Below are 288,358 nucleotides of genomic sequence, written 5' to 3'. Positions count from 1 at the left end.
CACCCCAAATGCGTACTTGCTATCGGTATATATATTTACTCTTCGCCCTTGGGAAAGTTCACAAGCTCGGGTCAATGCTATAATCTCTGCGGCCTGCGCGGAGTTATGCGAAATTCTCTTAGTTTCAACAATCTTGTTCAATGTAGTAACTGCATAAGCAGCTGTAGATGTACCATTCGAAAGTTTGAAGCAGGAGCCATCACAAAACTGCTCCCCTTCTGCATTATCCAAAGGAGTATCTATGGGATCTATCCTGCCCTTCATTTCTTGCTCGGTGGTATACAGGCAGTCATGTGATTCTTCGCCACCGCAAACAGTGTTTTGCGGGAAAGGTAAGAGTTCAGCCGGATTGAGAACACAACACCTCTTAATTTGGATATGAGGGGCAAACAGAATCAGTTCATACCTTCTTAACCGTGCAGAGGTGAGGTGTTGCGTTTGGGTTTTGTTCAATAGGATATCAACAGAGTGAGGCACCATCAAAATCAAATCATGGCCTAGGACCATTCCCTCACTCTGTTTTACAGACGCGGCAGCAGCAGCAACAGCGCGCAAACATCTTGGCAAAGCGCATGCGACAGGATCAAGGGCGGAGGAGTAGTAGCCGCACGGCCTATTCTTCCCTCCGTGTTCCTGTGTTAACACAGCCAAAGCACATCCATCACATTCATGCACAAACAACACAAAGGCCTTGTCATAATTTGGAGTACCCAGAACCGGTGCCGAACATAGCGCGGTTTTGAGAAGCTCAAATGATCGTTGATGTTCCGATTCCCATGGCAGTGGCAGAGAAATGCCCTTCTTCATCAAAGCCAACATCGGTTTTACCACTAGTGCGATATTCGGGATCCACAACCTACAGTAGGACGCCATCCCTATCAGGGCTCTGACTTCCTTCTGCGTTTTTGGAACAGACATGCCAGAAATGTGTTTTATTCTTTCAGGTGTCAATCTTCTCCCCTCCTTTGACAGGAGGTAGCCTAGATAGGCAACCTCCTGACAACAATATTGAAATTTTTTAAGCGAAGCTTTGTGACCATTTTTTGCTAGATGAACAAGCAACAGCATAGTGCCTTCTTTACAGGCTTTCTCAGAATCTGCAGCCAAAAGTAAATCGTCAACATATTGAAGCAGCGTGCAAGTAGGTAGCAATTCAAGGGTGTCGAGCTGCTCCTTTAAAGCTCTACTATAAATGCTGGGACTTTCAGTATACCCTTGAGGTGCCCTTGTAAATGTAAATGAGCGCCCCCCGCCCAAGGTGAACGCAAACAGATATCTGCTTTCTTTATGTATAGGAATACTAAAGAAAGCGTTTTTTAGATCCACAACGCTGAAGTGCGTAGCCGTAGCAGGGATCATTGTTAATATCGTCGTCACATCAGGCACAATTGGAAATTGTGGGGCGGCCACTCGGTTAATGGCACGAAGATCGATTATAAACCGGTATGGAATTGCATTGTCGCCTTTCTTATATACGGGTAAGATCGGACTGTTACACAAACTACCTGTAATCTCTTCGATCACCCCACGATGTACAAAATCGGAGACAATGCATTTCAAAGCACGTTCGCCTTCAGCTGATATTTTATACTGCGGAATGCGTGGCAGTTTCACCCCATGTTTCAGGACTATTTTAACGGGCTCAATATGTAATACCCCGACATCATTGTCGTCCACCGCCCATAAACATTCCGGGACAATGCTAAACTCGGGAGGTAAAGGTCGAATCAAGAACTGAGAATTAGGAAGTTGCTGTGGTGAAACCGTTAGCCGTATTCCATCCGAAGAACAATGAATTACTGCGTTCAATTTCTTTAACAAATTCAACCCCAGCAAATTCTCCCCACAGTTTGAAGTGAGAAGAAAAGGGCAATGGTCCGTGAAGGGACCCAAAGAAAGGGATACCGGCGCAGAAACCGGACAGACAGTTGGTATACCAGAAAACCCTACGGAAACATTTGTTTGCCCTGACAGTGGGATGTTTGGAACCCTGGAATGATCAATGGAGCACTTCTGTGCTCCAGTGTCAATCAAAAACTGGTGCTTCCTATTCCCCACTAATAATTCAACGTAGGGGCCTTTTTGATTAACGGGAATAGGCAAAGGTTCCAAACCCTGCTTCGGGCAATCCTAATAAAATAGAGCCTCATCAGAAGGAAGCTCTTCAGAAAGGTAGGCAGCAGAAGGGTGATCAAATATGTTTCTCGAGTCCATACTCGAGGTCTGATTTTCCCGTGAAAAAGGTTGCTGAGAATCTTGCAAAAGTTGACCTCTGTCAGGGCCCCCTGCTCCAGGACGGCCCCTAGGTCGTCTACCCATACCCCCAAACGCACCGCTTGACCTCTGGCGAAGGACAGGGCACTGTGCTCGCCAATGACCTTCCTTGCGGCAATAAGCACATTGATTAATATTCACAGTACTCAGAGGAGCATTTCCTTTTGGAATGTACTGACCTCTAGTCTGTGTCGTACCTCCTCTGGGGTTTCTAACAATTTGCTGCAATAATACTTTGGTTTTCAAATCACCCTTTCTTTTTTCGATTTTCTCCTTTTCACTATTAACACGGTTCTCATAATACTGAGCCATATGCAAAACCTCAGATTGAGATTTTGCCTGCCAAGCGCTCTCAGAGGACATAATTTGTGACTGGATGTCAGGTAACAATCCACGTACAAATGTGTCCACGAACAACCTCTTCCCCGACTCTGTACCTAAATCCTGTCCACTGAAGTCAGAAAATACCTGCTCGAATCTATTGAAAAATTCGGTGGCGCCTTCAGTTTTCCCTTGGACACAGGCCGTAAGCTTGTCCCAAATAATCCTTTTTTCTGGGATTATAGTCTTTAGTTTAGCGACAATCCTATCAGGTAAAGTAAGTATTACCTGTGGCGGTTTTTCACCAGCTGGTCTTTCTCCATCAATTCTAATCAGATTTGCCCACGTATCCCCCAGCCCTGGCACATCGTCTATTGTCCGAACCTGTTTCCATACATCTACGGGTAGGAGCACAGGAAATAACAAGTCAATGTCACTCAAGGTGAACACAGAGGACTGTAGAACGGACTCTATTTCTTTGTAAAATCCTGTCGGGTTTTTCCTAATATCGGGAACTGATTGTCTAATTGTGTTCACTTCCTGTCGTGAAAACGGGACGTGAACAAATTGCGATACATATTGGGCAGGGATATCCACCGCGGGGGCACCAGTCGCCGCGTTGGTGGGGATCTCAACTTTTGGGACAAAGGTCGGAGGAACCTCTCTCATAGGCAACTGAGATATAGGTACCTCCGGCCGCTTACTAAGCAATAGAGCCAGGTCGAGCGCTAAGGCAGTTGTAGAAGTGTCGGGCGAAAAAGCCCTTTTACAAATCCCCAATAATTCTATGGGGCAGCTAACCATCTTCCTTACACATTCCTCTTGTAGGTGCTGTACCATCACCTGAATTACTTTTCTTTGCATCTCTACTGTATACTGACTATATGTGTCATACACTTCGTCTGGCGGTATCGATGAATCTGAGATCCATCGAACCGCATCTTTGGTACAAATTCGTACTTCCTCAGGTGCCGCTCTATGGCATGGAAGGAACCGTTTCTGTACATATATTCTATCGTCTTCATCATCCTCATCTCGTGATTTTTCAAAGTCCTTCCTAAACTCAAACAATCTTTCAACATGTCCATATACTTTCTCCTCTGTGTCCCTCGAAAGTGCCAAAGCATTCAGATCTCTCACTCCTTGTGGAAGATCCGAATTTTGTAATCTATCCCTCATCACACAAATGAGTCCCCAAACCTTCGATAAGAACATTTTTCTTGGGAAAACTATTCAAATTAGACAATGTAGAAAAAACATTAGCTTGATCACCATTCTCCATACAATGCTTAGCCCATGCAAACAATTCCTGTTTCCTGAATGCAGAAACAGTACTACGAGTCACAATCTTTGACCCTGCACCTGGATCGACTCCAATCAATACGGTGCCACTCGGAAGCGGAGGTATAGGTAAACTTAACAAAGGTGCAGGTGCAGGGGGAAGGGGCGGTGCGATAGGCGGAGGAACAACAACTAAAGGACTAGAAACAATAGGCTGTACAGGGGGAACAGGAATAGCAACAGGAACAACAGCAGGAATGGGCAGAGTGCCCAAGACAGGAGCATACGGAGGTGGCGCTGAGCCATCGGGCCTGCGTTCATTTAATAACTTCTCAATAAATTCCTCAGAAACATGGAAATCTTTAGAGGGGTACATTTTCTGGACCCCGAGTGAAAAGGCTCTATCCATATTTTTAACTAATTCTGACCACTTTTCTTTATCATACAATAATGCTTTTTCAGCGTTTGTTTCATGACGACGTGCATGTTTATCCCTACTTTTAAGCTGCTGCAATGCTTCTTTCTTCCAATTTTGTAACACATCAAAGGCTGCTGGTCTAGCCTTTTTCTTTAACAAGATCGATTCTAAATATTCAATACGGGGGATCTCAAAACTACCATTGATTGGCCACTGAAATTCGGAGGCATGTCTGGTCTGTCTGTGCCAAATATCATTAAATACGATACTACCAATGCCATACTTACACTACATAGTACACGCCGGCGACCCCTCCTGTGGTACCGGACGGCTAAATTCCAAAGATTGTCGATCGCTGCGGAACAGAGCCCTAAAACAGCTAGACAATTTCCCAGGCATTTCTCAAAAAATTGGTGTTACCTGGTCCAATAATTGTGTCTGCAGATACAATACGCCAAATTCAAATTGTCAGGGTTAAATTAAGAGCCGGGTCACGACTGCACCTGACCAAACCTAAGGAGGACCGTACGGTTTACAAAGGACTTACCTAATGAATTTTACCTTGCATTTGGTGGTTTCGGCAAATCTGCCCGCCTCAAAAATTGGACCCTCGTCAAGATGCCGTGTCAGACCACACAACTATCGTCCAAGGATCGGATCGTGCAGCGCTGCCGAGGTATCGCGTCTCGATCGGTCGGGCCCGCAGAATCACACCGTCCGATCCCGGTTCGATAGTCTGCGTCAACCTTCAATGATCCGGCATCAGTCTTGAGGGTCCCTATTCGGGCGCCAACTGTGGAAACAGAAACATTGATATGAGGCCGGGAAGCCCAAAGGAAACACACCAACACAGGTTACAAAGGACATACAAAGCGCTTTATTCAAAGTTACAACAATTACCAAAGTCAATTGACATACGGATAGCTATTCGGCCCTCAGAGTAACAGAACGAACCATCAACGGTAGTTCGCCGTGTTAGTGTGAGAGAGCGAACATCGGGATACTTGGGTTTTTATACTTTTTATCCAGCCTTGGCCAACCCCCTCGCGGGTTAACCATTCTCAGAACCAAATCTAGGGTTCGTAGCCAGGTCAATCCCATAATGTATGCATTTTGATCAGTTCCGCTGATACAGTTGTTCATTTACACATAGGTCAGGGAGAGGACAAGGTCTCAGTTTGCGACCCTAACAAGTGGCCTGCGGGCATATTACTTATTCATGTGTGCGGAGGTCACAACGGCCAGAATACCACTCGAAATGTCATTCGGCTTCCATTTTGTTGTTCAGGGTGACTTCCACACTGCAAGAGTACCTAAAATGGCGGCTCAATCCAAGATGGCGATTTGCACAATACATTAAGGTCAAGACCTTGCCGCGGAGTCTATGTACACAATGTTTTTAGACAACTTGGCGTAGGCCAACATACATTCAAACAATGCGATAGGAGGTACAATATTATTTCGATTTCCACAAGGGTGCCAACCCTTCCCTGGACACCTGAATAAGGGATTCTCAAGGTCTCATTGGGAGAATACACTCAGGTTGCTCACACGCACCAGGTGCTACTGCACTGTACTACCCCAAATGAGAATGAGCGGTCGCTCTTTGCTATGTCCAGGTATGCAATGTTATTGAGTCGTGTGGTATAAAATACTTTAACATAACATAACCTATCCAATAGCATAACACACCACCTACCTTTTTCATGGTTTCTTGGACCTTCAGGATCTATAAATGGTGGGCTAGAGCTCTAACGAAGGACAGGGCAAGGATGCTGTGGACCTTCGTTCAGACTGCCGCTGACACCCCAAAGACACTGCAAATGTATCACCCCTCAGTCTTACATGGGATTATGGTACAATGCAGCTGCACGTACACAATGAAATGACAACTGACAAATATGAGCATGCATTGCACCGCATCACAACCATAACAATACCAAGCTGGCAGGTACCATCAAAATGTGCATTTTGTATTTAAAACATATCACCTTTTTGTCAATGTCACTGATCCAATGGACATTAAATTGCAGCATCGGTTGTTAATTTGATGTTATTTCCCAAAACACGTTACTTTGGGACAACAGAAATCGGATACCATACAAGTAATTGTGTACGGCCCACCCACAGTATCTGAATGTAGCCCCCACCCATTCACCCCTCCTCACAATGTTATGGTCTAGTTGTGGCCCGGCAAAGAAGAGTTGTGTGGGTTGTGGATATTGGGAGAGGAAGGCACCTAGAGGTAGAGGAGTAAATGCAAGATATAGGATTAAAAAAAGGGATTCTGGAGCAGAATAAGACTTGTTTTGTCATTTGTGTTGTGGGTGGATTCCATAGACACCGCCCTCCCCCCACCCAGTGCTCTTCAGAGCCACAAACGCTCTGCACTAGGCTAACCGTGGTCCAGATGCATCTTCCCCTGCATTAGGTCTCTTCATCTTACCTCTGTTTCGAGAGAATTATTAGTATAAGGCAATCTTTGAATGCCTAGAGTCATTTATGTTGGGTTTTCTCTTGTGCTTGCATCTAATTGGTAACCAAGATCATTTTAGGGCATAGGGAGAAGAAGTATTCGAGACAGCGCTACAGGAAAGGGGAGTGTGTTGACTGAGTTGTATCATTATAGACTGCTATGCTTGTGTATGGTAGCCTTAACTTGCTTTTAGCCCAACTGTGTTAGTCAGCCACATTTTACATTTAGCCTAATTGTGTAAGGTAGCCTTACCTTGCATTTGGCCCAACTGTGTTAGACAGCCATATTTTACATGTAGCCTAATTGTGTAAGGTAGCCATACTTTGCATTTATCCTAATTGTGTAAGGTAGCCTTGCCTTGCATTTGGCCCAACTGTGTTAGTCAGCCACATTTTTCAGCCTAATAGTCTTATCTTATCTTGTTTTTAGCCCAACCGTGTTAGCCATATTTTACACTTGGCCTAAATGTGTAAGGCAGCCATATCCTTCCACAGCTAACCCATTTTATCCCCTTACACACCTCACCTTTGTAACTTAGAGGAATGCACAGGCTCATTCCACACACACTGCACTCACATTTAACACAAACACTACTGGACAACACCTCAGCCACTAGAATGAAGTTAACTTTAACAAAAACATTTCAAACTGTAGCTTCTCGCATAATTCTCTATCTCCTTAAACACCATCCACCCCTGTCTAGGTCATAGTTTACACCTGCTGCGGCCATCCACACGCCATTCAGACATTCAGCAGGGCCTTGGTCAGCCTCCCATGACTTTAATGCACACACACACACATAATAGCACCTCCCAACTTCTCCCAAATGTGGACTCTGGTCTCTCCGAGTGCATTCAACCAACAGCGCGTTGGGACCATAATTACGGTGAAAGGCGCTATACAGCTGAAGAAATGAACGAATGAATGTTCTTCAACACCAAAACAAGAGGAAACAGGCGGTCCTGCAGAGAGTCCTTCTAGTTCAGATATAGGCTGAATTTCCGCTGGAATTCCGAACTATTTCCCAAGAATCGGGGTATTGAATTCGCCAGCCTTAATTAGTGTGAGAACGTAAATAATTGAGCAGCTTATCTCGCATCCACATCAGTTCAGGGATCAATGAGAATGCAATAATTATTATTGACTCACAACTGCTTCTCCATTAAATGAACTGGGGCGCAAGATGAAAGGCTGCTGCCCCCCCCCGCCCTCTGGCGATTTACCAGGTGTTGAGCGTGCCCCTTTCAGGCCCCCTGCTAAAGCATCACGAACAGGGGGACATAGCGAAGAGTTGAGATATCGATCCCATTACCTTATTGACTTTAAATTCGCTTAAACAAACATGTTTATTGAAAGTGATTTCAGTGAATTATGAAGCCTACAGGCAATGGGAAAAGTAAAAAAAATGCAAACCAACCTTATTTACTATTACAAAATAGAGACTTAAAAAAAGACTTATAAGAGGGACGCAAATGTTTCTACATGTAGCGTGCCCATCTGCAATGAGACGGAGCTGCCACTCGAACAAGGGCCCCGTGTAAGGCTCATGCCATCACAGGTCAGAGGTCATAAATTGAGTGCGACAAATGAGGGTGATCATGATGTTAATTAACACCACCTGGTACCAAGCCCTCTGAACCTGGCATCTCTGGAACGCAGTGCTGCATCACACATCCACAATTATAAAGGCAAGTCTAGTCTGTGCTGTAATTTGCAAACCAGCTCCCCTTCCAGCCTGTGGGCCTGATTCACAGAGCATTTTTCTATGGGATTGCACCATTATAAAACGCTTCTGTGAATCAGGCCCTGTGACTTTAGCACCATAAACTGACCTAGTCTTTCAAGAGAAGAAGGCAGGGTCAATACAAATCTGAAGTTTGTTTTATCTCTGAATAGGCATGCATTTATTTATTTACATGTACAATTTCTGGCCTGAAAAATGTAGAAACACTATGTCAAAACCCAGAAAAAGACAAACATCATACATTTCAGGTATTTGGTGTGAGAATGCTTCCTACCCAATTTTCAGGTATAACACGTAAGAAAGAACTGTGTGATTATCAAATGGATGTACTGATTCATTCAAACTAACTTGCAGAAACCAAGTTTCCCTTTTTTGATAACTCTTTGATTAAGAAAGAGAGACGCTGAGAGTAGTCCCCGTCTGTCTGGTATTTTATCGCAAGGAAAATCTCGTTAACACAAATGTTGCAACCGGGTCGCGGGATGTCAACTTACCCTGGATACTTCAGAGTCAAAGATGCAAGGACTTATCAATGCTATGCTTGCCTGGTTACGGGGCACAGGTATTGTGAACAGCCCATTCCACGTCAGTCTGAAAGGCAGTCACTCCACGACATCTAAACGGTGAGATAGTGTTTGTGTAGAGTTTAGATGCTGCCGAAGATCAGACTGCAAACCCGGGGTCACAGATACAAGAGGGCGGGTGGTGGCACATGAAATAAGCGTCCACAGCCTTAACTAGTTTAGGTATACCTATATCTTACCAATCTGTTTAAGAAAAAAATGTTCATGTTCGAAGTAGGTTTAAGAAAATAAAGGTTTTGTGTCAAGTTAGTATACATGCTAAAAAGTTAATTCATGTTCAACAGTTGCAAAAATGACTTATGGGCTCAGCAAGAGGCAGTGGTCCTCATTACGAGTTTGGAGGTAGCCATGCCGTTTTTAGCGGCATGGCTACCCCCAAACCAGGTACCGGGTTCCGGAAATAGGGAATTACCGGGCCATGCTGACTTTGGCAGGCCCGGTAATTCCCATTCTCGGGACCCTGGACTGGTACATCCCCATTCCCTTTTGAGCCCCCATAGGGCTCAATGGGAATGGGGAGGATGCTAACAACGGGCTTGTTAATGACGGGCTCGTTGTTAGCATCCTGGTCTGCTAGCGGGTCCTGCTAAGGACGTCTGGTCTGACCAGACATCCTTAGCGGAACCCGTGAGCAGACCTCGTAATGAGGCGGTATAGTGATAACGGCGCCGGCAGCCGTTATCACTCTTCCGCGCTCGTTGTAATGAGGCCCAGTATTCTTTTAATTCAAGCAGACATCCCTCCCAGCACAGCTTCAGTTAAAGGCGATATTTAGCTTAAGAGAAATCGCTTTTTGCTCAGCTTTAATAGCCAGTCAAAAAGAGTCCGTTTAACAGAAGAGCTATCAATCCTTTCATCTGTTACACAGGCTGTCCCTGACTAGCATTTGAAACTGGGGTATATTTCATGCAGGCACTGAGTACAGGGAGAAAGGAGCCATCTGATCCCTTAGTTCTTTATCAATGTTTGCAGGAATCTCACTTTTCTCCCAAAGAATTGTTGACAGTTTTCAGTTTCTGGCTGTATATCCCAGTGGCGGCCAGTGATTTTTTTAATTGGAGGGGCAAAAATGTTTCCCCCAAAATATGCCAGAGCTACCCAGCATAGTGAGGGATTGTGGGGTTCCCCCCTGAGAGATTGTTTTAAAACAATGGTTTAACTTGTGTATTTTACAGCACATTTAAAAACACTTTGCAATTGGTTTTGTAGGGTAACTCATGAAACAATCCAATAGATAGATGCAAGTCACTAACAGTGCACAAGAGAATTTCCCCAAAACATTTTCATGATGCCTTTGCCCACAATGCTAGTATAAAAACATTTTCAACCTGGCTCTGCCCATACATTTCCATGCACGCTGCACCGAAATGTGACAGTATTCCCATACAAGAACATACTTGTGTTTGCTTTCCACATAATGCAGGTAATGATATTATAAGTAAGCATGTCCAGGATTGTTCTGCCAATACATGGCAGTATCCCCATGTAAGAACATGCACCATTAAAATGCAATGACAAGCCTGAAAACATGTCGAAACCAGCTGCATCAAAATGCCAGTGTACCCACTTAGTAACACTGCTCATGCTTCCTTTATCAAAGATGCCCAAAAGAAAATGTCATGCCACAGTAAAAACAAAATGGCTAGAGTGGCTGCATTAAAATGCCTGTCTAGCTACATAATACCACTTATCATGCTTGCTTTATCAAAGATGCCCAATACAAAATGTCATGCCATAGTAAGAAATGGCTAGACTGGCTGGATTACAGTGCCATTCTATCTACATCATAACCCTTATCATTCATGTTTTATCAAAGGTGCCCAATACAATATGTCAAGCCTTTGTAGGAAATGGCAAGACTGGCTGCATTACAAAGCCAGTCTATCTACACAATAACTCTTATGCTTGCTTTATCAAAGATCCCCAATACAAAATGTCATGCCACAATAAGGAATGGCTAGATTGGCTCAATGAAAATACCAGTCTAGCTACAGCTACATAGTAACATGTATCATGCTTGCTTTATCATAGATGCCCAGTGAAAAATGTCATGCCTGCCTCCTTAGCCCCCCCAGCACCTTGCAAGCACCAAATTTGATTATGTTTGCATGCAAGGCTCTGAGAGCTCAAGGGGCATGTATGGTGTTTTTTAGTAGGCATTTCGCATTGTTGGCCAGTAAAAAAAAACATGCCTGCCCCTGGGCCCTGCAGCAACTTGCACGGGGAGTTAATTTTGGCCAGTGGGGGATGGGGAGGATTGTGCAACATACCCCCTCCTGCCAAAATCAATTCCACAGCCCAGCAAAAATACATGCACACACAAATTCACACGAAGCATGCACTCCCTCATTCACATACGCACCCATCATCATACGCTCACTTGTTACACACAACACAAGCATACATGCATATATAGAAATATTTAAATGAACTTCACTTCTGCCCTGGTCCTGGAGTTTCCGCCCAGTGCTCCGCCGCATTCTGATTGTATGTGGGGGAGGTGCAGAAGCACCCCCTTGCACATACAAACATGCAGTTCTACAGCCAGCATCCCCAATGAGCAATGCAAGGTTGGGGACGCGAAACTGTCCCGAATTAGCATGGCCCATTGTGCATGTGCACTGGGGAACAGAGCTGTCAAACACTGAAACCCTGTTTGCCTTTGATAGTTCAAGCCAGCCTAGGAGGGCTTCCTTAGCTGGCTCCTCGGGTCCTCCATAATGGGGGTGGGTGCTCATGGAGTGGCCCGCGCCCAGTGAGTATGAGCCACCACTAGAACACCCTCAATAATTCTATGCACAGGGTCAGTGTGGCTGGAGATGAAATACTGTTGACTTTGAAGTAATGTACATGAAGGTAATGCAGTGATTTTTAGTACACTGATTCATAGACACGCTCTGCAGCAGAAGACTACCAGGGTAGCTCAGCAGGTTAAGTGACAGTTGCTGAGGTGTTATATATTTTAAACTGTTTGTTAATCATATGGGTTGTTGCAATTCCTTATAAAAAACACAAGTGCTATAAAATGTGTTCTGGCAAGGGATGGGTTGGGCTGGCCTCTTGCTTATATTCAGGGGGGGTTAGGTGTGGGGGAATTTCTGCCCCTGTAGTGAAAATCAAAATTTGGCACCCATGAACCCGCAGTGTAATTTCCTAATGACTGCTGTCAGCGCAATAGAAGCATTTATTTGTGTTTAAGCACTTTAAAAAGTATATAGCATCTTTATAAATATATCCTGTGATAAAACACAAAGGAAGGGTCACAAAAATTACAGAGAATTTGTGTGGTATTCCGACAAAAAAACATTTGAAAGAAAACTAGTGAATGCAGGTTCAAGAATCATTTTCCACTTTGGAAAAGTCTTTTTTTTGTCTTTTTCTATGCGAGTGTAAAATGCACATTTGGAAAACAATAGTGTGCCCAGTATGTAGGAAGCCTGCTTTTAATAGCGATGGACCCCACCCCAATGACATTCATGGCCCATTGATGTGCGTGGTGTCCCTTTCAATTCAGAAGAAAGAGCACAGTTTCAGCAAATAGAGCCTGCAAACGCGCAAATGACAGCTGGGCAAAGGGGCACCTTTAAAACTCCTTGTGACAAATCAACTTCAAGGGTTCCAGTGGTTCAGGGATGAATATCGGTTTCTAAACCATCTATCAACCCCACAACTGTAGTAAAACAGAAGGGATTACAACAGATTGGAATACAAGTTAATTATAAGACCTCCTTGTCCATTTTTGATAATGTGGACGGAACGGCAGGCTTATCTCGCAAGGTTGAGGATCGTTGGTTAGTTGCAACACAGCAAAAAAACAATTATTACCCAATGATAAAAGGGACTTTCCAGTCAAGGTTGCATACAAATATCTACTTCATTATTACAACAACAGACAGTTCTAGCCCACTAAAAAATACAACCCACCATGTAAAGGAACACAGAGGACAGGCAGTTTCATGAAGAAAAGGGATGCACTCTGGATACTGACAGGAGGGTAGTTGGTAAAGTAATCAGTCTTACTGTTCAAGGTTATGTGGTTTCAGCACCAAGGGGGCAAAGGGTCATAACATTCTCTAGGGACCTTCAGAGTAGGACCAGGGGGGCGGAACCACAATGTGCCTGGTGCTTAAGGAGTTGTTAATGCTCGACAGTGTCGAAGTGGTTCCAGGGCGCTTGGCAGCTCCTAAGACAGAGTTTGTGGTGGGAGACAGCTGTGTGTATAAGGCTGCAGGCAGTTCGGCAAGCGAGGCTGGTTGGACGGCTGCAGGCAGGCCAGCACAGCGGCTCAGGGCCAAGAGGAATCGCTGTCTCTGTGCTGGTTGGCAGACTTGTCGCGCTGGTCCAGGTGTCTCGGACGGCTCTGGCTACTGCGGCATGACAACAGTCAGCAGTGAACACGGATGCAGTTCAAGGGCTCGACTGTCTCGAAAATGTCCTTAAAAGGGGGATGCTGGTGTGGCACTCCTCCTAGCTTCTTCGCAGGGCTTGTGTAGTCCTTTCAAGGCGGACTGGCCAAAGCTCAGGGGAGTGTTTGCAGGCAACAGCCTTGTCCTTTGTCCATCAACTCCGAGGCACTTCGCAACTAGGAAGCTTGCTTGCAGAACCTAGCAGGGCATGCTGTGTGTTGGCTGGGTACCGGTTCTGGAGCTGCTGGACGGGTCCTCTGAATCCGGTATCTCCTTCTGTTGCCCGGGAGATGTTTGAGGGAGGGATCTCCCTCTTGGAACTCCTGTCCTTCCTTCACTGGAGAAAGATGTAAGGTAGACTGTTCCTTCAGCCAGGGTCCACACAAGTCCTTCTTCTTACTCTTTTGAAAGTCGTCGGATGATCTTTCAAGTGAGGGGTTCAGCCCTCTCTTAAAGCCCCAGTCATTGGTGCAGGCTAAGCCCATCTTAATGAACCAATCCTAGGTCCCCACAAACAGTCTTCTGTTATGCATGAGGTAAGGACCAGAGTTCTCTGCCACAGGACAGACAAGGGGTAACAATACATACCTAAGGTCCACCATCTTCCTGTCTGTTGTAAATCAAAGTGTCTCTCTGGTTATCTGAGCCCTCTGTGACTCTTGATTAAGGCGCAGGTCTCCCTTGAAGTTTGTGATGGGAGCAGACTTCCTGTCTCCCCAAATCACATCCTTCGTCGCTCTGAAAGGGGTCTGCTCTGAAGTGACACCAGAGGTAACTGCTGGGCCCAGACAGGCCATTGACTGCCTTTCATACAGTGAGGTGGGAACTAGTTTCAAGTTGACACATTGGATATACCAAAGGGGTGTTAGCCGTACCTTCCTGTTGTCTGTTCTGCAACCAAGCCTCTCCTCTAGGCTTGCCTTAATTATCTCTCATCAGTATTCACTGCAACCAGCCGAACTACCACAAAAGGAATGCAGATTCATGGAGCCTTTGATGTTTCAATTAGGCTGCCCATAGCTGGAGGAAGGTGTTCCTTCCCACTACGTCTTGAGATGCATTGATGTACCCGGGGCTGCCACATTCCAGCTGAATATGACAGGGGAAGATGGCGCCTGTCAGCTGTGTCTTCCCAGAGTACACGTGGCTATGCCTCAACCTGTGAACCACCACCCTACTGAGGGTCTGCTTTATCATCATGGCGAAAGTACCGCCTGAGGCCATCTGCATTTCCATGCTGGGAGCCTGGCATGTGCTGCATGTCCATATCTAATCCCTGTAGGGATTTGGCTCAACGCAAAAGCTTAGGGTTCTCCCCTTGCATGGCCATTAGCCTTCAAAGAGGCCTGTGGTCTGTCTGGATAATGAAGTGAGATTTCAGCTTCTTTATGGCCCATACGACCGCATATGCTTCTTTTTCTATGACAGCCCAGTTCCTTTCCCTTTTTGTCAACTGCCTGCTAATAGAGTCGACAAGTTGCTCTACCCCTTCAGAGTTCAGCTGTGCTAACGCTGATCCAATCCCAAAATAATGGATAATGACCTCCTGACCATAGTCTGGCACTTTCAGAACTGGGGCCCTGCACAATTCATCATTTAAATGTTGAAAGGAGGCTTGACAGGTGGGGGTCCAATCAAACTTCTTTGGCATCTTTTTGGACGTTACATGTTCAGGGGCATGTCAACGGTCCCATGTCCTCTGATAAACGGCGGGTAGTACCCTGTGTGACCTAGAAAGGATCTCAAATGGGGTCTGTGTACTGGGTTGTCCCACTCCTTCACAGCCGGTACCTTTGCTTCAAGAGGTTGTTTCTTACCTCCACCGACAAGGTGGCCTAGGTAAGTTACGGTACCCGGTGTTATCTGGTAGTACGTGGCCTTGATAGTCAGGCCTGCATTCTGCAGCGCCTGAAGCACTTGTTTCAGGTGGGATACATGATCCTCCCAGGTGTGGCTGAACACAGCAATGTTGTCTAAATAAGCGACACTGAAGTTTTCCAGTCCAGGCAAAACCTGGTTAACCATCCTCTGAAAAGTGGTAGGAGCATTCTTCAATCCGAAGGGCATCACAGTGAACTGATAATGTCCTCCTGGGGTTGAGAATGCCAACCTCTCTCTCTCTCCATCTGTCAAGCTGACCTGCCAATACCCCGCTGTGAGGTCAAAAGTACTCATGTACCTGGCAGTGCTGAACTTGTCAATGAGCTCATCTTCCCCAGGAATGGGGTGAGCATCTGTCTTCATGACAGAATTGAGCCCCCTGTAGTCCACACAAAAGAAACCTTCAGTTTTCCCACTATAAGTCTTGTTAGGGACCATTACCACTGGGCTAGCCAAGGGGATGTAGGATGACTCTATCATTCCTAGGGACAACATCTTGGAATCTTCCTCCTTGATGATGTCCCTGACCTTATCGTACATCTAGTGAATCATACTCTTCACCGGCTTACTTCCTTCACTTCCACATGGCCAGCTGATAGCTGCCTCCACCAATTTACTGAATTGTCCCTGAAAGAGAATTCCAGCATTGACGTTCACTTGTGATTTTTTCTGCAAAATTTGAATTTGGATGCAAGTCTGCCTCACGCGCATTTTCGCCATGGCAGCAAGCGTGCTGTGTGTTCTGCTGCCCTGGGGGTGCCTTTCCATTGCCTCAAAGCCACCCTCCTCCAACATGGCCAACATAACCATTTACCCTGCAGATCCTTACCTGCTAGCCCTGCTGCTGCTTTGATTGGCCTAGCCAATCTACAAGTAGCCAATCAGGCTACCGGAAGGCGTAAGCCGGCATCTGATGAAGGCCCTGATTAAGGCTCCATGTCTGGTAGTCCGGGCCTGGCTTGGCTTTGCAGGCCCCGCCTTCTACTACAGCCTTAGAATGCGCCATGATGTTAGGTACTTCATCCATGTGCCTTTGGACTATGGCAACCCCCGTCCTGCTATCACGTGAGCGTGGACTGCTGACTTGCTTGCGTCATCACCTTGACTCTGTGCCTGTGTCATTCTCACTGTTCTCAGCTGGCACTTCTCCCCTTGTACTTCATGGTCCAAATCTCTTACTTTGTCGTCCTTTCCTGAGCACTCACTGTCACTTCTTCCACCTCTGTACTGTTGTGGTACAATTACTTGTTCTTAAATAACCGATTTTAGGTGTGCTCACCTCCTGCATTATTTGTGACTGTTAGTTTAAATAATCGAATTTAGGTGTGCTCATGTCCTACATTGTTTGTGTCTGTTAGTTTAAAAATCGCATTTAGGTGTGATCACTTCCTGCATTGTTTGTGCCTGTTAGTTTAAAACTCGCATTTAGGTGTGCTCACTTCCTGCATTGTTTTGTGTCTGTTACTCTTAACATTCACTTGGCCTCCTGTGAGTTAAGGGCAGAACTGTGCACTACAGCACCCCCCCCCACTCTCTCTTTATCACTCTGCCTCTCACTTCCTTCCTTGTGCTCTGCAATGGCACTCTCCATCCTTCCAATCTACTCTAACTGCTACACTATCAACTATCCACCCTCTCCCACAAAATCAGATGGAAAAAGCATGATAAAGACACCCTTGCTGCAAACTCTGGCCTCCCAATAGCAGATACCTATGTCAGTGCATCCTCCAGGGAAATCTTCACTGACATCCTTTTTTCTGTCCCATCTCCAGACCTCTGGACTTCTCATCTCATCTCCACTCTCCCCCCTTACTCTTCCACTACCATTAATGGCATCATCAAGTGGGAAGTCCTCTTGGGTGGCTTCTTCTCATCTCGCTGCTGCATTAATGTCTACTCCACGGGCACAATCCGGGTTCAAGGCCCTCCGGCCAACCTCCTTCTCTTTGACCAGATCATGCCTTGTCTCCTCAACTTCCTTCCTTCTCCTGCCCCTCCCCCTCCTCCCTCTGCTACGCCACCTCAGACTGAAGTGCCGTGCCCCTGTACTCCACCTAAAAAAACTCTCAAATGCAGCAATCATCTCCACCTGGCAACCTTCTACGCACGCTCAGCCAATAAATACTCTGCTGACATCTGCCTTCTCCTTGAAGACACTGACCTTGACATACTCACACTCACTGAGACTTGTTTCAATGCCAGCTCAGTCACACCTTTTGACTCTCTCTTACCCAAAGGCTTTAAGATCACCTCCAAGCTGTGAACTCACCGGGCTGGTGGTGGGGTTGCCTTGACCGTCCCTGAGTGGATTCCTTCTTCCATCCTACCCGCTCAGCTCTATTCGTCCTTTGACAGCCTAGTATGCAAATTGGTCATCTCTCCCTCGTCCTCCCTGACCATTGCTACCATTTACTGGCCTCCAGGCACTTCCTCTCTGTTTCTCTCTGAGTGGCTGATTTATGTCCCTCCCTGCTCTCAACCACCTGCAAGCTGCTCCTCCTGGTTGACTTTAGCATCCAATTAGACTCCCCATGCACAGCATCCACTTTCTTCATTGACCTCGGCACCTCTCTATCCCTCTCCATTCTTCCTTCTAGTCCAGCCCACTTCACCAGACACATGCTGGGCGTCCTCATCCACACTGACCTCCACCTCACATCTCCTCTGGTCACTCCTCTCTCTTGGTCTGACCACTCTCTTCTCTCCTCCCACCTAGGTCCCTATGGCCCTGTGACAAATCCTCCCAAATCCCTGCCAACCTTGTTCACGAGCATCCGTCCGATGAAACGAGTGTCAGTTGCTGCCTTCACTTCCAACTTCATTCCCCTTTGCACCCCCAACCCAGACTCTACCTATGAAAATGTGCTCAACAACCTCCATCTTTCCATTAACAACACCCTTGACATCCTTGCCCCAGTCATGAGGATCTCCCTGAAACCTGCCTCCAAGCGTAACACCTGGTATGACTCTGATCTTGCAGACCAAAAACCTAAGTGCAGGGCTGAAGAATGGAAGTGGCAATCTTCAGGTTCACCCTCTGGCAAACTAGCTTGCCGCCTGCTCCAAAGGCATTACAAACTCTCCATCCGTGCAAAGAAAAGGGCCCACATTCAGTCTCGAGTATCTGGCGCGTCCAACAGACAACACGGCTGAACTCTTCAAAATCTGCAGGGAACTTTCCAATCAGTTCACAGTATCCTCTGGCCCTACTCCTTCCCAGGCCTTTTGCAATGCACTCGCCACTCACTTCACCTCCATAACCCAGGACATACTGAACAGCCTTGTCAGTCACTCATCCAACCCTGCCCCCAACCCCATTGCCTCCTCCTTCTTCCTTTTCCTCCTTCGCTTCTGTCTCTCCGGAAGAAGTCACTAGAGCTGTCAACTCCATGAAGGTCTCTTCCAAACAGGTTGCCCTTGCTCATCCAGAACGATCAAGGCCAACATTTCCTCTCTTGCCCCTGCTCTTGCTGATCTCTGTAACCACTCCTTTGCTAATGGTTCTTTTCCATCTTCCCTCAAGCACTCCCTTGTGCACCACCTCTTTAAGAAACCTTCAGCAGACCCTTCCTGTCCAGCCTACTATTGTCCCATCTTCATCACCCCTTTCCTGGAGAATCTGCTGGAGTAGTTGGCCCTAACCCATCTTAACTCCCACACTGAACTTGTTGGGGGTCTTCACGACCATCAGTCTGGATTCCGAGCAGCCAGAGGCACAGAAGCTCTTCTGAACACCTGTGATGAACTGCTTGCATCCCTTAACTCTAACTCCCCTGCTGTCCTCATCCTCCTTCATCTCTCTTCTGCATTTGACACAGTGAACCACTCCATACTCATAAAAAGGCTCCATGACACACTTGGTATCTCAAAGCAGGCATTGGACTGGCTCACCTCCTCCCTAACTGACCGATATCCAAAGTCATAATGAGCACATTCTCCTCCCCAACTTCCTCCTCCACCTGCGGCATCCCCAGGGCACCATTCTTTTGCCTTGGCTTTTGAACACTTACTTACTCTGCTGGCACGCCTCATTTCCTCTTTCTCCCCCAACTTCCAGTGCTATGATGATGACACACAACTCTTCTTCAAACTTCCTACAGACTCCCTTGCACCCGCCTTCATCCCTGACTGCCTCTCAGCCATCCCAGCCTGGTGTACTTCTAATGGTCTTTGCCTCAATGCCAGCAAAACAGGGATCCTCCCTATTGGGACCCCAGCTCCCTACTTCTTCCTTTCACACTGGCCTTCTTCAATTGGCTCTTCCCCTGCTCCCTCCTCTGAAGCCAGAAACCTCAGAGTAATCTTCAACTCCTCTCTCTCCCTCATCCCTCATACTCAGGACATTGCCAAGAAGTCCCACTTTCAGCTTTTCCTTCTGAAAAGAATTCTACCTTTCCTCACCTTCCCCCAGAGACTCAACATAACCCGGGCTCTAGTTCTCCCTAGGCTCGACTACTGCAATAGCTTTCTTCTTAATCTACCTCTGTCCACTCTTCGACCCCTCCAGCTAATCCAGAATTGGGCAGAGAGACGTATCCTTGGCCTCAAGCCCTGGGACTGCATCTCTCCTGCCCTACAAAGTCTGCACTGGTTCCCAAGCTCAGCGCAGATTAAATTAAAATCCCTCTGCATCATCCACAAGACTGCCTGGGGACGGGGACCACTCTATCTGCAACTCTTTCTGACCAAATACTCCCCATCTAGACACCTGCCCTCCACTGGAAACAACTCCTTGGGTGTGAAGCGGTTTGCTAAACTGAGAGCAGGTGGTCGATCACTTTCCTCCGCAGGCAACCTTCTTTGGAACAGCCAGCTACTCCGCCTTCGTCTCGAGCAGGACCTCCTTAAGTTCTGGAAAAATCTTAATATCTTCTTCTTTACTTCTTCCTTCCCTCCCTCTCCCTACTGCTAATCACACAGTAGTTTGACTGGTGTGCAGGGCCCTTGTGCATCCTCTGAGCCCTATCCTCCCACATCCTATAACCCCAGCTGCTGTCTATCCTCTGCACTTTTCTTGGCTCACCCTTCACCACTGGTAATTGCACTTACTCTTCTCCTAGCACTTCACCTGCTGCTCTCCATGAGCACCACAGCACCTATCCCATACCCCTCTCCCCTCTGCACTTGCACGTTCTGAACACTCACAAGGTATAGTAGGTTTATCTTCCCCTCCCTATTGCCTCTTCTCATTTTGTTGTACTTAATTATTTAACAGTGTTGTAATTCATTTCTATCATCCGCTGCCCGCTCCCTTTTTCCCCGTGGGCGCTTTGAAACAGTATTGCTTCCTTTATAAGCGCCTAAGAAGTGAACAATAAATAAATAAATAAATAAATAAATAAATATTGTCTCCAGTGTCCACATCATAGGTGCATCAATCTGCGTTACCGGGAGTCACCGAAAACAGACCGGCACACTGTCCCAGTAAACGGCGACAGACTGTCAGTTGCTGTTCTGACAGGTCTGTTGCAAGGTTGACACCTTCAACTGATCCATCTGTGGCTTCAGTGTGCAGGAGGTCTGGGAGGGGGTCTGTCTCCACCTCAGTCTCTCCGTCAGTTACTAACACCATGACCAAGTCATCCCGGCTATTATGGGTTTTTATCCAGTTGTCGTGAAAGACCCTGCACATCTGTTTACGTCCTTTCACATCAATGAGATCATTCACCTCACTGACCTTTTCCAGCACACAGTAAGGCCCAGTCCATTTGTCCTGAAGGGCACTCGGTTCGACAGGCTCCATAGTCCACACCCAATGGACTGGAGAATAACTGTCACTTTGGTATTCTGGTCGTGCCAGTGCTCCATCAGCTCCCGACTGGCCTTTAGGTTCATTGTGGACTGTTCCAAGTACTTTGCCATTCTAGTCCGATACATAGTCCACAACTTCTCGTGAGGAGGGTGAGGGTTTGCTTTCCCATTCCTCTTTCACCAGACTGAGGGGAACTCGTACAGTGTGTCCAAACAGAAGATCAAAGGGGCTAAACCGTACTCCGTTCTGTAGCACCTCCCGGTAGGCGAACAGAAGGCACAGCAGGAGAACATCCCCTTTTCTCCTCATGTGCTCTTCCAAGCCACCTATTAGGCCTTTCAGGGTCTTGTTGAACCGCTCAATAAGCCCATTGGTTTGTGGACGGAAAGAGGTAGAGAACCGGTAGGTGACCCCACACTCTTCCCACATAGCCTTCATATATGCTGATATAAAGTTTGATCCCCTGTCAGAATCGACTTCCTTGGGGAATCCAACAAGGAAGAATATCCCAATCAGAGCCTTTGCACAGACAGGAGCTTTGATGCTCCTCAGAGGGACAACCTCAGGGTATCTTGTGGCGTGGTCCACCACCAATAAGATATATATGTTCCCCGTGCTGGTTTGAGGATCCAAAGGACCAACAAGATCCATGCCTATTTTCTCAAAAGGCTGCCCAACCACAGGTAGTGGAATTAAGGGGGCCTTTGTGGCACCACCAGACTTGCCAGAAGCTTGCCAAGTCGGGCAGGACCAGACACATTCCTTAACCTTTACGCCAAACTGCGGCCAGTAAAGTGTGCAGACAACCGGTTTGATCTCTTAGTCACCCCCAAGAGACCCGCTAAAGGAATTAGGTGAGCCAAATCCAAAAGGAACTTTCTGTGGGATTGGGGAACCACCAACCTTCTGGGGCCCTGGCCCTCAGAATCCTTTGGCTCACTGTTCTGGAGTCCATCCTCCCAGTAAACTTTGAAAAGTCCAGGGGCCTCGCCCTTAGCCTGCTCCTCCACATGCTTCCGCAGACCCACCAGAGTGGGATACTCTTTCTGGGCTGTGTAGAAGTCAGTCTGATCTGGGCCCCCAGCTGATGCAAACTCATGCAGCTTGGGCAGACCCTTCAGATCTGTGCCCACCTGGTCCTCCACCTCAGGTTCCTGCACTGCACCAGGCAACTCTGAAGTCACAGGTCCCCTGCTACAAAAGTAGGGTCCTACATGGCTACTAGCCCCTCTCCCGTAGGAGTGGGTCACTCAGTAGTAGGTGGAACTGGATATGGGGCTACGGGCCATGCCAGTCCTTCCAACAAGCCTTCTGGAAGCACTCCAGGACCTGAAGCTTTCAGAGCGTTCAATCTGGCATTCTCTTTGGCCCTTCATCGCATAGCCACTGGGACTATTTCGGGATCATGACAATCATTACCCAACAGACATGGAACAGGGATGGAGTCTTTCACCGCTACAGGGCACTGGGTCGTTTCACCTCACCAGCTGAACTCTACTACCGCCATTGGGCACTGACTCTTACCATCAAATCTACTTACGCACAAATCCGGCCCAATGTTATACTGCCCTGGCTGTACCCACTGCCGGGTGACAGCGGTGATACTAGTGCCATCATCGCTATGGTGACCTTGTCCCGCTGTTCCTCTAGCGCTAGTCTCATCTCTTTGTGCAGGAGCTTTCTAGCTGCTACCTTATTAACAGAGGAACAATTACTGGGCCATTTAGAGACTGTGCTGAGACCTGCCACCTGCGGGATGCCGCACTAGCCCCTATCCTCACTGACACTCTTGAGTGTAGAGAAACCACACTTGCCCTGCGGTGGGATGATTGGCAAGAGACACTGCTTGTGCAGTCATCCTCATCATTTTCCCCCTCCGGAAGGTCTTGTCTGTTCGGATACATGGGCCTAGCCAGTCCTCTGGGGTCTTCTGCCCAACCGCCCTCGCTTCTACTCATGCTTGGAGGCTGGTCAGCAACTCAGGTTTATTAACCTTAGTGCTGTGGGGAAGTCCCTGCTCTTGACATAAGATGTGCAGGACATCCTTGGTCATGCCTTTTAGCTGCTCTCCCTTGTTTGTGATGGGAGCAGACTTCCTGTCTTCCCAAGTCATGTCCATCATCCCCCTGGAAGCGGTCTGCTCCGCAGGGACACCTGCGGTAACTGCTGGACCCAGACAAGCCATTCACAGCCTTTCATACAGAGAGGTTGAAACTAGCTTCAAGTTGACACATTGCATACCAAAGGGTTGTGAGCCCCGCATTCTTGTTGTCTCTTCGGCAACCAAGCCTCTCCTCTAGGCTTGCCTCAATTATCTCTCATTAGTATGCACTGCCACCAGCCAAACAACCACAAAAGGAATGCAGATCCATGGAGCCTTTGTTATTTAAATTAGGCTGCCCAAGGCTGGAGGAAGGTGTGCCGCCTCCCTTCTTGAGATGCTTTGATGTACCCAGGGCTGTCACGTTCCAGCTGAATATGACAGTGGAAGATGGCACCTGTAGGATGTGTCTCTTCCCGGAGTACACAAGACTATGCGTTTCGTGCAGGAAGCAGATGAAATGTGTGCAGAATGGCCTCACACATTTCTCAGAGGTTGATGTCCCATCATTCATTTGTGTGGATGGTCGAATTCCTCACACTCTTGGAAAGAGTTATTTACTGGTGGGGGGGAGGTCAGGGTAGCAATTAGGGGGGCAAAGCTCCAAATGGGGTGGGGGTGGCAATTGCCCCCTTTTGCCCCCTATAGGGACACCTATGTGTGCAGATGCATGGAACACATGTTGAAGTCTGACTTGCTTTTTCCCCTACAGATGCACCCATCAAAATGAGGATGTATGGGGGAGCGTCCTTCAAAGATCAAGACATGCCATTATCCATCATTGTGAAGGACCATCCATGTCGGGGGACGTAGTTGAAGTTGAGCTTCACCAGAACTATGTACCCAAATGCATTACTTGGTCGCAGGCTGGTACAATCGGTGTAGTGTAGGGCAGTAGCTCTCTTTATTGCCAGGCAATCATAGGAAACTCAGAGTTACAACACAGGATAGCGGGGCATTGTCCCGAGGTAGGAAATTTAGAGAAATCAGATGCAAACTATGGAAAACTGTTGCAAAACCTGTACAATAAAATGTTAACACCATTAACTTTTTGAGAATTTTAAAATTGCTATGTTTAAACATGGTTGCAAGCACCATGCTATTATTTATATAAATCGACAACGGAAATAAATGGCAAATAAACGTGTCTGTCAATAAGATGTTAAATTTGATGTCAAAAATTATGTCACCAGAAGTAATGGTATCGAATCGAGCAGTTTGAGTAAAAAAGGTCTCAATCAGGAGACCACTTGAATAAGGGTGTATGTAGTATCCATTATGTAGTTCCAAGGCATAGATATATAGGGGTGTGAAAGCAATAGAAAGGAATAGTCCCCCGTGTAGCAATGATTGTGTTTTGTTTTGATTAATTAGAGCATTTGTGTGCAGGGTTTTTTAGCACATATGCACATAGGGTTTTGCTTATTGTTTATCTTTCCACAGTTCAGCCATGTTTTGTGGGCCTCAATTTGGAAAAGTAAGTAGTCTCCTAGCCTGCCCATATAAAAAATCTGCAGGCCTAATTTCTAAGGTCAGAATAAAACGTGACGCCAGCAGGAGCCTGCTTTCATGCTAGACCTCAAAGGCCACTGTGCCATGTACCTGGAAATTCAACCAAGATTAGGAAGCCGAAAATGAATCAAAAATAGCAGGAATTGCTTTCCAGCAACGGTGGTGCATGTTTTTTTTTAAGCAGAGATGGCACCAGGTGTGCAGACAGAGGTGAGTGTAGGAGCTGGAAGAATGAGTGGAACCAATCAGGGAGCAATGAGATGACGTTCTACTGTCTATTCGGCCTTGAAGCAGGGCTCTGTGTCGCGTTATCTTCAAAACAGACAGAATCCAGTTAAAACTTGCAGCTGCAGCTATTTTGTATATTTGTCTGCCAAAGGGTAAATAAGAGTTTTTCTGCTGGTCAGCACATGGTGATGTAATTGAGGGGAGGGATATTTCAGGATTGTGATGTCAAAAGTTGGCGGTGTGGGTTTTGGTTTCAGGAAATATGATAGCCAGTAAGATTATACCACTGTATAGGACTGTGGATATTTGCACCAATCAGCTTGTTTGACCTATCACAAAATGTAATTAATGTTTTGTTGTATAAAAAGTGTGTTAGCACTGAACAGGGCTGAGAACCTTTTCAGACAGTTCAGCTCACAGGGCTGTTTTGAAATCCTTCTACCAGCTGTGGCGGTTTCATAAATGTCCCTCCTTCACACACTGCAAGGTACACATGGGGAAGACAGAGACACAGATTGAAAAGATAATGGAAGAGTCTTGAAAAAGTCAGTCTTGAAAACAACAGGAAGCCAAAGTCTCAAACTAAGACCTAGAGGAGATGGTGTGCAAAATCCTAAAAAGACTGCATAGACAAACTGACCTCCAAGACGAGACCTAGCCCCAAGGACAGGCTTTGGATGACAGATTACAGATGTTAAAGCCTTGAACCAGAGCAGACCTTTACAAACTGCAGCACAAATGACTCCTACAAAGAAGAGTGTGAATTACTCTGCGACAGATTCCTGCAAAGAGGATACAAGTCATCCACATCTCACAGGCCATTGATCAAGTATCAACATCCCCAGGAATGAGCTGTTACAGACAAAACAAAGAGGGAACGCCACAGAACAGATGAATGACATCCGATTTATAACAAAATACAACAGGGATAGCTCAAAGATTCAGAAGATACTCACTAGACATTGGCATATCCTAGGAGTAGATCAAGATATAAAGGATTGGATATCAGAGAAACCGAAAATGACCTACTACAGAGCGCCAACACTTAAGAGCATGCTCAGTCCCTCATTCATGGAACCCCAGACAGGACCAGGTGAGAACTGGCTGACCCAACATACTGGGTCTGGATTCCATAAATGCGGAACCTGCATAATGTGTCCCCAAGCCACCACAACCGATAGAGTACACTTTGATAATCTTTATGAAAAAGATTGAACAATCATCAACTGTCGTACTAAATTTGTTATTTATGTAATAATATGCATATGTGGACTGAAATATATAGGCAGCACTATACGGGATTTAAGGACAAGGATAAGGGAACACCTACATTCCCTGAAAACCACTGAAGCAAGATATTCACTGGCCACCCACTGGCAAGAGAAACATCAAATGGACAACCAGAAAAATATCAGATTTGTTGGTCTCGAGACAATCAAGCCAAACTCCAGAGGAGGAAATCGAGCCCTGAGACTACGGCAAAATGAAGCTAGACTCATTGTCTTCTTGTAAAATGTAACTGTCACCTGATTTATGCTAACCCCACTGTACAACCAGAGCAAAAGTAATAATCCAGACATTGGTCCACCTTTCTGGGCACTATCTCCCAGGACCCCCATTAAGTGCCATTTCCATTGGACCCCTACATGGACGAACTAGTACAATCTTGGTGACCCAACTGACACCAAGATGCCAATATGGCACCATGAGAATAGCTTCACGCCACTGGCAGGGCAGACATACCACAACCAACAGTGACATACGACAATGCGCAGCTTAGTACTGCAACCCTAGGAGACCCTGAATGAACCAGGAACACCTGCCCTTGGGTGCAGCCCCTGACTTTGATTTGATTTTATCACAGGGGGCACTGTCCCCATACCGCAGCCCAGCACATAATCCAACGCGGTACCACCCACAAGGACTAAGACTAAACTGACCAATGCCATGCTTAACGCGCATCCATACATACTGAATGAACCATAAATACATGCTTGCATCAGATTACTGTAATTACAAATATATGTAATCACTGGCACAATGCTGCCAGGTCGCAAAGGACAGCTATATCATGATTGCCTTAGTGGAACCCCCACCAATAGTTAGGCTCCCTTAGCCCCATTCTGCCCAATGCGCACCAGGACGCCACAGCCGCATTCAGCTCTGTTAGCAACCAATCGGAAGACACAGCCTAACAACCAATAGGGTTGCCGGCCACGGACCAATGAACACTAGTTTGACAAACCATATAATGCAAGTCATTACACTCCCCAGTTCTACCTGACCCCGGACGCCACAGCCGCATTCAGCGCTGTTAGCAACCAATCAGAAGACACAGCCCAACAACCAATAGGGTTGCCGGCCACGGACCAATGGACACTAGTTTGAAAAACCATATAATGCAAGTCATTACACTCCCCAGTTGTACCTGAACCCGGAGGCAGAAAGATACAACACGAGAGGTAAGATGCTCCCCTAGCTCGCGCACAGCACCTTTTGCTTAATTTAGCTTCACTTTGATTTAAATGCAGGTGCACCACGCAACTCAGTCACCACCTATTTGTAACCCTGTTGTCACTTTTGACCCAGTCGGAGCCTTATCAAGCCACAGTGGCTACCTCTCAATTAGCTAAGAGACAGTGGGTGGGTATCGATCCAGACACCGGCGGCACCTCCCTCCACCAACCTGACAAAATAAAAACCTGCACTGCTAAAAGCACTTGGGACCTTTCCTACACTTGCCACCTCCTGGGCACCTTGTCGGAAAGGACACCGGGCACAAATGCCTTTACTAATTAATACTCAACTGAAACGCTGTCTGCACACCATGGCTAACCAGCAATTAATAGAACAGGCACTGTGTAAAAACGCATTATGCGTAATATCATATGTATTCACGCACCGGCGCTCCCATGGTCAGAGCACACTCAAACAAAGCCCAACACGGCACAGATCTAGATTGCGGCCATCACAATATGGGTCACCACTAAGTATACTATATGCATCCTTGGCAGAATAAGCACCAAGACCCTACCCATAGAAGCCGCTCCAGGCCAGTGAGGGAAGGCTCCCAGGGCACCAGTGCCCTAATTATGATAATCATCTTGAAAACTGAAACCCAACTGGGCACTTCCCCACTGTCGGGACCGCACAATGGAAACAACTGATACCACACATGAACTGAACCACGGAATCATGTCTCTTAACTATTGCTAGTAGCTCAGCCCTTGGGCACTAAATATTCACACTAGTTTACCTTAATTCTTTATTCTTGGTATTGATCTCTGCTAAACCAGGCACTGGGCGGACTGAGCCCTTGCTATTACCACTACCCAGTAACTAACTGACCTACCTGCAACAAGCAGGAACCAGGACAACCCCTCTATCTTACCTACCAGGTGAGATCCCTTGCAAATGAGTCAATCATTACCAATCATTACCAAACCAATTAGGACCATTGCCAACCAAACTTACGGAAATCTCTTCTTTTCTCTCTCTTAACATGTACTCAATACTGTCTATTGATAATTGTTTTTGACTGCAAAATGTATGAACCAATCTGCAAATCACTATGAATCTGTATATATATCACGATCACTGGGAATTAAATCACCCACACATAATATGTCCAAACACAAATGTCACATGATATACACCCAATCACGAATGATGAATGCCCGATCTTGGGACCACATTGGCACCAAATATGTATCGAATCTATTGTTATTAAAAATTATGAACGGTAGCCTAGAAAAAGACCTGTTAGGTCGAAACACGTGTCGGCACCACCTGTTATATCATCAATTGATGAATTTGAGACAATAAAAGATTGGAAAAAATGAAAATCACAAACCTTGTGGAACTACATTTTTCAAATGCAGCAAAAGACAATGCGGTAAATCCCAGCATAAGAAATTGCACACGCGCCGAATGAGTGGAAACTATAACAATCTCTTTACAATAATAGCATTACACTGAAAGGTGAGTCTGAGGCAATCTTCCTAAATAACGTCTGAAGGTGTGTGTACAGGCAGAGCCAGTACACACAATTAACATTGGGAGTCAAGAAGAGAAAGTCAGAATCCCCATTGATATGGGGATGTTGCTGCAAGGGTGGATGCTGTAAAAACAAGTTGCAAAGCCAGTACCTCTGGCTTTTTAAATGTAGAGGGCAAGATATGTTTAAAATTCCCACAAAGAAAAAGAAGGTACATCCCCTACATTTTCAAAGCCAGATCTATTGGCTTTGCCAATGTTTTCTACAGTAGATGTGTATTTGCAAAGTATTGTCAATGCCTCCCCTTCAAAATGTCAGACAGATTGGCTGTATTACTGTTGTATTTCCTGTGACCAGCACATATAATTCAGGCTCAAGAAATCAGCCAGGTCTACTTTGCATACCAATGAATACCGTTTTGCTAGATTTGAACAACGGTCAAGAAACAGCACATGCTTCTTCAAAATGGGTGATGCACGTGCAACCAGCCCCTCACACCCAAAAGCAAGTGTGCCCAACAATGACACTACCTGGCAAAAAAAACACTAATCAGTAAATGAACAAATTCTTCATAATCATAAAACAGATTCTTTCACTGTTGTGTGTAGTTAGTTACATTACATGTAACAAACAGATCAAAGCGTTCGCACACATGGGAAATGTATAGAACATGGAAACATTATCATGGCACAGACGCACATATTAACTATAGCATTGTCAGGCACGCCACTCCATTCCTAAACACCTGTTCAGAGACAAGGAATGCGCACATTGTCATGGCACAGGCACACATGCTAACAATAACACTGTGAGGCACGGTGTAGCATTCCTATACACCTCTATGCAAGTGTCTCAGTTAAGATGCAATTGGTGCAATGAAATGCATTTCCTGCATCGTGGAGAAGCTGATCGTTACATCGTGGCAGCCTCATTATTAGAAAAGGCAAGTTTTAACTAAAAGATGAAAACAGAAACAATAATATAACAAGCAGCTAAATACCTTTAACAGCAAAAGGAATGTAGCTGAGCACAAGCGTGTACGAAATGTGTACAAATAATAATGCATTAAGCAGAATGGAAACAAAAGAAGCTGTTGAAAGCAACCTTTAGTGAATGTCTGCCCAAAGTAAGCAGTAGCCCTGGCTTCAACAACATATCCTATACTATAATAAAGCCTTTTTGTATGCATTTCAAATACATTGCCATTATTTTAGGGTGCTTGCATGTTCTCAGCTTGAACTTTAGCAGATGTTCGGGCTTGGGTTGCAGAGAAAGGAATGATGCATTATTTTTTGGATACAATGGTTCTCATTACAAGTCTGGCGGTAACCTTGCCGGTGCTTCCGGCGGGTTCCCGCCAAACTTGCAATATTTACTGGCACCTGACATGCGGGGAAAACCAGTGGATTGTGACCCCGGAGTTCAGGGAAGTCAGGCGCCGGCAAATGTTAATCCCCATTCCCGAAAGGACTCAATGGGAATGGGGACCATGGAAACATCGGCACCATTATTAACGGTGCCGGTGCTTCCGTGAAACTCTGTGGGCGGATGCCGTGCCACCCGCCAGATCTGACCCTGGCGGGCAGAACGGCACCCGCCCTCAGACTTGTAGTTTGCCGGTCTGGAAACAACGGTGCTGGTAGGCTCACCGACACCATTGTTTCCGGACCGGCAAATTTGTAATGAGGCCCAATGTCTTTCAGTGTTTGTGCCAGTGCCATGCATTATGGAGCCGCCGACTCAGATGCATGTAGCAAATAGGTGGATTATCAATCAATGCAAGGGACATTTTACAAGCACCATTGTACAAGTTGTCGCACAATTTACAGAGTAGCCCTGGATTCTACAAAATGTCTGCTCCTATAATAGAGCCTTCACTGTGATACAATTGGACATGCATCGTTAAACAGTGATTAGATCCAGGATCCCTCTGCATACTGAAACAGAATTTCTGGCAGAGAGCTGAAGTTCAATATTCCCAGAAATAACAAGCAGCGTAAGTCAGAAGAACATGCCATCAAATGAGGAGGAGGCTGCTTTTCATGTTGCTAGGGCATGCCTCTTAGCTGTTCCGCCGACATCCAGTTTCCCTTTCTTCCAAGAGGCTACTTAATGGACCCAGGCCAGGTCCAGGCAGACAGCATTGAAGAGACTTCTGGTTATGTGACCAGGTCCTGCCACTCAGCTGCTCCACTCGCCCCCTATCTCACAAGTCCTCCATAGTCTGTATTCCCGGCGTCCTCAGCAAAGGATGGACAAAGACAAGGATTTCACCTGTTTGTGCCTGTTTGGGCATAATAGAGCAAAGGGTCAGACCCACTATCCTGCATTTCACCTACAAAGTAGTTGCTAGAAATGTACTTACCAAAAGACATCAATGTGTATATCCTCCCTCCGCAGCCCATCCCTACCCTAACTAGGGTGTTCGAATGGCCAAGTGCCCTGTGCAGCCCCTGCAAGCTACCCTAGCAAACCTCATCAATATTGTTTGTGTCCCAATCCAAAAGCCATGAACCACATGGCCCCTCATGCTGATGAATGCTTACTCAGCAATCACTCACACAACAGAGATCACCAGTCTCATCTTGTACAACTTTGACTCAGTCTTCAACATCAAAACATTGTTTAGCCCACCCACCCCTGTGTTTTCAATGTCCTTTTATGCCACGGCTACTGCATCCAAGATGCTGACCATCAAGGAAGGCCAGGAGGTGGAGTAGCAATGATCCACAGGAGCGACTGACCATGCTCCGTCATCCCCTCCCCAAGACTAAGCTCATTTTAATCACCAGCCTGTTGGTTCCTTCTATCACACAAGGAATCATAACCTTCCACCCCATCTACAGACCACCTTACAGGAGTTATTCCTTCACTGATGACATGTCCAACTTACTCTTCTCTGAAAATTAGCACTCACTAATAATGTCTTTATCTGATATATTAGCGTCCCTGAGTCTCATGCCGCCAACCACAAGTGCACTTTACGCACTGACGGAATCCATGGGCCTTTTATGCTCGCACACAACACTGCTCATTCAAAACTTTCCCGTTGAATGAGCTTGAAACAATCTTCGCAGACTTCCCCACCATAGGGATGCCTCGGTCCTCCTAGAATTATTCAACAACTCTGCTATGAAACTGGTGGTTACTCAAGCCCCCCTTAAACCAGCCATGCTAAGACAAAACTATCCACCTGTGGTACACCCCTGAGCTTGTTTGTAACAAGCAATCAGAGTCCTAAACAAACAGTGGCACAAAACTCGCAATGCTAGAGACTCTGATTACACAGCCAAATATGCTTACTACTTCACCCCCACTGGAGCAGCTTCTAACAGGAGCAACATCTTCTTTGAAGTACTAAAACATTCTATTAAAGCCTCACCTGGCCCCAAGGTGCCAGCAACTCAGAAATAATGTGACAGAATCCGTTTTTTTCATTGAAATAATAGAAATAGCCCGAGCGATCATTGCACCCCAACATGCACACTGCCCCTCTGTACTGAATGATCTCTTCTTTCTCCCCCAGACCTCCTAAAACAGCTTGCCTCCCTCAAATCTACCTCTTACTCTCACGGTATGAGCCCAGCCTCAATCATTAAAAAATTGATAGATACAGCATTGAATGCACTCCTCAGCATTATTGAGGCCACCCTCATTCCAGGATACCTTCATGACTGGTCTCATATGACCTCTGTTGAAAACAATGACCCTAGACCCATATGTCCTGGCCAACTACTGGCTGAATAAGAAACTTTGATTTATCGGCAAAAGTAACACTACACAACTACTTGCCTGAAACAAATAACTCCACCTCCTAAACGACCACCAGTCTGTGTTCCCTAAGTGTAGCACTGAGACAGCCACCAGCGAGGTGATGGATGATGCTCTCCAAATCATGGATAAAGGTGACTCATGCCTCCTCGCCCTCCTTGACCTTGCAGCTGCATTCAACATTGTCAGCCACTATATCATCCGCTCCCTTCTCGCCGACAGAATGGGAATCTCTGGCACCGTCTTGAAATGGTTTACTTCCTACCTCTTGGGCAGATTAACACATTGCATTCTGACTGACTCCCATTCTTCTGTGGAGTCCCACAAGGCTCTCACTAATCCTTATTGACCTTTATATGGAGCTTCTGAGTACACTCCTCAAGGATCCTAGTGTAGCTGTGGATGATACTCAGCTGTACATGCAAGTAAAAAGCTCACAGGACATTATTCATCTCTGGGATTACTTAGCCATCATCCAGTCCTGGATGTCGACTGTCAATTTCAATCTTACCCCATCAATACCACATTCATCCTCATCGGTCCACCTGCTAAACAACTCATCCAACAATGGATAAGGAAGATTCACTTAAAAGGATTTGATCTGTAACTCTTGTAATCATCAAAATCCTTAGGTTTCACCATCAACACCAGTCTGTCCCCCAAGAAACACATAGCCAAGTAGGCCCAAATGGGCTGACTCCAAATCTCCATCCTTCACTAAATCAAATCCTTCATCCCACCGCAGGACATCTGAATTGTAATTCAGGCCCTTGTGGACTTGAACATTGATAGGGAAAATGCCCTCCTAATGGGGGTCTCGGCTGATTGCACGGCTCTCCTTAAAACAATTCACCATGCCGCAGCACGCCTTATTACTGATGCACAGAAATTTGACGGAATTACCCTTGTCCTACATGAACTGCATTGGCTACTACTCCAGGCACGGATACTGTTCAAGACTGCATGTATCATCTACAAAGGAGTCATGAGTAGCCCACCAGTGCACCTGGCAGCTAAGCGCCACATATCTGGTGGCACAGTCTCTGCGCACAGCAAATCAACTAACCGGCTCGACTCAAGTCGTTTGGAAAGAGAGGACAGGCAAGCAATTGTCCTCTTTTCATGCACCCAGCTCTGGAACTCGATACTGGTAATGACTACGAACGCCCAGACAATTCTCCTATTTTTCAAATCTCTGACTATGTGGTTTTTTCAACAACACTAGTTCAAGGTCTAATCCCAATGTATGCACAGGTTGGTGCACGGACCCCAACTCACAGTACTTTGCTAATCTTACATGACAACAATTCAAAAGATGTCTACCCATAGCATGTGCAGAGACAAATTTAAAGGTGTTAATCACCTCTCGCTGGTAATATCATATAAATAAATACCATTTTGAAACAATATTTAATTCCTGAAGCCTAAAATATATTTCACGCATAGTCTAGGATTTACCATTCTAACTCCAATCCTAGAATTTTTGGGGAAAGTGCTGTGCGTTGTTCGAGGAGTAATTAGGGATACAAATAAAACTCTATCTCCCCCGAAATATTATCACTCGATACCCTGTTTGACACCTCAAACAGTGATTAGTGGAACAAAGGAAAAACAGAGAGAGACACACTTAAATCTGAGGACTGAAAGGAGGGATATTGAACAGGAAATGAAAACACAGCTGTGGAGGGAAGAAGACAGGAACAATGCAGAAAAGGGATTTGAGAGAGGGGTTCAGAGTGGATTAAAGGTCACTTCCTTACCAGAAAATAGAAGAAATACGTACAATCTCTAAAACCCTATTTGTGGAAAAAAGGGTTGTCAGCTCGAGTGTGTGCAGTGTTGATGTGCAGAATAATAAATGACACTGTTTAGGTCGTGAAGTAGGACAGGGGTAATGCAGGGCATAGATGTGTAGAGGCTTAATGTCAGATTGACAATGTGTTTCTCTACATGCTGCAGTGCACCCACATGGAAATGAGGTAGAGCAGTAGGAGAACCTTCTCTACATGCTGCAGTGCACCCACATGGAAGTGAGGTAGAGCAGTAGGAGAACCTTCTCTACATGCTGCAGTGCACCCACATGGAAGTGAGGTAGAGCAGTAGGAGAACCTTCTCTACATGCTGCAGTGCACCCGCATGGAAGTGAGGTAGAGCAGTAGGACAAACCTTCTCTACATGCTGCAGTGCACCCTCATGGAAGTGAGGTAGAGCAGTAGGAGAACCTTCTCTACATGCTGCAGTGCACCCGCATGGAAGTGAGGTAGAGCAGTAGGCCAAACCTTCTCTACATGCTGCAGTGCACCCTCATGGAAGTGAGGTAGAGCAGTAGGAGAACCTTCTCTACATGCTGCAGTGCACCCACATGGAAGTGAGGTAGAGCAGAAGGCCAACCTTCTCTACATGCTGCAGTGCACCCTCATGGAAGTGAGGTAGAGCAGAAGGCCAAACCTTCTCTACATGCTGCAGTGCACCCGCATGGAAGTGAGGTAGAGCAGAAGGCCAAACCTTCTCTACATGCTGCAGTGCACCCACATGGAAAAGTGGTAGATCAGTAGGCCAACCTTCTCTACATGCTGCAGTGCACCCGCATGGAAGTGAGGTAGAGCAGTAGGAGAACCTTCTCTACATGCTGCAGTGCACCCACATGGAAGTGAGGTAGAGCAGAAGGCCAACCTTCTCTACATGCTGCAGTGCACCCTCATGGAAGTGAGGTAGAGCAGTAGGCCAAACCTTCTCTACATGCTGCAGTGCACCCTCATGGAAGTGAGGTAGAGCAGTAGGAGAACCTTCTCTACATGCTGCAGTGCACCCACATGGAAGTGAGGTAGAGCAGAAGGCCAACCTTCTCTACATGCTGCAGTGCACCCTCATGGAAGTGAGGTAGAGCAGTAGGCCAACCTTCTCTACATGCTGCAGTGCACCCGCATGGAAGTGAGGTAGAGCAGTAGGCCAAACCTTCTCTACATGCTTCAGTGCACCCGCATGGAAGTGAAGTAGAGCAGTTAGGCCAACCTTCTCTACATGCTGCAGTGCACCCGCATGGAAAAGAGGTGGATCAGTAGGCCAACCTTCTCTACATGCTGCAGTGCACCCTCATGGAAGTGAGGTAGAGCAGTAGGAGAACCTTCTCTACATGCTGCAGTGCACCCACATGGAAGTGAGGTAGAGCAGTTAGGCCAACCTTCTCTACATGCTGCAGTGCACCCGCATGGAAAAGAGGTGGATCAGTAGGCCAACCTTCTCTACATGCTGCAGTGCACCCGCATGGAAGTGAGGTAGAGCAGTAGGCCAAACCTCCTCTACATGCTGCAGTGCACCCGCATGGAAGTGAGGTAGAGCAGTAGGCCAAACCTCCTCTACATGCTGCAGTGCACCCGCATGGAAGTGAGGTAGAGCAGTAGGCCAAACCTTCTCTACATGCTGCAGTGCACCCGCATGGAAGTGAGGTAAAGCAGAAGGCCAAACCTTCTCTACATGCTGCAGTGCACCCGCATGGAAGTGAGGTAGAGCAGTAGGCCAAACCTTCTCTACATGCTGCAGTGCACCCGCATGGAAGTGAGGTAGAGCAGTAGGCCAAACCTTCTCTACATGCTGCAGTGCACCCGCATGGAAGTGAGGTAGAGCAGTAGGCCAACCTTCTGTACATGCTGCAGTGCACCCGCATGGAAGTGAGGTAGAGCAGTAGGCCAAACCTTCTCTACATGCTGCAGTGCACCCGCATGGAAGTGAGGTAAAGCAGAAGGCCAAACCTTCTCTACATGCTGCAGTGCACCCGCATGGAAGTGAGGTAAAGCAGAAGGCCAGCCTTCTCTACATGCTGCAGTGCACCCGCATGGAAGTGAGGTAGAGCAGTAGGCCAAACCTTCTCTACATGCTGCAGTGCACCCACATGGAAGTGAGGTAAAGCAGAAGGCCAAACCTTCTCTACATGCTGCAGTGCACCCGCATGGAAGTGAGGTAAAGCAGAAGGCCAGCCTTCTCTACATGCTGCAGTGCACCCGCATGGAAGTGAGGTAGAGCAGTAGGCCAAACCTTCTCTACATGCTGCAGTGCACCCGCATGGAAGTGAGGTAGAGCAGAAGGCCAAACCTTCTCTACATGCTGCAGTGCACCCGCATGGAAGTGAGGTAAAGCAGAAGGCCAGCCTTCTCTACATGCTGCAGTGCACCCGCATGGAAGTGAGGTAAAGCAGAAGGCCAGCCTTCTCTACATGCTGCAGTGCACCCGCATGGAAGTGAGGTAAAGCAGAAGGCCAGCCTTCTCTACATGCTGCAGTGCACCCGCATGGAAGTGAGGTAGAGCAGTAGGCCAAACCTTCTCTACATGCTGCAGTGCACCCGCATGGAAGTGAGGTAAAGCAGAAGGCCAGCCTTCTCTACATGCTGCAGTGCACCCGCATGGAAGTGAGGTAAAGCAGAAGGCCAGCCTTCTCTACATGCTGCAGTGCACCCGCATGGAAGTGAGGTAGAGCAGTAGGCCAAACCTTCTCTACATGCTGCAGTGCACCCTCATGGAAGTGAGGTAAAGCAGAAGGCCAGCCTTCTCTACATGCTGCAGTGCACCCGCATGGAAGTGAGGTAGAGCAGTAGGCCAAACCTTCTCTACATGCTGCAGTGCACCCTCATGGAAGTGAGGTAAAACAGAAGGCCAAACCTTCTCTACATGCTGCAGTGCACCCTCATGGAAGTGAGGTAAAGCAGAAGGCCAAACCTTCTCTACATGCTGCAGTGCACCCTCATGGAAGTGAGGTAGAGCAGTAGGCCAAACCTTCTCTACATGCTGCAGTGCACCCTCATGGAAGTGAGGTAAAGCAGAAGGCCAAACCTTCTCTACATGCTGCAGTGCACCCTCATGGAAGTGAGGTAAAGCAGAAGGCCAAACCTTCTCTACATGCTGCAGTGCACCCTCATGGAAGTGAGGTAAAGCAGAAGGCCAAACCTTCTCTACATGCTGCAGTGCACCCTCATGGAAGTGAGGTAAAGCAGAAGGCCAGCCTTCTCTACATGCTGCAGTGCACCCGCATGGAAGTGAGGTAGAGCAGTAGGCCAAACCTTCTCTACATGCTGCAGTGCACCCGCATGGAAGTGAGGTAGAGCAGTAGGCCAAACCTTCTCTACATGCTGCAGTGCACCCGCATGGAAGTGAGGTAAAGCAGAAGGCCAAACCTTCTCTACATGCTGCAGTGCACCCGCATGGAAGTGAGGTAAAGCAGAAGGCCAGCCTTCTCTACATGCTGCAGTGCACCCGCATGGAAGTGAGGTAGAGCAGTAGGCCAAACCTTCTCTACATGCTGCAGTGCACCCGCATGGAAGTGAGGTAGAGCAGAAGGCCAAACCTTCTCTACATGCTGCAGTGCACCCGCATGGAAGTGAGGTAAAGCAGAAGGCCAGCCTTCTCTACATGCTGCAGTGCACCCGCATGGAAGTGAGGTAAAGCAGAAGGCCAGCCTTCTCTACATGCTGCAGTGCACCCGCATGGAAGTGAGGTAAAGCAGAAGGCCAGCCTTCTCTACATGCTGCAGTGCACCCGCATGGAAGTGAGGTAGAGCAGTAGGCCAAACCTTCTCTACATGCTGCAGTGCACCCGCATGGAAGTGAGGTAAAGCAGAAGGCCAGCCTTCTCTACATGCTGCAGTGCACCCGCATGGAAGTGAGGTAAAGCAGAAGGCCAGCCTTCTCTACATGCTGCAGTGCACCCGCATGGAAGTGAGGTAGAGCAGTAGGCCAAACCTTCTCTACATGCTGCAGTGCACCCTCATGGAAGTGAGGTAAAGCAGAAGGCCAGCCTTCTCTACCTGCTGCAGTGCACCCGCATGGAAGTGAGGTAGAGCAGTAGGCCAAACCTTCTCTACATGCTGCAGTGCACCCTCATGGAAGTGAGGTAAAACAGAAGGCCAAACCTTCTCTACATGCTGCAGTGCACCCTCATGGAAGTGAGGTAAAGCAGAAGGCCAAACCTTCTCTACATGCTGCAGTGCACCCTCATGGAAGTGAGGTAGAGCAGTAGGCCAAACCTTCTCTACATGCTGCAGTGCACCCGCATGGAAGTGAGGTAAAGCAGAAGGCCAAACCTTCTCTACATGCTGCAGTGCACCCGCATGGAAGTGAGGTAGAGCAGTAGGCCAAACCTTCTCTACATGCTGCAGTGCACCCGCATGGAAGTGAGGTAGAGCAGTAGGCCAAACCTTCTCTACATGCTGCAGTGCACCCGCATGGAAGTGAGGTAGAGCAGTAGGCCAACCTTCTGTACATGCTGCAGTGCACCCGCATGGAAGTGAGGTAGAGCAGTAGGCCAAACCTTCTCTACATGCTGCAGTGCACCCGCATGGAAGTGAGGTAAAGCAGAAGGCCAAACCTTCTCTACATGCTGCAGTGCACCCGCATGGAAGTGAGGTAAAGCAGAAGGCCAGCCTTCTCTACATGCTGCAGTGCACCCGCATGGAAGTGAGGTAGAGCAGTAGGCCAAACCTTCTCTACATGCTGCAGTGCACCCTCATGGAAGTGAGGTAAAGCAGAAGGCCAGCCTTCTCTACATGCTGCAGTGCACCCGCATGGAAGTGAGGTAGAGCAGTAGGCCAAACCTTCTCTACATGCTGCAGTGCACCCTCATGGAAGTGAGGTAAAGCAGAAGGCCAGCCTTCTCTACATGCTGCAGTGCACCCGCATGGAAGTGAGGTAGAGCAGTAGGCCAAACCTTCTCTACATGCTGCAGTGCACCCTCATGGAAGTGAGGTAAAACAGAAGGCCAAACCTTCTCTACATGCTGCAGTGCACCCTCATGGAAGTGAGGTAAAGCAGAAGGCCAAACCTTCTCTACATGCTGCAGTGCACCCTCATGGAAGTGAGGTAGAGCAGTAGGCCAAACCTTCTCTACATGCTGCAGTGCACCCTCATGGAAGTGAGGTAAAGCAGAAGGCCAAACCTTCTCTACATGCTGCAGTGCACCCTCATGGAAGTGAGGTAAAGCAGAAGGCCAAACCTTCTCTACATGCTGCAGTGCACCCTCATGGAAGTGAGGTAAAGCAGAAGGCCAAACCTTCTCTACATGCTGCAGTGCACCCTCATGGAAGTGAGGTAAAGCAGAAGGCCAGCCTTCTCTACATGCTGCAGTGCACCCGCATGGAAGTGAGGTAGAGCAGTAGGCCAAACCTTCTCTACATGCTGCAGTGCACCCGCATGGAAGTGAGGTAAAGCAGAAGGCCAAACCTTCTCTACATGCTGCAGTGCACCCGCATGGAAGTGAGGTAAAGCAGAAGGCCAGCCTTCTCTACATGCTGCAGTGCACCCGCATGGAAGTGAGGTAAAGCAGAAGGCCAGCCTTCTCTACATGCTGCAGTGCACCCGCATGGAAGTGAGGTAAAGCAGAAGGCCAGCCTTCTCTACATGCTGCAGTGCACCCGCATGGAAGTGAGGTAGAGCAGTAGGCCAAACCTTCTCTACATGCTGCAGTGCACCCGCATGGAAGTGAGGTAAAGCAGAAGGCCAGCCTTCTCTACATGCTGCAGTGCACCCGCATGGAAGTGAGGTAAAGCAGAAGGCCAGCCTTCTCTACATGCTGCAGTGCACCCGCATGGAAGTGAGGTAGAGCAGTAGGCCAAACCTTCTCTACATGCTGCAGTGCACCCTCATGGAAGTGAGGTAAAGCAGAAGGCCAGCCTTCTCTACCTGCTGCAGTGCACCCGCATGGAAGTGAGGTAGAGCAGTAGGCCAAACCTTCTCTACATGCTGCAGTGCACCCTCATGGAAGTGAGGTAAAACAGAAGGCCAAACCTTCTCTACATGCTGCAGTGCACCCTCATGGAAGTGAGGTAAAGCAGAAGGCCAAACCTTCTCTACATGCTGCAGTGCACCCTCATGGAAGTGAGGTAAAGCAGAAGGCCAGCCTTCTCTACCTGCTGCAGTGCACCCGCATGGAAGTGAGGTAGAGCAGTAGGCCAAACCTTCTCTACATGCTGCAGTGCACCCTCATGGAAGTGAGGTAAAACAGAAGGCCAAACCTTCTCTACATGCTGCAGTGCACCCTCATGGAAGTGAGGTAAAGCAGAAGGCCAAACCTTCTCTACATGCTGCAGTGCACCCGCATGGAAGTGAGGTAGAGCAGTAGGCCAAACCTTCTCTACATGCTGCAGTGCACCCGCATGGAAGTGAGGTAGAGCAGAAGGCCAAACCTTCTCTACATGCTGCAGTGCACCCGCATGGAAGTGAGGTAAAGCAGAAGGCCAAACCTTCTCTACATGCTGCAGTGCACCCACATGGAAATGAGGTAGAGCAGTAGGAGAACCTTCTCTACATGCTGCAGTGCACCCACATGGAAGTGAGGTAGAGCAGGAGGAGAACCTTCTCTACATGCTGCAGTGCACCCACATGGAAGTGAGGTAGAGCAGTAGGCCAACCTTCTCTACATGCTGCAGTGCACCCACATGGAAGTGAGGTAGAGCAGTAGGCCAAACCTTCTCTACATGCTTCAGTGCACCCGCATGGAAGTGAAGTAGAGCAGTAGGCCAACCTTCTCTACATGCTGCAGTGCACCCTCATGGAAGTGAGGTAGAGCAGAAGGCCAACCTTCTGTACATGCTGCAGTGCACCCACATGGAAGTGAGGTAGAGCAGTAGGCCAACCTTCTCTACATGCTGCAGTGCACCCGCATGGAAGTGAGGTAAAGCAGAAGGCCAGCCTTCTCTACATGCTGCAGTGCACCCGCATGGAAGTGAGGTAAAGCAGTAGGCCAACCTTCTCTACATGCTGCAGTGCACCCGCATGGAAGTGAGGTAAAGCAGTAGGCCAACCTTCTCTACATGCTTCAGTGCACCCGCATGGAAGTGAGGTAAAGCAGAAGGCCAAACCTTCTCTACATGCTGCAGTGCACCCTCATGGAAGTGAGGTAAAGCAGAAGGCCAAACCTTCTCTACATGCTGCAGTGCACCCGCATGGAAGTGAGGTAAGGCAGAAGGCCAGCCTTCTCTACATGCTGCAGTGCACCCGCATGGAAGTGAGGTAAGGCAGAAGGCCAAACCTTCTCTCCTTCCGAGGCTGCTGGGGAATATTTAAGGTGGTGAGATATAATGGTATTTACCTTACCGAGAGAGCGTGCCCACCAACATGCTTGAACTGAGTTTCTGGGTATGGGGCGGCCTTCGCCAACGAGTATATGATTTCAAAAAACAGGTTGACATACTGTGCTTTATAACCTAGTTTGCAGAAGAGTTGGGGGAAAAGCCATATGATTTGGAATCTGTTGTATAAGCAGAACACATGAACACATGAAATATTCCAAGAGATGTAAGGTCACCAAACCGACAGGCAGGGTTTTGCAACACAAATCAGAGGGTCTGCATCAACACCTAAGGAAAATAATGAGTCCTGCCTCAAAAAGAATATGCCTGCATGATCACTGAGCATCACATGTTCATTCTTTTGACTGGAAAGAAATAGCACAAAGCCGTCCTCACATGTATATGCCAGCATTGCCACCTTCGAACACATTTCACTGGTGCTCGATGACACAGTTGTGCCTATGTGACCCTTCCTGGATTTCAGTGCCCAGTTGTACTCCCCCTGTGGGTTTGAGTGCAAAGGTCTGCCATCCATATGGCTTTTTGGTCCAACTTCTGTTGCCATACACTAGGCCCAGGACACATGACAGTGATTCCTTTTTCTTTTCCTCTGATTTAAAAGTGCATGCTCGTTTACTCAAATGCACACAGAGAGTAAAGGGCGATTGAAATGTGTGCGCATTCAGAGGCCCTTTGCGAATTGGGCATTACATGTATCTTGCGAGAGGAGTCGATGCACACGCGCGTCCCTTCACTCGCAGGAAAGGGGTTGTCAATCAAGCGCAATGTGTGTTCCTGCTGCATCCGTCGCAGCTGTGTTTTGGGTTAGAATTCCTCGTCATTGCGTGCATCTGGGTTCTGCGTCTCAGCAGCACGATCGGGGCTTAGATAGTGCACAGCAATCATGAGTACGATGAAAGAGTGCAGTGATCTCGCGCACCTCGGTTCCTTTGCTCTGTGGGTGCCAGCAGCCAAAGCAAGCCTCTGCTTCTCTGCAGAGGGTGTGGCACCGTCGGCCCAGACATCACATGTGTATATGAGCTGGGATGTAATTTAATGAAAGCTCCTGGCCTGTGGCCAGCGCCATGTGGCTCTTTGCTTCTAGAGTGATTGGCCTTGTTGTTCAGGCTACTTAAAAAAAAAAATTAAAAACAGGATTTCCACAAATGTAGTCCTTTGAGAAGTGACCCTAAATGAGAAAGAATATGAATACCAAGTAATGTGTCTTTCTGGAATTCTATACGATAATTTCTAGACTCATTAAAGGTTTATTTCAGGCACACTTTAGGGGGTGGGTAGTCTGTTCTTAAACACCTCAACTCAGCCTTTCATCCTTCTGAGGTCGATAAATAATTACCAACACAGGGTGGGTGATAGTGGATGTATATTTTTTCTATATAAAGCACTTAAGCATAAGTACTATACAATAACACATCATTATCATTTGGCCATGGACGTCTGCTTGCATTCACAGTAATTTGGTAATATGGGCCTATACACACTGATCTTAATGATACATATGGCGATCCATTCTTGTTTGAAATGTACATCACATTATAGTGCGTAACCATATTTTTTGTAGTGTACTTAGGGACAATGCTATGTGATGCCACTTCCTGTTTTGTCAAGGGGTGAGGCTGTGTTCCATCACTTCCCGCAATATCACTTTGGGGTGGGGTCAAATTACATCACTTTCTGTGATGTCATCCGAGGTCAAGGGTCGTGTGCTGTCACTTCCGCTACCCCTGGCATTTTGGTGAAATGGCATCCCTGCTTATGAGACAAAGTGAGATCAGTGCATGCAAAGGCATTGTGGGCAGCATAAGCAGGCTGCCTGAAGCATTTTGTTGTGTCTCTGTGTATGGAATGACCTAAGAGCGCACATGTGTGGGACAAACTGCGTGTTCGCGTCGCTGGAATGGCAATGAAGATAGCCATGTGTGTCTCACGTTAATCACTATACCTTTCTCCCATAGCCACGACGAGTCGGCATGTGTGTTTAGGCTGTTGCCTCACTTGCAAGTGAATTCATTTGGCGTGGGGGGCGCATGCACGCCACGTTTGACGTCCCACTCGGCCTGTGCTGCATTGTCCTGTGGCCAGGCATCACCCTGCAGATGTCCGCGTGCAGTAATGGTGACCAAATGTAAGCGACAGTGAGGAGTACCCAAATGCTCACATTTGCAGACTGGATTTTTGGAGCATTACGTGGAAGCGTGTGGGGGGGGGGCTCAAAAGCCCCTCCCCCCACTCAAATAAAACGCCTGGTGATTGTTCGTGAGCAAAATGCAGAACTTGCGCTTCAATAATTAATAAGAGGGGCTCCTTTGGGAAACCTCCCTTTCCGCCCCGCGCCCCGCATTGCTGACCCATGGTCTTTGCTTGAACGCGCAACGTGGCAGATAAACCGTGCACTTCTGCTCACGGGGGACTGAGGGAGCGGCGCGTGCATTCTAAGCAGGCGCTTCCAAGAATGGTCACGCCTGATCCCCCTTCCCCCTCCGACTAATCAAGTCAGCGAGCTCGCGAGGGCGCAGGGGGCTGCAGGGGGCTTCACTGCATAATGCTAATCCCATGTCCTCTGTATTAAGTGACCTCACTTCAAAGCGCCGGCGGCGCAGCAGCACCTGATGTCATCTTCTTAAGGAACCCAGAGTACAAATGAAATAAGTGATGGGGGAAAGGTAAACCACCTCATCACGAGTTTGGCGGTAACCCTTAAATGCGGCAGTAACGCTATTACCGCCGCATTTAAGGGTCTGGCAAATTACGGGTTTGGCAGGATTTACCACCAGCTCTGAGCTGGGGGCAAATCCGCAGCGATTTTGCCAATTTTCAGCGCTATACCTGCCGCGCTAATACCGCCGGCGGTAATAGCGCCGAAAATTCCCCATTGGGCCCAATGGGGAATGGGGATTTACCAAATGGCCCAATGGGGGATGGGGATTTACCCCCGGGGATACTGCCCAACTCGTGATGAGGCCCTGTTTTACACCATGCCAAGGGCTGGACATGCTCTGGGATGCTGCCTGTTGGGCTGGTGTAGTTTGTAGAGATCACTTGAAAAGTGCACAGATCACATAAAACAATCTATAAATCATTATGGGGATTGCCACCTGCAAGGGTGTAGAAGCTCTGGCTTTTTGATTTTTATGAATGAATACCATTATGTGGTTATTACATCACAGCAAAGGTAGCCTACTAATCAGACCCCACGTTCATGAGCTGCATGCCAAATGCAGAGCATACACCTGTGGCCTGCTACACCAGTCTCCGAATCTGCAACGCCTGCTCTCTAGTGGCACAGAGCAGGTTCAGAGGTCACAGGTGTGATTTGGCTAGCTACTCTCCTCACATATCTGACGTCTCTAAGAAGTCACACTACCAGCTACACCTCCTCAGAGGTATTCTTCCTTTCCTCTCCTTCCCCCAGAAGCTCACTGTCTCCCGAGCCCTGGTTCTCTTGAAGCTGGACTACTGTAACAGCCTCTATCTAAATCTGCCTGCCTCTACTCTCCGCCCTCTGCAATTTATCCAGAACAGGACTGCAAGACTTGTCCTTGGCCTCAAGCCCAGGGACCGTATCTCTCCAGGTCTGAAATCTCTACACTGGCTCCCAGTGGCTGCGAGGATTAGGTTCAAAACCCTCTGCATTGTCCACAAGGCCTTCTGAGGCATGGGGCCTAAATACCTTCAACTCTCTCTTCCTAAAATATCTTCCTTCTCGAGCTCTTCGCTCATCCGTCTCCAATTCCCTCAGGGTCAGCCGCTTCTCCAAGCAACGTGTGGGGGTAGATCTCTCTCCTCGGCAGGGGCCTCCCTCTGGAACAGCCTTCCTGCCTCCCTGAAACTTGAGGAGAGCCATCTCCGATTCCGGAAGCACCTCAAAACCTTCCTCTTTGCTTCTGCTTTCTCTCCCCCTCTCCCCTGTTAAATTCTTAACTGAAACTGCACTGAATCTGCAACTGGGCCACTCTCACCGATCTCGGTCCTGGCCCAGCCACTCTCCACTTTCACTGCCTCCCTGGCAACCCCTGCACTGCAGGACTGTCTCTGTATCCCTACAGCCCGCCTTCCCAGCACTTGTCTGCACTTACCTTGCACTTGCCACTAGCTGGCCCTATTATTTATTTGTTATTCTACTTCCCTGTACTGCACTTTCCCCACTCCCTGTCCCCTTGCACTATTCCCTTCCCTCCACCCATGCACTTGCGTGATCTGTATGACACTTGGCCTAGTAGGATCGTTGTTTGTCTTCCCTTTGTTCCCCCCTCCCTGCCTCGTCGCACCTTGAAACACTTGTGTATAGGCGCGTTACAAATGCCATATCATATCATATCATAGCCGAGTCTCTTCAGTGCAGATGATGCATGCAAGTTGACTCCTCTGTTCCAAATTGCATATGAGTATGATAAACTGCCCCACCGATGGCAGAGTAATCTGATAATATAAACCATACCCTGCGTGGTTTGGTGTTGGAGGGTGTACATAATTATTTAATGCCACACCAGAGTAAATCATACACATGTCTGCTCTGTGAACCCATACCAGCAGTGAAAGGGTTGTGTGTATCCTAGCTAGACAGCCTGTCTCTTCCAATCAGCCGGACCAGAGACTGAAATACTGTGCCTCTCCTTTGATCCTTTGTGAGATCAGGTAACACTTCTCACCAGCAAGACAGACCCTCAGGAGGCACTGTCCTGGAAAACAGGACACAGCGGGTACATCCCATACGACAGGACTAGCCTCACACCAGTGTGCTACATACCAAAGGGGCCTTTATGCTATGGGTCTGAGAAGGGGGGTGTTAAGTGTAGCCGGCGGGAGCTCAGCACACGCGTGGAAAGGTTCTACCATCTTGTTTCTCTCTGTACCTCCCCTTCCTTCCTGTCTTCTCCACTTCCTTTTGCACAAAACACTTTTGGTATGATGCGAGAAGACAAAGACCACTGGTCACAGGGACAGTGGTTGGATCCCTTTATAGCAGGCTTGCCTTTTTCCAATGATCGGTGGACCTTTGCATATAAAGAAAGGGGTATCCCACTCCGTCTTTGATGCACTTTTAAACCATCTGTGCAGAAGGAACAATTAATTTGGACCTCTTTTGGGAGAGTTGTTTTTCCAAAGTCCTAAACCAGTGAGGTGGAGATTGAGTGTCCAAGGCAGAGGCAAGCCCTGCTCCCTAACCATTCCCAGGGTATGTTTTGGGTGACTTCCTGCTGGAGCAGACCTGCCTCTTTGCCAGCCACACCGGTTCCCAGGACTTCACTGTAGATGTTTGCCATCCTCCTCCATGTTGAGGAGAACTAGAACAAGGACGTATCATGTCCCTGAGCCCCTGGATTGAGAATCACAACATCTCGAAGCCCAGGATCTGTGTGTTTCGCTGTTGAACCTCTTTGAGACAGTCTCAATTGCAATTCAACCCTGTTCCAACCAACAGGACCCACTAGTGGTACTTTTCATACTCTTTTCATCATAAAACTACTGTGCTGCCAATCGAACAAGTTCACCGCTGCATTGCGGCAACTGAGCCAATCCGGCTTCTGAATAGAAATTCATCACTGCATCTGGCACATTCGAACTGCCTTTCGAACTGCCAGTATCTTCGTCGCTGATCCAAATCGATGGTAGAACTGACCTCAGTGGCTTCACTGAACCGCAGCCTTCTACCGTTGCATGGAAATGTTGCATTCTCAAAATGCACATCCAGTCACTAGCATCTTTGCTGCCAAACCATCCTTCGACCACAGAATTGACCCTGGTGAGTTCCATGATCCACATTCTTTCAATGCTGTATTACAATGTCTCATCTCAAATTGTCCATCCATCCACTAGCATCTCCGCTGCTGAACCTCCCATTAACTGCCGAACTGACACTGGTGGCCCTCACGATTTGCATTCCTCAAGCGCCGCTTTGAACTGCAGTGAAGGTCAGCTCAACCCCAACTCAACACTGGCTGACCATATTTAAAACACCACAACCACCACATTCAAGGCCGATTCGAACTGCTTGCAGAGCGTCAAGAAGCCTTGTTCGATGCTGTCAAACAGTCAAGAACAGCTAGAAGGCATGTTTGGCTCCAAACTGGCCCCTGGTTGAACTTTAGGCCCTAGAGACCAGTTAGGTCACTTTTGATCCATTTTCTCACAGAAATCATATCCTTTTACAAACATTGTGGTTATTGATTGCCTTTCACATCTGTTTCATTACCCAGAGTGCTGCATCCTCTTTCTCCTGCATATTCATTGTTCTTTCGACAGTATATTTATAAACACATGTTTGGGTATTGCTTTATTTTGGATAGTAGTATTTTGCTGTTTTGACTGCTACTGAATCATTTCAATATCTCTCTTAAGAGTATAGCCTGCCCTCAGCCCACAATATCACAAGAGTCGAAGGAGGTATATCTCTTACCCGTGCCTGTTTCACCTTTATGATTGGGATCACTCTTATTTTGTAGTGGGGGCTGAGTAGGCGATTGGGCCGCTACTCATCCTTGTACTCACTCCTCTGGGCAGAAGTTATATCCTCACATTGTGAGCCAAAAGAATATGATTGTAGCATGTTTCCCCACCTTGAATGAAAGCTTATAATTAGAGCCTAAAAAAATACATTTCTATCAACACTGAAAGAAACACAGTGAAAAAATGCACTATATTATAGCCTGTTTGTGATTATTTCACATAGCATATGACTATATGCCAATATCTCGCTTCTAGTTACCCACCATGCACACCTCATCGGGCACAACAACACTCCCAATCACACGCTCACTACTGTGGTTACAGTTATCTCACAATATTCAGACATTACAGTGCCTATATATAAATACAAGCATTGGCCATTCCAACAGTGTGGGCTTTTGTGTAGGCATCCAGTTTGAAGACTCTATCTCTGATGCACCGAAACTAGGTAATCAGAAGATCATCTGGCTCTAATACGCCGATGATCTAGTGTTATTATCTCGAGCGCCTTGTGGCCTTCAAAATCTTTTGAATAAATTACAAGAGTATGTCATTCAAAACAACTTGATTATTAATCTTGATAAAACTCAGATAGTAACTTGTCATCAAACCTCAAGGAAAAAAACAACAAAATATAAATGGACCCTACAAAATCAAGGGTTATCTACTGTCTCACAGTATAAATATCTGGGACTCCCATTCACGGAGAAACTGAATGACTTTATATAAATAGCAACCTTGGACGCTAAAATCCGAACATTAATATCACAAGCCAAAATGTTGCTAAATAGATATGGTAAATTTACATCATCTTATTTAATTACGTTGTTTCAGCAAAAGGTCGTCCCGATAATTATTTATGGAGCAGAAACAGGTTCACCTAAACCCAGAACTTTTTGGGATCGCCATGAGGCAAACTTTTGGAAATCAGTATTGGGTCTCCCTAAATGTACACCGTTACCTTTATTACGTTCCGAACTAGGTGCCATTCCCATCTACAGTCTAGTATTGTGGAAATGTTGTACAGAAAATGTCTAACAGGCGCAACGTCACCTAATGTTTTGGGCATACTTGCGAACTATCTTCTTACTTCCCGACAAAAATTTCCCAAGAATTGGACTAAATGTGTTCTAGATACACTATTGGATGCTGACATTACAATTGAACTTCTTTTGTTGAATCCCACGAAGGCTAAAACAAATTTGTATCGCTTTGATTGGATTACCACCCATAAACAATGTCTTGAATACGTGGATTGTGATGTTATGATGTCTTCTCACAAAAGATTTTGCATTATGGAACCCTACCTGGTCAAATGCCCTTCAAACTTTGTTAGATCTCAAATGCTACGCATTCGATTGAATCTATGCTTGACGAGGCAGATTTTGGCCAGGATACAATTGATCCCTAAAGATCACACTGCTTGTCACTATTTTAATGACCCACTCCAAAGTGAAACTCTTTGTCACTTGGTAGTTGTATGTCCTGCTTTGTGCATTATTCGGCATAGTTCTTTAATAAATGCTGTAAAAAATATTCTCACATACTAGAGATGAAATATGGAGTTTTCTACTGACCAATACAAAAACTGCTACTCAGATTTTCCTTGTTCAATTTGTCAACACTGTTATCTCACCTCAGTTAAACTAGATTTAAATATTGGTTGAGTACTGTATAGTGATACATGACACATATTGTGAATTATACGGAGACATATTGGACATTGGCTCATATGATGAATGTACTATCATTATTGGTCAAAGCACATTTTATGAAGTTTTTCGCCTTTTTCTCTTTTTTCTCCCTTTTTGTATCTCTTTTTGTTTACTTTTAATGTTTTAATTAAGCAATATGCTCCAAGCGGCGGGAGCATTAACGACTCAGGTAATGCCCGGGGGCCCATAGTTATATGCCCCGAGGGAAGCGAGGGCCTTAACAAAAGCCCCGGGTCATTACCTGAGTCAGTAATGCCCCCGCCGCGAGGGGCATATAGCTATTAGTACCCCGGCCCGCAAAAACGTTGTGACCGGGGCACTAAAAGCTTTATTTTTTTCCCAAAACGTTGCAGCATTTCAGAAAAAAAAGACGTCAAAGAAAATGGCCGCCCTGGGAAGGGAAAATGGAGTCTGTTTTCCCTTTCCATGGTGGCCATGGGGAACGGCGTGCTGGAAACAGAAGCGTTTCCAGCGCGTCCGCGCCCGAAAAAAAAGACGGTAAGTGGGTTTGGGAGGGCGGAAGGGAGGGGAAAGGGATAAAAAAAAAGAAAAAAAAAACGTACCTGGGTCCCCGGCAGGGGAAGATGGAAGTCTCCAGCCGTGTGGAGGCTCGGAGCGGGGATGGCCCCGCTCTGAGTCTTCACACGGGTGGAGGCTTTCATCGTCCCCCGCCGGGGACCAAGGCATAGAAGGTAAGTGGGGTGGGGAGGGTAGGGAGGTGGGAGGAGGGAGGGGAGGAAAAAAAAAGCCTTACCTCTGTCCCCGGCGGGGGGCAAAAGTAGCCTCTCAGCCTTGGGGAGGCTCGGAGCGGGGATGGCCCTGCTTCGAGCCTCCTCATTGGCTAAGGGGCTGCCACGCCCCCCGCTGGGGACAAAGGCCGTGGAATCCCGACAGAGGGATTCCCGGCCTGGTAACGACTCGGTGAGGGCCAATCAGAATGGCTCTTTCATGCTGATTGCACCCTCGCCGGGTACTAATTCATGTTAAAAAATTGTACCGTGTGTAAAATGAAATCTTATTTGCATTAGCCAACCAAAATAAAAGATTTTTTTTTTTTTTTTAAATAGGCATAGAAAGGCAATGGCCACTTACAGCCATAGTGGTATTAACTGGTCAATGATGGCAGCACGTCCAAAATGGTGCTAGTACCTGGGTGTCTAATAGCATTTCCTGGCAAATGCCTAATACTTATACATAAATCCAAAACTGTTGGTGCTGCCAATACTTATTTTTAACAGGATTTCAGTGAGTCAGCAGAGCGCTTATAAATCGAGTGGCTGGAGGCCAGCCTGGTTAAGACATTTTTATTACACCAGTAGCAGGTTTACAACTCCAATTAAGTCATGAACTGTCAGAAGACTGCTTTAAAAAAAACACGTGCAGGCACTTTGAATGCAATGTTTGAAGATACAGCTTGATTAAAGCAAGCTCAAAGAGTTTCCATGAGGAGGTGTTTTAGGTGGGGAGAGGCAGGAACTGGATGGGAATGGCTATAGGGATTATCTGTTACGCTCACCTGGTTCCCACAGGGGCGTAGATCGAACCCGGACAGCTGCGGCCTCCACCAGCGTGAAGCGTAGGGCAAAGATGACCGTCTGGACGGACCCCCTTAGTCTTGTAAGCTTGACTCGTAAAAATATTCTCCTGTAGATGGAGAAAGGTATTTAGCCCCGTGGGTGTGAATGCAGACCCCCCTCCCTGCTCCCGTTCCCCCCACTTGCCACCTCTGATATTCCCAGTCAATGTCCTCACCTTATGTTTTTGATTGGTGAGCTCTCCATCCTCTGTGGCATGCAGGGGCGCATAGATACCAGTTACTTCACTTGTTTTAGGTGCTGGAGTTCTGGACGATTTATTGAGTCCGGAGTTTGCCAAGTTTAAAGAGTTCAAAATGTCCAATGTTCACTCTTGCACTTCCCGGTTGATTTGCGGTGGCAAATTCTGTCTGGAGGTTGCTGGCGGCGTTCAGGTAAGAGTCTGTATCACCCAATCTATCCTGTAAAGTTGCGTGAGATTAGCTCACTGTCTTTTCCTTTTTTCCTAGATGTGGCGTATTGAAGGATAAAGCCTCTGGTGATAATCAGGTAAGTCTTGTAATATAAGTGATTGTCTTTTTAGTCTCTTTAGGCTCATCTTACTATTTCTTGTCTTTTCCCCAGATGTTGAAAATCACAGAAAAAAGTTATGGAGGCAGCGCCGAGTCGGAGATGCTGTGGGCTGGTGAAAATTGAGCGGCGCTGTAGCTGGGATGCGACGCATGCCGGAAGAATGTCCCTTCAGGCTCGAGTGATGCAAGATCCGAAATCAGGTGAGGAATCAGATTAAAGTCTGTAATCTAACTTCTTCTCCTATTTTCCTTTCTCTCCTAGGGGCTCCGTGTTCGAGGCGGGCGTGGCAGAAGACTGGATGCAGGTTTGCAGACACGGTGAGCGTTACGCTGCTAAATGCAGAATAACGCAAAGCGTGTGTTGTAAATCGAGAATGGCTTAAATAGCTTCAAAAGTAGTCCCAGGTAAGAAGTCCCTAGCACCACACCCGAGTGAAAAGTAGTCCTTGTGGAAAAATAGTCCCTTCCAGGTCTCACGTTGGCCTGGATGCATGTGCCTTAGGCGCCAGGACTGATTTCTACTATGAGCCTGGCGCCTAAGGCGCCAGGACTGAACCCAGATAGCCCCTAGCCGGGGCTTCTGAGGTTTAAACAAATGTCCGGATGCCTGCTTCCGGGGCGGATGGGCTTGGTCCAGCTGCCCGGGGTAGGCATCATGACATTATCATGGTGAAGAGAGGGGATGTGGGTTGGGTGCCACTTTGTTACTGAAAATGTGATATTGGTCAAATATAATACTACTAGAAAGCTTAGAGGCGTCCATCAGAAAACTAATTTACACTACATCAGAAAAACAAACTGCAAAACAAGGTGTGTGGTGAAATGATCACCAGACTTGTGGACGCCAATGGGTGTAGTAAACACTACTGCATATTGTGAACAAGCATACTAGTATACAAAAAATTCAATGAACCCATGTAGTTGTGGGTGAAATCTTTTTAATTTTTCTTTGTTGCTGTAGAGAGGCCCTTTGCCAATGCATTTCGGATGTTGTGTCCTTCTTCAGGGGAGGCTCTATGAATACATAATTATTACAACAGTGTCTCAGTTTCACATCTTTTTTTTAACAGCTCTGAAATAGTCGAACTCAATGCTAACTTATTAGGAAATGCAATCACACGCATGGATGTGTACATGGGGCAAAAGGTGCTGAAGGTCATTTTGACCCCTGAATGGCTAGAGGGAGGATCTCAGTGGATCGAGTGGACTTTAGGCTAGAGGTTCGAGCAGGAATGCTTTCAGAACTCCTGTAACACAATTATACGTGTTGATTACAAAAGGTACAATGCCCTGGGCACATAGTCAGGTCATAGACCGATTAGAAGAAAAACTGTTACGTAGTCTAAAAGTGTGGCAAAAACATATTATCTTGTTTCTTACCGGGAGACTGTGATAGGTGCTGATGCTGGTGACGTTTACCAAAGATGGTTGGGTGTTGTCTCGGGGTAATCGAACCGAGTGCCTGTAGGGCTGTGCCGGGGGTGCTAAATTCTCAGGTAGAGGATTTAGCTCTGGCTGTAGGAAAGGAAACGCACCAAAAGTGTGTGTCAACATTTTGGTTCTTGCTGTGTAAACACCAAACCATCAGGGGGAAGTCAGCGTGGTACATAGATGCCTAATGAACTGTACTGCGAGCCGGGGCATGCACTGTCAGAAGCAGGTAGAGATTGTGTGTTCTTCATGTAGGTACTGCAAGCGCGCTGTCTAGGTGTGCAGCCATTACCATGACAGCCTTAATATACTATGGGGGTAATTCATAGATTTCAGCGCAGAGGAAGCGCACGTGAGCAGCGCAGAGAGGGAATGTGCGCCAGTGTGCGCCAGCCATGTGCGCTAAACAGCATTCTGGCGCATCGCGTATTCATGGAATTTCAAAGCCATTTCGAGCGCTGGCACAGAGAACATCCCGCAGTGGCAGTTATGCCCCCAAGAACGCCCCTTGCACAAGGAAAAGGCATTGAAATCCCTAATGCAGCACAAAGGGTCGCGCTAACCCTGCACCAGTTTACAGGGCCGGTACAGTTTATTTCGGAGGTGCGCGTGAAGTATCACATGCGATAGGGCTTGTGCGAGCGGGGTACATGTATTTCGGGGGTGCGTGGGAAGTATCACAAGCGATAGGACTTGTGCGAGCGGGGTACATGTATTTCGGGGGTGCACGGGAAGTTTTACACGCAATAGGGCTTGTGCGAGCAGGCTACATGTATTACGGGGGTGTGCGGGAAGTTTTACATGCGATAGGCCTTGTGCGAGCGGGGTATGTGTATTCTGGGGGTGCACAGGAAATTTTAAACGCGACAGGCCTTGGGCGAGTGGGGTATGTGTATTCTGGGGGTGCGCGGGGAGTTTCACACGCGTTTTCGCTAACGCGAGAGGGTTACGTGTATTGTGAGGGTTGCGCAGGGAGTTACACATGCGATTGGGCAGTGTGGTCCCTCCCTGGTGTGTCCCTACCCCCCTCCCCATGCCCCGCAGGCAGCCCATCACCCCAGGGCATGCCCCACAGGCAGGCCGCATGGCATCATGCACCTGGGAGACTTCACACATGACCTCTACCCACACACCATTGACAGGCACCTGCCAGCATGCCCCAACTCATGTCCCCCTGCACCCCCACCCACCCAGCAGTGACAGGCACCTGCCAGCAGGCCCCGACTCATGTCTCCCTGCACCCCCACCCACCCAGCAGTGTCAGGCACCTGCCAGCAGGCCCCGACTCATGTCCCCCACCAACACGTCATCATGATCCACAATCATGGCCCTTATGGCCACCCAAATCCCACCCCACGCCACCCCAGTCCAAACGCACAACCAAGTATTAAATCCACCCTACACTGAAATCCCCATCACATGATACATCCCAAATGGCAAGTATGCACATAAATACATGTCAGTCACACACACACAATGGGTGCAAGTGAATGAGAAAACCCACATCGTGACATGCATGAAACCAATGAGAGAATACCACACATTAAAGTATGAAATAAAAATGTATTAAACACAAAAGCAAGGGAATGAAATGTAATCACACAATAATGGAAATAATAAACAAAATGCTGCATGTCCAAAATAAGAGAAAAAAAATGTATGAAAGCAGAATCCAAATAAATCCGAATGAAAATGGGTCCAAAGTGTCCGTCCCTCAATCCAAAGGTAAAAAATAAGACAAATCCATTGATCCATGGTAAAATCAAAAATTAATGAAGTGAAATCCAGTCTTCAACTATATACAAAGTACAAATCCAGAGTCCATGAGCCCAACTATTCAAAGGAAACCTACAAAAAAACCTACCTAATAAACAACTATATACAAAAAGGTGGGGCATTGTCGCAGCCCCAAATGAAAGAAAAACAGAAAGGAAACCTAACACTAATTAACTATATACAATGGCGGCGGGCAAATCCTACGGCTCAGTTGTTGATTTCCCGGCCCAAGGCATCATCGAACTCGCGTTCTACGTCCTGGAGGTGGGCCTGTCCATGGATCCGAGGTTTCGCAAGGATAAAGCCATGTCCACCTCCAACTCCCTGCGAATTGCCTCGAGGCACTCAGCCCGCCTCAGCGCCCTGCGCATGGAGTTCTCCGCCCTGACCATAGTGAGCCGTGCCTCATCCGCCTGCTGCCGCTCCGCATCTATTTGCTGGCCCAACCGCTGCCACACGGAAGACACTCCCAATATAGGGTCCTCCTGCGCTCCAGCCGATGTCTGCCCCTCTGATGTTGATGACCCCGAGCCATCATCGCTCCCACCTTGAGCCTGCTGCTGCCATGCATGTGCCCTGCCTCTTGATGCCTGCACATCCTCCTCCTGCTGGGGTCCAGTTGTTGGGGTGGCCACCCCTGCAGGACCTCCGACTCCCGACTGTGGCAGGGATGTGTCCTCCACCAGCCTGGCCGCTGGCTCAGAGGCAGCTCCACAGGGTACCCAGGTGATACTTGGGCCGGAAGATGGCATGGAGGACGACTGGTGCATAGGGGGTTCAGTTGAGGAGGGGGTCGGTACAAGGTCCAGCACACAGAGGAATCCAGCACTGTTGACCTGTCCTAGTAGGTCGACGCGGTCAAAGAGGCATCCCAGATAACGTGCAGATTCTTCATTGAAACCCTGCAGGTCATCTCGGATGCCCCGTTGACGCAACGCCATCCCAGCCAAGACAGGCTCAACACGGTCCTGGATTGCCACGTCCGCAGGGAGAGGAAGGCCAGTTGTTGGGCGCTCATCCACTCCCTGAAAACGGGTCTGGACAAAGACATCCCTGCTGGTGCGGGATGATGAAGTCACAGGATCGGGGACATGATTACACACAGGCACCTCCGCGACGGCCTGTGCTGCCTCCTGTCCCTGCCCCTGGACTGCACCACTAGCACCAGTGGAATCTCCCTCCTTACCCCATGTGTGTCCCTTCCACGGCCTCCTCCTCAACCAAACCCCCCACCAACCTGGATGACTCCTTGCCATCTTCCTCCATCGGACCCTGTGGTGTCTCAGCTGCCCCTTCTGCTGCTGAGGAGTCCACCTCCGACCTCCGCCTCTTGGACCTACCCTCGGCAGCTGCAGCCATGGACGCGGCACCAGACTCCTCACTCCCCGACGAGATGACAACATGGGAGGGGAGCCGGGCCTTGCGTCTCCAGCTGGCGGTGCGAACCATGCCACTTTGCTCCACAGCACCGTCTCCGCCCTCTTCATCAGTTGACGCTGCAGACAGGGAGAGATAGAACACAGGCATCAGGGCACTGTACAATGGTCTGATACACACATGACAATTGCACATGAGTGGCAGTGTCAAACTTCACACATGGCATCCCACTCCCCAACACACATGTCATTTCAACTCACACACATGGGCAAATCAACAGGAATGTTGCACCAGGCAGCACCATCCATACACAAACAACAGCATGAGCCGCCGAAGGTTATCCTGACGTCACATGCAACACGGGGAGTTCAGAACACATGCACACATGCCACCAGAAATACGTGCATCTGCACATCTCCACCACATGTCGCAGTGATATCATCACCATCCATGTCACATCTGCCAATCAGCATCCTACATGTCAGTGTAACATGCATCCATGGTGTATCACAGTTGCACACTTGTCAAATACACACACATGCACATGTACATAGTGCAGATACATGCAGGTGGAATCAGCATCCATGTGTGACACCACAACCATGCCACAGTGCATACATAGAAATTTAAACATGTGTGCACCCACACATGCATTCGGCCTGCATGCATTTCAACACATACACAATTGATGTGTCTCACACATGACAGGACTCACATGCGGCAGGCTCATGTCCCTGTACATACACATCCATACATTGACCTACAAAGACATATGTGCAACCTGCACACTCCTGGCACACCTCAACATGCACAGCGTCCAATCAGTACGCATGTACACTTACTGCTCGACTCCAGACGGGTCTGCCTCTCAAGGACCTGGAGGTGGAGCGCTGGGTGTCTACGTTTCAGGACCCTCATCTGGTTGTTGGTTAGGCTGATCTGGCACCCCTCAGCATCCCCTGCCTTCAAGAGGCGGCAGGCCTTGTTGAGGGTCCTGGACCTGAAGTTCTCCCAGTGCTTCCGGATGTGTTGAATGTCGCGGGCTGCCATCCCCTCCACGTTGATGGCAGCCACAATGTCCATCCAGATCCTCTTCCGTCTTTCATTGTCGGTGCGTAAACTTCCAAAGAGGGCATCATACTGCTCCAGGATCGCTCCACCAGGATACCAACTTCATTGGCACTGAAGCTGGTAGCCCTCTGCCTCTCTGCTGGGGGATTTCCACTGGTGCCAGATGGTGTTGTGTCCAACATGGCAACCCCTAAGGCAGGTGTGGGTGGGCAACAGCAGCAGATGGCAGGTGGGAGCATGCTCGGGGCTCTGGGGGGCAGGAAAATGGCCTTCTGGGCAGGAGCGTGGTCTTCCATGTGTTGTTGCGTGGCCAGCTTGATACGGAGTGATTTGGTATGTGAAAAAACTGCACGTCAGCGTGTAATTCGAGGAAAGGGCCTTAGCATGTAAGCGCGTCTGTGACGTGACGCACAAGGGCATTTCCCTCAACACAGGTGCATGTTGGTTGTATACGTGCAAAAACTTCACGTCCGGGTGTCACTGCGTATAATTGGAGGAAAGGCCCTTAGCACGTACACGCATAAGTGAGGTCACACGTGTGGGCTGGGTTAAAAGGTATGCGTAGGATGACATTTTCTTGTACATGCTTTTTGTGGAGAGCGAGCGGGTGATTCTTGTACTTCTTGTCGGTTCACACGTGATTAGTTCACAACAGTTCCAGTTCGTACTCCCTGTACACACAGACAGCGTTCAATTCTTCTTTTGGCGGGAATGTTGTCCAACACGCGTCTTTTTCATGTTCTTTTTCCAGGCAGATGGTGAGTCGCGCACGCATTTTTCAAATGTGGTTGCCCCCGTGTGTCGCGTACCCATTCAGAGGTCATTGTAGCCCGCGTGTACCACACATACGCTTATTTTTGTGTTTCTGGGTGCCACAGCGTAGTGTGGGTTATTTATTCCATGCACGTGGTCTACCAGGGGTTGCGTGCACGTGAAATTTTGTTTTCGGGGTGCCTGAGCATTGCGTGACCCGTCATCGTCCCCCTGGGGTCACAGACAGCCTTGCTAGAGAACTAGGGTACGTATTCCATCTAGTACCCAACCCCTTTCACCCCAATTGCCCAGGACAATTGTTTACTGCACCTCCCATTCGCACAACAACATCAGTGCCATGGTTGGAAGCCGGTCAAGCTGTAAGGGAGGCAAAGGTGGCTGACCTCAAAGAGGTGGGCGCAGTAGGGGACATGGCCAGGATGTGCAGGGTGGCCCAAGAGGCCAGTGTGTGGAGGACCAATCAGGGACACCTATGCCCCCCCCAATGGGTCGGGAGATGTAGCTGACACCATCCCAGCTCAGGCCTTGTTAACCCAGCCCATATTGTCAACGGAACCGGCACAGGATGACTCACAGGCTGACTTCCGTGTCACCAACTCAAAGCCACGTGTGGCAGTAAAAGTTGCTGTCACCAGGCCACGTGGATCTGGGGCAGCAATGTCATCTGCTGCCCCAAGTAGCCAGGGGGAGGAGGCTGCAGGGGCAGCTGCTGCTCAATCCACCCCAGCTCCGGGTCTCCCAGCCGGGACAGTGTTCCTCCCAGTCCATCACAACGAGGTTGGTCCTGCCAACATCACTCAGCAGCCAATGCCTGCAGTGAGACCTTTGGTCATTGTGCCTTTGGCTACTTCCAGTGCCCAGTCCACCTGCACTTCAGCCCCTACCAACCAGAGTGGCATAAGCCACTCAGGGTCCGCACCACCTTCCAAGAGGAAGAAGGGTGCTTTTGCAGTACAGGCTGGCACCCCAGACACGGCTACCCACTCTGACACGTCAAGGAAGCCTAGTTTCAATGATGCAGAACTAGATGCACTTGTGGGGTACGTGTCGGCCCATGGCCGCGAAATGGTGGTGACTGCAATGTGCAAGACTACGACTGCTCAACGTAGGGCCCACTGGCAGTGCATCGCAGACCAGATTAGTTCCCTTGGATGTGGAATGACCTCAAACGCAAAGCAAAGAACAAGCTGGCTTTCAATTATGCCTCTACTCTGGTGACTGGCAGTGGGTCTCCACCAGAGGAGGATGAAGTAACAGAACATAATGCAATCGCTGGAGATTCATCGCAGAGGATCAGATCCAAGGCGTGGGAGACCTGCCAGATCTTGAGGCATGTCCGGTGAGTGGCCATGCATGTTTGTGCAAACCATGTGTATGTTGCTTGGGTGATGTGTTCTGATTGAGTGCCAGGTGAGGCTGTGTAGTCATGATTGCTATGGGTCACCCATGTGGTGCCTCCAAACCATACCCCAGCCTTGGGTTAGGGTTATCAAGTAACCCTTCTGACCGCAGTAGACAATTAGCACCACATTACTGCACTTGCCCTTCAACTGTCATCTTGCCACAACATTGTTCATACTGTTTTCCTGTTCATTCTGCCTGATTGATGAAATCTTTAGCATTTTTACCACACATTTTTGTGCCGTACTGCCCCAAATGTAACATACTTCATTCATAGAGTACACCCCACAATGGCCCACATTTGTTACCTTATTGTGGGAATGATTTCACCAATCAGGCTGATTGAGTAATGTGCACCTACACATGGCCTGCACACAATCATTTCAGTGCCCTGTTTGAATGTTCAACATTGCAATTGTCTATTGTCATGTCAAAGTGACCAACCATTGATGTATCCATGTGCCTGCCATCACTGCATCAGTGAACACTGGCTTTGTTTCAGTGTGTGGCACATGTGTGTTGTGTCAAACTATCTTGCATGTTAAATTTCATGATGTCCATCTCACATGGATGAGTGACAGTACTGATTTGCTACCATCTGGGTGTCCTTGTCAAATCTGCCATGGTTATGCCATGTGCCATCTGTGTGCTGGCATGTGTCATGTATGTCGATTGTCCATGCCACTCACAGGCTAATGTGTGATGCCAGTGCTATCAACCATTCAGCACATGTGTTGCTTTTCCATCTTGGAGTCCTCAGTGTCTGCTTTTTGCCTCCCCTTCCAACTCATTGACAGTGCATGCATGCCAGAGTTATTGTCATGTGTGACATGTGTCATTTATGTACTGGATGTCTGCCTCGTCATGCCTATGTGTGTGGGCTATGGTGCTCATGCCTGTTTTCATTACTTTTCTTTCATGTTTTTGCAGGTGATGAGGCACTTGCTGCTGTTGGGGAGGAGGAGATGGCGCAGAGCCAGGAGTACTCAAAGCTACAACCGGGCACCAGTGGAGGACGTGGGGTGGGGGTGGGTGAAAACCTATTACTCCTACAGACCGTACTGTCCACTGGTGTCTCTGGGTACAACTCCGGAGACCTCTATGAATCAGGTGCTGAATCAGACCTTGAGACATATGTCCCGTCGCAGGTGATGTTTCTGGCAGGGATGCTGTTCTGTCCAACCCACCTGCACTGGGGGTAGACCCCTCTATGGGGCATTCAGTGTTGGAAAGTCTGTCTGTGGCGGTTACGGATGCAGGGTCACACTCCACAATAATTTCTCCTGTTCCTGGGCCAGCGATCATGCAGTCCTGCAGCCTCAGGCAGTGCCAGCACAGCAAGGTGCACATCACCTTGCCCCAAACAGGTGTGGTGCCCGCCAACGCGGTGGCCGTACGCCACCAGGCAATACTGTGTGGGAGAACTCCATCTACACTATAGCAGCACAACAGGGGGCATCGCGTGAGATGAGGGCTCAGGCCATGGATAGGGTGGCCACTTCCATTCTCCCCCCTGAAAGGCAGGTGGAGCTCCAGCAGCAGGCAACAGAGTCCATTTGCCACTCACATAGGGAAGACATGTTGGCGTCTGAGAGGGACCGACGGGCTGGACTGGAGACTCTGTGCACAGCCATATCTGCAGAGTCACAGGCCCACAGGGATGCCCTGAGGTTAGAACACAGGTCCCGCAGAGATACTCTGTGTGAACTTAAGGTGTCCCGGAGTACAAGGTCAGAACAGCAGCTGGAGCAGCTGACACGCACACTCTCAGCTGAGCTCCAGGCAACCCGTCAGGAGATCTGGGCATCACGCGAGACAATGCAGGCAGAAATGTGTGCTACCCGTGAGGTGCTGCATGGGGATCTCTGTACCATCATACTGCAGAACCAAACCTTTCACACCCGCATGCTTGCTGCCATGGAGGAGCATGCCAGGGCTTTGCGTGGTTTGCCTCCCATATCACGCCCATCTTCGGATGTAGCACCAGAGGGTGATGACAGCGACGGCAGTTCTCCCACTGTAGCGTAGCCGTGCAGGCCATGAGCCCATGGAGGGTTTTTTTTTCTCTCAACATCCACGCATGTGGGTGATGGAGTGCACCCTGTACCTGGTCCCTCCTAGGTGGCCTCCCCCCGGTCCACACATGGCCAATTTTTATTTTTTATTTTTCATTTTTTTATATTACAGTATGTTGCTTTGTGTGGCTCCCGTGGGCATCCACTGTGTATTCTAGCTGGGCACATGCAGGATTGTCCTGTCTTTGGGTTAGAAACTACACACACACCCCTCCTGCTTCCCCTTTCCATGGGCTTGCAAAGGGTGTGACCAAGTGACAGTAACTTACATGGTGACATTGGGCTCCCATAAATTGTGTGGGCAGTCTGTAGTCCAAACTGTGTATACATCCCTAGTGGGGATTGTTGTTCAATTCTCCACTGCATGATGTACCTTCTTCATGTCTTAACAAGCCCATCTCCTTTGCAGATGCAGTTCATGGTGTATGCAGTACACTGACACATTTGCCTACCAGCAACACTCTGCAGTTGGAAGCGGTCGATGTGCTGCCTTAGTCAGGTTGTGACACTTGCACTACTTTAATTTTTTACTGTCATATGTTGCCACTGTTTGATCCTGTACTGATGTTTTGTCTTGATGGTAAGTATTTGTTCATGTGTGTTGTTTTTTATTCATTACTAAGAGGAAATTGTCTGTGGCCTGTTTCCATTTGGGACAGTGCACTTTGTGACACTTGTGTCATGTGCTGTGTATTCATTTGGTTGCTTTCACATTGCATGCCATGCCATGGTGTGTTGGGTAGCTGAGATGGGGAGGGGTTGGGTGACATGCCACTATTTTGATGTGGTATTTTGCAAGGGGGTAGTCCTTCATGCTGCATGAATGTGTGCCTTTTACTGACACATCATTCGGTGTCTTTAAGTAGATAGGGGTGCACACAATGTAGCACTTCTAAGTGAACAATCTCAGGCTGGTATGGTTGTGACAGTTGACTGTGCCTTTTGTCATCATCATTGATTGTCAGCTGGTATGTGCCAGGCCTGTGTGCACTCCGCAGGGGTGGGATTTTAGGTGAAGTAATTTGCCACAAGCTGGGTACGGGCTGCCTCACCATGTGCCCTTTCACCTCCCATGCGCAGCGGCCATGCATGTGGTTGGGGATGTGGGGGCACCACCATGTCCAACAGCATGCCCCGCCGGGTTGCAACGTTGTGCAGGACACACGCTGCCACTATGATCCTGCACACTACTGGGGGCACATATAGCAGCTGCCCACAAGAGCGGTCACAGGAGTGAAAGCGTGACTTCAGCACTCCGAATGTGCGTTCCACTATGGCCCGGGTTGCAATATGGGCTTTGTTGTATCTTACCTCGGGTGGTGTGGTGGGGTTCTGAATTGGCGTTATCATGTAGGTGCTTAGAGGGTAGGCACTGTCCCCTGGGGAGGCGATAATGGTTGTCATTAGTGGGATTTTCACATTTCTCAGTGTCTGACATGCATGCATGTGCAGAGGCATTTATGCTCACCAATTAGCCATGTGTCGCCATGCAGCCCAGCTTCCAGGTCCCGGTTTAGGGGTGACATTCTGAATATGAAACTATCATGGCTGGACCCTGGATAGTTGGCATATACTGAGGTGATGATACCCTTGGCATCACATACAACCTGCACGTTGATTGAATGCCAGTGCTTGCGGTTTCGATAGATGTGCTCAGTGGCCCTGGGAAGATGTAGAGCCACATGGGTGCAATCAATGGCACCTAGCACATTGGGAAAGTGTGCCACCCTGTAAAAGTCCTAGACAACAGCCTGCCTTTCTGCAGGTGTTCTGGGCATGTATATGTGCCTGCGGACTGAGGGGCGTGCAGTCATGATGGCCAACACCTGGTGTAGGCAGCGTGACTGTGTGGCCTCTGAGACACCCCCAACTATGGCACTTGTCCGCTGAAATGACCCAGTAGCCAAGAAGTGCAGTACATTGAGCACCTTTTCCAAGGGGCTCAGTGCTTGGGAGCACAGGGTGGGTGATGTGAGGTCATCCTCCCACTCCCTGACCAGTTCTAGGATTATTTGTGGTGGAAACCTGTACCTCCCATACACCTGGTCATCAGGCATCCCAAAAAGGCTGGTCCTGGGTAAAAAAAATGCTGGGCCTGGCTATCCTCCTCCTCCTGCGGTGTCCCACGACCACTGCTGCGAGGAACGGTATATTCATTGTAGCGTATGAGCTTGTTTGTTGTTTGCACGCACTTTTATGCTGTGCGGCGACGCTTACGCCTGCTTCCTGCTGGCGTACATGTTTCCAGATTAGTGCGTCTTTTTTGGCGCACGGCTTTCCCTGGTTCGATTCCATGAATACGTGTTGTTAGGACGCGTGTGGGCGTTGCGAGCATTTACCTCCTGTTCTTCCCCCGTAACGCCCACTTTTTCATGCGTTGTTCCCCATTCCGCGTGTTACGCCCCATGTTCCGCCCACTTTTCTTGTGAGCGCTACACGATGTGCACTTTACCTGTGCGCGTTGTGCATGCCGTTTAGTGACGTGTGCGCCCATGTGCGCCACCCACAGATTTGGCACACATCCCAGGTTTTACAAGCGCAGAGCATTCCATGAATCGATGAACGGCTGCGTGCACGCCTTTAGCACGCGTGCGCTGCGATTTTCACGCTTGCGCTCCCCTTTTCAGCGCACATTTATTCCATGAATTACCCTGAATGTGTGTCGTGTTGTCATAGGCAAAATATCGTTCATGTGTGTTGATGTATGGAGCTGGCAGCTCATTGGTCAATGCTTAGTTAATGCGGACGTCACTATGCAAATTATGTGTTGACAAAAGTATGTTTCATCCGTAAGGAAATGATAACATGAGGATGTGCTAAAGGGACCGTATGTAAACACTGTGATAGGGCTTATGGGTAATGTAGTTCTGTGCGGAGAAAACACATTGGGCTGTATTCAGTTTAGTAAACCTGTACCTGGCTCGGACGCCTGTTGGATGTCACTCAGTTGTTAAGGTGTGATTTATCTATTCTTTAAATACAAGTTCATATATCAACTTTGAGGTATTCTATGAAGTGCTGCTGATCGTTTTCACCTTAAGAATAGAAACCAAGGGTGTACATGCTTTTGCATCTTGCTATGTACATTTTTTGCATAAAGGCCCTAGTCTCACCTCACCTTCCTTGTGGTCACACCACCAGATGAGACGGTTGCTTCATGGTGTAACATGCCTAGGCTTGCCTCTGCATAAAAGTCTTCCTCCTCCCTGCCTGCGTAGGAGTTTCTCTTCGATTCAACGTTCCTCTTGGTTTTATGTATGTCATCACAAACAAAAAGGGTGTGTGTGATGCTGGAAATGCATCAGAGGGACAGGGCCTCCGTATCCTTGTCCTTTACTGCCTTTTTATCATGTGTTCTGTCGTGTTTTCCACGCAGGAGTTCATGTGGGACTCCTGGCGGTGCAGCTCTCTCTCTTTTGGTTTGGTGAACAGACCCATGAAATACCCTTATGGCACCCATGGGTGGGGGTAAAACCTTGTGCCCCTAGTGTATGTTTTTGGGCACCTGTGGGTGGCCCACAGAGCAGGGTATGGTCTGGTGGTAGCTCCAAGCTGAATTTGACAGGTGCTCTGAGTATACTCCATTTTGGGATACCCAGGCCCTGCCATTGGAATCAGTTGATTCCTGATGGAAAACAAGATGGCCGCTGTGGCCTCTTGCTTTCTATTGCCTGTTACCTTGTTTTCCCAAAGTCCTGGGAAGCCCTGACTCTGTCCCTTCCCCCTGAGTGGCTGTTGGGTGGATGTTCCATATATGGCGTTGTTGTGAAGTCCAGTCCAGACTGGCTGGAGCCTTCCCAGTGGCTGTATGTTGTGGGTACAACCTGTGGGTGGGACCTGGGTGAATGGAGTGTGTGTCCAATATGCACTTCTTGTTGTGGCTGTCTGGTTTCTGGTATGAGAGGCAAAGACTGAGACAGCCCTGCCCGAAACTGGCCTGAATGCAGTGTCTAGTGTTGAATGGCTGGGTACTTGTCCCAATCCACATTCCTTGTTGTGAGTGTCTGAGAGGAAGGAGGATGGCCTGAATGCACTGTGTGCCTGATTGGCTGACTGACTGCATGAATGCCCTTCTGTATGATTGGTTGCTGAGAGTGACCCAGCAGTGTGAATGAGAGGCAGAATAGTATATCTGAGGACCTCTCACCACTGGAAATTGTTCAGAAGCTGTGTCTACACTTGAAGAGTAACTGGAATTGCTGATCCTCGACACCCAGCTGGAAGAAGAAGACTTGCTGTTGCATTTGCTTCGACCTGATCTGAAAGCTGCCAAATTCGTCGAAGACTGATCCGAGAGAGGACCTGGTAAGGCGCCCTCTTCCCGTGCTCCGAGGGACCATCGAGCACCGCTAACCTTTGCCGAAGCTCCCTGGAAGTCAGACCCTCGAAAGGCTGCCGACCCGAGACGGGACCGCTGAGGAGAACGAAGTGAAGCACCAGGACTTCGCTGCTGTCGAAGTCAACTGCCGTCGACCACGGTTTGCAGGTTTGTGTAAACGCTGGAGGCCCGTCGAAGTTGTGTTGCCCCAGAAGAGGGGACCGCTTGACGCCGTGCCACCGCCGACCGAAGCTGCCCGCTCCTTTGCCTAAGAACATTTGAATCGAAGGACTCCCTGTCCGCAACATCGACCGCTTTGTCCTGCCGGAGAAAGTCTAGGCCGCCGACGCGCTTAGGACAATCCACCGGTGGGTTTCGCACCACCCAGAGACCACAAAGACTTTGACGACTCGACGCCCTTGTCGGGCCACAGTTCTTCAGAAACTCTTTGCAGTCCTGAACCATCAATCGCCGAGGTGCCCCGCAGCCTCATCCTCGCAGGACGTCGCCGACGAGCACCGCCTGGATCGACGCTGTGGCCTTGGCACCCTCGAACTTCTCATCGACGCCGTCGACGCCAAGTTCACCTTCTTCAACGCCTCTCGACGATCCGTGACTCATGCTTTAAAGGGAGTCACTAAGGAAGGATCCGTCGACACTTCTTCGAAGAACTCTACTCCACCAGGTACATTGGGGGGGTAAAAAATGTTATAGGAGAGAACAAGACTATTGAGCAATATATGGACTGGGCTTGTGCTATATCTTTATTTTACAGGTTGCCCAGGTGGGGGGATCTCCACACAGAACTGTGTCTAGGGGTAGGGGCCAGTATTCTGCTAATTGTGTCAACCATCTTGCTTTCCTTCCTATCTCTATTGCTGTTTTCCTTTTTATTGATCAGTGTGACATTTTAATAGTATAATTGATGCACTTTAATGAGATCTGATAAATTGGTGATACCACTTTAGAACTGTATATATTTGCCATTGTTGATTTCGGAGTACAAAGTGCATTATTGTGATAGTGTACATACCTTTGAATATTAATTATATAAAGACTGTGTTTTCAGTAATACAGTGTGTGGACATTCCTTTGTGGGGGTTCGGGGACTACAGTGTACTTAAGAACCAGCCTGCCTCACCTCCTGAGAAGCTAGGCCTTGATTGCTTGTCCATTGCTACCACAATAGAGAATGTTGGCTGGGGTCCGCTGTGCCTCTCCTCTACCATAAAGAGAGCAGAAGTACAGACACCCCCCCACCGGTATCTTTACAGTGTGTCCTTCTTCTTTGACTGCAGTGTTCAGGCCGAGATCCAGCATTACCCGAATCCAAAGAGATTTTAGAAATGTATGTATTCGGTGGATTCAAAACAGAAGTAAGAACAGATTTTCCAGTTCTCAGGTAGTTGGATGATGTACGCTGGATTCGGACTTCCTTATCAGAATGGGAATCCTTGTCCCTGAGAGGGGAGTCACTCCCATTGAGGTTCCACTTGCCCAGACCCACAGGGAGGGTCTTGATGAGCGGGCTCATCTCCCTAGTCTCAAAGGGGGTGCCCCCCCTGGGGAGAAGGGACAAATACCCTAGATTTGTCACATACCCCTCCCATTACACAAGATGCTCCCCCTTGATTGGAAAGAGAGAAGCAACTCAAAACGTCCACATTGTCTTGTTCTTTCTCTTTTCTATGATTTACAGAGAGGTGCCCCTCTTCAGAGTCTGTTGCTCTTCTTTGGACACTGTTTGCCCAGTTCCCCATAGACAATTCATTTTTTCCTCCAAATGATGGTTCCCCGGTCCTGGACTTGTGGCTGCATGAAATTATGGAATTTATTTTAAGCTCTGTTGGGGCATTCTGGGACAACCTCTGATGGAATTCTGAGACATCTCTACCTAGGATTAATTGTGCAGGTAGCCTAGGGATGACTACAGCTGTTATATACACCTCTTTCCCCAATATGGTTACAGGGATTTTAACCACAGGGTAAGTTCCAGTGTGTCAATGGATTCACCAAACTTCCTCCTTCGGTAGTCCTCTCCACCCTGAAAGTATTAATCCCCGATGTATGGCATATCCTTTCCTCCCACAATCAAGCTGAGCCGAAACCTTCTTTTGTTTGATGGTGGTGGGCACCCTATAAATGGTACTGTTTCCCATTTACAGTTATTTTTGCCCTTTCTTCTTGATTTTTTACCCTTAGGGAAAGAATAAGATGGACCTTCTTTTCCCAAGGTTGAAAGTAGGGCTGATGCCTGGGCATATAGGGCAGTGGCATAAGACAGTCTGGGAGTTCCTATCTGGGTCACCCAGGTCTTTTTTGTACTTTGTCTGGTGGTGAGGTGGCAAGAGACAAAACATTGAGGGGACCGTATCTCGTGAGATGTCCGAATTCCCAACTCAAATAACATACATGTCCCTTGGTGGGAGGTAAAGACAGGAAATACATAATTGCCTGTGATTTCTCCATCAGGAGTATAATTAGAAGGTTCACTATCTGGGGAATCTTCTGTGATTCTACTCCCCCCAACTGCTTGGACATCTCAAACTCCACTTAGCAGTATATTACATTCTCAGGGGTAAGCTGTTCTTCCTCCTCTTTGCTGTCCACAGAGAGACTGTTTTGGCAGGAGGATAGAGAGGGTGTGGACTCATGACTCTCAGGGTTTTCTTTCTCTACTAGAGAGGAGCATTCACAACATATTCAGACATCAGAGGAACTTATGTTGTCCAGGGAGATGGCAAGTCCGGCCTTAATTTTCTTAAGGTTACAGTCTAACTCGCTCTCCAACCTAGTATTTACTGAATATTTTTTAGGGGTTTTACCTTAATACACTATTTCTTGAGGTTATTTGCACCTCTCTCCAGCCTTTCAGCTTCATGGGTTTTTCAAGAGGACCTCTTATACTAAATAACCCACCAAGTCTTTCCTCTGGATCTTTATTGCTTTGGAAGAGTAGTTCAGGAGGATATCTTTAAATTTCCTTTATAAGGCAAAACTGGTAACATTATTAGACTTTTCTTCCGCCAAAGCTTTGCAGGTGGGGTCATGTACATCAGGGACTATATTGGAATCCCTTCCCGAATTTCAAAATAAATGATTACCTTATCTCTCCTGGGGATCCAGTAGTCACAGGGATTAAAGAGTTGATAATTATTTCCTTCTACATTTCTCCTAACTGGTGGGATGGTCTTAGAAGTTAATGAGTGCAAGGTGAGGACCAAACTACTTCTGTCACTATTTGGGTGACCACAGGAGCCTGGTCAAGTGGGCTTGGTGGGGTGCTAACTCTACAGGGAAGTAGGCTGACTCCATCTCAGGTGTTAACCTACATATAAGGTTGATGGTCTACATCTTGTTGGCCAACTCTGTGTCAGTTTGTCCATAGCCCACAGCTGACACCATATGTGGCAAACCAGAAGAAGGACTTGGACTATTTTATGCCATTTACAGTTTTTTGAAATTTAAATTAAAAAGAAAATGCCTACCTAGTCCTACCACTATGAGGGAAGTTCCCTACCTAATGAAACTAAAAACTAAGGGTGTTTGTCAAAGTCTGAAAATAGCCGAGTGACCTTACCACTTAGAAGAAAAACAACAGAAAGAAGGAGGCTGGAGCAATTGCCTCTGTCTTCAGCTTCTGCCTGGCCCAAACCCTTGGATCTCTTCCCCTTATTTGGAAAGTTTGTCAATGGCCCAAAATAAAATTCAAATTTCAGCAATATTCTAAAACACAGTTCATAACCGTTCTGTAGGCTCTGTTGGCATAGGTTAATTTCTTCCATTAGGTTTCTGCTTCTTCAGGGAAAATAGTTTTTTCATATAATTTCTAATGATTCGATTAGATGCTTGAAATCATCCAGTTTCTCTTTTTCTACAGTTTTCTTTATTGAACTTTGTGATTCGTGGACACTCCAAAGTCCTCTGGGCCTCTGACAGGCTTACTTTCTCTCGGTCTTGGTGGGGGTTCAGACTCTCTGGGTTTTCTCAGTTCCCACAACTTTGACAGCTTTCCTAGCCTCAGATGTTACAATCTGTTTGTTTCTCAGGACTCCCCAAAGTCATCTGGCCTTTTATTATCCTGTTTGCAACATGATTTAAATAGGGCATCGGTCCACGTGGGTTTATCAGGCTCCCGTAACCATGTTCACTTTCTGAGCCTTGAAAGTCTCTCAGTTTCTCAGGACTCACCAAAGTCCTCTGTCCCTTTTGAAGGCTTCTTTTCTCTCTGCTCAGGTTTGTCAGGTTCCCACAACCTCTGCAACTCTGAGGAGTCCAAACTGCATTGGACTTCTTGTGGTGTTGGGAGTCCCAGTCCAGGGGATCTTGAACAAGATGAGTCCTCCTTGCTCTTCACTCTCTGTCATTGGTGCTTGTCTGGCCCCATGCATGGGTTCCTACACGTCCAGTGAGGACTCTGTTTCCAGTGCAGCTAGAAGATTGCAGGCATGGTCCACAGAGGTCTCCCCCAATGTTTTAAAGAGATGGTTAGGGGGCAGAGCTTGCCTCTGTGTTAAACGCTCTCTATTTCCACCTCACTGTTGGAGGACTTTGAAATGGGTTTTACTCCCAATAGAGGTCCAATGAATTGTTCTTGTCTTCGTGTGAGTCCAGATTGAATCAAGGGAGGAGTAGGGGACCCTGTCCTTATGGAGGTCATTTTCCACAGGAGATTGGATAGAAGAAGGCCTGCTTTAAAGGGTCCAATCCCTGTTGTTGTGCCACGTGATCTGTGCCTTTTTGCATCATACACAGAATGCTTTGTTCTGCAGGAAGTAAAGGGGACAAGAAGGAAGGAGATCCCCACAGAAAAGAAAGCTGGAAAAACTCTTCTCCTTTCCCGTTCTGTAATTCCTGACTACTCAAACCTCACCCCTCCCCAAGCCTGCAGCTTGCAAGGCCCTTTCGTGTGCAACCACCTGGTGTGAGCTTGGCATTTGTTATGTGTGTGGCTTGTTTAACTATGGTTCTTAGGAAATCTCTTGGTGAGAGCTCCTGGGCTTGACTGGAGGTGTCACCTATCCTATCACAGAATAAAAGGCGGGCAGTGTTTGCCTTTTGTCTCACTTGCTGAGGTGGAGGCAGGCATGCTATCTAGGAATCCACATAACCTTCACATATCTGACTAGGCTTTCATGGTATGAAACCAATTTGATGTGGCCGTAATAAATTGGGCTCTTATCCAAATCAGGTATGTATTTTTTGTATTTATTTATTGGGCGCCGAAAGCCCGTAGGCATCTAGGCACCACAGAAACACAAGGGCATTGCAGCAATGGGAAAATACAAAAAAACAGCTCAGGGAAACAGGGAAGCCCAGGTGAAGAGGTGGGTTTCAAGAGTTTTCTGAAACATTGCAGATTCGCTTTTACCAAAGTCCAGATGGAATGGCGTTCCAGTGTTGAGTGGATAGAATGGGGAAGGATCTTCCCAGTCCCCTGCTCTTATTACCTCTAGGCACCATCAACAACTCGTTAGTGCTGGAGCAGAGGTGTCTCAATGGGGTTTAGGGTGTGAAAGGTTCCTTCAGATATTTAGAAGCGTTGCCAAAAACACATTTGTGGGTCATAGTTATGGCTTTGAAACGTATCCTGGCTGTGACAGGAAGCCAATGTAGCTTCTTACAAGCACTGGATACGTGGTCTCGTTTAGAAAGGTCATACACAAAACGAACAGTGTCATTTTGTATGATCTGCAGTAAGTTAATGCAGCGGGTGAAGCCCCCAGTAGTAACGTGTTGCAGTAGTGCAGTAGTCCATTTATGGCTTATTCTTAGTGACAGGCTTATTCATATGGTATATCTTGGAACGAGAATTATGATAATGATGAGGAGGGATAGCTAATCATCAGATGAAAGGCTTGGGAAGGTGCACAGTTTTCATACACAGTGACAATTCCCAGCATTTGAAACCTGTGACCTAATTTTAGTGTACCATCCCAAAGACAGGCAACAATTCTAAGATAAAACTAGGCATCAATCTGACAAATGTGATCCCCAAATTTGCTAGGAGACCTGAAGATACTGCTTGATTCATACAAGTGATGCAGCTCCCAGACATACCAAAAGACACACATGTTTTGGAATTTCCTCTTCAGACTCACAGAAACTAGGTTTACCCTACCACTGCTGCAGTAAGATAATGTTGCTGTTTTCTTTGAGATTTTAATATCATGTCCATTTCATTAAAGTTGAATGCAGGACTTGGGAAAGCCCTGAATTCTCTGACCCCACTGTCCTCTTTAGTCGATCCCACAGAGGCATTAAAGTATGACAGTGATGACTCATTTGTCTGCTGAACAATATTCCCTCTAACAAATCTTTCCAAAAAAGGAAAACTAATTATGATACTTGGTTTACCCTGGTTTTAATTGCTTCTGAAAATGTCTTAAGGAAGTCAGAATGTGAACGCCGCAAAGATTAATCAGGAGTGGCACGTCGGACATACAAACACAAATAAGGGGAAATGGAAATGATACAAAAAATGTTCTACATCACAAGCTCACAGAAGTGCAAATTATTCAAAAAGACTGTTCACTATTTGCACCAGTCTCAGGGAGATCAAATTGATTGACAGTATGATGCCATCAGCAATAGCCACGTATACACATCTGGCTGAATAATGTATTAGAAACCTCCCTGTGATCATCTCTTCAAAGAATAGACCAAACATGGAATTCTGATGCAGGGAATGGAAGGTAAGGGTTCCTTCTGTACCCCCGACTTCGGCAATGTAATGTCCTCCCATCATCAGAGATGTCCACTGTAGTGAAAACAACTTAGGCATCAATCTCAACAAGGGGGCCATGCCCAGCTATAATTGTTTGGATAAGTAGGTACTTTCTAAATTTTGAGTAGAAAGTGTTATTTCATTTTAGGACGAGCCTTATTACTGAGGAACTCGATTTGACCATGCTAAAGAAACCAACATTAAACCCTACATACCTAGAAATCTAAAACCCTGTTTTATTGCTCTACTGGGAAGGTTGTAGAGTCATTAGTACCACAGACATTTCAGAAATTCATACTGGAAAACATGTATTACCCTTTCAGGAAGGGTTTAGACCAACCAGTAGTTCCAGGAAGGAGACCCTTACCGTACCTGATTCTTTTTTGGACACCTGAAAAATAGGGATTCTTCTGAGAGCTGGTTGAGAGTAGAGTTTCCTCCAAAGACCTCTGCCATAGAGGTTAAGAACAGGATTTACAAGTAAGAGGCTAGCTTTTCCCCCTAACCATCGTAAAGGATTATGTGTGTTGATATGCTGGCTGGACAACAAGGCTTACTGCAGCTGAGACCACTGGTACCAAGAATCCTGCTCATTGGAGGCGACATGACTCTGCAAGTGCTCCCTAAAACTGTCCTGGATGAGAAGTGAAGAAGAAAGGACATTCTTTGCCCCTGGATACACTGGGCAGAGTGCTCAGCAAATCAATTAACTATCGAAATAACCTCTGGCTCTACCTGCATCTCTGAACCAATGTGATGCCAGTTTTGGTGCCTTCAATGTCATCAACGCTCCTGCAAGGGAGCCAATGGAATAATTTTTTTACCTCAACGCTCGACCACCTCATGCATCTCTGTGTTTTGCTCAATGCTGAAGCCCCTCTGTCTCCACACCCAACAAACTCTGAGTCTTATCCCATCCCTAGCACAACACCACGTACCTAGTTACCAGCATCTTCGGGCCTTAAAACATCACCACTTCAGTACCATGATGCAACGTTGAGTCGGTTGAACCCACTCACTGGTTAAAGCAAGTCTTCACTTCTCTATATCTAAGCCTGCTGAGTCTTCCAAAGCCGCCAACCCGACACCATCTGCCATTTCCCAGCATCTTCGCCCAGCAAGCCATTGCCTCTGCCGAGCTGCACCGCGTCATTGGTACTTTTGTGGTTCTTTACCCTTGGCCACCTTTAAATGGCCCAGCTCTGGTAACATTTAAGACCCCACTTCTTAACTTTTTAAAACAAACCTTGAACTGGAAAATTGGCTGCAGAGCATGTCTTAAAACTAAGCATGCCCCTTTTTTCCAATGTCTACATTGTCGGTGTTCTTGCTTACATGGGTTATTTAGTATTGTTCTTATTAGTTTAATTTACTTTTAGTTTGACTAATGTTTTGTATTTGTATGTAACGTTGGTTGGACATTTATTTGATGCTGATACACCAGTACTGTTGATTTGATAACTCCTGTGCCAGCTCACATCCCTACAAGAGAGAAAAGCTGTCCCTCGGCCAGAGCTACCTTAAAAGGTGAAACATGTACACCTTTCAAGTTCTTCATGTTTCAACTTTGTGACTGGGATCACTGCTTATTTAGTAGTAGTGTTGGGCTGAGTAGGCCTATTAATAACTACTCCCCCCTGTACTCCTGCAGAGTAGTCATTTCACCACAGCCGGGCACCATCTTGTTAAATCATTCAGCAGCCTTCAACACCCTTGATCATGATATTCAGCTGGGCCACCACCATACTTTGGGGATCAGAGTCAAATTATGTATGTCATCTCACAAGTCTAGTGCCTGTGGGCTATCCTGCAGATGTTCTCAGGACTCCTTGCTGTTACCATTACTTTTTAATATGTGTCTATGCCCTTTGGCCATACTTTTATATCACCATAAGCTTCGGTTTTACACCTACACAGATGATTCTCCAATTCTGCTTCTTCTTGATGGCAACTCAATGGAGGCAAAAAAAAACTAGAAAAAGGCATAGTACATCTAAGCCAGTGGATGGACAGTGACAGACTTAAGTTAAATCCAACCAAGAATGAAATCTGGTTCAATGGGAGACAAACTGTCATGGCGCTTTCCCCCTGGCGTCTATGGAAGGGGTGGACAAGCCGCCATTGACGTTCTGCTACATTTCTTCCATGGAACGTAATCACTGTGCTAGTCTTTCCCAAGATGGCCGCCATCTAGCTGGATATCTATCGCTTCTGCCTCCAACGCTGTGCGTTGCAACCCCTTAGACTTCCTACTCTCATGGTTAAGACACTGTGCTAGGACATCCCTGTGGCCTTCCAGCGCTCTATTTTTGGCATTTCATTTCGCTGATGACTGGCTTCTGGTGGTATCAAAAAAGAAAAAGATGGACATAGTATGCACACCAGAATCTAAATACTGATTTTTGTAATGCTCATAAAGATTTAGTGAGGTGCAGAGGAGAAAAACACTGCCTTGACACTAGGTAGTGGTACATAACAAGAGAAGAAAAGTGTCCACGGGCTGTGGAACACTCGCGTCCTCTGCACACTCGGGTTATTCCCAATGGCAAACAGCAATTTACAAAGAGTAGATCAAGTTTTTAAGAATAGATTTCAATGTAACCATTTGAAAATAAATTGTTTATAATACAATAAACCAGACTAGGTGTAAAAAAAGTTTTTTGAAAAGTTTTTGAAAAAATAGCTTACTGGTTCATCACCAATTGTATTATACTTATAAAGTCATAGTCACTCAAGTATTCACTGAGTGCTTATTTTCAATAGTAATAAACAAATCACTTAGTAATTAATTTCAAGAAACATAAGATTTATTAATGCATGCCAGTCTATATTCAGCAATAATATCAATTGTTGATCGTCATATAGTGCCATGTCCTTAAACAAGAAGTGTATACATTTTGAAATATAGTAGAGGCCTAACTACTATATGTTTGGCTCAACGCGTTTCGGGATGTAATATCCCTTCTTCAGGAGCTGAATGTTCTGTGTTATCACAATTCAGTTTTTCATATTTTCATAGGTGAAGTACTTCAAGACAAACTGTTCCCCTTAAAGCATAAAAGATAAGGATGTTTTTAGTACAATGTCACTACATTCTCATAAACATGATAATATATTTAGAACCAAAGCAAAAAAAGGGCTTCTTTACCTCTCATCGGTGCCCCTTAGGTGTCTATCTGGAGGGGGTAATCAATGTTGAAAAAATGGGGAGAACCCCTAAACTGCAATTAGTCTGTATTCAACGCGTTCTTGTACTGTAGAAAAGTTAAAAAGGATGGAATATGACTTTTAGAATGGTACAGTGCTGTTAACAATACTCTAAATTTAAACACTTAAGTGCTAGAGAGTGATGTTTAGAAACGGTACATAGAAAACTGTTCTTAATTGGTAAAAATATTACCCCAACTCAGGGGTTGTGAGAGATAACGTACACTTATGCACTCACCACATAGTAGATGAGATGGACAATGTGTCCAATGATGAGTCAATAACTCCCGTGTTGGGAGAAAATTCGTACTTCACAAAAAGAAAGCGGGATAGTGGCGGCTTAAATCATCCCCTGTAAAAGACAGAGGGTGGTAATGTCATACCTCTATCTATAGGGAGAAATTGAGCAGAGTAAAAAAAGCCTCGCAGGGCTAGAGGATTGCCATCTGATACGGCATGCTAGCAGAGCTTCTTACCTCTCCTGAGACTCTTGATTCGAGTGGCCGGCATCCGCGAATGGTGCCAAACTTGGGAGGCCAGATTAAGTATTGTGTTGACGTCATGCGTCGGCTTAATGACGTCAGATGTAAACATCTGACATCATTGCGCAGATCGTCACCCGCATCGCGTCACTGATCGTGCTACAGGTAGGTAAGCATTGTAACGGACATCTTAAGTAACGTGCAAAGGCCGGTTTGTGGGGGCCTATTACATGTTAAGACCAGCTTATAAGGGGTAGAGGAATGGTATCTAGGTGCTGCAAGTTGAGGCCGGTAAAAAATGGAGCTCTGCTCCATGATGGGAGGCAAGCCCTTAAAGGGAACGGGAATGACAAAAGTCTGAACTACATGGGAGCTGTATGATGTGAGTATCCCAAAGGGGCAGCTTTGCTCACAGTCTTAGGAATGATGCTTATTAAATTTATTTTTACACATGACTGCAGATGCACTTGTTGATGGTCCTTTAGTACATGTAATAAAGTTATTTAACAATGTACGCACAGTGGTAGATATCTGCCATGTATTCATAATGGGGCAATCTCATATATTCGACTCATTCAGTAGAGTGTGTATGTCCACTCTAATTAAATTAAATACAAGTAGAGCAGTTTTGACACAGTGTGACTCATTGAGAGAAGTGCTAACAGTATTGGTAAAGATCGCTGATCAGTTTTAAGATCACAATACCATGTGCAGACATACAATATATAAATGCAAGTTTACCAATGTTACATCTTCAGAATGTTCAAAAAAAGGAAGAGTGAATACAATCAGACTATAATTCATCCATATGAGGTTGCCCAGTCACAGGGAATCTAAGACAGCGGGTGTGTCTACAATGAGAGAAGAAATTAAAGATTTTTATAGATTATGTGACTCAATTCATTAGTAATCTGTAGATCATGGATGCTATTACTGCTCATAAAAATACCCCTAGGTGAAAATCTTCATTCATTCCATATGGGCACATACTGTCAAGTTTGTCAATCCAGAATAGCTCACGTTGGTCCATCTTTTTTGCATGATTTCCACCTCGTGGGGATCTTTGTACTACCTCTAAAATTTGGTATCTCAGTTGTGCAACTGTGTGTTTTTTCTCATTAAAATGCCTTGCTACTGGGGATCGTTCGTTCTTTGTGCGAATATTACTCTTGTGTTCATTGCATCGCTCCTTCATCTTCCGCTTTGTTTGTCCAGCATAATAAATGCCACAAGGGCAGCTCAAGGCATGAATCAGAAATTTGGTGTCGCAGGTTGCATAATGTCGTAATTTGATTTTTGCACCTTTTCGAGGATGTCTCACGTAGTCACCTTTTGTGATGTTGTTGCAGTTGTTACAATGTAGACACGGAAAGATGCCAATTTTCTTAGTTTGTAGCACCCTTTGTCGATCCACTTGTGTTCGTTCTGCCTTCACCAGTCTGTCTCTAAAAAATTTTCCTCTTTTGTAGGCAATTAGGGGAGGCTCTGGGAAAAGCTCCTTCAAGTGTGGGTCCAGTTGTATTGTCCTCCAATTCTTTCTAATTAGTCACTTGATTTGGTGACTTTGACTCGAGTATTTTAAGGAATATAGGAATGGGATCTCTTTTTTCTCAGGTGTTTTCTTCAACAATTCTTCCCTTGATATAAGGGTGCTTCTTGTTTTAGCTGCCGCTATCACATTTTCCGGGTATCCCCTTTTTCGAGTATTTAGATTCCATTTTGTCCATTTCGACCATTAGTGTAGTTTCACCCCCTACATGCACTCACACCCTCTATGCACTCATTTCCTCTACGCACTTACCTCCTGTATGCACTCGCCTCCTCTACGCACTTACCTCCTGTATGCACTCGCCTCCTCTAAGCACTCGTCCCCTCTACGTACTCGCCCCCCTCTACATGCTCACCCCCCTCAAGACAGTTTGTCTTGAAGTACTTCACCTATGAAAATATGAAAAACTGAATTGTGATAACACAGAACATTCAGCTCCTGAAGAAGGGATATTACATCCCGAAACGCGTTGAGCCAAACAGATAGTAGTTAGGCCTCTACTATATTTCAAAATGTATACACTTCTTGTTTAAGCACATGGCACTATATGACGATCAACAATTGATATTATTGCTGAATATAGACTGGCATGCATTAATAAATCTTATGTTTCTTGAAATCAATTACTAAGTGATTTGTTTATTACTATTGAAAATAAGCACTCAGTGAATACTTAAGTGACTATGACTTTATAAGTATAATACAATTGGTGATGAACCAGTAAGCTATTTTTTCAAAAACTTTTCAAAACACTTTTTTTACACCTAGTCTGGTTTATTGTATTATAAACAATTTATTTTCAAATGGTTACATTGAAATCTATTCTTAAAAACTTGATCTACTCTTTGTAAATTACTGTTTGTCATTGGCAATAACCCGAGTGTGCAGGGGACGCGAGTGTTCCACAGCCCGTGGACACTTTTCTTCTCTTGTTCTGGTGGTATCAACCATCAGGATAGCAAGGCAACGCAGACATGTCTTCTTGATCCAAGCATCAGAGCTGTGGAATCCCCTCTATTCAGACATAAGAATGCTGGATGTTCATTTTATTTTCAGCCAGGCAATAAAAACTATATATTTTTTTGCGGTTACAATCCTCACTAACTTGTACTTGAATCTCACCCGCATTACCCCGATCACTTCCTCAGCCCAAGATCCCTATGCAGCGTAGGGGCACTCAACCAACTGCAACACATATGGGTAGCGTTGATCTTATGATGCCCTTCTAAAAAATGAGTCTCTCTATGAGCATTGGTCATCTAGAGGGATTGAGCTTGGCATCTTTTTTAATTATTCTTTTATCACTGGTTAATGATGAACTTCAATGGCCTCAACTAGTTCTGACATGTCTGAATATGACGAAACACACAAATTAAAGGAAAGCATCAATGAGAAGATGTTCAGATACCCCTATATTAAGAGGCAATAATTATGCAGGGGCCAATGCCATTTGGGGTCAGTTAGTATGGTGTGTTTTCTCAGTGTTCGTTGGCCTTGTGTCTTTGCCCTTGTAGCATGCATGTGTATCCCTGTTGGTCCATCCTGCTGGAATGCAATCATGTGTTAAAATCCTACATCAATGAACTGTGTAGGACATTGCACTTCATTGAGTTTGACACAACATTGTGCCTTGCAAGACAGGATTGCACATTTCTGGTTCAACCCCAGCAGACTGCATGACACACATACATCAACTCAGTTATAAATCCCAGGGAATAGGGGCTAAGGCAGACTTCCGAGGGTGCTGTTAGGTAAACAGTTCAAATAAATAGGTGTGCATTAATGGATGCTGCCGGTGAGATAGCTCAGCGGGTTGAGTGCTCGTGGATGTGATCTGTGTTGGGTCAGCAGGTCGCAGGTTCAATTCCCCGCAAGATTTATTCAGCCTTTCATGCTTCTGAAGTCGATAAAATGAGTACCAATTTTGATTGGGTAATTATGATGTATGTAAATACATTCCATGTGAAGCGCTTTCGATTAAAGTATTATATAAATAACAAATTGTTGTTATTATGTGAAAAGCAGCACCAAGTGGCAGTGATTATGAAAGAAGCCGTAGGGGGGTGGGGAATGCACCTCAGCAAATATTTAATTGAAGTTCCTTCTGCATGGCTCACAGACACCGCCTAACTTTGGCAAAAATAACAATACATTTTTTTTTAATTTATGGGAGATATTTAAAATTCAAAAGAATATTATTTAACAGGACACTCCTGCTTGAAAGATTATGATGGCCAGAGCGGAACTGAGATGTCACTGCTACTGAAGACTGCTCTGATGCTATAATGCATGGCCTGTGCAATATAGTCCTGTGAATTTAATTGATGCAAATAAAGAATACAATTCAGAGAATGCAAATGATGGAGAAATGAAAGCCCACAATGTCCACGATTGTGGGGCCACACCACCGATCGAACCAAATAATGTGCAAACGGTCAGTATCGACCAACAGAGATATGGAATAGGCTGCTAGCAGCCAACAATGAAGAAAAGGCCAGTAGGGGCCAAAGATCCCTTTCACAATGCTTTGGGTTCTTAAAAAAAGTGTAGTTTGACCAGCAACGATCTGAGCACTCCCAGCAGATGGCTTCTAATAATTTGAAGTTAAAATCCCTGCAAAAAGGATTTTACCCCAGGGGTCTAGGGGTATTGGGGATCTTGGGCAGTGTTGTGATGCATGACGTCCCTGCTTGTCAGGTGATGCTATATGTCCATGGTTGAATAACATGGGATCACGCCTCATGCATGGGGCATGTCCTATGGCACTGATCCCTGTGTCTTTGTCATTCGTGTGAGACTCCAGGCAATGCCCAGAGCCCCATAACACTGGTGATGAGGTGGGTGGTGGTGGCCACCCACAGGAAGGGGTGGCTGACGTTGAAGAAGCTTTCCTTTTCTCCACAATCTGCCTGGGGGCAAAGGGGTCCCGCCGGAAGCCTCGCTGCTTAGTATCCATCTTGGCCACATCCATGCCTGTCCTCATAGGCAAGGGAGCGTCAGTCAATGTCATGCCGTTAGCGCAGTTCTGCAAGTTGAGTCCAGCTCCAAAGCTGATTTTGCCACGGATCCTCATCTTCACTTATGGAGAAGTATGCTATTGCCTCTGGAGAGGGCATGTCGCATATGTGTGGTGCATGATCAGGCATCAGTCCCAGTCACATTCTATGTGACGCGAAGGCCAAGGACACTCTGCTCAGCTGCTCAACAGCAGAAGATTTGGGCCTTATGCATTTCACATTCCAGGTATATCAGTTGGATATTGACAACCTGGTGAGGAGTTGGCTGTCTCAAAAGACACAAGACGGACTGCATGTGGACAAGTCAGTGCAGCCTGTGGCGCTAAATCACCGATGGAACCCATATGACTTGTGCAAGAAGGTGGCGGAAGAGATATTGTGGCTGGAGCAGGCAGACATTATTGAGGGCGGGTAGTGGGCCCCACACAGTGGGTGTCACCCATTATAGTGGCAATCAAACCCAAGTGTCTGGAGAAGGTACGCATCTGCATGGACATTAGGCTCACAAACAGGGAAATCAGGAGGGAACACCACCCTACGTCCACCCTCAATGACAGCCTGGCAGATCTTCAACAGGACAAGGTGTTCTCGACCATTGATCCAAGTCAAAATATCACCAGGTGCTTCTCCATGTGGCCTCAAGGCCCATCCTGATGTTTCATTGCATGTTGGACTCGTTTGCTACAAGCGGTGACGCTTCGGGGTGTCCACAACAGCAGAAGTGTACCAACACATGATCAGGGGTGTGTTGGAAGGTCTCCCTGTAGTACAGAATGTGATGATACACTATAACAGTGTTTTTGTCTGTAATGCTGTAGAAAAACAATGTAATGTATTCTTTTGTAATAATCATTTGTTTAATTATGCTGTCTCTAAAGGAGTAATTTTGAAAGGTTGAATTTTTCAGCCAAACAAAATGATATGATATGATAGGTTATTTATAACGCGCTTAATACGCAGAGGTTTCTAAGCGCGGACCTGGGGATCGAACCTGTGGTGCTCCGTGTCATCTTGCTTCCAAGGCGAACACGTTGCCCCTGAGCTATCCTCCCGAGACCAAAAAAAAAAAAAGAATGTGAGCACCAATTAACTCATATGTGCGTCCTCGCGCAAAGAGCACATGAAGCGGTTGACAGTCATGTTCCAAAAAGTGGCCCAACATGGCCTGATACTCAACTGAAGAAAATGCAGGTGTCTGCAGTTGCGTGCAGATTTCTTCAGGTTTGTTTTCTATCACAATGGTCTCTGGTCAAATCCCCAGAAGGTCAGAAACATCAAGGGAGCATCGGCCCCTGGGTTCCTGTCAAAGGTGAGGAGCTTCTTGGGGATGGTAAACTACTGTGGGTGTCCCCAACTTAGCCACTCTGACGCAGCCAATGAGAGTCCTTGCTAAGAAAGAGCAGGATTGGCGATGGGGATGAGGCAGAAAAGGATGTGCTCATCGCTACCAAGGCAGCCCTTGTCGCAGAGACGTCAGGTGCCTATTTTAACCCATCAAATGCCACAACGCTGGTGGTAAACCCCAGCCAGGTGGGGCTCGGAGTGTTACTCCTGCCAGTGGACCTCCTGCAAGCAAAGCCCTCACCGACACAGAATGCATGTACTCAAAAATCAAAAGAGAGGCCCTAGACACCCACTCACTCCGTTCACCGTTCACAAGCCACTGATCCCCCATCATACTGGGGCTGCCACCCCAACCCACCATCAGGCTTGACCGCTTGACCGCTGGCTCCTGCAACTCCAGGAATATGGGGTGACGTGGCGCCACGAACTACTTTTTGCGGCACCCATATCAACCAAACACCGGTGATCATGAAACTGACAAAGATGCCGAAGGATTTGTGGGCAAGATCACTAGGGCGGCTGTGCCAAAGTCGATGTCCCTGGGAGACATCACAGAAGCCACCCATCGGGATGATGGCTGTCAGGACCTGCTGTTGCAACTCCTCTGGTCAACGGAAGACATGTCAATCGACCACTCAAGACAGGATGACGGAGGCTGAGATGTTTCTTCAGAGATTGTGGAAGGTGTGGGGAGAGCTGTAGGGTGGCCTCGAAGGCGTACTCCTCCAGGGATGCCAACTGGTCATCCTGCTCGAGCTGCATGGGTTGGTGCTTGACCTAGCCCATGTGGGTCACCAAGGGGTCAAGACCAAGGCATGGCTCAACGGGAAGGAGTCTTACCGAGACCTAGAGAACAAAGTGGATGAGGCTCTGAGCTGCTGCATCTGGTGTCAAGTGGCCAGGCACACGTCCAAAGAGCTTCCCGTAGCACCTCCAGAAAGAGCAACGATGCCGTGAAGTGCCCTCAACTTGGATTTTGGCATAGAACAGCGGTCAAGGCACTTACCTGTTGTACTAGATGAATTCTCACAGTACCCTGTCATGCGGTTTGTGAATTCCACGGTTGAGGCTGACTTAATTCCATTTCTGGAGGAATTGTTTGCAGAACATAGGATCCTGAAGTCCATCACATTAGACAATGGCCCACCCTTTCAGGGTGAAGATTTCTCAAGGTGTCTGGAGTTCTATGGAGTCGTGCACAGGCAGATAACACCATGCTGGCAAAGATCCAACAGAGAAGTTGAGCAGTTCATGCGGACCCTCAACAAGGCTTTTCGCATTGCTGCAGACAATGAACATCGCCTGGAAGAGGACATGACAGCGTTTTTTTGATGGCGTGTAGGACAATGCCACATTTGATGATGGGGGTTACCCCAGCTGAGGCTTTTCTGGGACAGAAGGTTTTCTCCCTCACCCCTGGACATGGGGCAAGGTGCAGAGCGGGGCCGCATCCAAAGAGGCTCCAAGATGCACACCAGAGGGTCATGGTAGGACCGAAGTCGCCTGGAAGACGCTCCAATCGATGTGGGTAACACGGTTCTCTTGCGCATGAGGAATTTTCGGCATAATCTGTGCTTTTTGCATGAGACCACCCTGTTGATGGTGACCTGGAAACAAGGATATATGGATCTATGGTCAAAGCGGAAAGAGGTGGAGAGTCCCTCACCCGTAACTGTAGTTAGTTCTGATGATTTCAAGGCGACCCACAAATGGATTGGCCCGATTGAGAGCCTCGAGAACCAAGAGTGGTCGGCAGACCCGAGGAAATCTCTGCGTCATGACAGGCTGAGGATGAAGGACAAGAGGTCAGTGGCCAGGAAGGAGATGTCGATCCGGGACACGCGGAGACTGTAGTGTCACAGTATCCTAGGCGACTGGAGAGAAAGCCACCTGGACAGTTCTGGGACTGTTTGAGTGAAGGAGCCACCTGGACAGTTCTGGGACTGTTTGAGTGAAGGAGCCACCTGGACAGTTCTGGGACTATTTGAGCGAAGGCCAGGATGTCTCTCCTACTGGCGGTGAGCCGGGTGTTGTCACCATTGTGATGTTTGTTTCTTTATGAAGGGTGGAAATTGATATTGTGACGTAGAACGCCCCTGCTTGTCAGGTGACGGCGTCTACGTCCATGGTTGAATAAAATGGGACCAAGTCATACGACACTGATCCCTGTGTCCGTGTCGTTCGTGTGAGGCTCCAGACCAGCCCCATAACAGGTAGTGTTTTTGTTGTTCATAAATATTAAGGTAGAAAGTACATAATCATTTGCGCGACACTGTAGAATGATGTTTCTCATGTTTGGGAGGCAGAGGAGACGTAATTGTAATATATTGTATTTCTTTAATGCCACGGTGAATGGCGGCAGGGTTCCGTGGGGAGTGGCTGGCTTTACGCTTCATCTGCCCTGCCCTTCAGTAGCAGAGGGGGCCCTGTCCCTGCAGAGGATGGAAGGCGCTTTCTTTCCCAGGGCTGGCTCTCTGCAGCGCTCCCACCGCCCTGCCCTCGGCTGCTGCCGCACCGTCTATAGATTACCCCCCCTCTCCCCTCTCTGAAATGCCATTGGCAGGCGCGGTGCTTTATGGAGCATCCTTCATTGGAGAGGCCGGGCCGCGTATGCTGTGCCCTTCATAAATCAAACTGTTTCCAATACCTCCTGCTCCCGACACCCTCCCCCACCCGCGGCCGCTGTACACCGGATCCCAGTGTCCAATCAATACGCCGGGGCACACTACACAGTTCTGCATCGGAATCTTGAGTCAGACAGACATTGCCCATGTGAGGCGTCGCTACTGCAGAGAGCCTGCACTCATGTCAGTGCTGTGCATTGTAGATTGCGTTTTGCATTCCGTGAGCAGTGCTGTAAAACACGCACTCTCATCTCATCCTGTGAGAAGCAAGCATTGACGTATTTTGCATAGGGTGACCAGACGCCCCGGTTTTGCCGGACTGTCCCAGTATTTGGTGCTCTGTCCCCCTTTCTCAAGATTATGTTCCCATTGGAAACTGCAGTGGTCCCGGTTGGTCTTCATAGCTGGCAGGCAGGAATGCACAATCTCGTACAGCAGAAATGCTAGATTGTACAATTTAAGACGGTGTTAGTTTGTGGTATATTAGTTATATGATGTGTTTCTTTGAACAGTAACACTTAAAACCCTTCTCCTCCAAACGCTACGGAAGTGTAGTGCCTTGACAGCCACTTTCAAGAGTTAGTCCTACTTTTATGTTAGTTGCCCTGTCCTGTTTTTTTTACTTTTTAAATCTGATCACCCTAATTTTGCATCCACTCGCTATGGCACGGCACCAGTTGGTTTTCAAAAGTTTCCTGCAGAAGAAACCTTATGGGTCAGGTAGTCCTGGCGTATTAACCAACAGAACATTGGGTGGGCGTGTGGTTACATACTCATAATCGGGGAATGTGTCCGTATAAAGATTCTGGTTTTATCTGGCTGGGTTTAGAGACCATTCACTCCCCATAAATGTGATCTTATCCGGAACTAGTCTTGTTTCATCACATTTAACTCTTTAGCGCCATGCCTTGAGCAGATGAGGAAGAAATGACCTGTATGGAAAATGGACGATTATCTTGTAGGGTTGGTCCCACTGAAAGGCCTGAGGTACGGCTGCAGAGGGAGCCGCCTTTCTTGCAAATACATCATCCACAGAACCCTACGCCTTTTAGAGCCACCAGCAAGGCGAGTGATAGCTCAATTCCCACATAGGCATTGGTGGAAATGGGAGTAGTCTTCTCGGAGAAACCTCTGCACGTGGACGGCTGGTGTGAGCGATTGGGGAGAAACCTCTGCAAGGGACGAGTGGTGTGAGCGATTGGGGAGAAATCTCTGCAAGCGGACGAGTGGTGTGAGCGATTGGGGAGAAACCTCTGCAAGCGGACGAGTGGTGTGAATGATCGGGGAGAACCTCTGCAAGGGGACGAGTGGTGTGAGCGTTTGGGGAGAAACCTCTGCAAGCGGACGAGTGGTGTGAACGATCGGGGAGAACCTCTGCAGGGAGACGAGTGGTGTGAGCGATTGGGGAGAAATCTCTGCTAGCGGATGAGTGGTGTCAATGATCGCGGAGAAACCTCTGCAAGGGGACGAGTGGTGTGAGTGATTGGGGAGAAACCTCTGCAAGCGGACGAGTGGTGAGAGCGATCGGGGAGAAACCTCTGCAAGCGGACGAGTGGTGTGAATGATCGGGGAGAAACCTCTGCAAGGGGACGAGTGGGCAGAGCAATCGGGGGGGGAAACCTCTGCAAGCGGGCGAGTGGTGTGAGCGATCGGAGAGAAAACTCGGCAAGCGGACCAGTGGTGTGAGCGATCATGGTGGCCCTGGGCAATGGCAAAGGAGTCATGGCAGTCCGATGATAGGCCGAGCGGGACTGGCAAAAGGACTTGTTATTCGGTAAATCAAACAATAGTTATTGCAATTATTCTTTAGGCATACATTGTATGGTTATATCATCGTAAACTGCATCATAAGTGAAAGATAAAAGTGTCATAATGCAATTGGATATCAGCCCAGCAAATCTCTGCTAGATGTTTCGACTGAACACTGAAGACTAATAAACACGCTACTATTTTATGGTTCAGTCTTTTGTTGTCCTAAATGATTGGACGGATTTGACAGCAAACTGGAGCTGCAAAGGCATTTTCAGATTCACATACAATATTTGCAGCTGCTTTTGCAGAAACATTTCAAAATATTCAAAGGACTTGTTCCAAGCAATGGTCATTCTGGGGTGCACGACACACATGTGTTTAACTATTTGTCAAAGAAAGGAGGCCTTGGGAGATATGCTAGTCATGTGACATCCCCATCGTGACAGTGGATACGGCTTCATCCTGAGGTGCACCGGGGGCAAGGTGGTATTTGCAAGGCAAAGGGAGCCTATTTCCTGTTGACTGTTTTCTTCACAGCAACATCACACAACTCTCCCCAGCCCTGCTGGTCTCCTGGGTTTCCGCCTGCCTCCTCCTCGCAGCCACAGAACCGGCCTAGGCAGGCTAGGGTCAGGTTTGCTCTACAGGCAGGGGCGGCTCTTTCTCTGATGCATGGTCCCTTCAGGAGACAACTGTCCCAAGAGCTAGGTTCCTGTACCACTTATGGGCTAGTCCACCTCCGGCTTTTAAGGAAAGAAAACTAGCTACAGTGAGGCAAACTTCACACGCTTTAAATAAATGAGGATTCAATTGGCTTGAAAGTTAAAGTCGCTGAATCTTAAATCTACCCACTGCACCACCCAGGGGTGGACTGGCCTGTAGGGAACTCTGGAGATTTCCCAGTAGGCCTCTGCATCCTTATCTGCAGGGGTGGACTGGCCTGTAGGGAACTCTGGAGATTTCCCAGTAGGCCTCTGCACCCTGGTTAGGGGTGGATTGGCCTGTAGGCAAGTCTGGAGATTTCCCAGTAGGCCTCTGGACTTTCAGCCTTTTTTGTGTGGTAACCTATTCTATTTTCAATGTTCTCATGAAAAAGGGTTGGTCATCCTGAAATTGTGTAATATGAGGCCGCTTTGAAAATGAGTTCCAGGGCCTTTTTGGTTCCCAGTCCACCCCTGGGACCAGCCCTCCAGTCACACCATGGGACTGTCATTTATCAAGAGATTCCAACCCAGATTCAATGCTGTGCAGGGGGATCAGTTTGTAGCCATCTCGGGAGGATAACTCAGGGGCAACGCGCTCGCCTTGGAAACAAGACGACGCGGAGCAACACAGGTTCAGTCCGCGCTTAGAAACATCTGGGTATTAAGCGCGTTAGAAATAACCTATCATATGCATTCTCTATTAAGACCACCCAATGCTTTCTTCAGACATACCACACAAGAGCTCCGAGCAATGTCACACATTAAGGAAGTACAATGTAGTCATTGTCACAGTCCCAGGCAAAGACAAACATCACATGCTGCTTTTACCCCATGTTGTGCCCGTCGGGGTGATAATGCGCCTCCCGTTTTGTAGCCCCACCACTTTTTTCCTTCATTCATGCAAACTAAAATTCTCGCACAAGGGCAGACGGGCATTTTATTGATGCAATGCTCGACGTTCTGCAAAGCCTTCCTGCCTGAGAAGACGACTTCCGCGTTTCTCCTGCAGGTGGCGCAGGGCGCGCTCTGGGAGCTGCGAGGGAGCGGAGATGGCGGAGGGCGAGGCAGTATCCGCAAACTGCTGAGTCAGCCATATCCGCAGCGGCAAATCTATCCGCCCGCCCCGCCAAGGACACTGCAGGAAGGGCAGATCATGCATATGCGAGCGAGCCACAGCCCTGCCAAACAAAAGCAAGGGGAAAAAACGCCCTGGAAACAGCACGCTGCCTTTCTCCCAATGCTGCGTTTGTGAAATGAATCTGTCTCCCTCCATGCATTTGATAGGATTAAATGCACCGTGCATAATGCTGCCCGTTAACCCTTTGCTCTCCGTTACATGTCTGTTGCATGGGTCCCAACGTTATAAATGTATTGTTGTGCTCCAGGCAGTGAAGTCAGATCACTAAAATGGAAGGGAGTCAGATCCAGCCCTAGGCATGGGCAGCCTGTGCCGTCGCCCCGGGCCCTGCGCTCTTGGGGGCCCTACAGCTACCTGCTGCTGTGATTATAAGAAGTAACGGGGCTCGGCTGCTTCCAGCCATAGGGCTTTTCTTTGTGGCTGTTCTAGCGAGGCCGAGCTGTCAGCTCCTAAATGGTTGTGGCACGCTTCTAGAGGCAAATACCTCCCGCCCGCCTCCCCAGCAGACCCTAAAACCTGTGGGCAGGGCTTTAAGTGGGGGAAGACATCGAGGGGGGCCCTCGTTTGGGAGCGTGGCTTGTGGGAGGGGCGTGGCCTAAAAAGTACACAAATCGTAAGGGCTGCACACAAATATGCATAAATGTTATATATTTGTATGCGTACCTTACTATGGTTTGTGTACTATGCAAGCCATCTTTTCTAATAGAAATATGTAACATATCGACCCGTCACGGCAGCTAAAGCCTGACTCGGCCAGGCCAACTGAGAAGCACTCCTGGGACTGCCCCAACCTGCATCTTTGAGAGCCACCTTTCTATCACAGAGCACCTATGTTTGCCGCTACTCGATGCCTGCTTGCTACCGTGGCCTCCACGATTCTACATGCCCAAACTGATCCTGATCAGCTTGCATCTACATTTGATCCCGGGTCTGACTGTCTCAGCCCACCAAGAAATGAATCCAAGTGCTGTTGACTCTGAACTGCCCGTTCGGTCCACTTGGATCCCATAGACTGGTTAGGTCACAATCACTCCTGTTTTCACCAAGATGTCCTCTTTGTGGTTACTACTTTACCTACCACTCCTGGAGCTAGGTTTAAAGTACTACTTTCTCCAGTCTGTTATATCTTCTCTGTTCTTCCTTTGGGGTGGGGTTTTGTACAGTATTTTCTATTTGTTCCATGTGCAGATGGTGTGTTTAATTAAAGTGTATACATTTTTATTCAACATTGATTGGACTTTCCCTTTATTCTTGACAGTGATAATGTGCTGTTTTGGTCAATCCGAATTCACATTCACAACCCTCTTGAGAGTATAGCCTTCCCTCGGCCCACGTTACCACAACTGACGAAGGAGGTATATCTCTTCACTGACCCTGTTTACCTTTATTATTGTGCTGCGTTTTGGTTTGTAGAAGAGTGAGGGTGGTGTGGGCTATTTTGCCCCTACTCCTCCTTGCACTCCTGCAGAGCAGAAGCCAATTTGTAACATATACATAGTCTTGGGATTACTGTCACAATACTAGTATCCCAGCAAGCATGCTCACTCGGCCATGATAGGCCAGGCCCATTTGGCTACCACAGCCTTGCATGGCCTTTTGGGGATGCAGGCTAGGGAACTTCAGGGCAAATGTGAGGGCTTATCTCTATAAGTTCATGTGTGCATTGGACCGTGCATGTTTGGGTGCATGGGTGAATGTGTGAGTGCATGAATGCTGAATGGGTCTGCAGTGATGAAAGAGAGTGAATTAAATCAATGTTCTTTGGGTGGGTAAAAGAGAGGTTGATTGTGCAGTGGCAGTCATTCTGGACATATTTCTGTGTCATGGCATCTTTTACTGAGCATTAAGAATAAAGCCAATATGATGAGTATTCTTTCATGGCTGTACTGGCCTACATCGGTGCAGCTAGTCTGTGTATGATTTCCTAATGTGAGATGCCTATTTTGTTTAACCTGAATCAAGGATAAAGCCAGCACAATGAGTGTTCTTATGTGCCCTTACTGGTTTATATTGGTTCAACCAATCTGGGCATATTTCCTCACTGTATCATGGCCTTTGTTTTTGGCATCATGGGTAACGCCAACATGATGAGTATTCTTGCATGGCTAGGCTAGCCTTTATTGGTGCAGTCAGTCTCAACATGTTTTCTTACCGTGGCATGCCATTTCTTACTGGCTTCAAAGGTAAAGTCCTACTAATCTCGGAAAAAAAAGGATCCAGAGGATACAATTTTGAAAACAAGGGAATCAAGGAATTTAATCAGACCTGATCCATTATTTAAATATCAGAATTTTAATCATGATTTAATCATAGCACTCATAACAATTTTACATCGCAGGAAAGAATTTAAGAAGACATGATTTTACATACAATTCATCTCATTCATACACAAGCGTCCATTAGCCATTCATACACACACAACAATGACAAATATAAGCTAAAACTTTATCCTAAAAAAGTCATAACACTTGATTACATATTGTCTTCATTAAAAAGAAAAGAAATATATAATCAATATATAAGAGACCACAACAAATTGCCCAGGTGGTCATGGGTTGGGATGGGTCACATCGGTGTCCAAAATCGACCTAATATCTGGTTTCTCAACCGGTTTCGACGTATTTAACTTTAATTGAGTTACGTCTTCATCAGGAGATAAACAATTACACTCTGAAAAGACAGGGAGAAATATATGCATGAGACGCCATCATAGAGTCACCAAGTGGGGAGAACCCCCAATTGTCAACCAATTGATATTTACTAAAAATAATTTAAAACAAGAACAACAAGAAAAACAGCCTGCCCCCAACCTTGTGCCGTGACTACAAGGGGGGTCTTTGCATGCTTAAAAAAGTGCTACCATTCAAAGGTAAAGTCAGCATGAAGAGTGTTATTACATGGCTGTACTTGGCTACATTGGTGCAGTCAGTTCTAGACACATTTTCTTTCTCTGGCATGGCATATTTTAATGTCATCAAGGTTGAGGCCAACTATTTTACTGACATCATGTTTTTAGTGTAGCTTGGTATGAGTGACTGAAAAAAGCCAGCAAGTGTATGTTTTTAAATGGGGATGCTGGCATTAATTTGCAGAGCCAGCCTGCACCTGTTTTCTTATAGTATCATTACTGGCATTATGTACAAAGGAAGCATAAGTATGTCCTTACATAGGAATACTGGCATACATTTGTACAGCCAGCATGCATATGTATTGGCACAGCCAGCATCAACATGGTTTATTGCTGCCATGTATTGTGGGAAAAGGCATCATGAAAATGTGTTTACAAATTCTCCTGTGCACTGTTGGAGACTTGCATCTATTGGATTTATGTCATGTGTTACCCTGCAAGACCAATTGCAACCTGTCTGGCTTTTTACCTAATTCTACCCACAAAGTGTTCTGTACAATGATATGATATGATATTTTATTTGTATCGTGCTCGTACACAGGTGTTTCAGAGCGCGACTAGGCAAGGGAGGGGAAACGGGAGAACACAAAACAACAACGATATCACTACGCCAAGTGACATTGAGAACGTGCAAGTGCATGGGGAGGGGAAAAGGGGAAAAGTGCATGGGCGGGGGAGAGTGGAAAGTTCAGAGCAGAGGAGAGTAGATACATAAATAATAAATAAAACAAATTATAGAATGGAGGCAATAAACAGTGATAGTGCAGCCAGCAAGTGGCAAGTGCTGTGTTTATGGCAACAGACTGGGTAAGTCTGATAAGTGCAGAAAAGAAGAAAATGGGGTGGGGATCTGTATGGGTACAGATACAGTCCATCCTGTGCAAGTGGTGGCCATGAGGCAGTGTGGGAGGGCGGCAGGGTGAGCAGGTACCTGCACCCAGGGGAAAGAGGGTGGCCAGGTGTACAGTACCAAGAGAGAGCGGGTGAGCAGGGGAGAGGGGGAGAGAAGGCAGAAGCAAAGAGGAAGGTCTTTAGGTGCTTCCGGAACCGGAGATGGTTCTCCTCAAGTTTTAGTGAGGCAGAGAGCCTGTTCCAGAGGGAGGCCCCAGCAGAAGATAGAGATCTACCCCCAGCTTGTTTCTTTGAAAAAAACATTCACCCAGAGGGAGTTAGAGGTAGACGAGCGAAGAGCTCAAGAGGGGAGATATTTGCAGAGGGATAGCTGAAGATATTTTGGACCCAGGCCCCAGAAAGCCTTGTGGACAATGCAGAGGGTTTTGAATTTTTTCCATCCACTGGGAGCCAATGGAGAGATTTCAGAGCTGGAGAGATACCATCTCAGGGCTTGAGGCCAAGGACAAGCCTCGCAGTCCTGTTCTGGATAAGTTGCAGAGGGCGGAAAGTAGAGGCAGGTAGATTTCGAAAGAGGCTGTTACAATAGTCCAACCTAGAGAGAACCAGGCTTGAGAGACAGTGAGGTTGTGAGGGAAGGATAGGAAAGCCAAAGTACCTCTGAGGAGGTGCAGTAGGAAGTTTGACTTTTTAGAGACCTCAGAGATATGGGCGGAGAAGGAAAGTGTGGAGTCAAAGATGACCCCGAGGTTCTTAGCCTCGCAGGTAGGGGTAGGAGGCAGGCCAAGGGAGGCAGGCCAGAGAGTGAGGGAAAAGGATGGAGATGGTGTGCCGATGAGGAGGATCTCAGTCTTGCTGGCATTCAGACAAAGATCATTGGCGGCACACCAATCTTGAATGGCAGTTAGGCAGTCAGAGATGAGAGAGGGGAAGGAGGTGGCTGAGGGCAGCGGAATATGTGTTGAGTGTCATCGGCATAGCTTTGGAAATTTGAGCAGAAAATGGCAATGCAGTGGGCAAGAGTTGCCAGGTATTGGTTGAAAACCCAGGGTAAGAGGTTAGATTCCTGGGGAGCCCCACAGGTAGAGAGAATGATAGATGATAGGATGGACCTGAGTTGAACCTGGGAGGGTCGATCAGAGAGAAACCCGTTTAACACATTAATATAGCATGTATTAGGTGAAGACCCCCTACCCCAAACAAAATCCTTCTGTTTGGTCTAGGCTTCCTTGCTACTCTTGGTCATTCCAGTCATTTTTGGGGAACATTTATGCACGTCCAATTAAAAAACTTCACCAGACATTACTGGCTGTAAAATCTATTTCTTTTTCATTTTGCTCTCAATTGAAGGTATACCATGATAAAGCGACTTTGTGACACCCTTTGCATCATGGACCGGCTCTGCACTGGTTGACCTCCTTTGTCTCAGACCGACCTTCCCAGGTTCAATTGGGCAATTTCCTCTCCACAATCTCACTCTCCACTAGTGGTGTCCCTCAGGGCTCTATCCTCTCGCCCTGGCTCTTCAACATATACCTGGCTGTTCTAGCCCATCTGATCTTGACCTTCTCTCCTGATTGTCAGTGCTTTGCCAATGACATGTAGCTCTCTGTCAAGCTGCCCTCTACTAACTCCTATTCTTCCTCCCTCATTCCTGACTGCCTGTCTGCTATTCAGGAATGGTGCACTACTATCAATCTCTGCATTAATGCCAATAAGACAGACATCCTTCTCATTGGGACCCCTGCTTCCTCTTTCCCTCCCCCGCTCTGGCCACCGTCATTGGGCCCCTGTCCCCCACCCGTATGTGAAGCAAAAAAACTTGGTGTCATCTTTGACTCCTCCTTCTCCTTCTCTTCACATCAGTGACCGGGCCAAGGAGGTCCGCTTTCAACTGCACCTCCTCAGAGGCATTCCCCCTTCCTCACCTTCCCCCAGAAAGTCAATGTCTCTAGGGCTCTGGTTCTCTTTAGGCTGAACCACTGCAACAGCCTCTGTCTCAATCTGCCTAACTCTTCCCTTTGCCCCATTCAACTAATCATGGATAGGACTGCAAGACTTATCTTTGGCCCCAAGCCCAGGGGCCACATCTCTCCAGCCCTTAAATCTCTCCACTGGCTCCCGGTGGCTGTGAGGATCAAATTCAAGATCCTCTGCATCCTCCACAAGGCTTTCTGTGTTCTGGGACCACACTACATCCAACTCTCTGTCCCTAAATACCTCCGTACTGGAGCCCTTTGCTGCTCCAGCTCTAACTCTCTGCAAATCAAATGCTTCTCTAAGCAGAGAGTGAGAGGTAGATCTCTCTCCACCGCAGGTGCCTCCCTCTGGAATGGCCTCCCTGCCCCTCTCAGACTTGAGCTGGATCTCCTTAAGTTCCAGAAGCTCCTCAAGAGGTTCCTTTTCTCTTCTTCCTTTTCCTTCCCCCTTCCCTGCTAATGTCCCCTCAGCCTGAGACTGGTAGCCTGGTTTTAGAGGCATACAGGGTGCCAGACCCTCCACTGCCTAGTATGCCTCTGTACTTCTCCTGTGATCCCGCCCCCCAACCCTCATCCTGCACTTGCCCTCTTGGACTCCCTGCCTACACTGGCTCGTTGGCTTGCAATTTTGCAGCCACTCCTTCCCCTTAACTTGCACTTAACTGTGGACCCCTTTCACTCTCTGCTTCCGCCTGGCCTTGTCCACCTGGTATACCTGACACTCTCATTCTCATGGGTCCTTCCACCCAGTTCCTGCACTTCCCCTACCCGCATGCACTTCTCGTTCCTGCACTTGCACGATCTGAATGTCGTAAGGCCTATTAGGTCTGCTACTCTTCTACCTGTTCCCCCAGACCCCTTCTGCCTGGCAACGCCTGGAAACACTTGTGTATAGGCGCATTACAAATGGACAATAAATAAATAAATAAAATACCTGGAGCCAACAGCCTAAATATTTTTTACAAAAACATCTCCCAACTATCTGCAACTGTAACCAAGATCATCAGGGTGACCTACACATTTGAATACAAAAAAACAATCTTTGTTTCATGAATACGTCCAACAAAGAAAATATTTTCACAGTTCACAATACATGTTTTCTGGCTTTTGCTAATGCTACACTAGTCTAATAAACCATGAATGAGTTTTTTCAATAACGCGTACTGCTAACTGAATCACTTCTAGGAACTCACCATTTTTATCAGTGGATGCACAGCGAGATTAAATGAATTCCTAGATTCACACACTTTGGTTGCGTGGTGAAGCCAGGATTTGATCTCTGCCTGAAATGTAGGTGTTTGAACACATATCTAATCCACTCTTATTGGTACAGTATTTGTTATTGTTTTCCTTCCCAGGGCTAACATAATATTTAGCAATAACTTTAAAAGTGCAGAAATGCATAAGAAACCGACTTGAAAAACATCTAAATGATTATAGAAACACATTGAGCAAAACGAATATGAGTAGAGCTCCATTAGTTTATTCTCGGGAGGATAGCTCAGGGGCAACGTGCTCGCCTTGGAAGCAAGATGATGTGGTACAACACAGGTTTGATCCCTGTGTCCGTGCTTAGAAACCTCTGGGTATTAAGTGCTTTATAAATAACCAATTACAATTACATCCGTAAATGAAAGCCAAAAGGCAGGCCAGACCTCTGTGAATTGAGGCCTAGTTAAGTCAAGGCTTGGGGCTGGAGCAGGCATGCAGGTGTCCTCAGTTATTCTCAGGGCAAGATATCAGAAGAGCTGCAATCATGATGCTCTTTATATAGGGTGCCATGGCACTGAGCTTTCCCTCGCACCTTTCAGTATGGGGGGCATCACACCAGCAAGGGGAACGGGACAGCCTGATGGTGTGAAGTGTTGGGGAGGTGGCTCCATGTAGCATAGGGCACTGTGCTAGAAAATAGAGTGTCCATGCCCAGCTCTACATCAACATTGTAGGACAGAGCTTGCTTGTGTGGGTTGAAGCTGGTGGAGGTACCTAAATCCGTCCTCATTTTTTTTAAAGTACCACTTTAATTGTTTCTCATATTGACCTCTACACTCTCACCTTCATGTTGTGAGGCAAAATACAGCAAAGGATAATAGCCAAAATAAAGTGAACTGAGAAAGGCTTTTCTGAAAGTGTAGGAGAGGTGTTAGTCACAAAAGTATACTTCTGAATGGCCTACGCATCTTGCTTGCTGTCGTGATAAAAAGGATGCCTGTTTAAAGTGTGAGGGGCGGGCAATGTGTAATAGTGTGAAAGTGAATTACGGATTGCAACCATTTCCTAGACCTGATTGTGTACTTTAAAAGCAGAAATGTAACTATTGCCTCATCAGCATCCAACAACATGCAGACAAATGAAAAGGAAAGTGGAAACTGTGCACATGTGGAAAAGACAAGACTGAGAAGTTTGAGGTGCAGCCGCATGGGATGCCCTTGGTCCCAAGTACCAAGCACAGAGAATGTATTCACAAAGGTACAGATTAAACCCCTTAAAGCAGGTCTGCCTTTGTCCAATCACCTGTGGACCTTTGCCTATAAAAGAGGTGGTGTCCCCAGGCCTTAACAAATCATTCATTTGGATCTCTTCAGGGAGAGTTGGCTTTTGAGGTAAAGAAGGAGGATTCAAAGGCGGACGTAAGCTCTGCTCCCTACCCAATTCCAAGGGGAATTGGGTGTGACTCTTGCTGAGGACCAGCACCTGAAACTCTGGACCAAACCTCCATACTTCGGGAGAGTGGAACCTGAAAGAACTTACGATGTCCTAGAGCCCCTGAAGTGGGTCTGGCAGCATCTGGAGGACCAGATCAGCCAAAGCTTCCTATTCTACTGTATCAAACTGGTCAAAATTAACTTGTACTGTGTTCACCGCACTCAAACCAGAGGGACTTTCCCATGCAACCGCAGCTTTTGGAACTACACCGAATACTAAACTACCGCTGCATCACACCATTCAAACTGGCTCACTGTCGCATCGTGCCAAGCGGAGCATGTCACCTGTTCAAGTCGAACAACCTGCTTGCTGTTGCAGACCAAACTCAAACTGCAACCTCTTAGAACCCTGCATCGGATCATCAAGATCACTGCATTGAACCGAAGGATCTCTACACGAACCGCTGGTGCATTGCATCACTCGCCGACCCGTACCAGCAGTTACGAACGTCACAAAGTGACTCGATTCCCAAACCGACACTGGCTAGCCATCCAAACTGCAAGACCTGAATGCTGCACTCAAACCGCACCAAACTCCCACTTTGAAACAACTAGATTCCAACTTGCTGAACGACTTAACTGAACTGAACGTGGTGAACTCTGTCTGCAGTGCAGTTCAAAGCCAGGTTTGATGCTGTCAAACTTCCTAAGAACAGTTGAAAGGTACTATTGACTCAGTATTGCCACTGTAGTGCGTCTTTGGTACTAGAGACTAGTTGGATCACTTTTGATCTCTTTTCTTGCTTAAGTCATATCCTTTCAAATTCACTGTGGTTGCTGATTGCTTTTTGACCCTGGTTACTTTTATCCAGAATGCTGCATCTTTCTATCTGCTGCATACATTGTCTTCTCTCTTGAAGGGGTGTTTTTTATAGTGTTTTTGTATACTTATTTGTACATTGTTGTGTCTAATTAAAGTATGTATATATTTATACAAATGTGATGGGACACTCTTTTTATTTTGTATTGTTGTACTTTGCTGTTTGGTTTGCTACTGGATCAAATTCACAACCCTTCTGAGAGTATAGCCTCCCCTTAACAGCCATTACCACAAAAGTCAATGGGGGTATATCTCTTAGCTGCGCCAGTTTCATATCTATGATTGGGATCACTATTGATTTGTAGACGTGTTTGGGCTCAGTAGGCCGCTTAGCCACATTCACCCATGTACTCCTGTGGGGCAGATGTCATGTATTCCCAATGTGATATTGTGGGTCCCAGTTTGTCAGGCCTGAGTGCTGGATCGCCTCAATTCTGATGGGAGATTGAATCCAATCATGCAAACTAGCACCTTCTTTGTGTCTAACCTGTAAAACCTCGACTAAGTAAGACTGCGAATCTTATTATTATTCCCACGATTCTGAGATCATGACTAGGAAATTGTTTGGATTTACATGGAATGGGAAAAATCCAGAAGAGGGCTGTGGAGTGTTTCACACAGAAAAGAGAACACACCATAGCAGAACATCCCGATTTGACCGACACTTGTCAACTGGCTTCTTCAACTGGTGTTTTAATGTTTTGTTGAGGTTGTGGAAGAAAATTGAGCACACACTCTAGAATGTGGAACAGCCGTAATGCAAAGAGACAGGTTATTACTTTGCATTGCAATACAAAAGCCAACAGCATTTCCCCTTCTAAATGTCAATGTTAATACTTCCCTCCAGCCCCCAAATCACACAATGTATACAGCTTGTAGAGCTGACAAATGATTTTATTTTCACTATCAACTCACTCAGCATTGGAAGGGCTGCCTGTCCTGGGAGGACGTGGCATGGCCTCACGCCTCAGGGAGCGAACTCTCGCTCCTCTATCTTTAGTATCCTGTGCAACTGCCACTTTAGATGACCGGACTTGGTGGTAAACTGGAATGATACCTGCTGCCTTTCTCCGTCACCTGGCTTACTGTATGTTTCCATTGTTCATCAGTTCACACTCCCGTCATCATCTCACATAACCTCACCATTCCCTTGGCTGCATCACCTTGGTCAGCACCACGGCTTTCTAATGGGGTCAGCACGTTTCATTATGTCAGCAGCCTTAACAGCAGAGGCTCGTTATATTGGCTGTCAGCAGGACGAAAAGTCGGGTAAGGTCCATAGGAAAGTTTTCCACGATCTACCGAGTTATGCTTAAAAACACATGGCCGAACCGTAGGGACAATAAAAAAAAAGTCCCGGAACTCTCCTTTAATGATTTAGTGTTCACGCTAAAAGAAAACAAGAAACATGAAATGAAGGAATTATTGGTTACACCCACATACACCCCTTTTGAGCTTAATGTGCAATGATCTTTATTTAAAGAATAAGTTAATGCATTCCATGCCTTGTTTCAACGACATGCTTTTCAAGGGCACCTGAACCATACAAGCTGACCTTTATTAATCCCTTAATACAATCACCAGCCATGAATTTTTACCAGGGCTTCAATCTTCATTTGTAGTTTGCTGACTGTTTCGACATTCTTGGCATGGACATAGAAAACGTGATTATCTGAGGTTTCAAGCTGTACAGCAGCAGTCAATATGTTTACAGAAAATGCATTAGTAAAATGGCTGCAACAGTAGTAGACCACAATAACCAGTATTATGAGCAACATGATCTTGTCAGCTTCTAAGTAATACAATGGTTTATTTGAATTACCTTTCCTAATTATGCACAATCGATTTGAAACAATGGGAATGTATCTCTGGGTCATAAATGGTTTCTTTGATATGTGTCTGAATACTTATTTTAGCAATCGCTTGGATCATTAGCTTAATATTGAGTAAATGCAGGTAACAATGTGACAAAAATGTGAAACAGTATTTCATATCAAAGACTTACTATGCTTTTTCTTTCTACTGGCCAATAAGAGCCGTGGGTCATAGTGCATGCTTATAGTTTAGCATGGGTGTCATTAAAGAGAGTACCACTAGTGTCATTGGTTCTAGAAAATTCTGTTCCATCTTGGGAAATCCCATGACCCAACACCTCCCATCATTTCCTATCGCCTACAACTACTGTCTGGCCAGGCATAATTCTTTCGATGCATTGCAGTTGGAGCAGTTCTAGAGGGGTTCTAATATCCAAACAGCATTATCTCTGGGGTGCTGATCATAAGCGTATTGGGGTGTCCGACAGTCATTATCTGCCATACATCGCTGTCGATGTTCAAATCCCACAGACATCATGCCCAGGGGCTGGGTAGGTCCATATTCCTTCAATGGGCCCAAAAACCAGAAAGGAGCACTAACATTGATATCAGTTCCAGCTGGTGTACTTCCAAAACAGTCACTGTTGCCTTAGTTCAGGAGGAAACCTAGACTTCCCTGACTTCTATGGGCCATGCGTCTTATCGTGCATCCTCATGCAGTCTGAGCAGCCGCCCAATGAGGAAATCCTGGACGTCAGAGAAAGTGACATCCTGTTTCAGTTCTTCACCGGCTACAGTGACGTGCCACATCAGATATATCAGCAGGTCCTTGGTGATGGTGCTTATGCAGAAACAACTCACCAATGTTGATATCCATGTATTTCATTTCTGCCCCAGTAATAAGGATGATTGCCTTCTCTAGTTGAGTCAAATGGTTGCCAATTGATTGGCCCTTATTGTTACACTCACGAAGCGCTGGTCCCTTTGGTCTAGAAGCCGGCTCTGTGGCTCCATTCGGAAAGGTACCTTCAAGATGGTGGATCGCAGCACGGACGATTCTGCTATCACCGTTCCAGTCCTCTCACGTTCGCCAGAGGTACGGCGTACCGCTCACGTGACTCTTCATAGGACACGGAGACTTCCAGCTCTTCGCGTCGCTACTGTACTAGTGGATGCTCCGTGAGTTTGCAGCTAAGCAATCTCAAATCTTCAGCAGAAACCTCTTACCTCTGACCATTACTAACCCCTCTCCTCTTAACTTTTCAGATTCTCCTTTCAGCATTCTTTGTTGACACAAATCCCCCGGATTCATCTTGCGTCTCATTCTGAAACGCTGCCTTTGATTTCTGGAGTCACTACATCCTGGGTAATATTAAATCCTCCCGTCCAAGTCCCTTTCTGAATCTGTCTTCAGGTATTGTAGGATTCGCCTTCACGGGCTTACTCACCTTTACTTCCTTCTGACAGACTTGTGTTCCAGTCGTCCTCTCCGTGTCTCATATTCTCAGCTTCTCTCCTGGTACTTACAATCCGGCTGGTTAAGAGGTCAGGGGAATTAGTCTCTTTCCTGTTTTTTCCCCTTCCTATACTTCTGCTATTCATTACTTCGCTTCTCATTTCTTCCCTCTCCAGAAGCAGTCTTCCGATACTCTTCACCACGATCGAATATGCGTCATCAGCCTGCGAACCACACTCCAATCTTCGGATCCTGCGCTCGGCCAGGGTTTTCTTCCCCAGAGGGTTTCCCTGACTGGCGCGTACCTCTCACTCTGGGTTTCCATACCGGTTGAGAGGTTGACGCGTTGGTCGGGGAGATCCTTGAGTTCAGCATTTGCTTCCCGTTGAACATATCAGTCTGCTCAGGTAAGACCTCCAGACCTATTTTATCGGAGGTTCTTAAAGATCCATTGAACCTAGACTAAGAATGAAGTATTCTGTAACACTTATACACACTCCAGGCTGCAAACACAGAATTTGCTCCATTACAAACCTGATCTGTTACACACCACTTACTTGTCATGATGAACAATGCTGTGTGCTGTGCCCTTAGAACAGTTTGGGAATGGGAAAGTTACCAGGAAGGCAGACAAAGGCAATTACAAACTAGTAGTCCCTACAGTAATGTTCAAGATCGACAACCTGTGCCCTGACAAATCAATTCCAGCTCCTGTTTCTTATCACAGCTTCTGGCTTGCTAAGGTAGTAAGGGGATAAAACTCGGAGTCACCCACAATACAATACATATACAGGCCGATTCATGGAATAATTAGCGCGGCGCAAGTGGGCAAAAACGTGCGAATCGCAGTGGAATAGCGAAAATCGCAGTGCAAGTGCGAAAATCGCACGAAAAGCAGCGCACATCGATTCATGGAAGGCCGTGCGCGAGAAAACCAGCGGATGTGCGAAAAAAATGTGCGCGGCGCACGTTGGCGCACAGGCCATCTAACTGCGTGCGCCAGGTCACAGCGAAAAATCGCACAGGCCACAGCGAAAATCGCACATAGCGTGGCGCACGCAACAAAAGTAGGCGGAACACGGGCGTAACACTCGGAATGGGGAACAACTTGCCAAAACGTGGGCGTCACGGGGGAAGTACAGGGCACAAGTGCGCGGAACGCCCACACGCTCGCCTACAACACGTATTCATGGAATAGAATAGGGGAAAAAAGCGCACGCTCAAACCAGCGCACAGGCACAAACACGACCGCCACAAGAAAGCAGGCGGTAGCGTCTCTGCGGCTGTAAGAAATGTGCGCCAAAAGGTGCGCCAACAAATAGCACCTATATACTGCCATGATGAATGTCCTATACTGTGGCCCTCCAGGACAAATGACGTGCAAAGGGGTACCCACAAACACGGACACCCGCTGACCAAAAATACGTGTTTGTGTATACCAGGGTGCGCGGGAAGTCTCACACGCGATTTGCTCGGGTACGTGGATTTCAGTGGTGCGCGGGAAGTTCCACACGCGATTACATCAGGGTACGTGTATTTCAGGGGTGCGCGGGAAGTTCCACACGCGATTGGCCCAGTGCGAGCAGGGTACGTGTATTTCAGGGGTGCGCGGGAAGTTCCACACGCGATTTCAGCAGGGTACGTCTATTTCAGGGGTGCGCGGGAAGTTCCACACGCGATTGGGCCAGTGCGAGCAGGGTACGTGTATTTCAGGGGTGCGCGGGAAGTTCCACACGCGATTACATCAGGGTACGTGTATTTCAGGGGTGCGCGGGAAGTTCCACACGCGATTGGGCCAGTGCGAGCAGGGTACGTCTATTTCAGGGGTGCGCGGGAAGTTCCACACGCGATTTCAGCAGGGTACGTCTATTTCAGGGGTGCGCGGGAAGTTCCACACGCGATTGGCCCAGTGCGAGCAGGGTACGTGTATTTCAGGGGTGCGCGGGAAGTTCCACACGCGATTGGCCCAGTGCGAGCAGGGTACGTGTATTTCAGGGGTGCGCGGGAAGTTCCACACGCGATTTCAGCAGGGTACATCTATTTCAGGGGTGCGCGGGAAGTTCCACACGCGATTGGGCCAGTGCGAGCAGGGTACGTGTATTTCAGGGGTGCGCGGGAAGTTCCACACGCGATTACATCAGGGTACGTGTATTTCAGGGGTGCGCGGGAAGTTCCACACGCGTTTGGGCCAGTGCGAGCAGGGTACTTCTATTTCAGGGGTGCGCGGGAAGTTCCACATGCGATTGGCCCAGTGCGAGCAGGGTACGTGTATTTCAGGGGTGCGCGGGAAGTTCCACACGCGATTGGCCCAGTGCGAGCAGGGTATGTGTATTTCAGGGGTGCGCGGGAAGTTCCACACGCGATTTCAGCAGGGTACGTCTATTTCAGGGGTGCGCGGGAAGTTCCACACGCGATTGGGCCAGTGCGAGCAGGGTACGTGTATTTCAGCGGTGCGTGGGAAGTTCCACACGCGATTGTCCCAGTGCGAGCAGGGTACGTGTATTTCAGGGGTGCGCGGGAAGTTCCACACGCGATTGGCCCCGTGCAAGCAGGGTACGTGTATTTCAGGGGTGCGCGGGAAGTTCCACACGCAATTGGCCCCGTGCAAGCAGGGTACGTGTATTTCAGGGATGCGCGGGAAGTTCCACACGCGATTTCAGCAGGGTACGTGCATTCCAGGGGTGCGCGGGAAGTTCCACACGCGATTTCAGCAGTTTACGTGTATTTCAGGGGTGCGCGGGAAGTTCCACACGCGATTTCAGCAGGGTACGTGTATTTCAGGGGTGCGCGGGAAGTTCCACACGCAATTTCAGCAGGGTATGTGTATTTCAGGGGTTCTGGGGAGTACTACACGTGAATTGGCCGCGTGGGTCCTCCCAGGTGTACGCTCCACAACCTCCACGGCCCCTGCAGGCAGCCCAACCCACGGGGGACTACCCTGCACCCCTGCTCATGTCCCGCAGGCAGCCCATCCACCATGGGCATGCCCCCCAGCCAACCCACATGTCACCTTGCACTACTGATCAACAATGCATGTCTCCCACCTCCCCCACCCCCCAGCATCCAGGGGCACCCTCCACCAGGCCCCCACCCATGTCTCCCACCACCCCCACCCCCCAGCCACCATGGGCACCCTCCACCAGGCCCCCACTCATGTCTCCCACCCCCCCACCCCACAGCAGTGCAGGGGCAGCACCACCAGGCCCCCACTCATGTCTCCCACCCACCCCCACCCCCCAGCATCCAGGAGCAGCCTCCACCAGGCCCCCACTCATGTCTCCCACCCCCCCCCGCCCCCCAGCAGTGCAGGGGCAGCACCACCAGGCCCCCACTCATGTCTAGAAACCACCCCCAACCGCAAAGCAGTGCATGGGCACCCTCCACCAGGCCCCCACTCATGTCTCCCACCACCCCCACCCCCCAGCCACCATGGGCACCCTCCACCAGGCCCCCACTCATGTCTCCCACCCCCCCACCCCCCAGCAGTGCAGGGGCAGCACCACCAGGCCCCCACTCATGTCTCCCACCCACCCCCACCCCCCAGCATCCAGGAGCAGCCTCCACCAGGCCCCCACTCATGTCTCCCACCCCCCCACCCCCCAGCAGTGCAGGGGCAGCACCACCAGGCCCCCACTCATGTCTCCCACCACCCCCACCCCCCAGCAGTGCAGGGACACCCTCCACCAGGCCCCCACTCATGTCTCCCACCACCCCCACCCCCCAGCCACCATGGGCACCCTCCACCAGGCCCCCACTCATGTCTCCCACCCACCCCCACCCCCCAGCCACCATGGGCACCCTCCACCAGGCCCCCACTCATGTCTCCCACCCCCCCTACCCCCCAGCAGTGCAGGGGCAGCACCACCAGGCCCCCACTCATGTCTCCCACCCACCCCCACCCCCCAGCATCCAGGAGCAGCCTCCACCAGGCCCCCACTCATGTCCGTTTAAAAAAATAAAACCACCAAATCCTAATCCAAAAAAATGTTGTCCAAAGTCAAATGAAAAATAAAATCAATCCAATGAAGAACTATGTACAAAACATCCAAGGGTCCATGAGCCCAACTGAACAAAGGAAACCTACAAAAAACCCTAACTAAAATGCAACTATATACAAAAAGTGGAGCAGTGTCCGTCGACTCCAAATCATAAGAACAAACAAAGGAAACCTAAAACCAAAGAACTATATACAAAGGCGGCGGGCAAGTCCAGCGGCTCACTCCGTGGTGTTCCGGGCCAGGGCATCATCGAACTCCTGTTCGATGTCCCGGAGGCGGTCCTGCTCCATGGCCCCGAGGGTCCGCAGGGACGACGCCGTGTCCTCCTCCAACCCCCTGCGGATTGCCTCGAGGCACTCGGCCCACCTCAGGGCCCTCCGCATGGAGTTCTCCGCCCTGACCATTGTGAGCCGCGCCTCTTCTGCCCGCCGCCGCTCCGCACCTATGGCGTGGCCCAACCGCTGCCACACGGAAGACACTCTCTGTCCTGGGTCCTCCTGCCCTCCGGCCGATGCCTGCCCCTCCGATGTCGAAGGCCCCGAGCCTTCATAGCTCCCACCATGTTGCTGCTGCTGCTCTGCCTCTGCCTTTGCACTGCCTCCTGCTGCCTGCACATCCTCCGCCGGCTGGGGTGCAGTCGTAGATGTGGCCACCCCTGCTGGACGTCCGACTCCCGACTGTGGCAGGGATGCCTCCTCCACCAGCCTGGCCGCACCGTCAGAGGCAGCACCACAGGGCACCCAGGTGACTGATGGGTGGGAAGATGGCACAGAGGACGACTGGCGCGTAGGGGGTCCAGTTCAGGAGGGGGTCGGAGCAAGCCCCATCAGACGGAGGAATCCGGCCTGGGTGACCTGTCCCAGCAGGCTGACGTGGTCAACGAGCCATTCGAGATGACGTGCAGTCTCTCCATGAAAAGACTGCAGGTCACCTCGCATGGCCCGTTGACGCAACGCCACACCAGCCAGGACAGGCTCAACCCGGACCTGGATGGCCACGTCCGCAGGCAGAGGAAGGCCAGTTGACGTCAGCTCATCCCCTGCCTGAAAACGGGTCTGGACGTAGGCATCCCTGCTGGTGCAAGATGATGCAGGGACAGGATCGGGGACAGGATTGCACACAGGCACCTCTGCGGCGCCTGTGCTGCCTCCTGTCCCTGGTCCTGCACTGCACCACTAGCACCAGTGGGATCCCCACCTCCAGACCCCGTCTCTGGCGCTTGCACGCCTCCTCCTCCACCAAACCCCCCACCAACCTGGATGACTCCGTGCCATCTTCCCCTGTTGGGCCCTGTGGGGTCCCAGCTGCCCCTTCTGCTGCCGAGGAGTCCAACTCCAACCTCCGCCTCTTGGACCTCCCCCCGGCAGCTGGGCCTGGGACGCGGCACCGGACTCCTCACTCCCCGACGAGATGACAACACGGGAGGGGAGCCGGGCCTTGCGTCTCCGGCTGGCGGTGGGATCCCCGCCGCTGTGCTCCACAGCACCTTCTCCGCCCTCTTCATCAGTTGACGCTGCAGACAGGGAGAAACAAAACACAGGCATCAGGGCACTGTACAATGGACACATACACACATGACAGTTGCACATGAGTGGCATTGGCAAACCTCAGACATGTCATCACAATCCCCAACACACATGTCATTACAACTCGCACACATGAGCCATACCACAGCCATATCGCAACTGCCACCACCATCCCTACACATACAACTGCATGAGCAGCCAAAGGGGAGCCAGACATCACATGCAACACAGGAAGTGCACCACACATGTACACACACCACCACACTTGCATGCATGTGTACACCTCTGCCAAGTGTCGCACTGTTCAGACGGGCATCCATGTCACATCTGCCAATCAGGCTTCCACATACCGCTGTCACATGCATCCATGTTGCATCACTGTTGCACCCTTGTCAAATACACACACATGCACATGTACACAGTGCTCATACATGCAGCCGAAAACAACATACATGCGTGACATCACGGACATGTCTACTTACATACACATTCATCCAAACATGTGTGCACACACAACTGCATTTGGCATGCAAGCCTACACACACAAGCACCATCCATGTCTCACACATCACAGCCCTCGCATGTGTCAGCCCCACTGCCCTGTACACCCCCACCCATACTCGACCCCATACAAACAGATGTGCAACCTGCACACTATCGAATAATCACCACACGCACTGCTCACAATCAGGATGCATGTACACTCACCGCTCGACTCCAGACGGGTCTGCTTCTCTAGGACCTGGACGTGGAGCGCTGGGGATATGCGTTCCAGGACCCTCATCTGTTCTTCCGACAAGTGGCCCCGGCGCCCCTTGGCATCCGCTGCCTTCAAGAGGCGCCGGGCCTTGTTCAGGGTCCTGGACCTGAAGTCCTCCCAGCGCTTCCTGACATGTTGTAAGTCCCGGACTGCCACCCCCTCCGCGTTGATGGCAGTCACGATGTCAGTCCAGATCCGAGTCCGTCCTTCCTTGTCGGCGCGGGAACTTCCAAAGAGGGCATCATACTGCCCCAGGACTTACTCCACCAGGACACCAACTTCGGTGGCACTGAAGCTGGTGCCCCTCTGCCTCCCTGGCCGGGGGTTGTCAGTGGTCACAGATGGTGTTTGCCCCGACATGACAACCCCAGAGGCAGGAGTGGGTGGGCAACTGGGTCCTGGGGCTGGGCTGTGGAGCGATGGAATCCCAGTCGGGAGTCTTCAGTTCCAGCAGGGGTGGTCACAGCAACAGCACCCCTGGCTGATGTGCAGGCAGCAAATGGCAGTGCACGTGGACAGCAGGCAGTCAGGCAGCAGCAGATGGCAGGTGGGAGCGTGCTCGGGGCTCTGGGGGGCAGTAGTTCGGCCTTCTGGGCAGGAGCGTGGTCTTCTGTGTGCTTACGCGTGGCCAGCTTGATACGGAGTGATTTGGCACGTGAAAATCCTGCACGTCAGCGTGAAAATTGAGGAAAGGCCCTTAGCGCGTAAGCGCGTCAGCACGCATACGCGATTCTATTGGACCAAAGGCCCTCGCGTCAGCACGCATACACGATTCTATTGGACCAAAGGCCCTCAGCGCGTAAACGCGTCTGTGACGTGACCCGCACGGGTGTTTCCCACACAGCACGTGATGACAGAGCACACGTGGAAAGACTGCACGTCAGAGTGTCATCGCGTGTAATTGGACAGCACGTCAGAGTCTCATCGCGTGTAATTGGACAAAAGTGCGCGTACACGCGATTGGCCTATGTACGTGTATATCAGGGGTGCGCGGACACTTACACACGCAAGTACGTCAGCGCACCTGTATCCCGGGGTGCGTGGGAATTTCCACACGCTATTGGACTGGGTACTGCATTTCAGGGGTGCGCGGGTCACACGCTCGCCTACAACACGCGCAACGCATAAATTTGCGCGCTAACAAAATAACAAGCTCAGACCCAGGATGAACATACCGTTCCTAGCAGCAGTGGGCGTGGGCTACCAAAGGAGGAGGAGGAGGATAGTCAGGGCCAGAATATTCACACCCAGAACCAGCCTTTTCGGGATGCCTGATGACCAGGTGCATGGGAGGTACAGGTTTCCACCACACATTATACTGGACCTGGTGAGCGAGTGGGAGGATGACCTCACATCACCCACCCTGTGCTCCCAAGCACTCAGCCCCCTGGAGAAGGTCCTCAATGTACTGCACTTCTTAGCCACTGGATCATTTCAGCGGACAAGTGCCATTGTGGGTGGTGTATCACAGGCCACCCAGTCACGCTGCCTACACCAGGTCTTGAACATCATCACTGCACGGCCATCAGTCCGCAGGCACATATACCTGCCCAGAACACCTGCAGAAAGGCATGCTGCCGCCCTGGATTTTTACGGTGTGGCACGATTCCCCAAAGTGCTAGGTGCCATCGACTGCACCCATGTGGCTCTACGTCCCCCCAGGGCATCAGAGCACATCTATAGGAACCGCAAGCACTGGCATTCCATCAACGTGCAGGTAGTATGTAATGCCAAGGGAATCATCACCTCAGTATATGCCAACTATCCCGGGTCAACCCACGACAGCTTCATTTACCGAATGTCCACCCTAAGCCGGGACCTAGAAGCTGGGCGGCATGGCGATACATGGCTGCTTGGTGAGTATGAATGCCACTGCACATGCATGCATGTCAGATACTGAGCAAGGTCACAACCCCACCAATGATACCAATCACCACCTCCACAGGGGACAGTGCCTACCCTCTCAGCCCCCACATGATGACGCCAATTCGGAACCCCACCACGCCACCCCAGGTAAGATATAACACAGCCCACATTACAACCCGGGGCATAGTGGAGCGCACATTCGGAGTGCTAAAGTCACGCTTTTGCTCCCTTGACCGTTCTGGCGGCCAGCTGTTGTACGCTCCCCCAGTAGTGTGCAGGATCATAGTGGCAGCATGTGTCCTGCACAACATTGCAACACGCCGGGGCCTGGCCGTGGACATGGTGGTGGCACCACATCCCCAACCACATGCACAGCCGCTGCGCATGGGAGGGGAAAGGGCACGGGGGGAGGCAGCCCGTACACAGCTAGTGGCTAATTACTTCACATAGAAATCACACCCCTGTGGAGTGCACACTGCCCTGGCACATTCCATCTGACAATCAATGATGACTCAACCTGACACTGATCCTGAATGTCTGGAGAATCAACCGTGAAAACCATATCAGCCTGAGATTGTTCACCTGGAAGTGTCACAATGTGTGCATCCCTACCCACACAGACACCACCAATGCAGTTTTGTGAAGTTACACATTCAAGCAGCTAAAATGAATACCCACTTGCAAAATGCAACAAGAGGACAGTGCCATGTCAGCCAACCCAACCCCAGCACCGCCACACAACACACCGTGCCATGTCATGCTATTTGCAGGTAAACAAAGTAATCCCCACAACATGACACTAGTGTCACAATGTACAGTATCCCTATTAGAAACTTGCAACACCTGAAATGCTCACAGTAATGCCGGACCAACAACAAACTTGAGCACGTACTACCATTAACATGACATCACAAATGTTAAATATTAGTAGTCTCACCACCTGGAAATGCCTGCACTCCCACCACTACCAACTGTGCAGTGTTGGCGCCATGTAGAGTTGTAGGTGCACTGCTGCCAACATGGACCCCATCTCCAGACTAGAGGTCCTTGTGTAGACATGAGGAAGGGACCTGCAAATTGGGAGGTAGACACAGAAGATGAGTTACACATCAATGCAACATGCAGTGTACAACACAACAGCAATATGCACTAGGAATGTATACACAGTATTGACTACAGACTGCCCACACAGCTCATGGGAGTCCAACGTCACTGTGTAATTCACTGTCACTTGGGCACACCCTTTGCAAGCCCATGGAAACGGGAAGCAGGAGGGGTGTGTGTGACTCAAACCCAAGCATCTGAACCAAATACATTACCAGCCTGCATGTGCCCAGCCACAATGCAGCGTATGCCCGCAGGAACCATGGAAGCCAACGAATCGTCCCAAAAAAATTGGGAATAAAATAAATAAAAATAAAAATAAAAACAAAAATAAAAAAAAATAAAAAATGGCCATTGATGGGACCGGGGGGGGTTGGGGAGGCCACCCAGGAGGTCCGAGGACAGGATGCACACCGGAACCCACCTGCGTGGATCCTGGGAAAATAAAACACCTCCATGGGCTCATGGCCCACACGGCTACCCTATTGTGGGAGTATCACTGCTGTCACTATTATCACCCTGTGCAGCTGCATCCGGAGGTGGTTGCACTATGGGAGGCAGCCCACGCAAGGCCCTAGTCTGCTCCTCCATGGCTGCAAGCATGCGGGTGTGGTAGGTCTGGTTCTGGAGGATGAGTGTGCGGAGGTCCCCATGCAACAACTCACGGGATGCCCGGACCTCCGCCCTCGTTGCCTGCATCTCAGCTGAGAGCGTACGGGTTAGACGCTCCAGCTGCTGTTCTGTCCTTTGGTGTGTTGAAGCCTCAAGCTCAACAAGAGTCGTCCTGAGGTGAAGGAGCTCCTGCCTCAGGGCTTCCCTGTGGCCCTAGGACTCAATGGAGATGGCCTCCTGCAGAGTCGCCAGTGCCGCCCGCCTGTCCCTGTTGGACCCCAACATGTCCTCCCTGTGTGACTGGCAGATGGAGTCGGTTGCCTGCTCTAGTCGCTCCATCAGCCTTTCAGGGGGGACAATGGAAGTGGCCACCCTATCCATGGCCTGAGCCATCATCTCGGATGATGCTGCCTGTTGGGTTGCCATACCGTAAATGGATTGCTCCCATGCGGTATTGCCAGGTGGCGTACGGCCACCACGTCGGCGGGCACCACACCTGTCTGGGGCAAGGCGAACTGCGCCTTGCTGTGCCGGCACTGCCTGAGGCTGCAGGACTGCATTCCCCCTCTGATCTGCTGGCCCAGGAACAGGATCAGATGTCGCGGAGTGTGACCCTGCATCCGTAACCACCAAAGGCGTAGCTGCCAACACTGACATCCCCATTGAGGGTTCTGACCCTGGTGCAGGTGGGTGGGACAGAACAGAATCCCTCCCTGGAACACTCACCTGCGACGGCACGTAGGTCTCATCCGAATCAACACCTGAGTACAGCTCGGGGGAGGTGCAGCCAGAGACACCCCTTGAGAGCACGACCTGCAGCACTTGTGGGTTCTCACCCACCACCACACCACGTCCCTCACTGGTGGTTGGTCGGCCCTCGGACCCCTCCTGGGTCTGCACCATCTCCACAACCCCAGCAGTATCAGGTGCGTCTTCCCCTGCAAAGACATATAAACAAAGAAATGGAAACAGGCATTAGCACCATGGCACACAATGAGGGCTGAGAAGCAAGAGAACCAGTACTTGATTGACACATGTCCCACATGACTAAAACCCTCCCATGCATGCACCCTCACTGCGTATGAAGGGCAGGCAAATGGCACACACTGATGACACCAAGATGGAAGATGAACACATTTCCTGCATGCTGCCTGGCAGTGGCATCACACATTGGCCTGTGATTGCCAGGTGAAACACACATGCCATCACACAGATGGCATGTACCATTGCTATTGAGTGAAGATGGAGAGGAGGGCAGCACCTATTCATTCAGTCCAGTTCCCGCATGTAATAGCTTTTCTAATTCAAACAGGTCAGATTCTTCACCTGGAGCTGCCAGTCCGAAATGGTCCAATTGCACAGGGACATGTTTGAACAAATGATATCCAGGTAACAGAGTCACTCCACTTTACCATAGCCATGTCAGACATGTGACTAGAGGACTGCGACATGCCTAGTAAAAGTGGTGGAATGCAAACAATCTGACTAAATGAACAGTGAATAATTAAGCAACAATGTTGTGGCAAGGTGACACTTCAAGGGCAACTGGCGTGCAGTTGGGCTAGATGTCTACTGTTGGCAGAAGGGATACTGCTATGGCCAAATGCAGCTGCGCAGGATGTATTGCATGAAGCACATGGCTGACCCATACGACTCAGGCGCACACACTCTCACCTGGCACACAAACAGAAGCCCTCACACACACCATGCACATGGATGACACACACATGCATGTGCACTCACCGGACAATGCCTCGTAATCAGCCAAATCTCCCACGCCTTGGATCTGTTCCTCCGTGACGTAGGTCCCAGCGACTGACTCATGTGGAGTGAGTTCCATGTCTACTACTGGAGACCCACCTCCAGTCACTAGAGTTGCGGCATGACTTGAGGCCAGCTTACTCTTTGCCCTGTGCTTTAGGTCATTCCAGCGCTTATAGCAATCATTGGCTGTGCGCCTCACGATTCCAAGGGCACTTACGATGTCCGCAACGGTCTGCCAGTGTGCCTGGCGTTGTGCAGGTGTGGTCTTGGATCCTGCAACAATGACCATCTCGTTGTCATGTGCGGACACATACTCGACAAGTGCATTCAGTTCGTCATCCGTGAAGCTGGGCTTCCTGGACGGGCCGGACTGTGTAGCCGTGTCTGGGGCATCAGCCTGTGCCGGACAAGCACTCTTCCTCTTCCGCTTGGAAGGTGGTGGTGATCCTGAGTGTCCTGCGCCGCTCTGGACACTAGGGGCAGGAGCCCTGGTGGACTCTGTATCAGGAGTGTGGGATTGCACACTCAGCATGGGAGTTGGTGCAGGCATTGGCTCTAGTGTGATGGTGTCAGGGGGAATGTCAGCAGCATGGACTAGGACCGACACTGTCCGGGCTGGGTGTGTGAGGGCTGGGGTGGATGGAGCCGCAGCTGCCCCTGCAGCCTCTCCGCCCTGCCTACTTGGTGCAGCAGATGACCTTGCTGCCCCAGATGCACGTGGCATGGTGACATCAACGTGCACCAGCGCACGTGTCATAGGCCTGCTGACCTGGAAGTCAGCCATGGAGTCAGCCAGGTCTGGTGCCACAATGGGCTGGTCCAACAAGGGCTGAGCATGGATGGTGTCAGCCACATCAGCCTCAACGGGAGGGGGGGATTATGGGTGCCCTTGACTGGTCCTCCACACATGGGGGGACAGGCTCACCCTGCAAGTAACGACCACGTCCCCTACCGGATCCACCACGGCCACCACTTGTGGCTCTTCCACCTTTGCCACCCTTACGGAATCCTCACCTCCCAGCCATGGCACTGATGTTAATGTGCGTATGGGAGTGGCTGTAAAATATTGTCCTGGGCAATTGGGGGTCAAAGGGGTTGGGTACCAGATGGTAATTGTACCCTAGTGCTCTTGCAAGGCTGATTGTAACCCCTGGGGAAAGATGACGGGTCACGCTAAGCACAGGAGCCCCAAAAAAGGGAGATGACGTGCACGCAACCCCTCCTAGACCACGTGTGCAGAAAGAAAAACCTGCACTACGCTGTGGCACCCAGTAACACAAGAATGAACGTATGCGTGTCACACGCAGCCTAGAATGACCTCTGAAGGGGTAGACTACACACGGGGCAAGCACAGATGTTAGATACGTGCGTGACTCACCGTCTGCCAGGTAAATGAGCGTGAAAAAGGAGCGCGTTTGGTTGGCAACACCCCCGCCAAAAGAAGATTTGTACGTTGTCTGAGGAGACAGGACAACAGTAGAAGGGAACACTGTTTGAGGGAACAGGCCCAGGTAAACCAGTAAAAGAGAAAAAAGAGAAAAAGCTGTCAGAGGTAACAGGGAATACGAACTTGAAACGCCGTGAAGTAAATCGCGTGTGAAACGACAAGAAGTACAGAATTCACCCACTCGCTCTCCACGAAAAGCACGTACAAGGAAATGGTGTTCTACACGTACCTTTTAAACAGGCCCACACGTCCAGCGTCACTTACGCGGCGTGTACGCGCTAGGGCCATTTCCACCAATTACACGCTTTGTCACTTCTGCGTGTAGGGCCATTTCCACCAATTACACGCTTTGTCACTGCCGCGTGTACGCGCTAGGCCCATTCCCACCAATTACACGCTTTGTCACTTATGCGTGTAGGGCCATTTTCACCAATTACACGCTTTGTCACTTCTGCGTGTAGGGCCATTTCCACCAATCACACGCGATGACACTCTGACATGCAGTCTTTCCACGTGTGCTCTGTCATCACGTGCCGTGTGGGAAACACCCGTGCGGGTCACGTCACAGACACGCTTACGCGCTGAGGGCCTTTGGTCCAATAGAATCTCGTATGCGTGCTGACGCGCTTACGCGCTAAGGGCCTTTCCTCGATTTTCACACTGACGTGCAGGATTTTCACGTGCCAAATCACTCCGTACCAAGCTGGCCACGCGTAAGCACACGGAAGACCACGCTCCTGCCCAGAAGGCCGAACTACTGCCCCCCAGAGCCCCGAGCACGCTCCCACCTGCCATCTGCTGCTGCCTGACTGCCTGCTGCCCACGTGCACTGCCATTTGCTGCCTGCACATCAGCCAGGGGTGCTGTAGCTGTGACCACCCCTGCTGGAACCGAAGACTCCCGACTGGAATTCCATCGCTCCACAGCCCAGCCCCAGGACCCAGTTGCCCACCCACTCCTGCCTCTGGGGTTGTCATGTCGGGGCAAACACCATCTGTGACCACTGACAACCCCCGGCCAGAGAGGCAGAGGGGCACCAGCTTCAGTGCCACCGAAGTTGGTGTCCTGGTGGAGCAAGTCCTGGGGCAGTATGATGCCCTCTTTGGAACTTCCCGTGCACCCCTGAAATACACGTACCCTGCTCGCACTGGGCCAATCGCGTGTGGAACTTCCCGCGCACCCCTGAAATACACGTACCCTGATGTAATCGCGTGTGGAACTTCCCGCGCACCCCTGAAATACACGTACCCTGCTCGCACTGGCCCAATCGCGTGTGGAACTTCCCGCGCACCCCTGAAATACACGTACCCTGATGTAATTGCGTGTGGAACTTCCCGCGCACCCCTGAAATACACGTACCCTGCACGCACTGGGCCAATGGCGTGTAGAACTTCCCGCGCACCCCTGAAATAGACGTACCCTGCTGAAATCGCGTGTGGAACTTCCCGCGCACCCCTGAAATACACGTACCCTGCTCGCACTGGGCCAATCGCGTGTGGAACTTCCCGCGCACCCCTGAAATACACGTACCCTGATGTAATCGCGTGTGGAACTTCCCGCGCACCCCTGAAATACACGTACCCTGCTCGCACTGGGCCAATCGCGTGTGGAACTTCCCGCGCACCCCTGAAATAGACGTACCCTACTGAAATCGCGTGTGGAACTTCCCGCGCACCCCTGAAATACACGTACCCTGCTGAAATCACGTGTGGAACTTCCCGCGCACCCCTGAAATACACGTACCCTGCTCGCACTGGGCCAATCGCGTGTGGAACTTCCCGCGCACCCCTGAAATACACGTACCCTGATGTAATCGCGTGTGGAACTTCCCGCGCACCCCTGAAATACACGTACCCTGCTCGCACTGGGCCAATCGCGTGTGGAACTTCCCGCGCACCCCTGAAATAGACGTACCCTGCTGAAATCGCGTGTGGAACTTCCCGCGCACCCCTGAAATACACGTACCCTGATGTAATCGCGTGTGGAACTTCCCGCGCACCCCTGAAATAGACGTACCCTGCTGAAATCGCGTGTGGAACTTCCCGCGCACCCCTGAAATACACGTACCCTGCTGAAATCGCGTGTGGAACTTCCCGCGCACCCCTGAAATACACGTACCCTGCTCGCACTGGGCCAATCGCGTGTGGAACTTCCCGCGCACCCCTGAAATACACATACCCTGATGTAATCGCGTGTGGAACTTCCCGCGCACCCCTGAAATACACGTACCCTGCTCGCACTGGGCCAATCGCGTGTGGAACTTCCCGCGCACCCCTGAAATAGACGTACCCTGCTGAAATCGCGTGTGGAACTTCCCGCGCACCCCTGAAATACACGTACCCTGATGTAATCGCGTGTGGAACTTCCCGCGCACCCCTGAAATACACGTACCCTGCTCGCCCTGGGCCAATCGCGTGTTGAACTTCCCGCGCACCCCTGAAATAGACGTACCCTGCTGAAATCGCGTGTGGAACTTCCCGCGCACCCCTGAAATACACGTACCCTGATGTAATCGCGTGTGGAACTTCCCGCGCACCCCTGAAATACACGTACCCTGCTCGCACTGGCCCAATCGCGTGTGGAACTTCCCGCGCACCCCTGAAATACACGTACCCTGATGTAATTGCGTGTGGAACTTCCCGCGCACCCCTGAAATACACGTACCCTGCTCGCACTGGCCCAATCGCGTGTGGAACTTCCCGCGCACCCCTGAAATACACGTACCCTGATGTAATCGCGTGTGGAACTTCCCGCGCACCCCTGAAATACACGTACCCTGCTCGCACTGGCCCAATCGCGTGTGGAACTTCCTGCGCACCCCTGAAATAGACGTACCCTGCTGAAATCGCGTGTGGAACTTCCCGCGCACCCCTGAAATACACGTACCCTGCTCGCACTGGTCCAATCGCGTGTGGAACTTCCCGCGCACCCCTGAAATAGACGTACCCTGCTGAAATCGCGTGTGGAACTTCCCGCGCACCCCTGAAATACACGTACCCTGCTCGCACTGGCCCAATCGCGTGTGGAACTTCCCGCGCACCCCTGAAATACACGTACCCTGATGTAATCGCGTGTGGAACTTCCCGCGCACCCCTGAAATACACGTACCCTGCTCGCACTGGGCCAATGGCGTGTGGAACTTCCCGCGCACCCCTGAAATAGACGTACCCTGCTGAAATCGCGTGTGGAACTTCCCGCGCACCCCTGAAATACACGTACCCTGCTCGCACTGGGCCAATCGCGTGTGGAACTTCCCGCGCACCCCTGAAATACATGTACCCTGATGTAATCGCGTGTGGAACTTCCCGCGCACCCCTGAAATACACGTACCCTGCTCGCACTGGCCCAATCGCGTGTGGAATTTCCCGCGCACCCCTGAAATACACGTACCCTGATGTAATCGCGTGTGGAACTTCCCGCGCACCCCTGAAATACACGTACCCTGCTCGCACTGGCCCAATCGCGTGTGGAACTTCCCGCGCACCCCTGAAATACACGTACCCTGATGTAATCGCATGTGGAACTTCCCGCGCACCCCTGAAATACACGTACCCTGCTCGCACTGGGCCAATCGCGTGTGGAACTTCCCGCGCACCCCTGAAATAGACGTACCCTGCTGAAATCGCGTGTGGAACTTCCCGCGCACCCCTGAAATACACGTACCCTGCTGAAATCGCGTGTGGAACTTCCCGCGCACCCCTGAAATACACGTACCCTGCTCGCACTGGGCCAATCGCGTGTGGAACTTCCCGCCCACCCCTGAAATACACGTACCCTGCTCGCACTGGGCCAATCGCGTGTGGAACTTCCCGCGCACCCCTGAAATAGACGTACCCTGCTGAAATCGCGTGTGGAACTTCCCGCGCACCCCTGAAATACACGTACCCTGCTCGCACTGGGCCAATCGCGTGGAACTTCCCGCGCACCCCTGAAATACACGTACCCTGATGTAATCGCGTGTGGAACTTCCCGCGCACCCCTGAAATACACGTACCCTGCTCGCACTGGGCCAATCGAGTGTGGAACTTCCCGAGCACCCCTGAAATAGACGTACCCTGCTGAAATCGCGTGTGGAACTTCCCGCGCACCCCTGAAATACACGTACCCTGCTCGCACTGGGCCAATCGCGTGTGGAACTTCCCGTGCACCCCTGAAATACACGTTCCCCGCTTGGCGTTTGCTGTTTGCCAGCCCGGTGAACTGGTCCAGGGTTAGCGCAGCCCTTTGCGATGATTTAGCGATTTTGATGGCTTTTCCTTGCGCGAGGGCGTTTTTGGGGGCGTTACTGGCGCTGCTGCAGGGTCGCTGCGATTCTCTGCGCCACGGCTGGTTTGGGAGCCTGAAATCCATGAATACGCTGTGCGCGGAAATCGGTTTTAGCGCACGTGCCTGGCGCAGACAATCGCACGCGGACACTCTGCGCCAGCCGCTTGCGACACTTTTCTGCGAAATTCTATGAATTACCCTCATAGTATTTCATCACTGTACAGGGCACAGAATGAGCTAATTTATCCTGCATGCAATATAAAATACGCTTGTCAGAGCATACTCTTTAAGTGGTGGTATTATTTCATATCGATACATTTGTCAGTCGGAAGCAATAGGGACCTTTCTAATTGTCTACAGCGCCACCGGGCGCAGCAATCATGTTCACAGTTTCAGGGAGCAGACATGTAAGGTGCATATCCTGGCAATGAGCAATACTAGTAATCTTAGCAAATGTTATTTGTATCTTTTCATTTGCATACCACTTGACCAGTCTGTCATAATATCATCCATGCTCTGAAAAATACAAAGTGCCAGTAGAATACCTTGCAAGGTTGCTAACACGAGATGGCCTTGGCCACGGTTTATAGTGATAATGTAGAAAGACAAAATGTAGAAAGTCAAAATGTTGAAAAATAAATGTCGGAAAAAAAAATGTAGAATTTTATTTTATGACGTTTTTTATTCGAAATGGGGGGGTTCCCCCCCCCAGCCCTCCTTTTTTTGTTTTTTTTTTTGTTTTACCTATTTATTTTATTCCCGGACCCCAAAATAAATATATAATTAAAAAAAGGGAATTCGACATTTTTTTTTCTACATTTATTATTCGACATTATTGTCATTCTACATTTTATTTTCGACATTTTGACTGCCCACCCTTGGCCACATCATTTTATCTAACTTAGTCAGACTCATTTGGGTAGGGGGAGTATCAAGAAGTGTGGAGGTAACCTATCTTGACATCTCTGGCTTAACAATGGAAGCAGAGAACGCTTTATGTTCGTCTTCATCTGATATCCAATTTGGAAGGGCCACACATCAGCTTACAACTTGTCCTACTTTACCTAAAACTCAATACAAAATATGCTCCACAATCCCAAGACCCAAGAATGCAAATGTCCAAGCCTGTCATACAATTAGGTACCTTTTTGTACACCCTGGCCAACGTACCATCTACGCCATGGTGATTATTTTGCTTAAGGTGACATCTTGGGATATCTGTTGTAAGTATTTCCCTTGTTCAATTTCAAAGTCCGTGTTTAACTTTATCCTTTCATTCATCGTATGTGGTCAGTGACAAAAGTAAAACAAATAAGATCAAGACGAAGCTAATGGTTTTTAGAGGCAGAAGGGCCAGACAAACGAAATTGCACATAGAAATAGAAGGGGTGATGTTAGAGCAGGTTGCAATGCATGACTATCTGGGTCTGTGTTTTGCAGAGAATGCCACGTGGAGAGATCGCATTTCCAAAGCACTGTGACTTTGATTAAATATAGCAGTGAAAGCAAGAGGTGTTATTCTATGCATGGCAAAGGAGCCCTAACACCAGTTTTAAAGTTAGATCGGTGTAAGGCTTTACCTGCAGCATCATCTGGACTAGAGATTTTGGGATGTGAAAGGCCTGCAAGCTTGGGGGTTGCAGAAAACAAATTCTTAAAGTCCATAATGTCACAACCAAGCAGCACTCTGAATGCTACAGTGCATTTAGAATGCAATGTGCACCCTATAGAGCCTGTAGTGGCCTTTAAACCCTTGTTTTTATGGTCATGTATATGGTCGACCCCAGGGTTCCAAACATTTAAGGAGTTGTTAGTCAACATTTTGGCCCTAGAAGGGAGCCGTAGGACTCTGTGGCTTAGGTATGTCCAAAATATATGCACAACCTTGGGTCTCGAACAATACCGGGGGCAACCAGCACGTATCAGACCTGACAGCAAGGAAATAATCAAAGGCACCAGCAGAGATTATTATAGGCAGTTGCTGGTGTCATCCTTTGCAAGACTTTGCAGTGGCCAGCTTTATCTGTAGGTAAGGGCACATTTGGGTTGGAAAGATATTTGGATGACATCGGTCCGTGTATGGCATGCTCATTATTGTTTGACTTGAGAGCAGGAACTTTTCGCGTGGCCTCATTCACGAAAACATTGGAATAACGCAAGCAGTGCTGTTTGCCAGTGTTGTGGTGCTCAGAATGAAACTGTTGTTCATTTTATGTTGCTTTACCTCAGGTATAACAACCTTTGGGCTAAGTACGTATTGTCATTATGCAGACAAAAAGGCCTTAGGAGGGTGTCAGAGGCTTTAGAATTCTGCAGAAGATGTGATAACCCTAACACGCAACGCCACATCGCCAAGTATATTCAATGAGCATGGTTAGAAGGAGGATTGTATTGAGTAGTAATGGGCAACTACACATTTTGTTCTACAGCTGCTATCGTCTTAGGCCCAGGAGTTTAGTATTGTTTTCACCAGCACATTTCTATTATGAACTTATGTTGTTATTTGGTGTTTTTAATGTTTTAGTACAAATATTGACTATTAGATGCAGGGCTTGAATGAATGTAAGATATAAGAGTTATTGGATTTTAGGAATTGTCACTGTCTTACATTTTATGTAATAAGTGGTAATCATAGATGTATTTATTGCTTTCTTTTATCAATTGTCTACTTGTGCTTGTTTGATAATCTATGTACAATGCTGCTTTTATGTTTCTTCACACCGAAATAAAGTTGATAAGTAAAATAAATACTAGCATGCACTACCTGGGTCCTATACTATAGATGTCCACCTATTTTGGACCCATTAGGGCAGTTTATTTAACTTAACAGCTCTGCTTTTGATTAACTGTACACAATAGGCCCACCTCCAATGGGAGGCTAATGACATTTTCTACTGGTGGCCTTTACGTTAATAAAGCCATGGAACATCATTGAACTTTCAGTTAGCTTTAACTCTAGGTGCACTAGAAGGTAACTAGAATTTCCTGTTCTTTAAAAATTATGTCACACTCGTCAGTCTGAGTGTCACTAGTCACCGCCAAGCAGCACTCCAAATTACCTTCACCTAATACGAACACACTGTCAACTGAAGACCAATTCGATATCAATTGTATTGAGACTGCGAATGTATAAATATTGTCCTGCAGTGAGTTGCATGCCTCCTCTGGCTACCTTGGTAAATCTTCTTTCACCTGAGAGCAGATAGACACCATGAAATGAGTTCTTACAGAATATCAGCATCATTTCATCAGTCGACTGGGGGAACTCAAGTGAAATGATTTCAGCGGTGGCAATGAGGGAAGAGGCATGAGGTAACCCATCACTACGTCATGAGCACTTAAACCAGTTTTCCAATCAAATGTACTTAAAATGATTTTATAAAGTACAGTTGATAAAGGATTTGGACACTTGAGACCCATTTCAGCAGTCAATTTAGCTAGTTTATTCTGTATGGTACCATTATACAGCTCAACTACACCGGTCAATTGCTGGTAGTTGGAGCAGAGCAGTTTCTAGTGCATCTGAGTTCCTTCTCAACCTGCCCAAAAAAGCGGGTTCCCCTGCCACTACCTACACTCACAGGGATGACAAATTGGAGCACAAAATCTTTCAATTTAATTACTGTTGTACCATCTGTTTTATGACAGGGCCACAACTCAACCCAGCCTGTAAAAGTTTGTTTCAAAAATAACAGTACCTACTGGTGTACATATTTGCAGTTGAATAAAATCAACATAGGCATTTATGAAAGGGCACCATTGGTCAGGATCCATTCATTGTTTTGCCCATGATATGCTGCTGGCAAATGACAGATTGATTACAGCACATATGGGACAGTGAGGACAAATCTGGGGAACACCAGCCCTGACTGATGAAAGTAATTGTACCCCACTTTACGACATGGACCAGTCCATGATAAATATGAGCCAAGTAGGAAAGCAGTGCCTCTGGTGCGACTGGGTAACCGTGCTCATCCCACCAATAGTTACTAGAGTGCTGGCAATATCCTATCTTAGACCAAAAGACTTTCTTTGATTCTGGAGCAGTGTCCTTTGTAGTAGCTATCATTTGTGATTTCGGGAATGGTGGAGTTGTTAACCGTAATACAAATGCACTATTTGAGAGAGAAACAAGTGCCTCTTTGGCAGCAATGTCCAGTGAAGTGTTTCCTTTTGATGCTTCATAATAAAAATGTTGATTGGCTGCACACTTAAAAAAGGTGATTTATTTTGGAAACATGAATATGAGAAATAGGGTCTTTTTTAAATGAGGGAACCGGACAATGTGAGGAAGTCTCTCTGCTTCAAAACTGGCCAAAACCTTGTGCAGCTTCAAAGGCATGCTGTGATTCACAGTAGATGATAAGACCAGCTAAAATGGATGCTCCGGTAAAGCTACTGTTTGGCAACCTGGGCAAAAAAACATTTTGGTAGTTGGGTACTTTCTATTGGAACAGACAACATATCCTGTACCTGTGTTCCCTTTGTCATCATGAAAACATGACTCATGAACAAAACAAATCAAATTAGCATTGTATAGGGGCCCACCAAGAAGGTATTTTCTCGTTTATGCCAGTACATCTGTGATGGCTACACAGTCATGCTGCTCACAGTCAGCTGCATTCCCTAATAGAGTTGCAGGATCATAAACAAAGCAGCATGTCAGAGTAATGTTAGATTAATTCAACAACAATATTTCATATTTTGATAAGCTAGAAAGTGAAAGGTGTTGTGTTCTCATTTTAAGTAACAGGAGACTCATGGCATGTTGTACCAAAGTCTCAAGTTGGAAACCCAAAGGAATGAATTCACATTCTTTGTACAACAAGTGTGGCTGCTTCAACAGGTCTGAGATAAGGGGGATACAACTGCAGCCATTTGGCAAAGTGATGTGCTGTATTATGCAAGTGGACGTGAAAGTTCCCCATTGCTTTTAAGTAGTAACTACCAATATAAACCCACTACACTAGGGACAATGCAAAATTACATTTCTGTTGTAATCTGGCAACCCTAGAGGAGGTGTGTTTGTGAGCCTTTGTTTTACCACAATGAGAGCTTGTTTGGTGTCTACCCACCTACTCATCATGTTAGTCATTCTGATGTGTATAATTGTGTTTGTTCTTTTAAGCCAGTATTCATTGGTGACAGTATCCTTCATACGTAGACTTGTGAATTTGTGTACTTGTAGTGCTTTGGTACTTTTTAATATGGCCTCAGTGCACATGGTCATGAACAGTCAGTGTCTCACTATGATGTTGTGCCCTAGAGAAAGTTCACTTTCTTGGCACACCTGTTATTTGTTTTGGATGCTTTATGGCCCTTTGGAGATAGAGCAGTTAAAAATGCCAAAGTATCTTGTTTGCAAGTGTCGTAAAATGGTGAGGTTAAAAGGAGATCATCTACATATTGTACCAACACAGACTTTCATGGACATGTTATATCATTTAAATACTTCTTCAAGAGCTGATAAAACAGAGTGCAGGACTAAGTGTACCCCTCTGGGAGCATCATCCACATCCAGGTTGAAACAAACTGTAAAACGAAAGCAGGTATTGGCGATCTGTGCGTAATTGGATAGAAAAGAAAGCAAAGCAGAGCTCTAAAGAAGGATAGCTGAGTGGGTAAGGTATGACACTATAGATGTGGGATCTGGGACCACTGGGACGGATGGTAACACTGATGCATTGACTGCAATACAAGATTTACTTTTTTAACTCAGAAGGAACTGTGGTGACTACATGGAGGATCTGCATGAAATATTAAGTGTTCTTCCAGGGTTTCTTCACAGGAAGGATAGTGTCATGTCTCGATTTCACCAGCATTCTTTTCTATACCGTTAGAGGCGGATAGGTGCGTTACTTCCTGGTCCTTCCAACATGGCTGCCGAAGTGCTGAGTGAAGGTCTAGTGTTTCAGAAGGAGGAGGGCTGGTGTGTGGTCTCTGTCAGGCACTTGTGGAAGAAGTGTTCAAGTACAGGAAAGACCAGAGACTCGTAAGTTCATACATCTTTCTCTACTTCCTTTGTTTGCTACACTTAGCTATCCTTCTTTGGCTCTGTCCTTGCTTACTATCTCTCTTGTTCATAGAGTGGTTTCCACAGACTCTTTCCCCTCAGAATCGTACTTGCTCCTGGTCCCTGAAACTCTAATCTCCTGCCAAAAGGTAAATACTGTCATCCGTGCAGAGGACGGATCCAGCCTGCAGATTCAGTGCAGAGCATTCATTCTGCTCTTTCTCTCTGCAGCCCCCTTGTGCAGATTTTCTTTTTTTCATAAGAAGTTGTCCTTGGTCAGTGTAAGGTGAATACCCATTACAGACAGTTTACTATGAACTCCCAAGACCACAACACACTCCAGAAGAAAAATAACAGGGGGTTTTCCCCCTGAGAGGGTTTCCCTGCTGTTCCTGCAGACGCCTTCATTTGCAGGGGTCGGCAGGGATTGCAGAGAGATTCTTGCTATCGTCGCGCTTTGCTGCAGCTGAACAGATTAGTCCATAGTGCATGAATAAAATAATACTCTATCTGAATTGGGAGGTGACTGATAGGCATATTAAAGGACCTACTCGTTGGCGATATTATGCCAAGCTTTAACAGTGATTCTATCACAGGGCAAACACTTCCTCTGCGTCTGGTCTTAACTTGTATTGGGAAATTTCATGAAGTCAAATGGAGGGGTCAACTTATAGTCAGACGGCCTCTGTGTTGGGAATATACCTTACTTCATTGTCATACAGGGACCATAAACAACTGGATCATGCAAACAAGTGGACAACTTTTGGGTCTAAGGGTAGGGTTAGAACCTCCTGCAGGGTTCCTAATGCTGAATGGGTGTTGCTATCATTAATTCAATGGAACACTCCATCAGATGTACATTATGTGGGAGAATACAGTTTACATACTAGATCTAGCCCTAACTAATTGACTGGGGCAGATGGGCTGAAAAGGAATGTGTGCACACCTGTGATAGGACCTAGTCCCACAGAAGCAGGTTTGGATTCAGGATGTGGTATAGGTTTATTAGAAATGCCAACATTTAATGGTGGTGGAAGAAAGAGAGATCGTTGGAAGGCTTTCAGACCAAACTGCTGATTTATTCGCACCTGTATCTACAAGACATGTGTCATGCATCCGTCGACCATTCCTGTCTGCTTCCCTAACGGTTCACCCCAAGTCAAAAAGCCACCCACCCAAAGAGCAAACAAGCAACAAAAAAAGGACACCCCCAGGATCTATAGGGGACAAACAAGAAATAGGGCCAGAATGGTAATCAACATCCCTGAAGTTCTCACCATTGCCCTCCAATATAGGTACCTGGAGATGATTAGGAAAACAGGATACAGAGAATTGGGAGTACAAGTCCAGGAAGGCAGGAAGGGAACAAGGGAAAAACTGTTCTGATGGCACATGGATGAAACAATAAATGAAACGCAGGGAGCTCCTGAACGGAATGAGGGCAGAAACTGAGGGTTATAACACAGGGTTCAGCAAGTCTAGAACATAAATCTGGATGAAGTTCCAAAGTCCAGAAGTCCAAAAACAGAAAAAAGGTAGGGAAACAAAAATATAATAATTCACAAGGAAAGATCCAACAATCTAAATGAAGGCAGAAATTTAATTTACAGAAGATCAGGCCAGAAGGGGATTAAGCAAGGTAATCCAAAGGCAGACAGAGATTCAGTACATGAAGGATCAAGAATACGCCAAAGGAACAGCAAAACGGGACAGGCTCTGAAAGGCACTCACCAAGAGTTTGTTGAGCCCTGTGTTCCTCCCTGCGGTTACCGAAGAGCTCTGAGTGGGTGGTAGTCCTGCCTCAATGAAGAACCTGTGATGCATGGCTACTTCAGAGAACCGTATCACATGGCGTGACGATGCATCACAGCAATGCGTGTGTGCCTGGGAAATGTAGTCTTATTTTCCCAGCGCTACAGGAGGTGTCAATGATCAAAAGGCGGCCGCCGGATCTGAGATGCTCAGCGGCCTGAAACCATGACAACACGAAGCAGAATGCCTATCTATAATTCATTGCACATAGGGTCCATCATGATCAGTGGGTATCAGTGGGCCTGTAACAAAGTTATATCTTAGGCTATTCTAATATTGATGTTAATTTGGGCCACCAGCTGTTCTATTGCTTGACATAAAAGCTTGTGCATTAAGATTATGGAACTAGGGTTCGGATCTGGGAGTAGATGCTGGACATTTTGTTGGTATTAGCTTAATTGTTGCTTTTTATCTTAATTGTTGCTTTTTATTTGATCGAATGATACATTTGATCGAATTTGGCCAGTACCATTCGATCAAATAAAAACAGACAATTAGGCTAATACACACCGCTCCCTATGATCGGTATGTATGTTACAGTGGTGTCCCCCGCTTCCTTAATATTGGAAGCGGGGACCAAAAAAAAAGAAGAAAAAGGGACCCTGTGGCGGCGGATCCGACCAGCGTTGGAGGGACGGATATGATGCTGCAGGGCTGAAGTGGACCAGGCGGCGAACAAACAGGTAAGATGGGAAGAGGATGGAGGGTGTGGAACAAAACATTTCATTTGTAATTATGCAAAGCCGTGGACGTACATCATATGGTCAAATGTGCTATGCAGTCAGCTTTTTTTTCGATTGCTTTCCTGCGACCAAATATTTTTCGGTAAAACATACCTAAACCATTTTGTTGAAGTTGATTGTAGCATTCATTATTCCAGTGGCCGTCCTGTTTGCAATAATTACAGCCCATCAAGCTTCCATAACTTGTTCCCTGAAAATTCTGTACTGGTCCTCTACTCCTCCCTCAATTCTTCCTTTCCCGACTAACCATTGAAAACCTATATCTCCCTCTGGGATGCCTGCCCTATGAGGCTCTGCAGCTACAAGACCATGTTTTCTTTCTTTTGCCCTTGACATGGCAGACAGTGATTAGCCACTATAACTAATTCCCATAAGTGCTTTTTGTGCCACACTACGCATATCATTTTCAGCTGCTGCCACTGTTTTGGAAATAGAATCTGTCCTACAGCATCGACTGTGGGAATCTAAGGGACTATCAGTATGGGAGATATATTTCATAAGGGTCTCTTGATGTTGTTTGCTGAGATATAAAAATAGTATGAACTTAGACTAGGCCTGTTCCTGGTATAGGCAACAGTTCTAAGTAGGGCAAGAAAAAATTGCCATCTCTCCCGAGAGAAGCTGAAGGGGACACGCTAATGACAAACTCATACTCCAAGAAAATGGATGTAAATTGAATTTATTCCTATCTCCCATATACACATTGTTTATTAGCTATAAAGTGGAGAGAGGTTGTGAAGATTGGGAAAACATATTTTGTGAGAGGGAACACTTTCATCACATTCTGATGATATTAGTTATCATTTGACATATGTTATTTAATATGGTAATGCTCAATGTGTTATAATATGTAAAAACAATAAAAATATTTTTAAAACACTTTTAGATACAGACATTCCAAGCACACTCCTCAAATCCATGACCCCACTGGCAGGGTACTAACAGCATAGCTGTTGTCAACTTATGTAGTTGTAAACACACTTTTTTTTTTACTAGCTATGTGGAAAGGCACCTCTCACTGTGATGTGCCTAGATCTGCCTGCCATTTGGCATCACTGGGCATAGGAATACGGGTTGTCTTTTCTGTCTGAGACACAAAAGATAAGTTTCTCCAGCAGAAATTCATGTTCCAGGATATTTGCAAGAGGTTTGGGATTTTTCAGTACATTATGTTGGTGGTTGTAAAACCAGAAGTAAACTGAGAATGGAAAACTGGGAATATACTGAGACTGATCAAATTGGCAATGAACCTGGATTGTTAAACATGACATATAATGGTGTATGCTAAATTTGGAATATACGCCTGGTATTTACTAACCGGATATATACTTGGACTTTGCAAACTAACTTCTTGCGTGAATTGTCAAACCGGTAGTAATGATAGGACACTTGGATTGTTCAATTTGAAAAATACAAGAATTTCTAGTATACTGAAATTGTGTTTAGTGGAACAGTGAAGGAAATATGAAAATGTCTGGATTGTAAAATTTTAACTATACTGGCATAGTACAAACCTGTGATAATCTTCGGGTGTGAAGGGTGAAAAACACTGGGTTTTTGTAAACTGTGCTTATGATATTTTTGTAAAACTGGCTATAAACGTGTATTGTCCTGATATGATATGATATGATATGGTATTTGTAACGCGCCTATACACAAGTGTTTCAAGGCGCGACGAGGCGGGGGGGGGGGAACAAGGGAAAGACAGACAAACGATCCTACTAGGCCAGGTGTCATTCAGATCGCGCAAGTGCCGAGGTAAGGGGAAAAAGGAGAAAGTGCAAGGGGAGGAGGTGGGGGGGAAAGTGCAGTACAAGGTAAGTAGCGTAAAATAAATAATGAATAAAAAGGGCCAGCTGGTGGCAAGTGCGAGGTAAGTGCATAGCAAGTGCTGGGAAGGGGGCTGTAGGGATACAGTGACAGTCCCACGGTGCAGGGGGGGCCAAGGGAGGCAGTGCAGGTGGAGAGTGGCTGGGCCCTGGACCGAGGTCGCTGAGAGTGGCCCAGATGCAGGTTAAGTGCAGAATTCAGTGGGGAGTTAAGCAGGTTTAGCAGGGGAGAGGGAGAGAGAAGGCAGAACCGAAGAGGAAGGTTTTGAGGTGCTTCCGGAACCGGAGATGGTTCTCCTCAAGTTTCAGGGAGGCAGGAAGGCTGTTCCAGAGGGAGGCCCCTGCTGCGGAGAGAGATCTACCCCCAGCTCGTTGCTTCGAGAAGCGGCTGACCATGAGGGAGTTGGAGACGGATGAGCGAAGTGCTCGTGAAGGAAGGTATTTAGGAAGAGAGAGTTGAAGGTATTTAGGCCCCAGGCCCCAGAAGGCCTTGTGGACAATGCAGAGGGTTTTGAACTTAATCCTCGCAGCCACTGGGAGCCAGTGAAGAGATTTCAGTCCAGGAGAGATACGGTCCCTGGGCTTGAGGCCAAGGACAAGTCTCGCAGTTCTGTTCTGGATAAGTTGCAGAGGGCGGAGAGTGGAGGCAGGCAGATTTAGATAGAGGCTGTTACAGTAGTCCAGCCTTGAGAGAACCAGGGCTCGGGAGACAGTGAGCTTCTGGGGGAAGGAGAGGAAGGGAAGAATACCTCTGAGGAGGTGCAGTTGGTAGTGAGACTTCTTAGAGACGTCAGATATATGAGGAGAGAAGGAGAGTGTGGAGTCGAAGATGACCCCGAGGTTTTTAGCCTTGCAGGTAGGGGCAGGAGGGGGGCCAAGGGAGGCCGGCCAGAGAGCTGAAGGGAAGGAGGGAGTGGGTGTGCCGATGAGTAGAATCTCAGTCTTACTGGCGTTAAGGCAAAGGTCATTGGCGGCACACCATTCCTTGATAGCAGACAGACAGTCGGAGATGAGGGAAGGAGAGGAGGAGGCCGAGGGTAGCCTGAAAATGAGCTGGGTATCGTCCGCATAGCACTGGAAGTAGGGGCAGAGAGCGGCGATGCGGTGGGCAAGGAGTGCCAGATACTGGTTGAAAAGCCAGGGAGAGAGGTTGGATCCCTGGGGGACACCACAGGTGGAGAAAAAGATGTCAGAGAGGAAGGAGCCCATTTGGACCTGGGAGGGTCGACCGGAAAGGAAGGAGGTCAGCCATGCCAGAGCCTGACCAGTGATACCCAGGTTATCACGGAGGCGGTTTAGCAGGATGGCATGGTTGACAGTGTCAAAGGCAGAGGAGAGATCGAGCAGAATGAGAACACAGGGAGTGTTGGAATCGAGGTTCAGGAGCAGGTCCTCACGGATGTTCAGGAGAGCAGTTTCCGTGCTTCTGGCCGCTCTGAAGCCGGATTGATGGTCATGAAGATTACCAACAGATTCAGCATGGAGGTTAAGCTGGGAGATGGCCAGTTTCTCCAGGAGCTTGCCCAGGAAGGGAGTAATGGAGATTGGGCGATAGTTAGCGGGGCAGGAGGGGTCGGAAGAGGGTTTCTTGAGGAGGGGGTGCACAAGGGAGTGCTTGAGGGGGGATGGGAAGACTCCAGAGGCGAATGAGAGGTTGCAAAAGTCTGCAAGGGCAGGAGCCAGGGAGTCGATGTGGTCCTTGATGGTTTTGGAGGAACAGGGGTGAACCTGTTTTGACGAGGCTTTCATAGATCGGACTTGTCTGGAAACCTCACCAGCAGAAAAAAGTGGAAAAGCAGAGAAGTGGGGCGGAGGGGCGGCTGCAAGAGAGCAAGAGGAAGAGCCGGGAAGAGAGGGAGGGAGGAGAGAGGAGGAGAGCGAGGATAGGATGTCCTGAGTTTTTGAGATGAAGTGCGAGGCCAGTGCAGTGCAGAGGGCCTGGGAGGGGACCGGAGAGGTAGAGACTGCAGCAGGGTTGGCCAGCTCCTTGCAGATTTTAAAGAGTTCGGCCGAGTTGTTAGATGCCTCAGAGATGCGGGCTTGGATAAGGGCTCTCTTCTTGGTGAGAACGGAGAGCCGGTATTGCCTTTGGAGCAGGCGGCAGGCCAGTTTGTCAGAGGATGAACATGAAGCACGCCATTTCCTCTCTGCCACCCTGCACTTGCGTTTTAGGGTGACGAGATCCAAGTCATACCAGGAGTTACATTTGGCTTTGGGCTTCAGGCGGATTCTCATGACGGGGGCAAGGATATCGAGAGTATCAGTTATAGCGGAATAGAGCATGGAGAGGGCTGTGTCAGGGTGGGAGTCAGCCGAGGGGGGAGGAGGGGGCGAGAAGGTAGCGGCGAAAGCCTCAGCTGACACGCGCTTCATGGGTCGGATGACCGAGAAGGTGGGTGGCAGTGAAGAGGGTGGCTTTGCCTGTGGGGTAGGGAGGGAGAGGTGGGAGGATAGGAGAAAGTGATCGCTCCAGGAGAGAGGAGTGGAGAGAGGGAGGGAGAGGGGAAGGTCAGAGGAGATCAGAGCATCAAGAGTGTGCCCTGCAGAGTGGGTAGGCCCAGACGGGAGAATAGAGAGTGAGAGAGAGTTGCAGAGTTCGCGAAAGAGACCAGTGGGGGGACAGGAGGCATCGAGGTGGATGTTGAAGTCACCGAGAAAGAGGAGTTGGGTGGTTGAGGACAGGAGTGAGGAGGAGAGGTCAGCCCACTCAGAGAGGAAGGAGGAAATTTGACCAGGTGGCCGATAGATAGTAGCCACGGTAAGGGAATGGCTAGGAGAGAGAGAGAGTCGGCAGACAAGACATTCAAAAGAGGAGTAGGTCTGCGTAGGAGTGACAGTGGCAGGAATCCACTCAGGGAAGATAAGGGCAACACCACCCCCTGAACGGTTGGGCCTGGGCACGGAGAGGATCTTGTAGCCTTCAGGTAGGAGTGTGTCGAAGCTGGTGGCAGAGCTGGCAGTGAACCACGTCTCAGTGAGACCGAGGATGTCGAGGTCCAGTTCCTCAAGAAGGCGACAGATATCAGAGGAGTGCTTGATGGCAGAGCGAGAATTTAGAGTGGCAATGTGGAGAAGGTTGCCACCCTTGAAAAACTTCCGGGGAGGGGTACAGATCAGAGGTACGCCCTGCGGAGGTGTTAGAGAAGGAGTTGAAGAGGGAGCAAGAGAAGGGGCAGGGAGGGGGGGGAGAGGCAAGGTAGCCGAGGACAGAGGAGGGGGGACAGCGGGAGCGGAGAGGAAGTTGATGAGGCGTGGGAAGCGTCTATCAAAGAGGTGAAGGTTGGCCTGAGGGCCTTGGACCAAGACGGTCCCGTTGGCATAGACATTAATGATGGCCTTAGAGGAGTGGAAAGGGGCCAAGAGGACATCCCAACGGGTGCCACCATTAATGGGAGAGGAGGAGAAAGGAGAGAGCACAGCGACCATGTGAGGGGTCCATAGGTCAGGAGAAGGCACGAAAAAGAGAATGTCAGTGAGAGTTTCCTTGGAGCAGGCGCTCGTGTAGGTGTCAGCGATAGGGAGGCCTGGGTTGGAGACCAGGATGTCCTTTTTAAACTTTTTCCTACCGGATTTAGTGAGGAGAGCAGGATAGTCAATAGAGAAGCAGTTAGAGTAGATAGGCGAGATAGAGAGTACCATGGAGTAGGAGGGGAGGCGGACGACCCGAGTATGCAGACAGGAAGTGAGTGGAGGGCGTTAGTTTACCACAATGCAGAGCAAACAGTAATGCGTATTAGGTCAGGGCCACCTAAGTTTGAGAATCATGCGAGGGGAGAAAGAGCACCCTGGTTTAACACAATGCAGGGCAAAAAACAGTAATGCATATTAGGTCAGGGCCACCTAAGTTTGAGAATCATGCGAGGGGAGAAAGAGCACCCTGGTTTAACACAATGCAGGGCAAAAAACAGTAATGCGTATTAGGTCAGGGCCACCTAAGTTTGAGAATCCTGCGAGGGGAGAAAAAGCACCCTAGTTTAACAGTAAATTGGGATAGGGAGGGGGAGGCATAATGTGGATGAGGTGAGCAAGGTGAGGAGGGGTGGGCCGGAAAGCGGAGGAGCTGGCGCCTGGCGTCCCCTGCGGACACCTGCAGACACACAGGGAGCCGCAACTGCGAGAGTCGCCCTTGGCCTTGGGGCCCTTAGCCGCAGGGGCTGCCGGGTAGAGGGCTGCCCAGGAAGGGGGGAGGTTATAGGAAGAGGGAGGAGAGGAAGGGGAGGGGGGGGTGTGGGCGGGCAGGGAGGCGGGAGGGAAGAAGAGGAGAACCAGGAAGTGGGAGGGGAGGGGGGAATCAGGCAACAACAACGCGCTCGGAGCGCAGAGAAAAATTAAACTTAAATATTTTTAAAGCAACACACTTTCCTCACGGATGGACTCGGGAGGGCTTCCAGGGCCTGCAGTTCCCTCTGGGCTGCCGGCGACCGCTCAACCCACGCTCAGCTGGAACAAGATGCGAGCAGGGGAGCGGGCGTCGAGTAGCCCAGGAGGAAGGCAGCCAGGCAGCCAATCAGAGGGGGGTGGGCGGGCAGGGAGGCGGGAGGGAAGAAGAGGAGAACCAGGAAGTGGGAGGGGAGGGGGGATCAGGCAACAACAACGCGCTCGGAGTGCAGAGAAAAATTAAACTTAAATATTTTTAAAGCAACACACTTTCCTCACGGATGGACTCGGGAGGGATTCCAGGGCCTGCAGTTCCCTCTGGGCTGCCGGCGACCGCTCAACCCACGCTCAGCTGGAACAAGATGCGAGCAGGGGAGCGGGCGTCGAGTAGCCCAGGAGGAAGGCAGCCAGGCAGCCAATCAGAGGGGGGTGGGCGGGCAGGGAGGCGGGAGGGAAGAAGAGGAGAACCAGGAAGTGGGAGGGGAGGGGGGATCAGGCAACAACAACGCGCTCGGAGCGCAGAGAAAAATTAAACTTAAATATTTTTAAAGCAACACACTTTCCTCACGGATGGACTCGGGAGGGCTTCCAGGGCCTGCAGTTCCCTCTGGGCTGCCGGCGACCGCTCAACCCACGCTCAGTCCTGATTAGATATATACACTCAGGTTTTAAAAACGGTATGTATTCTGGAAATAACTAAGAGGAATCAAGGAGAATATTGTGATTTGTGTTCTTAATTAATATAAAATTGGCACTATACCATATTTGACCACATTCATAGTGTTACGTTTGAGTCATATCTATTCATTCATTTAAAGTAACCATATAAGAACATTTTGTTTAGCAAAGGCAACACAAGATATATGCCTGGGTGGTGTATCAATGCCTTATATTTATATGCAACTAGCAGGTGTGCCCATGCTTTGCATGGTAATTCCTACTTCAGTCCTAGTTTGAAGTTTATTTAATGAATTACACCAATGCTTCTTTGGAGACAATATTGCTAGTCTTTCCTGTAGGAGCTAGTGTGAGCAAATTGTCTTTGTTTCCAACTCTGGAGAAAGCCACATAAAGCTGACCATGAGAAAAGCATGAATCCCATAAATCGGTTGCAGCTACTTTGAGTTCCAGCATTGAGATTGTGCAGCAACATCATTGGTGTCCCGATCTACAGCCGAGGCAGCAGCAACCTCAACATAAGTGTCATAGGTGCAGGGCTGAAGTGTGTAAGCTTGAAGTGCCGTACCCGTACGTGTACGGCTGAAGCATGCAAGCATGTAAGCTTCGTAATGTTGAGATGGCATACATTCATCAACTTCCATGGGAAAGGTAGTTTCTGTAATTATACTTAGAGATATGCCACAATGTGACGAACAACGTAATTGCGGACACTATTGAAGAGACATGAAGCATTTACTGTCACCCGCATTACTACAAAAGCACCGTATTGTGTCACCCGCATGTCTTCAAAAGTGAGTGCTGCTAATGTCAGCTAGAATGCTAATGGTGAGGAAAGTTTAGGAACAATGAACTGCTGACGTTTTCATGAACTCGTGAACTTTAGGAACAATGAACGTAGAACTATTGGAGAACTACGGCACAAAGTAGTTTGCCAGGGGTAAACATTGCATACTGCTTAAAAATAAAAATCCGAAAAAGGTATATTTTATACTTGTTTCATTGTCTGCACCATGCAACCTACCCAAATGCAGAATTTCAGGTTTGTAGAACATTTCAAACAAACACACACACATCTCCACAAATGTCCCTTTTATAAATATAGAGTACATTACTACACCAGAAATATCTATATGTAACAATGAATGGAAATCACTACAAATAATCTATGGAAGTTAATTAATGTATGTAGGGACATTCTGAACAAGTACAATTAAATACTCAACTAGAACAAGTCATTTCCTAGGGACAAATACATTTAATACAACACTGGCAATATAATTGGGTTGGCAAAATGAAAGCATTCATTCATAGTCAAATGCAGAGCATACTGTTAAGAGTGAAGTTTACTGTCATCATCAAACAGGGATTTTCCAAATTCGGCATATAATGGCATTGTTCACATTTTGAAAATACTGGGATTGACAAACTGACAATACATTATGGTTGTGAGGCTGTGATTATATGTTGTGATAGTCTAATTTTGATTGTACAGGAATTCAAATAACTCTGGACCTCAAACTAGGAGTGTACAGGGATTGTGCAGGCTAGACATATGCTGAAATGGTGCAAAAGGAAGAATACTGTGTTAGGAATCGACCATCTGCACGGTGGATGTGCACTTGCCTGGTCTTTTTTGAAATTTTAAATGAAATTCAATAATGATAGATTAACCTCTGGAAAATGTGTGGGACTAATCTGCACACATTTTCCTATGCTCACGGAATGACACACACATAGACCTGTGTACTCCGGGGGACACAGCCTACAGGTGCAGCCCCCCCTGTCATATTTAGTTGGGATCTGACAGGTGGAGTACACAATGCATCTCCAGAAGGGCGAGGGACAAACCTTCCCCCTGCCATGGCCAACCTAATTAATTAACTAAGGCTTCATGGATCCACCTGTCCTTTTGTTGGACCCTGTAGCTTGTGGCAGCAATTTGCAAATTAATCAAAAAGTAATTCAAACAGGCCCACATGGGGCCTGGCTGCAGAGGCTAACAAAGGAGACAAGAAACCCCAACAACCTTTGATATGCAACTGTGTCAACTTGATGCCAACTCCCACCACAGTACCTATTGACAGTGAAATGTCATTTCAGGGACTGCATATTTATAGTAGTCATCCCCATAGGGGAACCCCATTCAGAAGGTATGAGTATGTGGTTGGACGGAACCAGAGATTCTGATCTCACAGCAGCTTCAAGGAAGACCTGTCACTTGCATCAGGAACCAGAGAGAACTTCATTAACAAGAGGGACATGTTGATCCAAAACAGACAGGAAGATGGGTGGGACTTGGTATTACATGTTTTCACCCCTTTACCTTTTCTGTGATAAATCACTCTGGTTATGACCTCATGCATACAGGCGATTGTTAGTGGGGACCCCAGATTGGTTCATTAAGGTAGGCTTAGCCTACACCAATCCCTGTGGTCCATTTGGCTTTAAAATAAGGTCTAGCCCCTCTTCTGGCAGATCACCTGAAGGCTTGACCAGAAGCAGAAGGAAGGACTCATCATTGGACCCTGGCTAGGGTACAGTCTGCCTTACATCTTCCGCCAGTGAAGGAAGGCCAGGTCCTCCAAGAGGGAAGTAAGACCCCTCCCCAAAACATCTCACAGGGAACAGATGGAGATACCGGATCCAAAGGACCCTCCAGCAGCTCCAGAATCAATACTCAGCCAGCACACAGCGTGCCCTGCTAAGCTCTGCAACATGCTTCCTAGGTGGGAAGTGCCAGAGTGTCTCTGAACCAGAAACCAAGGTCAGCTCTATGTAGAAAATGTGTATATCAAGGAACACAGAACTCCTGCGATGCGAGTCACCACCACTAGCCTCACTGCTGTCATCTGGCAGTGGGCCAGACATCGATGGGTATTATTGTAGTATCAGTGGGTTTGATGTAAAGAGTAAGTGCCCCTTGGTGATAGCAGATTTCAGCTGGTGAGGCGAAATTACCCAACGCCGTGTAGCAGCGAAAGACTCATCCATGTACCATATCTGCTGGTTAATGATCTTCCATATCCCGAGATAGTCACAGCGCCTACGAGATTGAGGGGCAAATAGGCTGCCAAACTGAAGACTCTCAGAGCCTTAGGGCCTGGGCTGCTTCCAGAGTGCTTGTTGGAGGGACCGACGTGGCTGGTAGCCCCTAGCCCAGTTGCAAAATTTGATGAATTGCCTACACCTGTGGGAGAGGGGCCAGCAGCCACTGAGGACTCTACTTTGGTAGCAGGGGACTCAGAGACTTTAGAGTTGCCTCGCACAGGGCAGGAACCTAAGGTAGAGGACCAGATGAGCTCGGATCTGAAGGGCCTGCCCAAGCTGGATGAGTTTGCATCAGCTGGGGGCCCAGATCAGACTGACTTCTTTGAAGCCCAAAAAGAGTGTCCCACTATGGCGGGCCTGCAGAAAGATGCAGAGGAGCAGGCTAAGGGTGAGGCCCCTGGACCTTTTAAAGTGTACTGGGAGAATGGACACCTGTACAGTGAGCCAAGAGACTGTAAGGGTGAGGGCACAAGCAGATTAGTGATTCCCCAATGACACAGGAAGTTCAATTTGGATTTTCTCACCAAATTCCTTTAGCGGGTCACTTGGGAATGACTAAGACATTGCACACTTTTACTGGCCGCAGTTCGGCGTAAAGGTTAAGGAATTTGTCTGGTCCTGCCTGACATGTTGAGCTTCTGGCAAGCAAGGTGGTGCCACAAAGGCCCATTGTATCCCACTTCCCATGGTTGGGTGGCCTTTTTAGGGTATAGGTATGGATATTGTGGGTCCTCGGGATCTTTAAACCTGCGCAGGGAACAGATACATCTTGGTGGGGGTGGTAGACCATGCCACAAGGTACCCTGAGGCAGTCCCTCTGAGGAGCATCAAAGCCCCCATGGTTGTGAAGGCTCTGATTGGGATATTTTCCCATGTTGGATTCCCAAAGGAAGTCATTTCTGACAGGGGATCTAACTTCATATCAGCATATGTGAAGGCAATGTGGGAAGAGTGTGGAGTCACTTTCTGGTTCTCTACATCCTACCATCCACAAAGAAACAGGCTTTTTGAGTGGTTCAACAAGACCATGAAAGGCATGATAGGTGGCTTGTAAGAACACCTGAGGAGAACATAGGATATGCTCCTGCCATACCTTCTGTTCGCCTACAGGGAGGTTCCACAGAACAGAGTAGGGGTTAGTCTCTTTGAGCTTCTGTTGGGACACCATGTATGAGGGTCCCCAGTCTAGTGAAAAAGGGATGGGAGGGTAACCCCTCATCCCCTACGCATGATGTGGTGGATTATGTACTTGGCCTTTGGTCTAGATTGGCAAAGTACATGGAACAGTCGACAAAAAACCTAAAAGCCAGTCAGGAACTGATGAAGCACTTGCATGACAAGAAGGCCACAGTGACAGTCTATTCTCCAAGCCAGTGGATGTGGATTATGGAGCCTGCCAAACCCAGTGCCCTTCAGGACAAGTGGACTGGGCCTTAATGTGTGCTGGAAAAAGTCAGTGAGTTCAATTACCTCATTGACATGAAAGGACCTAAACAGATGTGCAGGGTCCTTCACATCAAACAGCTAAAACCACATTATAGCCGGGATGACTTGGTCATGGCATTAGTGACTGATGGAGAGACTGAGGAGGAGACTGATCCCCACCCAGGCTCGCTGCTCACTGAAGCCAGAGATGGGTAAGTTGAAGTTGTCAAACTTTCAATGGACCTCTCAGAACAGCAACTGACAGACTGTCACTGTTTACTGGGACAGTTTGCCCATCTGTTTTCATTGACTCCTGTTCGCGCAGAATGGTGCACCCATGATGTGGACATAAAGACAGTGAGCCCGTGAAAAGAAGGATTCACCAGATGTCCGATAAGGCCAGGGACACGATCAAGCAGGAAGTTTCCAAGATGCTGTCTCTAGGAGTGATAGAGCCATCCCATAGGCCCTGGGCTAACCCTGTGGTATTGGTCCCTAAAAAGACCAGTGGTGGGAAGACTGAAGTTCACTTTTGTGTGGACTACGGGGGGCTCAATTCTGTTATGAAGACAGATGCTTAGCTCATTCCTCGGGCAGATGAACTCATTGACAAGCTCAGCGCTGCCAAGTACATGAGTTCCTTAGACCTCACTGCAGCGTACTGGTAGGTCGGCTTGACAGATGGAGCGAGAGAGAGGTCAGCTTTCTCAATCCCAGAAGGACATTATCAGTTCACTGTGATGCCCTTCAGATTGAAGAATGCCCCAGCAACTTTTCAGCGGATAGTTAACCAGGTTTTGTCTGGTTTGGAAAACCTCAGTGTTGCCTATTTAGACGACATAGCTGTGTTCATCCGCACTTGGGAGGATCATTTATCTCACCTGAAACAAGTGCTTCCGGTGCTGCAGAATGCAATTCTGACTTTGAAGGCCACAAAGTACCAGATAGCGCAGGGCACAGTGACTTACCTAGGCCACCTGGTCAGTGGAGATAAGAAACAACCTCTCAAAGCAAAGTTACAGTCTCTGAAGGATTGGAAAACCCCAAGCACACAGACACAGGCGAGAGCCTTTCTAGTCCTTACTGGGCACTACCGGTCATTCATCAGAGGGTATGGGACCATTGCCATGCCCCTGAGTGGTGTTACCTTCAGGAAAATGCTGAAGAAGTTAACTTGAACCCCACCTGTCAAACCTCCTTTGAGGATTTAAAGAATGGGCTGTACAGGGCCCAGTTCTGAAAGTGCCAGACTCTGGTCAGGAGTGCATTATCCAGACAGACGCCTGTGATTTGTGATTTTGGGATTGGAGCAAAGTTAGTGCAGCTGAACTCTCAAAGGGTAGAGCAACCTGTCGCCTACATTGGCAGGCGATTGACAGAAAGGGAAAGGACTGGGCCAATGTTGTTGAAAAAGAGGCTTATGCAGTAGTGTGGACCGCAAAGAAGCTGAAATCCTACATCAGTGTGTCGCACTTTACGATCGAGACCACCGGCCTCTTCGATGGATAATGACCATGCAAGGGGGGAAACCTAAGCTTTTGTGTTGGGCCATATCTCTATAGGGATTAGATATGGACATCCAGCACAAGCCAGGCTCCCAGCACCCAGCATGGAAATGCATATGGCCTCAAAAGCTACTTTCATCTTGATGACAAACCAGACCCTCAGTAGCATGGTGGTTCACATGTTGAGACTAGGGGAATGTGAGGAATTCGACCACCGCACGGTGGGTGTGTACTCGCCTGTGCTTTTTTTGAAATTTTAAATGAAATTGAATGATCATAGATGAACCTCTGGAAAATATGCGGGCTAATCTGCATACATTTTCCTATGTTCATCACACGACATACGCACCGACCTGTGTACTCTGGGGCAGCGCAGCCTATAGGCACAGTCCCCACATCCTGTTTGATTGGGATCTGACAGGTGGAGTACACATGATTTTACGCAAAATATATTTCGGCTAGAACTGTGAAACCTTATACACTTATTCCAATGTTAAACATGCACACTTGCAATATTTGCTTAGAAATTGGACATTGTGTTCCTAGTGAAAAGGGCAGAATTCTGAGAAAAGCAGAGACAAGATTTCACAGCCACAGGGTTTTGAGGACTAGCTGCTAGGTAAAATATGTAATCGGTATATGTGATTTTTACAGAGGTTGCACATGTGGAAATATGTATTTTGCCAAAAGTAGATTTTGTGTTCCAGGGGCTAGGGGTGGATTCTCAGCCTCATAAAATCACACCATCAAGATGATTCTCTGTTTCGTTCCTCCTATCAAGGCAGAGAGCAGACTCTGACCCAATCACCTTTCAAAGGGACATGCTTAGGCTAAACCGGCCCACACACCCCCTTATTTCATAGCATAAATAGGGACAGCTCACCACACATAAGGACAGATAGATTCACTCACTATCCGGATGCTGGCGGAGCACCCTCCTGCTGAACACTCCATCTTCCTTGCTCCAGTCTCCAGAAACTTGGCAAAGCAAAAACGCCATTTCATAGCTGAACCATTCTCAGCTAGGCCTCAAATTCCAGAACAGAACCCCACAAGCCTAAAGGGAAGCATCATAATACAGCCGGGCTGTGCTGTTATTGCTTGCTTGCTGAAAATAAATATCCTCAGAACCAAGAAGGGCAGATCCAATCCAGTCCTGTGCCATGCTGTGACCAGAGTGCATTGCAGATCCAGTCCAGTCCTGTGCGGTGCTGTGACCAGAGCGCCTTGCTGACGTTGCAATTATGTGCCCAGCTGTCTTTCGTAAACCACATCCCATCCCCTGACCAAAATTGACGCTTCCATTTAAAAATTATCCAGTGAGTATAAATAGGAAGAATTGTGTCACTGGAATATGTATTTTGCATAGTCTTTTCCCTATCTTAGACCCATCCTATCTTGTATTCAAAACCTGTATTGTAGGAGTATCTTTGCATTGTCTGAACCTCTCTCCAAACCTTTCTATCTTATCTCCATAACCAGTATTGTTAAAACTATCTCTGCGCTGATTTTTTTTTCTCATCTGAAGAGGGCGAGTTCCTTAGCAGGCAGTCACCCTGATCAAGTGACTGTGTTCCTGTGGGGTATTCGTTTTGTTCATAGTCATCCTTTAGTGTAAGAATCCCTTTTGTAATTTTAAAAAATTGCATTCCTGGTTTCCATTCTTGCACTTATCTCGAAAAAAACGACCTCTACTAAAATGTCTGTAACTCCCTCCGTTTTTGTGCTAGAAATACAATTTCAACTTCTGCAATTATCCCGTTTTGGGAAACATGTACACGTGTAAAACAGCTTTTAATTGCCTCCGACTTGAATTTTAAGATTTCAAATGTTTTTTTGCATTAAATCATTGCTTGTGTTTGTGTGCAACTATCCAAAGCGGCTCCCATAAGAATGTATAATAATTTCAGCAATTTTGACCATATTTGGTGTTTTTGCCCAGTCCATTCCAAAGACAACTTTAAAAGCCATTCTGACAGCTTGACAGTAAATTCCATTTTCTCTTGTGTTTGAAAGGGGGAAAGTGGGATTGATATTCTGTTTGAATTCTGCCATTCCTGAAAACCTGCTCTCTCATCCTATCGCTTTACATTGCTTATTGGGGGTTCGGGGTGTGTGCAGAGGGAACCACTAACCACAGTGCTATCAGACCTGAACCCACACAAAATAATTATTTTCTGTGCTGAATGTTTTTGCTCACTACTTACTCTGTGTGTATTAAAGATATTATTCAGTGTTCTGTCACCCCATTGGTGATTGTTCGGTACCTATTGAAACCTATGATGTTTACATTTTAAATACATAAATAAATATTTACCTTTGCAAACCAGCCTGATTCCTGGTTCAGTGTGACCGGAGAAGGGTGTGATATGAGTGGTATATCGTTCAGAATAAAGAACTTTTAGACAAAAATAAATAAGGATTTCAGTTGTGCACTACATGCTAGGCGTTGACTTGGGTGTGTGCCGGATTGAAATCACTTACAACACCCAGACAGCATTGACCCTGAGGAAAAAAAGGTACTCTTCCATGTCTAATGTGTGGCAACTGTAATTCAGTTGTTAAAGGTGCTTTCATTTACCATCCCCTGAAAGGTGCCAAAAGGTTCCTAAGACACTATGCCACATGTGATTCACAAGGAGTAGTCGATGGCATCAGATGCCTTATGGTAAATTTGATGTAGGTAAAACTAATCGTAAATTAAAATCAGGTGGAACGAACATTGCTCTTCCCTCCAAATTAAAAATCTCCTTCATCACTAGACTGACATAACATTATGTAGAGTACGACCATAATGTCTCCCATTTAGAAGTTTGTGTGTTGGCGGTGGTCTCCAAACAAAGAGAGGTGGGGACTATGACAGACTATTATCACAGAAGGAATCTTTCTGGATCGAGTTTTTGGATACTTTAATACCAAAGGGTCTACATGGTCATATTGAGCAGCAATACTTTTTGTAATAAATATGTAGGGTATTTTGTGGAGATTTGGGGCCTGACGGTATTTTCTTACCGCCGAAAAATAACTTAGCAACAATCACTCCTTGTATTCAGATTGGGCCATGTACAACAATTATACAGTGGACATGCATTATTTCAGCACCCAGACATGCGTATTTGGTATGCGTGGTTGGTATGCGTGGTTGGTGGTATTTTGGTGAGCATAATTCCCTTGTTTTATTTGTGGCCCCGATATCCAGAAACCCTTATTTTTGCTTAGATTTGTCGTGTAATCACTAGAGAGACCTCAGGCTTGCATTTCAGGAACACCACATTTTCATTTTTAGTGTGCCACCATGGGCAATTTCTCTCTGTCTTATCTACGGCAGCGAGCTATCATGTGGTATTTTCACTATCTTATATACGGTAGTGAACTATGTCCCGGGCCTCCCTTTTTGCTGACTCATAGACCTCCGACAAACTACAACACACACAGTTAGTTATAACTGCTCATACTGAATTACATTGTGCACACGGCTGCAACCAAATTTGATGTTTAGCTACCTTGAAAATGACAATTGCACTGTCTAAACATCTCCCCACATCATCAGCACTGTTTTGGTAAATATAAAACACACCACCCATCTGCTTTCAAATATTTTTGTGTATTATAAAAGTTGCATTTAAACACGATCTCACTCTTTACAGAAATAAATAAAATAGCACAGTAACAGCATTGTCTGTGATACACTGAAAAGAGAGTGGCGGAGACAAGAACTCAATTTGCAACATTAACATGTCATTAAAGCACAGGAATCTCCTTTCCTACACTGACTGAATATTCTCGTACACACTCAGCCCCCACACTTCTGTAATTACCTTATCTGTTCAGCATGAGTTTTCTTCAGCTGTTCTCTTTCTGAATTTGGCTCCCTTGAAGATTAACCCCGGTGAAAACAAGCGTCTTTCGTTCTCAAACCGGGGTTATTGCCTGGAATTCTCAGCTCTTGCAGCAGGAATGCTTCAGCCAGGAAAACAGGTCCTTCTCCCAGCTCTGCCAAATCCCGACTGTCCTCCCCCTCTCTTCAAACTCCCCCAGAAAAACTCTCATCACTGCCTCTAGCATGATACTTGCTATGACACTGCTCCAATCAGAAATCAATCATGCCATCTCCTCCCTCACTACACAATGGCTCCTTTTTACAGTAACCATTTGTAACCAACTGATTTCCTGTTCCTTCGAGCCCTTGGCTTTCTGTAGTTATGTGGACAGAGCAGCAGAGAAAAAGAAAAAAAATGAATGTGCCTTTAAAAGTTCACTTTCAGAGTAGGCCTATTTCTGCAGTGGAGACACATTTCTATTAGTGGGTTATGTTAAATGCAGTTTTATTAGTCAGGTTAGTTATTAATAATGTTAGTTATTAATTTTCAAATGTGTCTCTTGCACCATAGGCATTTCAGGTGAAAAATAGTGTGCATTTTTGAATGTGCACGTGTGCTTTTAACTGTAAAAATAGATTTGCATCTTATATGTTAAAATCGTTTTTGACTGAATAGCCTGTCTTTACTTATATGTCCATGTTAATCTGGTAACACATATAGCAATGCACCGCACCCATGTGGTGGTGCTGCATAAAAAAAATTGCTACCTGTGCAGTAGTGCTGTACTCTGTGCTGTAACACGCCAAATATCCTTACATACCCTCCTTTTGTTTTTAGAACTTGGCTACAATCCAAGCCAATTCCTAAAAACAACTTGTTCTTTTTTTTTCTTTTTAAATGCATGTGTATTGGGATATCTTTCTCTTCCTGACGTAGCTAGTAAAATCAGTAACATTTTCATTTTTACTGATAGCACAATCAACCATCCACCCATGATTAGCACCAGGACAGCCAAACCCACTATTGAGTGTTCCCCCCAGGTTCCCCAATTAAATCTTTCCACTACTATTATCCCCAGATTACTAATTGTAATATTGTTTTTTCTCAAATTCATTTTTATAACGTGTCTTTCTTTGTGATTCAATAAATATTCGACATCCGGATCTATTGGAAAAGTATCCCTTTGAAAAAAATCGATATTTTCCACTTGGCTTTCCCAAACATCATTTGTTACATGAAACAATGTTAACCCCCCAATTGACACAATTGTATCCTTTGGAACCTGTAAATAAAAAACATTATATTTCACCTGTTTAACCACGTATGTTCCATGGTTTAAATGTACTACCGTCATGTTCTTTAAACAGGTGCTGACCAACCATTTACCTCTGACCATCTTAGCCTGTGCCATTTCTTCACTCCCCATATTGCTAATAATCACTTCACATCCCTCTGATATACTTGGGTCAGATTTCAAACCACAAATAGCATCTGTGGCATCAGGAACAAACGGTTTACCTGGACACATATAATTTTGTTCTTTAAATTTTACACATGTTTCCAGGTTTGGTATTAAATAAACTTCAGGTTCCCATGACTGAAATGCCACCACTTCTGGAGTCTTAATCTTAATAAATTTGTCCTCTTGCCAAAATCCCACGTTGTGTACCCACTTCGTTTGATAAATAAGTTCAGGGGCTACATATGGGATGCATAGCAAAAATCCGATCACTAGTCTTTCCAAGTCCACATATAACGGCATTGCATTACCCATTTCGAATGCAATTTTTACCTGTATTATATCAATTTCCCTCCTGGTCAATCTTTCTATCATTTGACGAATAATATCCTGCGAAACAAAATACAAGGGGATATGTCCTTGAATCAATTGTGAAACTGCAGTTTGAACTTCTCTCATATAATTCGTTAATAGTCTATCAACAGGACTCATTATGTTCAATATTTCATTTAAAGTTCTGTCATGCTTAAGTATTATTTTAGTCGTCCGTTGCATTACATCCGCTTGTTCATTTAGAATGATTGCAGTTTCATTTATGAATCTTACTTGTTCATCCAGTCCCCCTCTAATTCCATCTAATGTTTTTTGTATTATTTCAAGGTCAATACTCAGTTGTTGCGCTTTAGTACTCAGTGTTCCTACCGAAATAGAATTGGCTGTTGATATTGTGGTACCTATTATGGCTCCAACTATAGACATTACCAATGATATCGCGAGCATCACCGCACCTCTCTTTCCTCTCTTCTTCTTAATGTCTGCTGAATTCACAAATGTTTTTTCCAATTGCATTAATATATCTCTTATTTACTGCTTAGTGTCCTCTTTTCTTATTTCCAGCCACTCTTTAGTCTGTTCAGTCTTAATTCCGGTATTGTTCAAGTGTTTTTCAATCAAAATCTCAGGATTCAATGGTATGTATATATTTTGGAAAATCATCCTTCTATCACTCATGATGAATCCTGGTGCCTCTTCCACCGCGATACGAGATGCTGGTCCAGGTTCAATGACAACCTGTGCTTCTGAATTCTTGAAGATCCCTCCAAATATCATCATCATTAACCATATCATCGGTATCATCTTCAATGCTGATCGCTTTGCAGCCTTGGTCTTCACCCCTCTTTGGTGCTTTCCCGGAATCCGTCCACGTGGGCTCCAGGACTCCATCGTCTCCCGTGGGCTCTGATCCTGGAACCTCCGACCAAATAATGTTAATTTTCTTATCAAATAGAAAATAAACAAATTAAGTACATAGCACAATACTAACTTCACCCTTTTGCCAAAAATAAAACATGCTTGGTAAACATATTTCGTTTTTTTTTTTTTCTGAAATTAAACACAAGTTAAAAGAAAACAAGCACATATAAAACAGCATTCAATATTTAATACATGTTCTCTCTGCACACCAACCATGAGCTTCCATTATATATATTTATTTATTTATTTATTTATTTTATATTATATATTTTTACATATATTACAGTGTTTATGTGCCATTATAACAATCAACTTTTTAACTTCTTTGTCACTGCCTCCTGATTGTACCCATTTATTTTCTCTTTTTGTGTTCAAGGGACTTTATCTGTTTCTACATGCACAAGCTGCCTGATCTCATGTCTGGGATGGCATGGTTTGATTTGATTTACATGGACAAACTGCTCTATTGCCGTTTCACCTTCATTTTTCAAAATTTTATAAACTACAGGAGAGACCTTATCTATAATTCGAAATGGCCCCTGCCAGGCTGCTAGAAATTTAGAATTTTTCTGTTTACTTTTTCCAAAATGAAACTTGTACACCTGATCCCCTACACTGTATTCCTTTACTGATGTCTTTTTGTCATAATAAGACTTTGCACTGTCAGCAGCTCTTTCCAGATTTCTCTGCACAAAAGCAAATGCATGTGGCAAATGCCTCCTCAGTTCATCAATATATTCATGAACTGTGGATGCACTCACAAGTGTCTGCTCATGTGTTCTGTATAGTAGGTGTTGTGGTAACACCATTTTCCTACCTGTCAAGATTTCATGGGGGCTAACACCTGTTGCTATGGCAGGAGTTGATCTGATTGCCATCAAAACCAATGGTAAACGTAAATCCCAGCTGGAACCTGCTTCTGCCACAAATTTCTTTAAAATATCCACAACAGACCTATTGCTTCTTTCAACTGTACCTGAAGACGCCGCCCGATATGCGATATGTAGTTTCTTTTTCACACCTAGTATTTACCATACCTTACTCATTAGAGTACTTGTGAAATGACTTCCTCTGTCTGACTCAATTCTTTGTGGCAACCCAAACCTTGAGAACACATGGTTCACCAGCAATGTGGCTGCTGTTTGCGCACTACAATCTGGTGCAGGAATGCATTCAACCCACTTCGACATCAAACATACCACACTCAAAATATAACGGTGTCCCCTGCTCGACCTTTTTAAAGGACCTACATAGTCTATTTGCAAATCTGACCATGGGAGAGTTAGGCCTCTTTTCATCAATGGTGCTCTATGCATTGGTGAAGCAGGTTTAAATTGGGCGCATACTAGACATCCCCTAGTATATAATTCCACATCTTGGGACATATGTGGCCAGTAAGCATAATCTTTTAGTATTTCTAATGTTTTTTGTGAACCTCTATGGCCTGCAGTTATGGCATCATGTGCATGGTGTAGCATTAGTCCTCTGAATGAAAGGGGTACTACCCACTGTATTTGTCCTGTTATGGACTCTCTAATCATGAGTCCATCCTGTAATCTAATTCGTGTTTTGTTCTTTAATAGCACCCTCAACTCTTCTTTTCCCATACAATCATTTTCTGTTAAAGAATTTTGTTCGGGATCTATCAAATGATTATAATAGATTCCCAAAATTTGATCATTCTTTTGTGCCTCAATCAAATCTTGGTCTGGCGTGTCATGACTCCACTGCACCACCGGTTGATCTACCTCCTTTGGTGCTTTAGAACGTGTGACTGCATCAATTTGTATTTCACCCATTAAATAATCAATAGGTAGCAATTCTCCCATCACAGCCCCAATCTTAGCCAGGTGGTCTGCTTTATCATTTCCCTCCTTATCCTCTCCTGGTGTTTTTAAATGCCCACGAATTTTTCTCCAGTATATTGTTAACTTATTCTCTGACACCAATTTGTCTATGGCTTGTATCATTTTTCCATGCTTAAGTGGCTTTTTGTTGTATGTAACCATGCCTCTTGCTTTCCAACAAGGCAAATACTCCACAAAGCTATTCCGTGCATAGTCAGAATCAGTCACCAGGACAATTTCACTGAACTTTTTATCAACTGTAGTAACAATTGCTTTATAAATGGCTGCCAATTCCGCCACCTGACTGCTCCTATCTCCAATCCTCATCCCTATACTGGGGACACCTTCACATTTCAACCAGACATTTCCTATTCCTGCCACTAACTGTTTATTACTGTCATTTTCAATGTGAAAAGCACAACCATCCACATATACAGTTGGCAAATCCTTGCATGTTTTTTCATCAAAAGCTTTGTGTGGTGATTGTTCAAATTCCTGCAAATTAGTTTCCACTTCCATTTCATTTGGTATTTGTTCAGCTGCACAGTCATGTAAGTCAGCTAACCCTTGAGCAATTGGGTTCTTTTTATTTTGTCCATATCTCACTTCTACGGGAAAACCTTGTAATGCCAGCGTCCATGAAGTGATTCTGGATTGCGCTAGATTACCTGATCTAATTCTTTTACTCTCTAAAAATTGCAAAGGTTGATGATTTGTTTTAATAATCACCTTTTCTCCCTGAACAATGGGGCGGAAATGTTGTAGCGCCCACACAGTGGTTAATAGGGCCTTTTCACATTCATTAAATTTCATTTCAACTTGGGAAAATGCCTTACTTGCATATGCAATGGTTTTGTGATTCAAATCGTGTTTTTGTGATAACACTGCTGACATACAATGTTCAGAAAAACCAATTTCTATAAAGAAATCCCTGTCCTTTATGGGGTATGCTAAACATGGTGCCTTTACAAGACATTCCTTTAATTTAGCCACTGCATCAGACTGCTCTTCAGTTTAAGCAGTTTAGTCAATGGTTGAGTGATTTATGCATAATTTTCAATGAACTTTCTGTTATAGCCTGTCATCCCTTATAAACTTTTTACTCCTTTCACATTTTTAGGATCTTTTAATTTTTGTATGGCCTCTATTTTCTTCTTTTGTGGATTTAGCCCATGTTCAGTCACTTCATGCCCTAGAAAGTTCACTTTTTTCTTGCACCATTGTGCTTTTTGCAAAGATACTTTGGCGCCTGCTTTCTGCAATTGGCCAAGTACATGTCTTATTTCATCAAAATGGCTTTTCAGGCTTTTATTTTTTATCAGGACATTGTCCACATAAACTATTGTTCCTCTTTCCGCTGCATCCGGCATGGCCTTCCTCAAAAGTATGCCAAATTCACTCCCACTATTGATGTACCCGAACGGAGCTCTAAGCCAGGCATATTGAGTCATGTCAAATGTAAAGGAAAATAAATGTTGTATCTCCTCTGCCAATGGCACGCACCAATATCCAGAGGTGAGATCTAATGTGGTAAATACACATTGTGTGGTAAATACATTTGAACCATGTACCTGAGCTAGGCCCTGATCAATGAATGGCAGTGGCCATCTAGATACTGGTACTCTTTTATTTAACTCTCTCAAGTCTGCACACAGCCGCCATTGACCATTTGGCTTTAACACACCTAAAATAGGTGTATTGGATGTGCTATGAATGGGCCTGATGATTCCCCGCGATTCCAAATTTTTAATAATCTCTGCCAATGATTCTAAACATGCCAGCGGTAGTCTATACTGGCGTACAAACACTGGATTTCTGCTACACCCTTCTGGTAGTGTGGCCACATGTAAATCAGTTAAACCACAATCATAAGCATCTTTTGCAAATACATCCTTAAACTCCATAAATATCTCCCTCAGATTGTCCCTATCTTCATTGCTTTCACACGCATTCGCTAAGGAGATCTGCTCTTCTACCATTTTGGAAAATTCTGGAAAATCTTCTGGTAAGGGAATCTCGGCGCTTTCCTCTAACTGTGTGGCTGTGTCTTTTTATAAAGCTGCCACTTTTAAATATTTTGGCATATCAGCTTCCACTTCAATGGGCTGATTTTCTGTTTCATTTTCATTGAAATTAAATATTATGCAATCCTCTTGATAGCAGCACACTGTCTCATTTGAATCATAAGGATACACAGAATGAATTTTAAATATTCCTTTGGCCTGAGAGTCCAGGTGTTCTGGCAACTCACCCTTGGCATCTACATACTTTTCAGGAATATTTCCAATCACCATGTTATTTAAATCTGCCGTATAATGTGATTTTTGTATGGCCATTCCTAATGGGGAGTTTTCCTCTAAATGAATATCCTGACAACCTTTATTATTTACCATAATTTTTACAGATCCTTCACCAATATCTACCAATGGAATGTATTCATAATCCAGGCCTTGCTGTTTTATGGATTCATTCAGGCATACAAATGCATCAGAGCCTTTCATCTGCTGTCCATTTTTGCATTTCAGTGTTACTGCAAACTGTTTTGTAAATGCAGGAATAATAGTATCTTTCCTCATTTGTAATTCGATTGCATAAGGAACCAGTTGTGCACAATGATAAGCCCTTCTTTTGTCTTCAAATTCAGGTGCCGGACCACCTAGGCGTGACTATATTTTTTGATTAAGGAAATCTAACACCATACACATTCTGTGCATGATGTCATTGCCCATGTAAAATTCATTTTGTGCTCCACTCACTATCCATACATTATGGTAAATTGTTTTCTGCCCAATGCTAATTTTAAGCATGCATCTGCCTGCAATTCGGTTTTCAAAGTCTGGACTGTCCAACCCAGAAACATATTGGTTTTTAATCCTAAATCTCGGGATTTCTTCCCTCTCCATTATTTTTTGCAACAATTTCTCATTAATGAAACTCCTTTCATGTTCAAGCGCTAAAGTGGCTTTTATTGTTTTAAAATAGTCATTTATACAAACATGAACCCATGGTTGCTCATCTTCCATGTGTATTTCTGCCAGAGTGGTAATGTGTTTTTCTGAATCTGTTTTAGGAGCAATATTCTGTTTGCATGTTTTCTCTTTTAAATAAAAAAACGTAATGTGTGATCATCTATGGCAGTCTGCCAATTTTTCCTTGGGTCCAAGTATATTTGTACAGGTAGTTTTTCATTGTCGCTCTGCATTTTGTCTTGACACATTAATATAACAGTGACACTAGGTATGCAGCTATTCTGGAGATATACCTCCACAGCATCATTTGTTTTGGCAACGGTGTGACATTCATTTATATTGCTGTTTTGTGATTTTAGTTTCTTAGGCCTCAATGGTTTTTTGGTTAAGGACCACAGCACTCCATTCACCCCATCTATTAGAGGAGACAATCTTTTCAGACAATCTGTCCCCATCAGAAATGGAATTTCACAAATAGATGTGATCAATACCTCTTGTTTCATTCTGTGCTTTCCTATTTTTATGTCAACCTCAGTTACACCTATGATGGGCACCTCCTCCCCATTAAAGTTATGCACTGGGCCTTGATTTTCCTTCACTGTGATCTGACTCCGTGGGGGTCTCCCTTCATTGATACTCTTTACCAGCTCCTTGGACATAATTGTGGCCTGTGCGCCAGTGTCAATCATAGCAAAGGTGTGGCATTTTTCTTCTACAGTGATGGGTGCATACTATCTGTCCTCAACTTCCTCTAATACACATAAGAAATGTGAATTCTTACTGATTTCAGGGCTCACCTTTCTCAGGTCTTTTTCACTTTTGGCTAAACACATTGGTAAATGGAAAGACATTTTTCCCTCCTTTTTACCCATTTCTGCGCGAGAGACTTTATTCATTTCTCCATGATCAGAGGTTTTTTGGAGTGTGGCCACTGTTCGCCCATCCATCTGGGTAACATCAGAGACCACATTACAACCTTCCAACTGAACATGTGTAACAACATCATTCAGCAATTTGTCATTTTTTAATTCTGTGCATTTGTGATCATTTAGTGTGATACCAGCCCTTTCAGCCTATTCAAAAATATGTGGCTCAAAGAATTCTTCAGGTGATTGACTTGTACCCTTCTTGTGAGTATTTCCTTTTTCTGTCTGTGTTTGGTCATTGTTTTGCTTGCCCAGGGAAGGAGCTATAGCATCCCCACTTACTCCCTGTCCACTGGTATTCCCCATACATGAGTCATTTTTCTTAAGTCTGTCCCTTTGTTCTTTTGGAATTCCTAATGTTTCTTTTTCATTTGTACAAATCTTTACTATTTTATTTAGCTCTAGGTTAAACCATACCTCTTTTTTAGAAGTATTTGCACTTTCTGTCACAAGTTCATTTACTGGCACTTTCACATTTAATCCATTAGGCATCTCAGAGTCGTTATGCAAAATTATATCAGAGCAATCTGTCATTTTGGCACTGCAGTTATCATGAGTACTTAGTCACTCTTCGGAAGCCCCCCGGTCATTGCTATGGCCATCAGCCCCCTCTTTGGAAGGTTGTTTTTGCGCTGTACAGATCTTTCCTATTTGCTCAGCTAACATTTTCACTTGGGCCTCAAGGCACTGGAACCTTTCCATCTCTCTAGGATCCTCTTTCTGTGGTCTAGGTCGATATTGGTTGTTTTCCCCCTGATTGGATCTATTCTGATACCTCTCAGGTGAATGATGTCGGTTGGGATGGTTTCTGAACTCTTGATTCATTTGTGGAGGGGAGCGGGTTGCACCCATCCTTTGATTATAGTCCCCTGGTGGGGAATCATTGTACTGGCGTGGATTGTAGTTCACGTTTTGCCTCATGTCCTGTCTCTCAGATTGTGGGTACTGGCTCCTAGGTTGATTTCCATTATCAGTAAATCGATCCACATATCGGGGCCTATCCTGATTACCATATATCATGGTGTTGGGATCAAATCTGCTCTGTGTCCCCAATGACTGGTAGGGACCATCATTTCTTTGATCTTGATTTTGTCTCTGGTTATTGTTCATACCTGCCATATCAGGCCGATATCCTACCCGGGGTCTGTCCCCTAAATACCTAGGGCTGATGTAGCTCTCTCTATTACTAGGATCATGTGATTGGAACATTGGTACAGGAAATGGCGATCTTTGTTGATTACCCCTTTGTTCAGGTGTCACATTATTTTTACCTTGGCTTTGAGCAGACTCAAGGGACATTTTGGCTGACCTGATTTCCATTACTGTGGCTGAGGGTTCTTTAGATGTAGGTCTAGTATCTTTCATTTTATCACTTTCTCTACCCTGACAATAGAGTACCTCATATAGTTTTGTGCTTTGATGTACAATCCATTCAAGGGACTTGTCACGGTCAAATTCACGGACCAATTGGGATATGATGTCTTTCTGTAGCCATAGAAGTATGCAGTTTTAAACTCATTGGAATTTGAGTCAAAAGATACATCAAAGCGAGAAAATGCTCTTTTTAAGTCTTGTAAAAATTGGCGAGGGGATGTATTAGGTCCAGCAGTAATTGTGTAAGCGACTTTCTTTGCCTCCTGCAATGACTGAAAAGGAGAAAAATGACGCCTAATTTCTTTTTCAAACTCCAACCAGGTCATATTCTGCTGTTCATTTAATCCCCTTATGATGCTGGCCGTCGGGGCATCTAAAGTTAAATGAAAATATTGTCTGTACTGTTCCTTAGGTATCTGGAGTGCTTTAAAAATGTCATGCACCGCTTCTAAGTGATCCTCAATGCAGCATTCACCTCCCTTTTTAAATGGTTTGATCAGGGCTTTAATGGATTTCATTATTTTTATGGGGCTACTTGTTGAAATGCATGGAATTGCACTATTTTGTTATTCAATCCTGTTTTCAGGTGTATGAGATTGGTGGCTGCCCCCAATGGGAGTATCAAATCCCCCAAGGGAGCTGCAACCAAGTTCAGTCACCGGCCCAGTCACTGGAGCACTAGCTCTTTCGGCAGAGCTAGAATTCACCTCCACTCCATTGAATGTGGTACCCTGCCGCCTCTCCTGGGACCTGGGAATGCACATTTGCTGTTCTAAGTCCTTACACTTTTTAAGGAGTCTGTTGGCTTCATTTTGCAAATAGTTGTTTTCATCACTCATCTTATTAATCACCTCCTGCATGTCGTACATTTGCATTTGGCATTCATTGAACTCTTTATTTCTCTTGTCTCGTTCTTGAATCATTTTAATCATTTCTTGTTCTGCACTCTGGAGATCACATTCTTTTTCACAATGTTCTTTTTGTAGAATCTGCATTTCTGAAACAACCTCATCTTTATCCTGTCTAATGTGGTCCACTAAGGCTTTTAAGTGTACCAATTCTTGCTCACTATCCTCAAATTGTTTCTTGCTTTTGGATAACTGAGTATCAAAATCTCTGCATTTTAATTGCATGTCTTTTTGGCATACATCCAATTCTGCTCTCAACATTTCCTGATTTTTACTTGCCCCATCTAATTCAGTCTTTAACCTTTTAATTAGCTGAGTATCATTCTCCTGCATTCGCAGGGACTTATTCAAAATAAACCATATTTTGCCGCATAGCCGTATTAAACAGTCTTTCTCTGCACTTTTATCGGCTGCATTCAATAATCTTGCAAGGCAGACCTGAATTATTCTGTCTTCTGCAAAAATATGGCCTAGTTTTTCTTTCTGCACCTCACCCTGAATGCGTTCACACCATTCTAACGTGCTATTCGACGACCAATTCCCATGTGCAAACAACTTTGCCTCTAAATATTGCACTAGATCTGAGAATGTGGTTTCCCTTTGTGACATTCTGAAATTCGTTTTTAGTGGCACGCTGCTATTATAAAATGGGTTCCCTTTAATGTGCAAATGGCAGTGTGAGACACGCTTGCCACGCCCAGTAGGTACTCTATGATCACTTTCCCGGCCTGCAACGCACCATAAATATGTAGGGTATTTTGTGGAGATTTGGGGCCTGACGGTATTTTCTTACCGCCGAAAAATAACTTAGCAACAATCACTCCTTGTATTCAGATTGGGCCATGTACAACAATAATACAGTGGACATGCATTATTTCAGCACCCAGACATGCGTATTTGGTATGCGTGGTTGGTATGCGTGGTTGGTGGTATTTTGGTGAGCATAATTCCCTTGTTTTATTTGTGGCCCCAATATCCAGAACCCCTTATTTTTGCTTAGATTTTTCGTGTAATCACTAGAGAGACCTCAGGCTTGCATTTCAGGAACACCACATTTTCATTTTTAGTGTGCCACCATGGGCAATTTCTCTCTGTCTTATCTACGGCAGCGAGCTATCATGTGGTATTTTCACTATCTTATATACGGTAGTGAACTATGTCCCGGGCCTCCCTTTTTGCCGACTCATAGACCTCCGACAAACTACAACACACACAGTTAGTTATAACTGCTCATACTGAATTACATTGTGCACACGGCTGCAACCAAATTTGATGTTTAGCTACCTTGAAAATGACAATTGCACTGTCTAAACATCTCCCCACATCATCAGCACTGTTTTGGTAAATATAAAACACACCACCCGTCTGCTTTCAAATATTTTTGTGTATTATAAAAGTTGCATTTAAACACGATCTCACTCTTTACAGAAATAAATAAAATAGCACAGTAACAGCATTGTCTGTGATACACTGAAAAGAGAGTGGCGGAGACAAGAACTCAATTTGCAACATTAACATGTGATTAAAACACAGGAATCTCCTTTCCTACACTGACTGAATATTCTTGTACACACTCAGCCCCCACACTTCTGTAATTACCTTATCTGTTCAGCATGAGTTTTCTTCAGCTGTTCTCGTTCTGAATTTGGCTCCCTTGAAGATTAACCCCGGTGAAAACAAGCGTCTTTCGTTCTCAAACCGGGGTTATTGCCTGGAATTCTCAGCTTTTGCAGCAGGAATGCTTCAGCCAGGAAAACAGGTCCTTCTCCCAGCTCTGCCAAATCCCGACTGTCCTCCCCCTCTCTTCAAACTCCCCCAGCAAAACTCTCATCACTGCCTCTAGCATGATACTTGCTATGACGCTGCTCCAATCAGAAATCAATCATGCCATCTGCTCCCTCACTACACAATGGCTCCTTTTTACAGTAACCATTTGTAACCAACTGATTTCTTGTTCCTTCGAGCCCTTGGCTTTCTGTAGTTATGTGGACAGAGCAGCAGAGAAAAAGAAAAAAAATGAATGTGCGTTTAAAAGTTCACTTTCAGAGTAGGCCTATTTCTGCAGTGGAGACACATTTTTATTAGTGGGTTATGTTAAATGCAGTTTTATTAGTCAGGTTAGTTATTAATAATGTTAGTTATTAATTTTCAAATGTGTCTCTTGCACCATAGGCATTTCAGGTGAAAAATAGTGTGCATTTTTGAATGTGCACATGTGCTTTTAACTGTAAAAATAGATTTGCATCTTATATGTTAAAATCGTTTTTGACTGAATAGCCTGTCTTTACTTATATGTCCATGTTAATCTGGTAACACATATAGCAATGCACCGCACCCATGTGGTGGTGCTGCATAAAAAAAAATTGCTACCTGTGCAGTAGTGCTGTACTCTGTGCTGTAACACGCCAAATATCCTTACAGATACTTTAATACCAAAGGGTCTAAATGGTCATATTGAGCAGGAATACTTTTTGTAATGTTGAAATCTTATTAAAGCAAACTTTCTGTAACACTGCCACGATGCCTCAGGTGCCGCTGTGCGCTATACAAATTCAAATAAATAAATAAAAAAAAATATATATATATGTCTTTATCAGCTATAATTTGCAGAGCAGTATACCCTGAGATTAATGAGCTATAGTATCTATAGGGTATATGGACACTATGGGTCTGTATTATAATATATATAGTACATATAAACACAATGGAACGCGATATTTATATGTGAATTTCATTCGTATTGTATTATTTCCATCTATCAATAGCTTTGACATATTTGTTTCCTGGGAGATGGGAAAAAGCAATGGTGATATTTTAGCTCAGTATTTTTTTACAATGACAACATGATAACCAGATTGGCCAGCTTCATAAATGTGTTACGCACCATGTTTTCACATTCTGACATGGTGAAATCACGCATATTTTACACACGTGGTGACATCACTGTATTTTACACACTACACTGTCTTGTTTGCTTACATATAGATATCTGTTATGAGATTGGGCACTGGTAAGAGCAGATAGGGGGATATCCCTTTGGATTGTTAATCATCTTCATGAATTCCACATAGTGCTAATGTGGGTTTCTTTATATATAGGTGTGTGATACTGGTTTTTGATCCACAACATGTGGCTGGTGACCATCAGTGCGATGGTAACTTTATACTTTGCTTGGTTTGATTCCTTAATATATTCTGACATTAACCATTAGCAATAATGATCAGGAGTTCCCTTCTCTTTCTTTCCTGATAGGACACTATACATGATTTAAAGGATACTGGTGTCCCTGAGTGACACCGTTTTTTTGTAAATTGGATCGGAGAACAGCTTTTTGGTGACTTATTCAATATTAAATTTGATTGAAATTGTAATAAGATTATTATTATTATTATTATTATTATTATTATTATTATTATTATTATTATTATTATTATTATCCTGTTGCCTCATATGCTTCTGGAGAAGGTGAGATGACCGAAACTCGTCAAGCTTGGATTTTCCATAGGAAGCTTTGTTGAACAAAGTTCTATGATTTGTTCCTTTACCTGTGAATGGACTGCACAGTACTCTTTATGAGACACACTTATTCTTTATGTCCTGGAGTATCTGGATCAATTGTATTGAACATTTATATTTTTTGTTGACTAGTAATATATATTGTTCATTAAAAAAATGTTTTTGAAAAGATTAATTTGATATTTGAGTTGAGCATTGATGGTCTCTCATAAGGGTGTGAGGGCCTTTTTTAGATTCAAGGTAATTATATTGCCAGACTGAGAATGTACAGTTTGTTCATCATGATTTTATAATGTTTTCAGAGTAGCGTAGACTTGTCGCACCGGAAGTATATACAGTTTGACAAATTGGGAATACTGAATATATACTAGCATAGGGATACTGAGGTTGTCAAAGTGGGAGTATTATGAAACCTTTAAAATTGGCATTATACTGACATTGTAAACCCCAGAATATGCTGCAGCTGCGACACATGTGTGCATGTGAGACTGTAAAACAAGGAGGAAACTGTGATTATGTAAATTAGGCATATAACTGATTTATTAAACTGGGAGACTACTGTGAGTGGTATACTTGGATTTAATTCGCTTTACAGATTTCCTATACACCAGAATTTTCAAAATGGAAAAACGACAGTAAATGGGGTGATAAACTGAGAATATAATTCCATTATGCAAACTGTGACTGTCAATCTAGAAGCATGCTACGTTTTTGCAAAATTGGAGTGGATATACTGGTATTGTCAAGATGAAATATATGGGCGTTAACAAACTCGGGGCATACCGCGTTTGATAAAATGGGATTGATTAGGGTTGTGTATGAGTATTAAGGCTTGTATATAACTGCACATTTCCTGATGTGAGTTCTTGTGATAACACTGTGAAAATGTTCTCATTGGAACTGTATTCGATCATTATACTAGTGTAATTACACAATTTGCATTCTTTCAGCACTAGTGAAACGGTATGAATGGTAGGAGCCTTTGAGCTGATAGAGAAAAGTGATTTGTCTGCTTTAGTGCAAATGCTGACACCGGTACATCCACGACCAGCGTACCTGTGCTTTCATTCATGCAAGGTTGACATTGCAGAACTGATAAAAACAGTAATATGATGTAATTTCACTGGTGCTGCTACCACAGGCAGAAATCTGGTCAATTCTTCGAGTTGTTGCAAATGTAGTCATTGCCTAAATGGTACGGCAAGTATTGCATGTGTGAACAAAAGAGGTTTACAAAGGGAAGAGCTACATCTGGGGCAATCCACTGGGGCGATGCCTTCTCCTCTCTGGCTCCGATCAAGTGCGGGGTGACACAGGTCGCTAGCTTGTCCCCTTTGCTTTTCAACTTACATCTCAGACCACTTTGTTCACTGCTTGAGGAGTCCGGCGTGTTCTTCACGAATTATGCCGATGACACGCAGTTGGTACTGGAGATGAGCGGGAATTACTACCAATATTCTAACAACCTCCTAGGCGTCTATGATACCACCAAGTCCTGGATGGGCAGGAACTGGATGTGCTTAAACAGTAGTAAAACTGACCTGCTCATCTTTGGCTCCTGGCAGGCTCACGCAAAGCTGAGTGAAGATTACAAAAGCTTTAGCATTAAGAACAGAGTAAGCCCGGTCCTGGGTAAGGTGAAAACTCTAGGCATTACCCTGGAATCCTCCTTAAGCGCAAAGGCGCACGTGAACCAAATCAGCAGGAACTGTCAGTATTATTCCCGTCTGCTCAGTCACTTTAGACCGCTTGTTGACGAAAAGAAAGGTGCCACCATTGCTCGTGCAATCATCCTCTCAAGGCTTGATTACGGCAATGCACTGCTGATTGTGGCAAATAGTTCCTGCCTGGCTAAATGCCAGACAGTACAGAAGAACGCGGTGCGTATCATGAAGACTAAACAAAGAGGTGAGCATATCTCATCAGACAGCAGGGATTTACACTGGCTGGCGGTGATGAAGCGTGTTGCTTTCAAATCTAGTACCATCGTACATCGCTCTCTTTTTGGAACAGCGCCCTCCTACTTGAATTCATTGGTTTCCCATTACGTACCCCATAGATCTCTGCACCTGGGAGATCTGGGTCAGATTAATTGTTTAAACTTCAGACGTTCAAAGGGTCTGGGTAGATCCTTCCCTGTTAGAGCTGCAAAGTTATGGAATACCCTCCCTATTGCCTTGAGATTGAAGAAAAACATGTTGGTATTTTGTAGAACTCTGAAGACTTTGCTCTTTAACTAAGCTTTAGGTTGGACAGGCCCTTCTTCATGAACTCAATTGTTCCATTTCATCTTTATGTTCGTCTTGTTTAAATGTTGCGCCCTGCAGCCTGTGGCGCTGCGCATTACAAATAAATAAATAATAATCTGGCCGTCCAGGCCTTGATGTGAGAAGTGGCCATAATGGACTTTAGCAATGAAGTTGCCATAGTGCAATTTATTATCAGAGCATAATGTAAAGTGATAAAGAATGCTAATTACATGTAATGGAAACGGAATTGTACAATCGGACTGAAAAAAAGGTCTGACCGTACAAAAAGTCTGAAAAATGCTACCACCAAAGGTTCGAATACCAAAAGTTTGAACCTTTGGTGGTAGCATTGTAGGTAAGTATTAAGAAAAAAGACTGTGGGGGCTGAGGGGGTGTCCCACGCAACACCCCGCTCACTATACTGTGTGGTATAGTGAGCGGGGTGTTGCGGGAGACACCCTCGCAACACACCAGAAAAAAATAAAATAAAACGGGGGCTGTGGGGGTGTCCCCCGTAACACCCCGTTCACTACACTTTAAAGTAAAGCGGGGGTTGCGGGGGAAACGCCTGCAGCTCCTGAAAAAAAGAAAAAAAAGAAAAGGACCTTGCGGCGCTGGTTCACGATCACGGAAGTGAAAGGGAACTGGCGCCACAGGGACACAGCATGAAGAGAAGGTAAGTAGGGTATGTTTATATTGGGGCTGTGGGTGGGGGTGTGTTGAGGGTGTTGGTGGGGGGTGTGTCGTGGTTGTGTTGTGGGTGTGGGTGGGGGTTTTGAACATGTGTTTGCATGAGAAATGTACGAACCTTTTGTGGTTCGTATCTCATGCAAACTTTCCGGCCGCAGCAAAATCAGCCGCGGTCGGATCACGTAGATCCAATGGAAACTGGCAATTGAGCACTAACTGGATTTGAACGCACACACACATCAAACTGAGTAATATTTATTCATCAAAATATTTTAAATTTTACAGTGGCATAGACATTTGTATTTAATTAATCCCATAAAGAGCTTGAACACAACCTTTTACAAGGCAAAGCTCTTGAGGGAGTCAGGGAGGGTGGGCTTTAAACCTCATTATAAGCATCATCCGACCTTGAGATTAAATCTAATTCGGTCGCTCTGTGTTGTGTATCTTGTTGAGCTCCTTATCAGCACGCCGCATAATTAAAGGAAGTCATTAACGCTCAAAGCCTTAGACCGTCATTTAAAAAAAAACTGCAATAAGAAGCGAGCAAACTAGGATTTGGTATCCATTACCTAACACGGCCTCATCCCCTTGGAACATTTTCCCCAATGGTCTGACAGCCAAAAACAGTCCATTTCAATATTCGGTCATTCTCGCAAGAGCATTCAATAAATAACAGAGGATAGGTTGGCAGGTTCCCCGGCGTTAAAAAGAATCCTAAATCGTTCTGCTACAGTGAAAATAAAATACCACATTTGTTAAAAAGTGTGAAATAAATCTGAGATGTGTTTAGAACATTAGTATTTTCTTGTTAGATGGTGAGGAAGAAATTCAACCTTTTCATTGAAAGCGTGAACTTTGCCCCCAGTAACCATTGCTATTAATTGGCCTGCGTGGGCGCTGCCATGTTAGCACTCACTGGATTAAAGGGGAACCATTTAAAAATCACCAGATAAAAATCACCAGATGCACAGGGCATCTGGCATCAGGAATATCCCTTTTTATATTCATGGGGAGGCATTGTGTGAAGTACAAATTGAACGAGGGAAGGGACTTGCTGGTTGGTTGGAGGGCATTCTGGTCTCACTGAGCTCACAACCAGCTGCCCTCCAGGCACAGTGCTTTCCATTTATTGTGTGACGCCTGCAGTCCTTGCTTGCATTTTAGCCAATGGCGCGTTGCATCTGGTGTATGTAGCTTTTCTTTTCCCCTTTATAACTTCAATCCGAAAACGTCATCAGGCAAAGTGCAGTTCTCTAACAATTCACGTATGTCAAGGTGCCAAACTTGACATGTGGGCCCCTTGGTCACTATGCACATGACACTTTGAGCCCGGTTCATTTTGTACTGCGAAAATGACTTTGGACGGCAAAAATACACTTTGCACTGTTCCATGAATCAGGGTTTGTGTCTGCAGTGCAAAGTCACTTTTCAGCTCAGCAAAGTCACTTTGAACTGTGCAAAAATATTGATGCCTCAGGCCCTACAAAGGGTAGTATGTTACCTTAAATTTTATGTTGAAATGCTTGGGAAAAGATGCTTATTTAATAGAGATGTTCAGATGAGATACGCAATATTGGTTAAACGCCACACGGCTTGAAACGCATCGTTCTGCGACAAGTGATGGACTGTGGTTCCTTTGACGTATGATACTTCCATATAAGTATGGGGCCAACTTATGAGGTGCAGAGGACTCTCGTGTTCCTGTGTGAGTGGTGTGCAGAGGCCAATGGAGGCTGTCGTACAATGAATGAGTCCTATGTAATAGGATTGACGAATACATTTTCTAGTGCTTGGGTGTTACTGTGCATAATGAGCAAAAAGTCTTCTTTATGTGACTGACAACATCCACAATACAAGAATCAAAAGCTCTACAAAAGACCTTCAGTGGACAACCCCTGATGAATGTCCAATGAAATTGGTGTGAGCGACAGAAACCTGTTGGGCCGATGATTGTTGTGACACTAATGGGACCGAATGAAATTGAGTTTTTTTGTCTGATTGTGTTTGAGGAAATGTTTTTAGGATATTTGTGTTAAGAGTATATGTTGTATGTGTTTTGTGGTTCTTGAATTTAAATGATTTGTGTCTGGGTGTTCTAAGATGACTATCTTTTATATAATTGTTTTATATTTATAATATTCTGCAATTTAATATGAGACTATAATAAAATTGTACTGTATTTTTAACATTTATGCCATTGGGTCAATGTTTTCAGAACTACGCTTTGGGAATGAACAAGAGATAGTCACCAGGAATATGAAATTTGAATTTTATCATTCCTCTCTCTTTTCTGTGGATATTGATGAGGTCTGAAAAATGTGGATGTAATACTTAATTTCAGCATCTCAAAATGAGGCCTTCTTTAACTGCCCAGTACACCAGTTGGAAAGGGAGTAACTGTCAAGATTTGAGCTCAGCATTCAAATGTATTTATGGTCTTAGCCTTGCCAGCTGCAAGTGGTGACAGCTCTTTACATGCCTACTCAAACATGGTGGCATTTCAAGAATCTCTGCTAGGGATGCCAAAGCCAGCGCTTTGCCAGAGGTACATATTAGGCGTGGCACGTGTGGCTCTCCCTTTTGTTAGTGTGACTGCGGAGAATGAGGCATTGGGCCTGATTCATGGAATTTTTAACCCAGTGCAAAGTGACTGTTGCTGTGCAAAAGAGCTCTTTATACTGCCCATTTTGCACCGCGCCCAAAGTACCATGAATCAGGCCCATTCAGATTAATTTTAAAAGTCTCTTTGTTTTACGGGTGCCTGCAAGCACAGGGGAATCTAATTAGGGAAATGTAAACCCCAGATGAAGGGGACATAGTAGAATAAGGAGGAGAATGAACGTTTCCCCCAAATCAGTAAGGCGAATGTGGCATTACTTAGGCAGAATTTTCTACTGAGATGAATTATGGCCTTATGTATTTAGGTTGAAAATGGACACCGGTGCACACCTTATGGTAGGAAAGTTTTAAATGGTGGTATTGAATGTAACTCTTGTATATTTTAGGTGCGGGGGAGGAACTAGGATCATGGCACAAAATCCCTACGAAAAATAATGAAAGATAGAAGATTCTACTTAGGAACCCTCCCATCCCCTGCACACTTTCAATTGTTTGGGCAAAAGTTCAATACCGTGATTAGTCAAAGAGTATGAAAATATACTGTACAAATTCTATGTGGATAAGTGAATAACTTATTTACTTATCTACATTGAATGTGTGCAGTGATCTCTTTTCCCGTCGATATCATATAATGATTATTAAGCTTGCCGGCACCTGTATGTAAATCTCTCTAAATGTGTACATGGCCTTCTCCACGACCTTCTTCCTTTGTTTCTCTCTTCTTACTCCCACTCTTATCTTCTTAAATCCACATCTCACTTTATATTGGCAGTTTCTCTTTATTGCTGTATCCAATTTGGCTTTTGCTGTTTCTCGCGCCTTACCCCCAAACTATGGAATGCTTTCCCTTAATTCCTACCCTCTGACTCCTTGCATTATTTTCTTAAACCTAACCTTCTTGCCATCCTCTCATTGTGAGAATGTATCCCCATGCTGTTTGCTTTTTGACTTTCTCGTGCATTTTTCTCACTGCTTCTTTTTTGTAAATGTGTCCCTCGTTCTGGCATAAATCATTTTATAAATTCAAATAAATAAATCAAATAAATAAAACAGATGTAAAATCCGTAGGAATCCTATTAAAATTCATAATTCTTAGAACTTCATTCAGGGGAGTTTTGAGAGGTAGAGTAAATTGGTCTTGTATAGGCCATATTGGCGGCCTCACTGTACTTGGCAATGCAAGAAAAGAGGGGTAATTGTTCATGCAACAGAGGGAAGAGCAGATGTAACTCTAAAGTGGTTTCTGCAATCAAGTCAGAACTCCTGAGTGGGGATGTGAAACTAAGGTAGTAGTTGCCGAGAGAAGCCTCAGTGTGTGTTTTAAGCTGGAGTTAGGGCTCAATGTAGAATATATATATGGAACGACAATCAATGTAGGTAGTTTTGTCCCCCCCAATGAAGAGCGCCACACCAATTGATATTTTCATTGGATTCTTGACTAGCTCTGCCTTTGATGCATATAACAGCACTATAATCCCGAACTCCTTCTGCAAGATGCAAGCCAAGAGCGAGGCCGGTGAGCAGAAATAATACATGTACATTCGTTAAGATGATATATACAATCCTTATTCACCTAATGATTATCCGGAGGCACGCTGCTTCACACTGTGGCACCAAAACCTTGCCTCCCTGACAATGTTTCTCACTACAAACAAGTTGAAACTACAATTATGTTTTTAAAACAACCGATCACATAACATATAAGACACAACCACTTGTACGGTTTCCATTTCTGATTTCTATTTCCCCTTTGTTGCCTTTAGAAAATCTATAGAAGAGAGAAATAGCACAATTTCCCCGTCTAAGTGTACCGCTTTAGGGTGCAAATGTAAGGTGAATTTTGGGGTGCAATTTGTACCCTGGTAATATGTAAGAGAGAACCCAGGTCTAATGAATTTTGAGATAAAAGGGTCGCTCTCAAGAATACCCTTAATGTGGAGAGAATTAATGCAGCACCCTGCACTATTTTGTTATACAATGGCCTTTTAGTGTGGCCTACGTTAACCGACATGTAGCGTCTTTCTGTTGGACAAAAGAAGCTGACATGCCCATTACCATGTACGTCTGCCATCCCTGCACACTTTCCATTTCAAGTAATATTCTGGCACGACAAACATTTAATGAAATACTCTTCTCAGTTGAAAATGAAAACCTTTCCTTTGCCTACAATGAATTAACTTTTCTGCACAGCACATACCCAGAGGTTCAGATTGCTATTAGGACCCCATTTACCTTAATGCGGGGTCAGAGGAGTGTTGAACAGTTTGGGATTTAGTTTATGAATGCGTCCCTCCACCTTTGGGGATTTTGGTGTTGGCAAAAAGGGCATAGATCATCCAAAATTACTTTAAAAGACTATCATTATTCACACTTGGAGAGATGTCAGATATTTCGAATTTCCCCAAAATAGCTCTAGTGTCCTGTGGCTATGTGGGAATTAAATAATGTATTCTTCAACAAGGAAATGCTAGAGATCTTGTTACGCTCACCTGATCTCCACGGGAGCGCCGAACGGAGCTGGACGTTCTGGTGATGAGTGGTTCTTTGTGCCCCCCTCTGACTTCGTCACGAAAGCAGGTTTGCCTAAAAATGTTAAATCAAATGTTACCCGACCATAAGGACGAGGGCAATTCCCACTTCCCATGACCTCCTCTTGCACCCCTCTGTTATGTCTCACCTTTTATTGTGAATGGCGGGCTCTCCATCCTGCGTCTCTATGCAGGGGTGCGTAGTAGTTCTAGGATCCAGTTACTTCACTGATCCTGCAGAGTTCCAAACAACTGTGACTCAATAGGTAAGTCTCTTTCTAATGGTATGGATTGCTGAAGAGTTCAAGTTGTAAAGTCCACTCCTGTGCCCCTTCCTACAGGTTTCCCCTCGTGCTTAATATGGAGTGAGGTCCTTTTCAGGAATGGTAGCTGGCTTCCAAAGGTAAGTTTTGCGCCAGCGCTATGCAAAAGTCTTTCCCCACGGTTTTGTTCTCTGCATAACTAACCTGCTGTTCTTTGCATTCTGCAGGTGTGGAATCTCCAGAACAGATTTTGTGTGAAGATGTATTGCGGAACCGCGAAGAATTGCTCTCTTTGGGTGAGTAGCGGCGTTGCGCAAGATTTTAAGTCTAAATGAGGCTTTCCCCACTGCGCGGCTAACCTGATGTCTTCTTTTATTTTTCTACAGATGTGGCAGCTCCGGAGCGGTGATCGGATGATGGGCGGCGATCGCGTGATGATGCTCTGATGGACCGCTGGACTGAGCAGGCTTCTGTTAAGTATTAGCATTGCGCTGAATAGTGATGTAGCTTGCGTGGTCTGCGCAGCTAACCTGGTGTCCTTTCCCTTGCAGCTTGGCAGTAACAGAGACTCCAGGAATACCGAGATGGAAAAATCAGGTAAGTGTCTTGTTCTGCGCTCTTTTCTCTCTTTCTTCCTTGCAGGTAGCTCGAGACAACTGGACGGGAGTATCTGAAGACTGGCCTGGAGTTTGCAGACACAGTGAGCCTTACGCTGCAGGAGTGCAGAATAACGCGAAGCTTGTTTTGTACAAAGGGTGTGGCTTACATAGTCTTCAGGTAGTAGTCCTTAGGAAGAGTAGTCCCAGCAACCACACCCAAGCAAATAGTTCCTTAGGCAAGTAGTCCCTTCAGCCCGCTTCAGATTGGTTTACACGTGCTTCACTGGGTTTGAAACTTGTCATGTTGGTGATGGCAGTATGAGCTCGGTGCCAACAGCGCCAGGACCGAGTCCAGTAGGCCCCTGTGAGACCCTTTGGGGCCTTTAAGGCCCCCATGGAACCCAAAGCCCTGGGCATGTTGGTCTGCACCTGACGTTTGGGGGTTTGGACCGTGACAGATCTACTTCTCGCTACCCACCCCCTTAATTTCTATCTAGGGGAAATATATTGATTCAAATATATCCCACCAATGGTTTTCTCTGTTGGAATAATGGACTTACTTTGAACCTCTATGGGTCCTACACGGGTATGTCATTAGGAAGTCATGCTGGGTCATCTCATTGAAAGCAATAGGGCCTGGTTGTACCTCCTCCCTGTCTGGCTTCTGTTATGGATGGCACTCCAGTCTCAGCCCTTCTTGTATGCCTCTGTTTTGCATGCCACACCAGCCTCAGCCCTTCTGTCTGCCTCTGTTATGGATGGCACTTCAGCCTCAGCCCTTCTGTCTACTTCTGTTATGGATGGCAATCCATCCTCAGCCCTTATGTTGTCTTACTGTCCAGATTTTAATTTATTTATCTTTTCTCCCTTGAAATTGTAGTTCTCCCCTGTGCATCCAGTTATATAAACTCCTAGCCACACCCAAAAATATCTGAATTAGTATGTGCTGGCTGATTGGCAAATTATTCAGATTGGACATCTACTGTTCTTCCCTCTAAACAAGGCCTAAACTCTTCAGAATTATTGGTCATCGGTCCCGGGCCCAATTCCTGGGAGTTCTTACTCCACCCATCTGAAATTACTTTTCTGAACAATTCAAGTATGAAGTTAAAAATCTTCAACATGGCACTTCTCTCCAATTTGCAGATAAGGGTCACAACCCATATACTTCTAAATTGATCTGATCATACTGATCGCAATGAAATGTGTCCGTGTCTGCAGGTGATTGCCTGTGCAAATGCCAATTTTTTGTGGGTTCTACAGACAGAATTCAAGTTTTGATAATGATATTTTACAGATAAGTATTTGATTTAATAAGCTACTAGATGCGTGGCTTTTCTATTTGTAACTTATTCTATGATGCTGGAATCATATTTTGTCTTAGAACTTTGATTCCCAGGGTAGCTTATTGATTTAATAAGGTACTAGATGCTTGGCTTTCCAATTTGTAACTTATTCTTTGCTGCTGGAATCATATTTTGTCTTAGAACTTTGATTGCCAGTGTCGAATTCTGAAAGGAGTAATGTCAGCAGACAGTGCTCTTTGTGTGTTTTTCGGAAATGTATGAACCATCTATGTAGCTGTCACGGTTCCCCAGTTTATTGTCAAAATATGATTTCCCATATATTCATGTTGTAATCTCTAATTATATGTATTCTTTTAACCCAATTAAATAGCATATTTCTGTTCCCAAGACCTGTGACCGGGCCTGGTTATCTCTCTTCTGTTGACATAGCATGCAATAAAACAATCTTCTCTTATTGCTGGGCTAATGGCGCACCATCTGTTGCCTTATCTCTTTGGGCAGAGAAGACAACTCCACCACATGGGGAGTCCTGTTGCCTCCTGTTACATGTCAAACTAGCTTCAAGCCCTGGACCCCACCACAAAACTGAATTATATTCTGTGTATTTTAGAAAGGTCAGTGTCCATAGACTGTGCCCTCTAACCCCCTGGCCCTCTCTCCCAGACCTAAACTCCATCTCCTTTCTGACTCTGGTAAACTACAAAGGGATTGACAGAATGGTTCTGGCAAATGTAATGATGAGGTGAAGAGTATTTGGCCTTTGTATGGGGGAAGGTTTGCCCTGTGTAGACAGTTCTTATGAACAGACAAACTGCGCTTTTAAATGCTGCATTTACTTTTTACATTAAAACTGCTTTACATCTGGCATTAAATACCACACACTACACTCCATTTCCACCCTTGCTGCTTATTTCAATTAGTTTTTAATATTCTAACAGAGGCAAATCTTTCATTAATATGTGCCTTTGAATTACCTCTGGCAATAGAGTTTCCTTTTGATACATTCCTTGTTCGATCAAACCGCAGAATCCACAGAGTTCTCTGCAGCAGTTAATTGTTTTGGCAAATCTGCACTTCAGTGCATCAGTCACATGTTGGTTGAATGAGGCCTCACTGCTGGGCTTTTTTCTGACAGTCAAGAGTTAGTCTTCCATATTTTACTTAGCCTGATACAGTTCATCTGTAACCTGTGGCTGAAAATACCCCACACCAAAATCAATTAGATGGAGTCAGAATGCAAGGAATTTGCTGGCTGTTGACATAGAGGGACAAGAGGGCTAGACAGGTGATAAGTAGTGTTGCTCAGTTAGCTGTGGCATTGTTGTAGTCAGTTGCTGTTGCTATGAAGGTTTAATTGTGTGAGTAGTGAAAGGGGTAGAGAGATGAGGATGTGAGCCGGTGAGAGGGGCAAGGAGGGAGGGTTCAGGCAAAGGGAACATTTTGGTTCATGATTTTTGGTCAGCAGTGTTGGCGTATTTGGTTAGATCCTTTCCTAACAAGGGATATTGCTTTTTCAATAGATTTAAGGGTGAGGGGAGACTGTACTGAATGTTTCCGATGTCCATTTGTTCTTGGCTGGCATCCCGGAAGGAATATGAGTCAATGCTCACCAGAGCCATGACCTATCTGACCCATTTGGCCAGAGTAGTAGAAGAGAGAGCCTTATGGGGCTTCTGACAGGATATAAACAATTGTGAAACAGAACCTCTCAAGTCCTTGGAGCCTGCCTCATAACATTTCAAACATTATACCACACAAACGTTCAGAACAGCCATCTCAGTCCTCTGAGAGGTAGTGAAACAGACTCCTCAAGGAAGAAAGGGGAGTCCCCACAAGTGCAAAGCCCTAACTTCTAATATTCTTTTACAAGATCGATCCAGGAAGGGTCCTGAGCTTAGCAGACAGGGCCTTTACAGACAAAGGGTCATTGAATCCCAACCCAAAAACAGAAAAAGGCCAAGATTCACATCTGACAGAACCAAATTCCAGGGACAGGAGCGTTTTAAACAGAATTCCTATAAGGGGCCTACAAGCCAAAGGATGATGGTAAACTTGTTTTCCCAGAACCAATTGATTCTGTGCTGAAATAGCTCATCTGTACAAATTCACATTGATATAGTATAAGGATGATGCCAAATTGCCTAGACCGTTTACCAATTCAATTTCAGATCCCAAAAATGTATCCAATTGTGTTGGTGCACAGCAAATAACCACGAATGCTGGGATGAAATGTAAAATATTCACATCCAGGTGCCCAGGATTCCCGAAGGAAACCTCAACCACCGGCTAAATTTCAAGGCCTGATCGGGAAGGTCAGACATCTTCCATAACTTCAGGAACAGGGTCCCTCCCAAGAAGTCTCCATAAAGGTATCTAAGAAGCTGGCCGATTGGGAATTGAATGTGTCTCAGTCTGGGTCGTTAAAAAGAATTCTTCCACAGAAGAATCCTCCCCCTCCAAATTCTCCAAATTGCTGCTGCATGTACCTTTGCTAACTACAATGTCATTCACTGAATTATAAATAGAGAATATTGACTTATTGACTTATGGTCATTCTGGAGCTTGCTGTGCAGCATTCAGAGGAGCCTGTTAACCAAATGCTATAATCCAAAGTAACGGTATAGTGCAGGATCTGCCTTCCCCATCCACAGGCTCCAGCCAATGACACAAGCAATGTCTTTGCCAGTAAACCACTGGAATTGGGTTAGTGTAGTGAGATGTGGGTCCAAAATCAGCATAGGATATTGGTGGTGGTGTATGCCATAACCTTCTAAACACTTTCTTCCACTGTTAAAACAACCGCTCGGGACAAATGTTAATTTCTGGAAGAAAATTCTGACTGTAGCTCCCTAAGGGTTCATAACTATTACTCAAAAAAATAGTGCAAACATCCAAGAATATGGAAGGTAGGAAGATTCTTATCTGGAGGCATTAGCAAGAAAAATAGGATGTATAGAAGAAGGTGCAGCTATTTATGTACAGGATATAAAGAAGGAATTAGATGTATTTTATTTGCCTTTCGTCTTATTGTAATGTCTTGGCAGGCTGAAGAACGATGGTCTGGTGGGTTGACCAGGACTATGCCAGAGGTAAGGATTCTTTCTAAACTTTCCAGTCTTCACTTCCTTTGATTTGTTCCACAACCACTAAGCATGTCTGTAGCTCCAACATCATTGCCACAGTAATTGCTGCTGTTCTGCATTGTCCGAGGCTCATGTACATCTACAGACCTAAAGTAAAATGCCACGAGTGTCCATAATAGCTAAGGGAAAGGCAAAGTTCTCTATTGTCAAGCATCGAGATATGTCTGACTTTGTATCTAACAATATTTACAGTTGAATAGGTTCAAAGACAAACTTATGCTCAGATTATACTCCTAAACCTTATCACCTTCTGCATGTATATAAAAGAGGAAACACTCTCTCATACTCTTTTTTTGGAATGAATCTTGCTTTTTTATATATTCAAAGCAGTGTAAATAAACATAAAATACATTTCAAGAGATATGACATCATCCGGTATCTAAACCAAGGAATACAGACTAAAAATTATATATTTACAACACACGGGACCAAAGCATTTCTTGGCACACCTGCCAATTTGTGTGTGTAAAACAAGCTCGAAATCAATCGCGGTATGTCAAAAGAAAACACATATTGTAGTGTACATCCTAACAATTCAACATTTTAACATCACTTGGGGATACTGAGGACAAAAAGTTCTGTTTGAAGCAAGCAGAGTTACTGCACTGAAATTAGGGGCAGTGCGTCTACACCAGGGTGTTTAAGGCGTTTTTAGGAAGGCTTGATGTGCCTCATCTTGTGTACGGCCTTCATCAGGACGAAAAGCTGTATAGAATGATGTCTGGACTGCAGGGGAAGGGAGAATATTATCAGGGGATTATTGGAGCATATATTTCTTTCAGATGATTAAATCAGATATTGGCCCTCATTACAACACCGGCGCTAAACCATGGCGCTATTAGCACCATGGTTGGTGCCGGTGTTGTAATGGGTCCGCCATGGTTCAATGGGGAATTACCACCCCATTCCAAGGTTGGCGGGGCGGTAATTCCCCATTGAACCATGGCCCTTCCCCATTCTTATTTTGCCCCATGGGGCTCTATGGGAATGGGGAAGGTGCTAAGTACGGTACCGCAAATTGCGGTACCGTACTAAGCACCGAGGTCCCTTTGCGGGTCCCTACTTTAACGGCTGGAGTAGACCAGCCGTTAAGGTCGGGTCCCGCAAAGGGACCTCGTAATCAGGCGCTAATGGGTTAACGGCGCCGCAGCCTTTTACGGCGCCGTTAACCCATTAGCGCCAGGGTCGTAATGAGGCCCATTGTGTTGTTTGTGTTATCAAACACACACAGCTTACCTATGGCTTAAACTAGGTCCACAAGCACTGTAATGGAGATCCAGATGCCTCGAGGGCTGATCTCTACGTGATCCTGTCGCAAAAGAACAGAAAAATGTGGGCGGTCATTAATTATTAATGTGAGTCCCTATAGTGAAAAAATGAGAAACACGCGACTAGTGCGTGAAAAAAAGGGAAATCTTACCTCTCAGTGGAGGTAAGTTTTCTAATGTTGTCAGCCAGTTTCAAAGATGGTAGCTATTGCTATCCCTTGTAAGCCATCCGCTCAGGGAAACCTAAAAAGACGGAGAACTTATCATTACTACAGCTGGAGGGCAAACATACTTGTCAAAAACGAACAAGGGACGAGTGTGCTAGGTCCGCGTACCTGCACGGCTGCAGAGTTAGCACGCCGTCTGCTGTCTGAATCAGCCGATTCGCGCTGGGATGCTGAGTCATTGCGGTGGCGGGGGACTGGCTGCACACCGTTAGTGACGCTGTTGCTAGGTCCCTCTGAGTATTTATGTCGGCCGCCTTCTTGGGAGGGAATCAGGTCACCGAAGGGCGACGACCATGGATATCTGTACATACGTCCATCTGTTTAACACAATATCAAATATACATAACGGCCCATGAGCGCTGGATCTAAAAAAGTATTTTAGAGCCCATTGTTTTAATTTGGTTGCCATGGCAACCGAGTGGTGTGGTGAATGATTAACAACAACGGGTGTTAAGAGAAAACTTTCCAATAAATAACCTACTATAGTTTCTAGACTTCTGGGGTGCCACCCATAGGGATATACTCTATATGGGGCACAGTCGTATATGCCCAGTCGTAGACACAGTGCCCTAATGTTTGAGCGTGTAATGATGGCTCTAATGACTGATTGGATAGCTAAGAGAGTCCTCGTGAATATGGTGAATGAACACTACGTGACAGACCAACATAATTGAAAGTTGAATGGGACACACTTGTATATCTCAATACGTCATGGACATTTGTGCTTTTCAGTTAAACATTTCTGGAGATTAGACATTTCACATAGACGATGCATATCAAGGTTGTCTTTGTATCTGTAACCTTATTTGCAATCAACGGTTTGAGGCATCTCTCAGCCTGTCGACATAAACATTAATAACGGAGAAATCTGTGACTGTGTGTGACGAATGCCATCTAGCAGCTGTGTCAAAGCGCTTGTTTTTTTTATTGGTATGATATTAATGATAAAATGATGAGGTTAATTCTATTTCAGAAAGGTTGGCCTGCTACCCAGAACCGCCTTTCATCAAAATCCATGCCAAAATCATAGTGCATACCTGTACCCTGCTGCATCAGTATCCTGATCTCCAGCGGCTGCTTTCCAGTGGTGCAGAGCGGTTCAGAGGTCACAAGTGCCAAGTAACATAAAAATCACTTCAGCATAGAAGCTGCATTTAAAATCTGCACCTCTGTTCCAAAACTACATAATTATGATGAATTACCACCCTGGTGGCAGTTTAATCTTTAAACATAAGCCATATCCGAGCTTGGGTTAAGGTGGCTGGTATTTCATATGATTATTAAATTCACATCCGATCTGTATCATACATATGTCAACCCTGTGAGTCCAGGCCTGTCATTGACATGGTGTGTGTGTTCTCTGTAGACTGTCTACAGAGGGCCTGGAGCCAGCAGGGGCTACCTCTCTTCTGAACCCTTGTAAGGTCACGTAAAACCTCTCTTCAGCAAGACAGGCCCTCGGCATGGGCTGTCCTGGGAAACAGGAATAAAACGGTACACCATAGGAAAAAGGACTAGCCTCACACCAGGGTGTTGCATACCAAAGGGCCTTTGATGCTATGGGTCTGAGAAGAGGGTGAGACTAGTGTAGTCAGAGAGAGATCAGCACAATTGGGGAAGCATTCCACCTTCTTGTTTCTCTCAGTTCATACCCTTCCTTCCTGTCTCCTACACTTCCTTTAGCACAAAACACGTTGGGTATGAGCAGGCTTACCTTTGCCTAAAACCCTGTGGGATTTTTCCTATCAAAGTGGGGATCTCCCACCCCTTCTTTGATTCACTTTTTGACCACCCAGGACTTAAAGAAGTACCAATTTGGACATCTTGTGTGAGGGTTATATTTTCCAAAGCCCTAAACCATTGAGGTGAAAAAGGAGCATTAGTAGGCAAAGGCAAGCTCTGCTCCCTACCCAGCAAAGGGTGCATTGGGGTGACTCTTGCTGAGAAAAAAGACATGCCGCTCTGCTTGAAAACCGCTGTATGATGGAAGAGCAGAAGCTGCAGTGGGTCTTACAGCATCCTGAAGGAGAAAAGCCCAGATCCACATTGCACTTCATCTGACTGATAGAGCCGCATTTGAACCGTGTTCATTCAAATTAGAAGGATCCGCTGGCACTGCCTTTGGCACCTACTCACCCATCGAACCACTGTGCTTATTTGCTTTATCGAACTGGCATGATACTGCGTCACCCCATCAGAGCCCGAAATTTGTTTGGCTCAATGCCAATTTGCTGCCTGGAATCGGCACAATTCAACACCTTCGAACCTGGTCCAACCGTGAGGCACCACCATTTAAAGCCTGGCTTAAAACTGGTAAACTGTCCAAACTTGTAATCAGGTACTTTGAAGAGACTCCACCCCTGAGGTCCACCTTTTGGGGATCTAGAGGCTGGCTAACTCCTTTTTGTACCCTTTTCCACGATGAACATATCCTTTTTGAATTCCTTGTTGCATTTATTTCCTGTTTTTCCTCCCTACAAAGTGCTCTTTGGTTTTCCTTTACAGGGGTGGGTTTCTATTTAAGCAATAGAACCCGAGCGTCGGGGGCATTACCGTCCCAGGTAATGCCCCGGGGCCAATAGGTAAGGACCCGAGCGAAGCCGACTCATTTTCTCGGACTGATGTTTTGCTGCTGACTAATGATACAGTATTGATCTCGCATTTGAAGCCGTGGAAACCTTGTTGATGTTATCTTTTGCACATAACAGTCATATGTTCCGCAGGCAGGTGCTATTTGTTCAACACATCTCATTGCAGGACATTCTTTGGTCAAAAGCAAAAGTTTAACGTGCCTGTACAATTTCATACTACCCCTTTCACAGTGTTTAAGTTTATAAAAATGATATTCATAGTTTTATTAAGGGAAAAAAGCAGCAATGCACTCACATACATGTTAACTGCTTACATGTTAACTGCTTGTGACATGTTCATCATCTACACATGTTATTAGTGCCAATAGTTGCTGGCTACATTTACCTGATTGCTCTTTGCACATAGTGGTCCTAATGAAGGATTAGAGGTTAAATAAGTCAGGACACAAAGTTTTGGTTTTGGCAAATCTTTGTAGTGCAAGTCACAAATTTGCCAAACCATTGTTTCGAAAGAGAGAGAGAGGGAAACAAGGCTATGAACTGAGAATATCTGATTGATACAGCAACTAGCAATGCCACTGAATGAAATGGCCTATTTCTCCAAACTCCTCCGTCATACTACCCAATGAGGAGCTCCATAACAAGATGTACTCCAATCAGCAGCTTTATAAGAAGCAAGTTAGGTCCCTGGCTTCCCATTTCCCAGCTGCAAAGTGATTTTATGTTGGGCTATTTTGGTCAATTTTTCGTGGACAATTGGCTATTTTGGGTTACTTTCTGTGGGGTGTTTCCTCCCAAGGCTGCATTTATAGAAACACCCATGCACCCAAAGCCCACTCTCCCCATCTCCCAGCCCCACTCTCTCTAATCAATCAATCAATAAAACTTTATTGGGCGGAAAAAGCCATAAAGGTTCATAAAAACATCAAATACAATTTGATATCATACAGAAAGAAGAACACAACATCATAATTCATCTCATTGTAACATCCGGAAATACAATCATAAAAAAAGCATCTATACATTTCCAGGAAATATAAATGAGCCAAAATATAAAATAGATTAAATACAGGCTGCATCAAGTTCAAAGCATAGCTTATTTAAAAATATCAAGTGGGGAGAGTATACTCGCACCACAACTAGCAGTAATAGCCCATAGGCGAGATTACCCAATAGCCAGTTTCCATCTAGTCAGTTTTTGTTTCATCGCTGGGCACTTTAATTATTTATTTGTCTACAGAGCCAAGCTCGTTGAACATGGCGGGCAATACAGGTCACAGTTATTGGGCTTGTACTCCCTTTGTAAAATTCCAAAGCATTAGCAGTTGAGCAGATCCCCTCGTCCTCAGCACAGATCAAAACTGTCAGATTCTCAGTGGTCTGAATCACAAATAAACATAAAATTAGTTACTGTCTCCTCGCCCAGTACACAAAGAGGGCATATGGACGACCCCCCTCCCATAAACTAAATTTGTTCAGAATCAGCTGATTTTTTAAAATATGTTGCCCCTAAGGAATGCTTTTAACCCCCCCACGCCTCCCCCCGCCCAAACTCAAAAGATACTTCAATGCATCTCTTTATTCAGCCAACCTCTCCGTACTCCAAAGCCTAACCCAATGCAATATTGGGCTGAGGGAAAGCTGTTAACCTATTGGACATATATGAAGCTCTAAATGTAATATAGCATGGGGGTGCCTCGAGGGAGTTGTAAAAGCTGTTGAGGAATGTGTCTTCTTCCCTGTTTAAACGTGTTGTTTTGGCATAACCCCACAGTTCTGCTCCATGCAAAGAAGCCGGAATGGCTTGTTTACAAAAAGGTTCAATGGCTGGGAGAGCTGGCCATCACCCTTGCCTGTTTAAAAAAGGTCTTGTTGCCTCACCATGCTTTCCCAAAGTGGTGCAGCCCTTCTCAACCTGTGCAGTCCAATGACCATTTTCACTGAATTTAGTTCCTAAATAAACATAAAATGGCACTTGTCCCAGAATACATCTAGCCACTGTAATATTCAATTTGCAACTTTTTACAAATGGAGGTTTTGAAGACCATGACCTTTGTCTATCTCTAACCCCCTCCACCTAACTCCCACTCTCTCCACCCCTACCCACCCACCCCACCCCCATTACGTGAGCTGGTTGGGCTTAGTTTGGGCTACTTTGGGCTACGTTTTTACACGTCCTTCCTAGACTGCTTTATGCTTCATGTTTTTTGTTCCCAATCAAAATTCCATCATCCACCCACTCACCCTATACTCACCCATCCACCCTTCCCCACTCTCTCTGTCATACCACACCCATCTCTACCCCCACCCACCCTACCCCCACACTCTACTGCCCGCCACCCACACTACACTCAGTCTCTCTATAAAAAAAACCAACCCACACACTACTCCCAGTAGCTCTAGCCCTACCCACCATACCCCCACTTTCTCTAGCCCCAGCCACCCACCCTACCCCCACTTTCTCTACCTCAGCCACCCACCCTACCTGCACACTCTCTACCTCCAGCTACCCACCATAGCCCCACCCTCTCTACCGAACCCCCACTCTCTCTACTCTCACCCTCTCTACCCCCACCCACCCCACCACCACTGTCTCTAACCCATCCACCCAAATCCTGCTCTCTCCCCCCACCCACCATACCACTGCGCTCTCCACTCCCAACCACCCACCTTAACCTGCTCTCTCGACCACCATCCAGCTTGCCCCACCTATCCTACCCACACCCTCTCTACCCCACCCCTTCTATCCACACCTGCTCTATCCATACCCACCTACCCTACACCCACTCTCTCTACCCACACCCTCTCTACACCCCCAACCCACCCTACCCCCACTCTCTCTACCCACCCAACCCACCATATCCCCACTCTCTCTACCCCCACTCACCCTACCCCAACACTCTCTACCCGACCATCCCTACACCCACATATCTACCCCCACTCACTATAAACTCACTCTCTATACCCCAACTGCCTACCTTACCCCCACCCTCTTTAACTCCATCCACACTACCCCTAACTGTCCCTACCCCTACTTACCATACCCCTTTTCTCTGTACTCCCACTCTACCCCCACTTTCTGTACCCCCACCCAGCCACCCTACAGCACCCACCCACCCTATCCCCATTTTCTGTACCCCAGCAACCAACTCTACCCCCACTCTCTCTACTCCCAACCAGCTTTCTTTTGCTCTCCCCCCACTCTACCCCATTCTGACTACCCACCCCCCTCTATATACCCCCAATAGCTCTTTCTACCCCCACCCGCCCAACCAAGCCCATCTGTGTTTAACCCACCCACCCTACACCTGCACTCTCCACCCCAACCACAAACCCTAAAATACTCTCTCTACCCTATCCATCCTACCCACACCCACCCTACTCCCACCCTCTCTACCCCCACCCTCTTTACCCCAAATACTACCATAACCCCACCCATCTACCCTACCCCAACTCTCTCAACCCACACCCTCTCTACTGAAACCCACCCACACAGACCCCACAATCTCTATAATACCCCCACTATCTCTACCCCAACAAACCACCCTTTCCCCACTCTCTCTACCCTAAACCACCCCCTCTACTCCCACCAATCCTATACCCATCCTCATTACCCCCACCCACTTTACCCCCTACCCTCTCAACCCCTGCCCAACCTACCACCTTTCTCTCTATGCCAATTACCTACCCTACCCCACACTCTTTAACCCCACTCTATCTAACCCCCCACTCACCCTACACCCACTGTACCACCCGGCCACTGGATCCCCATTCTGTCTACCCTCACCCACCATATGCCCACTATCTCTACCCCACCAATCCTACCCCCACTCACTCTACCCCCAAACTCTCTCTCCAAACCCCCCAAACGTTCTACCCCCTCCCCACTCCCACTCACTATACCCCCACCCACCCTACCCACACTCTCTCTACCCCCACCCACTCACCCTACCCCACTCTCTATACCTCCACAAACCTGCCCTCCCCCTGCCCTACCCCGGCTCTCTCTATCCCCACCCACCCTACCTCCACTCTCGCTACAGGAACCCACCCACTCTACCCTGCTCTCTTTTTATTTATTTTTTTTTTATTTATAGTTACGAAGTAACTTTTACAAAAACATCTTTAGGTTCCAACTAAAACAGTACCAGCCTAAGCTTGGTATGAACATTCATTACATTTTAGACGTGACATACAAAGACAATATTGACATTATTTTCCATCCTTTGCCTAATAACAATATATCAACATTCATTACATTTTAGACGTGACATACAAAGACAATATTGACATTATTTTCCAACCTTTGCTTAATAACAATATATCAACATATTTAAAATATAAAAATGATGCGATTCTTCATCATGATAAAACCATTTTAGAAGTATAAAAGATACTTGAATTCCTATGAATAATGATATTTATCTGCCCTTCATCTCGGCTCATTATTTCAAATTATTCCCCAAAACCTGGATTTCCCAGAAGATTAGTACAGGAATATATCATATTGGAGTGCCAGATAGTTTCGTGATATTCCTCACGTCACAACACACTTTCAGGAACCTAACAACCGCAATCTGTAGAGTCACTCTTTCCCCATGTAACATGTCACACCACAGTAGCTCCAAGTCAACTCGCTCAGTATTGGGCACAAATTTACTAAAATAACCAATACGCTCTTCTCTGAGCCCATCACATGTCGTCAGCCAATGGCACAATGATTCCACCTTGTCCTTTTGTTTACAAAACTTACAAAAGGAGTGACCTTTATGATTACCGTTCCTGATGTCCAAAATGTCTCCTGTTTCTAAGACATTAAATCTAAACCTCATAAAGGCTTGCCTCCAATCTCTGTTCGGAAATTTTAATAAGTATGGAGCAGGTTCGCCCATCTTTTTATGGACATTTATGATTTGATGATAGAGCTTGGTCTTCTGAATCTCATCGACAGTAAGATTCCAATCTGCATGTGCTAAAAGTAATTTTACTTTCATAGGATTACTGATTAGGAGGTCTCTTGAGACTCCCAGGTTGTCAAGTATGTTGTTAACTTCCTCCATCACAATCCTTCAGATAGATTGAGGAGGGAGCGCCTTTCTTGATGTTCCTTCCCAAGATATAATAAAGTGTACATTCGTGGCTCGTCATCAGTTTCCGATATAAACATAATCTTCTCCATTCAAGAGTACTCCTCAAGTAGTGAAGGCCTAGCTCGTACCTAATTGCGATAGGGATGTATTTAGGAAGGCAATTTACCATGGATCTAACCAGCTTAGATTCGTATTTCCCAACCTCGTTTCTACACCAGGACGGTACCAACTCCAGTCCATAACATAACTGTGCTACGATTTTGCTGTTATGTAACCGAATGATAGGTAGGAGGGAAAACTTGCCGTATTTCAGATCAATTTTACGAAGTTGAACAATCATATTTCTAGTCTTGGTTTCCAAGTGCTTTCTTAAATTTGCTTTTTTTTTATTTCCAAATATGGGATAACCAAGATATTTGAAAGAAGAACACCTTAAAAGTTTTCTGTGGTTTAGAAACCACGAGAAGTATTTGGAATTCTTCTTACTCGACAAGCATATTATTACCGTCTTAGTGAGATTGATTTTTAAGGCATTTTGGTGGATGTATTTACTAAAAGCTGATAAGAGTCGCTGTAGACCAATCGGGGTGTAATCATATAAGGTAACGTCGTCGGCATAAGCCGTCCACATTAGCTTACACCCTTCTATTTTGGGTGAAAAGACATTAAGATTTACAAAGTTGTTGCCTAGATCTGAAAAGTATAGATTAAAAAGGGTAGGGGCATATATGCACCCTTGCCTAAGGCCATTTGTAACCTGAATCTCCTGGGTTAGGGTTCCCTCAGCACTAAGTCTTACTTTCAATCTGGAGTTTACATGCATGTAGTAAAGAATCGATAGCAACTGAGGCGGCATTCCCAAAAGGTCCAGTTTAGCCCACAAAATTGACCTGTCTACAAGGTCAAATGCAGTGGTCAGGTCAATGGATGCGGCATAAATTGGACTGTTGCCAGGAGTCCATGCAGTATTTTGTAGAATGTTAATTATTAGGCCTCCTGCATCAGTGCCTACATTCTTCATGAATCCGAATTGATATGGTGATAAAATTTTAAATTTGTCAATCCATGTCTGGATATGTTCAAGGACAATTCCTGCAAAGATTTTCGAGTCGACATCTAAAAGGGCTATAGGCCTATAGCTACCCGGTACAGTCCTGTCCCCTTTTTTATATATGGGAATAATATAAGACATTTTCCAACTGGATGGCAGAGTCCTTGTGCGAATGACGTCTTTATATAACAGAAATAACATTTTAGCCCATAGTCTAGGGTTGTCTTTCATGACATTGTTACTATGCCGATTCGGCCCCGGCGCCCTAGAGGATGCGCATCTGGTGATTCTATTTTCAACATCTTTAACCCCAAATGTGATGTCCCATGGGGTATTTACAATGTAAGACGGGGGATTCCAGGTTCCGGTTGGAGTGGAGTATAATACTCCAAAATGTCCTACCCATTTCTCTTCTCTTACGCAAGTTGTTAGGGCTTTGCTCTGTGAATACCCAGGCTTATTAATTAATGTCCAGAACCTGGGGGAATTCACTTCCTTAAGTGAAGTCAACATATCTATAGCGTCCTCCTGATATAATTGAGCATGTAAGCATTTAGCTTTTGTTTTCCATTTATTTTTTGCACGATTTAGATCCCTCCAATCTATATTCGCTAGGCCTTGTTTGTGGGCACTTAGTATGCCCCGTATTTCGCAATTTCGTTTTTTTTAAGGCATTGTATCTCTTCAGAGAACGCATGTTTATGAGGCTCTTGTCTCCTCAAAACTATTTTATTATTTTTATTCTTTAGTTTTGAGTAAATTGCAGAAGAGACGTACCCCGACAAAGAGTTGTGGGTATACAATGATTTTTTGTGCCCGAAAGTAGAGCAATCAAATTCCTCCTGAAAATATCTATTTATTTTGGCTATATTAGCCTTGTGCCGCACAACTCTGTTGTGTTGGGCGTTAAGGAGTACCTGAACGTCATAAACGGGGTCCTCACCCACGCTTTCCATCATTGCCATTGTAACAGTCAGCATCTTGTGATCACTTTCCATGGAGTCAATCAGGGTGAATCCCTCAATAAGAGCAAAGGTTTTTGTACAGACGAAAATATAGTCTATAGTGGAGCTCCACTTCCCACTTGACCATGTAGTAGTGTCTCCCAATCCCTCCATCAAATCATTTGCACATCTCATCCCCCAGCCCCCAAGAAACTGTGCCCATAGATTCCCTTGAGCGGATTTTCTCACAACCCATCCTTTATTTTTACACATACTCCCCAGGTCACTACCACCTTCCTCTTCAATATACATTTCTGAATTGAAATCTCCACATAGGATGTAATATAGCTCATTATCCAGTTCAAGGCATTCATCAATAATAGAGTCAATCGAGTCAATAGAAGACTTTAGGTCCCTTCCTGGTTGCCAATATATATTGATGATTAGTAGGTGCTTCCCTGCGCCCTTCCCGTCCACCTTTACAAGGACCCCTATGCAGCCACTATTTATCCGAAAATTCTTAATAATATTAAGATTAATGATGTTCTTAATGGCAATTAATAGGCCCCCCACAGGTCTACCCAATGGTTGTTTAAGGGCTAGTTCTTGGAAAATAGTATATCCATCAAGTTATTTACTGCCCATGTTTCCTGGATAGCTAATATGGAGTAATTGAGCAGGTCCGTACAGACCTTACCCGAATATAGTAGCAGACGGGATCCTCGAGAATTCCACGACAGCAAGTCCAACCTAGTAGTGCTTTAGTTGGAATTTTTCAATACCTGTATCTTCCCCAGGGCTTCCTTTAGGGACTCTGCCAACATTTTGAGTTCTGCCACTTCGTTTAGAACTTTCCCGGAAAAGTATTACACTCATCTGTGTTATTCTCGTATGACCTTAAGGGATGACCCAATTTTTCCCGGGCCCCATCGGATTCTGTACCTTTACCGAAATCAACTATATCATACCCAAATCGTTGTAGGGCTGCCCCTTCTACCAAAACAAGTTCATTGGTTACCCTTGAATGAAATACAATCCTCACACAATCATATCTTGTGGGGTGAATAAAATCTATAAGCTTGATGTCCCCCGAAGTTATTAAAAAGAGATGTGGAATTTCGTTGAACAAGGAGAGAATTCTCCCTCGATGTAGAGATGGCGGCCCCCCAACTGTAAGTACAAAGTTCAGCATCACGCTGGGATCTTCAGTGAACTTTGGTTCCCTCCAGTCTCTATTGTTTTCGAACCCTACCCCTTGAGACATAATGTTAGGTTCTTCCCACTTCATTTGTCTACCATGTCCCCCCCTACTCCCGACCCCCCCTCGAATCACAGGCGGGCTGTCGGGCTCATTATTGAAGTCTCTTACTCTTTCCCTGTCTTTATCCTGATTCCACAAGTCAAATTTTTCTCTGATTCTGTCCTCAAAATCCTTATCTCCAAAACCAAAGGTACCTCTTATCCAGTTCGGGCGCAGACACCGGAGTCGTTTCTGGCTTCGCTTCCTGTTTTGTTACTATATCAGTTACAGTTTCCATTTCCCCAGATGTTTCTTCCTGGGAGGTTTGAGGTTTAATTGCTTCTCTATCCATAACAGGATTATATGTTATTATCAGCTGTGGCAACATGCTCGATAAAGAAGTACCATGATTAGATGTATGCTGGAGAAGTTTGACAAGAGCTTCCTGCACCAGGTTTTTTATATCCTCACTAGGGGCCAGGGGATGCACCTTTACATTTATCTCTCTCCCATCAGTTGCACTCACATCTTCACTCCCCTCTTTCGTATCCAAGGTACAGGGAGTCTCTATCTCCATAACCAAAGCCGTTTTTACATTTTCCCCTTTACCTGTTGTTTCATTTACACTCGGGGTCCTATCTTTAATTTTAGTATTAAAGAATTGTTGAATACTTCGCTTGTCTTTACTTATTTCCGTTTTATTCGAATTTGCTGTTATTATTATTTTGTTCTTATTCTTTTTAGAAACATCACTTTTTTGATTTTTTTTGCGGATTTGGTGATTTTCCCTTTATGATTCATAGCCTCTGATAGGGTGTTTGTAGCTTCCCCAAACTCAGGACTCAAAGAGTCCACCATGATTGATTTCAAATGGTTTCCCTCCCTCCCAATCGGCGGGGTCCCTAAGACTACCTTTACTTCGAGGGCCAACTTGCTTTCTTCATTTAGTTGAGCAAAGTCAAGGATTCCCTCTTCCCCGAGAGGGCACAGATGTCTTTGATGTTCGAGGTGGAGTTTTTTATTTTTGTAGCTGGTTGGTTTTGAGTTTTCTTAATTTGCATTTCTTTCACTACTCCCTCGCTCTTTGCCCTTCTTTTGAGTGCCCTTGCTCTCATTTTCTTTTCTCTACGAGATATAACATGCACATATGGGTAGTCTATCTCCTGATTTGGTTCTTTGTTCTGGGCCACCTCCTTCTCCATTACATTCAGTAGTGTGGAGGGGCTATCAGGTTTATTCCCGGGGCTTGAATCAGGAGTATTTGTAACTGTGTTTCCATTAGATTGCGGTGTATAGGCCCTAGAGGCTTCCACCAAATTGATTTTTTCTGAATTAATTAATATGAGTCTTAACAATTCCTGTGTTTCTCCCCCCTTGTTTGCCAACCATGGGTAGCTTTCCCTAGAGTCAGGGATAGTTTTAGTCCGATCTAAGTTCTCCTTGGGCAATTTACAGTCTAGCAAGGGGTTTAGGGAGTATCTCATTTCCATATTCCCACCATTTGTTACCATCTCCTCTGTTTGAGACCCTACTTCATTTTTCGACGTTTGGACTATTGGGTGTTGTTGGGTAGGGTAGATGCTTTGGGCATGTACAAATCCTTCCAGTCTACTAAGTTTCCCAGAACACAAAGACAACATATGTCTCAGTTCTTGTATGTCACCATGGGTTCTTTCATGCCCTTTGTCCAAGAGGTTCAAAATCCTATTAAGGACAGGAAAGGATTCCATTTGTGATTCATACTCCTCCGCCAAAAGTTCCTTTTCCATCTCATTTGAGGACGATTCCCTAAAATCATATTTTTGGGAGAGAACGGATATGGTAGGGCTTGAGCATGCATGGGAGCCTGGCTTGGTCACCCCTATGTGAGTAGGACTAAACGTGCAGCTTTCTCCTTTCAATGGATGCTCATCTGAGCACATTTCCTCCTCTGGGCTACCCATCTGGGGTTTGTGAAGATGTACGTTGTCAAGCCCAGCCCCCCTTGTCCTTACCGGTGTTGAGGGGGAAATTGAAAGTCTTACCCTTCTATCCAGTTCAGCTGAAATCACTGGGGCAAGGAGGGATGTATCCTGGTGTGATATACCTGGTGGGGAGTTGTGCAGATTTAACACAGATGGTCTTACTAGGGGGTTGAGGCCATTCATATACTTAAGAGCCTCAGGGTCGGCTTGGTTAATAGCGTCTTCCCTATAGACTCTTGGAGGGGTTCCCCCCGGATTTGGAAGCGGGGGGAAATCGATGTTGCTCAAATCCCACTTTGCAGCCGCCTCCTCTCTCAATTTTTCTTTTAGTTCAACGGTACTCATTGTCCCATCAAATAATACGATTATCAAGGGATTAGGGGTATCTGGTTTGTTTGGGAATACGAAGGTTCCGCAAGCAATAGGGGTGGGTTTTTTCCCTTGTTTATTGTTTTTTTTTTAAGTCCCCACCCAGCATAGGAATTGTCCCACTCCGTAGGATTCCTACCATGCTCTGCTGTGTGTAATACAGAACCGCCTTTGGAGTAGCACTTGCTACCACTAACTATTTACAGTATTATTCCTTTCCCCTTATAATTCACAACAGGTTTCCAGCATAGGCATCAACACATACGTGCCTTTCGAACATCCCAGTTGCATATACTGTAGCTTTAGCAATGTGAAAAAATAGAACGCCCCTACTGCTAACTGTAGATCACCACAGCCGGCTGAGAGTATAACCGGACAGTAAGTCAAAATTAAAGTGGATCCAAACTACTCAGGACAACAATTCAATACATTTTACCTTTTTACACAAGTCCCAGCGCCCCGCGCACCGCGAACAGCAAACAGTACTTGCAGTGCTTGATCGGTGTGCGCGCGGGTGCGCTGGTGCCTGCGTTTTTATGCTCCTCCTCTCAGGGTGAGCACGCACGGGGGGGCGGAGTCCCCACACTCTGGTCGCCCTTCTTTTGTTTCTGCAGGTCAGGCAAGCTGGTGTAACTGAAATAGACGTCCTCTCCTCTCACTCAAGACGGCTCGGCAATGTGAGCTTGCAGTTAGTGACCCAGTCCAAGTCCAAACCCAGACAACAAGTCTTCCAAAACACGGCGGCACCCGACGAGAATGCTTCCCCAGCAAACAGTACTTGCAGTGCTTGATTGGTGCCTCTACTCTCTACCCTGCTCTCTCTATCCCCGAAACCACCCTACCCCCACTCTCTATAACCCCACCCACCCTGCCTCACTCTGTCCACCCCCAAAGCCTACGCCCACTCTCTCTACCCCAACAACACACCGTATCCCCACTCTCTCTACCCCAAGCACTCTCTCTACCCCCACACACCTTACACCCACCCTCTCTACTCCCACCCTATTTACTCCCATCTGCTCTATCCCCACCCACATTACCCCACTCTCTCTACCCCCAACTACCTACCTTACCCCCACTCTCTCTCCCCCCACTCAGCCTACCCTACTCTCTCTACTCCCACTCACTGTAACTACCTCACTGTACCCCCATTCTAGCTCCACCAACCTGCCTTACCCCCACTCTCTCTACCCCACCCACCCAACCAGCACTCTCTCTACCCCATCCATCCTACCCCCACTCTCTCTATTCCCACCATCTCTCCTAAAACCACCATGCTCTCTACACCCTCCCACTCTACCCCCCCACCCTCCCTAGCCTCACGCTCTCTACCCCACCTTAACCTGCTATCTCTACCCCCACCCACTCACCCCGCCCCCACTCTCGCTACACCCAACTACATACTCTACCCATGCTCTCTCTATCCTCACCCACCCTAGCCCAACTCTGTCTACCCCACCCATCCTATCCCCACTCACTCTACCCCCACACTCTCTCTCTCAAAACCCCCACCCTTTGCACCACACACTCTCTTCCCCCACCCCACTCCCACTCAATCTACCCCCACCCACCATACTCACACTCTCTCTACCCAGACCCTACCCCTGCTCTCTCTACCCCCACCCACTCACCCTGTCCCACTCCCTCTACCCCCATACACCTGCCCTGCCCCTGCTCTCTCTATACCACCACACCCGCCCTACCCCTGCATTCCCTATCCCCACCCTCTATACCCCTGTTCTCCTGATCCCTGACTCACCCTACCCCCACTCTCGTTAATCCCTCCCACCCTACCCCACTCTGTCTACCCCCACTCTCTACCTCAACAACCCACCCTATCCCCACTCTCTACCACCAACCACTCGGACTACCTCCACCGACATTACACCCAAACTCTTTACCCCCACACTCTCTACCCCCACACTCTCTACCCCCACACTCTCTACCCCCACCCACCCTACCCCCACTCTCTTTACCCCCACTCACTTAACCTGCACTCTACCACCACCCACCTGCCCTAAACCCCACTCTATCTACCCCCACCCACCCAACCCCCAATCTCTATACCCCACCCACCCTACCCCCACTCCCTCACTCGCTCTACCCCCACCCATCCTATCCCCACTCTCACTACCCCCATCCACTCACCATCCCCCACTCTCTCTACCTCCAAACACCTGCCCACTCCATGCTCTCTCTATCACAACAAACCCGCCCTGCCCCTGCTTTCTCTATCCCCACCCACCCTACATCCGCTCTCTATACAGGCACCCACCCACTCTACCCCCACTCTCTCTAACCCCACACACCCACCCAATCCCCATGCTCTTTATCCCCGCCACCTTACCCCACCATCTCTAACCCCACCAACCATACCCCTGCTCTCTCTATCCTCCGAACTACTCTACCCCCACGCTATTTAACCCCACCCACTCTACCCCCACTCTCTGTGTTCTCTTATTCATGGTATGCCCACACTACCCCCACCCACCTGCCTTACCCCTACTCTCTCTACCCCACCCTCCCAACCCCGACTCTCTCTACCCCCACCCAACCTACCCTCACTCTGTCTATCCCCACCCACCCTACAGCCACTCACTCTACCCCCACCCTCTCTCTCCCAAACCCACCATGCTCTCCACCCCCACCCACCCGACCCATGCACTCTCTACCCCACCCTAAGCCTGCTCTCTCTACCCCACCCACTCACCCTCCCTCCACTCTCTCTTCCCCCACCCGTCCACCCTACCCATGCTCTCTCTATCGTCACTCACACTAGCCCCACTCTCTCTACCCCACCCATCCTATCCCCACTCACTCTACCCTTCACACTCTCTCTCTCAAAAGCCCACCCTTTGCATCCCACCCTCTCTACCCCACACTACTCCAACTCACTCTACCCCCACCCACCATACTCACACTCTCTCTATCCCGACCCTACCCCTGCTCTCTCTACCCCCACCGGCTCACCCTACCCCACTCCCTCTACCCCTCCCACCTGCCCTACGCCCCACTCTCTCTACCCCCACCCATCAAACCCACAATCTCTATTCTCCTATCCCCACTCCACCACTCTCAATACCCCACCAAACCTGCCCCCACTCTCTCTATACTCACCCACCCTACACCCACTGACTCTACCCCCACCATCTCTCTCCCAAAACCACCATGCTCTCTACCCCCACCCACCCTACCCCCACTCTCTCTGTCCCACCCTCCCCCTGATGTCTCTACCCCCACCCACTCACCCTGGCCCTGCTCTCTCTACCCCCACACATATACTCTACTCATGCTCTTTCTATCCTCACCCACCCTAACCATGGTCTCTCTACTCCAACCACCCTACCCCTGCTCTGTATCCCCACACACCCACCCTAACTCCCGCTCTCTACCAGCCCCCACCCTACCCCCACTCTCTCTACCAACACCCCCCCACCTGCCCGCCACTCTTTCTACCCCACCCCCCTCCCTAACCCCACTCTGTCTACCCCACCCCCCTCCCTACCCCCACTCTTTCTACCCCACCCCCCTCCCTACTCCCACTCTTTCTACCCCACCCCACTCCCTAACCCCACTCTTTCTACCCCACACTCCCACCCTACCCCCACTCTTTCTAGCCCACCCTCCCGCCCTACCCCCATTCTTTCTACCCCACCCTCCCGCCCTACCCCCATTCTTTCAACCCCACCCTCCCGCCCTACCCCCACTCTTTCTACCCCACCCTCCCGCCCTACCCCCACTCTTTCTACCCCACCCTCCCGCCCTACCCCTACTCTTTCTACACCACCCTCCCGCCCTACCCCTACTCTTTCTACACCACCCTCCCGCCCTACCCCCACTCTTTCTACCCACCCCTCCCACCCTACCCCCACTCTTTCTACCCACCCCTCCCACCCTACCCCCACTCTTTCTACCGAACCCACCCTACCCCACTCTCTCTCCCCCCACCCACCCACCATACCCAACTCTCTATACCTCCTTCCACATTTCCCAACTCTCTCTACCCACACCCACCAACCCAACCCAACTCTCTCTACCCCCACCCACACACCCTACACATTCTCTACGCCTCCACCCACTCTACCAACCCTCTCTAACCCACCTACAATACCATCACCTTCTCTACCCCCAACAACCCACCCAACTCCTCTCTCTCTACTCCCATCCACCTACCATAATGCTGCTTGGTCTACCTACACCCACCATACTCCCACACTCTCTACCACAACTCACCTACCCTACCTCCACTCTCTCTACCCACACCCCCTCTGCCCCCACACACCCACCTTGCCCCCACTCTCTCTACCCCTCCCATGAACCCTATCTCCACTCACTCCACCCCACCAACCCACCCTAGCCCCACTCTCTCTACCCCAAACCACCCTACCCCCACTCTCTCTACTCCCACCCACACTACCACCTCTCTTTCTACCCCTATCCACCGAACCCTGAGTCTCTCTACCCTCACCGACACTACCCCCTCACCTACTCTAACCCCACCCTTTCTACCCCCACCCACCTACCTTACCCACCTCTTTCACCCCCACCTATCCACCCTACCCAACTCTCTACCACCAGCTGTTCACCCTACCAACTCTCTCTACCCACACACCTTGCGCCCAACCTCTCTAATCCCATCCTATTAACCCCACCCTCTCTAGCCCCACCCTACCCCCACTCTCTCTACCCCAAACTACCTACCCTACCCCACTCTCTATACTCACACCCACCCTACCCCCACTCTCGCTACCCCCACTCACTGTACCCCCACTCTACCCCCACCCACCTGCCCTATCCCCACTCTCTCTTCCCCCACCCATCAAACCCCCAATCGCTATACTCCTACCCCCACTCATCCACTCTCTCTACCTCCACCCAACCTACCCCCACTCTCTCTATACCCACCCACCCTACACCCACCCACTATACCCCCACCATCTCTCTCCCAAAACCACCATGCTATCTACCCCATCCACTCTACCCCCACCCACCCTACCCCCACTCTCTCTACCCCACCCTACACTTGCTTTCTCTACCTCCACCCACTCACCCTGGCCCAGCTCTCTCTGCCCCCACACATCTACTCTACCCATGCTCTCTCTATCCATACTCACCCTACCCCTGCCCTCTCTACCCCAACCACCCTACCCCCACTCTGTAACCCCACACACCTACCCTAACTCCCTCTCTCTACCAGCACACACCCTACCCCCACTCTCTCTACCAACACCCCCACCCTACCCCCACTCTTTCTACCTCACCCCCTACACTACCCCCACTCTTCCTACCCCACCCACCCAAGCCAACTCTCTCTACCCTCTCCCATCCTACCCCACTCTCTCTCCCCCACCCACCCACCTTACCCAACTCTCTCTATCACCACCCACCCACCCACCCACCTTACCCAACTCTCTCTACCCCTAACACATTTCCCAGCTCGCTCTACCCACACCCACCAACCCTACCCAACTCTCTCTACCCCAACCAACACTCCCTACTAATTCTCCACCCCTCCACCCAGCCTCCCAACTCCCTCTACCCCCACCTGCCCTACCAGCTCTCTCTACCTCCACCTACCATACCATCAACCTCTCTACCCCCAACAACCCACTCCAAACCCTCTCTCTCTACTCCATCCACCTACCATAATGCTGCTCGGTCTACCAACACCCACCATACTCCAACCCTCTCTACCCCCGCCCCCTCTACCACAACCCACCTACCCTACCCCCACTCTCTCTACCCCCACACACCTACCCCTTCCCCACTCTCTCTACCCACACCATCTCTGCCCCATAAACCCACCTTACCCCCACTCTCCCTAGGCTGCCATGAACCCTATCTCCACTCACTCTACCCCACCAACCCACCCTAGCCCCACTCCCTCTACCCCTAGCCACCCTAACCCCACTCTCTCTACTCCCACACACCCTAACACCACAGTTTCTACCCCATCCACCACACCATGAGTCTCTCTACCCACAACTACACTACCCCCTCATCTACCGTAACCCCATGCTTTCTACCCCACCCACCTACCTTACCCAACTCTTTCACCCCGCCTATCCACTCTACCCAACTCTCTCAACCGCCACCTGTTCACCCTACCAACGCTCTCTACCCACACCCACCCTACCAACTTGCTCTACCCCCACCCACCCTAACTTCACTTTCTCTACCCCCACCAACCCCCCTAACCCCTATTTCTCTCCTCCCCCATCTGCCCACCCTACCCCCTCTCTCTCTATCCCAACCTACCCAAACCCCCTCTCTCTAACCACTACCCATCCTACACCCTCTCTTTCTACTCAACTCTACCACCTCTCTTTAGCCACAGCCTATGCCCTTTATTCCACCACCCAACCTACCCCATCCTACCTCCTCATTTCCCCCACCCACCCATCTTATCTCCTCTCTTTAGCCCCTCTCATATTTCTTCTCACACTATTGCTTTATTTCTTACCCTTTTACTCTCACCCTTTTTCACTCATATTTCTCTTGCCCATCATTGATGGCTCGCTCTATCAATGGATTCCTCCCCTGCTCTTTTTCCCTTCTCATTCTATTGCACACCTGCACCCCTTATCGCATCCCCCTTTGAAACGTTGCACTCTCCTCCTTGCATCCTGGTGCCTATAAATGCAAAATGCAAAATGCAGCAGTAAACGCCAAAACTATTGTCATTGTCAATGCTTGTTTACATAGTTGTGTAGGTATAACTATAACTATAATTATAATTGGTATTTATAATGTGCTTAATACCCTGAGGTTTCTTAGCACGGACCTTCGGATCGAATACGTCATCTTGCTTCCAAGACAAGATCGTTGCCCCTGAGCTATCCTCCCGTGTCAATGTATGGATCACCGGTATGACTTATTTTGGTACAACATCAAACCTCCAAGTTTTTACAGAGCAATTACTTAGCAAGTTACAATCAAAGCTGAAAAGTGGCTATCCTTGATCATTGCTTGCTTTTCAACCAGCACACTGTTGAATTCTGGGTCTTGAAGTTTAGTTGTCCTCTTAATAAGTATGTGTCTACTCCCAGCATGTAAAGCATTGTTCGCAAAAAAGCCAGAACTAGTTCAAGATGTTTCATAACATGGATCCACTCGCAAGTCATCGATAACATGAACAGGTGTTTTTGTTTTGATAATACAGTGCTACTCAAATGGTTATTTAATATGCATTTGAGACTGCCAATGATGTCATGAGGAGTTTCTGTTCTTTCCCTTGTTCACTAGCGAACAAGTGTTTGTCCCCTAATATTCTGGTCTGTTTCTTTTGCACATGGTAACCCAGTGAATCATTTGTCAAGGGACATATGATTTACCGGTAGTACCCAAATTGATCGTTTCCAATTGACCATATTGTAAATCTGGCTGAATTTGGCCAGTACCATTCGATCGTTTGGAAATGATCAATTGGGTAATCACTACCAAACATGGGGAGCGGGAATTGCGGGGGTCTCCCCCACTCCCATGTTTGGTAGTGATGGCCTTTGGGGGTAGCGTGGGTGTCCCCCACTTTCCAGAGGTATGGAGGCTGGAGACGGGAAGAAGAAAAAAAAAGAAAAGCGGACCCTGCTGTGTAGCATCCAACCCACGTACGTAGGAGGGACGGACCCGAGACCGCAGGGTCAGAAGATGATCGGACACCGAAAAGGTAGGTAGTGGGTGGGTGGGGGAGTTTATGGAGGTGGGTGGTGGATTTCAGTTTGAACACATTTGTCCATGGCAAAATTGGCTTTGTGGCCAAATTGACGGCGATCAATTCGGCCGTGAACAATAGTGCCACAGCCAAACCATATACATTCGATTTACCACCTGTACAATTCTTATAGGGTGCTGTTTGTAATCCTGTAGATTTATTTTCCAAACTCTTCTGCATCCTTTTTCTATGAAATTTAAATTAATTAATCCTCCATTCCCTCCTGGCTCCTTTGCTCTCTCAACTTGCGTCCCTACCTTTGGCATGCAATCTCTCCCACCTACATTCCCCTCGTATGTCTTATATGTTACCTCTAATCTATCTTTTCATGTTTGCCACTCAGGGTTTATATTTTCTGAAAAATATGTTGGTAAAGATTCTATAATTCTTCATGTGCATTTCCTTTCTTTCACTTTTGGAGTCACGCCCCTGCACAGTGCTATTGGGTTGGGGAAGAATGACCAAAAGAAGATAATCTGGTATGTCCATTGATCATAGGAATTTCACTTTTTTATTGCATATTCCAAGAGTTGTCGCAATGATTAATGCACTGGACATACCCACATTTGTGAATATGTTAGCTTGTTAAAGAGTATGGAAATGCAAGTTTTCACAAACAATGGTCCTCATTACAAGTGTGGCAGTGTGGAAATAAGGGTGTCGGTCGCATGTTACTGACGCCCTTTCCAGACTGCCACATTACAACTGTGTGGGCGGAGGCCGTAGCGCCTGGCAGGTCTGACCTGCCGGGGCATAACGGCACCCGTTCGCAGAGTTTTCACAGAAGCACCGGCACCATGAGCAACAGTGCCATTGGTTCCGTGTCCCCATTCTCATGGAGTCCAATAGGATTCTATGGGAATGGGGACTTACACTTTCCGCCACATGATATCCTGAGCTGCTGGGACTTGTAATGTCCCAGTGGCACCGGGATCTCAGTCAGTGAAACGGTGTTACAAGTCCAGCCGGTAGCACCGGCGGGTTACCGCAGAACTTGTAATGAGGCCCAATGAATGCACATAATATGCTTGGCCAATGCGACTCATCTCTTCTGCGCTACCCTGCCCACGCGAAGATGAGCAGCAGATGTTACCGTGCAAGGCCTCAACTGATATGCATGTTATGGTTCTGTGTTAGATTGCTCCAGATAAAGAACATTATATCAACAACTTATGAAACTATTCACTCTGCCTAGTTCTGGTACCATAGTGCAGATAGAATGTGGCAGAAAGTTCTCGATTGGTGACATCATGTAATTGATCACCAGAAGGTTAAATCATTACACCTTTGTCAACACCCTCAATGTCACCTTGAAGCTGTGACTGTTTTAGGGAGAATTCTCACACAAGTGCTAAATTCCCTCTACCTTGGAACCCTCCAGCTCTTTTGCTATATTTTGGGGCTTTGAACTTTTCATTTTGTGTGTGTTTTATTTTTGTGTTCTTTGGTTATAGAGTTTTAAGACAACTACAGTGGCATCATCTTATTCTGTGTGTCACACAGCACCTTCAGTGCAGTGGCACAGGGTTGGCTTTCAGACTCCCCAAGGTTTAAATACCTCCTCTGGGACTGACTACTGTCTCCCAGAGCCTATAAAGTTAAATTGTCTTTACTAGTCTTTTTAAATGTACTGACCCAGCACACACTATCTTCCTATGGAGTGCTGGAGGGGTTTCTTCGCTTCCCCTGAGTAAAAACACTCATGTAACAGTTAAATGTTACCTTTTCCTACTTTAAATGGCTGGTGGCAGTGGTTTAGATCAACTACCGTGATTTTTCGTGACCGCTAACAACAGTAGCTAAAAATCGGGTCAGCCATATTTTTCAATATGGCGCCCCAGACCTATCTGTAAAAACAGACTGTGGTCATCTTTTTTCCCCATTTCTCTTAGGAAAAGTCCTTCTTCTGTTTGTCTCTGGGCGCCAAACCAGGTTTGGTCCCTTTGTTCGTGCCCTTTGGCGGGGTTCAGTGCTGAAGCCCTCCTCTGGTGTCAGAGTGTCTGGGGTGGACAGGATGTGAGGGAGGTGCCCGAAACTCCCTGTGCTTAGTCTCCTAGGAGACCTGAAAGCACTCTGGTGTGATTGAATGGCTGACTGTCTGGCAAGGACAGCCACCCTGCTGGGTGAGTGACAGCCAGGCTGAATGAATGGGGGAAAACTGTTTAAAAGCAGATCTCTGGGACTTGGAAAGCAGAGTCGACCACTGGAACGAAAGAACCGAAGACGAGCTGAAGGAAGAGACTGCTGCAACTCCTGGACAACCGGTGAAGCCCTGCTGCAGGTCCGAATTGCCTGAAACTCCTATCGACAGAGAAGCCCTTCAAGGTTAACTTCTTCCCTTGAGTTTGGTGGGAACAACCAACTCGCAAGCCACCTGGACGCCGTCCCTAACTGGTCGAATTTTCAGCAGAGTGCTGTTGGAAACCGGATAGTCAGTGGGAAGGAAACCAGCTTGTGGACTTTAAGGCACTCACACCTTAAACCGACGTATTGATACAGCTTTTTGCCTCTTCCCTGGGCAGTGCGGGAACCTACCGAAGTCCTCCTTCTTGTCCCCACGACTGAAGCTTAGGAACTGCGAGACATGCTCGGAACTGCCAGGAATAACTGCCTTAGCTACAGCTTTCTTCGTTAAGAAGGTACTGTGCAAAATCGGCGTGGAACTATTTTCGGCAATCGAGAAAGTGCGGAAAACATTCCTCAACTTCGAAGGCTTGTCCTTCCCTAAACATTCGTCAAACTTTTCGCCTAGCCAAATTCTTCTAAACTCTGTGGCAAAGACTTTACCGTTATCTACCAGAACTGTGCTATCCTATACAAAGACTCCGAACCATTGACTTTGGCCCCCCAGTCCTATGAGAAGAATTGCTGGTTGTATTTAACCGAAACCCTTTGCCCTGCCAATTAATGTATTTGGGCTGTCTATTCCTATAACCTTGTCTTTTTATCCCTTTTATAAGTATTTGAAGTGCCATTTTGCTCCCACTTCATTTTGGAGCTAAACTTGTTCAATTTCTTCCCGGTTGGATTATTGTGGTTTATAAGTGTGTGATCTTGAGCTGCTAGTGCTAGTGTAATGTTTTCTAATGGACTGAGTAAATAAATGTATATTCTTTTACCAAGAAACCTTGAGTAAGTGTATATTTGAATCACTGTATTTGTTGGTCCTTTGTGTAACTTGTTCTACTGCTCACTTAAACTCTTGAGATAAGTCTGGCTGCTCAGCCATCGCTACCACTTTACTGTGTAGTACAGGATTGTACCAAAGGTGAAATTGTGCTTACACTTGTAGTCCTAATTGCATGTAGTGGTCCCAAAGGGTACTGCATGTGATTCTGCCTAACAACTGTCAAGGCGTGATGCGTCAGTCCTGCACTGAAGTAGAACAGCCGGCAACCGGTCTCCCAGTGCAGATCGGGACAAAGGAATGTGAGACATGTTGGCAATTACAATTCAATTAATTCTATCAGTTTGTAAAATCAATAAAGTCGAATGCTGAATACATCATATATGTAAATATATAAGCACTGTCTCCGGTGTAATTATTGAGCATAACCTTCACTGAGCACATGTAAATGAGCACAGACCTGTTGTGTCTGATAGAGTTACACTTTTCCTCTTGTTCAGAGTCTACGCTTGCTCCTCGTATTATACGCCATTCATCAGCAGAGGTTGGTCAAGTGATATGGTGCAGTTTGACATGTGTCTCTTGAAATGGAGAGTAAAAACCAAATTATATTCTCTGAGTTTAGTCAAGGACCCAAGCAGCAATTCACGAACATCGATGTTAACTGTTAATGAATCATGCATCTCACACATTTCCTTAATAGTGCTTGCGGTTTCTGGTTACATGTGTGTACTTGCTGTACACAGGTAAACATCATGCTAATGTTTTACTCCAAAACTGAGCAGGAAACACATAGCTATTTCTGAGTTTACTTTTCTAATTTTGGAGAGTTTCCTGTATAAAGGTATCATTAATTTGCACCCAAACAGACCACCTTGGTCAATCACAATCTGTGTAGGAAAGAAATGGGTATTGGTAGCCCAGTTTTGGGCTGTATTGGGCTTTTTTTGGTGCTGTATTATATTAGGACATTGCACTGAATTCCTGATAAAACAAGTGCAAGGCAGAATTACATGCAGTACCCTTTGGGAACACTACACACAATTAGGACTACAGGTGTAAGCACAATCTCACCTTTGGTACAAGCCTGTACTGCACAGTTATGTGGTAGCAGCGGCTGAGCAGCCAGACTTATCTCAAGAGGGATGTGAGCAGTACAAGAGGTTACACAAAGGATTTGCAATCACAGTAGTTCAAACAAACACTTACTCAAGGTCTCCTGGTAAAATAGTAGACATTTATTTACATATTTAGTTAGAAAACAAACATTCCACTAGGAATACGCAGCTCAATATCAAACATCAATACACTACAGTACTAAACCAATACTTTTCTGAACAAGTTAGGCTCCCCTGAAGTGGGAGCAAAATGGCACTTCAGTAACTTTCAAAAGGGGTAGAAAGACAAAGGTTATAAGAATCAAAACACCAGTTACTTTCATAGGCAGGGCAAATAGTTTCAGTTCACTACAAGAGGCAATTCAATTCATTAGGCCTGGGGTAAAGTCAATGGTTCAGTGTCTTGGATAGTGTAAGAGGATTCAATTCAACACTACAGCTAAGTCAATGCCTAGTCTGGGATACTGAATGGAAACCCTTATTAATATATCTTCATGTCCAGTTCATGAGTTCTGGATGACTACCCCTATATAACAACCCTCTCTTAGAATCCCCCCTGACCCCACTGAGCCAAGAAGTAGTTCTGTTTTGCAAGTTTAAAAGGTTTATTTGAAAAAGAATTAACAGTATATATATATATATATATATATCACACTTTTATAATGAATTAATAATTAATATCACACTTAAAACATGAGCAGTGATCAACAGTGAATAATCTCCTACTAGTAAACTGATTTGGTTACCCAGGAGTAGTATAAGGATGAGGTAGCACACTTGTGAATAGGAACAGAAGAATAAGGTGGTAGAGAATGCTTTATATAAGTTCAGATGGATGCAATGTTGAATGAAAATGCAGTACAGAAAATACTCAATATGATTTCAACAAAACAATGTAATCACTTTTCTCTGGCAATCCACTCCCCCCGCTTATGCAATGTAAGGAAATGAAGAGTAGCACACAGTTCTCAGACATGCAATCAAATGTAATTCAGTTCACCCCAGCAAGCTTAGACTACGGATAGAAGTTGAAACACAGGCCCAAAATGCTTTTATATGTGCTGGCAATGAAGTGAGGAATATGCTGAAAATGGTTTTAATTCCCTTTAGGAGGTTCAGGGTGAGTGAAAGATACTTGGGATGAGCTCAGGCTCCCTTTTACAAAGCTCTAGGAGTAACTAGCAGGTTAAACGAATTTTTGGCAAAGGAAAGCAAGGAAGCTGCTGTTTTCACACGTGGCTGGATTTTTAACCAAATCGCGAATCGTGGCAAAATTCGCGAATGTGTGAATCACGATTATGGCAAAAGTATAAAGAGTAGCAAGTCGGTTCTAAAAGATAAGATTCTAAGCTTTCAGAGGAAAGTTAAACCAAGTTTCTAGCCCAAACGGTTCCAAAGATATGAACGATTTTGTAAAGGTCGTTTTTCGAATTTAAAGTAACTCAAATTGACAGGTGACAGCTTTTAAAAATGACAGGTGACAGCTATGCGGCTGCAGAATTGACAAGTGACAGTTAGGAGGCAGTTCTACTTAGATTAAATAGATTGAATTATATCACTGGAAACTAAGAGATTTGGTTTCACACCGTCCTAGCTGTACTCACAATGTATTTGGAAGGTCTAGGTCTCACGGATCGGGTCAAGATGGCTTCGGTTCTGGTTTCGCCCCGGACGGTCTCTGCGCACAGCGTCTGGCCTCTGCTCTGCTGGTCTGGTCTGACACTGCTCCTGGCCCGGCTCCTGGATCTCTGGGTACAGCGTCTGTGCACAGCTCCTGGATCTTTCTGCACAGCTTTCTCAGGACACAGCGCTGATCTGCACGGCTCCTGGATGCTGCTACCGCTGTTAGGTTTGCTGGATGCTGAGGCCTGCTGAGAAGAGTTCTCAGTTTGTGGGTTTAGGCCCTTGCTTTGAGTTTTGAATCAAGTTCTTTGGAGTTTTAAAGTTTAAGTGTTGGATCTGGTATCTTCTGGATGTTGTGTGGTCCGGCAGAGCGCGTTGCAGCAACTGGATTTGAATGTCCTCTCTAGCTTCCAGTGGCTCTTTTTATGTCTTTTGAAAGTGGGTGTGTGTGCAGCATCACTAAGCCGGCCCCTCTCTCAACTGGTCATTGGTCAAGCTTTCCGCACTGCTTGGATTGGGGGAAGGGAATGTGTGTCATAGTGATGTCATTTAATGGCCTGCAGAAAGGACACTCCCCTGTCAAATTACACACAAATCTATATTTGACCTAAATACATATTTGCACAGATACACATTTGTTTAAAACTAAATTCACCCATCACATATCACATGAGGTATACTCTGTTCAAACTCTGCTCTTCCTGGGGGCTTGCATCCAGAAATGGCAACATTTTGTGCTTTCTAGTGGGTTTTGCAACATCAGATTTTTCTCCAGATTTATACACATATACACCCCCCTCCCACACATATCTCAGTAACTTTCCAGGTCGCTAGCTTAAATGCAGTGTCTACAATATCAATAAATAGCGGGGTTTTGCCTCAGGACATGGCACAGTTTCCCAACGCGTCTTAAAATGTGCACAGAAAAATCACAAGAATGATGGTATCATTTAAATAATTTTGACAAGTCTGCACTGTGAGTTATACATCTTTCTTAGAATCATATTCTGGCCAACAGGGGTGTGTCTTTTCAGGTCACATGGTGTAGAAACCAGTTTATCCAGTTTCTGCCAAGCTCAGAGACCCTGCCCCTCCCAGCTTCTGCCAAGAGGAAGCTATTTTACGCCCCCCCCCCCAATAAACTATCTGCCTGGGCCCTGGAAGGCCCATTGTTCAAGAGGAAGCCATTTATGACCTCCCCCCAATAAACCCTCTGCCTGGGTCCTTTGTTTAGTCTCTAGCAGTCCCTTGGTAATTCAATCAGAGAGGGGTAACCTCCCCTCAGAATGCAGCCAGGCCTGAGAACTGCTGTGGATCCAGTTTCACTCCAATTGGGGGGAAGTTGTCAGACAGAATCCAATTCCTTAAGCCAGGCCCCAGCTAATGTCACTTTTAGTTACCCAGTTTTCTGCATTCAAATAAAACTAACAATTTTTACACATGCAGCTAGAATGCTGATTCTAAGTTCAAAACTATGACATTTTAACAGTGACAAACTATGTGGCAGTCACAAGTCTGTCCCTCAGTTTATTTACACATTTCGATTTTTGGTAATTTTAAATCCAGTTTCAGTTTAAGCCAGTGCAGACCTGCAGAGCTCAGCCAGTCTTGTTATAAACCTTCAAGTCACTTCAGAATAAAACTTTACATTGTATCCACCTTTCAGTAAGTCTTTCTTTGGCCTGCTTTGGGTTCATTTATTCAGTTTTACACAAATGTCTGGTGTTGTTTTAAAACGCCGGCTTTCTGATAGTGGTGAGCACCAGTATTGCAGCCATTTTTGGGATCTGCCTTGGATTCAAGCATTTCAAACAAGAGATATTACATGGAAGTATATTCTCCAGGTTCAACACATGGCACTGGTGTTTTTCCTTTGGCACCCATTCCACTCATGCTCGTACTGGTGGGTGGCAGGTTAGGCAACCATTTTGGTGTGCGCAAACTGCGTGGTTCTCCTGGATTCGGGCGCACATGTGGGCTTTTTGGCCATCTTGGATTTTCTAAGCCCACAGCACCAAATGTTGCAGCATGATAGCTCAAACGTGGGTCAGGACACCCAACAAAGCCCCCCCATGCGACTGCACTTTGAATTTGAGTCGATGGGGAGTCGGGTGCACAGAAGGTGATGACCCACGCACTGGTATGTCCGCATAATCTTCTTCCAATTCTGCAAATGGCACAGTTCAGCATCTTTTCCTCCATCCGGTACTGATCGATCGGTTCTCCTTGCCGGTCCTGATGGGAATATTGGGCGGTACCCTGGGTCCCTTGGGTCTTTGCTCCCGGTCTCCGGATCGTCCTCCCTGGCCAGTCTCAAGGTTTTCTTTCTCCTAGGACGACAAAGGAAGAGCGGCAATACCTATTCATAGACATTTTTCCCCCACCATTGATATAGTGGGGTGGCATATAAATTTATAGTCAAAACATATGAACATGCACATTTCTTTTTGCATTCAAAAACGAAAACACCCACATTGAGAAACTCAGAATTTGATAGGCGATATGTAGGATATTTTAAGTTAGAACTGAATTAATCTGAGACAGTACCCTCTAGGATTCCAGAGGATTCCTCCAGTTGTTGCAGAGTGTGCCTGGGATGGCAACACTTCAACTGGTTAATGTGGACCCACTTGTCTTCCCCCTCTGCCAAAGGACCTTTAGGGATGTGGATCTTGTAGGCCACAGGGGAGATCTTGTCTATAATCTCATAGGGTCCCTTCCATGTAGGCAAACATTTTCGCTGCTTTGCCTGGTTTCTTTGGAAGTTGTATAAATAGACCCGGTCCCCCACCTGATATTCCTTCCTGGAAGTTTTCAGGTCATAGTGCGTCTTCATACTCTCGGCTGATCTTTCTAGATTCCGCTGAGCATAGGCAAAAGCATGTTGAAGGTGTTTCCTTAAATTCTCCACATACTCATGAGTTGTGGAGGCATTTATCAACGTTTGCTCTTGAGTTCTGTAGAGCAAATGCTGGGGAAGCACCATCTTGCGTCCAGTCATCAACTCAAATGGTGACATTTTGGTTGCAGATGAAGGGGTAGATCTGATGGCAATTAGGAACAGAGGTAATCGGATATCCCAACTTGGCCCAGAATCTGCCACAAACTTCTTTAATATGCTCACAATGGTTCGGTTATATCTCTCTACTGCCCCAGAAGAAGCTGGCCGGTAAGCAATATGTAACTTCCTTTTGACCCCCAGTATCTCCCACATCTTTGTCATTACTTCACTGGTGAAGTGGCTACCCCTGTCTGACTCAATCCTTTGAGGTAGACCAAAACGGGAAAAGATGTGGTTAATCATCAGGGCAGCTGCAGTTTCTGCCTTGCAATTTGGGGCTGGGAGACATTTCACCCACTTGGTAAACAAGCATGTAACGGTCAACATGTACTTGTTTCCTCTGGACGAGCGGATTACAGGGCCTACAAAGTCGATTTGCAAATCTGACTCTGGCAGTGTCATCCCCCTCTTTTGGAGAGGCGCACGGTGTGTGAGGGATGATGGCTGAAATTGTGCACACACAAGACACCCCTTCAAGTATTAGTCGAGGTCCTGCCCCATGTGTGGCCAGTATGCAACCTCTCTTAAGATTTCCAATGTTGTATGAAACCCCCTATGACCGGCGGTGGCCGCATCATGGGCGTGACTTAACATCAGGCTTCGGAATGAGGTAGGAACCACCCACTGATCGTGGCCAGCTTTGGATTTCCTTACCAACAAACCGTCTTGGATCCGGAACATTTTTGGACATTTCATCAACACTCTTAGGTCCTCTTTCCCAATGTAATCGGTATCCGTCAGGGGAAAGTTCTCAGGGTCCTCAAGGTGTTGGTAAAACTTACCAATAATTGGATCCCCCTTCTGAGCTGTAATCAAAACAGCATCAGGGGTCTCCTTGCTCCATTGGGCAGTTGAAAGATCATTGTGAGCATTTGTCTGGGACCTAGTGATAGCAGTGACCTGGATTTCCCCCAACAGGGACTCTATTTCGATTAGATCCCCTTGGATGGCCCCGGTTTTGGCCAGCTGATCAGCTAAGTCATTTCCAGTTTTGTCTGGTCCCTCTACTTTGGAATGACCCTTGATCATTTTCCAGTAGATGGTCATCCCATTCGATGTGACCAGATCATCAATGTTTTGGATTAACGGATTAACTACCCATGTTTCAGGGGTTTGTTATTAGCGCATAACATGCCTCTGGTTTTCCAGTGTACCAGATGCTCCACGAACCCGTTCCGTACATAATCCGAATCTGTGATTATGACCAGTTAGTGGAGTTGATGCTGGACAGCAGTGAGGATGGCCTGATGCACCGCCATCAATTCTGCCACCTGACTACTTCGGGGACCAATTTTGTATCCAGCGGAGGGTTCTGGGAACTCCTTCACCCATGCATTCCCTACGCCGGCCACCAGTTCTTTCTCCCCGTTGTTGTCAACATGGTAAGAGCATCCATCCACATAGACAGTGGGCATTCCCTCACACTTGTCTTCTTCGAAGACTTTGTGTGGGGAATTAAGGTATGCCTCCATGTTGTCCTTGATTTTTAGACTTTCGTCCTCGAGAGTTTTCTCTGGCACAATCATGCAAGTCAGCCAGACCTTGCGCGAGGGGACGCTTCTTGTTTTGGCCATATCTGACCTCCACAGGAAAGCCTTGCATTGACAGAATCCAGGAAGTAATTCGGGAATTACTCACATTTCCGGCCCGGATTCTATCACTTTGGAGATATTGCAGAGGCTGGTGTGGAGTCTCCACTATGATGTGTTCCCCCTGGATAAACGGGCGGTAATTCTTCAATGCCCACACCGTTGCCAGGAGTGCCTTCTCACAATCGTTGAATTTTTCCTCCACAGAGGATAAAGTTTTGCTCGCATAGGAGATTACTTTATTGACCTTGTCATGCTTTTGGTATAATACTGCCGTCAAGCACGTATTAGAGAACCCCGTCTACAGGAATAACTCCTTGTTTCTGACAGGGTAAGCTAGGCAAGGCGCTTGTGAGAGGCTTCTTTTGAGTTGTCTTACCGCCTCGGCTTGTTCTGGACCCCATTCCCACTTGACTCCCCCCCTTCAGGAGATGAATCAGGGGTCTGGTGATCTCTGCGTAGCCCTCAATGAACTTTCTGCTGCAATTAGTCAGTCCAAGGAGGCTCCTTAGTTCCCGCAGAGTTGTGGGGTCTTTCAGTTTCTGAAGTGCTTTGACCTTCTTTTCCTGGGGACAGAGACCCTGAGGAGTAATCTCATGCCCCAAGAAATTAACACGGGTTCTACACCACTGTGCTTTCTGAAAGGAAAGTTTTGCTCCGGCGGCCCTCAACTGTGTCAGAACATAACGGATCTCTGCTATGTGTTCCTCCACAGATGAACTTTTGATGAGGACATCATCTACATAAGCCAGGTTACCCCTCGCACCCAGGTCGGGCATGGCCTTATGTAGGAAAATGTTGAATTAATTGCCGGAGTTGAGGTATCCGAAGGGAGTCCAGGTCCATGAGTACTGCTGGCCCCCAAAGGTAAAAGCCAGCTTGTATTGGTCCTCCCTACTGACAGGCACAGTCCAGTATCCATTGGTCAGGTCTATTGCAGTGAATACGTGTGACCCCTGGATCTGGGCCAGCCCTTGGTCAATGTAGGGCAGAGGCCATCGGGAAGTATGGACCCGTTTGTTGAGCTCCCTGAGGTCGGCGCAGAGTCTCCACTGGCCGTTTGGCTTCAATATTCCCAGCACCAGATTATTGAAGGTGCTGTGTATTGGACAAATTATTCCCCGGGACTCAAGGTTCTTAATTATTTCAGTAAGGGACTCCCTGGATGCGAGAGGCAAACGATATTGCTTCACAAACACTGGAGTCATTCCAGGGTCCGTGGGAATTGTTGTTGTGTGGATGTCGGTGCGACCACAGTCATATGAGTCTACCGCAAAGAAATCTTGGAAATCCAAGAAAACTTGTTTCAACTTTTGCTTCTGTTCCAGAGTCACACAGGCATCAGCTAGGTTGACTCTCTCTTCCACCATCTGCCTGAAGCCTGGAAAGACTTCTGGTTTGGCTATCTCAGCGGCCTCCTCCAGCTGGGTGGAGAAGTCCCTGGTCAGAGTGCTGATTTGGACTGGAGGCCTCAGGTGGGAAAGGCAACCCTCATGGACCTGGAAAATCACCTCATCCCTCCTGAAGTCACAAGTCACATCTTCCTTACCATAGGGGCAGGAAGTGTACACCAGGAAGTTCCCCCCATGCCAAGTAAAAATCCTGTCTGGTGTTGTATTGTCCTCACTGTCAAAACAGTCCTTGGGGATTGGTCCTAACAGTTAATTTCCTAAATCAATGGAGAAATGTCGGTCATCAACCGCCATTCCAATACTGGTGCCTGCGGCTAGAGTAATACTCTTTAAGTCACTGTTATCCACCTCTATTGGGATGGTGTCATGTTCTATATTGACTAATGGAGTTGGGTTTACCCCCAACCCTTGCTGTTGGAGAGAAGCGTTTAGATGTATGTAAGCATGAGGGTTTTTCAAATGTTGTCCTCTTTTAACTTTCACTTCCAGAGAGAATTGTCGGGTCCTTTCTGGGATGGTGACTTCCTCTTTAATCTGAATTTCAACTGCATAAGGTAGCAATTGAGCTGACCTAAATGCTTTTTCTGGATCATCAAAGCCCATGGGATTATCCGCTAATCGGGACCAAGCTTTGAAGTTTATTAGGTCCAAACTAATGGCAAAGCGATTGAGAATGTCACTGCCTAAGTAAAAGGCGGCAGTGACGTCTCGCACAACCCAACAATTATGGACTATGCCCTTGTTGCCAATGGAGATTTTTAGCATACACCTGCTTGGCAGTAGATGTTTAGAATTAGGTGCTTCCAGGTCCATTTCCCATTTGTCTATCAGTTTGAATGCAGGAATGGCTGGATCTTTTGGGAGTTGGCGGAACATGGCTTTGCTGATGAAGCTCTTACCGTTGTTCACACACACTCGAGCGAGAACAGAGTCCTTCCCATTATTTAACTGAACAGGGATGAACAACTGCTCTCCAATTTGCTGAATATCAGCCAGGCTCTGAGCTGATTTCACATCTTTCTGGACTGGGAGTTTCTGATTGTGGATTGGTGAAGAATTTCAGAGTGTTTCCTTCCAGTGTGGAATACCACCTTAAACTGGAAGGAAGGTTGATTTTCAGAAATAGAGAGGACCCCCCATCACCAGTCTGTTGTCCTACTGCTATTACTGTCACGTCTGGAGTTTGGTTGTTCTGGAAGTGAAATTCTACTTGGTCAGATTTTTGTTCAACCATGTGGCAGGTGCCGTTTAAACTAACATGGTTGACACTCTGTTTTAATTTTATTGGTCGGCTAGTCTGGGTCCAGAGGACCTTGTTTACACAATCTATTAGGGGTGACAACCTTCTCAGGAGGTCATTCCCTAGTAAACAAGGGGTGCCCTCTGGAGTCACTACTATGACCGGGTGTTTCACCTTATGTCGCCCAATTTTAATGTCCAAGTCTGCAGTCCCCTCAATGGGAATTTCCTTCCCGTCAAAGTTCTGCAGTTTTCCAGGAAGAGAGGTGAGAGGAATACGGTAATTCTCCCCCCTTCCGGCATTTAGTTCCTCAAAGGCCCTTTTGGACAGAAGGGTAGCTTGGGATCCAGTGTCCAACAGTGCCAAAATTGTACCCTGCCCCTGTACTTGTACCAGGGCATAGTATCTTCCCTCCTTCTCCTCAAGGGGGCACAGATAATGCACATTTTTGGACAACTGGTGGGCTAACTTTCTGGTTTTGGACATTGAGAGAGAAGAGATTTGGGCAGAATTCTGTGGAGAGTCTTGGGAATCTGAAAGAAAAAGTTGGCAACTGGAGATCAGAGCCATTGTGGGTTCCCCTGGTTCCGGTTCTGGGCCGCCCCCCTTTTTGGAGGCAGTCACCAGGATGGGTTTGAACCAGGGGATTTCGGTATTGTGGGTTCTGGGATGAGATGATGGGCGGCGGTAGCTCAGTCTCCATATCTCCCCAGTCTGAATTGGTATCCCTTGGGACCCATTTTTCTTTGGGAGGAGTTCCCCCATCTCTGAAGGAGAAGATCCTTTTCTCAGGATCCTCTGAGGATCCCTCTCCCTCAAATTGGAAGATCTGTACCTCCTCCTCAAAGTGGGTCTGTTTGGGTCTTTTGTTTCTTCTACCTCCTCTCTGCTCCTTGGGAGGCAGGCTTTCAGGGGTAGGAGATTTTGTTTCCGGTTCCTGGTTTTCCAGGGGCTGTTTACAAGTTGGGAAGGAAGCTTCCCCCAAGGCTTTACACCCCCCTTCCCCTTGTGCCTCCTCCCTGGGAACCGGTGTGTTATCGGGGTGCTGCCCACGTCATTGTTCTGGAGCTCCAGGTCCCGAGTTTGGGGCATTCTGCGGTTGCATGCTCATCTGAGGGTTCTGTTGAGCCCTCAGTATGTGACCCAGATCTCGTGCCATATTTTGGACCTGGCGCTCAAGTTGTGAAACCCGCTCAGGCTGATACGGGGCTCTATTTTCTCCCCTGGGCTGATCCCGGGAAGGGTAGCTATCCCTTCTCTGGTAGTACCCCTGGTTGGGAAGATTTTGGTACCCCTCCACCCTTGGCCTCCCCTCTCCCGGATTAGGTTGTCTGGGCTCAGGGAATTGGGGAAAGAAGGATGGATGATTTTGGGGCTGGAAATTGGGCGGATACCTGGAGAAAAGGTTCTGCCCAGGATTTGGAGAATTTCTGCCCTCCTGGGGGAAGTTAGGAGGGAAGTTCCCTGGGTCAGGTGCTTGGCTGGATCCCCCCCCCTTGGGCTGGAGGAGTCCACACATAACCCAGGATTGGTCGGTTTCCCTTGTAGCGGGGACTTACATAGTCAGGGGAGCGGGGACCCCATTTGTGGGACTACCTCCTCAACTCCCTGTCTGTGACTGGCCCGAGGGCCTTCTGGGCTGTGAATTATTTGGTGCAGGCAGGTTTTTAGGCCCCCCCATCTCCAAATATAAAACGGGGGCAACCTTTACCTCTGCCACCTTGGCAGCAGCAGGGGTGCTGTTGGTTTTGGGGTTTTTCGGCGCGTTATTTTTATTTTCGATAGGCTTCTGCACCTCATAGATCCGGGTAGCCTGTTCAATGACCCAGTCTAAAGATCTTTTCTCATGAAAATCTCTCACGAGCTGGGCCATTATATATTTAGGGAGAGCTTGGAAAAATGTATTGACAAACTCTTTGCTGTCTGTGCGCACCCTTTTGGTGGTCTGTGCAAAAGCACGCTTTAATTCTTGCACAAACTCTTGTGGGGCCTGATCCTCTCCACATTGCAAATTGTAGGCTGCCTTGCGAGCCTCTTGAGGATTTCTGTGAACAGAAAAATGTTTCAAGATGGCCGCCTTATAGGTGGACCATCTTAAATGATTTTGGTCCTCCAGCCCCGCAAATAAACTGGAGTATTCTGGGGAGAATGTCCATTTGACGTACTGGATGCAGCTACTGCTGTCCTTCAAATGGAAAGTCTCCATCATTTGCTCATAGAGCTCCAAGTGTTCCCAAACGGAATACTTGGCGTTCTTATGATAAGGCGTGATGACACTCCTTATTGCCTTTATTTGCTTCAATGGGTCCTTAAGCAAGGCCCTTTTTGCCTTATTGGCCTTTTTGGTTCGGGTAACCCTGGTCCATTCATCCTCTGACTCAGACGCACTGCTCCCAGAGGTTCCTGTCTGCTCTTCCAGGTTTTCCCGGATTCTGCGAGCCTGGGAATGGCTGGCAGAATGTGGGGACCTGGTCTCCTGTGTCCTGCGCCGTTCAGAGGAGTCTTCAAATTCCTCCTTGCTGCCAGGATTTGATGGGTACCCCCCCCACTGACCTAACTGGGCAAACGTTTTCAGGATTCCCTTAATGGGCCTACTCTCCTGGGGTTCCCCACTAAATTGCACTGTGCTTGGATGCCCATACCCGGATGCCCGCCCCTCCATTCCTGAGAGGTACTGGCCTATGAGCCCCATACTTCTGGTTGGATAGTAATCTGCCAACCCCGTGGCCCTGGGCTCATGTGCGCGAGGGGACATGGGGGTGGCAGAGTCCAGGGACTGAGAGATATGAAGGCCTCTGGTACTAGGGCTCCTGAGGTTATGCTCAGGAGTCTCCCTCTCCCAGCGAACCTGGTCTCTATCCGCCCCTGCTCCCTGTTGCAATGCAAGAGCCTGCGCTTTCAGTTCCTCAGTTAAGGCCTTACTCGACTCTATCAGTCTCTCCTGCATCGCTACCTGTTGCTGGAGCCTATCATTGTGCTGACAGAGAGCCACATTTTCTCTCTGTGCCTCCTGATTGGTCCTGGAGTACTGGGCCAGACTTTGCTGCAGGAGGATTACCTCCTGAGTCCCTTCCCTACTGGCCTGCTCCTTTCTTGCCAGAGCCTCCTCCACCCTCCTGGTATGCTCTAACAAGTTCTGGTGTTCTGTTTGGAGGTCACCCAGTCCCGGGAGGGCCAGGTGATTTTCTTCCATTTTCCTTTTTAAGTGGCAGACTTCCTGGCCTAAGGTATCCCTTTCCTGACTAAGAGCCTGCATCTGTGCCGCCAGGTCGTCCCTTTGCCTTTGGAAGGCACCAGCTTTCTAGTGCTCCTGATCAAACTCTGCCTGGGTATCCAGGTCTTTCAGAATCAATGTATTGCTTTCCTCTTTTTCTCTGTCTAATCGAATTTGCAGGGTGGCTACCTGTTCTGTGCATGCCCTGTTGAAGTCCAGTTGTTGCTCCAGCTTTTTCTGGCTCTGCAGAAGGGAGTCCAACGCTTCTTGGTCCTCCTTCTGCAAGGCCAGAAATCTGGTATCTTGATCAGCCTTCTCCTGTTGCAGTCTATCCTTGTCCTCTTTTATTTTAATGATATACTGCCTTCTATCATTTTCTGACTCCTGGCTCCCCTGCAGCCTCTGCTCAGAAGAAACCAGGTCAGATTGGACCTTCTCTAACGCCATCTGTCGCTTATTCGCCAGATCTTGGCTTTCAGTACATTTATCCTGCATGTCTCCCATATATAGGTACAGGTATGCCGCTATCCTGGCAATCTTATTGTGTTTATCTTTGGCTTTAGGAGCCATATATAGTTCACTCAGGGCCACATGTAATGGACCCTGATCTCTCCATATGTCTGACCCTGTTTCAGTGACCTGTTGCGCGATGGCCTGCAACCAGACTGTTTGGTCCTGGTGAGTCCACTCACCTCTCACAAATAGCTTATGTAAGAGGTGCTCCCTCGCTATTTTCATGTCTACCAAGGTCATCATTCTAGAGATTGATCTCTGTCCTGACTTAAAGAAATTAGTATTTTATTTTTGCAAAACAGACCTTTTCCTTAGAGTGTCCCTTTGAAGAGTGCTTTACAGCGTAAAACAGCGTGGTGATCTGACCGGATGTATGTATCCCGTCAGTTAGCACACTGTAATAAGCTGCACAAGTGATAGATCTAACCCAGACGTCCGGCTCGAGCCCCCACTTTGTAAGAGGATTCAATTCAACACTACAGCTAAGTCAATGCCTAGTCTGGGATACTGAATGGAAACCCTTATTAATATATCTTTATGTCCAGTTCATGAGTTCTGGATGACTACCCCTATATAACACCCCTCTCTTAGAATCCCCCTGACCCCACTGAGCCAAGAAGTAGTTCTGTTTTGCAAGTTTAAAAGGTTTATTTGAAAAAAAATTAACAGTATATATATATATATCACACTTTTATAATTAATTAATAATTAATATCACACTTAAAACATGAGCAGTGATCAACAGTGAATAATGTCCTACTAGTAAACTGATTTGGTTACCCAGGAGTAGTATAAGGATGAGGTAGCACACTTATGAATAGGAACAGAAGAATAAGGTGGTAGAGAATGCTTTATATAAGTTCAGATGGATGCAATGTTGAATGAAAATGCAGTACAGAAAATACTCAATATGATTTCAACAAAACAATGTAATCACTTTTCTCTGGCAATCCACTCCCCCCCCTTATGCAATGTAAGGAAATGAAGAGTAGCACACAGTTCTCAGACATGCAATCAAATGTAATTCAGTTCACCCCAGCAAGCTTAGACTACGGATAGAAGTTGAAACACAGGCCCAAAATGCTTTTATATGTGCTGGCAATGAAGTGAGGAATATGCTGAAAATGGTTTTAATTCCCTTTAGGAGGTTCAGGGTGAGTGAAAGATACTTGGGATGAGCTCAGGCTCCCTTTTACAATGCTCTAGGAGTAACTAGCAGGTTAAACACATTTTTGGCAAAGGAAAGCAAGGAAGCTGCTGTCTTCACACGTGGCTGGATTTTTAACCAAATTGCGAATCGCGGCAAAATTCGCGAATGCGTGAATCACGATTACGGCAAAAATATCAGTTTGTGGGTTTAGGCCCTTGCTTTGAGTTCTGAATCAAGTTCTTTGGAGTTTTAAAGTCTAAGTGTTGGATCTGGTATCTTCTGGATGTTGTGTGGTCCGGCAGAGCGCGTTGCAGCAACTGGATTTGAATGTCCTCTCTAGCTTCCAGTGGCTCTTCTTATGTCTTTTGAAAGTGGGTGTGTGTGCAGAATCACTAAGCCGGCCCCTCTCTCAACTGGTCATTGGTCAAGCTTTCCGCACTGCTTGGATTGGGGGAAGGAAATGTGTGTCATAGTGATGTCATTTAATGGCCTGCAGAAAGGACACTCCCCTGTCAAATTACACACAAATCTAATTTTGACCTAAAGACATATTTGCACAGATACACATTTGTTTAAAATTACATGCACCCATCACATATCACATGAGGTATACTCTGTTCAAACTCTGCTCTTCCTGGGGGCTTGCATCCAGAAATGGCAACATTTTGTGCTTTTTAGTGGGTTTTGCAACATCGGATTTTTCTCCAGATTTATACACATATACACCTCCCTCCCACACATATCTCAGTAACATTCCAGGTCGCTAGCTTAAATGCAGTGTCTACAATATCAATAAATAGCGGGGTTTTGCCTCAGGACATGGCACAGTTTCCCAACGCGTCTTAAAACGTGCACAGAAAAATCACAAGAATTATGTTATCATTTAAATAATTTTGACAAGTCTGCACTGTGAGTTATACATCTTTCTTAGAATCATATTCTGGCCAACAGGGGTGTGTCTTTTCAGGTCACATGGTGTAGAAACCAGTTTATCGAGTTTCTGCCAAGCTCAGAGACCCTGCCCCTCCCAGCTTCTGCCAAGAGGAAGCTATTTTACGGCCCCCCCAATAAACCATCTGCCTGGGCCCTGGAAGGCCCATTGTTCAAGAGGAAGCCATTTATGACCTCCCCCCAATAAACCCTCTGCCTGGGTCCTTTGTTTAGTCTCTAGCAGTCCCTTGGTAATTCAGTCAGAGAAGGGTAACCTCCCCTCAGAATGCAGCCAGGCCTGAGAACTGCTGTGGATCCAGTTTCACTCCAATTGGGGGGAAGTTGTCAGGCAGAATCCAGTTCCTTAAGCCAGGCCCCAGCTAATGTCACTTTTAGTTACCCAGTTTTCTGCATTCAAATAAAACTAACAATTTTTACACATGCAGCTAGAATGCTGATTCTAAGTTCAAAACTATGACATTTTAACAGTGACAAACTATGTGGCAGTCACAAGTCTGTCCCTCAGTTTATTTACACATTTCGATTTTTGGTAATTTTAAATCCAGTTTCAGTTTAAGCCGCTGCAGACCTGCAGAGCTCAGCCAGTCTTGTTATAAACCTTCAAGTCACTTCAGAATATAACTTTACATTGTATCCACCTCTCAGTAAGTCTTTCTTTGGCCTGCTTTGGGTTCATTTATTCAGTTTTACACAAATGTCTGGTGTTGTTTTAAAACGCCGGCTTTCTGATAGTGGTGAGAACCAGTATTGCAGCCATTTTTGGGATTTGCCTTGGATTCAAGCATTTCAAACAAGAGATATTACATGGAAGTATATTCTCCAGGTTGAACACATGGCACTGGTGTTTTTCCTTTGGCACCCATTCCACTCATGCTCGCACTGGTGGGTGGCAGGTTAGGCAACCATTTTGGTGTGCGCAAACTGCGAGGTTCTCCTGGATTCGGGCGCACATGTGGGCTTTTTGGCCATCTTGGATTTTCTCAGCCCACAGCACCAAATGTTGCAGCATGATAGCTCAAACGTGGGTCAGGACACCCAACAATAGGATAGCACAGTTCTGGTAGTAAACGGTTAAGCCTTTGCCAATGTTCTTGGAAGTAGTTTCACGAAAAAGAGTTATAGGTCAGTTTAGGAGCGAACCAACTTGGTCAATCACAATCTGTGTAGGAAAGAAATGGGTACCAGTAGCCCAGTTTTGGGCTGTATTGGGCTTTTTTTGGTGCTGTAATATATCAGGACATTGCACTTAATTCCTGATAAAACAAGTGTTAGGCATAATTACATGCAGTACCCTTTGGGAACACTACACACAATTAGGACTACAGGTGTAAGCACAATCTCACCTTTGGTACAAGCCTGTACTACATATTTGGTAGTAGTGGCTGAGCAGCCAGACTTATCTGAAGAGGGATATGAGCAGTACAAGAGGTTACACAAAGGACTTGCAATCACAGTAGTTCAAACAAACATTTACTAAAGGTCTCTTGGTAAAATAGTAGACATTTATTTACACATTTAGTTAGAAAACAAACATTCCACTAGGAATACACAGCTCAATATCAAACATCAATACACTACAGTACTAAACCAATACTTTTCTGAACAAGTTAGGCTCCCCTGAAGTGGGAGCAAAATGGCACTTCAGTAACTTTCAAAAGGGTTAGAAAGACAAAGGTTATAAGAATCAAAACACAGTTACTTTCATAGGCAGGGCAAATAGTTTCAGTTCACTACAAGAGGCAATGCAATTCAATAGGCCTGGGGTAAAGTCAATGGTTCAGTGTCTTGGATAGGATAGCACAGTTCTGGTAGTAAACGGTTAAGTCTTTGCCAATAATCTTGGATGTAGTTTCACGAAAAAGAGTTATAGGTCGGTTTAGGAGCGAACAAGACTCCAAAGTTGGGAACATTTCCCAAACTTTCACTGCGCAAAGAGGATTTCTCTACCGCATTTGCACAGTACTTTTTGGATGAAGAAAAGCTGTAGCTGAGACAGTTGTTCCTGGCAGTTCCTGCAGATCTCGATGTTGCTGAGCCTCAGTCGTGGGGACAAGACGGAGGACGTTGGGAGGTTCTTGCACCGCACAGGGAAGAAGCCACAAGCTTGGCAAAATGCCAGTTTAAGGTGTGAGTGCCTTAAAGTCCACAATCTGGTATCCTTCTCACTGGCTTTCCGGTTTTCAACAGCACTCTGAAGAAAATTCAACCAGTATGGAGATGGTTTCCAGGTGGCTTGCGAGTTGGTTGTTCCCACCAGCTCAAGGGAAGAAGTCGTCCTTGAAGGGCTTCTATGTCGAGGGAGTTTCAGGCAATTCTGACCTGCAGCAGGGCTTCACCGTGCAAGCCAACGGTCCAGGAGTTGCATCAGTCGTCTTCCTTCAGCTTGTCTTCGGTTCTTTCGTTCGAGTGGTCGACTCTGCCTTCCAAGTCCCAGAGACCTGCTTATAAACAGTTTTTCTCCCATTCATTCCAGCCTAGCTGTCACTCACCCAGCAGGGTGGCTGTCCTTGCCGGACAGTCAGCCAGCCAATCATGCCAGAGTGCATTCAGGTCTCCTAGCAGACGAAGCACAGGGAGTTTCGGGCACCTCCCTCACATCCTGTCCACCCCAGACACTCAGGCGCAAAGGGGGGCTTCAGCACTGGAGCCCGCCAAAGGCAAACGAACAAAGGGACCAATCCTGGTTTGGCCCACAGAGACAAACACTAGAAGGACTTTTCCAAAAAGAAATGGCAAAAAAAGTAGATCAGACCCTTTTTTTTCAGAGGGGGCTCAGACGCCAACCTTGAAAAACATGGCTCCGGTGGATATCAGCTACCGGAGGGTTTAAACGGGTCGCGGTCAGGGAAATCATGGTAATACCGCTGCCACCAGCCAGTCTGAGAGGAAAGGGTTGCTTTTGAAGGCTACATGAGTTGTCTAGGCATAGGGAACACTAGGTATTCCCTCCAGCACTCTGCTGTAAGGCAGTGTGTGCTGGGTCTAGCAATTTAAAAAGACTAGTAAAGTCAATTTAACTTTTCATTCACTGAGAGACAGTAGTCAGTCCCAGAGAAGGTATTTAAACCTTGGGAAGTCTAAAAGACATCCCTGTGCCACTGCACTGAGGGTGCTGTGTGACACACAACAAAAAGATGATGCCTATGGAGTTGTCTAAAACTCCATATCCAAAGAACACAAAAGTAAAACACACATCAAAATACATGAAAGAGTGGGAAAAAAGGCTCACACTCTTTCCATGTAAAAATGAAAGTCCTAGAAATCCATCAAAGTTGCTGGGGGTCTCAAAAGATAAGGGAAATTAGCACTGTTATGAGAATTCTCCCTAACAACAAGCACTAAAACAAGCATTGGAACAGCCAAGAATTTCAGCTTTTGTGTAGGCATTAGATGGTCACTTGCCAGCAACTGCCAACATATTGCCAAATACCGTCACCATTGGGGAGCTTTTGCAATCTTATGGGCAAGTAGTACCTGTATGGTCGTGCCTGAATACTGATTGGGATTTATCCCATGCACTGCTGCCCTTTATGTGGTCTCCAGGCACTCTGCAGATCTGAAAAGAAAGGAGGGGTTCAGAGGGTTAGTTAGTGGTATCAAGAGGGAGAGCTTTGATGTGTTGTTCGTAGCTTCAGTTTTGCCTATGCATAATGTGTACACAAACGTAGAGTCTGTTTTCCTTGTTAATGATTATTTTTTGAGCTGTGGAAACTTTGTTACTGCCTGATGGCTGGCTTCAGGAGCCATATGTTGGTGCTTCTCCAATGACATTGTCTTCATCAGAACAAACCTTAGGGTTTGCTCGTTCTTTCAAAACTGCATTTCACACTTCCTTATGGTAACCCTTTGTCTACACCAGAAAATGTGTCTCACGCTAGTCACTTACCCGGCCCCATGCCCACAAGTGGCCACTGCTGGTGTATTCCACACATGCAGACACCCATGCTTGCTTTTGTACCCTGCTGTGCATATGCTTGCCCCCTGGGCATCGATTACCAATGGTGACCATGCAGTAGCTGCCAGGGGTGGATTGGGAACCAAAAGAGCCCCAGTAAATGGTGTTCAAAGTGGACCCATAGTAAACATTGTGAGCAAGCTCAATCCTTTTCCTGTAAGAAAATGTGAAAATGAAATAGGTAACCACACAAATCAGGCTCCTGATGCAGAGGGCCCATAGGAACATCCCCAGAGTTCCCCATAGGCCACTCCACCCTTGGTAGCTGCCGTTGGGCGTTGGTGGTCAGGCCACATTGCCTCTGTGGAGAGAGCTTCATTGACATCCCCTGGAAAGCAGAGAAATCTTCCAATGATTGCATCTGGCTTTCCAGGCAGCCTATTCGAGGTGACTTCCTCACTTCTTCAATGGGCTAAATAACCAAAAGCATACTTATAAATCAAAGGACAAATATTAACGATTTTAGAAACAGCAAACTCTCAATCAGTGTTTTTCTGATCCTTCACCTAAATGGTGTCTTGTGAACCAAGACGATATTAGACCGCGGACAAAACAGAAACGTTGCTTTAAAAAGGTTGTTATAAAAACGTCTGGGATAATAAACCTGTACCCCTCCCCCTGTTTTAAAAATGAATAGCGATTCCCCTTATGTTTAATGTATTATTAGAGTTCCAATACTGCTTTAGTTTTACTCTGTGCTAGAATACATTTTAAATGGCTGAGGTGCAGCGTTCCGGTGGGCAGCGATCTGCTACCCCTCCTCTGTGTTTGTGATTCATTAACCCCACGTACAGCTATCGGTAATCCAACACGGGTCGGCAGCATCTGGAAGCCGGCTCCCTGGGACTCTGACTAAAGTATGGAAGACTCCCAGCCCTGATGAATGTGGCCTCTACCTCGATAATGCCACTGAAACCGGTAGGCGTTTTTGTGGCTCTTTTTCCAGCAATAACCCAGACAAGTAGCCTACTTGCTTGAAACTTGCCGGGTTACCTGGTCTCATGATTCCCCCTAAATAAGATGGGAACCTCCCCAAAATACTTGTAACTGGATTCTGGAACTACAATGAAAAAGACCAGAACAGAGAAAAAAACCTGGGAGATTTGAAATTTTAAGAAACCTCGAAACAATCGGATTCTATACATTAAGAAAAACGAATATGAACATCTAGTAGAAATACATATAGATGTATCCCTTTTTTTACGTCCTGTGGATAGAGAAACTTAATAAAAATCTTATTTCATCTATGAAGCAGTTTTAAAGGAATTCTAAGTACCTCACAAGAGGGCGAACCCTAATTCAACACAAAATAAAATATTTGACAAAAATACCCCCTACAGAATCGACCAACCTGAGTCCTCTCATGTGCGAATACAAAAGGGTATACTCAGGTATGAGACCCCCCCCTGGTCTTTCGTGTTTTGAGTGATTCATTAACACCTTTAAAATATATCGAAAAAGGCCCTCTCTGAAGGGGTTGTGTTGGCACTGGTTGAGCAAAGCATACGTCTCAAATAGACCTATTCAAGTCGAGACATGTTTAAGCATGATTCACAGCTGTGCTTCTGTGGAGAAGCAATCAGCATTTTCAGATTGAAATGTGCCATTGACCCATTTAGAAATGACATTTTCAAGCTAAAACAACAAGAATGTATCTGAACCAACACTAATTTCCAAATTTGGGTTAATAGGCACGGGTGCTCAGGCTAGGGATAGACTGGGAACCAAGCGAGTCCCTGGAAATAACTTTCTAAATGGCCACATATTACACATTTTCAGCAAGCCCAACCCTTTTTTCTATGGGAAAATTTGGAAATAAAATAAATTACCGCACAAGAGGTTAAAGGTGCAGAGGCCTACTGGGAAATCTCCAGGGTTCCCTATAGGCCAGTCCAACCCTGCAGACAAGGGTGCAGATGCCTACCAGGAAATCTCCAGAGTTCCCTATAGGCCAGTCCTACCAGGAAATCTCCAGAGTTCCCTATAGGCCAGTCCAACCCTGGCTCAGGCCAACGATTTCATCAGCAATGTCAAAGTTCAAGGATATGTCTTTAAAAGGCAAGGTACAGGGGTATTAATGTCATTAGTGGAGCAGGGGTACGGGACCTCTTTAAATACATTCTGTGTCTTGTCTTTGGGCTCTGCAATGTCAAGCCAGGCTTCTGGGTACTCAGCTGCAGTGGACTGGTGTTGAGACAGTCGAGAAGTGATTTCCCAATGACGAGTTAGTGTCCAGTCGGTTGGACGCAGCGGCTCCTGGTGGATCGATGTCTTCCAGTGGTTCGAGTGGGCAATAAAGTCAGTGGTGAGATGAGTTTTCTGCTGTGTCAGGGCGATGTTCAAGATGGAGGAGTTGATGGTTTACAGCAGGTCGAGTAGGCATTCGAGTCAGTTGCTTCCATTGAGTAGAGCCCGCAATTCGATTGAGTCGAGACACTTGACTTCAATGGGTCAAGGCGGCATCTGAGCACTCAAAGTCCAGGTATTTCAAAAAGCTTAAATTGCCAAAAGCAGCCTCACAGATACCTTAGCAGATCGAAGTCAAGTGTGGTTGGTGGAGCCAGTTTGATGATATCTCGAGGCAGCAAACAGCTTTTTGAGCTGCTCCTGGACTTCTAAGTTGCTGGGCCCGTTTAGGCACGCCAGAAACAAGGGGAGTCCATTATACCACCCTTCGTCTCCATCAAGGGTGTCTGTCATCTACAGTGATCAGGATCTTGGTTGCAGTGGACAGACAGCAGAGAGGCCTTAATTCACATTATTTTCAGCCCAAATGGCAGTGTGAACAGCTTTCTGCTTCATTGGAAGCTTCAGTCTTCACCTCTATGATAGAGCCCTTTTTAATGGACTACATCCCCAAAAGAGTACCAGGTGTACCAGAGTAGCAGGTGAATCCTCCTAGTTTTGTAGTCCAAATAGAAACCCACCAAGGGCAGGACTTCATACCCTTTTAAAAGCAGAATGCTACAGTGGATTAGTCCAAAGCAAACCTGTTCTAAGGGGTCTAATCCAGTTTGAGGTTTGGGTAATTGTACTCCTTACCAGGTGCAGAGTCATTTGTCCATCGTTGGAGTGGCTGCACTGGTTTGGATCTCTGTTGTACAGTGGAAGGCAGTCTAAGATATCACCCCTTGTGTTGCACTGGAAGATAGATGCAACACCACTCTTAGGCTGATAGTATAGATTGGACGTATTGTGTCTAGGCTAGCATGCGTGGACTCTACATGTATGGACCACTGTATCGTAGCCCTCGTTGTCACAATGAATTAGAGTTCCATGCTGCTATAATAGTAAAGGCTTGACATGTATATTTACATAGTTCGGCTTGTTTAGGGTGGTATCTAGCCAGCTGCAGGTGAGTGTGTGTGTTGTTCTGTGTGGTTAAGTCGAATGTTGTGTGGCAGGGAACTCTTTGGTTGCATTGTCTGAAAGGGTGGTTGATGTTTAGACTGAATTGTGTCTTGTGCTTCTGGCAATGCAGGAATGCTGATATAATGTTGGTGCAAGTCTATGAATATTTTGAAATGACTTCCGCCCCCACAAGAGGTCAAGGATGAGTTGTTGCTAAAGCGAACACTCAGCCCTTACACTTCTACAAAATATGAGTGATCCAAATCATAAAGGTAAAACGGGCACAGATAAGAGATATACCTACTTTCCTTTTGTGGAAATGTGGACTGAGGAAAGGCTGTAATCTCAAGAGGGGTGTGAATGATATAGAGTAGCGACCCAAACAGCTAAGTCTAGTAGTCCAATATAAAGGGAATCTCTAATCAAGGTTCTATATAAATGTGTATGTGTTAATTAAACACACAATATGCAATATTAACTAAAGTGAAAACACTATACAAAACCCACCCTGAGCAAAGGGCACAGCATATGCAAAGATAGAAAGATGCAGAACCCTGGCTATTGAATCAGGGGAGAAAGGCAAGTAAACACCACAATGTTCTCTGAATAGATATGTTCATGTGCGAAAAGGGATTCAAGGTGACCTAAGCCTTCTCTATGGCCGAAGATCAACTGAGGATGCAGTTATCCATCAATAATACCATTTGCAGTTCTTGGTGACTTGAAAGTGGGAACCAGGCGTATTGGTACTGGTGATGCAGTTGAAATCAGGTTCGGATGACGCAGTCACATTGTCCCAGATGGGCAGCAGGTTTCGTGCTGGGGTCGAGCTGAAGTTCATTGCAGTTTGAAGAAGTGCAGATCTTGATAAACACCAGGGTCAGTTTGATAGTTGGTTTGACGGCGATGAGGCTGGTTACTGGATGCACAGTTCAAGACTGGCGGCCTGATGCACCATTCAAGGGTCGCGGATCGATGAGGCCCGCAGGGTTAGTTCCACTGGTGGTGACGACTGGCGGCAAAGATGCTGGTGGTTTTGAAAATTGGTTTGAAGCGGCATTCAGCAAAGTGCAAATCGTGACTGCCACTTGGTCGGTTCGACAGATGGGTCCATAGTGATGATGCTGGTGACTGGATGCGCAGTTCAGCGGTCCAGTGCAGCATTTGAAGGTTGCACTTCGAGGTGCCTGCAGTGTCTATTCGACTGTCAATGAAAAACGGTCAAATGCCAATGGCAGGTTTGGATGGTCCTGTTGGTTCAAATGGGGTTGAAACGGCTCAAATCATGGCTCACAGTGGTTCAATGGCAGAACACAGGGAGCCTGGCCTTTATGACTCTCAGGTTGCTGTGTGTTCCAATCCAAGGAATCATGGATAATATGAGGCCTTTACTCATTTTATCCACAATTTCTTGGATTGGAACGCACAGCAACCCTTGTTCTTGGGCTCCCAACAAAGGGGAGGTCAGCACACATCTATGGCTGACAGAGAGGCAGGTCTTTGTCCAGAAGCAGGCCACCGCCAATGTGCGCTGGTGATGTTTAGAGAGCAGAGCTTACCTCTGCTTGGACACACAGTCTTCATCTCCGGTGGAGGGATTTGGAAGGTCTACTCTCCCAAAACAGGTTCACTGAATTCTTCCTCAGGTTTTAGTTCCACTGTGAATCATTAACTCCACCCTGTTATTTTTATTTTGTTTAAAGCGCCGACCTAGCTCGAGAGCACCAGAGAACTGTACAGAGTGTGTATAGCCAGCATTTGGGATGCCATCTTTTAACAGTAGCACAGTACTGTGATCGGTACATGCATCCATTGGAATTAGTCCTTGGTCAGGTGTTGTTGAAAGAGCCCCTTCCCATTTCAATATCAAAAGCCCTTTTGGTGTGTATTGCCATGGTGTGAGTCTAGTCCTTTTGGGATGGGTGTGCCCTTTGATTCTTGTTTCCCAGGACAGCTGTTGCTGGGAGGCTCTCCTGGTGGAGATCCAAAGGAAGCCCAGCCATTCAATCTGACCAGAATGCACGCAATCCTTCCCTAGCTGTCCTGGGCTCACAGTGCTGATACATGTATTTTGTATTTGCATGTGTTGAATTTGTATAGCGCTTTGGCCAAAGTGCTGAACAGTAAGACAGCAGTACAATAAACTGGAAACTGTAAGGAATTATAACTAACAATCCTTGCGATGCCAGCAGGAGGGTTTTAAGAAAGGAGCCAAATGCAGACCGAGAAGTAAAAGAATGAACATCTAAAGGTAATGAATTCTAGAACTTAGGAGCAAGTAGGGAGAAAGACTGAAGACAGAATGCAGTGCAGAGAGGTTTCAAGGTTGTAACAAGAAAGTGTGATTCGAAGTGAAGAGAATGAGGAGGAGCATAGAAGGAAACCAGATAGGAAAGATAAGGAGGGGTGAAACTGGGAGGTGGTGGAATTGTGGCAAAGGGGGTTTGGGGGGGTGGATGAAGAATGGAAGAAAATCATTTCGAATTTAGGTGGATTACGATTGAGAAAAGGTGAGTGCATCCACGATTGTACAGCCAACAGAAAAACAGAGATAGTGTCATGTATTGCTGTCACGATCCACACTCCTGACTCCCTCAGGTGTAACAGCCCGCTGGCAGCAGTGGGGCTACAGCCCTCCACAGTGGCCCCAAGGGCCTTAAAACTCCATCATCAGAATACATGGAGTCAGTCCTGGCGCCACCAGGAAGAAGGCAAGTGCCCATTTTGGACCATAATCCAACTTGGAGGTCTGTTACAGAGCTCATTTCCTAGAACTGAGCTGTGCAGACTAGTGTGTGGGTGTGGTCGGGTCTTCAGGTGTGGCTGGCTATATAAGCCACGCCCAAACCGGAATTCACGCTTCGCATTATTCTGCACTCCTGCAGCGTAACGCTCACGTGTCCAGCTCCTGCTCATCTGCTTCTCCCGGCGGCCCGATCCTGAAGCCATCTATCCGAATTCCACCGCCAACCTGGAAGAACAAGAATAGCATTAGCAAGCAAATACACTTACCTGTGAGTAGCAGGTCCTGAAACCATCCCTTTGCTTCGTTTGCCTCGCCCATCTCCGGATTTCACCGCAACCTGTAAAGGTAAAGAAGCAAGGACAGCATTAATAACAACCCTTACCTGGGCAGGCAGCGGATCCTGACATCACTCTGCGCTTCGTTTGCCTCACCCCATCTCCGGATTACACCGCAACCTGCAAAGGCGCAGAAGAAACAAGAGAAAACAAAGAAACACAAGCTCAATTACCCCTCTTTTCGTCCGCCTTGCAGGGGAACAGGGACAGAGGGATTTTTTGGATAGATATGTTTCTTATCTATCTAAGAGTCGCATAGAAGTATTTCATTATTCAGAGAGGAGTCAAAGTAAAAACACAAAATTTTAATAGTATAGGTTATACACTTTTGTAAGTAGTCGGTGCTTTCCACAAGGCACCTCCAGACTTAGAAAAAAATACATGAAATTAAAAAGTCCAGCAAAAACACACACATATTCTGCTCGTGGTGTCTTGGGTTAGTAAAGTGACAATTCTGATAAGACACTTTGTCAATTTAATTGTTGAATTTCTTGTTCAGATTTGGGGAAACCAAGACATTAAATGTACAGCATACAAATTTGAACGCTGCAAAAAACACAATTATTTTAGTGTCAAGATGTCTACATATGTTTCGGCACACAGTTTGCATCAACACCATCCCTGGTGTTCTGCTGTTTTAATTGTGGCCCTCTTCAGGACAGGATGTTGTTTTTCAAAATGACAAAAGTTCAGAAAACCCCAGGTATTCACGCTATTTTCCAGTGCTGTAAAAAATGGAAATATGGAATTTGTGTTAGTGATGCGTCTAGGACTCAACTTACATTAAAAACTCTTCTGGTAGAAGTTTATGCGACATGGATACAAACTTCTCCACATTCCCACTTGTCACTGACCTTTATATGCTTTTATAGTCGGACTCAAGATTTTTAGTTTTATTTGTAGCGACAGGTGGATTCACTGCCATGCCTTGTATGTCGTCATATAGTGGATTGCTTTTATCTTGTTTGGGCTTAGTAGTTGGTCCTTGCGTTGAATTAATTCAGACTTTCAAACCTACGGACACAATTCATATATTGAAATTTTGACGAGTTGTTATTGCGTTTGTACATATTGATATTTCCAAACACAAGAGTCATCTTCATTATTTACTGACCTGATGGTTTTGTCGAAGTATATAATCCAGTTTGGCACTGGTTGTTTTTGCAAATATACGTTTCCCCTGTATGTAGGTTCCTAGGGGTACCTTCTTTTCCTATTCAAAAAGACCTGTGGGGACAGATGGAATAGAACCTGCGTTAGGAGAAAATATCTCCACATGAGCTATAATATGCTATTCTCCGCTCGTTCGTTAGCGTGATTTCGTTGTTGTTTTTAAGTTTTGAATCTTTAGCGTTTTAGTTTTGTTTACCTTCTGAATGATTCAGTAGGACGATCTTTTCTCATCGCAGTGCAGCTCCTCTCAGTTTCGGCACAGGAAAACCAACTCGTTTGAATTTGGTGCTGCGAGAGAGGGGACTATGTTACTTCCGTGTTTGCATGTCAGGTGACTGCCACGTACGTGTTTCAAAAAAACGCCTATTCATTTCTTGGCGGCACATGCGGCCATCTTGGAGAGTGCGAGCAAGATGGTGGATGCTCTTTGTTTTAGAGATCTCGATAATATGTGGTTGTGTTTTATTCATTGGAGTGAAAAAGAAATGATAAATGAACACACCTGGGCAGTGTTTTCATACAGTACAGCCCGTGTGTTTGTTGTGGTAGAAAAAATGTCTGGAAACAGGGCCATATAGACTCAAGGTGTTCTCCTCAGAAAAAAATTCCCCACTCCACTGATGAATTAAGACCATTTTTTACTGTATCCAAGTCAAAAATCCACTTCTGTTCACATTTGCGAAGAGCCAAGTCGCGGTCTCCACCTCTGTTCGAAATTTGAACTGTTTGAATGATAAACCAGAGTATTTCACATGGTTAACGTTTTAGTAGGAGATAGTGGGCGACAAGGGGTTTGTTAGGTGTTTGGTTCCTGATGTTAGTCCGATGTTCTCCTATGCGTATTTTAATGTGTCTTTTTTTTTCCCAAAATACAGAAGTTGGCATGGGCATTGGATCGCATATACTATCCATTGTGAATTGCAGTTTGTGAATGATCTAAGTTGCCAGACTCTTTCTTTAAATTTTATACTTTTCATATTTTTCGTGAGTGGGCAAACCGAACACATACCACATTTAAAATGTCCTGTTACCGGTGGGAGGTCCCAGAGGGTATTCTGTGGATCTGTTTTTTTTATTTGAGGGTATGTATGGACCAAGTTGTCCTTTAGGTTCTTCTGTCTTTTGAACGCAAATCTTGGGGGTGCTGGATTAAAGTCCTCAGTTTTTATAACATGCCAGTTCTTTAGGACTAGTTTGCGTAACTTGTGGCTAATCGGAGTGAAGGTTGTGATACATGTCATTTTTTCCACAGTGGTTTTGTTTGGCGGATTTAGGCATGTTTCTCGGTTTTTATTTTTCGCACTTTTAACGGCCACGTTTATATACTTTTTCGGATATCCTCTTTGTTCCAGACGTTTTTTAAGTTGTTTGCCATGTGTCCTGTAGTTCTCTAGATTCGTGCAGTTGCGACGTACTCTTAGGAATTGGCCTATCGGAAGGTTGGCCTTTAGGCTTGCTGGATGGTAGCTCTTAAATTCAAGAAGTGTATTTTTATCCATTTTTTTCCGATATAGGTTGGTGGTTAGAAAGCCATCTGGCTCTGTTCTGATTTCTAAATCCAGAAAAGGAATGATCTTTGTATTGTGGCACATGGTAAACGTGATGTTTACATTACATTGATTTAACCATCTTTGGAATTCCAGCAGGAGTGAGTTAGAACCTCTCCATACTAAAAAACAATCATCTATGTACCTGTACCATGCGATGATGTTGATTGTGAAAGGGTTAACAGTGTGATAAATGGACTCTGTCTCTACAGAGTCCATATATAAGTTGGCAATATCTGGGGCAAACGTTGCACCCATGCTGGTCCCATGTCTTTGATTATAGTAAGCATCTCCACAAATGAAGTAGTTCTCCATAAGCGCCAATCTTGCGCATTCAAGGATAAAGGGGGTTGGAACTGTCTTGTTGTTCATGGTTCGTTGGTTCAAGTATTGTTCCAGTATTTTTAAACATTCGAGCTGCGGGATGCTGGTGTATAGAGCAACCACATCTAATGTTGCTAAGATGTCTCCTTGTTCTGTGGTTATATTTTCTATGATCTTTATCATGCTCGTCGTGTCCTTAACATACGATTTCATATGCGATACAAAAGGTCTGAGGAACCAATCAACGTAAATTGACAGAGGTTCGAGGATCGAGTCTATTGCCGACACTATTGGTCTCCCCGGAGGTGTTGTACTGTTTTTGTGTACCTTAGGGTGTAGATAGAATGCTGGAATAGTAGGATTGATCTTAATTAGAAAACACCTTTCATCGTGGTCTATCCACCCTTCGGCTTCTGCATGTTGCATTAGACTCGATATCTCCTCTTTAAGGCGCGATGTCGGATCGCCTTGTAGCGGTTTGTAAAATTTCTGGTCTTGTAGATGTAATCTGATTTCCTCATTGTATGCGTTTTTATTCCATAAGACTATTCCTCCTCCTTTATCTGCAGGTTTTATTACGAATAGTTCATTTGTTTGTAGGTCTTTCAATGCCTGTCTTTCCATCGGGCACAAGTTGTCTTTGGAGAAATTATTAGTGCGTAATAATTTTTTGGTTCCTTCAATTATTTTATTTTCAAAAGCTGCGATGGCCGCACTTATCATGTTGTTCGTGGGGAAAAAGGTCGACGGAGGTTTTAGGCCCGTTGTGCTCTTTTCCTTTTCTTTATTCCCTGCTTTAGGATTTCGGAAGAAATATTTTAGCCTGATTGTTCGGAAGAATTTTTGCAATTCAATTTCTGTTTGGAAACTTTCTGCCTTTTTGACAGGTACAAAACTAAGACCACGACTTAGTACTTTAATCTCGCCTTCTGTGAGGACATGAGTAGAGAGATTGAAAATGGGGATTACCAATTCTGCACTGGTCCGTTCCAGTTCCGCGTCTGCATCCGTTGTGGGGCTTGGGTTCGATGGCGGCCTCCTTGTGCCCTCCCTTGAAAAAACTGTTGTCTCTGGTTTTTGCCTCCCCTTGGTGCGTTGGTGTTGGTGCTGTTATCAGAGTCACTGCTTGTAGTACTATTGATGGTGTTCGAGAAAGTAACGTATTGTTTCCTTTGGTATCAGTTTCTTCCTCTCGGTGGTCCTGTTTTGTTGATGTTGTCATAGTATGTTTCAACAAGATATGGATAGCTCTTTGTTTCCTTGTACATTTCAATGTCCTTTTTTAGTTTCCAAATCTTCTTATCGATGGTTAGTTTTTTGAATTTAGCCATTTCTTCCTCTATTTTTTCCAATTTTGGTTTTATTTCTGTAATAACCTGATCTGATTTGATTTTCTCTTCTAGAGTGTTGATTTCAGCTTGTTGTTCTTTCACTTCATCCTGGGCGATGTCAATAATTAAAATGAGCCAGTCTCTTGAGCATTTATTTCCGACACCACTAAATTTCCCTTTGAACTTCGCGTTGTCAATGAAAACTCGAGGGATATTTTTGACCTGGAGGCCTTCCGGGATTATTCCAGCTTTTAGATAGGCTAACATCAGTTGTCCGTGTGATTCAGTTCTGATGAGCTTTTTCTTCTTTTGTGTTAGTATCTCAAAGTCATTCCCAGCAGTATTATTGATTGAATTTGTCTCATCTGGGATCATTGTTAATGGTTGATTAATTATTTTCTGATAGTACTCGTCTGTGAATGACACGAGATTCACCGTTTCCATTTTTAGTAATTGACGGAATCTTATATCTGGTTAGAAATTCTAAATAACACAGACAGGCTGACACTATGTCAGCACTTTGTATTGGACCCTACAACAGCCGGGTTGTCCAAAGAAGTGTACAAAGGAGGGTAAGTCCCAATTTTTTGTTGAAGGGGGATTGAGCTGAAAACGGGACTTGGTTCTTGAAGAGAAAACAAAGGAACACAAGCTCAATTACCCCTCTTTTCGTCCGCCTTGCAGGGGAACAGGGACAGAGGGATTTTTTGGATAGATATGTTTCTTATCTATCTAAGAGTCACATAGAAGTATTTCATTATTCAGAGAGCAGTCAAAGTAAAAACACAAAATTTTAATAGTATAGGTTATACACTTTTGTAAGTAGTCGGTGCTTTCCACAAGGCACCTCCAGACTTAGAAAAAAATACATGAAATTAAAAAGTCCAGCAAAAACACACACATATTCTGCTCTTGGTGTCTAGGGTTAGTAAAGTGACAATTCTGATAAGACACTTTGTCAATTTAATTGTTGAATTTCTTGTTCAGATTTGGGGAAACCAAGACATTAAATGTACAGCATACAAATTTGAACGCTGCAAAAAACACAATTATTTTAGTGTCAAGATGTCTACATATGTTTCGGCACACAGTTTGCATCAACACCATCCCTGGTGTTCTGCTGTTTTAATTGTGGCCCTCTTCAGGACAGGATGTTGTTTTTCAAAATGACAAAAGTTCAGAAAACCCCAGGTATTCACGCTATTTTCCAGTGCTGTAAAAAATGGAAATATGGAATTTGTGTTAGTGATGCGTCTAGGACTCAACTTACATTAAAAACTCTTCTGGTAGAAGTTTATGCAACATGGATACAAACTTCTCCACATTCCCACTTGTCACTGACCTTTATATGCTTTTATAGTCGGACTCAAGATTTTTAGTTTTATTTGTAGCGACAGGTGGATTCACTGCCATGCCCTGTATGTCGTCATATAGTGGATTGCTTTTATCTTGTTTGGGCTTAGTAGTTGGTCCTTGCGTTGAAGTAATTCAGACTTTCAAACCTACAGACACAATTCATATATTGACATTTTGACGAGTTGTTATTGCGTTTGTACATATTGATATTTCCAAACACAAGAGTCATCGTCATTATTTACTGACCTGATGGTTTTGTCGAAGTATATAATCCAGTTTGGCACTGGTTGTTTTTGCAAATATACATTTCTCCTGTATGTAGGATCCTAGGGGTACCTTCTTTTCCTATTCAAAAAGACCTGTGGGGACAGATGGAATAGAACCTGCGTTAGGAGAAAAAATCTCCACATGAGCTATAATATGTTATTCTCCGCTCGTTCAGTAGCGTGATTTCGTTGTTGTTTTTAAGGTTTGAATCTTTAGCGTTTTAGTTTTGTTTACCTTCTGAATGATTCAGTAGGACGATCTTTTCTCATCGCAGTGCAGCTCCTCTCAGTTTCGGCACGGGAAAACCAACTCGTTTGAATTTGGTGCTGCGAGAGAGGGGATTATATTACTTCCGTGTTTGCATGTCAGGTGACTGCCATGTACGTGTTTCAAAAAAACACCTATTCATTTCTTGGCGGCACATGCGGCCATCTTGGAGAGTGTGAGCAAGATGGTGGATGCTCTTTGTTTTAGAGATCTCGATAATATGTGGTTGTGTTTTATTCAATGGAGTGAAAAAGAAATGATACATGAACACACCTGGGCAGTGTTTTCATACAGTACAGCCCGTGTGTTTGTTGTGGTAGAAAAAATGTCTGGAAACAGGGCCATATAGACTCAAGGTGTTCTCCTCAGAAAAAAATTCCCCACTCCACTGATGAATTAAAACCATTTTTTACTGTATCCAAGTCAAAAATCCACTTCTGTTCACATTTGCGCAGAGCCAAGTCGCGGTCTCCACCTCTGTTCGAAATTTGAACTGTTTGAATGATAAACCAGAGTATTTCACATGGTTTATGTTTTAGTAGGAGATAGTGGGCGACAAGGGGTTTGTTAGGTGTTTGGTTCCTGATGTTAGTCCGATGTTCTCCTATGCATATTTTAATGTGTCTTTTTGTTTTCCCAATATACAGAAGTTGGCATGGGCATTGGATCGCATATACTACCCATTGTGAATTGCAGTTTGTGAATGATCTAAGTTGCCAGACTCTTTCTTTCAATTTTATACTTTTCATATTTTTCGTGAGTGGGCAAACCGAACACATACCACATTTAAAATGTCCTGTTAACGGTGGGAGGTCCCAGAGGGTATTCTGTGGATCTGTTTTTTTTATTTGAGGGTATGTATGGACCAAGTTGTCCTTTAGGTTCTTCTGTCTTTTGAACGCAAATCTTGGGGGTGCTGGATTAAAGTCCTCAGTTTTTATAACATGCCAGTTCTTTAGGACTAGTTTGCGTAACTTGTGGCTAATCGGAGTGAAGGTTGTGATACATGTCATTTTTTCCACAGTGGTTTTGTTTGGTGGATTTAGGCATGTTTCTCGGTTTTTATTTTTCGCACTTTTAACGGCCACGTTTATATACTTTTTCGGATATCCTCTTTGTTCCAGACGTTTTTTAAGCTGTTTGCCATGTGTCCTGCAGTCCTCTAGATTCGTGCAGTTGTGACATACTCTTAGGAATTGGCCTATCGGAAGGTTGGCCTTTAGGCTTGCTGGATGGTAGCTCTTAAATTCAAGAAGTGTATTTTTATCCGTTTTGTTCCGATATAGGTTGGTGGTTAGAAAGCCATCTGGCTCTGTTCTGATTTCTAAATCCAGAAAAGGAATGATCTTTGTATTGTGGCACATGGTAAACTTGATGTTTACATTACATTGATTTAACCATCTTTGGAATTCCAGCAGGAGTGAGTTAGAACCTCTCCATACTAAAAAACAATCATCAATGTACCTGTACCATGCAATGATGTTGATTTTGAAAGGGTTATCAGTGTTATAAATGAACTCTGTCTCTACAGAGTCCATATATAAGTTGGCAATATATTGGGCAAACGTTGCACCAATGCTGGTCCCATGTCTTTGATTATAGAAAGCATCTCCACAAATGAAGTAGTTCTCCGTAAGCGCCAATCTTGCGCATTCAAGGATAAAGGGGGTTGGAACTGTCTTGTTGTTCATGGTTCGTTGGTTCAAGTATTGTTCCAGTATTTTTAAACATTCGAGCTGCGGGATGCTGGTGTATAGAGCAACCACATCTAATGTTGCTAAGATGTCTCCTTGTTCTGTGGTTATATTTTCTACGATCTTTATCATGCTCGTCGTGTCCTTAACATACGATTTCATACGCGATACAAAAGGTCTGAGGAACCAATCAACGTAAATTGACAGAGGTTCGAGGATCAAGTCTATTGCCGACACTATTGGTCTCCCCGGAGGTGTTGTACTGTTTTTGTGTACCTTAGGGAGTAGGTAGAATGCTGGAATAGTAGGATTGGTCTTAATTAGAAAACACTTTTCATCGTGGTCTATCCACCCTTCGGCTTCTGCATGTTGCATTAGACTCGATATCTCCTCTTTAAGGCGCGATGTCGGATCGCCTTGTAGGGGTTTGTAAAATTTCTGGTCTTGTAGATGTAATCTGATTTCCTCATTGTATGCGTTTTTATTCCATAAGACTATTCCTCCTCCTTTATCTGCAGGTTTTATTACGAATAGTTCATTTGTTTGTAGGTCTTTCAATGCCTGTCTTTCCATCGGGCACAAGTTGTCTTTGGAGAAATTATTAGTGCGTAATAATTTTTTGGTTCCTTCAATTATTTTATTTTCAAAAGCTGCGATGGCCGGACTTATCATGTTGTTCGTGGGGAAAAAGGTCGACGGAGGTTTTAGGCCCGTTGTGCTCTTTTCCTTTTCTTTATTCCCTGCTTTAGGATTTCGGAAGAAATATTTTAGCCTGATTGTTCGGAAGAATTTTTGCAATTCAATCTCTGTTTGGAAACTTTCTGCCTTTTTGACAGGTACAAAACTAAGACCACGACTTAGTACTTTAATCTCGCCTTCTGTGAGGACATGAGTAGAGAGATTGAAAATGGGGATTACCAATTCTGCACTGGTCCGTTCCAGTTCCGCATCTGCATCCGTTGTGGGGCTTGGGTTCGGTTGCGGCCTCCTTTGTTGTGATTTCATTGTTGTTTTTAAGTTTCGAATCTTTAGCGTTTTAGTTTTGTTTACCTTTTGAATGATTCAGTAGGACGATCTTTTCTCATCGCAGTGCAGCTCCTCTCAGTTTCGGCACGGGAAAACCAACTCGTTTGAATTTGGTGCTGCGAGAGAGGGGATTATATTACTTCCGTGTTTGCATGTCAGGTGACTGCCACGTACGTGTTTCAAAAAAACACCTATTCATTTCTTGGCGGCACATGCGGCCATCTTGGAGAGTGTGAGCAAGATGGTGGATGCTCTTTGTTTTAGAGATCTCGATAATATGTGGTTGTGTTTTATTCATTGGAGTGAAAAAGAAATGATACATGAACACACCTGGGCAGTGTTTTCATACAGTACAGCCCGTGTGTTTGTTGTGGTAGAAAAAATGTCTGGAAACAGGGCCATATAGACTCAAGGTGTTCTCCTCAGAAAAAAATTCCCCACTCCACTGATGAATTAAGACCATTTTTTACTGTATCCAAGTCAAAAATCCACTTCTGTTCACATTTGCGCAGAGCCAAGTCGCGGTCTCCACCTCTGTTCGAAATTTGAACTGTTTGAATGATAAACCAGAGTATTTCACATGGTTTATGTTTTAGTAGAAGATAGTGGGCGACAAGGGGTTTGTTAGGTGTTTGGTTCCTGATGTTAGTCCGATGTTCTCCTATGCGTATTTTAATGTGTCTTTTTGTTTTCCCAATATACAGAAGTTGGCATGGGCATTGGATCGCATATACTACCCATTGTGAATTGCAGTTTGTGAATGATCTAAGTTGCCAGACTCTTTCTTTCAATTTTATACTTTTCATATTTTTCGTGAGTGGGCAAACCGAACACATACCACATTTAAAATGTCCTGTTAACGGTGGGAGGTCCCAGAGGGTATTCTGTGGATCTGTTTTTTTTATTTGAGGGTATGTATGGACCAAGTTGTCCTTTAGGTTCTTCTGTCTTTTGAACGCAAATCTTGGGGGTGCTGGATTAAAGTCCTCAGTTTGTATAACATGCCAGTTCTTTAGGACTAGTTAGCGTAACTTGTGGCTAATCGGAGTGAAGGTTGTGATACATGTCATTTTTTCCACAGTGGTTTTGTTTGGCGGATTTAGGCATGTTTCTCAGTTTTTATTTTTTGCACTTTTGTAGGCCACGTTTATATACTTTTTCGGATATCCTCTTTGTTCCAGACGTTTTTTAAGTTGTTTGCCATGTGTCCTGCAGTCCTCTAGATTCGTGCAGTTGCGACATACTCTTAGGAATTGGCCTATCGGAAGGTTGGCCTTTAGGCTTGCTGGATGGAGCTCTTAAATTCAAGAAGTGTATTTTTATCCGTTTTGTTCCGATATAGGTTCGTGGTTAGAAAGCCATCTGGCTCTGTTCTGATTTCTAAATCCAGAAAAGGAATGATCTTTGTATTGTGGCACATGGTAAACTTGATGTTTACATTACATTGATTTAACCATCTTTGGAATTCCAGCAGGAGTGAGTTAGAACCTCTCCATACTAAAAAACAATCATCAATGTACCTGTACCATGCAATGATGTTGATTTTGAAAGGGTTATCAGTGTGATAAATTAACTCTGTCTCTACAGAGTCCATATATAAGTTGGCAATATCTTGGGCAAACGTTGCACCCATGCTGGTCCCATGTCTTTGATTATAGAAAGCATCTCCACAAATGAAGTAGTTCTCCATAAGCGCCAATCTTGCGCATTCAAGGATAAAGGGGGTTGGTTCGTTGGTTCAAGTATTGTTCCAGTATTTTTAAACATTCGAGCTGCGGGATGCTGGTGTATAGAGCAACCACATCTAATGTTGCTAAGATGTCTCCTTGTTCTGTGGTTATATTTTCTACGATCTTTATCATGCTCGTCGTGTCCTTAACATACGATTTCATACGCGATACAAAAGGTCTGAGGAACCAATCAATGTAAATTGACAGAGGTTCGAGGATCAAGTCTATTGCCGACACTATTGGTCTCCCCGGAGGTGTTGTACTGTTTTTGTGTACCTTAGGGAGTAGGGAGAATGCTGGAATAGTAGGATTGGTCTTAATTAGAAAACACTTTTCATCGTGGTCTATCCACCCTTCGGCTTCTGCATGTTGCATTAGACTCGATATCTCCTCTTTAAGGCGCGATGTCGGATCGCCTTGTAGGGGTTTGTAAAATTTCTGGTCTTGTAGATGTAATCTGATTTCCTCATTGTATGCGTTTTTATTCCATAAGACTATTCCTCCTCCTTTATCTGCAGGTTTTATTACGAATAGTTCATTTGTTTGTAGGTCTTTCAATGCCTGTCTTTCCATCGGGCACAAGTTGTCTTTTGAGAAATTATTAGTGCGTAATAATTTTTTGGTTCCTTCAATTATTTTATTTTCAAAAGCTGCGATGGCCGGACTTATCATGTTGTTTGTGGGGAAAAAGGTCGACGGAGGTTTTAGGCCCGTTGTGCTCTTTTCCTTTTCTTTATTCCCTGCTTTAGGATTTCGGAAGAAATATTTTAGCCTGATTGTTCGGAAGAATTTTTGCAATTCAATCTCTGTTTGGAAACTTTCTGCCTTTTTGACAGGTACAAAACTATGACCACGACTTAGTACTTTAATCTCGCCTTCTGTGAGGACATGAGTAGAGAGATTGAAAATGGGGATTACCAATTCTGCACTGGTCCGTTCCAGTTCCGCGTCTGCATCCGTTGTGGGGCTTGGGTTCGATTGCGGCCTCCTTTGTTGTGATTTCATTGTTGTTTTTAAGTTTCGAATCTTTAGCGTTTTAGTTTTGTTTACCTTCTGAATGATTCAGTAGGACGATCTTTTCTCATCGCAGTGCAGCTCCTCTCAGTTTCGGCACGGGAAAACCAACTCGTTTGAATTTGGTGCTGCGAGAGAGGGGATTATATTACTTCCGTGTTTGCATGTCAGGTGACTGCCACGTACGTGTTTCAAAAAAACGCCTATTCATTTCTTGGCGGCACATGCAGCCATCTTGGAGAGTGTGAGCAAGATGGTGGATGCTCTTTGTTTTAGAGATCTCGATAATATGTGGTTGTGCTTTATTCATTGGAGTGAAAAAGAAATGATACATGAACACACCTGGGCAGAAGAAACAAGGACAGCATTATTAAAACACTTACCTGGGCAAGCAGCGCTTCGATCGATCACCACTCCGGGACATCACCGCAACCTGCATGAAGAAGGGAAGAGCATACAGGTTAGCAACTAACTCTAAATAAACAGTGCCGTGCTCCGCGCTTCAACAACTTACCATAGTCTTCTCCATCTGGCGCTGTGGCTCCGAAATCACAACCATTCCTGTGCAAACAAAAAGAGACATTATTACAAATAGCATAGTGGAGAAAAGTAAGACCGAAAAGACACAGAAAGCGAAGGGAAGAAAGAGACAGAATAGAGACTGAAAGACTCACCTGAACACAACAAGTAGAGTCGGAGTCACAGCCGGTCTGGACCTGACCCAAGGGCACATGGACCAGTGAAGCAACTAGGTCCTTGGAACGCCCGCATCTATCACGCACCCCTGCACAGAGACGCAGGACAGAGGGCTCAACACACAAAAAACTAAGATGAGACATAACCCCAAGGGAGGGGATTTGGATCAGTGGGAGCCCACCCATCATGGTCCCAGTATCTTAACCCTCCATTCCTGTGTCATAGGCGCTACCCAACGGCTGGCATCCAACCAAGCAGACAGGGGTCCGGGATAGCGCACAGCCTTTCATCCAGTATCATGAGGCACACCCGTGGATACTAGGTGAGTGTAACAATTGCTTCTGAAAAAGAAAGGAAGATCTTGCTGTCCTTGTCATAGAATTGAAAGGATAGACCAAAGGGCTTAATAATATCAACAAGAGCGGCATTTTAGAGAGAGAAGGGGACCAAGGACTCAGCCCTGCGGAACACGATGATGTAGAGGAGCAGAAAAGGAAAGGTTGCCAGCCAACAAGATTGAAAAGGAGTACGGTGATCCACCATGTGAAAAGAAGCAGAGAGATCCTGTAAAATGAGAATAGATGAAAGTTTAGAGTGACAAGCTGAGATGAGTGAGTCAGTGACAGATAATAGTGCAGTCTCACTAGAATGACACGGACAAACCCCAGATTGGAAGGGGCAGAGTCAAGAGTTGTGATCTAGAAAAGTAGAAATCTGAGAGTAAATAATCCATTCTAACCTTTGGAAAGATAAGGAAGAGATATGCTGATATCAGGAGATGAGGAGTCTGGCAAGGATTTCTTGAGAATTGAAAGAATTGCTGCATGTTTGAAGGAAGAAGGGAAAGAAGAAGTAGAGAGAGAGAGACAGATTAAAAAGAGTAGTGAGATGGGGGAGCAGAAGAGGAAAGACCTTAGGAATGAGAGACGAGGGAATGGGATCCAAGGGAGAAGCAGATGGGGTGCTCTGGCAACGAAGTTAGAAGTGTTGGTGTCAGATTGTAGAGAGCAGGAGGAAAGAGTAGAGAAGCGATTGGGCAAGGAAATAGAAATAGTATGGAGAGAAGAAGAGGATGATTGAAGAGAAGATCATATGAGGAGAATATTTTTGGTGAAGAATGTAAAATTGAGAAGAGTCAGTAGAAGGAGGGAAGAGCAGTTGGTTAGAAATCTGAAAAAGACATCAAAGATAAGTTAGAAATAGAGAATATTATTAGAATACTATAGCTTTTTAGCAGCAAGAAAGGCAGAATCATTGGAGGAGTGTAAGAAGAAGAATCTCTGTATGTCAAGTGCAGACTGGGATATTTTCCATCTCCACTGAGTGTGGCAGAGATCAGAGTGAAGGAAATGAAGATTGGAAGACAACCACGCTTGTAGTGGTGTATGGGAAGGTTTAAAGGGACAGGCAGGGTGAAGAAGATCTAGTGATGATGGAAGGGCAGAGTTAAGAGGAGAAAAATCAGCCTATTACTGGGCATGATCAGAGTGAGGAAGGCAGGATGAAGAAAAATAATAAAGAAATTGAGAAGGATTCAAGTGATGTAGAAATGAGTATGAGATGTAGAGTGTGTATAAAAAGATGGGGGATAGTGAAAAGAGAGTGATCGGAAGATGAAAAAGGAGCGGCCTAAACTGATGATAACTATGGATTGGAAACAAAGATGAGATCAAGAGAGAAACCTGAAATATGGCAGGATGGTTTTGGGTACTACCGGAAATGATAGGAATCAAACAGAGGGAGAAAAGATCACCAAGAATGAACAGTGGACAGTCAGGAGGCAATAGTGTTGTATATTTTAATCTGCTGACATCTATTTCAGAGGAATTTTCCAACCACCCAAATCAGTTGCACACAATTTTCAATTATTTAATAACGTTTTTCAATGAACCTGGGACCCTCAATTTAACAATGTTGATTACCTACGTCCTGGCTTCCCTTTCAGGACAAGAAACAGACAGGGTTGAACAGAAGGTCTATATATTAATGAAATAGAAATCATTGAATTTATGTAATTATGCATAAATTATGGATCTATGAAATTCCTACATCAATAGTGACTTCGATGAGGAATAACCAAAGCACTGGTGACATCACTTGTATATGCTATGTTTATATGGATGTGGACTTTTGTAATACACAACACACTCATCAACATATATACATTTTATTTGGATTTCAATTGTAAGCCAGGCTTATGGGTACAGCTGGTCTGGTCGCGACTTCTAATTCAACACTTATAACTGAACAAGTCTGTATTATTTGAAGTATCTTAATCAACTGTGGGATAGGGATAGGAGACCCCTAATTCCACATACTCAATTTCAGGACTGGTCATAGGTCACTAGATTGACGGTAAGCTGGGAAAGAACCCATCATGAACAGTCATGAAAAAAAGAGGAAAAAATCCAGGACATTGCTCCCAATAATATGAAAAACGTGTTTATTATTAGGTTGGTCCATAGGTGATAACATGAAGGTGAAGTTGGTGTAGATGACACACATGGCATCCAGTGCTGCAAATAGGAGCTTGGTGTAAGCATTGTAGAGGGTGGGCGCCAGACATGATCCTTGTGGTACTCCTATAGGTACTGGGATGGGGTCTGCTGCCTCCTTACCAATAGAAACTCTGGAAGTGCGATCGGCCAGAAAGGATTTGACCCAGAGGGTGGCTTCCCCTGAAAATGTGAAGTCATTCGCTAGTGTGGCGCAGAGTTTGTCATGGTCCACTAGATCGAATGAGGCAGACAGGTCTAACAACAGCAGAATACAGAGTTTGCCTGCATCCCTTATGGCGTCCATCTGGATTTCCAGATCAAGAAGTGCTGTTTCAGTACTGTGATTGGGCCAAAATCCAGATCGTCTAGCTCCTAAGAGCTGATTTTGTTCGAGATGGGATTGAATTTGGGTGTAGGCTATTTTATCGATTATCTTCAGCAAGAACAGGACTGTGGTTATTGGTCAGTAATTTGTAGGGACTGTCGAGTCCAGGGATGTGTTTTTCAAAAGAGGGGTCACCCATGCTTCTTTTATGCAAGCAGGGACCGGGCTCGAGTTGAACGAGGCATTAACAAAGTTAGTAATGATGGGAGTGAGTGTAGGGGTACATAGTCTGACTAAATGGGCAGGGAAAATATCACCTTTGCAATTGGAGGCTTTTAGTTTAGATATTAGTATCTAGCACTATCTCTTGAGTAACCGGAGAGAAAGGAATAGTGTATTGACATTATCATTAATTGTATCAACAGCGGTAGGAGGTATGTTTTTGTTAGCCAGAATCTTTCTTTTTGTGATGATTTTATTTTGTAGCTCTTTGGAATTCGAAGCAGCATTGCTAATGCATGTAATGAATGCATTGGCTTTGTGAGTTATAATTGCTCACTAGTATATTTTATTGGCTGCTAAGAATGCATTGTCTATTGTGGGAGTTTTTTTGTGAATGTGTTCCAGAGATCTTTTTGTGCGCCTGAGCGATATTAGTTCCTCATTGAACCAGAAACTCGTACATTTATCTGTAGGTTGTGTTTTGGTTGTAATGGGTGCTAGTGAATTAATGGGAGTTGTGAGACACATCTGATAGAAGTCTGCAAGGCAACTAGGGTTGTCATTCATTAGGGTGTTAGTTGATAAGGCTTCTTTAAGGATAAGGAAAGGTTTGTCTGCTGTTAACTTCCGGATGTTTCTTGTTTCATAAGTGTCCTCTAACTTGGGAGTGGGATGGAATTTCTCATTGCTGATTAGTCAAAAATTGATAATGTGGTGATCTGTCTAGTCGAGAGGTACAATGGAATTGATTGAGCTCTGGGAATTATGGGTAAGTATCCAGTTGAGTATTCTGCCCTTGTTATGGGTAGGAGTGTTCACTAGTTGTGTGAAATTCATGTCTGTGCGTGCAGTATGGAGGGCATCTGCTTTGTGATCTTGCTTGTCATCGAATCCTAAGTTGATGTCACCAAGGATGATGAATCTGGTGTTGGGTTTAATGTAGGGAGTTAGGAGGAGAGAGATATCTAAGTCCGGGTGGGTGTTATTATTGGGTGATCTGTACTTAACCAAAATGTTGGTTGTTGTTTTTGGGTTAGATGTGATTTTATCCAGGAGAGGTTTGTATCCTTCTATTGCTTTGAGGGTGCAGGACCTGATTTGCATGTTGGATTTGGCTATTATGGTCCCACCACCTCCCTGTGCATTAAGTCTGTCAGTTCTGAGAATGTTGAATCCTGGTGGGATAGCCACAGCTAGCAGGGGGCCTGATGCTTGGTGCAACCAGATTTCAGTAACAAATAGTAGGTCCAGTTGTTGATCAAGGATGAGATCATGGATCTCAATGGCATGAGCTTGAAGTGAGCGTACATTAAGGAGAGCGCCATGGATGGAAGTAAGTGGTTCTGGAGGAGGCGGAGAGGCTGTAGTAACGTGCTGTTTGGTCACAACCTTCGGTGAGGACTTATATTGTTTAAGTTCCGGGAGGGGGTTAGATATATAGGGTTTTTTCAATTGGATGTATTGGTTGGTCAGATGTGGCTTATTACTTGAGTGGATGTGTGCGGTGCATGACCTTAATCTGCTCTGCCTAATGTTGTATATCAGATTAGATGAGAGGGGACCATTACTGACTGCCACTGAGAATAAATTCAATGTATAAAGGATTCAAGCCCAACCTCAAAGACAGGTGTACGTTGTGAATTGGTACCATTTGTTTAATTTCAGGGCCTGAATCCTGTGAAGCACCTCCATGTACAGCCATAAGGTGTCATGTTTCAGCTTCCAAAGCATTACTTTTAATGTCTTTCATGGGACAGCAAGCTCCATATCCTGTGGCTTGTTGGGGGTGGTCAGGAAAATTTCACTTTGCTTTTCATTCCCAAAAGCTGTTACTTCGTTAATGTATCTTTGAGAAGTCCTTTTATTCTCCATGTTTCAATTGTCATTTCATCAGAACAACATTATAACATTGCATTCACTTATTAAAGTCCTATCAAAGACTTTGTATTTGTAAGTAACTGTAGGATTTACTATGCTGATTCTGTTTTTTAATAAAGGTTTACTGAATTCTTCCATGTAACACAGTAATTCCTTTTTGTGCCTTGTCAACTGTTGAACATATGCTTTTATTTTAGATGAACTGCAAACATTGCACATTTCCATGCATGTGTGTTTTTCTGCAATTCACATGTTTGTTTTAATAAATGGTGCATTTCTTTCTTTTGCATTCTTTTCTTCAGTATAGATTTCCTTAAAATAATAAGGAAAGAATAGCGTCCAAATCATCACAGAAAGAGGAGAGAGGACCAGGTGGACGAAAAATGATGAGAAAAGCGATAGGAGAAGGATTAACAAGCCAACATAAATTATGTTCAAATTAAGGAAATTAAAGTGAAAGGATCGAAGAATGATCGAGGAGTCCAGTACCCCCTCCTTTCCTGAGGAATGGGGGTGTGGGGAAACGCTCTGGTGGAAGAGGCAAGAGCTGTAATAGTAGCAGAGTCGGTGGCAGGAATTTATTTCTGTTAAACAAAGAAATAGCAGGTTTAGAAGGAAGAAAGAATCAAGCATGAGATGAGCTTTACTACAAACTTATTGGGAATTCAGTAAACCAATAGAGAAAGACATTGGGCCTCATATGTTTGCTGGTCCAGAAACAAGATTGCCGGTAAGCTCACCGGCATCCTTGTTTACGGACCAGCCAACAACAAGTTTGCCTGCTGGGGGCGCTCTGACCGACAGGTCTGATCCTGCCCGGTGCAGCGGTCACAGTAGGCAGACTTTTCACAGGAGCACCGGCACCGTTAGAAACCGGGGACTCTATGGGAGTGGGGATTTACAAATATAACGGCACCTGACTTCCCGGCCGCCGGACTGGGAATGAGTCGATGGCACCGGGAGGTCAGGCACCAGTAAATTATTCAGAGTCTGGCAGCAACCCGCTAGTAGCACCGGCAGGGTTACCACCAGACTCAGAATGAGGCCCATTAGGAGACATTCACACACCTTATTCTGCATCGCCCTGGCACGCAAAATTTTAAAATATTCTCTAAATCTGTGAATGATTTAAGCATTGTGATTAGTGAGCAATTCTGATTAAGATTGCTTGAAGGAGACTAAACTTCTCTTATTATTGCGTTAGCAAAGTTTCTTAGAATGGTTCATGACAAGCCACAGGAAATATTCCATTACAACAACTAAAAGCTTACTATCTCTGACACTTGGGCATGTTTTTCCCCTTATACTATTGACTACCTTAATGATTTACACTGACAGACTATGGATCACATTTCTTATCTATTTTAATACATGAGGATTTTAGACTTTGGGCCTCATTACACGGTAGGCGGTAACCATGGCTGTCGCCGGTATTTTACCATGTCCGCCTTGGTGGATGGCGGAATTACCGTCCTACTCCAAGGTGAGCGGGGCGGTAATTCCCCATTCACCAAGGCCCTTCCCCGTTCCGATTTTTGCCCCCATAGGGCATAATGGGAATGGGGAAGGTGCTAATTACGGTACCGCAAATTGCGGTACCGTAATTAGCACCAAGGACCCTTTGCAGGTTGGTTTTTTAACGCCTGCTAAAAGCAGGCGTTAAAGTACCAACCCGCAAAGGGACCTCGTAAAAGGCGGTATGGGTTAACGGTCACCAGTACCCTTACCGGTGACCGTTAACCCTTACCGCCTACCGTGTAATGAGGCCCTATGTATGAAGATAGTTCATGCCTAAAATGCACTGCATGCAGACTCTCAGATTTTATATGCGATTCATTTATATGAATTGTATGTTTGTAATATGATTGGTAACTTGTGAAAAGTTTATTAATAAACTATAGCACAATTAAGAAAAATCAAGGGCTGAGGGTAGCAGAGGAGAGCAACGTACAGTTAAGAGGTCAGCAGCAGTGTGAGAACTTTGATGCGAGGGAGCAAGTGGAGATCAATAGGTGAGGTGAATAGGAATATTGGTAGACATAATGAGGGGAGATATGACAAAGAGAAAAAAAAGGTGAAAATGTTTGGAAGAATATGTTGCAGGCTGCCGGATGGCAGAATTAAACCAAAGTGGCAGAAATTGACATGGTCAGCAGATGAGAAAGGAGGAGAAAGACGGCATAATATTAAGCTAGTTGGAAAAAGGTCATATGCCCTCCTGCCCTAAACGCACAAACATGGTTCTGTGACTGTCCTTAGAAAGATACCCTTTGATAGGACACCCAAGGCTAGGATGCCCTAGAGAGGCTGGAGAAATATAGGGAGGACTGAGGATGATGAAAAACGTGATCCAACTTGTTCGGCAGCGGTGGGCAAGCCATTGTTTTGGCTGGGTCCACAGCAGTCAAGAGCTCCCAAGTAGCAGATGGAGGAGTGAGCAGTAGGCAATGGAATGTGGCGGGGGCACAGTAAGAGGTGAGGCCTGGTGGAGAGACAACATGGCACTTCCTGATGCAGGGTCATGTGATCAGAGTACATTGTAAGAGGTGAGGACCTGTATGATATACATTTCTTTTTCTGCTTGGATAGTTATGAGAGACACTAACCACCTTAACTTAAACTCACACTTATATTTGAAGTTTACAACTGCCAACGGGTTAGTGACTCTCATAGTTATGTGGCTGTGAACAGGGGTAAATGTCTTAATTGCAGCCCCTGCGCTGAAGAGACCTGGCTGTCACTGCAGCTCTTAAATGGGTTCCTGTGACCCTGAACCGGCTCTCTGTCACTGGAGAGCAGGTGCTGCAGACCAGGCTACTGATTTGAAAGGGTACATATCTACACTGTGCTTTTGGCTTGGTGCTTATGAAAAGGAGGATCTGGTTAGCCGATCACCCTTTCTGAGATGTAATTACCCACATAACTTTATTAATACAAATCAAAAAAGTGAAGCCTTCTACACCCTTGTCAGATGGCATATCCTCGCAGTGTGTGGAAGCCTAGAAGAGTGGCGATGAATGTGTGGTGTGTGAATGTTCTGAATGTATCCTTTGGGGGACTGAGCTGGAGTGCCTGAGGATGGCAGGTGGATCGTCCCTCCTGTATGTAGCTTAAGAGCAGGTGAATCTGAGTGTTTGTAAAATAAAGCGCAATTAACTTTTCTTCCAAGAGTCTCATGGCTGGTTAGTATCTGGAGCACATCAACCAGCATTTGAAATTATTTATTTACATTTTTAAAGCACTCACACAGGCCACGGGCAGCGAGGCGCTGTTACAGGAATATTTTTTTTTTTTTAGTTACATAATTGGTTTTCTTTTTTTTTGTCTTAGTTGCATTTTTATAACGCGCTTAAACACCAAAGCTAAGCGCGGACCCGGGGATCGAACCTGTGTTGCTTCGTGTCGTCTTGCTTCCAAGGCGCACACGTTGCCGCTGAGCTATCCTCCCGGGACTGAAATTAGAACATATTACATCAGCACAGTGAGACAACAATCCAAGGACTAGTTTCTAGAAAGCTTGCAGCCACAGCCAACACAACCCAAGCTCAATCTTTTAACTTCTAGAGTTGAGCGGGCAACAAAATGATCAGGGGGATCCCCTCAAGAATCAAACCAGAGGAAATCCCAGTCCTCTGTTTAAACAAGTTGGATTGATCAGCCCCCTAAGTACACCATTCACCCACACAATCTATGCAGTGCAATGATGAAGGTCACGTTAATGGCTTGATATAATCCTGCCTTGTATAGTAGAGTAGATTGGAACAATTGGGGCCTAGACAAAAAAGCATGTTTTCACCCAGGTGTGGGAATTTACTAGTGCATCCTCGTCATTTGCATTAAAATGAGTTGCTTGTGATTCACAAAAGGCATCTGAATGTTTAGATCATATATGCAAACAGAGGACCGTGTAGGATATGATATGATATGGCATTTATAATGCGCCTATAAACAAGTGTTTCGAGGCGCGACGAGGCAAGGGAGGGGAATACAGAGAGAGGACAGACAGCGATCCTACTATGACAGGTGACATTGAGATCGTGCAAGTGCAGGGGAGGTGGGGAAGGGCAGAGTGTGGGGGAAAGGGGAGGGGAAGTGCAGTACACAGGATAACAGTAAGATAAATAAAGACATTAAATAAAAAGTGCGGCCAGCTGACGGCAAGTGCAAGCGCAGATATAATCAGTGCCCAGTTGCACAAATGCAGTGCCCAGTGGCACAAATCTTAAGCGCAGGTTTGGGGAGAGTTTTGCCTGTTTCCAACCCCCTGCAGCCCTGCACACTGGAAATATAAAAGGTATTTTATGTACGTGCTCATGCATGAAATGTAATGCATTTCCTATGCTACTTATTAAGGCCCATTGAAGCCAAGGGTAAGCCACGAGGGAGGGAACGTTGACACTCCTGCGCATGTCTGTCTGCACTGGACAGCAGCATCATTATACACCGTGGTCTGAAAGCATATTTCCCACCTTTGAACGGTTCAATATGGCCGACGCTGTGAAGCCCATCATGATAGTGCAGCATTCTATTTAGGGGCTGTGACTGTGCACATGAATTCATAGGGGCATTAGTGGGGCACCCCCACCTAGATATCTGAAAGTCAGCATTGTGAATAAGATGGCCTGAACATTTAATAGAGCTGGACATCTACAAAAGTGCATTATTTGATCAGACTCTCCACGGTGGAGAATCAAGACGAGCAGGATGACAGAGGTGCACAGGAAACCCGAGACTTTGCAATGCCCCACACACGCTTTCAATAAACCAAAATGGACCAGTTGGGTAATTTCCTATAAGTGGAAACAATCCTTCCGCAATGGCCTCTAAACATAGGTCTTTGCCCAAGACACTGAGAAGCTTTTACCTACCTGTACCTTGTTCCACCCTCCAACCACTACCATCTCCAACCATCCTTACCCCAACCTATCTGCACCCTACACAGAACCGATCCATCACAAGACAACCAAATGCAATGCATCAACCTGATCTGTGATGTATTCACGATAAACATGGTAACTCAATGCACTTTTATATAGACTTCAGCCTAATGTTTGCTGTAATCAATGTAACTACTGTCTAATTTATGCAAGCAACGACATATGCAAGCAATGTCTGTATCCTAATACCGATGCAAGTAAATAATGTAACATTTGTAACCCTTGTTCTGGGTTACTGAGATCCAAAAACTTGAAATTAGGCGCTGGACAGTGGTTCCTTAGTATCCAATGATTATCAATTTCCACACGCGTTAGGTGTTCGCAACATTTGTTGATTTTTTTTTTCCTTCAGTAATTCACACATTGGTTGTCACTCTTGTGAACCAACATAATCCTTGCTAAAACTTCAAATGTGGTACAGAGTATGTGTTATACTTTTATTCCATTAGTGCCAACATGTTTTTCAACCTTTGAGGTCTTTCTCAAGGCAATTGTAGGGTTAGTGCGTTCCCGGATGGTTGGAATTGAAATTCTTAGGTTCAGCAATGGTAGAGGGTGACACCTCTTACTCTCGGGTGAGTGTCCGTGTAGTCTCCTAGTCTCACGGTGACCTGCTTCAGTGAGCGACCAAAAACATTTGTAACCCATCACCACTGCAAGCAACTACTGTAACCAACTCTCTTAAGTAAAAAGCCCCTCGATGCATCTGGGCTTTGTGTGCTTTACAACTGATAAATAAATAAACAAATCCAAGCCAAAAGATTTTAAAGGAGTCTCTAGCAGGCCCTTCAATCACTTGGCTCGCCAGGTACCACTTGGGCCTTAAGGTGTTCACGGAAATAATTGCCTTTGACAGCTTCATAGTTCTGCTATTTTGCTAGATTAAAATACCAGCCCATGCGCCGCCTTCATCAGCTGCGATACCAGTGACCGAAAAGCGGAAACATCGGCATCCCTTTATTCCTCATTTTCCGAAGAATGATGTCTCTTTGGCCGCTGTTGCTCCTGTCAGGCGGGCCAATGTGAAGGTCAGGTGAAATGACTTTAAAATGCCAGATAACATCTCCCCCTCCCGCTCTGCAGATAAGCTCTGACCAGCCTGCATGGGAACGGCTGCTCTAATATGGCTCCGATATCTTAATAGTCAATTCGGAGATAAAGGAGGCCGGTCACAAGGAAAGGACCACAGCAGGGCACCTGCATAAGATTAGCCCCGTGCGAGGGGCGTGGGCGGCTGATAGCAAACCCATCACATATGCAGAGACGGCAACGCCGGAGATTCCTGCGAGCTGTCAATCAGACGGCATGCAGCGGCGTGTGCCCTAGGAAGGCACCACACAAGGTCACACTTGGATCCCTTCTGACAGCAGTCATCACTTGGTGTTCTAGGCCCTAGAGGGGCGCCAATTTGTATTTAATCTAACAGCAGTGTGGGGTGTTCCCCATCGGTTATATGTGATTTTACCAAAGGTAAAAAGAACAGAGTGGTACATTTCAGAGTGGTCAAAATACAGAAAACATACAGAATATATATATATATATTTTATTTTGGGATGGTTCCCTCGCCAAGCCCCCCATTGTTCTAACCTTTTAACCCCACCCAACCCTATCCCTACCATTTTAACCCCTTACTCTTCTACCATATATATGTAATTAACATTTTCTGTATTTTTCCAGTATTTTGGCTTTCGGTGAAACTTTGCATTTTCTTTTATTTTCGGTAAAATGACGCGGTACCTTCCCCATCCTCTCCTTACAGGAGGCGGATCAATTACTTATTCACACGAGGTTCATTGATTCTTATTAAAAAAGGTCATGTTTAGAAAATGTTTAGCGGTCACGCACCTTCTGTGGATCATATAGCGACCACCACAGACTGGTCTTTGCTCCATCATCCCACCACTTTGCTTCACTTCCCATGCCCGTGGGGCACGTCTCGCCAGTATGCAGTGACCATCACATATAGCCACACAAAACCCACGTGTTCCACTCACCTAGAATCTCACCATCGCACGGTCAGTGAGTGCTCCGGGTTCTGCACTCTTTGACATCTCACCTCTTCCTTTGCTCCCACTAACCCGCCTGCCTCCCACCCTTTCCTTAAAGAACCCAGCAAAAAGAGGCTTCCAAAAGGGCAAAAGTTGCAGTCTAACATGCCAGTTGCATTTCATTATAGTAAAACTGTTCTTTTTCCCCACTCACTGGTCAATTGCTGCCCAAAGCAGTGCTGTATGTGGTATGTGTGGGGGTTGAGGGGGCGGGGCTCAGCACACTTGGGAATCCTGCCCCCTCTGAGAAAGCATGATGCCCCTGCTCGTGGTGCCAGACTGTCACTGCTAACATTGCTACACTGATCCTCATTTAGAGGAGCAAGCCTCTGGGAGGAGCCCGAAGAGCATTCCAGAGTCCCTTCTTTTGACTTCATTTGAGAAAGTTCTTAGGTGCCGGGATCTGGAAAAGATACTCCCACAGAGAGAAATGGTTTGGATGCGCTTTTTTTATTTACATTTTTATTCGGTTTGAACTTTAGTACACAAAACCATACACAATACAACCCACATTGTGAATTAACAACTTGGTGACCCTTCGCCCTCCCCACCTCTCCCCAGCACCCTCTTCCTCCTTGCCAAGTCTCCCTCGCGTCGCCATCCTATAAGGCCTTGTTTTCCATTTCCATAGTCTCCCCTTTGTGCACCGGGTCCTATTAAGTGTATCAGTCCATTTCCTGCCACTTCCCCCATATTTTGTGATGTTTCATAGGGCAACCTCTAGACCTATATACCCTCTTTTCCATTATACAACAGTGCTCCATTCCCTCCCTCCGTTGTGCTAGGCGCGGGGGATCCAGCCTTCCCCATCTAGCTGACAAGTCTCTTTTCTCCACCCTCACTGCTGTCACAAGGAGGTTCTTATCCCAGGATGTGATCTCTGTGGTATCCCAAATGTGTAACAATCCTAGTTTCTGGCATTTTTGGATTGGTGTTCCCATCGTAGCTAGAATTGTCATCCAGCAGGGTTGTATAGACGAACAGTCCCAAATCGTATGTAGCAAGGTACCGACTGCCATTCTGCATCCCACAGCCATTCTGCATCCCACACAGTAGGGGTCTGGTGCTTTCCCCGTACAGTGTAGGCCCAGTTCCTGTGCAGGATCTTGTATTAGATGATGCGTACTCTGATTGATATGTTGGCTTCTCTCATTGTCAACTGGGCTTCCAACCATTCTTCCTCCTCCATCAACCCCAAGTCCCTTTCCCATTTCAGTTCATCCAATGGTGGGGAGGTGGAAATATTTATTGCCTGGTACAATATGGTTATAGCTTTTTCCTTCATTTCCCCCTTCCATTAGGTGGACATCTAGCGAGGGATACTCTTTAATGTCTGAATTGTCTCTATGCTCGGAACATACCCTGTGCTTCATGCACAGGTATATATTATATATCAGTCCCTGTCAGTCAAGTTATATTTGTTTACCAGATATCAAAGGGAGGGTACTTTCTTTTATGATAGGTTATTTATAACGCGCTTAATACCCAGAGGTTTCTAAGCGTAGAACCGGGAATCGAACCTGTGCTGCTCAGTGTCGTCTTGCTTCCAAGGTGAGCACGTTGCCTCTGAGCTATCCTCCTGGGATATTGGAGGAGAATATTCCTAAACCTCATAATACCTCTGGTGTGCCACGCAGGTTGGTCGCCCAAGTTTCTTAATTTTGGGCAGGTCTGAGTTCTCCCATATAGGTGATTCCAATGTTATTCTACTGCCGCATCCCATTTCCTGTGCTACTTCTCTTCATATCTGGATTAGTCGCTGCCCTGCCTTTGGCAACCTAATACCCGGAAGGAGCCCGTACAGTGCTTGTAAGGATGGGTGATCTTCCATGAATACCCACTCTAATGTTATGTGTGCAGAGCCACTGTCACTGTCTATCCACTTGTTTGCTCCCACTAACTGTGCTGCTCAGTAATACTTCCTAATATCTGGTAGTCCTAGTCATCCGTTGTGCCCAAATATTCGGACAGACTCAAAGAACATGTCAAAGTACTGCTTTGTTATCAATTGAATGAAACAGGGTCAACTGGCAGACATCGGACTGATGCTGCACACTCAGTACCAAATTTGATTACATGACGGTCCTAAACCCCAATATGCGTCATCTATGATGGTATTCTATGTGGCAAAATACAAAACCTATCAAGGGAAGGGATTGGTGAAGGGAACATATCTACCTATAGAACATATAAGGATTAGTGAATCTTTGGCTACCCCTTATCTGTAGGGCAAGCCTTGAACTATCGCTAAATACGTATAGTACTGATTATAGTAGACAGAACAACAGTGGATTGGCACCTGCAACATTATATGTTAGGCTGTCCCCAAAACCCACTGATTGGTTGGCATATTATCCCAACCTTGGACTTTTGGCTCCTTAGCAGCACATGCGTGAAACAAATCCTAGGTGTTTAAATCTCATCAGACTACTCCCCGTGTTCCCAATTAGTCCATCATCTCGCATCATCAGGCAATCTTCCATTTGTAGTTGACCGTGTGCCTGCTCACTGTCCTGGAACATTCAAGGGAGTGTGAGTACAACACTATCTTAACTTAAGTCTCTAATGAATAGTCTTTGTTTTCGACCTTCTGAGTCACATGTGAAGATACCATGAATTTGTCCATTTCATCCTTGCATTACTGTGATTTTATTCAATGTATGCAAGGGGTTGTTGCTCCTCTTGGCCTCTAGAGACTTGCTCACTCTATCTCACATGAACTTTATACGGTTTTAATTAATCAACAGTTTGGCTCTCACAGATGTTTTGTTCTTCTTCCATCTATAAAGAATGTCCCACATTCAGAGCTTATCCATGTACTCGCTTTGTGCTCTTTGCTTATCCTTTCAAAATACATCGTTAACTCGAGGCTAACCTTGACTCATCATCGGCTCTGCACACAAAATTGTTTTCATGCATCTCCTGATTCTTACAGCCTTGGACTGTCTCTGCGGTAGCTTGGTTATGTTCAATGTGAGCTAGCGTCCATTTTTCTAATATGACCATCCTTGCCATGTTATACATTCCTCTATAGCAAGCTTCTATACATTGTTTTTCTACCTTACATTACTGTGTATTTACAGTTATTTGGCAGTAGGTTGCTTTATTTTTCTTTAGGTCCATGATTACTTTAGCTGCAGGTACATGTTACTCTTAGTACTTCAGTTATATTGTTACTTAATATGTTCATATCGTTTCAACATAGGTTCATATATCTTCTTCATGACATCACTTTGTCCTCGTCAGATTTCACTGTTCATAGTATTCAGTGATGTATTCTGACATCTTGGCAGGTGACATCCTTCCATGGTGCATTCTTCCATGCGACAGCCTCCACAATTTCAGTGAGAGGGTACATTCTATATGGCTGTCTGAGTGCATAATGTCTCTCATACACTCAATCCAGTATAGGAACGATGTAGGGGGTCCCATCCACAGCTCTTCTTTGACTGTTCCAATAAGATGGAGGCGAGGCTTGGCGGAACTGGCAGGACAGCGTCTACCTGCTCATCTACATCGTCCTAGACTGATCTTGTCAGGAATCTGAGGTCTATTCTCAGGCACCCTAGTCCCCATACGATTTCTCTTTGCATGTACTCTTTTTTCTGAAACATACGTTCAGGGATTTTAACCAGGGTATTCTGAAGTAAATAAAGTAGCTTTGGTAAGGCCATAATTTTAAATAAATTGAAACTTACCAATAATGATATTGGCAAATATGCCCAATGTTTAACGTCCTCTTGTAGTCTTGTGAGCAATGGCTACAAGTTGGCCAAAAGGAAATCTGTTCATTTTATTCCCACTCCAATGCCAAGGTAGTCAATGGTATCCCTTGAAATCTTTAGCGGGTAGTCCTCTGGAATTGCCTCTGCCTCCCGTCTCAGTAGGAGCAGCACTGAATTTTCACAACTGACCTTCAGCCCACTGCGTTCACCAAAAACGCTAATCACCTTCAATACGCTCGGTCTAAAGTTTATCGAGTCCCCCAGTCCCCCAGATAGAGCAAGACGTCATCAGCATATAACTATATGAGGTCTTCCACTCCCTTTGGCCATTAAAATCCCCTCAATCATGGGTCCTGTGTCACAGTTACCAAAAAAGGTTCTATTGCCAACAGGAACAAGAGAGTTGAAGGGGTGCAACCGTGTCTCGTACCTCTTTGCAGAGGGAAGACAGATTGTTGTTTACCCTTACCCTAGCAAATGGGCAAGTGTAGAGTAACCTTACCCATACCATATATCGTGGACCAAATCCCAGCTTCCCAATGGAATTCCCAGGTGACTAAGTCAAAAGCCTTCTCTGAGTCACGGGCTATAAGTGCATGCTGCCACTGCAATTGTGAGGCAATTTACAATGTGTTCTGCACCCTCCTATGGTTTATCCTTGTGGCCTTCCTGGGTGCAAATCCATATTGATCTGAATGAATCAGCCGGCCTATTATGGCCAACATTCTATTAGCTAGGATCTTCGCTAGAATTTTGTTTTTCCCATTCAGTGGGTTTTCCCTACTTGTGTATGACCACTATTGTTGCTATCCTTAGGTATTCAGGCAGCGCCCGCTTTTGGTAGCTTTCCCAGCACATGGTCCCTATCGCTTCTATCACTGGTTCCACTGCCTTCTACCAGAATTCAAATGGGATCCCATTTGGGGCTATGGCTTTCCCTGATTGCAGTTGGCTGATCGCCAAATGCAACTCCTCGACTGTGGAGTCTGCCTCCATTTCTTGTTGCATATCCCACGTTATAGTTGGTAATCGAATCCCTGTATAAATAAAAATGAGTGTCCTCCAACTGGAGCCCTCTCCTGACTCAGTACAGTTCTTGTAGTATTGTAAAAAGGCCTCTGCAATTTGCTCACATCTCATCGAGATTTCTCTGTATCATTCATTGTCTCATGCACCCACCTGGTCCCTTCTTCCCTCTTCTCCAGTTAGATGAGCAGTTTTCCTGGTTGATCCCTCAGTTCGTATTGCCTCGCTTTCTTGTCCCAGACCTTTCTCTTTGCGTCATCTAGGGTGACCGCTCTATAGCAATCTATGGACTTCATAAGGTCTCTTCTATTGGCTTCAGTTCTTTGCTCTATGTATTCCTTCTCTTTCTTTTTGGCTTTGGACTCTAGCCGTGGGATCGCCTTTCCTTTCAATGTTTCCCTGTCGTGTTCATCGCTCGCCCCCCTAAGTACCGAGCTGTAGGCCTCCCACACCGTGATTTGACTCGCAACTGATCCTTCATTTATGTGAAAGCATTTGTCTGTACCCCTTTGAGCATCTCTAGAATTGCAGGGTTATTTAAATAATAGCCATTGAGCCCCCACCCTACATCCTTTCTTGCTTCCCTGCCTGTAATCCTTATGCATAGGGGAACATGGTCCAAAATATCTCTTGCCAGATATTCTGCTTCTTCAACCCTTTCAGTGAACACCCCTTGAAGAAAGAAATAGTCCAATCGTGAGAATGACTTGTGTGCATCAAAGTGAAAAAAGAAACTCTGTTCTTGTGTGTGCAAGTCCCTCTAAACGTCCCTCATTCCTGCTGCCTCCATAAACGTGTGCAGCCTCCTATGGGGAAAGACATGTCTCCCAATATGTGACAACCTGTGCCTCTCTCCTGGTGGAACTGTTTCGTTGAAGTCTCCCCCACCACTATCACATCTGCCCCGCATTTTGTCGGTAGTGTTTGAACGGCATTGAGTGTATCCACCTGGAGGGTTGGCGGTGCATAAATAATAATTACAGTTATGGTTTCTCCCCTCAAGGTCCTGTTGATCAAGACAAATCTCCCATGCTTGTCCCTCTCCACCCCAAGAACAAGAGGGCAGAGGGATCTTTTAATCAGGATAGCAACGCCCCTCAATCCCCTAAAGTACTCTGCATGTTCCACCACGTTACACTGCATGCCGTTCCAACCATGTGCGTCTCTTGTGGAAGTACTATGTCCGCCTTTTGTTTATTTAGATACTTTGAGACTAGGCCCCTTTTGATTCTACGAAGTCAGTTGACGTTTCATGTCAGGCACTTCAGGGAGTTCACAGTCACCCTATCAGACCCCATTATCATGGCTAATCTGGGTAACACACATTACTCTCCTCCTCTGTAGACTGCGGTAGGTCTTTGAAGGTGCTGATTGTCTGCGATCTGGGTCTTGTGCAACTTTAAACTGAAACCTAAACATCCCCCTTTTTGTACCCCTCTCCCCATACGTCCCCCCAACTTGAAGCATCTTTCGCCCTTAAACTCTAAAAAACTTTCTATATCACCCGTGGGTGAACGTTCCGGGGGGGTGCAGGCGTCTGTAGTCACTCACTCTGCTCCGACTGTGGATGTGCTTTTTAAACACTAACAGGATGTGCTTAGTGAATTCTTAGATTTGTGAGTTAATTTGTAAATTGAACCGAATGCAGCACTATTTACAAGTGTTTGACATCAGATTTAAAAAAAAAAAAAAATTGACAGAAGGATAATGGGATTAAAAAGTTGTGTGTATTTAACATGAAATTACTTTGTTCAAAAGCCAATATAGTGCACTTAACTTCAACGCTAATCTGTTTTCTGATTACTTTTTACACATTCAAAGTGATGCTCTCCCATTTCACCTTTGTGTTTCAAAAAACAAATCTGTTTGATTTCACCAGCTCATTAAAGCTCATCTGATGCCAGGTTCATTTGTTTGTAAACGATCCATTTGGGTAATAACGTTAATATTGCATTACAAATATGATCTCTGGTTACTTGTATGTCCAAAATTGTATTTGGCATATCACATCTGTGCATTTATAAAGCAAAAGTGTGTTCAAAGCTAATCTTATTGCTTGGTAATTTTTGGTTCAAAAACATATTTAGTCTCTGGCTACTTTAGTGCTCTTAAGCAGATCTGTCCCATTTCACTCTTTCAAAAAGCAAACCTGATCTACTTGACCAGTGTTTTCTGAAAGAAAATCGGATCTTTGGTCACTGGGATGTTTGATAGAAATGCTGCACTTGACCAGGGAGTATCTATTTCATCTGGGAGCCAAACATAGCTCCTCGCCTTCATCAGCTGTTACATCGTGTAACTGCATGAGTCAGGGCAGCCTTCCATTTGGCACTTTCCTTTTCTGTCAACTTTCTGCATAACCTCCACTTGTGCTCTCTTCTGGTACAGCAGTACTTGTGCATGCACAGTCCCGCCCATTGTCCAATACAGGAGGCTCTGTTTTCTTCTATGAAACCTTGTTTTTTTCCCTGCATTTTCTGGATAACCGCTTCCTAGTGTCTGTTACCATGGACGTCATGGCCTTACCCATTTTTAAGCATAGCTTTTGTGTTGCAGACCCTAGTCATATTGTCGCCAAATCCAACAATGAAAAAATCCAACAAATGTTCCTCAAATGTGGTCCAGGGATTCCTGTTGCGAACACCTATACAAATTTATCCACCAGAGAGATCCTCAATGACATCTTTATTTACTCCCATGACATTCCTTTGAGATGGCAGGCCAACTGCATCAGATTCAACATCCTTCTCTCTACTCCTTTGAAGGTTGGAGTAGATAGAACATGACATACCACCTTCACACCCCCTCATGGTTTGTATCATACCCAGAGCCTAACTTCCACTCCAATGGCAGTCTATATACACACCTAGGACTCTGGCAGGTTGTGTAGCACAGAATAGTGCTGTAGTCAATGCAAAGCTCTGTAGAGAGTTGGATTTTTGCACTTAGTGAAAGAGATAACACTGCCCCTGAGCACCATACACACTTAGTATTCGACAACGAGATTGCTGTGGGCTTTGTTGGATGCATTTTGGGCTTATACCTAACTTTGTGGTATTTTTACTATGCTGGTAAAGAGTGGTATGTTATGGTGGTAGTACCTCTTGTAGTAATTTGTTGGGGTATTTCTTTTTATAGTGGTGAGACTAACTTCAGAATATTGCCTAACAATTGTTTTTACCAGGGTCCCTTACCATAGCAGACTACTTGACTTGATACACTCTTGGTGGATAACATATACCTTCTCATCTCACATTATTCTATGTACAATACTGTGGTATGCCCTTGTGGCTGAGTTTTAAAATCATAAACAACAAATTGAAAAACCACACATTCATTCACTTTCTAGCTAGATAGTTCACAGCAGTGATTTCCCTTTGGGATATTTCTAGTGGCACACCCCCCTCTTTATGTAGGTCAAATAAAATGACTGACTCCCACAGAAATTCATTGATTTATCATAACAGATAAACACACCATTTACACATGCAACTGTTATGCATATGTCAGGTTTAACAGTGTGAATGTATTACAATGAGCATTGGCACATTTCAAAATAGAACAAGCGTTGCCCAATCTTACCACTTGTCTTTGGAAGCGCAGAATTTGGAAATAGTTACACTTTGACTTTGAAGAAAAAGAAAAGAAAACAGCAATGGCATACATATAATTTCAGAATTGCATGCACTTTTAAGATCAACAACAGCTATAGTGGACTACTGACAGGCAAGCCAACCTCATCACTTTAAACTTAAATTTACCCAGATGTGCTGGCGATATTTCTGGCTCAGCTGAATATGGGAATCCCCATCAGTCTTTTCCTTCTGTCTCCCCAGGGTCTGCCACTGAGATAAGGACTGCTAGGACACAATGCAGCTTGCCAGGACTGAGCTGTGTTCTCCAGTCAGCCCCCTGCAATTCACTGTCCCTCTCAGTGCAGTGTCCAAGGATATTTGTCTCAACACTCGGAAGTGTCTGCCTTGACTACACTCACTCACATCCCTTTTAACAGCTCCCCCTGTCAGTCAAAACAAATCCTTCCCCTTGAACAGAACATTCCACTGACCACATGGTTCCATTGTTAGAGAGCAAGAAGATACATCTCTTCCTGAATTTCCTGCTCACACAATGGCCTTCTTTAACAGAACAGACTTCGCATTTTCATCACCCAGCACAAACCTAGCTTGCACGTTTACTTTTCCATTGAAACAGAGCCTCATGCATTTCAAATTTGGATTCAGGTTATTTCCATATAGACTAATTTGCACTAACTTTTGTTAAGGGTTTCGGTTTGTTAACTGGGATTGGATTAAGTTAGTATGTTAATGTATATTAGTACTAGTTTGAAAGCAAATCAGTAAATTGAAATATCACCCTAACTAACATACACTTTTAAGCATGTGCTCTGCATTTCAGTGTTCTGTGCATTTCCCATTCTGCGCTTTATGCATTGGCAATCGCGTGCCTTGTGCATTTCTGCTGCATTTCTGTATTTCTGTCTTTCTGTCTAAGACCCACGCTATGCTACATGTGCATGCTAAACTAATAAGCCCCTACTATACAGAGCCCCCAGCTATTCAGAGCCCCCAGCTATTCCTCCTACAGCTTACCTTCAATTTTATCAACAGCTTCCCAAAACAGTTTTATCACTAAACCAACATGTATTTACACTTGCAATGTAATGGCTTTTATACTCGTGAAAAGAAAGGAATGCTCTCACTTTCTTGTTTAGCATTAACAAAGTAGAATAGTCAAACTGAATGAAGTTCTAAATATTAGCAATAAAATAGTTGAAGAGTGTCCTAGCATACGACTCTTTAAATGTTAAAGCAATATAAAAACATTCGGCAATGTGTGTATTTCCTTTGTGCATGGTAAAACCTACAATTATACTGCATTTTTCCGATTGGCAAGCGAGGGGACAGGTGAGCTTATAGATACCAAGCCCCTAAAACCCATTAAATGTTAAGGGTTAGAAACTCTGCCAAATGCCCACGGTCTCTAAGGGCTCTTAACTACAAACAACCTAGAAACAATCTAAAGATATATATTCAAAATTGAAGTTAAAGCATTTAAAATATCCCTGCCAAGTATTACTTTCTTCCACCCACAGTGCATTGATAAATCCACTTATCATGGACAAAGAAATATGTAATTGGAATGTTCCAAAACTCGGTATCACGAAAATTAATTGTTTCACCAGCACAGAGATAGTTGAAATGCTTACCTAAACAAAATACATAATGGTGTCTCTTAATGGTGAAATCATGGAAAAGAAAAATATATGTTGCAAAAATGGGTAAACCTGATTCATTTCAGTTCCCATAATAGTGAAACAGTAAACAAATAAAAATTTGGGGAAATTAGCAAAGTGCCCTTGAACAGATGTACCGTATCATGACGAAGATATTTGAAAGCAGTTTGCTTCGTGTTAACAAAGCAGTTCTACTCTGTAATTTATTCTTGCCACCAAATTATTGAAGTAAGCAATAAACATTTGATTTTGGGAAGAATTGTAGGCCTACAGATAGAATTTCTGTTATGGCCAACGCGTATCATTTGCAGCTTGCTTTCTTTCATTCAGGCAGTCCAGCTTGTAATTTATTTGGGTCCTCAAACTCTGCCCCCCATCTGACTTCTTCTGGAACCTGTCTTCAGGCTGACGCTGAAGTCTATGTGAAACTGCTGTTCTGAGCAGCTAATTGTATAGGGTGTGAGCCCACCGCTTGAGGTTTATCTGAACCACCATTATTTCCTCACAATCCTCACACGTAGGTGCCATTCATGTATCACTAGCTTTAATCAGCAGGACTTCATTGTGAGGTTTAGGTCCTATTAGAATAAAATGAGCAGAATGTACATGTTCATTTCTAACCTCCTCCAGCTCTCAAGAACTGTGCCATCCCATTTACAGCTGCTATCAACTGTCCTTGATCAGTTGGACAGAAACAGGAGGACTGTGGCGCATAGATTTTCTAAATGTTTATATACATCTAAACTTTTGAAACTTCAGATTAAGAAGTGTACACAGTGCTCATTATAAATGAAGCAAATTAGCTGACTGGTAGAACTGATATTCGCAAACACACATTTTCTCCTTTCATGCTGTCAGACTTTTGTGATGGCAGATTTTCCAAATTCACGTTTACATGAATCATATACAAATGAGAATTATTTAACAGTCTATATTACAATATACAAGAATGGGTTCTGTGAGAGAATGCAAATGTTTCCTAATCTACAGTGTGCAAGTAATCCTTTCAAAATAAAACATTTTGATTAATAGCCTTACTATGTTTTAAATCCCAACATCCTCTGTTTCTTAATAAAATGAGTTTAGCTAATAACATTTCTTCTGCATGCACTCATTGAGCACATAGACCCGTTTTCAGAGAATGGTGTGTAAACAATACAAGTTAGAATGTGATTGATTTGTGACTCTTCATGTAACCCTACAGATAAGGGGTTTATTGGGCTCTTTTACTTCATAAAAATAGGCATATATTCCCAAACAATTAAAATAGGGAGTAAAAATACTCCCAACTAAAAATAGGAAATGGACACCCAGAACCTTGTGCCCCTGCTCTCACCGTCACAGCTCAATGGATATGTTTGGACCAGTAGTGCACCTAGTATCACAGGAAGAAACTACTATTATCACTTAATGTGTATGAATGATTAGGTGCAAAGAAAACATTATTACAAACACATTTCCTCTTTCCAGTTAACAAACATAATTTTGCTCGCTTATAAAATACTTCCATTGGGAATTGAACTTACAGTTTTACTCCCTAAAAGGATTTGCACTTCCAACTTTCAAAAATAGGGAGTAAAATACTCCCACTTCCAAATCTTATCTGGAGCACTGCTTCAAGTTATGTGCAGTTTGAATAGAGAAACTGTATTTTAAATGTAAAAAGCTTTCTGGCTTTATCAGCACTACCCATGTCACTTGCATCTTTTGTTTGCCTTCAGTTAGAGTCAAGTTCAACTGAAAAAGGGGTTACTAATGTGTCTTGTAACGGTTTGTAAGTAATACACAACAAAGCCAATAGGTTTGAATGTACATATGTGTATATGCACTTCTGTGTTTGCTAAAATTTGACATTGTCAATAGTTGTTACTGCACATAGGTTTCAGGCGTGTACAACTTGTCTTGATTTGTAAGTTGTTCAATCGTGCAACATTTATATAATTTTCAAAAACCTTGCATTACCTTGGCCTTTAATTTATATGGCAAACTATTTTGATGCAAAGGACCACAAACACCTCCTGGCATACAACACATGTTCAGATTGGGATGTGTTGTTGCTCAAACCCACTGGTTGATATCTTGTAATTTTGCAACATAACAGCATTCTAGGTATCAACACATACCAGTATTTTTCTCTTTTTGACCACAAACACCTCCTAACATTCAATTCCCTCTTCAAGTCCATTCCGAAACTACCTCAAGTCCCACCACAAAATTCCCACTGTCACCAACAGGACCACTGTCATCATTTGGTGTGGGACCACCACCTCTATTTGTCTCACTTCCGCCCTCTCTGATACCCAGTCGATTACTGCTCCTCTCTTGATATGACTAACAGACCACATGCCCTGGTGCCTCCAACTACCCTTCCAGGTACCAGTCTTACAACTACTACCTCGCTGAATGAAATCTCACCAGTGAAAATAATGCAGAATGGCTGTTCCGCACCAGGAACAGTCAATCTGCATCCTAACATGCCTCCAACATCCATGATCTGATGATCTCAATGTGGATGTTCTCTTCAATACTGAAACATTGCTACCTGCCAACATGACTACATTCTTGGATATTCTCTGCCCTACAGGTTTCAAAATCCTCGCTAACAGCATGCCAAGGTGATAAGGCAGTGGCGTCCCCCTTGTTAACCCCACCTCCCTTAAAGTGGCTGAGGGTCCTGTCAGTCCTACGGCTTTCTTTGAAAGCCTACCTTTGCAAATGTACCCTGCGCATACTCTCCTTTCCTGATTATTGTCACCTACGGGCGACCGGTGGGTGGGTTTACTTTTCAAAAGGAATGGTATACATTGTTCACATGTACATAGGCCACCACTGACAAAACACTAATGATCAATCAAACAGTTCAAAACCCACCCCAAATATGGTTTGAAGCCACAAGATGTTTTTAAACATAAATATGCTTGTGTTTCTGGAGCTAAAAAGTCCTGGCCCAAAAATGGCTTCATGCCCATTCATCAAAGACAGCCTTAATCTCTGAGATGTTTCTTTGTAGGATATCCAGATTTTCTTTCCATAAAAGTCAAAAACGCAGATCAGATAAACTCAATTGAATAAATTCAAGTCACTTCCTGAACCCTATGTCCCAAGGGTCCCAACGTGCATTTTTATGGGTAGTAGAGCATCACTTGCGTTCGCATGGAGCCAAAACAAAAACATTTTAAGTCGGGCATCATATGTTGTGGGTTGAAGGCCCAATTCTAAGTACAATGGAATTGTCAGCACATTCTGGGGGAGAGACAGTAAACCTTTTGGAAAACCTTTGCTCCTCTCCCTTAAGGGCTTAACAATATTTGACCTCAAAGGTCAGCCCTTACAGAGCTGTTGGATGTCCTTGCACTTACAAACATCAGGAGTCTGCATGGTCATCTATCACTACATTTCCTTATACATTCCAGATCGTTAATATAGTGAGATGTGAACATTTGATTTGATGGCCCCTCTCATGTCGTCACTGACAATCTCTACCTTTCACACTTTCACACCTCTTTCACTCATACTGGGGAGCACACCCTCATCACTATTCTCCTCCACAACCTGCATCTCAGGCACACCCTCATCACTATTCTCCTCCCCAACATGCATCTTAGGCACACTCTCATCACTATTCTCCTCCCCAACCTAAATCCCAGGCACACCCTCATCACTATTCTCCTCCACAACCTCCCCATCCCCAACCTCCATATCAGGCACACCCTCATCACTATTCCATCCCCATAACCTCATCACTATTCTCATCCCCAACCTCCATCTCAGGCACACCCTCATCACAATTCTCCTCCCCAACCTGCATCTTAGGCACACCCTCATCACTATTCTCCTCCCCAACTTGAATCACAGGCACACCCTCATCACTATTCTCGTCCACAACCTCCCCATCCCCAACCTCCATATCAGGCACACCCTCATCACTATACTCATCCCCATCCTCCTCATCCCCAACCTCCATCTCAGGCACACCCTCATCACTATTCTCATCCCCAACCTCCATCTCAGGCACACCCTCATCACTATTCTCCTCCCCAACCTCCATCTCAGGCACACCCTCATCAGAATTCTCCTCACCAATCTCCATCTCGGGCACACTCTCATCACTATTCTCATCCCCACCATCCATCTCAGGCACACACTCATTACTATTCTCATCCCCAACCACCATCTGATTTGCTGTTGTGAGTCCACTTTTCTTGTCTAACCACACCTTGGTTTCAGCTAAGCGTTCTAGGGCTTGCCTAGTCCCAACAAGTTATCAATCCTGGTTCGACCTAAGAAAACATGGTTCCATGTGTTATTATCCCCGCAAAAATATCGCCACACAAAAATATCACCATATTTTTGCGGCGATATTAAGCCAGGGAACCTGCAGGGGACACCATGGCAAAACCCATCATTTTTTTATGGAGCGGGGGACACCCCTGCCACACCTGATCCCAATAACCCCATAAATGATCCCCACTAACAATATCGCCTATGGCCTTACCCCACGACCTTATATATGGCAATATTATTGGTGGGGATAATATTACCTGATACCGAAAACATAACACAAAGCAATGCAAAAGTTCTAACATCAGCACATTCTTTGCAGTTCAGCAACTTTGCCATTCTGCCATTAGCAGCACAGGTCTTTAGTGTGGGGTCTTTACCACATAGAACTTTACCAGGCTACTAACAGTGGCATGGACTCGCAGGTAAGAGGGGGTGGGGGGGTGGCTAGAAAAGTGTTGGGGAGCCATGATGAGGGGGTGAAGAGGAGGCAGAAAGGGGTAAGGAAGGGGTGGGGCTGGGCAGGAGGATTTTTATGAGAAATGAAGTAAGGGGATGGGAGGCTCAGAGCAGAGGATTGAAAGAAGTGACCTAGGAGAAGGATCATGGGGAGGGGGTAGTGACATGGAAGAGGTGGTGAAGGGGGACCCCCGTCAAATTGGAATGTGGCTTGGGAGTTGGTAGGGGTGAGGAGGGGATCCCCTATCAAAGACCTGTGTTAAACAGAGTGCAGCACCCACAGACCCAAACAAAAACTGCAGCACAGAAAAGAAAGCACTGCAAACACATAGAGCCTTATTTGCATCTAAAATCAAAACATTAACGTTACAATAACGTTTGAGTAAGGTTACAGTCGGCTCATTCTGAACAATACGTGCCAGCCTGAAAATGTCATCTCCTTCCCCAGAGTCTCATGATATTCTCTCTGATAATCATGGCCCAGTAGCTGCCAATAAAAGTGTCATTCAAGATAAATCCTGCTCATCCTCAATCTCAGGATAGATGCACACTCCTATTCCATCTGCTGTACCTGTTCCTTATCCAGCCTTAGAAAAGTGCTTTAAAAACACTTTAAAGTGGAATCATCACTGATCTACTAATACAGCTAGCTATGTTCTAAAGAAACCACTTGAAAGGTTTAAAAACACTTTAAAGTGGAATCATCACTGATCTACAAATACAGCTAGCTATGTTCTAAAGAAACCACTTGAAAGGCAGATAGACTTATGGGACTGGAATGAAACCTTTATTTACTTAAAAGGCTATTCCTTCGTAACTGATAGGGTGTATACATATAAAAAGGGCCAGCCCTATTAAGATATATAGCCCTCAAAACATCTGCTGAGGTTTATACTCTTATTGCGCCTGCCAGTCCTTAGTGTTATAGTACCAATGCATTTACTGCGCGTCTGTTTTATGTGAGTCTATTTTTTTAGTTTAATAATTTTTATAAAGATTATAAGAGATTATAACAATACATATTGATATTGATAACATTGCAGAAATCCATAGAGTAAAGAGGAAAAAAACATAATCACAATATAAACCAGGAGAGCCTAGATACACAAACTCAGAATTAGCAGTTGAATGAGTAGGCAACACGAATGATTAATGAGGGAGGTTCAGCAACAATGAGCTCTGCAATGTGGTTGAAGATCATGTACAAAGACTTACAGGGGGGACAGACAAAGTACATACACGAGAACAGAGGGAAGGAGGGGGAGGGGGTAGGTATATAAAACAATATGATGTTTGATTATTTTAGATATATAGCAATGAGAAAACTGATGAACAAATAAAAAAGAGAATCAGACATTACACGGTGCTTCAATACAAAAGCTCAGGTGCCATGCGATGATGCATTAAAACAGTCTAAATAATGAATTAAAAAAGCCCATTTGGCGTTATATTTGGGAATAGCATCTAGGTAGGTAGCCGTACATAGTTCAATTCTGTGTACATGACAGATGTTGTTCCACCAACCTGGAAAGGTTACACGAGTCCTTCCGGTTGGTGGTAATGAGTTTCAGAGCAAGGGCAATGAACAAATCATATCACTTAGCAGAGGTGTGAAATTCAATGTTCGTGACCGCCAGGTTTCCCCCCCAAAAATTCAAAAAAGATAGTGAGATGTCCACGGTGAAAATGAATTTGAGTGATTTCCAAACCTCCTGACAAAACCTAAATACATATTGACAGTTACAAAAACATGTGGCTATAGGGGCCGGGCCCCACTGCATGGCCAACATTTATCATCCGCATCTTTCTTGGATTTGGATAATTTCAAGGGGGTAATAACTGCTCTGTGAGTAAAGAATAATAGATCTTGTGCTAAGTTGGCCGGTGCAGATATGCCCCTGATCCTAGAGTATAAAGGAGACCACCTGTGCCCATCCAGAGTGCAGCCAAAGTCATTTTCCCATAACAAGCGCACACGCCATACAACAATCTCAGAGGTCAAAACATTGTAAAATGTTGAGGCCTTGACATCAGAAACCATGGTTAGCTGTAATAGTCTAGAGGCATCAGGCGAAAGGATGATATTCGAAAAATGATGGAGTGCATCAAGGCATGAATTAACTAAATTATTATAAAAATTGAAGTCTGAGACTGGGATGGAAAAAAGATGTCTCAGTTGTTGAAAGGTACGAATAGAGGGGCCATTGACAATTTGCTGAATAAATCTGATGCCTTTTTTTAACCAAGATTTACGATATAAGTCTCTGTTGTTAATAGTAATATTTATATTGTGCCAAAGGAACAGGGAGAGGTTCTTGGAAGGAGTTTTAGTATGAGAGAAGAGGAACAATTTTAGGGCAGAGATGGAGGCCTTAATGGGATCCGATAGGGCCTTAGAAGAGTGGTTAACCACATAAGTGAGGTCAGCGATATCATAGGGATATACCTGGATTTTTTCTAATAAACACCAGGAGGGAATATCTGAGGAATCAAGGGGGGTTGGGTGAATGGGGGGCAGACCAGCAACAGGATTGTTTGAGAAGAAAGGCTGAATTATATGATTTGAAGTCTGGAAACTTAACCCCACCCATTTCATAGGGGGCTTTTAGTTTGGCAACCGCAATCCTCTTACATTTACCAGGGTCCCATAAGAAATTGATAAGAATGAAGCAGATGGACTTGAAAAATGAAGCAGATAATGGGACCGAAAGGAATTGTAAGTAATATACAACAATGGGGGCCAGCATCATCTTAATGGTGTCAAGCTGCCCCCACCAGAAAAGGTAGAGGGGAGACCACATTGAGATTATTTCTCTTAGTCTATCTAACAATATTTGCATGTTAAGTTTGATATTGAAGCCCACTGCGGAGGAAAGGGCGGTGGCAACTCGCTGTTTACCGCTGTCCGGAAAGTGAGCTTGACGATTGTTCTATTATGCTTTTGTTCCTGCTTTTGTGTGCCTGCGTGTACCTCCTGCCTTTTGCACGCCCACGCACTGATAGACTGATAGACTGCTGACAGATTGCTGGCGAGAGCCTTTTGCCGATAGTCTCTTCACAAGATGTGCACGGTCACCTTAAGACCATTACTGCTGTGTGGACATGCCCCCAGGAAGTGGAACTCAAAGGACAGAGACCATAGCCCTTGTGGCATGAAGCCCACTGCGGACGAAAGGGCAGCTGCAACTTGCTGTTTACCGCTGTCCGGAAAGTGAGCTCGACTGTTGTGCTATTGTGCTTTTGTTCCTGCTTGTGTATGCCTGCGTGTACCTCCTGCCTTTTGCACGCCCACACACTGATAGACCGATAGACTGCTGACAGATTGCTAGCAGGAGCCTTTTGCCGGTAGTCTCTTCACAAGAGGTACGCGGTCACCTTAAGACCATGTGGACACGTCCACAGGAAGTGGACCTCAAAGGGCAGAGACCGTAGCCCTTGCAGCGTGAAGCCCACTGCGGAGTAAAGGGCAGCTGCAACTCACTGTTTACCGCTGTTCACTAATGGCCTCTGAAAGCTATAAGAGACAGCCTGCTGCGCCACTCTTAGCAGTAATATCTTCGCCATACTCCAAAACGACACAAATGGAAAACACGAACGGCCCGTGGACCAGGTTGAAATACAAAAGTGAAACATTGGGAAAAGGCCTTGCTGCACAAGGATTGAAACGATGAAAAACCCAAACGTTTCCGTGAGTCAACCACGACAGACTGGACCCGTGCAGGGACAAGCCAGGATGCGAGAAAGAAAGGTGAGTGAAACCTACACTCTCACTCCAATTGTGAATCCGACTCCGCATGAAGGAGACGAGTTCCATGAGGCACCCAGTCTGTTATCACTTTCGAAGACACATACACGGGCCGCAAAACTCTGACACTACACTGCGTGGTTATCCTCGAGGAGATCTCGCCCACACAGCCCAATACATTAACCTCCGCAATGGGCCTCTCAGCTCACTCGAGCACTCTGGCAAAGAAGACCGATATCGTCTGTGCGGGAAGTTCGAACATGGCAGAAAAGAATCTGACACAACCAGCTCTCTTGGGAGACAAAGCGGCACTTGCACATGACCTTATGATAGCAGCAATAAGCTCAGAGGGGCCGGAAAATGGAGAGAAAGTACAATGTATACTATCTAATGACCCCCATAACAAATTAACATCGATAGAAACAATCGAAGCTCATAAGAGCACACAACAGATGGTGGGGCATAAAAACAAAGTTAGACCTTCTACGAAATCAAAAAGTCAAGAAGTATAATGATACTACTCACCTGAGTACTCATGATGAGACAAGTAGCGACCTCACAATGAAGGCGAAAGCTAGGCTAGCCAAGAAAAAATGGCAAGAACGTTTTTGCAGCTAACAACACCAGATGCAATCCTGGAGCAAAAGAACCAACCGTCTCTTGCCCGCACAGCACGCTTATCGTTAGACATAACAGAAATAAAATCAATCATGAATAGCCATGAACGAAGAAAAGAAATCTTCGGTGATACACAGATCTGTGAAGAGAATAATCCTCAGACTACTTCTACACCTACGAACAAGATGAGGCCTCAAAATTAACCATTTTATCCACAACAATTGCCTGCACAGACAAATACAAAAAATTCAAGGCAGCAAATACGCAAGAAGATCATAAAGACATAAAATGAATCAAGATGGTATGAACATCAGGGGAATCAAGATGATAGATTTGACCATAGGCCATTCAAGTTTGGAACTCAGGAATGGATCCCAACTACCATGATGGACTTTCAGAATATGCTTATCACTGTAACTTCACAAGCAATAATCCCCTTCTTAAAACTTCAAGAAGCAATGGTGGATGCAACAAAAGATCAAGCCACCCTACTTGCCCTAATCCACACGAAACAGCTAAATGTGGAAGTATTCATAAAAGCTATGCAAGACCGTCTAAACTTAGAAGCTGAGCCCAGTAGAATATGGCAAAATAGGCTTGCCGAGATTGCAAGAGTCGATTGAGCTGATAAGCAACATCTGATGGAAACATTTATACTATAACCAAGAAATTTGCAGACGATAAAGTGAAGATGTCCATCCCTAATGTGATACAAAGAGACCCGGATCCAACCCAAGGGCTCGAACATGCCCATCCCAAATTAACAGATGAAAAAAAGAGATAAATAACAATTCCGACGACGGTTCCTTGATTAGGCGACCACCCCGATGTGATACGGCCACCTCCCTGTACCCCCTGTGAGATTTTTGACCTAACTAAACGTGAAACCATACAGAAGCAGAAGTATAAGAAAATGAAAGACACAAAAGAGAAACAAAGAGGCTTGCAAGCCTTTCTCTGAAAAATACAGAATCCACAACAAAAAGGACATGAAGCAAAGAAAATTGATATTTCAAAAATGAAAAAAGAAATAAAGTCTGTAGCGCAACAAGTCTCGGAGAAATGAGAAGGGGAAGGCACCACAACTATGTCAAGATCTGATGGTCCCAGCTAGTGAGCCTTTAGACAAGTTAATTTTAATTTTAGACTCAGAAAAAAAGAAGCACACGCAGAACTTATCCCTAAACTCACACCAGGTCGACCTAACAAATATCTCTACCTATTCAATTGAAGACTTAAATTCAATTATCGAAACCAATCCTCATGATGAAGAATTAATCATGATTGATGAATATCGAGATCCCCAGTCCATCCATTCGATTTCCATCATATCGACCAATGATGGAACATCAATTATGAGCTTCGAATACTCAAGCATATCGGATGAGGCAAGTGAGGAAGGGTCCCAAGGTCCCAGTAGAATAGAAGACCATCAAAAATCTCAGTGTCAACAGGATGACTCTTTGTTATTACCAAGCTTTATTGACCCCAGGAGAACCTCAACCGTATATAGAATCAGCCTGGAGCAAACACATCAAAACAAAGACCTGCTGATACTAAATAGAACACATTTTCTGCGTCTATTCAATGCAATTCCACAATTGAACCTAATTGGGTCGCATGACATCAAAACCATCTATTTTCCGGATGCCGATCATCTCGATTTAGTTGAAATTGACCTGCACTCGGAACAAACCATGAAGCAAATAATTACAATGAAATCCCAGCTAGATAGACTGGGTTTCGAATGTAGTGAAGTATGCAAAACGAAAATCCGAGATCAAGAAAAAAGGAAACCATGGATTGAAGACCGACATTCCCTAGATAGAAAAAAGGGAACAGAGAAGGACCAGAGAAAGATTAGGCGACGACCGTCTAGAAAGGACAACATCACGACCAATGCTATAAGGCGCAACATGAATTACGATTATGGGAAAAATGATGCGAGAATTACAGATCACGACCGCCAACAAAACAGCAGTTGGGCACACCTGTAACCAACACCAAACTCACCGGTAACGGGCTATACGTTATGCTCATGGAACACCAGAGGTAATTCACACCTTTTTGCAGACGGATCGCTCGAACTAGGAAAAAGGGACATAATTTGTTTGCAAAAAACATGACTATCTGCAGAAGTGCTCTTTGAGGGATACACTATGCACTTAAACCCAGCAATCGTACGCAAACAAGATTGACCGTCAGCTGGATTGATGATAATAACAAAAATAGACCCCAATTGGTCAGTTATTGCAAAATCCAACCTCCATCCACGGGCCCAATATATCATTCTCCAAATGGGCACACCGGACAATAAAGAACATCACGAAAAAAAGGACCCGGGCCCGAATCGGAATCTTTAACCTCTACTGGAATCCAACAGCAATAACCGACACCAAATATATCGATTCGATCTTTACCGCAATAGATACTCTGAGCAAAAACCACAAGAGCATAGAGTTTATTATATGTGGCGATCTCAATAGTCACCTCTATCTACCTAATGGAAAGCGAACTGAACTTGTAAATGTAATACCTAGAGCGCAGAAATGGGCCAAAGAAATGGCTCTGAGAATTTTGACCATGACGGGAATCGATCAACGAAAAAGGCCAAATGATACCAACTTGGACCGAGGCAAATCTAAAGCAATCATTGATTATATATATATATGTATCAGAAGGCATACAACATGTATTAAGAACGGCAACAAACAGGTCCTCAGACAACAGTGATCATCACCATATGGCAATAAGATGGGAAGACGCTAGTACCCAGTTCAAGTTGCTGAACTTACCAGAGCTGGAACTAAACAACGGTATGTCCAGATTATGAATAAAACAACACCATATGAATAATTTGGTAGACAAATTCCAGACGTCATCAAGAAAGCCACGGGACAAATTGAATTATGAATGGATCTTACAACCATATCAGCAAGTCTGAGGGAAAAACAGAAACATGCCCAAAGTTCACACGCATTTTTTCAAACTTGAAATTAATCAAAAGAAAAAAGACCTTAAAAAATAATTTGATTCTTAACAAGACAAAAGCGAGGGGCCTGTGGACAAGAAATCAGATCAGAAAAACGAAAATACGCAAACTGGCTTAAATCAGCCAAAGCGATGGTACAACAAAATGATGCTGAGGCAATCTTAAGAGCTTTGAAGCAGAAAAATACCCACGATCTGAGGGGCCTTTTAAAGCACAACACCTCAAATAAAGACAATATGATTCAGGAAGTGGAAGAACAAGATTGAATACGCTACTTCTCAGAGCTCTACAAAGAGAGGCCTCAAATGCCCGTCGCTAAATGTGTAAGTCCAGAGAAGTCTTGGAACCTTAAATGGGATACAGAAGACATTGTAAAAACAATTACAAAGTTGAAGGCATGGAGAGCCCCAGGCCCAGATGACCTCGCAAACGAACATTTTAAATCAGCCCCATAAGAGTGGGCCATTCTTTTCACCAAGTTACTCAGTTTGATTGAGCAAACCAAACACATTCCCCACACTTGGAAATCTGCAATACTGATTCCTAAACAGGGTGACAGAAAAGATCCAGCCAACTACAGACCGATCGTCCTGTTGGATCCTTTAGGCAAGTTGTTTGCATCCTTTCTTTTGATACAACTCAATACATGGGCAACTGCAAATGGAACATTCATAAACTGACAAACCAGATTTGTACCTCAAGTGGGCACAATCACAAACCTGATTCTATTGAACATGATAAAGCAAGAAGCATGGGTAAAGAAATCTCAAATAGACAAAAACTGTGGGCTAAGCTAGCACTATGGAAATGTCCGAAAGCCATCACAGAACCAATCGAGCAACTGTATGAAAACACTACTATTCGGTTAAGACTCACAAAAGAAGGCCAAACATCAAGGGCAATTACCACCTGGAATGGACTAAAACAACAAATCCACCAAGGATAAACTCACAACCAATCCAAACGTTGGTATATGCAGGCGATATCATTCTGCTAGACAAAACACTCTCAGGATTGCAAGTGAGCCTGGCAAAGACGGAATACTACATGGAAGTTAATGAATTGAAAATTAACAGCTTGAAATCAAAAAGGAATGGAATGAGCAATTAGAGATCAAAGCTCATTCCCTCGCATGACAAGGAAGATTCTTCCAATCTAAATTTGGCACATTTTCACTAAAACCGATTGTGGCCTTTTGTGGAAAAGTGATACCAATTCTGAGTTATGCTGGAGAAACAATATTAAACCAACAGCACATGAAGTGGCAATCCCATAAGGCAATCTTTTGGAGAAAACCCTTAGCTCTGCCCGCAAAGTTCCTGATGCCGAGAATTCGCTTTGAACTAGCCTTGCAATCCCTTCAATACATAATCCTCTGGAAAAAAATTGACTTGTTTAGAAAATTAATCACCAACGAACAAATAGCAGCAATGGAGATTCTTTGACAAAAACCAAACATGATGAATGTGACAGCTCTGAAGAACTGGGTAACGAAAGTCCAGGAAAAGATGTCATCAGAGGAGATACCGGAAGAGATGCTGATCCAGAGACCTCAAGACGCCAAACAAAAAATCGAAAGAAATGATTGGATCAAGACGTTAGCCCAACAACCAGAATATAAACGCAGTTTGAGATGCGAGACAGACTCAAGATCTTTAAACCAACTATCAGAGTATCTAGCGCTCTTTCCTGACGAAAAGATGCCAGATTTATTTTTGCAATTTTGGCTCAATATTCTCCCAACAAGAGAATATGAAACGCAAACTAAGCAAATTGTGGCTACTGAACAAAATTGCTGGTTCTTTAAGCAAGAAAAGACACCTGAAATGGTATTGCATATAGTGATGACATGCTCGGAATTGACTGAGAAAAGAAACCAATTTAGAGACTTTTTGGAAGTGCTAAGAAACGCATGGATGCGAAGGAAAGATGGACCAAAATTTTACTTGGTCATGACAAGTTGTTAATCTTTACCATTATGCAATTTTGGATTTCCATTATGAAGAATGACGAAGAAATAGGAACCAGCCTCAGACATAAAAGAATTGACACAGGGAGGGCAAAACACATGTGTTAAAAGAGACAAATCAAACAGCGATAAATGAAAATTTGGGGAAACCAAACATACCATTTTAATAAAAAATAAAAAATAAAAAAGTTTGATAGTATCACGTATTGAGGAGGCAAAACGAATACCAAGATATTTAATAGAATCATAACACCGTTTGAAACCTTAGACCTTTAAGTCGTGTTTGACACAAAAGGAGTTAAGGAGTAGAATCTCTGATTTATCTTTGTTAAGATTGTAGCCGGACACTAGGGCAAATTGATGGATTCTTTTAAGCAAAAGAGGAAGGTGAAGTTTGGGATTTTTAATGAGGATAAGGATATCATCAGCATACGCTGCAATTTTAATGATTGATTTTCCACAGGGGATTCCCGGAATGTTTCTATCTGATCTAATTAGTTCCAACAAGGGCTCAAGAGAAAGAATGTAAAGAATGGCAGAGAGGGGACAACCTTGTCGAGTACCTCTACGTAAGGGAAAAAGGATGAGGATTGACTATTAATACTGGTCGATGATTTGGGGCAAAAGTAAAGAAGTTGAACCAAGGAAATAAACTGTTTGCGACAACCATGACATCGGAGAGAATGAAACATAAAGTCCCAGTTGACCCGGTTGAAAACTTTTTCCGCATCAAGTGCAATAGCAGCATATCCTTGTCTATCTTTCTTGTCCTTAGAGACTACGTGAAGGGTATTCAATAATAGTCTAGCATTTGCAGAGATGACCAGCCCCTTCACATATCCCACTTGGTTCAATTTGATCAAAGCTGGGAGAGACAATTCAATTCTGTTGGCTAAAATTTTAGCAAAGATTTTGCTTTCAACATTAATGAAGGAAATTGGTCGATAGTTGTTGGGAAGAGTGGGATCTTTATCTGCTCTGGGGAATAGGATGAGAAGAGCATCAGAAAAGAAGCCAGAGGAGGATTTCTGGGAGATGAAGTAGGAGAATAGTTGTTTATGTTTAGGGGTGAGGGAATAGGCTAGAGTGTCATAAAATTCAGTAGAAAGACTATCAGGCATGGGTGCATTTACTACCTAACACCTTAATGGCACGAGTGATTTCAGGAAGTAAAACATTACCTTCATCAATTTGAGGATACAAGTGTCTATTGATATTACTGAGAAATGAGTCAATGTTCTAAGAGGGGACAGTGGTATCGAGAGTATATAAATCTAAGTAAATATTTTTTTTAAAACAGTTTAAGATATCATCAGGTTGATTGAGGGAGGTACCTGATATATCTTTAATGTGGGATATATATAATCTTTCTTTTCTAGTTTTGAGATAAGAGGCAAGTGACTTGCCAGCTTTGTTGGAAGTCTGGTAAATCTTGGTTTTATACTTTAAGATAGTCACAGCAGCCAAATAAGTAAGCTCATTGTTAATTTGGAAGCGTAAATCCATGACCAGACAAAGGTTGGTTGCGTTGGAGTCCTGATAATAATGTTGTTCCTCATTAGTCAATTGGTTATAAAGATCATCAAGATGTTTTCTACGTAGCTTTTTTTTACCCGAATAAGCCATAAAATGGCCTCTAAGCACAGCCATGAACGTGTCCCAATTAGTCGCTACTGAGGTGTCATTCTCATGATTTTTAGCAAGAAATTGTTGTATGAATAATTGAACGAATTTAATAAATTGCTGGTCTTGTAACAAATAATTATTTAACTGCCATCTGGAAGATGGCTCTTTGATATCCTCAAAGTTGAAAGAGGTACATACAGGGGCATGATCAGAAATAATAATATCAGAGATTGAAGCGTCAATAATAGAACCTGTGAGAGATTTGGAAGAGAAAATAAAATCTAGGCGAGTGAAAAGTGTAGACTAATTCCATAGGATGGGAAAGTCTCCATGAGTCAACTAGCCCCGTCTCAGCAAGATAACCTACAAAGGATTTGTGGGTTTTAGATGCTTTGAACACACAATTAGATTTCCGATCTAAGAATGGGTCTAGAACTTGATTAACATCACCGCACACAATAGGATTGGTGAAATCATTCTTGAGAAGCATTTGTTTGATGGAAACCCAAAAGCCAGGATCAGGTAGTGTAGGACCATAAATGTTCAGAATGGAAACATGAACAGATCCAAACAATAGCTTGACCCACACCCAACCACCATTGGTGTCAGCACCTTCGCCCAAAATCTTGAATGATATTTTCTTGCTGAGAAGTATAGCTACTCCATTTTTCTTACCCACCGCAGGACTAGCGATGACCTCTTTGATCCAAAGGGATTTGAGCTTCATAGCCTCAGCATTAGGTAGATGAGTATCTGGTATGCATGCCAGTGAAGGTTTGAGTTTATTAAGATGGGATAAAATCTTACACCTTTTTATAGAATTGTTGCAAGCCTTAACTTAACGTTCCAGGTGACACACTTAAATAACATAGAAGCATTTAGTTGTAGGGACTGAATATAAACCAGTAAAGAACACAAAATGCAAGCAAACCAGAATAAAATGTGTAAAGCCTGGACAATATGAGTCAATGAAGTAGAGACATGGTTGAAACCTCCCATAACAGGGACAAGACATGAAAGTAAAACACATATGGAAGAGGGAATAGGGAGGGGATGTCTGATCAAGGACTTCTTATTTGGAGTCAAAAGTGAGGAAGAAACCTCAGATTCATGAGAATAAAAACATTCAACGTCAGATATGACATAAAAAATAAAAAGATGACCAGACTGGGAAATAGGAAAAAAAGGAGAAAAAGGTAAAAAGGAGTAGGTGGCACCTACCGAGCCATCAAAAGGAAAAAGACGACTCACAACCGAAGAGGGCCACCATGATAACACCTGACTCACCAATGTTATGACATAAAGTTAATAACGGCATTAAATAATGCCTGATATGGGCAGAAGAGAAGAAAACAAGAATCTCATGGTCCAGAAGAGGATGAGGCGCCAAGAGGAGATGACGTGTCCATGCCCTCAGTTTTGATAGAGGGAATAAATGCTTTCAGGTCAGCTGGATTGTCGAACATGGGCGTACGCCCCTCATGAGTGATTTTGAAGGAGCATGGGTGATATAAACCATATCTAATATTGAGCTGCTTCAATGCAGGGCGGAAAAATAAGAATTATTTTCTACGAAGACCTTTACTCCTAGCTACATCCTGTGAGATATGTACTTTTCTTCCATGCCAAGTGATAAAGTTAATCTCCTTGATCGTTTAAATTATTAGCTGGGGCTGAGTATATTCAAGCAAGTAGAATATAAGAGTTCTGCAAGGAGGGTGAGGGGATGCAGAGTTCCTTAATGGACCAATACAATGAACTCTCTGAATATTGATCAGAGTTTCAATTGGTAGACGAAGTAGGACAGGCATGGAATGGGATCCGAGCTTTCACAACCCTCAGGCAGGCCTGAGATGCGTAGGTTATTACGTCTGCTTCTATTTTCCAAATCCTCATTATGTTTATGGGGGTCTTTAATGTTTTTTTCCAGTTGCGCCACCATAGGAGAAACATCCTCCACAAGACCAACCCTTCTCACAACTTCCTCCATTCTAACTTCAAAAACTTTCCATCTGTCATCCAATTGTGGAGGTTTTTGATTTGCCGTTTCAAAGAAAGGCTTAAGAGCTCTGATTTCTTGTAGAGTAGTCTCAATGGCTGGATCTGCCATGCTAAGTGGAGGTGGAGAATCACTCTTTGGCCTTTTCAGGTTAGGTGAGGACAGGTCATTATCTTTAATGACTGGTGTTGTCTTTTGATTATTTTTGCCAGTGGCCATTATTGCTGAAGGCACCGGACAGAGGACTCCAAGGATATAAAAGCTGTATAGAGATGCAGCTAATGTAAAGCCAAGCAATGGTTCAAAGAAAGAACTGCGTACTCAATTAGGCAAATGGTAGCAGGGAGGATACCACAAAACCAAATGTTGGCTATAGAGAGTTATAAAGGGGTTCAAATATCCAGGTGCTGAATTAATTGAGAAACAGGAATCAGACCTCATACTGAGTATAAGCACAGATATTGATGAGTTATGTAGATATCAAGTGTATGTACTCTCTATTTCCTTATGTGTAATTGTCCTTTTACTCCTTATCTTCAACCCCTTTTACACTAATTGAACTTATTCTACTCCTCAACCACCAAATATCCTTTTATTTAGACCTCCACCTCACTCCTCACACTTTTATGATATGTTGCAGCCTGGTTCATTTTAAAGTTGTGCAGGAATGTATCTGCTTTCACCAGAATCAAAACGTTGTGAAAGAAAAACAATGTAAAGTTCCGTATTTGAGTAGCGTGAGGAAAACTTAACTTTAGGCCGTCAGGTAGTGGTGCTATTCTCGGAGAGGAGCTGACAAGGCTTGATCCGGCGCACTGTGCTGCAAGGAACGCCGAGTGTCTCCTCACTTGAGACGGCTGATGTCATGCGCAACAGGCGCTGATGAGGTGAAGAGGGGCATACCAGCTCCTGCGCGAACATGAAGAAGTCGGGGCTTCAGATATCAGCTGTCCGCACACCGCAACAGCTCCGGAGCAGGAACACGACCGAGGAAGCGGGCAAGTAAATAAACAATATGCCGTAATTATATTGTGGTGAGTCGGAGCGACGAATCTAGGCCGCCATCTTCCAAATCGCCTAGCCACGCCCCCCATGTGAGTCTATTTTAATATGAGTGTCTTTAACATTTCTTAACTGTACTCTATTTATCTGTTGTTAATGGTGAACAACGAAATAAAGTATATTTCTCTCTCTGCCGTCAGGTTGCATGCCACGGGTGCATATCAGCATGTATCACATTATTTAATGTTACAGTGCAATACATCCCTGTTCATGTCTTTACATTCCTGCTCTTTGTTCAAAGCATAATGACAAACAGAGCAATTTCCACAATTAAATAAACCTTTGGTTTCCCTCTGCAACCACAATGCAGAGTGTGTTGCAGTCGGGAAAAACCTTGTGGATCTCAAACTGAAAATCCATGACACATAAACCTATAGCCCCTAGAACGTAACAGCAGGCATTGCGCTTAGACCTGACATACAACACACTAGTAGGGTTCCATCCCCCTGGAAAGAAGGGACCATGTGCGACCTCAGAGGGTGAAACCAGCTTCATTGGCAGAACCTACAATGTTTTAAGATAGTACCACTGCAATGTTAGTTAATATAGATGTTCTATATCTTTAGATTAATGCTGTTTGGCAGTTTTGGGGTATTTATTTATGTTTTCCATTTAATAACAAAGAAAGATGAGACCCTCCGTTTTCAAATAACAATATTGCATTTTACTTAGGTAAATAATTGAGGGGTGTTGTTTTGTCTTTCTTAGTTATCTCTATATAGGACTACACTAACAAAAAAAGCAGTCAGATTTATAACGAGACGCAGTCCCTGGCATCAGATCCCAGCAGGCCTAGAATGTAAGAGCAATGTTATGAATGGTTTTAACAGTAATGCAGTCGAGTGTGTGTGTTATTCTCTTCGTGAGTGTCCCTGTTGCAAAGAGAATAACACACAAAATCAACTGCATTACTTTCAAAATAATTAATAACATTGCTCTTAAATACCTAAACTCTTACATAAAGAAATATGTACCTAAACAAGGTAAAAAACTAACTACGCCCAGGTTCAAAATTCTGCAAGAAAGTTGGAGATCGCTCGTAGGATTAGGTTTGAAATTCTGGAATAAGCGCTCCACAATCATGAAGACAGAATATACGCGCAAGAGGTCCAAAGCGACTGTGAGAATCTGTAACTAAAACACTGGGCCTCATTACGACCCTGGCGATACGGGGTAAACGGCGCCGTAAAAGGTGCCGGTGCCATTTACCCCATACCGCCTCATTACGAGGTCCCCTCGCGGGACCCAGGAAGTAACACGTGGTCAAACCAGGCGTGCTTACCGGGTCCCGCGAGGAGAAGAGGGAGCAAACAACGGGCCAACTCGTAATGGCCTGAATGGGGGCTGAAATGGGAATGGGGAAGGACCAGGTCCGGGTCCTTGGAGGGAGGAATTACCGGGCCTTGCGAACTGGGAATGGCCTGGTAATTCCTCATTCTGAGGAACCGGACGCGATTTCGGCGGCAGCCGGCTACCGCCGAGGTCGTAATGAGGCCCACTTTCTTGCAACACCGCCTCGATGGCCTTAGACTGTAGTGCGCTTTACAAATCCAAAAATAAATAAAAATTAAAATCGGTCTCTATGAACAAACGATCTAACTCAGATGGGCCTGTGCACATTGACCAATTAGCCTTCCCTCCCAACTTTGACTCCCACCCTCGCTCTTCTCAACCTCTAACTTACGACAAGAAGTGGCTTTGTCCTGTAAAAGATTACTACATGCCCTCCCATGTTCACATATTGATGTTTGTTGTAACATGAATAACCAGATTTTCTCTAACCCGTGGTTATTTAGTAAAAGGTTCCCCTGTGCTATGTAACCCATCTGTCTGCTCAGATCTCAGATACCAACTGTGAGGAGACAGTCATCGTGGGAGAATAACCTCACCCTATGCTTCCAATTCCTTGTATCATATATGCCACACCTCTGCATTGTTACCAATGTCCTGCTTTGTTTCTCCAAGGCACTTTAAAGTGGCACACCCGTGAGTTAGCACATTATGAAGTTTAAAAATAAAAATAAATAAGTAAATATATGCATTCAATATAGTTAATTTATTGTGGCATATAATATATTGCATGGTCATGCTTTCCTGCACCGTAGAGTGTAGTCTTATTGCTGATATGGAATATAGAATTTGAAAAAAAAGTTAATGAAATTATTTGATAATTTGTGAATCTCAGTGTGTCTAGAGTTGACGACTCTGTGCATGCCATCTTGCAAGGGTGTACAATACCTACCTTTTTTGATTTGTATCAACTATAAATGCTGCCGGTAATTCGTTCTCAGAAAGGTTGGTCTGCAGAAAATACCTCCCTTTCAGTAAGCTTCAGGCCAAAAGCATAGTGTACAAGTGTGCCCTGCTGCATCAGTGTCCTGATCTGTATCTTCTGCTCTCTAGTACCACTATTGGCACAGAGCAGATTTGCAGGTCACACGTGCCCTGTTTGACAGCTGCTGTGACAGCAAAGTCACTGCAGTGCAGAGGCTGCAGTTAAATCTGCGCTCCTGTTCTAAAGCCATGTCAATTATGATAAACTACCAAGCTGGTGGGGGGAATAATCTGAAAACATAAGCAACACCTAGGTCATGGTTTATTGGCTGGTAGTTCACATAATTATTAAACGTCACGTCCGATTTGTAACAAACACATATTAACACTGTGCATCAGGCTAGCTGTTAAAGGGTTGTGTGTGCATTTCTGTCAGGCTGCCATCTCTGCTGAGCCAGCGGACAATGAGCAGGAAGATGGGGCATCAGTTTGATCCTTTGTGATGTTGGGTAACACCTCCATCCAGCAGGGCAGCCCTGAGCAGGAGCTTTCCCAAGAAAAAAGCTGCAAAGGGCATACCTCAAGCAAAAAGGCCAGCCACACACTAGGGTGTTGTATTCCATAAAGGACTTTGAATTGCAGGCTTAAAGAAGGCGGGCACAGCATAAGGAAGAAATGATAACTCCACATTGATTTTCCGTGGGCTCCTCTTTCCTTTCTGTCTCCTACCCTTCCTGCAGAGCAAAGTACTTAGGGTTGGATGCAAAAAGGCACAAGTTAATTGTCATCCTAACAAGGATTGCACTCGTTAAGGCACACTTGCTTTTCAACAATCCCCTGTGGCTTGTTGCCTTCACAAGGAGGGGGTCTCCCCCTCTTTAATTGATTCATTCCTGGACATCAAGAATAATTAATTTGGACCTGTTTTGGGAAAGTTGATGTTTCCGAAGGCACCCTCCAGTAAAATGAAGAAGGATGTTAAGTTGGGCTTCGCGTAACTTAGATGTACCTTTGTTTCCGGATGGCGTCCGTGCTGAGGAAGCCAGACTGGATGATCAGGAATCTGGTGGTCATGAAGATGGCACAAGGGACCAGCCTCAACCCAATCCTGATAGTACAGGAACAGATGGGGGCCACCCCCCGACGCCACAGACCTCTTCCCCAAGGATATTTGAAGCTGATGACCAGTTCAGGGGAAGCAGCATCCAATTGAAGACTGAAGAGTAGTCCTCCGAGACTAGAAGTGAAGCAGTTGAGTAACACAGTCCCAATGGAAGTTCCAGAAAAACAGGCAACAACAGGACTCAGGAGTGGCTGATGTGAACTGGATGGCTTGTAATCCATGAAGGAAACCAGGAAGGGCTGGAAGGTGACACAAGTGAACAGGCCCAAGGCAAATGTCCAGGAGAAACAAGTACCAGTGGAGGAGACTGGCAAAACTGGTACCCAGGCAGTGGCAGTAAGAATGGGAACCCAGGGGAGAACCCAGGGGTGAACCCAGGAGAAAGAGAGCCAGGGAAACAAGAGCCCCGGGGGGCCGGGAGCCCAGAGGGTGGGAGTCCTCCCACAAGGAAGCTGGAGCTAGGGAAGGACGTCCAGGAAACCCAGACGCGTGAACCAGGAAGCAGGAAGGGAGAAGCAGGATCAGGATCCAAGGCCAAGCGGGAGCAGGCAGGAGAAGGCGATAAACGACGGCGAGTCAGGAACGAACCGCGTTAAGACGCGTCTCGCTCCTGCACTCATCCGCTATTTACAGCCACGGCATGAAGCCGAGGCTTGGAACGCGGGCCGGCCAACGCATGCTCCGCGGGCCTGCTGGGGCGAGGACGAGGCCTGACACGCAAGCCGACGGTCGCCTCAATCCGCGGCACACACACGCACCCGCGAGGGAAAACCAGGCTGCTGACTCGGATGTCTGGAGACCCCTCTCCCGGCGAACCAGTACCTGGAGTGGAGCTGCCAAGGCGAATGACGTCCCGCAGCCTTCCAGGTAAGTGTCTTAACACCATGACCCCCCCAGAATGACTAGGGGCACCGGGTTTCCAGGGATGAAGACGGTAGCACTCCCGCATCAGACGGGGCGCATGAACATTACCCACAGGCTCCCAAGTGCGATCACAGACAGGATAACCCTTCCAGTCAATCAGAAATTGCAACTTCCCCCTATGATAACAGGAATCACAGATCTCCTGGACCTCAAATTCGGATGTACCCTCGACATCAATGCCAGCCGGACATGAATGGGAACGTCCATAAGGGTCGGGGCGATAAGCTTTCAATAGTGAAACGTGAAATACCGGATGAACACGCCAGGACGTAGGCAGGGCTAACCTAAAGGCCACCGGGGAAACCCATTTCGTTATATGGAAGGGACCATGATATCTGGGAGCTAATTTCAGAGGCAGATTCCGAGTTGGCAAATTCTTGGAATATAGCTACACCAGATCTCCCACCTGAAACAAAGGGCCAGGACTCCGATGTTTATCAGCAGTCTTCTTCATACATTCTTGTGCCTGAGCCAGGTTACCAGCTGCCCGACGGTGGAGGGTCTGGATTTCGGAAATCAATTGATCTGCAGAAGGAACTGGGCTGGACTGGACAGGCGAAAAGGGTAATAGTTTGGGATGAAGACCGGAAGAACAGAAGAAGGGACTGAATCCGGTTGCAGAATGAACTGAGTTGTTATAAGCCACTTCGGCCAGAGCAAGATGCGAAATCCAATCAGACTGAGATGCGTTAGTGAAGTATCGCAGATACTGTTCCAAAGTCTGATTAGTCCTTTCAGTCTGCCCATTAGTCTGAGGATGGTGACCCGAACTAAGGGCTCGATGAATTCCTAAATGTTGACGAAGTTGTCTCCAGAAAGCTGAAATAAACTGAGAGCCACGATCGGATATTATCTTTCTGGCAGCCCATGTAGATGAAAGATATCTTGTAGCAAGGATCGTGCCATTTGGGTAGCTGTGGGTACCTTCTCAAAGGGAATGAAGTGAGCCATCTTAGTGAAACAATCTATCACAACCATGATACAAGTGTTGCCTTCGGAGGTTGGAAGTTCCACGATAAAATCAGTGGCAAGAGTATGCCACGGTTTTGGGGGTCTTTCTGTGGGGTGCAATAAGCCCAAAGGTTTCATTCGCAGGGTCTTGACTTGGGCACAAACAGGACAGGACTCCACATAATGCTTGACCTGAGTATCCCATCCAGGCCACCAGAACTGCCTCGTTATTACTTCCTGTGTGGATCGAATACCACGATGCCCCCCAATCTTGGAATCATGTAAACCCTGTAACACTGCTTTACGGAGATCTTCAGTTGGTAAGTACAGTCTATTTCGGAAAAGCAGTAGGCCATCCTTTTCGCTTATTTGCGGATGTGTTAGTAAGGTAGGACGTCTAAGGTCTACTGATGTTTCCTGGGCAACCTTCTGTAGGTATGGTACCAAGGCCAGAAGGAAATGTTTTGCGGCCAACACTGGTTGATCTTTGCTTTCTTGTCTGATATCATCCTCTAGGGAACGAGATAATGCATCTGCCTTCACATTCCTGGGGTTTGGTACATAGGTGATGTTGAAATCAAAATGTGAAAAGAAGAACGCCCACCGAGCCTGTCGTGGAGTTCTACACTGAAGGGATCGTAGAAACTGTAGATTGCGATGGTCGGTGCGTACCTCTGCTGGGAACCTGCCCCCCAGAAGATGGTGACGCCATTCTTCAAAGGCTGTTTTGATAGCCAGTAGTTCTTTCTCTATTATGGGATAATTCCGTTCACTGGCTGAGAGTTTTCTGGAGTAATATGCCAGTGGAAATTCCATCTCAAATTCAGGATCATGTTGTAGCAAAACAGCCCCTACTGCAAAATTGGAAGCGTCAGCCTCCACTATGAATGGTCTATCTTCTCGTGGGTGAGGAAGTATTGGAGAAGTACTGAAAGCCTCCTTCAATTGTTGAAAAGAGGCTGCGGCTTCTGGTCCCCACTCAAAGGTCTTCTTGATACTGGTTAAACTGGACAGGGGGCGGTCATCTTGGAAAAAGATGGTATGAAATGACGGTAGAAGTTGACGAAACCGAGGAAACGTTGAAGAGATCGCCGATCATTGGGAGTATTCCAATTCATGATGGCACGGACCTTTGTAGGATCCATATGTATGCCAGAGGCACTGATCACGTATCCAAGGAATTCGATATGATCTTGATGAAAAAGACACTTCTCCAGTTTAGCGTATAAATGATTCTGTTGTAATCTCCGAAGAACCTCTTTCACTTGAGTTGTGTGTTCTTTCAGGTCTTTTGAAAATACCAGGGTGTCATCCAAATACACCCAGACAGAAATCCTGATTAGGTTGGCAAATATATGATCCATTAGGCGCTGAAAAATGTAAGGGGCATTACATAAGCCAAAGGGCATAACCCGATATTCATAATGCCCCAATGGTGTCTTGAATGCAGTTTTCCATTCATCTCCGGGTTTTATGCGCACCAAATGATAGGCCCCTCGAAGATCAAACTTTGTAAACACTCGGGGCTTGTGCAGGGATTCCATGATAGTGCGTATCAGTGGAAGTGGATATCTGTCTTTTCTGGTGATGTCATTCAGTTGTCTATAATTGACGCATGGCCGTAGGGTACCCTCCTTCTTCTTGACAAAAAATAAAGGAAACCCAGCTGGAGAACTTGAAGGTGCGATATAGCCTTTCTGAAGACATTCTTGTAGATAGTCTTGTAATACCTCCTTCTCCTGGGATGTTAATGAATACACCTTGCCATGAGGTATCACTGAATCCGGTAACAGGTCAATAGTGCAATATATCAAATGATCGGTGAGGAGATAATGGAATATCCTTAGGTTCAGAGAAAACTTCTTGGAATACGATGTACTCGGATGGTATTGAAGCAACCGAATAAAGACAAGACTTGTTATTTCCATCGGTCTGCGTTGAGATGGATATTGTCATGAAAAAGGGATCGCTACCACAACATTCCTTAGTGCAACGATCAGAACAGAATACCAATGTTCGTGTCTCCCAATTAATATTGGGGTTGTGATGCAACAACCAAGGTAACCCCAAAATAATGGGATACATGGGTGTCTTGATAACGTCCAGAGAAATCTGTTCATGATGCCCTTCGATCTGTAGTTGCAGGGTTCCAGTATGTTGACGAACTGGGCCGGAAGACAAGGGTATCCCATCAATGACTTCCACCATCGAAACACATTTCTTCTCCAGTAAGGTGATCCCATTCCTAGCCACAAAATCAACATCAATGTAATTGCCAGATTCTCTGCAATCCAACAACCCCAACACCTCGATGGGCTCTTTACCCGGCCAGGAGACTTTGATAGACAGAGCTATGTGTACCACTGGCTGCATTGGCTGTTTTTCTTGTCTTTTCCCAGGAAGGACTGGAAGAGATGAAGGGCCTGTCGTTGCCTTCCCTACACACGACAGGCCATTTAGTTTTCCGACTTCCGGAGTGGTCGTAGAGGACAGGTACTGAGATAATGTCCGGAGGCCCCACAATACAGGCACAACCTGAGATCTCTTCTTCTCTTCTTCTCTTCTTCTCAGCATCCGATAAAGGACCTCTGACGGCTCCCAATTGCATTGGTTCAGGTTCCGATTCAGTGGAACCAGAAACCTTGGAGGGTAAGGACAAAAATCGTCTTAGTGTTCTTTCCGACCGACGTCTCTCACTCCGTCTTTCAGCCAACCTGTGATCTATTCATATAACCTGTTCTTGGAGGGACTGTAAGGTGTCAGGTTCAGGAATATGCAATAGCTCGTCCTTGTATTCCTCTCTCAGTCCCCTGCAGAACAGCGTCTTCTGTGTAACCTTAGGCCATTGAGAGTCGGTAGACAATTGTCGGAATCGACTGATGTAGGAAATGATGTCACTTGACCCCTGATTCAAGTCCATGAGCTGGTTCTGAGCAGTCACAGCAAGATTAGGGGATTGAAATACTCCCAAAAATGCTTTTTCAAAAGCAACAAAGTCCTCAAGAATAGGGCTCTTTGCTACCACCAAGGGTGTAGCCCAGGATAACGCATTTCCAACTAAATTGCCCAAAATGTATCCTATCTTGGCCTTGTCTTGGATGAAATGCGTTGGGCGACACAGGAAATGGATTCTACAATGATTACAAAATTCAGCAACTCGGCGAGGATCACCATCGAATTTCACCGGGCTGGTCTGAGCCATCATGGATTCAGCTGATATTGCAGAGCTGGCCCCAAGCGCCACTGATTGTCGCAAAGAAAGGTTCTCTTGGCATAGGGCTGACATCTCGGCGCGTAAGGCCCTGATTTAGTTTCTTAATTCTTCAGTGTCATCCATCTCTGAATCGGAACTGGTAGTAAGGCGTCTTAATCTGTCAAATTGTGCTTCACGTAACTTAGATGTACCTGTTTCTGGGTGGCGTCCGTGCTGAGGAAGCCAGGCTGGATGATCAGGAATCCGGTGGTCGTGAAGATGGCACAAGGGAGCAGCCTCAACCCAATCCTGATAGTACAGGAAGGGATGGGGGCCACCCCCCCGATGCCACAGACCTCTTTCCCAAGGATATGTGAAGCTGATGACCAGTTCAGGGGAAGCAGCGTCCAATTGAAGACTGAAGAGTAGCCCTCCGAGACTAGAAGTGAAGCAGTTGAGTAACACAGTCCCAATGGAAGTTCCAGAAAAACAGGCAACAACAGGACTCAAGAGTGGCTGATGTGAACTGGATGGCTTGTAATCCGGGAAGGAAACCAGGAAGGGCTGGAAGGTGACACAAGTGAACAGGCCCAAGGCAAATGTCCAGGAGAAACAAGTACCAGTGGAGGAGACTGGTAAAACTGGTACCCAGGCAGTGGCAGTAAGAACGGGAACCCAGGGGAGAACCCAGGGGTGAACCCAGGAGAAAGAGAGCCAGGGAAACAAGAGCCCCGGGGAAAGGGAGCCCAGAGGGTGGGAGTCCTCCCACAAGGAAGCTGGAGCCAGGGAAGGACGTCCAGGAAACCCAGACCAGGGAACCAGGAAGCAGGAAGGGAGAAGCAGGATCAGGATCCAAGGCCAAGCAGGAGCAGGCAGGAGAAGGCGATAAACGACGGTGAGTCAGGAACGAACCGCGTTAAGACACGACTCGCTCCTGCACTGGTCCGCTATTTACAGCCACGGCATGAAGCCGAGGCTTGGAACACGGGCTGGCCCACGCATGCTCCGGGGGCCTTTCGGGGCAAGAACGAGGCCTGAAACGCAAGCCGACGGTCGCCTCGATCCACGGCACACACACGCACCCGCGAGCGAAAACCAGGCTGCTGACTCGGACATCGGGAGACCCCTCTCCCGGCGAACCGGTACCTGGAGTAGAGCTGCCAAGGCGAATGACGTCCCTCAGACTTCCAGATAAGTGTCTTAACAAAGGAGTTATTTGAGGCAGAGGCAAGCTCTGCTCCCTGACCATCTGCGGGGCACATTGGGAGTGCCATGCTGATAGCAAACCATAATAGGCTGGAGGAGTAGATACTAAAAAGGACTCACATTGCCCTAGAGCCCCCTGTAATATGTCTCACAACATCCAGAGAGCCAAAGCAGTCATGTCTCCTGTTATTCATCACTTGAATCAACTCACGATGCATCTGAACCTTGTTCACCACTTCCAAACATATTGGGCCTGTGGTGCTGCCTTTGGCACTAACCTTTGAATTTCAAACTGCTGTTGCTGCATCATTGAAAGAATACAACACTGCAGAGTCCCACCACCTGTCCAGCTTGAGCACCAGCAGACCGTGCAGATGACTATGAACCATTGCATAAAACCAAGTATCGAACTGCCTGGATTTTGCATCGAAACTTGCCTCAAACCTCTTGATCATTGCATCACTCATCGACCAAACCAGTGGTACTCATCGTTTTGAACCATGCTTGATCATCTATCTTCTCCTGGTGGTCCATGGACCTGCATCTCTCAACACCAGCTTCCACCTTTGCACTTTAAGGAGCACCAGTGGAACCACCTCAATTAAGACTCGCCAACTGAGATCAACGCACCTTGCTGCACTCAAACCCAGTTCATCCGGCACCTAGACCAACCAGGATCCTGATTCAACCCTGTTGAACCATCTAAGCATTGAAACCAGTTACCTTTAAGATACCCTGTCCCCCGGGTCCACTTTTGGGACCTCAGAGACTGGTTGAATCACTTTTGTACCTTTTCCCTGAAGAATCAAATCCTTTCAAGTGGTACTGTTGCACTTTGTAACGATTTATTGGATGGCCATCCTCAACTCAGGGAGTTCCTTCCCTCCCCAATCAAGATGTTGCTCCATACACTACCGATTGGATTCTTATTTGGATCAATTCCCGGCCTGTATAATACCACTCAGCTTCCTCCCCCTGTGCCACTAATAAGCCAGGAACCAGGACTGTTTATAGAAGAATATCCATATATTTATTTAAATCACAGAGTTAATAACAGCTACACCACTGTGACAAATGCAGCCAACCCTTGGTAGAACACAATAACTTCAGCAGATATGTAACTACTTCTTATTCACTAGCAGATATATCTGAATATAAGTTTACTTTTAATTACAGGACACATGGCATGTGAACACATAGGAAACCTTGAAAACGTATAGTCATTTAAAATCAGCACTATTGTTCCTTCTTTAACCCCAAAGCAGTGTCAAACCTTTCTGATATGAGTGTCACTTGTCCACTGCCAGGAGAAAGTATATATCCCTTTACTGAAAAATCACGCTTTGTTTAATTTATTTATCAAAATACTCCTTTCTCCCAGCACCCATCAAGGCATCAGTTAGATGTGACACCCCTTGGTTTAACAGTAAAAGCAAAGAGAAATATCGAGGTTGAGTACCCCAAAAGGAAATACACCAAACACAGGCTTATAAAGATTCACAGATCTCTATTCTAAAACTGTACAGTTAACTAAGAAACAAAGTAACAGATAGCTATCTGGCCCTCAGTACATCACAGCGAATACCAGCCCTTTCGGTGTGAGAAGTGAGAGGTACTGGACGTCTAAATATTTGCATCTTTTATACAGTTCTCAATCGTAATGTCCAGCCCCTCTACAAGTTAATTATTTCAGCCTAAGGTTCGTGCCGAGTTCACTTCTAGTTAATCCAACCATATGCATATGGATTATCTCTAGTTTATACAGCGACAAGTCACAATGGCAACAATGTATCTTCGAATTTAACATTAGGCCTTAGTACATATCATATACAATGTAATTCAACAAGAGTTCACATTTAGTATTTAAACAACATTGTTATTCAATGTATGTCCGCGGATCGGACTTGTTGGTGCAGGTAATCCTTTGATCTACAGGTCAAACATAGGACATGGGGGTCATTACGATCCAGGCGTTAACCAATGGCGCCATTAGCGCCATGGTTGACGCCGGAATCTGCCATGGTGAATGGCGTAATTACCGCCCTATTCCAAGGTTGGAGGGGCGGTAATTCCCCATTCACCATTGGCCCTTCCACATCCCCATTTTTGCCCCATAGG

The 288,358-nt window shown here is 45.7% G+C and overlaps 1 long non-coding RNA gene across 1 annotated transcript; it reads left to right on the top strand.

Annotated features, from left to right (window-relative positions):
- The first annotated feature begins 84,770 nt into the window (after positions 1-84,770).
- Positions 84,771-241,302, top strand: LOC138491212 (uncharacterized). The gene is made up of 2 exons (XR_011275979.1): positions 84,771-84,850; positions 241,131-241,302. It is a non-coding gene; the product is annotated as an uncharacterized lncRNA (long non-coding RNA).
- The last annotated feature ends 47,056 nt before the right edge of the window (positions 241,303-288,358 follow it).

Source organism: Ambystoma mexicanum, chromosome 10, assembly GCF_040938575.1.
Source record: "Ambystoma mexicanum isolate Mex_15411 chromosome 10, UKY_AmexF1_1, whole genome shotgun sequence".
In the NCBI taxonomy this organism is placed as follows: Eukaryota; Metazoa; Chordata; class Amphibia; order Caudata; family Ambystomatidae; genus Ambystoma; species Ambystoma mexicanum.
Note: the sequence above shows the minus strand (reverse complement) of the source record. Positions and strands in the feature narration are given on the sequence as shown.